This window comes from Phytophthora cinnamomi, assembly GCF_018691715.1.
Source record: "Phytophthora cinnamomi strain GKB4 chromosome Unknown Contig3, whole genome shotgun sequence".
NCBI classification, from domain to species: domain Eukaryota; phylum Oomycota; class Peronosporomycetes; order Peronosporales; family Peronosporaceae; genus Phytophthora; species Phytophthora cinnamomi.
In genome coordinates this window covers 382,245-659,994 of record NW_027150936.1, presented here as the reverse complement: position 1 = coordinate 659,994, position 277,750 = coordinate 382,245, and the positions used below count along the sequence as shown (strand labels likewise).

Below are 277,750 nucleotides of genomic sequence, written 5' to 3'. Positions count from 1 at the left end.
CCATGATCACGAATACTACGACTCAATGGGAGAAGGACCCCATCAAGCTATGGTATCAGCAAGTACAATGAGATTCAGACTCAATCGGCTCATGGCGAGTATTGTGACATATGGTGTATCCTTTGGCTATATGCAAAACAACATAATCGCATGGATCTCTTCAAATCTATGATTAATTTAAATATCATTGTGCTTTAATTCTGAATTAATATACTACCAACGATGTATCGCGAACTTATCATCTCAAGCGGGGTCCCCGCTCATAAACTACGCAAAGCTGTTAAAACTGGCAAACTATCACTTACAGCAGCCGAGCTGTCTGGTACAGGAGCCAAATTGCACTTGCATCCAGAATCTCATGAGAAGGCACTTAAAGCTAAAAAGACTCATCGAGGAGTGAGACTTCACATGACGAAGCACGAAGTTAAGAAAGGCTACAAGAAGGCTCAAGGAGGCTCTATCTGGAGTAAGATTTGGTCGGGAATCAAGTCTGGTTACAAATTCGCCAAAGACTCGGGACTACTAAGTAAGGCTGCTGATGCTGCCATTCCAGCTCTTGGTACCGCAGTTGGTGCTCCTGAAGCTTCTGTGCCTGTTAGAGCAGGTCTAAAGTCTCTTACAGGAATCGGTGTAGATAATTATGATAGTGATGAGGAAGGAGGTCGCGTTAGTTTCGCAGACGTCAAGCGACATGCGGGCAATGCTCTCCGATATGCTAAGACAAAGGGGATCATCACTGACGGCATCGATGAGGGCGAGCGTTTCCTACACTCTAAGGCAACCAAGCCTGAACACCACGAGCTCATCACCAGTGTCCGCAAGGGTATCAAGCATCGCTTTGGAGTAGGTGTAGCACCTACGCGAAAAACCAAGTTTTCGAAGGGTTCCCCTGAAGCTAAGGCTCATATGGCTAAGCTTCGTTCTATGCGTAAAAACAAGACCGGGGGCTCTTTCACTATGTGATCCTACTAAGAAGAAAAAAACTTGTTTTTTTTAGCTTCGTTTCTTACGCAGTAGAAACATGATATTAACGCTATTATCACGAAATTTCACTGGTTGGTTGTTCTGGTTCCATATCGAGAGGGTAACGCTCGCCCGAGGGCCGTCATGCGTCTGGCACCAAGTTTCATGCGATGGGAAGTACTGAATCTGCTATCCTATACCAGCATTTCCTTTATCAAAACAGGCCATCGTATCTCCTGAAATCACGAAGTCATTCCTGATCAGATCACACCGAACTATGTAGCTCGTAGAAGGACTAATAGCAGGGATGGTATTGCTCAGCAGACTCGTCGAAGTTGTTTGAGATGCACGTGGATATGATCCTGTTGTAAAGCCAAGAATCGAGCCAAAATTGGGATTATTGATAATCAAACGCGGGGCTCGTGTCATCGTTGGGAGACCAGTTCCCGTTGTCGAATACAGACCCGTTGTTGGTCGCGTGTATCCAGTTGGAAGCGATGTGGGCGTAGCTGAGCAATCAAGCTGGCACGCATAATAGGTTGAGTTCTCTTCGATCTGAATGTAGAAAACATTATTTCCATTACTATCAATCAGATATGCTCCAGCTGCGACCAGCGCCGTTTGTATATTTCGGTTGATATCGGAGTACAAGTAGTATCCGTCTTGGAGATTGACACTAATAGTAGAAGTGGTAGCAGCAGTAGGCACTTCAATCGTGAAACTGGCGTTAGCGAACTGCCCTGAATCGATGTTGAACTCGGAGTTGTACAGTGAAATCGATTGAATCGAAGCCTCGACATCTTGGAAATTACAAGCTGAGCCTGGAAATTGATATCGCCAGGTATTATTCAAGCCGTTTTGGACTAAGTTAGTATTATCAATCTTGACGAAACTACTCATATTTGTTATATAATCCGACTAATAGTTTTCGCCAATTTTAATCAATTGATCAAAGTTGTACCTGATTTGGCCCTTTACAGAGTCAATGAACAACATCTGACCCTTACCACCCCCGATAGCACGATTGTAGTATTGCATTATGCCATCCTCCGTCAGTCCAGGAATATTGAAGTCTGTGATCAAAAGCTTAAGATCGCGACGAGAGTTAGCTCTCAGGATCGCTACGTACTCAGTATTGAGTCGAATCATCTTATCAGTACCAAACCAGCTGTGGCTCAGAAATATCGTACTCAACTTATGATGGCGACCTCTCGTGAAATAATGACTGAAAACGTTCTCCTGTAGACTCTTATCGTTTGAATAATCATCGGTGATGACAAGTTCGGGTTTGCTGCCTGGAGTGTGTCTGATGGCATCGACTTGCGGAGGAGTCCCATGAAACGTGATGAATCCTTCCAATTTGTCCTTGAGATAGTCGTACAGCTCTTGATGAGGATTCCTCGTGATGATGTGAAGATGACTGAAAACATGAGGTGAATGCTTCAGAATATGAAAAACCAGGTTGTTCTTGCCTGAGAACGATGGGCCAAGGATAACCATTCTAAATAGCTTTTTGATACCAAGCTCTTTGATATCTCCTACCGACTCAGCCTTGTATTTCTTAGGCAGAGAACCTCCATAGTCAGGAATAAGCGGGATTAGAGACTTTGTCTCGTGGCTCGCGCCACTTGACTTCAGTCTACTAGAGCTCATGATTAAGAAAATCGTTCGACGTATATAAGAGAGGCTAAAAATGACAGGATTTAGTTATCCGCCACCATTATTCATTTCTAATTGCTATAACTCAGCATTCTACCTCTCGCTTGATCAGACGGGATACTTGACATATGCATACGCCCAAACACTATATCTCGGTATTAATGATTATCGACTGAGCTATATTACGGGCATAACAGCTGGAACAGCTATTCCTGGAGTAGCACTTGTTGTTGCTCCAGATGGATAACTCACCGGATTAGGAGCACTAAGTTGCTCAAGTCTAACTGTTAACGGTGCAGCAGTGTCATCGGCGCCAAGCTACGTAATCGGTATTACACCTGGCACTGCAGCTTTTATCGAAATCACTGGTACTTGATGCATCGGGCAATATCACTGGTATCAATTCGCTATCATCTGCAAACCTTACTGGAACCATCCAAACCGCAGCCCAGCCTAATATCACGTCGTTAGGTACGCTAACCGGTCTTACGGTTAGTGGAAACATTAGTGGTACTCTGAGTACATCATCTCAGTCTAATATCACTTCCGTTGGTACGCTAACCGGTCTTACGGTGAGTGGAAACATTAATGGTACTTTAAATACATCGGCTCAACCTAATATCACTTCCGTTGGTGCGCTAACTGGTCTTACGGTGAGTGGCAATATCAGTGGTACTCTGAGTACATCATCTCAGCCTAATATTACGTCTCTTGGCACTCCAACTGGAATAAGTTGCTCTGGTAACATTAGCGGAACCTTAACAACTGCTAGGCAGCCTAATATTACGGCTCTTGGCACTCTTACCTCGCTTGCAATTGTTAAAAATATCACGATGGGAGGCATAGCTGGAGCATATTATCCATCCTGGGGAATTAATGGAATCCAGCACAACTCATTGGCGACAACCTACAACATTAATTCGTCAGGCACCTTCCCGAGCTCTGTAGTTACGAGCTATGCACAGCCTACTATTGGTGGTTTTTCATCAACAACCGTTACAAATGCTGCCACTGTATATATCGATAATAGCCCCGCTCCTGGTACTAGTATGACGATTACTAATGCATACAGCTTATGGATTAATGCTGGGAAAGTACTACTTGGAGATACAACAGCTTCGAGTATTACCACTACTGGAGCTCTAGTTATTTCTGGTGGTCTTGGAATAGCCGGATCATTCAATTTAGCGGGATCCATTGCTGGAGCAACCACTATTGCAGCATCTGGCATTGTAACCTTATCGAATACAACATTTTCAACAAGTCCTAATTTTGGTTGTTTAGTAGCTAGCGGTGGTATTGGGGCTAGGAACCTCTTCGTCGGGCTTTCGACAACTCTAGCTTCTTGGACTATCCAAGGTCCTCAATTAGCCACGCTAGGGCAAACCTATACCAATTCAAGCACTGCTGCTTCTGGCACAGCTGCATCTGCTGTAATGAATAGTTTTGCTGCTTGCACCATCGCTGCAAGTAATACTGGCGTTACTGTTACTAGAGCAGCCAGCGTATATATAGCCGATGCTCCATCGGCCGGAACCAATGTCAGTCTAACCAACAAACATGCTCTCTGGATCAATTCGGGCAGTACTTATATGAGTGGAGCTATTGCTGCTACGAGTCAAGCTACAGGTACGCTCATGGTCGGAGGCGGTTTTGGTGTTGGCGGCGATATTTGGTGTAATCTAACTCAAACTGTATCAGGCGTAATAATCAATCCTACTCAAGCGGCGACTCAATCCGCATTTGCTACGACTGTGTCCGATGGATTACAACGGCTAGATGGTAGTTTCACAATTGTTCAAGACTGGTATGGCAGCAACGCAACACCAGTACGAGGAGTTATCGAAATTAATAGCGGTAGCAAGAGTACTTCAACCAATTCTTTGTATATAGGAACCTTTACAAACAATGATTTTAGATTAGGAACCAATGATCAAACTAATATTACTATTCAAGCAACTACTGGTAGGGTAGGTATTGGTAGTACTTCGCCTCTATATGGATTGTACGTGGGAATAACCGTTTCCACCACTATAGACGCTGGGGCAACTGGTGTAGCGGACTTCAAGCAATCTGGAGGTCTTGTCTCGACAGTTGGTCCTATAAGCTCTGTTCCAATAGCTATCGCTTGTGCTGGTTCAATGCTTAGCTCTACTGCTTATTATACATATAGTGATCGACGTCTAAAGCATTGTTTTGAACCGGTGGAGGACTCTGTGTGCGATGGTCTACTGAAAATTGACCCTTGTATGTTTAAATACAAAAACGACTCGGAGGACACTCCTATGCACCTCGGATACTGTGCTCAGGAAATGCTGAATGCAGGCCTCTACCATTGTATCAACTACGTTTCAAATCCAGATTTACACGTCGAGGATGAAACAGTTGATCTGGAAGGTCTTCAGATGACTGTTGACTATGGCAAGGTCTCCTGTCTCCTTCATAAGCTGGTTTTGAGACAGCAGACTGAGTTGGAGATTCTCAAAGCGGATCGAGACGATGTGTATGCACGTCTTGATGAGTTAATAGAGCTGACTAAGAGCCTTAAGGGAGAGACCAACGAAGTTGGTTGATCGAGCCCTTTCAGGGCTCTCTCCGCACTTGGCGGAGTCGCGAGGCGAGGGTGTCCGTATGAGAGACCAACGAAGTTGGTCGATCGAGCCCTTTCAGGGCTCTCTCCCCTGAGGGATCTTCGATCCTCTCCCCCACCATCGTGAAGTCGCTCCGGGCGGGGCGTTAGCCCGCGCCAAAAAAAAGTTGCTTCAATGACTTCATAGTGCAAAGGTCTTGACCGATCGCTTCTTTTTTTTATAGGCCCATACGCCTGATCCGCTAGTATCACTGTGCTTCTCCCACTGTTCGCCAGAGGCATCAGTTTGTGTTGAGACAGTCTTTTTCGAGTATGGCTTAGAATCAGTCGCCCACACTGTCGGACGATTACGCGATGGAACCTCCTTAACGAGGAGATCCTTCATGATGGATTTGAGCTCTGTTAGATTATGATCAGCATTTAGATTATAGAGCCCTCCGCTCTTGGAAATATTTCATGGGTCGAGTACTAACATAGCTATAACCTTGTTAGGGTCGCAGACCTTGACTTCGTCTAAGCTCTGCTCTTATAGTAGTCGCGTGATAATCGATTTGAATTCAGAATCAGAAATCAATCGATTGCTGTACATATCCACACATACTACCTTGAGTTGCTTTAGAATCGATGGATTTGTATTGCCAAGCATCAGTTCTCCCTTGAGCTTATCGTATTCCATCCGAAGCGACTCGAGCGGGTCCTCAAGATGCTGATCAAAGTTGTATTGAAGATGGGTCATCTCAAGTATCTCTTTGAATAGCTTCTTATCATCAATAGATAAATGATCATACTTCTCCTGACTGATATCGTTTCTAAATACCAGATCCTTTATCATGGTCTGTAGAGAATCACTGATCTCACGCATCGGACCAACCTTTCTGCGATTAGGCTGAACGATGGTCAGCGTCCTCTTGTCAAGATCTGGCAATCTGATATATTTAGAACCAAGCTTGCGATAAACATATGCTGATGGAGTCGCTTTGCCTTGAATGTCATTCAGGTTGTAAGTCCTACCTTTACGCTCAACACCTTCCAATGTCACGACACCTCCCCCTTGTAGTCCGCGACCTTTCAGCCCATTTGCCCTTTCAGCCCATTTGCCCTTTCAACCTTAGCAAGTGCTGAAGCAGACATTAACGTATCATTATCGCCCATTTGATCATTTTCTCGCTGCTGCTGAAGCTTGGATTGGTAAGCACGAAATTTGATTGAATATGCTGTTTTGGTAGCTTTTACCGCCGCCCTTAACGCTCTTACTGCGTCTTTATCAGCCTTTGATTCCGACTTCTTAGAATCGTGTATATTCTTCTCCAAGCGGCTTTGAGCTTCTCCGTATTTTTGAAAAGCAGATTCTGCGTCATCGTGTAGCTCTTGAAGGGTCTCATCGCCATAAGCTTCATATCCAAGTGGTGTTTGATATCAGCAGCGTTGCTGAAGATGGCTTCTCGTAGCAACTTTAGATTATCATTGAGTTTTTTTTTCTATATTTCGATTTCCGGTATCATCAACATATTTCCCACAGTCTTCTAGCTCAGTTAGTAAGGATTGGAATGTGTCCATCCATCGAATATTTCTCATCACATGCGACATTGCGTCGCCTTTCACAGGCTTGTGCTGAGCGTTTCTAAAATATAGGGGTTTGTTATGAGTTGGCTCACCTAGGTAGTAAGTCGGGTGGATCTTCGAACCTTTATCCGAATTAACAATCAGACGTAATCTTACTATTATCTTCACTTGATTATCAGCAAGCTTCCTGTAATAATCCGTGAGCATGGTTTTCGCTTCAAGTTCTGGGATAGCAAGCTCTTTGTCCATGTATTCATCTTTACCGGTTTTAACACCGGGTCGTTCATCGATGAGATCATCTGCTAATTCATAAGGTTTAGCAAATTTCTAGTTAGCCATCTCAGTATTTGATACTAAGCTAAGTCCTTTCTCCTTGACAATGGTCAAGAATCGTTCGAGCGTAGTAGACCAATTTACAATTTTTTGCACAGCGGGGTGATGCTTGTTAGAATCTATACCAAACACGAAGATCCTAAAATGGCTGTCAATCCATAGATATCCACCCAAATACACCTTACCATCTCTAAGAATAGGAGTTATGCGTTTTTGTAGGTTGTTAGCCTCTAACATAGCTTTATTCTCAATGATAAACCATGTCAGCTTGTATTTAGCCTCATCATCATCGAGTTTTGTCGAAGTCGATTTATTTACATATTTCAATGTAAGCCGTGGATCTTTTAGCGCTTTATCGAGATCTTCAATATCATCTTCGCCCCTTCTCTTTCTATCTGATCGCGGTTGGGGAGGCCGACGTTGTTGGCCGATCGAACGCTCTTCGAGCGTTCTCTTATCTTCAGCGCGCATGGCGCCAAGTTCATCAATCGAATTGCTTTCACCATCGTAGAGAATATCTCGTATTTTAGTCTCGGTAGCGACCCAATCGATTGAGCCATAACTTTTAAATTTTTTGCCACTCTTTACCGATCGAAGAGATCCATTTTCCCGAATGACACGTTTTCTATCGTCTTTACCATCCTTCTTAACTGGGTTGATTCCAATGGTCGCCCAGTTTGGATTAGCTTTGTAGAATTCTTTAATCCAATTTCTTGACGCAACTTGATCTTCATGATCTCGAATGACCGCGGTTTCTGAGGTCTCGATCCATGCATCAGCGGTATCAGGTTTAAAACCGGCCGATCTATCCATCACATTTGGTTTAGCTGTAGACCCCATATGTGCTATAGATGGTTTAGAAACTGCTTCAGCGTCAGCCATGTCTGGTCTGGCAGTAGTTTCAGCATCCGCCATAATAGGCACTTTCAGTGGATCAGTATTGATTCCAACCGATGATAACTCAGGTATTTTCTGGGAGGATTTTAGTGAATCATCTTGATTTTCAGTTGCTACTGAAGGCTTTTTTAAATCACCATCTCCAGCTTGATCATTCGAGTCCTGAGTGGCCCGCTTGTCAAGTGAGATGGTTTTGCCTGCGTCCGATGCCCATGATGCTTCCGCGTACATCTGTAGAGCTGCATATTTCTGTCTGACACGGAGCTTCGTCCGCTCGAGTAGATCGATACGCTTTTGCTCGCGTTGAGCAAGGGATGTAAATGATGGAAACATGTCGAATGCTATTAGATTGAAAATCGAAGGGTCGCAGACCTGAAATTGAAATCTCTAAGCTCTGCTCTATATGTGGCAACCGATATTATTTATAAAATCGCTTCTTATATTCGATAGTTTCAGGTACTTCGTCTGGAGTGTCCCAAAGTCGCATTGTGAATTTATGAACAATTGTGATGCGCTTCTCGAGTAGCCTTATATAAGCTTCTTGACATTCATCGATTGGTAGCCCAAATATGTCCTCGACTTCGACTTGATAAACGGGATCGCAGCATAGGTAGCGGTATGGGCGTTTTGAGTCTAATTGCTGAAGTCGATACTTGATGTAATCAAGGCGGTGGATATCACTGAGCATCGTATTCATTTTATTGAGTTTCTCTGCGTAGAAACGCATCCTCTGATGCATTTTCTTGAGTTCCTTCTTATACATTTGGATCTTGTAATCTTTCGAGTGTTGAGTACAGAATCCACAAGCGAGAGGCTCTCTTGAGCATGGCTTATTGGAAAGGGTGATCGCGATGCAAGGCATGTTGAACTTATGTATACATATAGTATAGTTAAGAAAATTATGGATATTGAGTATATTGACTACGATCCGCTGTCCGCTTACATATATGATAATAGCAAGGTCGTTGAAGAGGCTGAGGAGCTTAGTAAGCATAAGTCTAAGGAAAAAAAATAGATCAGAGGATTATTGAGATGCCTAAGCCAATGCCAGCATGCTTGCCTGATCTAGCTTCGATTACCTTGTGAAATAAGTTTGTTCCAATTTACTTCTTCGATTCTTGTTGATCAATCTAAGGTTGTCTTGACTCTCCCAGGTAGGTTCATCATATCCCTTCCACTTGACTAAGTACTGAGCTTGCCAGATGGCATTTTTTTATGCTTCAATAGTCTCGTCTTCGTAATAACTAATCCATGCTCCAGATACCACTTGAGAAGAGGTGTATAGAAGAGGATTTGCTTGCCGAAGTAGCTCCCAATAAGCTTGCGCCCTGCTTTAGCCATGTTCTTACCTCGAGTTTGATTGTAGTCAAACATATGCTGACCAATGACTTCAGCTGTCGGCTCGATCTCAATATTTTTGAAAATGGGGGTCATCTCACTAAAATAGTCTTTTAAGTGGTCTGGAGTTTCTATATCGCATTCAAGAAAACCAAAAATCTTATCGTCTTTGATATCGTCAATGATCGTTTCGTAGGCGTCAATAGTAGTCAATCGTCCGCAAGGCATCTCATTGCCTAGACACCACAGGTATAGAGCGTTAGCGTCGTATCCAATAACCTTCGTACACTTTTTACCACCAGGACCACGAAGTTTCGTCTCATTACGCTTTGCATAGCGATTGAAGATGATTGATGGTCCGCCGGCGATATTGGCCTTCAGTTTGTAATAAATGTCTGACTCTTACTTATCGATAGAGAATACCAATCGATTGGCATTGTAATCGAGTAGCTTCTTGTATCTGAAAGTCCTAATATCCATGTCCTTGCGTGCGACGTTGCATTCAATGCAAGTAATCATGACATTGTCATCGATATGCCCGAGCTTATTATTGATACGATCGACTGAAACAATCTCTTCATTTAGCTTGCAATAGCATAGGGCACAGAGATACCTCTGCTTCTTCATTAGCTTAGCGATGTGATCTTTCGTCATATCGAATTCACGTTTAGCTTCCTTGTCTTGAGCGATATAGCCTTGGAAACGCCTCGCAGGGAAGACGAACGATTCAGCCGGCTTCTTAGGCGGAAATTTGAGCTCACTCATTGTAGTCTGATACATGACCTTTTCGCTCAAGCCTGGCAGAGAGACACCATCACAGAACATATCCAAATCGAAACGCTTGAATAGCTCACGATGCTTTTCGATTGCCATCACGAATGGGGCAACGTCGAGGTTGTTATACCAGAGGAGAAGGTCCTTGATGGTCTTCATTCCATAATGCCTCCAAACGAACTGTAGGCGGGCACCTTATCGATACGGCCTAAGACTTCAAACAAATCGGTTTTGATCATATTGATATCATAGCTCCCACTGTTGAAACCGAGAACTGGAACTTTCTTAAGGATACCCAATAGATGCTTAGCTTTCTTATTGATGAAGCAGTCGCAGGAACAATCAACGAATTCGGCCAAATTCGAAAACATTCCGGGTTTGCTCCAACGGTGCAGATCCTTACTGAAGAATGTGTCGGTAAGTTCTTCGCCTGGAATCATAGTCATGCCAAGCGAATCCATTAGAGTGATAATCAGTTTCTCATACTTGCTGACGTTGTAAGTAAATATTTTGTCCCTAACCACTTTGATGTAGCACATCATATCAATAACAAGCTGCTTCGGGTCAGAATTGACAAAGCACTTAACCTCCCGTGTCAAGCTGTCGCAAACGCTTGCTGAAACAGGAACGTGTTCATTGAAGAATTGAGTTTTAGCTTCCTTATCGAAGTCTTGAGGTGCTAAAATGGCTTCAAGATCGAATACGATGAAATGATCAATGTAATGATCTACATTCTTCACGTTATAAGACTTCAGAATCGATTTAATGGCGTTAGCGTTAGGTTGATAGATCTTAGGAGCCTTAACAAATGATCCGATATTGATCTTATCACACTTACACTTGCTGTGCTCCCTCAATCTGATGCAGTTATCAAACGTCATCTTACAATCGGGACAAACATATCGAGACTGGACCTTGTCTGGGCTTGTAATATAGTGTGCGTGATTAGCGTGAGATAAGATATTGATCGTATCTTCGAACTTACCGTCAGTAGGGCGAAAGTTCTCAACTGCTCCTGTCTCTTCATCGTATGTATACACATTAATGTTGAGATTGAAGCACTTCTCAAGGTTATCAAACTCAAGGAGGTCGATAGGCTTAAAGTTCTTATAGAGACTGAGAGAGTATTCAAAACCCTTGAACTCACAGTATTTCTTGAAGGCAGCTTTGACCTGGGTCTGAATTTTTCTTGAGTCCTTCTTATCCGAGAAATGATATGCAAGGCAATGGAATACGCACTTGTTGTTAGTCTTCGTGAAATTAACGATATATTTATGTTTCTTAATGAATTCAGGTACGAGAGCATCGCTGTCTCCAAGAGCATGATCGCGGTAATCGAATTGAATCAGAAAGCCCGATATAGCTTTGAGCTTGACACCTGACTTCGGATATTTAAGTCCGTCGGCCAGCTCACGGGTTCTAATATCCGAAACAATTTTTTGAGCATCAGCACGGCTATTGACGGTGAATGGCCTGTCATACACCGCCGTGTTAGCAATGTTTGGATAGAAGTAAAATTCTTCATCATTGACTGGGTCATAAAGCGTATAACCCAGTGCGATGTTGATCTTATAGGCCTTAGGCTGATTTAGAAGCACGTTTTCGAGTTTATCATAGAATTCACTCGTTGGGATGTATTCATAGAAGTGTCTCTCACCATATTTCTCCTTCTTGAAAATGTATTGCGTGTCGAGTTTGTAGTCGGGTGAAAGTTGTTTCGTGAGCTCATCGATTGAGACATTGTATTGCTTGGCAATGAGCTTCATATTCTCGGGTAGGTTTGGTTTTCCAATGAAAACCATTCTACCAGTGCGTCCACGCACCTTCAAACGGTAAGAGGTTCCCCATTTGATGGGCTTAATATCGAGTCGACGTAGTCCTTCGAGTTCGTATCCAAACATAGCTATCTATGGGTGGCTTTATTTCGTCGCGTAAAAATGTCTTTATATTAGTTTGATCTTCGCTTAAGATAGACCTTTATATCTGATTGATGACAAAAAAATGAAACTAATTAATTCGATTCCTTGGTTTCGTTTACTGTTTGCGCTTCCTTGAGTGCTCTACGCCTCTCACGACGTCGAGCATTGATTTTGTCTTTGTTAGCAGTATCAAATTCCTTCTGCTTGGCGACGCGAGCTTCCTTATTCTTTAGATATGAGCGCCTCATATTCCCTGAGGCGATCCTTGTTAGCTTGGTAGAATTCCGGAGTATAAGTCATTCTATCTATGATTATCTATATATTATTGAATACTTTATATCAGGTTCGATGAAAAAAAAATACTATTTATTGATTTGCTAACCATTTCTGATGCTTCTTCGTCAAAAGGTGTTTGCCTTCGTTATAACGTGCAAATGTTGAGCCACAATCACATAGAAGCTTCCTCTTCGGATCAAACTTGGGATTTATGGTTGAAATCTTTTCAATGCCTATTTTAAAGCTGCTGTTGTTGATGCATGCGGTATTATTGATCGCCACTTGCTTGTGTTCATATATATCAGTACTATTAGTTAGCGCATGCTCACTTAGCAGTATGAGATCGAAGCTATCGATCCCATCCCTTTTGAAATAATCATAGATTTCTCTAAAAGATGTTTTTGATTTCAGCCAGGATTTGTAATGGTTTTTAACCTCCTTCCAATAGGATGCTTGTGATTTAATTGAACTTCCAATAAAGACAATAGAATCGTCGGTATTCGAAATCTTATATAAGTATCCTTTCATGGTTATGGTTGGTTGGATCGTTGGATCGTATATATGATTATTTATATCTTTATATTTTATCTATCAGGATGGATCGTTCTTTATATTTGAAAAACTGGCAGTCATTTGTGCATTGGCTGAAACAATATTTAGAAGAATTGTAGCGTCTGAATAATTATAGAATGCTTCTTTGTACCAGAGGGTGTCAGAGGAGTCTTGCCACTTTTGCTACTTTTTTGGTATTCAACGTTTATATTACCTGAGGGTGGTAATATATTCATTGAAAAAAACGGGCGGTCATTTGTGGTATAATTCAACTACTTTCAAGAATACTCTTATCGACTGCAGCGATGAGAGTGTTATTGGTCGGCATATGTATGAGTACAATGAAACACGAAAGCAAAGCCGAGCAAAGCCGTCTCAAACTAATTCGGAGTTACTTTGGAGAAAAGATCCTGATCTACGCACCTCTGCTCAAGTGGTACCTCGCTCATGGGATGGAGATCACCCAGCCCTATAGCTTCAGTAAGGCCAGCTCTCACAAGGCATTTGCCCCTTTCATGGAAGCTGTGTCAAACGCTCGACGAGGAGGAGACGAAGATAAGACTAAGGCTATGATTGCTGAGATGATGAAGCTGATTGGTAACAGTGCTTTTGGTCGATCTGGTATGGATATGAGCAAACACAAGGAGATCAAATACGAATCGGATGATAAGGCAGTCAAGGCCAAGATTGAGCACTTCACATTCCACGGATTGGAGGAGCTTAATGATTCTTGTTAGATCACAATGAAGAAGCGTCATTGATTTCTACTTCGACAGATCCGACTATCAATATCAAGAGATGGATACTGATAGTGCTTACATAGCTTTCAGCCGTGAGAACCCTTTTCTGAACTGCATCAAACCTGAGCTGCGTGATCACCTTAATCAGCACAAGTACGAGTGGTTCCCACGCGACTACAACGATGAGGTAGCAAAGTTCGATCGACGCACGCCTGGGCTATTCAAGGATGAATGGTCAGGCGATGCAATGGTCTCATTATCATCGAAGAATTACATTTGCTACCTACCTGACGCTGAATACAAGGTTAAGGTTTCTGCCAAAGGTATTCAACAGGGGCGAGGTCGCAATGAAAACGTTCTGAACCCAGATGGTTTCGAGACTGTCGTCCGTAATCGCATTACATTGCAAGGTACTAACAAGGGATTTAGATTTAGCAAGGAGACAAAGTCAATTATCACATATAGTCAAACGGAGACGGCTCTAAACTACTATTACGACAAGCGACGTGTACTTGAAGATGGGATTAGTACGTCTCCTCTTGATATATAGTTCGTATGCTTCTGGGAGGAAAGCATTTTTTTTGTGCTATCATATATATATATATATATATATATATATATATATATATATGTATGTATATGAGAAAGCATGGATCAACTTCTACATAAGCTATAGTATGACCCTAAAACAGGTTTTGTAGGTGTTCAAGCGCTGTATCATAAGGCTAAAGAATTGAGCCACACAATAACGCTCAAAATCGTTAAAGACTGGTATCAAAGTCAAACCGATATACAACGTTTCCAAAATCAGAAGAAACGATATGATGGATTCCGAATTGCTTCTAATAACCCCAACTCGTGGCAAATGGATCTTGCGTTTTGGGATAAGATACCAATCTTGATGGGTGTCAATATCAACTCGAGGCTTGGTTTCGGAAAGCTACTCTCCAACAAGACCGCCCCAACAGTTTTAGCTGCTATCAAAGCATTTGTGCGTCTCCACAAAGTGGACATTATCACGAGTGATAACGGACCTGAATTTATGAATGCACAGGCACAAGCCTTCTTTAAACGCAAAAAGATTGAGCACTTTAATAACGAGCCTGGAGACCATGGGACGATGGGCAAAATCGAGCGTTTTAATAGGACAATCAAGCAGAGGCTAGTCAAGATATCACCAAAGCGTATCACCCAAAAGATGATAGGTGATGTCATTGCTAACTATAATTCGACGTTCCATATATCCATCGGAATGACCCCCAACGAAGCTAAAGGTAAGGTAATTGAGGAAGATCTGAGCCACAATCAAGCAGAAGCCGATAAGGTCGAGAACGAGTTTGAGATTGGGTTAAGCGTATTGTATCGCCTAAAGAAGAAAACATTTGATAAAGAAGCAGCTCATTGGAGCAAGGCTGTTTACACGGTGGTTGGTATTGACGGCTATCGAGTTGAGATTCGTTCCAAAAATGGGCACACGCTTTACAAAGCTCCAAATGATTTAAAAATAGTGAAAGCAGATACCACCGATGCTACAATCAATCGTGGCGACATTCTCGAAGCTGAAAGGATCTTAGAGCATAAAAAAATGAAGAATGGAAAATATAAATACCTCATCCGATGGATGGGTAACGAGCCAGACTCGTGGGAGCCGCAAGCTAATCTGAGATTAATCAACAAGAATAGGCGAAGCGCTTTAGAACATAAATATTTCACCGCCAGTGGGGGCCGTTTAGCAGCTAAATGTTAAGTGACTTAAAGTCGAGTAGCTTTACGGATCTTGATTTCGGTACAAGACCGATAAGAATCTGAGTTTCTATGGATCTTAATTTTTTTTTCTTAGACATCTTCTTTCTCATCTTCTCAACTTCTTCAGGGTCTCTGGTATTATCGTAAACGAACTTGCATGTTGGATCGTAATCGATGTACTCAACCTCCAGCATTTCTCTCCTATAAATATAGAGAGAAACTTACCATGAGCTGCCGGGCAATCACACTTCATGATAAACCTTGTTCGAGGGACGCCCTAGGGTGTGGATATTGCACTCAGCACAGCAAAGACTATAAAATCAATATGTTCAAGAAAGAGGTGATACGCATGTACGAGTGGATGCGACTATACAGCCAGAAGTTAGGCAAGCTACATTCAATGCTCTCAGACGTCTAGCGCCTTGACGAAATTAAATATCGGCTCCACATGCTCAATCCAAACAGATCATACAGTTTCATCTGCAGTGATATTATTCACAGAGAGAGCCTCGAGAAAATATTCGACCTACCGTACGACGAGTGTCTGCCTGCCTATATCGATCTGCTGGATCGACGTAATAGGATTGTGCATAAGCATACGATGCAACTATGGGGTGAAGAGGAGCAAATAGAGCCGATTAAATATAAATCTAGATTTCGTAAATAATTATCAAATCTCGTATATAGAGCTGAGCGTAGGGACTACAGACCAAAGGTCGTCAGGAAAGTTTTTGATTGCTACACTTCGTTCAGATAGAATCAGACATGTTTCCGTCATTTACTAGCCTTGCTGATAGAGAGCAAAAACGCATCAATCTACTAGAACGCACCAAGCTTCGCGTCAGACAGAAAACAGCAGCTCGACAGATGTATGCGGAAGCATCATGGGCATCGGACGCAGGAAAAACCATCTCACTTGACAAGCGGTCCACACAGTACTCGAATGATCAGGCTGGAGATGGTGATTTAAAAAAGCCTCCAGTAGCAACTGAAAATCAAGATGATTCACTAAAATCCTCCCAGAAAATACCTGAGTTATCATCGGTTGGAATCAATACTGATCCACTGAAAGTGCCTATTATGGCGGATGCTGAAACTACTGCCAGACCAGACATGGCTGACGTAGGAATTGATAGTAGCCCAACAATGGTAGATAGATCTATTGGTGTTAAACCTGATACAGCTGATGTAGGTATTGAAACATCAGAAAGTGCGATTATTCGGGATCATGAAGATCAGATTGCATCAAGAAATTGGAATAAAGCATTCTACAAAGACAATCCAAACTGGGCATCGATTGGAATCCACCCAGTTATGAAGAATGGTAGAGATGATGAAAAACGTGTCATGCGGGAAAATGGTTCTCTCCGTTATGCACGAAGTGGTAAGAAATTCAAAAAATATGACTCAATCGATTGGGTTGCTACTGAAAATAAAATTAGAGATGTTCTTTATGATGGTGAGAGCAATTCGATTGATGAACTTGGTGCCATGCGCGCTGAAGATAAGAGAACGCTCGAAGAGCATTCGATCGGCCAACCTCGATCTGGTAGAAAGAGAAGGGGCGAAGATGATATTGAAGACCTCGATACACCACTAAAAGATCCAAGACTTCATCTAAAATATTTAGATAAATCTACTTCAACAAAGTTAGATGACAATGATGCTAAGAACAAGCTGACATGGTTTATCATTCAGAATAAGGATTTACTTGAGGCTAATAAACTTCACAAGAGCATCACCCCGGTGTCCAAGGATGGTAAAATCTATAGTAAAGGCTATCTGTGGATCGATAATAAATTTATAATCTATCTTTTTGGTAAGGATTCTAACAGACATCGGCCATCGGAACAGGAAAAAATTAGTTGGATACTTACCCTTGACTGGTTCTTACCGATGATCAAGGAGAAACGGCTGAATCTAGTATCAAATACTGAGATGGCTAAAGAAAAAATTGCAAAACCTTATGAGCTCGCTGGAGATCAGGTCGAGACGGCGGAGCCGTCGAATCGAGGGTTTTACCCTCTCGACGAACGACCAGGGGTTAAAACTGGTAAAGATGAAGACATGGATAAAACTCTTTCTATCCCAGATCTTGAAACTAAATTGATCCTCACTGCTTATTATAGGAAGCTTGCTGAAAATGATATCAAAATTGCGGTAAGATTACGTCCAATGGTTACTTCGGACAAAGGTGTGAAGGCCTATCCAACGTATTATCTCGGTAAGCCAACAATTGCTAAGCCATTATATTTTAGAAATGCTCAGGACAATGAGGTGAAAGGCAATCGAATGTCTTATCTAATGAAAACAATTCGATGGATGGACACTTTTCAGTCTCTTCTAACTGAATTTGAAGACTGTGGAAAATATGTTGATGATACAGGAGATAGGAATATAGAGAAAAATCTCAATGATAATCTAAAGTTGCTGCGAGAAGCCATCTTTAGCAACGTTTCTGATGTCAAAACGCCACTTGGATATGAAGATTATGACGATGAGAACCTTCAAAAGCTCCATGATGAAGCAGAAGCAACGTTTCAAACTTATGGAGAAGCTATGAGTCAATTGGAGAAGCATATCCACGATTTTAAAAAATCAAACTCAGAAGCCGATAAGGAAGCTATAAGAGCGTCAAGAGCAGCGGTAAAGGCAACTAAGGCGGCTTATTCGATTAAACTTCGTAAATACCAAATGGCTGAGGCCCATGTGTCGGGTCGCGGTGGACTAAAAGGTCGAGGTCTACGAGGGGCAGGAGTAGCGTCATTGGAAGGTGTTGAGCGCAGAGGTAGAACCTACAACGTCAACGACATTCAAGGCAGGGCAACACCCAGTGCATACGTTTATCGCAAGCTTGGTTCTAAATTCATTCGACTTCCAGATCTTGACAAGCGAACGCTGACCATCGTTCAGCCTAATCGAAGAAAGGTAGGTCCGATGCGTGAGATCAGTGATTCTCTACAGACCATGATAAAGGATCTGATATTTAGAAACAATATCAGTCAGGAGAAGTATGATCATCTATCTATTGATGATAAGAAGCTATTCAAAGAGATACTTGAGATGACCCATCTTCAATACAATTTTGACAAGCATTTGGATGATCCGCTCGAGTCGCTTCGTATGGAATATGATAAACTGAAGGGTGAGTTGATGCTTGACAATACCAATCCATCGATTCTAAAGCAACTCAAGGTAGTATGTGTGGATATGTACAGCAATCGATTGATTTTTGATTCTGAATTCAAATCGATTATCACGCGACTACTATAGCTATAAGCAAGAAATCGCTCCGTTTTCAACTCCGTTGAAATGAATCGATCCATTTCTGTGCTTGCGCCCGTCAATCTTCGAGACAAACGAGTTTGTCGATTCGCCGACAGAGTCGGTTCGATTTAATGTTAGTACTCGACCCACGAAACATTACCAAGAGCGGAGGACTCTATAATCTAAATGCTGATCAAAACCTTGCTGAGCTGAAGGCTATCATGAAGGATCTGCTCGTCAAGGAGGTTCCATCAAGTGATCGACCTGCTGTGTGGGCATCTGAAAAGCCATATTCGGCGAAGAAAGCTGTATCGACTCAAACTGATGCTACTGGTGAAGCGTGGAAGAAATCAGAGTCTAAGGTTGGTAGTGGCGTATGGGCATACAAGAAGAAAAAAAAAGACTGTCAAGACCTTCGCACTATGAGGCCATTCCAGCAACTATTTTTTTTTACTCATCCAGACGCGCATAAACGCCGTCTCTATCTGCTTTGAGAATCTCCAACTCAGTTTGCTGCCTTAGAATCAGCTTATGGAGTAAGCAGGATACCTTTCCGTAGTCAACGGTCATATGAAAACCTTCCAGATCAACTGTTTCATCCTCGACGAGTAAATCTGGATTCGAAACGTAGTTGATACAATGGTAGAGGCCTGCCTTCAGCATATCCTGAGCACAGTACCCTAGGTGCATAGGAGTATCCTCCGAGTCGGTTTTGTATTTAAACATACAAAGCTCAATTTTGAGCAATCCATCCCATACAGAGTCCTCCACTGGTTCAAAACAGTGTTTTAGACGACGGTCTGAATACGTGTAGTACGCTGTACTACTCAGCATGCTTCCTGCGCAGGCTATCGCTATTGGTACACTACTTATGGGACCTGTCGTGCTAATCAAGCCTCCAGATTGCTTGAAGTAAGCTACACCAGTGCTACTTGCGTCTAAAGTGGTTGAAACGGTTATTGCCACGTACAAGCCATATAGAGGCGTTGTAGTACCTATGCCCACGCGTCCAGCATTAATTCCTCCGAGTATGGTCATGCGGGTGCAATCGCCAGTACCGAGTCTGAGATCACGATTCGACATAGTACCAATAAACATGCTGCTCGTGCTAACGGTATTACCTGAGTCGGACATCTGAATACAACCTCTTACAGGTGTTGCATTTGATCCAAAATAGTCAGAGCATATCGTATAACCACCATCGAGCCAATTGACGCCGTCTCCGGTAATGCTCTGCCAAGCGGTTTGAGAAGCAGCGGGCGTATTAATTAGAACGCCCGATACCCCTTGAAATAAATTTGCCCAGCAGTCACCACCAATCCCAACTCCTCCTCCGATTATTGCACTTCCTGTCTGTTGTGACGTAGCTGCTATAGCCGAACTCATATAAAAACTTCCATTAGCAATCCAAAGTGCATGTGAATTAGTGATACTCATATTAGTTCCAGCTGATACCGAGTTCTCGATATATACAGTGGCACCCCTCGTTGTCGTTACTGATACATGCGAAGCAGCTAACTGTGGGCGAGCAAATGAAGTAATTACAGCACTGGCAGCAGTTCCACCATTAGTAGTACTTGTATCGGTATAGATTGTAGCCAATGAGTTATGCTGAATTCCTGAAGTTGTCCAGGATGGTGCTGAAACTGCAGTGCCACCGATCGTCATATTCTTTAGCAATTCCAACACCTCCAGAGATAACTAAAGCACCAGTAGTCGCTGATGTTGATAGAGTTGTATTGGTTAATGAAACTACTCCTGAAGCGCTAATAGTACTAGCACCTGATATTCCACCTGAAAGCGAGAGACCAGTTAGCGTACCAACTGATGTGATATTAGGCTGAGATGATGTACTCAGAGTACCATTAATGTTTCCACTCACCCTAAGATCAGTTGAAGTACCAAGTGATGTAATATTAGGCTGGGATGATGTATTTAAAGTACCACTAATGTTTCCACTCACCGTAAGACCGGTTAGCGTACCGACGGATGAGATATTAGGCTGAGCCGCTGTACTCAGAGTACCACTGATATTTCCACTAACGGTAAGACCAGTTAGCGTACCCACCAATGTGATATTAGGCTGAGCAGCAGTTTGGAGCGTTCCAGTAAGGCTCGATGCGGATAGAGAGCCGATACCAGCGATATTGGCCGATGCATCAAGTACCAGGGCCTTCGATAACGATGCTGTACCAGGTGTAATACCGAGTACGTAGTTCGGCGCCGATGATACTGCAGATCCATTCACCAATAGACTGGAGCAACTTAGTGCTCCTAATCCGCTGAGTGAGCCATCGGGAGCAACTACAAGTGCTACACCAGGAGTAGCTGTTCCAGCTGTTATACCCGTAATATAGCTCAGTCGATAATCATTAATACCGAGATATAGTGTTTGGGCGTATGCATATGTCAAGTATCCCGTCTGATCAAGCGAGAGGTAGAATGCTGAGTTATAGCAATTAGAAATGAATAATGGTGGCGGATAACTAAATCCTGTCATTTTAGCCTCTCTTATACGTCGAACGATTTTCTTAATCTGAGCTCTAGTAGACTGAAGTCAAGTGGCGCGAGCCGGACAAAGTCTCTAATCCCTTATTCCTGACTATAGGTTCTCTGCCTAAGAATACAAGGCTGAGTCGGTAGGAGATATCAAAGAGCTTGGTATCAAAAAGCTTTTAGAATGGTTATCCTTGGCCCATCGTTCTCAGGCAGGGACCTGGTTTTCATATTCTGAAGCATTTCACCTCATGTTTTCAGTCATCTTCACATCATCACGAGGAATCCTCATCAAGAGCTGTGACTATCTCAAGGACAAATTGGAAGGATTCATCCGTTTCATGGGACTCCTCCAAGTCTGATGCCATCAGACAGACTCCAGGCAGCAAACCCGAACTTGTCATCATCGATGATTATTCAAACGATAAGAGTCTACAGGAGAACGTTTTCAGTCATTATTTCACGAGAGGTCGCCATCATAAGTTGAGTACGATATTTCTGAGCCACAGCTGGTTTGGTACTGATAAGATGATTCGTTTGAATACTGGTATGTAGCGATCCTGAGAGCTAACTCTCGTCGCGATCTTAAGCTTTTGATCACAGACTTCAATATTCCTGGCTGACGGAGGATGGCATAATGCAATACTACAATCTGCTATCGGGGTGGTAAAGGGTCAGATGTTGTTCATGACTCTGTAAAGGGCCAAATCAGGTACAACTTTGATCAATTGATTAAAATTGGCGAAAACTATTAGTCGGATTATATAACAAATATGAGTAGTTTCGTCAAAGATTGATAATACTAACTTAGTCCAAAACGGCAATAATACCTGGCGATATCAATTTCCAGGCTCAGCTTGTAATTTCAAGATGTCGAGGCTTCGATTCAATCGATTTCACTGTACAACTCGAGTTCAACATCGATTCAGGGCAGTTCCTAACACCAGTTTCACGATTGAAGTGCCTCTGCTGCTACCACTTCTACTATTAGTGTCAATCTCCAAGACGGATACTACTTGTACTCCGATATCAACCGGAAATATACAAACGGCGCTGGTCGCGGCTGGACATATCTGATTGATAGTAATGGAAATAATGTTTTCTACATTCAGATCGAAGAGACTCAACCTATTATGCGTGCCAGCGAGTTGCTCAGCTACGCCCACATCGCTTCAACTGGATACGCGACCAGCAACGCGGTCTGTATTCGATAGAGGGAACAGGTCTCCCAACGACGACACGGTTCCGCGTTTGATCATCAATAATGCCAATTTTGGTTCGATTCTTGGCTTTACAACAGGAACATATCAAGTGCATCTCAGACGACTTCTGAGTCTTCTGGCAATACCATTCAGCTATCAGCCCTTCTACGAGCTACATAGTTCGGTGTGATCTGATCAGGAATGACTTCGTGATTTCAGGAGATACGATGGCCTGTTTGATAAAGGAAATGCTGGTATAGGACAGCAGATTCAGTACTTCCATCGCATGAAACTTGGTGCCAGACGCACGTGACGGCCCTCGGGCGACGTTACCCTCTCGATATGAACCAGAACAACCAACCAGTGAAATTTCGTGATAACAGCGTTAATATCATGCTTCTACTGCGTAAGAAACAGAGCTAAAAACAAGTTTTTTTCTTCTTAGTAGGATCACATATGTGAAAGAGCCCCGGTCTTGCTACTCCAAAGCGATGCTTGATACGCCTTGCGGACACTGGTGATGAGCTCGTGATGTTCAGGCTTGGTTGCCTTAGAGTGTTGGAAACGCTCGCCCTCATCGATGACGTCAGTGATGATCCCCTTTGTCTTAGATATCCGGGCATTGCCCGCATGTCGACATACGCAGATGGCGTTATTACAATCGATGCTGCTCAGCTCAATGGGGCGGAGGGTTTCATGCCTTCGCGATGCGTACGTTGTAATCCCATTACAAAGTAAGTATGAAGAACACCCACGCAATTACTACACTTGCTGGTGTAATAACCGTCTATCTGTTGGTCTTAAATGTGGTGTTTGGAATGTTATCGATGGTATGTCTCTCGAGCTCAATGGTAAGTCTGTCATTAGCATGAGTGAGTACAATTATTTGCTAACAACCTACGAGCTCAGGCGGAGACTTCGCTCGACTATGTAAATAAGCATGGTGCAGAAGATTTCCTTTTTCCCATAAGCTCAGGGCTCGTTGTTATTCACATCTGGTGCCAGTAGTCTCTATGGTGATGGCTACAGCGCTACTGCTGCGGATATTACTCCAGCTCTTGGGACGTCTTCTACCGGCGCTGCTTCGTACCCTGTAAATGATGGATTCGTCAAGCGTCTTCTAAAACAACCCTCCAGTAGCTGGTGGTCAGAACACGAATGGATGGGCTACTATCGCATCGGGTGCTGCGAATACGATCGCTAACCAGTTTGGACTGGTGCTTTTTATGCCTGGTTCAACTGCGCAGGTTTTTAGGAACGTGGAACTATATGCTTAAGATCAAACTCGTCGATCTTCATCGCGATTTTCAAGGAGTTGGACCTCACTTACCCCCCCCAGATCAAGCTTCGTTTCCGAGTGAATCAGGTTGCGTCCGTCATTACACTTGGTGCGACGGAAGTCAATGACTCTATCATCAACTACACTTGTTTCGGGTCAGAGCTGTCCTATTATGGTAGCATCTGCTGCTGGCTCTGCTCGAACTCAGGTGGTGTTAATGCTACGACGCAGGCCAAATCTCGGTTGCGTGGGTGCGATCAAACTCCCTGGAGCCTACTATTGATTCTACATACTTTCCATTCACGACTACCCGTCTCTATGTTCCGTTCCTTGTCTTGAGAACCCCAAAAGCTATCATCAGTAAGCCTAACAAGACTATCAGATATTGGACTACTGCACAGTGGTTTTACCAGCGAGCTGGCACTGGTGTATCGTCTACTCAGCTAAACACTGCGTTTGACGCTGTCGGCAAGCTTGAAAAACGCTAATGGTTGCTCTACTTCCATTCGCTGGAGACCTCTTCAGGCAACTTCAATGCTTCACCATTCAACACTTCCAAAGTTGCTTCGATAGCGCTCTGGACCGTCAGCGGCCTGGTTCGTCGATTCGTAATTTCAATGTACGTATTGGTAGTCAGCAAGTGTTTGATATCAGCTATGACTATGATTTCCAAGATTTCATTAATGAATTCTCTAAGCTCGGCTCGATCAATGGTGACCAAACAAAGGCGTTATCGAACGGACTTATTGACTACCAAACCTGGCAGCAGACTAACCCCGTGTCCTCAGCCGATGTGTCACGTTTGACCGAGAGGATGTTCCTCAGAGTATCAGGTAGTAGGGGACGAACGCCCTCGACACAAGGATGCAATGCTTGTACTGGTTGGCTTTGAGAATGAGTTGACTTACAATGAGCTCACAGGCGAAGCATTGGAATTACATCTAACTAAGGTATCGTTTGTAGGATCGAACGATTATATAATCGTCTTTCTTTAATCTAATTCTATCATCATTACTCTGACTATAGGGCGTCTTACCTGACCCACGAGCGATTTGCTTAGCTTTATATCGATCTAATATGGAAGACCGAGTAAGTGTAGAGACTCTATGTTAAGTTATTCATGGTTACTAATTGATTGATTTGCTTTTCCAAGATCGTGAATGCCCATAATTAAATAATATTATTTCAAATATTTCCTGGTACCTATCTATATGAGATAGACTGGATAGTAATCATGAGTTCATTGGTTTGGAAAGCATAAAGGAAAGGTTATTGAAGATGGTATATGCTTCTGATCCAGGCTACTGTCGTTGGCTGCTGAATCAAAAAAATTCTAATTGATTCGAACCCTGCGATGCTGAGTTTATTAAGAAAATTCATTAGATGACGGCTTCGTTCCTAATGTCGTAGAAGCACAAAGGGAAGACTATCAAACAGATCTATTCATTCGATTGTGGATACATCGATTGGCTAAGAAGAATGACTTTGTTAATGAGAAGATGCCTAAGCTCAAGGAAGCTCTTAATGAATTTGTCTTGAGTCTGGATACATTTTTTCTTTTGAATGAATCCTCCTTTGAATGTGATCCCATTGTTGTTGTGTGCGTTTCGGAGGTGTGGGAGGCCTCCTTCGCTCCTGGAGTGCCTGCAGCGGTAGTGTCGACGTTTTCGCAGCTGGGGAGCATTAAGCCCTACTCTCGCTGGTAAATTAGGGGAAGAAAAAAACTGTTGTAATGTGCCGGTGTCTTCTGTCGCGAACATCAATGCTGCCCCAAAGGGCCGCCTACCTTACTCAGCAAGACGCAAAAGTAAGTTTGACTCACTGCGCCGGCACGCGCCTACGAGTGAAGAGTGCCATCACGCTGATAAATGAAATAAAGTCAAGCAACCAGTCGGTCATAGAAGCATACGCCTACCGCACTTGCACTGTGGTGTGCAGGGGTTAACTGTATTTATCGACTAGTATACCTTACACGCGCCGCCGCCCTGTAGTAGCTGATCACGTTGAAGTGGTCAATGCCGTGACCTTGGCTCACGCCGAGATTTAACAAGTGCTTGAAGACGCCCGCCTCAGAAGCGAACAGTTGCACCGCCTCCTTCAGCTCGGGCGCCGCCAGCAGTGCTGGGCAACTCCATCGTGTACGCCCTTTCCCTCAACTTTGTAGCTCCTTCTCCGACACTCCCCACGTCTCGTTCGGAGCACCTGGAATTACTCGTTCGACAGCGTGAGGCGAGCCGTTGCAATACGAGCCGCTGTATCCATCGCCTTCTGCTCCGTGCGTTTCCGTTGTTGGTGGCGTCGTCGCCCAGGAGTCGATTGTCACGTTGCCGGCGTCCTCGAGCGCCACCTGGCCCGCCAGCTCGACCAGGTCGGCCGTCGACAGCGTTGGGTACGACTCCTTCATAGACTCCAGCGCGGAGATGTTTTGTCCACACCGCCGTTGACCGTCCAGTTCCGCGGCGAGAAGCGGGGTGGCGTTCGGACCTGGCAGAAAGCCTAGATAGCTGAGTCCTGGTACGCGTTGCTGGGACTTGGCGATACAGCCTGGATAGCTAGCTGGGTCCTGAGACGCCTGCTCATGCACACAATCGATCTATTTGTAGTCGGGCGAATATCTACTGCCGGGCCTCGACGCAGGCCCCTCATGAGAAAGTTAGCTAAATGACTACAAACAACGTCCATATTATTCTTGTCAGGAATGTCCGCCCTAAAGACTCAGCCAGCACTGGATATATACGATCTGCCTTATCAAACCTAACAGGTTCGTTCCAGTACATTATGCTTTTGTCGTCTATACGAAATTCAGGGATCTGTGTTTATATAGGGACTAGTACGCGCACTTGTATCGCCCCAACTCTCTGGATAAAATCCAGAGAACTTTCTGATTGGCTCTAAAATAATTCATTTAAAGATTTCATTGGATAAAATGGGTTAGATTTTGTATGGGGATCGAATAGGGATCACTTCAACTCGTCATGCACATCCGTTCCATAGTGTATGCTCTCTGTGCATGATGCACTCGCTTTATGACTTGCCCTAGCCATTCCACGGACAGCAACGTCGGCCTCATAGTAGCCTCGTAGTATTTGGCGCTTACTTTATCTCAGATCTGGAGTGGCGTCGCCGCAGTGCTTGTAGTCAGTGTGTCAACTTCACGCTGCATTGCTGCCGTAATGTCAATGGCCCCAGCTTCTCTGCGATCCGTAAGTACAGTGGAATGCAGGTATGCGGGATTCTATTGGCAAAATCGTAGTCTATTATAGCAGCAATCTATTATAGCAGCAATAAGCTCTGAGCAAGCTTTACAGCCTTGACTCCGATAAAACTGCACAGTAGGTAATCTTCACCTGCGCACAGGTTGCGTCGTGAGCTCATAACCAATACTATAAAACTTTGTCATCCCATTCTTGATGGCCATGATGCATAAAATTGTAATGGGTTGGACGGCTCTCTTCAAGCAACTACCGACTCATGCCCAGGTTTTCCGCCTTGGGCTCTCTCGTCTTAAGTGAGCGATACAGAGTTTAGCTGCAGACCAAGCGATTCCTCTGCGTCTTGGATCAGGTGAACCCTCACTATCGCATTCGCTACGGTTGCTTTCATGATATGACGTTGCGCGCTGTATAGTAGAATGCGAAGTGAGTTCATTAGCAGTTCAGACAAAGATCTTAGCGCTACTTGCCTTACAAGGGGAGGGCGTTCTCTGTAACAGCGCCATCCAGCTACGCATTGGTGGTGATTATGCAGTCCCCGCGGTTGACGATTATGTAGATGTAGTGTTGACACGGTCCTCGTGTGCTGTGGTCGGGCTGCAGCGCTGCCTGGCGTCGTCGGCAGCAGCATTGAGGTCTGGTGTGTCGCCGTCTCTGGCTCCGATACTGTACAAGAGGCGCGCCACAGTGGACCACCTTCGTGGCACATCGGTTTGTGCTGTAGCCATGTCCTGCCCGTGTTCCTACAGCACAGGGTCAGAGTAGTACCAATCCTACGGAATTGACCAAAACTTTTGCCTCCAGCCACCGTAGGACCCCAATTTTTTTTTCTGCAACAAGTCAAGCAGCATTCTCGTCTGCATACTTGGGTAGAGATCAGGAAACGTCAGATGGAATTGAACTACACGCTCCCAGGATTCTCAATGCCTTGCCCTCAGCGCCAAGCTACCAACAACTCAGGCTAACCAGTCGTGGCATTCCTCTGTGATCAATAATCTGTCGAACCTCGGCACAATGCCCTGCAGAGGCACATGCTCACGGATCTCTGCGGTCTCATTCAAGATCGGGGGGTCGTGGTAGAACTTCAAGCAAGAGCCATGCACATCATACTCGGCTCCAGTGAGTAGGTGGCGGATTAGAAATGAGTGGGGAAGGACCTTAACCACCTGGAAGGGCCCGACCCAGCGCACGAGCAACTTGCTACCCTGCAGACGCTGGTCGACGCGCAACCAGAAAGCATAGCCTCCGTCGGTGAAGTTGCACACAGTGCCCTAGAGTGAGTCGCTGCTGCCAGTCGTTGGCGTTCACGGTAGTCTCGGACCACACAGTGCAGCCCATGGAGGCTGTGCCGAAGTTTGTCAACCGTCTCGCGCCACTCCTCTTTTTTTTATCGGCAAGTTCCTGAGCACCCGTTCGCTAGGGGCTACAGGGTATCGAGCGCGGACTGGGCAAGGAATCCCGTAAACAGTTCCACTGGGGTTATCTGGCGAAAGCACTGGCGTGTGGTCAGGTTTGCCTGGGCAATTGGCGGTGCAACCAGTTGAGCGTGTCGAGACGACACTCCAACACACGGAAACTGTCACGGTTCAACCGCTCAATAGTCCCGTTGATCCATGGGGTGTACAGTGGTACAATCCGCGGAGAGGTTCAGCTGCTGTCTGTAGTCGAACGAACAAACGCGTTGTGACTGCAAGTCATGCGTTGGCGTTCAGCGCCGAGAAGGTTCTCTAGGTCGTCCACACGATGTGGGTTGACCACCTCGAGAAAGGTTCTTCATGCGCAGCGGGGCTGCCGTAGCTTTGCGTCAGAGGAAGTCGGGTTAGACCCACCGAGGCTTAGCGAAGGATAGCAGTCGTTATAATACCAGAACGACGCACGAGTCTGCACACCCTACGGACTCCAAGAGTCATCACAAGACCCTTAAGTGTAAATCCCAAACTGAATATATTTCTCTTTGTCTTGGTGTAAATGTATGACACTCACTATCTAGCATAGTGAGTCCTAGTCTCTTGCATATCCATTGGCTATAAAGCCACCTACTGATGTTCCTACTGATTTAGGTTAAGATGTGGACCCTAGCGCTCCTGTGTGTCTCACACTCTGTAACCATCGGGTAACTTTCGTGTAACCCCGTTACATCCCCCCCAAAAAAAAAAAAAAAAAAAAAACATGGACACAGTGTCCAAGCTTAACGGTATCAAACGTGTGATCTTGTTCCATCGAGAACCTTTCTCGAGCTGGTCTATCCACATCGCGTGGACGACCCAGAGAACGTTCTCGGCGCTGAGCGCCAACGCATGACTCGCAGTCACAACGCGTTTTGGTCGTTTGACCACAGACAGCAGCAGCGGCGCACACGTCCACACCAGGGCACATCCCACTTCGATCCACAGCACCCGTGCTGGTGATCTCCAACCGGCGCCAGCACCACCGACGCCTATCAGGCTCTTGGTGCCCCAGTGCTTGCGGCGTACCGCCTCAGGCACGGCTCGCTTCGCGAGAGGGCTAGCTCACTTCGAGCGATGGCCCAACCGCCTCTGCGGGCCGACGACGAGCTCATGGCAAGCTTTAAGAAGGTCAAGTCGACTACGAGGAGTCACACTCGGGCTCCCCGCGTCGAGACGGTGGGTCACCCATTTCGCCTCGCTCGCCGAGCCGTGGTGGCGCTTCTCGCGCGCCATCGCCGCAACGCGGGGCCGGGACGCACGCAACAATTCGCTCTCCGAGCCGCGTCGCTACGCCTCCAGCCCAGTCTCCGAACCGTCGTGGCGACGAGCGCTCAGCGCAAGAGCCGCGTGCTCCTTTGCGGAATCCGAACCCATTCCGGATCGTCTGCTCGAATTGGCCGAACTGCGGGAGCTCACTGAACCTCCGTACTCGCCACTCCGTGGACCCGGAGGCCACACAGGGTACTGTCGTTACCAACGACTTGAACGAAGCTCAGGCCGAGCACCTCGTGGGGCAGATGAACCTGCCACCGTGCTCTCAGTCCGGCCATTGCTCACGACCGGGCGCGCGGACTATAACTTCCGGCCGCGCGACCCGGTCGAGGCCGCGTGACAGGCTGTGACGCAAATCCTGACGCTGTACGTCATTGAGCCTCCGGCCCGTACGCCGGACGAGGTCGCATTGCGGACTTCGCTCCACGAGCGGCTGCTCACTCCCAGGCCACTACGGTGGCGAAGTATCGCGAGCGTCTGCGACGCCAGGCCTGCGCCAATCCGTGCCGCAGATGCGGACGTACCCCGTAGTGCTTAACCCGAGCGAGGTCCCCACCGTGTACGAAGCTCAGTTCGAGCTCTGGGCTGAGGGGCAGCCGTCATCTGCCGTCGATGGAAGCTCTCGAGCAAGCTTCAGTGAAGTGGATGTTCGCGTTGAACGCCAACTCCGCTTCGAGTACGCGAAGCACCGCGCCAAGCGCCACCTGCCTGCTGGCTTCCAGTCTAGCGGGTAGGTGCAACGCACCACGCTCCTTTGAACACTCCAGCCTCTCCTCATCGCGAGGGTGGAGTAGCTGTGTCAGGGTCAGCCCCGGAGTATTGTAGCTGACCCAGCAACTTCCCAAGCTATTATCAGGAAGCGCGGTACGGTCGGCGTGCCGGCCTTGAGCTCTCGGGGCGCTGGTGATCAAGCTGATCAAAAGCGTCCACGTCTGCGTAGTCATGGCGGAGGGGTACCTCACACTCCATGAGTTTCTGACTCCGGGTACCCTCGCCACTTCACCAGATACTGGTTTTGACCTGTAGTGGGTCTAACTTGACTCACTACTTTAGCTTACACGTTGCGCAACGTGTATGAGGAAGCGTAAGTACTTAGTAATTACTTAGGTTAATTATATTTGAGTACCCAAGTATAATATAAATCAAATAAAGACTCCAAGTGACTTAGATTAGGTAACATGAGAACTGTATTGCTTGTACATTGATCTTCCTCCTAAATCTGCTAAAACTGTTTATCATCTATGAAAGGGTTGACAGCGGCTGGCTGTCAGAGCCCGCTAATATGGGATTGGTAAAAGATGCTGCTTTCTACCAATAGGATCTTTGGGTAGGTGTGGACCACTCATTGTGGTGGACCACTTCAATGTATCCATTGGTGTGTCTTACTCCAGGTGAGGAAGTATCAAAACTTTTAACAGATAACCTATCTGTTAAATTCACAAGTGGCTTGCAGCCACTTGTACGTGTATTACACCATCCCCCCCCATAAGGTTAGACGCGCGGGGTCCCCGCACGTCAATCTTCGAATTGACCATTCGTCAATTCTCCGCGTTTGGAGAAGAATCCGCTCATTCAACGATGAGCGCGCCACGAAGAAGACCTCGAAGTCGGTGGGGAGTCATCTCTCCATCGACGACTACTTCGAGCGTCAGAAGGCGAAGTACGGCGACGTCGTCGACTTCGACGACGACGATGAAGATATGGAGGGCGAGGAGGACTCACCCTCAAAGCGTAAAGACTCAGTGTCGAGCGAATCGCTCGACTCTCACGCCAAGATCGTTCGCCCGTGAAGGCCGAATCGGACGCTTCGAGTTCGAAGCGTTCGCGAACTGAGCGATACCCCACTTGCTTCTGCTGGGGCTCTCAGTACTCCGCGCGCTGCTGTTGCAGCGCGTGATTAAACTCAAGGCTCTCCGCGCGTTGCGCCTGCAGCGCGCGATCCATGGATGCCGTCCGCGTCCGAGATCGCGGACCGGTATGGGAACTCGGTACCTCCGAATGAGGTGCCGCTGTACGTATGCAGCGCCATCAAAGATGACGCTGTGGCTGCCGAGCTGCGCTTTGATGCGGAAACGCATCAAAGGCGCGATTACTACATCGGACTCTTTCATGAGCTCCGATGGTTTCAAAGCAAGAAGATATCTTCTCGCAGCAAAGTGCCCGAATGGCAGGCACTTTGTCAAAGCTGGAACGCCTTTGTTGAAAACTTCAACAAGAGGCCGAGTGCTTACCGTGATCGGATTAAGCGGCGATCGCTTCGAGACGTACTCGAAGCGTGGAAAGTTGAAGCAACTCCACGTTGCTGCTGAGGAGGCAAATGTGCCGTGCGCTGTGCCCGAGGGCTTTCAGTGCACGAAGTGCTTCCCAGGCGCGGTCGCCCAGGCGACCGCGACCTGGTGCTGGTACGTCGTTCCGTGTGCCCGAAAATTAAAAGAGCTCCGTGCTTTAAGTTCTTAGCACGCGAGGGGTTCGGGCGCTAGCGATGATCGCAGCGCTCGTGTTACCTCCGCTGTGCCAGCGTACTGCTCCTCGTACGCCCTCACCATTTCCGGAACGTCCTCCAGCAAGACGTTCCGCGTATGTATCTTGATGGGGAGGAAATCCTCTCCAACGAATACGAAAACGAGCCCCTTGAGGGTTCGTTTTCGGGACTACTATAGTCAACAATCCGCTCAACAATCCAGCGGGTTGAGCCGCGGGCGTCACGGATCGGCGTGGCGGGGTGGTACGCCCCGGGTATGATCAGCCCCGGGCTGATCAGTATGCCTCTCCACGACCGGGTGACCGCCGTGGAGCGTCTGCAGGGCGCTGGAGTTCGCCGCCCTGGGGTGGGGGCTGGCAGACAGAAGGCCCAAGTCGAGGCGGTCTCGCAGACCGCCTCGAATATCAGGTCGAGCTGGGGACCCAGATGAAGGGGTTGCTCCAGCGCGCGTCCGCGCGCTGGAAGAGGAGGCTGCTCGTCGCCGAGGCTGAAGTCCTCCGCTTCTGCCTCGGCTCACCCGCTTCGGGTCAGCCGAGCTAGATGGCTCGTGCTGCAGGTATGGCTAGCCGTCCGACGTAAAAAAGGTCGGATGGAGGCGCATGCTAGACGGTATGTCTAGCGTGTACGCGTGCCGTGCCGTGCCAACACAGTGAACGGCCCGATGAAGCGCGGAGCAAGCACTTGCTCCGAAATCAAAAACTTACATGTTTGAGCGGGTTTTGTTGTAGCTAACAAAACTAATGAACCAACTTTAAATTCATTTGTGTTGCCTCTGCCCACATTATCTGCGTTCAGCTTCTGTTCATCAACAGAAGCTGCTATTACATCTTGAACAAACCTAACCACGGCTTGCCTTTTGGTGATGAAACTGATTGCATCCGAGCTGAAGTCATTCAGCTCGCTCTCCGCTAGAGGCCCGGCCTCTGCGTGGTTCTTTGCGGTGTCTGCGCCCTGCGCAACCCGTGGTCTTTAATCCTTGTTGGTGGAGGAGTCTGCGCCCTGCGCAGCTTTCCATGTGTTTGTTCATTGTTGCGTGACACTGTGCAAGTGTCAGCGGTTTTCTACAACTGCTGTATTGCAGTCGTAGATCCTCTCCCACTTAAAGTGGGAGCCATCACTCCAAGTAAAGCTCGGTAGACGTGGATGCCGCATGGCATTCGTAGAACGGTGTATGCCCGGTCGAGGCATGCACTGAGTTATTGATGGCAAACTCTGCCATCGATAAGCACTCGCTCCCGTGTGGAACGAGTGAGCGTAACTCTTCAACATATCGACGAGCACGCGATTCACGCGCTTTCGACCGTCCGTCTGCGGATGATCACCCAGTCGGCAGCAAACTGGCTCCCAAGAAGTGTAAACACTTCTTGCCACGGAATGCGCTGTGAAGCGCGGGTCTCTGTCCGACACGATGTCGGATGGCATGCCATGGTGTTTAAACACCATGTCGACGAGCAGCCGAACGGGCCGTCTGGCCGCGGTCACCTCTGCTGGCACCGCAAGATGTACCATCTTGCTGAAGCGGTCTACAAAGACCACAACACCGGTGTTCCCTCCGCTATCCGGGGAAGACCAAAGATGAAGTCCAAAGACATGGACTTTAACACTCCGACGAGGTCGGTAGTGATGCCAGTGGAGCCTGCGCGAATGGCGCCGGAAGCTTTTACGCCTTAGCATACCTCGCAAGCACGGATGCCTTGCGCACCCGCCCTATACTGGTGGTGCCAGTAGAAGTCGCGCGTGAAGGACGACCTGTCTTCTCACGTCCGAGATATCCGCAGTCGGGGCATCGTGATAACGCCATGATCCTGAGTCGCAGGTCGCGGCGGTCATTCGGTACGACACCGCGATCCGCGTTGTCGTCGACTACGTGTAAAACAGTAGTCCGTCGTGCACGAAGCGGTGTGCACGCTCGAAAAGAGTGCTTGGGCGGCTTCTGACGGGACTGTCAGAAGGCGCTGTGCCATAGGCCAGCAAGCGTTTTCGCGTCCGCGTCGTGCACCTACGCGGCCTTCACGTCATCCAGCAGAGACGGTGTGGGCTTGCTCGATCGCATGGCGTCAATGGCATTGACGTCGCAGCTTCTGCATAGTCCGGCCGACGTGATAACGCGTCGGCCACTACATTCAATCTTCCGGGTTTGTATTCGACCCGGAAGTTATACTCCGCAAAGAATGAGAGCCATCTCGCCATTCTTTGTGATATGTGTGACTTCACTGCGGTGTGCGGTGATGCATGGTCGGTGTAGACCACAAACGGTCTACTTCCAAGGAAATGCCACTCGGAACTTTGCGAGTGCGTATTTCGCGGCAAGGAGTTCCTTGTCATGCACCGGATAGTTGCGCTCAGCTGGCTTCAGCTGACGCGATTGGTAGTGAGCGACACGATCACGCCCTCGTGATCGTGCTGCATCAACGCGCATCCGATCGCGAAGTCGGATGCGTCACACTACGTGAAATGGGCGATCTTGGTCAGCCACTGCCAAGATCGGCGCCTCAGTCAAGCCCCGCTTGACTGCATCGAATGCCTTTGGCAATCGGGCGTCCAATTCCACACGGCTTCTTTCTTAAGAAGTTGTGACAGCGGGCGGATCATGCCCGCATAATCCTCCACGTACTTGCACAAGTACGTGGCCAATAAGGAGCTGCCTTAGTTCCTTGACACTTGAAGGCGTTGGCATTCATTAATCACTCTGACCTTTTCTGGGTCAGGGCGACCGCCATTTTCCCCTACGAGACACCCGAGGACGGGTATCTCGCTCGCCCCGAAGATACACTTATTCAGGTTCGCGTAGAGCTTATGCTATCGCATAAGCTCAAGTAGCTTCCAGAGATGTACCCTGTGCATCTCTACATCAGTCTTCCGTCCACAGCCCGGCTGTGGATGAACACATCATCGAAGTAGCTCGGCGCGAAGTCGCGCACCGAGCGCAAGAAGTGCGTCACGCACCTGTTGAAGGTCGCAGGGGCGTTCTTAAGCCCTGTGGCATTACTAGCCATTCCCAGAGAATGCCACTTGGCGTGCTCACTGCCGTGATAGGGATATCCCTCTCACGCATTAGGATTTGGTAGAATCCATCTCGCAAGTCGAGAGCACTGTAAACGGTGCTCCCGGCCATCGAATCGATGATAACATCTTTTCGTGGTATCGGCGTCTGCGCCAGTACCGTCGCATCGTTCAGCTTGTTATACGCATGCACGATGCGGCACTCGCCCTGTGGCTTCTTGACACAGAACGTCGGAGTACTGTGCGGGGACTTTGATTCCCGCACTTGTCCTGCTTTGCGACGACTTTCAAAGAAGTCGTCGATTGCTTTTACTTGCTCTCGCGGCAGTGACCACTGCCGCGTGACAGTATACTTCGTGCCCGGCACGAGATCAATCTCGTGCTGAATGCCCTTATCCTGCGGAAGCTCCGCGAAATCTCTTCCGGGAGTACGTCTTTGTACTCCCTCAACAATTCGTAATAGGGACTCGACTTCAGCGAGTCCCAACCTTATTCCTCAGCGCTCTCGCTTCGTCTTCGCACTGAGAGTGTCTTCACTCTCAGTGGTACTTCCATGAAGAGCTGCCTCAGCTCTTCGCTCTCGCCCTCCGTTCTTTCGCTGTCGAAAGAACGCAGACTTCTCGATGCGTCCATCGTGCAAGTCGCGCGTAAGCACTTCCAGCTCATGGCTGGAAGCGAAGTCAACTCCGACGCCGTCGTCGGAGGATTAGCGAGTCCCATTTCACGATACTGGAATCCAGTATCGGTGCGCGTCAAGACGCTTAGCGTCTCGACATCCGGCGTCACCGCCGCAGTCTGCCCAGCAGACTGCTCTTGTTGCGTCTCGGTCCCGGACCGAGACTTGCGCAGCGTTTTCCGCTTGCGCCGTCTTCTTGTTGTGCGGAGCCCGGCTCCGCACAGTTGTTCTGGTCCAGGCCCGGCCGTGGACAGTTGTTCGCCGGCGGACCCTGTCTGTGTGCACACGATATCGAGCCCGGCTTGATCGCATGGCGCTTCGTCGTGCAGCCGGGCTGCACGACAGCATGCAAATTGCGTCAGTGCGGTACGTTTGCAACCGTCCGCACTGTTTGCAGCGTCAACTCCCGGAGTTGACACGCCTTTGTCACCTCGACGACATTCATTGGCGGAGCCCTCATGACCGAGGGTGCGTCGGCTCCCGGAGCCGACGCGTCGTTGTCGACCTGACCGCTTCGGGTCAGGGACTGTCCACCACGTTTGAACGTGGGTGGTTCCCGGAACCAACACATCTTTACTTCCGACGTCGGCAGCATTGCCGACGTGGGTCTCACTGTGCGCGCCCTCGCGCACTCCTTGGCACTCCGGGACAGCAGCATAAAGCGCTGTCTCGACTGGTGAGCCGCGCGCACCTGCTGGTGCGCGCGCTGCGGTAACAGGGCCATCGCTCTCTGTTCCGCTGTCGCGTCCGAAGCGCACGAGCGTGCGCTTCTTCCAGTCTATCACCGGATCAGGCCGTGCAAGCCACGGCATGCCCATTACTTCGTCGGATTTATCGTCCAGGTCCAGGACGATAAAGCGTTCGACAAACATTCGTTGTTTGTACGAGAAGCGCACGTTCACGACGCGCTTCTCGGTCTTTACGATGGCACCTGTTGCCAGTCGTACCTCCAGAAGACTTCGAGGTACATTTACCTCCTCGAAGTCAAGTCTCGGCAGGCTTCGTAGTCGAACAAAGTTGTTCGACGCGCCTGAATCTACCAAAGCTCGAAGAGAGTCACTCGCTCTCTTCGAGAACCTCCTAAGATGACTAGGTTCGGCCTGTCATCTTGTTTCTTGCGGTGAGCTGGTCTCACTGGGGGCTGCAGTCCTCAGTGTCGCGTGCCTGATGTCGGCACGCGTGACTGCATTACCAGTAGGGCGCCCCGCGCCTACTGGATGTTCACGTTTTTTGTTTGTTCGCGGCGATGCCCGGCATCTCCACGACGGCCATCTCCAGGGGCATGGGAGCTGTACACTCCGTGCAAAGTGACCGATCCTTCCGCAACGGAAGCATCGCACATTACTTCCGTGCTGTTGGTGACTAGCAGCCGTTGCATTCGAGAGGTCCATTGGTTCTGGACCTCCCGTGCTCACTACCGGGCGCGGTTGCGACCTCGGCACGTTCGCATGCAGTTTAGCCTGCCGCAGGCTAAACTCTTCTTGCATGGCAAGGGTGATTGCAGCTTCGAGAGTACTCGGGTACTCTCGGAAGAGATAGGTCTTCACGGGCCCATCCCTAAGTCCTTTCATGAACGTGACGACCTTGGTCGCCTCTTCAATCGGGTTAGTCACGATATTTGATACCAAGTATGGTGCGCGCTGCGCGTAAGCATGGACGTCATGCTTACCCTGCTGAAGGTCGAGGAACTCCGCCCTCGACCGGAACTCGTTTTGCGGGGGCTCAAACGCTAGTTTGAGCTCCTCTTTGAACACTTCGTACGTGCTGAAGCACGTAGGATCGGAGAGTCGGCGTCCATACGCCCAACTCCTTGCGCGTCCGCCAAGGCAGGACATGGCGAACGCGACCTTCGACAGCGGGTCGACGATGCGTCGAGCCGCTATGGCTGTGTCGAGCTCGACAAGCCATCGGAGGAGAGGCTCGCCCTCTCTTCCCACGTAATTGCTTACGCTTAATTTCACTGATTGAGCACGCGGTGTCGTCCCTGACGACGCCGTCACTGAGGAAGCAGCGTCACGCTGCTCCTTCATGATGAATCCTAGAGCAACACCATGTTGCTCCGTCGGCGATAGCGTACGCAGCATCGTAGCTATCGCCGCTTCTCCAGTGACTGTTGACAGTCGTTGGAGGGCTTCCCACTCTGGGTCAGACAGGTGGGGGCAGTCTGCGCGTGCGACATGCGTTGCAGGCGTATTGGAGATCTCCATGGGCACCTCCGTGCTCATGGGGTTCTCGGCTCCGCGTTCGTACACCGCGTACGAACGTCAAGCAGTCGGTCGTTGGACGGACTACAAAGTGCTACCAGGTGTAGTGGGTCTAACTTGACTCACTACTTTAGCTTACACGTTGCGCTACGTGTATGAGGGAAGTAAAGTACTTAGTAATTACTTAGGTTAATTATATTTGAGTACCCAAGTATAATATAAATCAAATAAAGACTCCAAGTGACTTAGATTAGGTAACATGAGAACTGTATTGTTTGTAAATTGATCTTCCTCCTAAATCTGCTAAAACTGTTTATCATCTATGAAAGGGTTGACAGCGGCTGGCTGTTAGAGCCCGCCAATATGCATCGTTCTAAATGGTAGAAAGATGCTGCTTTCTACCAATAGGATCTTTGGGTAGGTGTGGACCACTCATTGTGGTGGCCCACTTCAATCTATCCGTTGGTGTGACTTACACTAATGTGAGGAAGTATCTAACACTTATAACAGATATTTTATCTGTTAAATTCTAAGTGGCTTGCAGCCACTTGTGCTTGAAACCCTGTTAAAGGGACGCTGAGCATCAAGATGCGTTTGCGGCTATTAAAACTAGCCTGCTTCATGCGCCCATTCTGGCATTGCCAGACCCCGCTCGTCCGTTTAGTGTCGTCTGTGACGCCTCGGACTTCACCATCGGCTGTGCCCTGCTACAAACAGACGCCGAGGGGTGCGAGCGCGTGGTCGCGTTTGAGTCTCGCCAGCTCAAGGCTGCTGAGAAGAACTACCCAGTTCATGATAAGGAGGTACTTACGCTGATGTATGCACTCATCAAGTTCAGGGTTCACCTGTTGGGCTCTCAGCCGTTCGTGGTCTACACGCATCACGCGTCGCTACGCACTGCGACTCAGTCGCCTCACCTCTCGCAGAGAATGGCCAGGTGGCTTTCCTTCTTCGCAGAATATAACTTCGAGGTGAAGTACAAGCCTGGCAGACAAAATGTCCTCGCGGACGCGCTGTCGCACAGGCCGGACTATGCGCTCGCTCACGTCACGACGGTGACTTCGTCACTTCCGGATCAGATCCGTGCGGCTTATGCCAAAGATGACACGTGTGTCGCGCTGTTTAATGTTCTGGGGAGCAAGGAGTTTGAAGACTCGGGCGCCGGTTTGTCGGCGCGACTGCATCGCTATACCCTCAACGGAGGCCTGTTGTTTTACAACACGGACTCCGAGGACACGATTCGCGTTGTTATCCCTCATGTGGAGGATTTGAAGGATTTGAAGTATCGTATCCTCTACGAGGCGCACGCCACCCCGCTGAGCGGTCATTTTGGTCATGAGAAGACCTACAGTTCGGTGAGCAACACTCTACTGGTGGCTGAAGATGTACAAGGGGACCAGCACCTATGTGCGCGTGTGAGACGTGTCAACGGGCGAAGTCATCCCCTCATGCGGCGCGCCGCTGGCAAACTTGCCCGTTCGCGCGGAATGCTGGCGTTCCATGAGTATGGACTTCGTGTTTAGTCTGCCTGCAGACACGGCAGGCAACACGGGCGTCGTGGCCTTCGTGGACCGGCTGAGCAAGATGGCTCATCTCGCGGCTGTGCCGGACGCCATTGATGGTAAAGATACAGCAACGCTGTTCTTGGATCGCGTGTTTTGGCAACACGGACTCCCGTAGTCGATTGTCTCGGACCGAGACCCCCGATTTACGGGCCACTTCTGGAGCGCGGTCTTTGCGGTGCTTGGCACCAAACTAGACATGTCTACGGCGGACCATCCGCATACCGACGGCCAAGCGGAACGCGTGAACCGCGTCGTGGAGGACATTCTCGGCAGCATTTGTGCTGAATCGCCGAAGCGCTGGAGCACTATGCTTCCGCTCGTCGAGTGTGCGTTGAACAACGCTGTACATGCCTCCACAGGCTACACGCCCTGGCCCATCCCCGTCTCCCTTTAACGCCGCCACGCTGTGGCTCCGGACTTAGCGGGGCCGACTTAGCCGATCGACTTGCTGAAGTCAGCCCGGCCACTGTTCGTAAACAGCTTGACGATTTTCTGTCAACGCGTCTAAGTGTCTTACGACACGTGCGTGACGCAACGGCTGAAATCCAAGACAAGCAAAAGGAAAAGTCGGGTGCCATAGGCAAAGGCAGTGTTGACAGTTATGAGGCCAGGGACCTGGTGTTGCTAAATGCAAAGAACCTACCTACACATGCAGTGTCAGCCGTCTTCAAGACGAAGTTGCGCCTGCGCTTCATCGGACCTTTCAAGGTCGTGGCCAAGAGAGGCCTAGCGTATACGCTCAATCTTCCGAAGAAGATGCGGACGCATCCCGTCTTCTACGTGGGCTTGCTCGAGCCGTACCGTGATCCGGCACAGGCGCGGATGGAGGCGCGCAGGCGTTGCGGTCGATGAGGTCAAGGGCGCAGTCACAGGCGCCGAGGTCGACGAGGTCGAGGATGCAGTCGCAAGCGTCTAGGCCAACCAGGACGTCGACACGGTCGGAAGTGTCGACGACGGAGTGCCACCGGCACAGGAGTCGCCGGAGGCCCGCCTTACATTCGGACGAGAAGGTCGACGTGACCGCGGAGCTCGACCACCTGGCGCTCCAGCGCTGCAACCCGCTCAGCTTGCTGATGCTCCCGGGAGCGAAGGAACTGAATCCAGTCCCCTTCGTCACGAGCAACCTGCTCAAGACCATGGAAGTGGTTCCATACCTCGTCGGGAACCCAGATCCAATCCACCCGCTGGTCCAGCGCCGCGACGTCGTCGAAGCATCAACTTAGACGCTAGTCAACGTCACCGACGTGCTCACGGAGCTCCTCGTAGCGATGGTGGATCTTACTAGCCTCTCCGTCGTTCACTGGTCGCCGGTCCGGCGATAGCGCGCCCGCCGCCGGCGCTGCTCAATGAACAGGGGAACCTCCACTATCACGTAGAGCGCCTCCTGGCGAAGCGGCATTGCTGGGGTCATGTAACGGGGTTACACGCACAAGTGGCTGCAAGCCACTTGTGAATTTAACAGATAAAATATCTGTTATAAGTGTTAGATACTTCCTCACATTGGTGTAAGTCACACCAACGGATAGATTGAAGTGGGCCACCACAATGAGTGGTCCACACCTACCCAAAGATCCTATTGGTAGAAAGCAGCATCTTTCTACCATTTAGCGACGTGCATATTGGCGGGCTCTGACAGCCAGCCGCTGTCAACCCTTTCATAGATGATAAACAGTTTTAGCAGATTTAGGAGGAAGATCAATTTACAAACAATACAGTTCTCATGTTACCTAATCTAAGTCACTTGGAGTCTTTATTTGATTTATATTATACTTGTGTACTCAAATATAATTAACCTAAGTAATTACTAAGTACTTACGCTTCCTCATACACGTAGCGCAACGTGTAAGCTAAAGTAGTGAGTCAAGTTAGACCCACTACACCTGGTAGCACTTTGTAGTCCGTCCAACGACCGACTGCTTGACGTTCGTACGCGGTGTACGAACGCGGAGCCGAGAACCCCATGAGCACGGAGGTGCCCATGGAGATCTCCAATACGCCTGCAACGCATGTCGCACGCGCAGACTGCCCCCACCTGTCTGACCCAGAGTGGGAAGCCCTCCAACGACTGTCAACAGTCACTGGAGAAGCGGCGATAGCTACGATGCTGCGTACGCTATCGCCGACGGAGCAACATGGTGTTGCTCTAGGATTCATCATGAAGGAGCAGCGTGACGCTGCTTCCTCAGTGACGGCGTCGTCAGGGACGACACCGCGTGCTCAATCAGTGAAATTAAGCGTAAGCAATTACGTGGGAAGAGAGGGCGAGCCTCTCCTCCGATGGCTTGTCGAGCTCGACACAGCCATAGCGGCTCGACGCATCGTCGACCCGCTGTCGAAGGTCGCGTTCGCCATGTCCTGCCTTGGCGGACGCGCAAGGAGTTGGGCGTATGGACGCCGACTCTCCGATCCTACGTGCTTCAGCACGTACGAAGTGTTCGAAGAGGAGCTCAAACTAGCGTTTGAGCCCCGCAAACGAGTTCCGGTCGAGGGCGGAGTTCCTCGACCTTCAGCAGGGTAAGCATGACGTCCATGCTTACGCGCAGCGCGCACCATACTTGGTATCAAATATCGTGACTAACCCGATTGAAGAGGCGACCAAGGTCGTCACGTTCATGAAAGGACTTAGGGATGGGCCCGTGAAGACCTATCTCTTCCGAGAGTACCCGAGTACTCTCGAAGCTGCAATCACCCTTGCCATGCAAGAAGAGTTTAGCCTGCGGCAGGCTAAACTGCATGCGAACGTGCCGAGGTCGCAACCGCGCCCGGTAGTGAGCACGGGAGGTCCAGAACCAATGGACCTCTCGAATGCAACGGCTGCTAGTCACCAACAGCACGGAAGTAATGTGCGATGCTTCCGTTGCGGAAGGATCGGTCACTTTGCACGGGAGTGTACAGCTCCCATGCCCCCTGGAGGTGGCCGTCGTGGAGATGCCGGGCATCGCCGCGAACAAACAAAAAACGTGAACATCCAGTAGGCGCGGGGCGCCCTACTGGTAATGCAGTCGCGCGTGCCGACATCGGGCACGCGACACTGAGGACTGCAGCCCCCAGTGAGACCAGCTCTCACCGCAAGAAACAAGATGACAGGCCGAACCTAGTCATCTTGGAGGTTTGCTCGAAGAGAGCGAGTGACTCTCTTCGAGCTTTGGTAGATTCAGGCGCGTCGAACAACTTTGTTCGACTACGAAGCCTGCCGAGTCTTGACTTCGAGGAAGTAAATGTACCTCGAAGTCTTCTGGAGGTACGACTGGCAACAGGTGCCATCGTAAAGACCGAGAAGCGCGTCGTGAACGTGCGCTTCTCGTACAAACAACGAATGTTTGTCGAACGCTTTATCGTCCTGGACCTGGACGATAAATCCGACGAAGTAATGGGCATGCCATGGCTTGCACGGCCTGATCCGGTGATAGACTGGAAGAAGCGCACGCTCGTGCGCTTCGGACGCGACAGCGGAACAGAGAGCGATGGCCCTGTTACCGCAGCGCGCGCACCTGCTGGTGCGCGCGGCTCACCAGTCGAGACAGCGCTTTATGCTGCTGTCCCGGAGTGCCCAAGGAGTGCGCGAGGGCGCGCACAAGTGAGACCCACGTCGGCAATGCTGCCGACGTCGGAAGAAAAAGATGTGTTGGTTCCGGGAACCAACACCCACGTTCAAACGTGTAAGGGACAGTCCCTGACCCGAAGCGGTCAGGTCGACAACGACGCGTCGGCTCCGGGAGCCGACGCACCCTCGGTCATGAGGGCTCCGCCAATGAATGTCGTCGAGGTGACAAAGGCGTGTCAACTCCGGGAGTTGACGCTGCAAACAGTGCGGACGGTTGCAAACGTACCACACTGACGCAATTTGCATGCTGTCGTGCAGCCCGGCTGCACGACGAAGCGCCATGCGATCAAGCCGGGCTCGATATCGTGTGCCCACAGACAGGGTCCGCCGGCGAACAACTGTCCACGGCCGGGCCTGGACCAGAAGAGCAACTGTGCGGAGCCGGGCTCCGCACAACAAGAAGACGGCGCAAGCGGAAAACGCTGCGCAAGTCTCGGTCCGGGACCGAGACGCAACAAGAGCAGTCTGCTGGGCAGACTGCGGCGGTGACGCCGGATGTCGAGACGCTAAGCGTCTTGACGCGCACCGATACTGGATTCCAGTATCGTGAAATGGGACTCGCTAATCCTCCGACGACGGCGTCGGAGTTGACTTCGCTTCCAGCCATGAGCTGGAAGCGCTTCACGCGCGACTTGCACGATGGACGCATCGAGCAAGTCTGCGTTCTTTCGAACAGCGAAGGAACGGAGAGCGAGAGCGAAGAGCTGAGTGTCGTGTAGGAACACGCGCTAAATTATATATGGCACACTTTCCCCACCAACAACACCCACCGAGTCACCGAAGACTCAATGGGCTTGCTAGGGTTAGAACCTGAAGGCCCAGGAACTTTCCCGTGCACCGGGTTGATGTTTCCCCTGTGTACCGAGCTTCCGCTAGTCGACCGACGGAAGACTCAGCGTCACTAGCCACGAGCAAAGGCTAGCACGCTCTCACACACAAAATATATCTCGCAGGCCCTCAGAAGGAAGGGTCCCTGCCTTTTACGGCGTGATACGAGGGTGCCGGAGCTATACTCCGGCGGGAAGAAATAAATGGAGTGCGCTCTCGCTCCTCCAGTTCCTGGCGACGACTCGTCGCTACGAATACACTGGCCACTAACTCTTGGCCCTGCCAGGGATGAACACACGCTACACTAGTAGATGTGCCCCGACAGTCATAATCCTACCTACCAGGTTTACCTTGAGCTGCAGGTCGTTCACTGCAGGCACCGGTGTCGCCCTTGCGTGGTTGGGAGGAAAAGCTGCTCTGTTATTGTTGCCCGAAGGCTTATCTCTTAAGTTTCCAATCGATCAATACAAATATCAAGTATAAACGCGTCCGTTTTTGGACCGCCAATTGTAACTCACGACTCTTCGGCGCTTTCTCTGCGACGTGGCGGCGTTACCGACGACTCAAACGGCCGCTAAAACGCCACCGACGACTCGGGACAGGCGCCGATGACTCATAGGTTCGGATCTTGCCAGTAGGTTCGCACCGTACTTAGCGAGCTGCAACCGCCCGCGCTTGACTTGGGACCGTCGACGAGTCATCGTCACCGGCCTATTTAGGCCAATCAGCGATCGGGGGGGGGGGGGTTGGTCCAATGACTGGCGATGGGTTGTGAATTGCCAGTCGACGCCGGCGCCTCGAGTTTTCTGCGCACCCTGTCTCCGCTGCATTTCTCGACACCACAACTGCCCCCACCAGTATGCGAACCATTGTCTGGCGAGCGTCGTGGTTCTCCTTGTGTCTGCTTCAAAGCTCGTGGTGTCCAGCGCTCTCGTACAGGTCTCGCGAGCTTTGCCTGCCTTGGCTCAACGAATGTACCCATCTCTGACCTGGTAGCACAGGAATATGCCACAGTAGGCAGGTGTGTCTTCGAGAGTCGCTGCTGTCGGTGCAGCAGCTCGTACTAAAGCTGCCGCGATCACTCCGGACGACTCGCAAAGTCACGCCGCAGCCAGGGTCATCGGCTGCTGAGTCTTCGGCAGCTGAGTCATCGGTGCGGTTTTCTGCTACAGCGCCATGGCACCTAACACCGCACCGACTCCGGAGCAGCTTCAGTTCCTTCTGCTGCTTGGTGAATCTGAGGGTACACGTGCCCTACTAGCCGATTGCACGTCTTGAAGGCTCAGAGCCGCGAGCTCCAGCTGACGCTAACAACGTGACACCCAGTGACCGCTCGAACTGTCTCTGGTCACTCAGCTGGTTATCCAGAAGCATATGCTGATCACTTGATTGACACCTGCTGATTACGCGGATGTGTTTGTTGAACCCGTGAACATCGTGTTGGTTCCGGCATCCGAATCGTCGGGAGCCGCCTGCGCACTCCCGGGGCAGCTTGTAAAAGTAATCGCTGCCATCAGCGTCGTCTTCAGGCTGTCGTAGTCTGTAATAATCCATCGATTTTGTGATTTCCATCCAAATTGGCCGCGTTCGGTCTCCATGTAGTCATGCAATACTGCAGTAGTCATCTTCGTCTGTGGCTTGGGCTGCATTGCCCCAAGTACAGGTCATGGTGGCGACGAGTCTTCGGCACCTATTCCGCTTCAACAACCAGAACCATTTGCGGGTGCTGACTGCTAGTGGCTCCAGGGTCGGTCGTCCAAAACGATTTTAGGCACCCATACTCGGGAAAGAGAGCTTGAGTCATCAATTGCATCACGCCCAACATCAAATCCAAGTCGCGAGTCTTCGGCGACGCTTGGAGCGGCTCGGGACGTTAGTTGAATATTATAATTGCACGTCCGCTTCAATTGACAGTCGTGACCTGATGACTTGAGCTCGCATTTGAACTTGGTCACGGCTGGGGACATATGGTTGTGTGGATGCCCCTGTCTCTTGGTGGGCAGTGATTTGCCCCGCTCCATGTACTGCCAGATGCGGTTGCCTGGTACAATGAGAGCTTCTGGAACGCGGTGTTCTTGTCCTTTGTATGAGTAAATCAACCAGCGGGCGGACGACTTGTTGTTTTGAGTCGTCGGCCACGGTGGCTTTGCCTTCGGTGGCTTGCTGCGAGGTCTGGTCTGCTTCTTTTTCACCTCAGCTTGTGCGTGAGTCGTCGGCATGGTGGCGAGAGCTTCCGTATACATAAAACAGAGTCGGGAACATTGGACTTGTCACACATCGTCGCGATAAATGTCTGTTCGGGTACCGCCAATGAGTCGTCGGGGGCACGGGCAGGTATCGTTTGAGTCATCGAGGCATGTCCCGGCGCTCCGTTTGCCTTCTGTACTTCCTCGCCACCATGCGCCGTCGACTCACTAGTACTCGAGTCTTCGTCAAGTGCTTCCGAAGATATGGCAACATCTTTTTCGGCGTCGGTCACCTCCGCTGAGTCGTCGGCGGTGGCAAGGAGGTTCCGGTAGTGCTCTTGCACTGCTGATTCCGAGTCGTCTTCCACCGGCGAGTCATCGGGGTTGTCACTTCCGTCGTCAGCATCGACATTTCCGCCTTCTTGCCCCTTAACGACCGCTTCTGGACGTCGTAGGATACCCATGGGCGTGGGGTAGCTCGGTCGATCCACTATCGGTTGCGGTTTGACTAACCACTGTTGATAGCGTTCAGCCTCCCACTTCAGCAGGGTCTCATCACACGCTTTCTTGTCCGACTTCTGCACCGACCACCATCCCATACGCTCGCCGGGTAATAATCGCACTGTAGTAGCGAGTCGTCCGGGCATGTCTCCGTGCACTGCACTTATCAGCGAGTCATCGGCAGTATCTCCAATCACTTCATCGTCATCTTCTCCACTTGTAACACCTAACACCTTCACCGAGGCTTCTGTCTCTCTCCTCTTCAAGCACCGTCGTTATCACATCTTTCCTTGCTCGTTTTTCGTCCATTCTCTCTTGCCCACGAAAGCGTAGATACACTCCGCTTCAATCGCAGGCTCGGCTAACTGTGGCAGCCCGATTGGGACCAACCCAGTCGTAGTTGGCGGGCTGCCTAGTTTAAATGATCCGAGAAGAGCAGCTCCTGGAGCTCGGGCGTGAGGTATTTCTTGTCCACCTTGGACTTGACGATTTTTGTGAGTTGTTGGAAAACCTCGTATGTGTCAACATCGTGGCCCTACATGCACAGCTGGCAACGGTGTCGACAGTAGTGCGCTAAGTGATGTAAGTCTCCGCAGGCTGCACACGGCCCGTACTGGCGACATTTCTCGTCGCGGTAGCCACGGCTCTGGAGCCGATTGTCCCGGCCTTGGCTGCGGCCAGCTGGGTCACTCCTGAGTTGTCGGTTTTCTGACCACGCGCAGCTACCTTCAGCGGCGACTCATCGCCCCTTGGCGTTGGCTACTGCGAGGTAGTCGTCGCTGCCGTCTGACAAGTAGCTGTCACCCCAGTCTTCGCCAGAGCACTGTGAGTCGTCGGAGCCGTGTTCACTTCCATCGTCGCTGTTGCTGACGCCATTATATCGGTGGCGCGGGTGCTGCAGATCGCTCCGAGCGTCCCGCATGCTCCGTCCATGAAGTTCGGCGATTATGTCGGCGACAGATGCTTCAGCTAGTCTCACCCGAGGCATGTTGCGTGAGTCGTAGAGACGGCGCCCATAACCTCGTTCGCGTCGGTCACGATGGTTGTAGGCATCTCGCGAGTCGTCGCGGCGGCGGTCATCACGTCGGTGAGTGTCTTCCGAGCGTTCGTGGCGGCGCGAGTCGTCGCGACGCCTGTCATCACGTTGTCGAGAGGCATCACGAGCTCTGGAGTGAGACAGCGACGACTGGCGGGACGAAATGCGCTCGTCAATCTTCAATATCGCTTGGGTCATTTCCTCCAACTCATGGATATCCGCGATACACAGATGGCACAAACGCCGTTCGAGTTCCCGGTCGCCGCAGGTCTCGAGGAACCGCTTGACGTGGTCGCGTGCTTTGCGGCCGTTGCTCTCAAACCGGATTCCGGCGTTCCTGGCATAGCCATTGAGCCGGTTTAGGTAGTCGCAAACATGTTCCTTGTCTTCGCGCTTGGCTGAGTAGTAGCGAGTCTCCGCTGACTGGCTGAACTGGGAGCAATAGTATTTGATGAAGGCTTCGCTTAGAAGGCTCCATGTTCGCTTGGTCCTCTTGGGCAGTTGTCGGTACCAATGTAGAGCGCCGTCCCGAAGACTCAGCTCGAAAGGCATGCACCATTCATTGGGTGATGCTCGCTTCTCTTTCATCTCGTAGACAAAGGCGCGAAGCCATTGCATCGACTTGTCGCTCTTGTTCCTGGTGCCCGAGAATGCTTTGATCTGCCCCAGTGATCGATGTGTTGCCACGTCGATCCTTGGGGTTGCGTTCAGCAACTCGAATTCGGTCACTTCATAGATTTGATGCAGGTATTCGTTCGTCTGCGCCCTTTCATCACCGGTGAAGACTGCTTCTTCGTCTGACGAGTCGTCGGTAGACTGGTAGCGACGACTCTTGCTCCGTCCGGAACTGCTTCGCGTGCTTCTGTACGGTTTTGAGTCATCGGTGGTGCGTCTAGCGCGGTCCAAGTTGCCCGTAGGTGGTGGAGTCACCATGTGGGGGTCTTGAAAGTACGGGGATCGCTCCCCAGACGCGCTAAACACCCTCCCAGTGGGGTTTGGCTCGGGTTTCGTGCTTTGTCCTTTTTTGAGTCGTCGGCAGCAGTACGCTAGCCGGGTTGACCACTTCGCGGGTCGCACGAGTCTTCCGCGAGTCGTCCAGAGTGAACGAGTTCATGCCAAAGGCTGTGCGGAGTCGCTTCTTCCATTTCCAGAGCTGCGCGCCCGCTTCGGCCGGCACCCAGCACTCCAGGGTCGACGGCGAAGGGTGCTCCAGAAACCGAAGCCCCAATGCTTTCAGAAATCGCTCGGTTTCCTTCACCACTTGTTCGATTGTCACGGAACTCACTGGGCGAGCCAACTCGTGACACAAATTGGCCCAGACCGCTCGGCGAGTCATCGTTGGCTTGAATAGCTCACCCCAGTCGCTCTTCCTCATCTCTTCGTAGAGGCGACCGAGAATCTTGTTGGCCGCCGGCGTGTCACAGTTGAGTGGCGGCCGGTTGCTGGAGGTTTGCTCGGTCACTTGCGTCGTCAGGACCGGTGACCTTGAGTCGTCGTCGGCGTCCTCAAAGTCTTCCAAGTCGTCATACGCTGGCCCTGGGCCATCCACATCATCCAGTTCATCCGCGAGGTTGCGCGTCACGGAGCGCGTGTCATCGTCAAGCTCAACCGCGAGGTTTCGCGACAACGAACGCGCGCCCGCGCTGCGTCCCGCAGACAGCACTGCATCTTCCGGAGTCTCGGGTGTCATCACCGCTGGCGCAGGCGCCTTCTCCTCCAGGCAATCGTCGTAGTCTTCATCCATTCCTTCGTCCTTGGCGTCTGATCCAGTCATCGAGTCGTCGAAGCTGACGGTTCGCTCAGCAATCGGGTCGAGGTGCGGCGTGATCAGGGCCGCAGTCGAGTCGTCGCCACGCGTTCCGCCAGTCTTCATTGGAGTTGCTGGTACCGCTGAACGTGATCCTTTCGCCATTTTCTTCTTTCTTCGTCTTTTATTCTTTTTCTTTTTCTTCTTGGTTGCTCGTAAAGTCGATCGACCTGCAGTAGCACGAAACACAGAAGGTCACACCAATCCCGGCTCGCGGCACCAGTTGTCGTGTAGGAACACGCGCTAAATTATATATGGCACACTTTCCCCACCAACAACACCCACCGAGTCACCGAAGACTCAATGGGCTTGCTAGGGTTAGAACCTGAAGGCCCAGGAACTTTCCCGTGCACCGGGTTGATGTTTCCCCTGTGTACCGAGCTTCCGCTAGTCGACCGACGGAAGACTCAGCGTCACTAGCCACGAGCAAAGGCTAGCACGCTCTCACACACAAAATATATCTCGCAGGCCCTCAGAAGGAAGGGTCCCTGCCTTTTACGGCGTGATACGAGGGTGCCGGAGCTATACTCCGGCGGGAAGAAATAAATGGAGTGCGCTCTCGCTCCTCCAGTTCCTGGCGACGACTCGTCGCTACGAATACACTGGCCACTAACTCTTGGCCCTGCCAGGGATGAACACACGCTACACTAGTAGATGTGCCCCGACAGTCATAATCCTACCTACCAGGTTTACCTTGAGCTGCAGGTCGTTCACTGCAGGCACCGGTGTCGCCCTTGCGTGGTTGGGAGGAAAAGCTGCTCTGTTATTGTTGCCCGAAGGCTTATCTCTTAAGTTTCCAATCGATCAATACAAATATCAAGTATAAACGCGTCCGTTTTTGGACCGCCAATTGTAACTCACGACTCTTCGGCGCTTTCTCTGCGACGTGGCGGCGTTACCGACGACTCAAACGGCCGCTAAAACGCCACCGACGACTCGGGACAGGCGCCGATGACTCATAGGTTCGGATCTTGCCAGTAGGTTCGCACCGTACTTAGCGAGCTGCAACCGCCCGCGCTTAACTTGGGACCGTCGACGAGTCATCGTCACCGGCCTATTTAGGCCAATCAGCGATTGGGGGGGGGGGTCCAATGACTGGCGATGGGTTGTGAATTGCCAGTCGACGCCGGCGCCTCGAGTTTTCTGCGCACCCTGTCTCCGCTGCATTTCTCGACACCACATGAGACAGCTCTTCACGGGAAGTACCACTGACAGTGAAGACACTATCAGTGCGAAGACGAAGCGAAAGTGCTTCGAGGAACAAGGTTGGGACTCGCTGAAGTCGAGTCCCTATTACGAACTGTTGAGGGAGTACAAAGACGTACTCCCGGAAGAGATTCCTGCGGAGCTTCCGCAGGATAAGGGCATTCAGCACGAGATTGATCTCGTGCCGGGCACGAAGTACTGTGTCACGCGGCAGTGGTCACTGCCGCGAGAACAAGTAAAAGCGATCGACGACTTCTTTTGTAGTGGGTCTAACTTGACTCCCTACTTTAGCTTACACGTTGCGCAACGTGTATGAGGAAGCGTAAGTACTTAGTAATTACTTAGGTTAATTATGTTTGAATACACAAATATAAGTTAAATAAGAAAGGATTCCAAGTGACTTAGATTAGGTAACATGAGAACTGTATTGTTTGTAAATTGATATCCCTCCTAAATCTGCTAAAACTGTTTATCATCTATGAAAGGGGTTGACAGCGGCTGGCTGTCAGAGCCCCGCTAATATGCATGACTCTGATTGGTAGAAAGATGCTGCTTTCTACCAATAGGATCTTTGGGTAGGTGTGGACCACTCATTGTGGTGGTCCACTTCAATGTATCCATTGGTGTGTCTTACACCAAGGTGAGGAAGTATCCAAAACTTTTAACAGATAACCTATCTGTTAAATTCACAAGTGGCTTGCAGCCACTTGTGCGTGTAACCCCGTTACACCATCCCCCCCTTAAGGTTAGACGCGCGGGGTCTCCGCACGTCAATCTTCTGAATTGACCATTCGTCAATTCTCCGCGTTTGGAGAAAAAACCCGCGCTCATTCAACGATGACCGTGCCTCAAGAGAAGAAGACCTCAAAGTCGGTGGGGAGTCATCTCTCCATCGACGACTACTTCGAACGCCAGAAGGCGAAGTACGGCGACGTCGTCGACTTCGACGACGACGATGAAGACATGGAGGACGAGGAGGACTCGTCCTCTAAGCGCAGAAACTCAGTGTCGAGCGAATCGCTCGACCCCCACGCTAAGAACATTCGCCCGGGTGAAGGGGACGAATCAGACGCTTCGAACTCGAAGCGTTCGCGAAGTGAGAGCGATACCCCACTCGCTTCTGCTGGGCTCTCAGTTCTCCGCGCGCTGCTGTTGCAGCGCGTGATTCCAAAGCTCAAGGCTCTCCGCGTGCTGCAGACGCGGCGCGCGATCCGTGGATGCCGTCCGCGTCCGAGATTGCGGACCGGTATGGGAACTCGGTACCTCCGAATGAGGTGCCGCTGTACGTATGCAGCGCCATCAAAGATGACGCTGTGGCTGCCGAGCTGCACTTTGATGCGGAAACGCATCAAAAGCGCGATTACTACATCGGACTCTTTCATGAGCTCCGATGGTTTCAAAGCAAGAAGACATCTTCTCGCAGCAAAGTGCCCGAATGGCAGGCACTTTGTCAAAGCTGGAACGCCTTTGTTGAAAACTTCAACAAGAGGCCGAGTGCTTACCGTGATCGGATTAAGCAAGCGCGTGATCACTTCGAGACGTACTCGAAGCGTGGAAAGCTGGAGCAACTCCACGTTGCTGCTGAGGAGGCAAATGTGCCGTGCGCTGTGCCCGAGGGCTTTCAGTGCACGAAGTGCTTCCCAGGCGCGGTCCGCTTGAGCGACCGCGACCTGAACGGGTACACGTCGTTCCGTGTGCCCGAGAGTCTCAAAGAGATCCGTGCTAAGTTCTTAGCACGTGTCGGTTCGGGCGCTAGCGATGATCGCAGCGCTCGTGTTACTTCCGCTGCGCCAGCGCGTACTGCTCTTCGTACGCCCTCACCATTTCCGGAACGTCCTCCAGCAAGACGTTCCGCGGCTCCCATGTATCTTGATGGGGAGGAAATCCTCTCCAACGAATACGAAAATGAGCCCCTTGAGGGTTCGTTTTCGGGATACTATGGTCAACAATCCGCTCAACAATCCCGCGAGTTGAGCCGCGGGCGTCATGGATCGGTGGTGGCGGGGGTGGGAACACGCCCCGGGTATGATCAGCCCCGGGCTGATCAGTATGCGCCTCTCCACGACCGGGTGACCGCCGTGGAGCGTTTGCAGGGCGCTGAGTTCGCCGCTCTGAAACAGGAGCTGGCGAACCAGAAGGCCCAAGTCGCGGCGGTCTCGCAGACCGCCTCGAATATCCAGGTCGAGCTGGGGACCCAGATGAAGGGGTTGCTCCAGCGCGTCCGCGCGCTGGAGGAGAGGCTGCTCGTTGCCGAGGCCAAGGCCTCCGCTTCTGCCTCGGCTCCTGCCAAGGCTTCGGGTCAGCCGAGCTAGATGGCTCGTGCTGCAGGTATGGCTTCAGCCGTCCGACGTAAAAGGTCGGATGGAGGCGCATGATAGACGGTATGTCTAGTGTGTATGCGTTGCCGTGCCGTGCCGTTGATTGCTCAGCTACGCCCACATCGCTTCCAACTGGATACACGCGACCAGCAACGGGTCTGTATTCGATAACGGGAACAGGTCTCCCAACGACGACACGAGTTCCGCGTTTGATCATCAATAATGCCAATTTTGGTTCGATTCTTGGCTTTACAACAGGAACATATCCAAGTGCATCTCAGACGACTTCTACGAGTCTTCTGAGCAATACCATTCCAGCTATCAGCCCTTCTACGAGCTACATAGTTCGGTGTGATCTGATCAGGAATGACTTCGTGATTTCAGGAGATACGATGGCCTGTTTTGATAAAGGAAATGCTGGTATAGGACAGCAGATTCAGTACTTCCCATCGCATGAAACTTGGTGCCAGACGCATGACGGCCCTCGGGCGAGCGTTACCCTCTCGATATGGAACCAGAACAACCAACCAGTGAAATTTCGTGATAACAGCGTTAATATCATGCTTCTACTGCGTAAGAAACGAAGCTAAAAAAACAAGTTTTTTTCTTCTTAGTAGGATCACATAGTGAAAGAGCCCCCGGTCTTGCTACTCCAAAGCGATGCTTGATACCCTTGCGGACACTGGTGATGAGCTCGTGATGTTCAGGCTTGGTTGCCTTAGAGTGTAGGAAACGCTCGCCCTCATCGATGACGTCAGTGATGATCCCCTTTGTCTTAGCATATCGCAGGGCATTGCCCGCATGTCGCTTGACATACGCGAATGGCGTTATTACAATCGATGCTACTGCTCAGCTCAATGGGGCGGAGGGTTTCGCATGCCTTCGCGATGCGTACGTTGTAATCCCGTACAAAGTAAGTATGAAGAACACCCACGCAAGTACTACACTTGCTGGTGTAGCCAACCGTCTATCTGTTGGTCTTAAATGTGGTGTTTGGAATGTTATCGATGGTATGTCTCTCGAGCTCAATGGTAAGTCTGTCATTAGCATGAGTGAGTACAAATTATTTGCTAACAACCTACGAGCTCAGGCGGAGACTTCGCTCGACTATGTAAATAAGCATGGTGCAGAAGATTTCCTTTTCCCTGATAGCTCGGGCTCGTTGTTATTCACATCTGGTGCCAGTAGTCTCTATGGTGATGGCTACAGCGCTACTGCTGCGGATATTACTCCAGCTCTTGGGACGTCTTCTACCGGCGCTGCTTCGTACCCTGTAAATGATGGATTCGTCAAGCGTCTTCTAAACAACCCTCCAGTAGCTGGTGGTCAGAACACGAATGGATGGGCTACTATCGCATCGGGTGCTGCGAATACGATCGCTAACCAGTTTGGACGTGGTGCTTTTGTACCTGGTTCAACAGCTGCAGGTGCTGTTGCAGGAACGTGGAACTATATGCTTAAGATCAAACTCGTCGATCTTCACCCGATTTTCAAGGGGTTGGACCTCATGGCTAACCCCCAGATCAAGCTTCGTTTCCGAGTGAATCAGGGTGCGTCCGTCATTACACTTGGTGCGACGAAGTCAATGACTCTATCATCAACTACACTTGTTTCGGGTCAGAGCTGTCCTATTATGGTAGCATCTGCTGCTGGCTCTGCTCCGAACTCAGGTGTGTTTAATGCTACGACCGCAGGCCAAATCTCGGTTGCGTGGGGTGCGATTACAAACTCCCTGGGGCCTACTATTGATTCTACATACTTTCCATTCACGACTACCCGTCTCTATGTTCCGTTCCTTGATCTTGAGAACCCCCAAGCTATCATCAGTAAGCCTAACAAGACTATCAGATATATGGACTACTACGCACAGTGGTTTTACCAGCGAGCTGGCACTGGTGTATCGTCTACTCAGCTAAACACTGCATTTGACCTGCAACTGTCGGCAAGCTTGAAAAACGCTAAGGTAGTTGCTCTACTTCCATTCGCTGAGACCTCTTCAGGCAACTTCAATGCTTCTACCATTCAACACTTCCAAAGTTGCTTCGATAGCGCTCCTTGGACCGTCCAGCCTGGTTCGTCGATTCGTAATTTCAATGTACGTATTGGTAGTCAGCAAGTGTTTGATATCAGCTATGACTATGATTTCCAAGATTTCATTAATGAATTCTCTAAGCTCGGCTCGATCAATGGTGACCAAACAAAGGCGTTATCGAACGGACTTATTGACTACCAAACCTGGCAGCAGACTAACCGTGTCCTCGTAGCCGATGTGTCACGTTTGACCGAGAAGGATGTTCCTCAGAGTATCCAGGTAATGGGGACGAACGCCTCGACACAAGGATGCAACATGCTTGTACTGGTTGGCTTTGAGAATGAGTTGACTTACAATAGACTCACAGGCGAAGCATTGGAATATACATCTAACTAAGGTATCGTTTGTAGGATCGAACGATTATATAATCGTCTTTCTTTAATCTAATTCTATCATCATTACTCTTGACTAATAGGAGCGTCTTACCTGACCCACGAGCAATTTGCTTAACTTTTATATCGATACTAATATGGGACACGAGTAAGTGTAAGACTCCTCTATGTTAAGTTATTCATAGTTATGCTAATGATTGATTTGCTTTTTCCAAGATCGTGAATGCCCATAATTAAATAATATTATTTCAAATATTTCCTGGTACCTATCTATATAGATAGACTGGATAGTAATCATGAGTTCATTAACGTTTGGTAAGCATAAAGGAAAGGTTATTGAAGATGTATATGCTTCTGATCCAGGCTACTGTCGTTGGCTGCTGAATCAAAAGATTCTAATTGATTCGAACCCTGCGATTGCTGAGTTTATTAAGACCAAATTCATTAATGATGACGGTTCGTTCCTAATGTCGTGGGGAAAGCACAAAGGGAAGACTATCAAACAGATCTATTCATTCGATTGTGGATACATCGATTGGCTAAAGAAGAATGACTTTGTTAATGAGAAGATGCCTAAGCTCAAGGAAGCTCTTAATGAATTGTCTTGAGTCTGGATACATTTTTTTTCTTTTGAATGAATACCTCCTTTGAATGTGATCCCATTGTTGGTGTGTGCGGTGCTCGGAGGTGTGGAGGAGGCCTCCTTCGCTCCTGGTGCTACTTAGCGGTGGTGTCGACGTTTTCAGCAGCTGGGGGGGGGGAAGCATTAGCCCTACTCTCGCTGGTAAATTAGGGGAAGAAAAAAAACTGGCGGTGTAATGTGCCGGTATTAACTACTGTCGCGAACATCAATGCTGACCCCAAAAGAGCCGCCTACCTTACTCAGCAAGCGCAAAAGAGAGTAAGTTTGACTCACATTGCGCCGGGCCACGGCGCCTACGAGTGAGAAGAGTGCCATCACGCTGATAAATGAAATAAAGTCAAGCAACCAGTCGGTCATAGAAACTTCGCCTACCGCACTTGCACTGTGGTGTGCAGGGTTAACTGTATTTATCGACTAGTATACCTTACACGCGCCGCCGCCCTGCTTAGTAGCTGATCACGTTGAAGTGGTCAAGTGCCGTGACCTTGGCTCACGCCGAATTTAACAAGTGCTTGAAGACGCCCGCCTCCGAAGCGAACAGTTGCACCGCCTCCTTCAGCTCGGGCGCCGCCAGCAGTGCTAGGCCCGTGTCCATCGTGTACACGCCCTTTCCCTCAACTTTGTACTCCTTCTCCGACACCTCCGCCCACGTCTCGTTCAGGAGCACCTGGAATTACTCGTTCGACAGCGTGAGCGAGCCGTTGCTGTACGAGCCGCTGTAGCCCATCGCCTTCTGCTCCGTGCGTTTCCGTTGTTGGCGTCCGTGCGTCCGCCCAGGAAGTCGATTGTCACGTTGCCGGCGTCCTCGAGCGCCACCTGGCCCGCCAGCTCGACCAGGTCGGCCGTCGACAGCGTTGGGTACGACTCCTTCATAGACTCCAGCGCGGAGATGATTTTGTCCACACCGCCGTTGACCGTCCAGTTCTTCCGCGGCGAGAAGCAGGGTGGCGTTGCTGGGACCTGGCAAGAAAGCCTAGATAGCTGAGTCCTGGTACGCGTTGCTGGGACTTGGCGATACAGCCTGGATAGCTAGCTGGGTCCTGAGACGCCTGCTCATGGCCACACAATCGATCTATTTGTAGTCGGGCGAATATCTACTGCCAGGCCTCGTACCTTGAGCCCCTCATGAAAGTTAGGGCTAAATGACTACAAACAACGTCCATATTATCTTGTCAGGCGAATGTCGCCCCTAAAAGACTCAGCCAACACGCACTGGATAATATACGATCTGCCCATGTATCAAACCTAACAGGTTCGTTCCGGTACATTATGCTTTTGTCGTCTTATACGAAATTCAGGGATCTGTGTTTATATAGGGACTAGTACGCGCACTTGTATCGCCCCAACTACTCTGGATAAAATCCAGAGAACTTTCTGATTGGCTCTAAAATAATTCATTTAAAGATTTCATTGGATAAAAATGGGTTAGATTTTGTATGGGGATCGAATGGGGATCACTTCAACTCGGTCATGCACATCCGTTCCATAGTGTATGCTCTCGTGCATGATGCACTCGCTTTATGACTTGACCCTAGCCATTCCACGGACAGCAACGTCGGCCTCAGTAGCCTCGTAGAATTTGGCACTTACTTTATCCCAGATCTGGAGTGGCGTCGCCGCGGTGCTTGAAGCCAGTGTGTCAACTTCACGCTGCATTGCTGCCGTAATGTCAATAGCCCCAGCTTCTCTGCGATCCGTGAGTGTCACCAGCAACAGTGGAATGCAGGTATGCGGGATTCTATTGGCAAAATCGTAGTCTATTATAGCAGCAATCTATTATAGCAGCAATAAGCTCTAGCATAGCTTTACAGCCTTGACTCCGATAAAAACTGCACCGGTAGGTAATCTTCACCTGCGCACAGGTTGCGTGCGTGAGCTCATAACCAATACTATAAAACTTTGTCATCCCATTCTTGATGGCCATATTGTATAAGAAATTGTAATGAGTTGGACGGCTCTCTTCAAGCAACTACCGACTCACATGCCATGAGTTTCCGCCTTGGGCTCTCTCTCGTCTTAAGTGAGCGATACAGCCAGTTTAGCTGCAGACCAAGCGATTCCTCTGCGTCTTGGATCAGGTGCAACCCTCACTATCGCATTCGCTACGGTTGCTTTCATGATATGACGTTGCGCGCTGTATAGTAGAATGCGAAGTGAGTTCATTAGCAGTTCAGACAAAGATCTTAGCGCTACTTGCCTTACAAGGAGGGCGTTCTCTGTAGCAGCGCCATCCAGCTACGCATTGGTGGTGATTATGCAGTGCCGCGGTTGACGATTATGTAGATGTAGTGTTGACACGGTCCTCGTGTGCTGTTGGTCGGGCTGCAGCGCTGCTGGCGTCGTCGGCAGCAGCATTGAGGTCTGGTGTGTCGCCGTCCTCTGGCTCCGATACTGTACAAGAGGGCGCGCCACAATCAGACCACCTTCGTGGCACATCGGTTTGTGCTGTAGCCATGTCCTGCCCGTGTTCCCAACTTCAACAGCAACAGGGTCAAGTAGTACCAATCCTACGGAATTGACCAAAACTTTGCCTCCAGCCACCGTAGGACCCCCCAATTTTTTTTACTGCAACAAGTCAACAGCATTCTCGTCTGCATACTTGGGTACGAGATCCGAAACGTCAAGATGAATTGAACTAACGCGCTCCCAGGAATTCTCAATGCCTTGCCGCTCGCGCCAAGCTACCAACAACTCGGGCTAACCAGTCGTGGCATTCACTCTGTGATCAATAATCTGTCGAACCTCGAGCACAATGCCCTGCAGAGGCACATGCTCACGGATCTCTGCGGTCTCATTCAAGATCGAGGTCGTGGTAGAACTTCAAGCGAGAGCCATGCACATCATACTCGGTTCCAGTGAGTAGGTGGCGGATGGGAAATGAGTGAGAAGGGCCTTAACCACCTGGAAAGGCCCGACCCAGCGCACGAGCAACTTGCTGCGCTGCAGACGCTGGTCGACGCGCGACCAGAAAGCATAGCCTCCGTCGGTAAAGTTGCACACAGTGCCCCTAGAGTGAGTCGCTGCTGCCAGTCGTTGGCGTTCACGGTAGTCTCGGACCACACAGTGCAGCCCATGGAGGCTGTGCCGAAGTTTGTCAACCGTCTCGCGCCACTCCTCTTTTTTTATCGGCAAGTTCCTGAGCACCCGTTCGCTAGGGGCTACAGGGTATCGAGCGCGGACTGGGCAAGGAATCCCGTAAACAGTTCCACTGGGGTGCAGTTATCTAGCGAAAGCACTGGCGTGTGGTCAGGTTTGCCTGGGCAATTGGCAGTACGTGCAACCAGTTGAGCGTGTCGAGACGACACTCCAACACACGGAAACTGTCACGGTTCAACCGCTCAATAGTCCCGTTGATCCATGGGGTGTACAGTGGTACAATCCGCGGAGAGGTTCAGCTGCTGTCTGTAGTCGAACGAACAAACGCGTTGTGACTGCAAGTCATGCGTTGGCGTTCAGCGCCGAGAAGGTTCTCTAGGTCGTCCACACGATGTGGGTTGACCACCTCGAGAAAGGTTCTTCATGCGCAGCGGGGCTGCCGTAGCTTTGCGTCAGAGGAAGTCGGGTTAGACCCACCGAGGCTTAGCGAAGGATAGCAGTCGTTATAATACCAGAACGACGCACGAGTCTGCACACCCTACGGACTCCAAGAGTCATCACAAGACCCTTAAGTGTAAATCCCAAACTGAATATATTTCTCTTTGTCTTGGTGTAAATGTATGACACTCACTATCTAGCATAGTGAGTCCTAGTCTCTTGCATATCCATTGGCTATAAAGCCACCTACTGATGTTCCTACTGATTTAGGTTAAGATGTGGACCCTACAACTCCTGTGTGTCTCACACTCTGTAACCATCGGGTAACTTTCGTGTAACCCCGTTACATCCCCCCCCCCCAAAAAAAAAAAAAAAAAAAAAAAAAACATGGACACAGTGTCCAAGCTTAACGGTATCAAACGTGTGATCTTGTTCCATCGAGAACCTTTCTCGAGCTGGTCTATCCACATCGCGTGGACGACCCAGAGAACGTTCTCGGCGCTGAGCGCCAACGCATGACTCGCAGTCACAACGCGTTTTGGTCGTTTGACCACAGACAGCAGCAGCGGCGCACCACGTCCACACCAGGGCACATCCCACTTCGATCCACAGCACCCCGTGCTAGTGATCTCCAACCGGCGCCAGCACCACCGACGCCTATCAGGCTCTTGGTGCCCCAGTGCTTGCGGCGTACCGCCTCAGGCACGGCTCGCTTCGCGAGAGGGCTAGCTCACTTCGAGCGATGGCCCAACCGCCTCTGCGGGCCAACGACGAGCTCATGGCAAGCTTTTAAGAAGGTCAAGTCGACTACGAGGAGTCACACTCGGGCTCCCCGCGTCGAGACGGTGGGTCACCCATTTCGCCTCGCTCGCCGAGCCGTGGTGGCGCTTCTCGCGCGCCATCGCCGCAACGCGGGGCCGGGACGCACGCAACAATTCGCTCTCCGAGCCGCGTCGCTACGCCTCCAGCCCAGTCTCCGAACCGTCGTGGCGACGAGCGCTCAGCGCAAGAGCCGCGTGCTCCTTTGCGGAATCCGAACCCATTCCCGGATCGTCTGCTCGAATTGGCCGAACTGCGGGAGCTCACTGAACCTCCGTACTCGCCACTCCGTGGACCCGGAGGCCCCACACAGGGTACTGTCGTTACCAACGACTTGAACGAAGCTCAGGCCGAGCACCTCGTGGGGCAGATGAACCTGCCACCGTGCTCTCAGTCCGGCCATTGCTCACGACCGGGCGCGCGGACTATAACTTCCGGCCGCGCGACCCGGTCGAGGCCGCGTGACAGGCTGTGACGCAAATCCTGACGCTGTACGTCATTGAGCCTCCGGCCCGTACGCCGGACGAGGTCGCATTGCGGACTTCGCTCCACGAGCGGCTGCTCACTCCCAGGCCACTACGGTGGCGAAGTATCGCGAGCGTCTGCGACGCCAGGGCCTGCGCCAATCCGTGCCGCAGATGCGGACGTACCCCGTAGTGCTTAACCCGAGCGAGGTCCCCACCGTGTACGAAGCTCAGTTCGAGCTCTGGGCTGAGGGCAGCCGTCATCTGCCGTCGATGGAAGCTCTCCGAGCAAGCTTCAGTGAAGTGGATGTTCGCGTTGAACGCCAACTCCGCTTCGAGTACGCGAAGCACCGCGCCAAGCGCCACCTGCCTGCTGGCTTCCAGTCTCATTAGCGGGTAGGTGCAACGCACCACGCTCCTTTGAACACTCCAGCCTCTCCTCATCGCGAGGGTGGAGTAGCTGTGGCTCAGGCTCAGCCCCGGAGTATTGTAGCTGACCCAGCAACTTCCCAAGCTATTATCAGGAAGCGCGGTACGGTCGGCGTGCCGGCCTTGAGCTCTCGGGGCGCTGGTGATCAAGCTGATCAAAAGCGTCCACGACGTCTGCGTAGTCATGGCGGAGGGGTACCTCACACTCCCATGAGTTTCTGACTCCGGGTACCCTCGCCACTTCACCAGATACTGGTTTTGACCTGTAGTGGGTCTAACTTGACTCACTACTTTAGCTTACACGTTGCGCAACGTGTATGAGGAAGCGTAAGTACTTAGTAATTACTTAGGTTAATTATATTTGAGTACCCAAGTATAATATAAATCAAATAAAGACTCCAAGTGACTTAGATTAGGTAACATGAGAACTGTATTGCTTGTACATTGATCTTCCTCCTAAATCTGCTAAAACTGTTTATCATCTATGAAAGGGTTGACAGCGGCTGGCTGTCAGAGCCCGCTAATATGCATGACTCTGATTGGTAAAAAGATGCTGCTTTCTACCAATAGGATCTTTGGGTAGGTGTGGACCACTCATTGTGGTGGTCCACTTCAATGTATCCATTGGTGTGTCTTACACCAAGGTGAGGAAGCATCCAAAACTTTTAACAGATAACCTATCTGTTAAATTCACAAGTGGCTTGCAGCCACTTGTACGTGTAACCCCGTTACACCATCCCCCCCTTAAGGTTAGACGCGCGGGGTCCCCGCACGTCAATCTTCTGAATTGACCATTCGTCAATTCTCCGCGTTTGGAGAAGAATCCGCGCTCATTCAACGATGAGCGCGCCACAGAAGAAGACCTCGAAGTCGGTGGGGAGTCATCTCTCCATCGACGACTACTTCGAGCGTCAGAAGGCGAAGTACGGCGACGTCGTCGACTTCGACGACGACGATGAAGATATGGAGGGCGAGGAGGACTCACCCTCAAAGCGTAAAGACTCAGTGTCGAGCGAATCGCTCGACTCTCACGCCAAGATCGTTCGCCCGCGTGAAGGGGACGAATCGGACGCTTCGAGTTCGAAGCGTTCGCGAACTGAGAGCGATACCCCACTTGCTTCTGCTGGGGCTCTCAGTACTCCGCGCGCTGCTGTTGCAGCGCGTGATTCCAAAGCTCAAGGCTCTCCGCGCGTTGCGCCTGCAGCGCGCGATCCATGGATGCCGTCCGCGTCCGAGATCGCGGACCGGTATGGGAAGTTGGTACCTCCGAATGAGGTGCCGCTGTACGTATGCAGCGCCATCAAAGATGACGCTGTGGCTGCCGAGCTGCGCTTTGATGCGGAAACGCATCAAAGGCGCGATTACTACATCGGACTTTTTCATGAGCTCCGATGGTTTCAAAGCAAGAAGATATCTTCTCGCAGCAAAGTGCCCGAATGGCAGGCACTTTGTCAAAGCTGGAACGCCTTTGTTGAAAACTTCAACAAGAGGCCGAGTGCTTACCGTGATCGGATTAAGCAGGCGCGTGATCGCTTCGAGACGTACTCGAAGCGTGGAAAGTTGGAGCAACTCCACGTTGCAGCTGAGGAGGCAAATGTGCCGTGCGCTGTGCCCGAGGGCTTTCAGTGCACGAAGTGCTTCCCAGGCGCGGTCCGCTTGAGCGACCGCGACCTGAACGGGTACACGTCGTTCCGTGTGCCCGAGAGTCTCAAAGAGCTCCGTGCTAAGTTCTTAGCACATGAGGGTTCGGGCGCTAGCGATGATCGCAGCGCTCGTGTTACTTCCGCTGTGCCAGCGCGTACTGCTCCTCGTACGCCCTCACCATTTCCGGAACGTCCTCCAGCAAGACGTTCCGCGGCTCCCATGTATCTTGATGGGGAGGAAATCCTCTCCAACGAATACGAAAACGAGCCCCTTGAGGGTTCGTTTTCGGGATACTATGGTCAACAATCCGCTCAACAATCCAGCGGGTTGAGCCGCGGGCGTCACGGATCGGCGGTGGCGGGGGTGGGAACACGCCCCGGGTATGATCAGCCCCGGGCTGATCAGTATGCGCCTCTCCACGACCGGGTGACCGCCGTGAAGCGTCTGAAGGGCGCTGAGTTCGCCGCCCTGAAACAGGAGCTGGCGAACCAGAAGGCCCAAGTCGCGGCGGTCTCGCAGACCGCCTCGAATATCCAGGTCGAGCTGGGGACCCAGATGAAGGGGTTGCTCCAGCGCGTTCGCGCGCTGGAGGAGAGGCTGCTCGTCGCCGAGGCCAAGTCCTCTGCTTCTGCCTCGGCTCCTGCCGAGGCTTCGGGTCAGCCGAGCTAGATGGCTCGTGCTGCAGGTATGGCTTTAGCCGTCCGACGTAAAAGGTCGGATGGAGGCGCATGCTAGACGGTATGTCTAGCGTGTACGCGTTGCCGTGCCGTGCCAACACAGTGAACGGCCCGATGAAGCGCGGAGCAAGCTTGCTTGCTCCGAAATCCAAAACTGCATGTTTAGGCAGGTTTTGTGTAGCTAACAAAACTAATGAACCAACTTTAAATTCATTTGTGTTGCCTCTGCCCACATTATCTGCGTTCAGCTTCTGTTGATCAACAGAAGCTGCTATTGCGTCTTGGACAAACCGAATTACGGCTTGTATTTTGGTGATGAAATTGATTGCATCCGAGCTGAAGTCATTCAGCTCGCTCTCTGCTAGAGGTCATACCTCTGCGTGGTTCTTTGCGGTGTCTGCGCCCTGCGCAGACCCGTGGTCTTTGTCCTTGTTGGTGGAGGAGTCTGCGCCCTGCGCAGACCCATGTGGTTTGTTCATTGTTGCAGCTGACACTGTGCAAGTGTCAGCGGTTTTCTGCGGCTGCTGTATTGCAGTCGTAGATCCTCTCCCACTTAAAGTGGGAGCCATCACTCCAAGTAAACTCGGCAGACGTGGATGCCGCATGGCATTCACGTAGAACGGTGTATGCCCGGTCGAGGCATGCACTGAGTTGTTGATGGCAAACTCTGCCATCGATAAGCACTCGCTCCAGTATTGGAACGAGTGAGCGTAGCTCTTCAACATATCGACGAGCACGCGATTCACGCGCTCGGTTTGACCGTCCGTCTGCGGATGATCCGCAGTCGACATGGAAAGCTGGCTCCCAAGAAGTGTAAACACTTCTTGCCACAGGTGCGCTGTGAAGCGCGGGTCTCTGTCCGACACGATGTCGGATGGCATGCCATGGTGTTTAAACACCATGTCGACGAGCAGACGGGCCGTCTGCTTCGCGGTCACCTCTGCTGGCACCGCAGCAAGATGTACCATCTTGCTGAAGCGGTCTACAAAGACCACAACACCGGTGTTCCCTCCGCTATCCGGGGGAAGACCAAAGATGAAGTCCAAAGACATGGACTTCCAACACTCCGACGGAGTCGGTAGTGATTGCAGTGGAGCCTGCGCGAATGGCGCAGGCTTTACGCGTTGGCATACCTCGCAAGCACGGATGTACTTGCGCACCCACTTATACTGGTGGTGCCAGTAGAAGTCGCGCGTGAGAAGGACGTATGTCTTCTCACGTCCGAGATGTCCCGCAGTCGGGGCATCGTGATACTCATACATGATCCTGAGTCGCAGGTCATGGTCATTCGGTACGACACCGCGATCCGCGTTGTCGTCGACTGCATTGTAAAGCAGTAGTCCGTCGTGCACACGAAAGCGGTGTGCACGCGCTCGAAGGTGCTTGGGCAGCTTCTGACGGGACTTGCCAGAAGGCGCTGTGCCATAGGCCAGCAAGCGTTTCGCGTCCGCGTCGTGCACCTACGCGGCCTTCACGTCATCCAGCAGAGACGGTGTGGGCTTGCTCGATCGCATGGCGTCAATGGCATTGACGTCAACAGCTTCTGCATAGTCCGGCCGACGTGATAACGCGTCGGCCACTACATTCAATCTTCCGGGTTTGTATTCGACCCGGAAGTTATACTCCGCAAAGAATGAGAGCCATCTCGCCATTCTTTGTGATATGTGTGGCGACTTCACTGCGGTGTGCAGTGATGCATGGTCGGTGTAGACCACAAACGGTCTACTTCCAAGGAAATACACTCGGAACTTTGCGAGTGCGTATTTCATGGCAAGGAGTTCCTTGTCATGCACCGGATAGTTGCGCTCAGCTGGCTTCAGCTGACGCGATTGGTAGTAGACGACACGATCACGCCCTCGTGATCGTGCTGCATCAACGCGCATCCGATCGCGAAGTCGGATGCGTCACACACTACGTGAAATGGGCGATCTTGGTCAGCCACTGCCAAGATCGGCGCCTCAGTCAAGCCCCGCTTGACGGCATCGAATGCCTTTTGGCAATCGGGTGTCCAATTCCACACAGCTTCTTTCTTAAGAAGTTGTGACAGCGGGCGGATCTTGCCCGCATAATCCTCCACGTACTTGCACAAGTACGTGGCCAAGCCAAGGAGCTGCCTTAGTTCCTTGACACTTGAAGGCGTTGGCATTCATTAATCACTCTGACCTTTTCTGGGTCAGGGCGACCGCCATTTTCCCCTACGAGACACCCGAGGACGGGTATCTCGCTCGCCCCGAAGATACACTTATTCAGGTTCGCGTAGAGCTTATGCTATCGCATAAGCTCAAGTAGCTTCCAGAGATGTACCCTGTGCATCTCTACATCAGTCTTTCCGTCCACAGCCCGGCTGTGGATGAACACATCATCGAAGTAGCTCGGCGCGAAGTCGCGCACCGAGCGCAAGAAGTGCGTCACGCACCTGTTGAAGGTCGCAGGGGCGTTCTTAAGCCCTTGTGGCATTACTAGCCATTCCCAGAGAATGCCACTTGGCGTGCTCACTGCCGTGATAGGGATATCCCTCTCACGCATTAGGATTTGGTAGAATCCATCTCGCAAGTCGAGAGCACTGTAAACGGTGCTCCCGGCCATCGAATCGATGATAACATCTTTTCGCGGTATCGGCGTCTGCGCCGGTACCGTCGCATCGTTCAGCTTGTTATACGCATGAACGATGCGCCACCCGCCCTGTGGCTTCTTGACACAGAACGTCGGAGCACTGTGCGGGGACTTTGATTCCCGCACTTGTCCTGCTTTGCGACGACTTTCAAAGAAGTCGTCGATTGCTTTTACTTGCTCTCGCGGCAGTGACCACTGCCGCGTGACACAGTACTTCGTGCCCGGCACGAGATCAATCTCGTGCTGAATGCCCTTATCCTGCGGAAGCTCCGCAGGAATCTCTTCCGGGAGTACGTCTTTGTACTCCCTCAACAATTCGTAATAGGGACTCGACTTCAGCGAGTCCCAACCTTGTTCCTCGAAGCGCTCTCGCTTCGTCTTCGCACTGAGAGTGTCTTCACTCTCAGTGGTACTTCCCATGAAGAGCTGCCTCAGCTCTTCGCTCTCGCCCTCCGTTCTTTCGCTGTCCGAAAGAACGCAGACTTGCTCGATGCGTCCATCGTGCAAGTCGCGCGTGAAGCGCTTCCAGCTCATGGCTGGAAGCGAAGTCAACTCCGACGCCGTCGTCGGAGGATTAGCGAGTCCCATTTCACGATACTGGAATCCAGTATCGGTGCGCGTCAAGACGCTTAGCGTCTCGACATCCGGCGTCACCGCCGCAGTCTGCCCAGCAGACTGCTCTTGTTGCGTCTCGGTTCCGGACCGAGACTTGCGCAGCGTTTTCCGCTTGCGCCGTCTTCTTGTTGTGCGGAGCCCGGCTCCGCACAGTTGCTCTTCTGGTCCAGGCCCGGCCGTGGACAGTTGTTCGCCGGCGGACCCTGTCTGTGGGCACACGATATCGAGCCCGGCTTGATCGCATGGCGCTTCGTCGTGCAGCCGGGCTGCACGACAGCATGCAAATTGCGTCAGTGCGGTACGTTTGCAACCGTCCGCACTGTTTGCAGCGTCAACTCCCGGAGTTGACACGCCTTTGTCACCTCGACGACATTCATTGGCGGAGCCCTCATGACCGAGGGTGCGTCGGCTCCCGGAGCCGACGCGTCGTTGTCGACCTGACCGCTTCGGGTCAGGGACTGTCCCTTACACGTTTGAACGTGGGTGTTGGTTCCCGGAACCAACACATCTTTTTCTTCCGACGTCGGCAGCATTGCCGACGTGGGTCTCACTTGTGCGCGCCCTCGCGCACTCCTTGGGCACTCCGGGACAGCAGCATAAAGCGCTGTCTCGACTGGTGAGCCGCGTGCACCTGCTGGTGCGCGCGCTGCGGTAACAGGGCCATCGCTCTCTGTTCCGCTGTCGCGTCCGAAGCGCACGAGCGTGCGCTTCTTCCAGTCTATCACCGGATCAGGCCGTGCAAGCCACGGCATGCCCATTACTTCGTCGGATTTATCGTCCAGGTCCAGGACGATAAAGCGTTCGACAAACATTCGTTGTTTGTACGAGAAGCGCACGTTCACGACGCGCTTCTCGGTCTTTACGATGGCACCTGTTGCCAGTCGTACCTCCAGAAGACTTCGAGGTACATTTACCTCCTCGAAGTCAAGTCTCGGCAGGCTTCGTAGTCGAACAAAGTTGTTCGACGCGCCTGAATCTACCAAAGCTCGAAGAGAGTCACTCGCTCTCTTCGAGCAAACCTCCAAGATGACTAGGTTCGGCCTGTCATCTTGTTTCTTGCGGTGAGAGCTGGTCTCACTGGGGGCTGCAGTCCTCAGTGTCGCGTGCCCGATGTCGGCACGCGCGACTGCATTACCAGTAGGGCGCCCCGCGCCTACTGGATGTTCACGTTTTTTGTTTGTTCGCGGCGATGCCCGGCATCTCCACGACGGCCACCTCCAGGGGGCATGGGAGCTGTACACTCCCGTGCAAAGTGACCGATCCTTCCGCAACGGAAGCATCGCACATTACTTCCGTGCTGTTGGTGACTAGCAGCCGTTGCATTCGAGAGGTCCATTGGTTCTGGACCTCCCGTGCTCACTACCGGGCGCGGTTGCGACCTCGGCACGTTCGCATGCAGTTCAGCCTGCCGCAGGCTAAACTCTTCTTGCATGGCAAGGGTGATTGCAGCTTCGAGAGTACTCGGGTACTCTCGGAAGAGATAGGTCTTCACGGGCCCATCCCTAAGTCCTTTCATGAACGTGACGACCTTGGTCGCCTCTTCAATCGGGTTAGTCACGATATTTGATACCAAGTATGGTGCGCGCTGCGCGTAAGCATGGACGTCATGCTTACCCTGCTGAAGGTCGAGGAACTCCGCCCTCGACCGGAACTCGTTTTGCGGGGGCTCAAACGCTAGTTTGAGCTCCTCTTTGAACACTTCGTACGTGCTGAAGCACGTAGGATCGGAGAGTCGGCGTCCATACGCCCAACTCCTTGCGCGTCCGCCAAGGCAGGACATGGCGAACGCGACCTTCGACAGCGGGTCGACGATGCGTCGAGCCGCTATGGCTGTGTCGAGCTCGACAAGCCATCGGAGGAGAGGCTCGCCCTCTCTTCCCACGTAATTGCTTACGCTTAATTTCACTGATTGAGCACGCGGTGTCGTCCCTGACGACGCCGTCACTGAGGAAGCAGCGTCACGCTGCTCCTTCATGATGAATCCTAGAGCAACACCATGTTGCTCCGTCGGCGATAGCGTACGCAGCATCGTAGCTATCGCCGCTTCTCCAGTGACTGTTGACAGTCGTTGGAGGGCTTCCCACTCTGGGTCAGACAGGTGGGGGCAGTCTGCGCGTGCGACATGCGTTGCAGGCGTATTGGAGATCTCCATGGGCACCTCCGTACTCATGGGGTTCTCGGCTCCGCGTTCGTACACCGCGTACGAACGTCAAGCAGTCGGTCGTTGGACGGACTACAAAGTGCTACCAGGTGTAGTGGGTCTAACTTGACTCACTACTTTAGCTTACACGTTGCGCTACGTGTATGAGGAAGTGTAAGTACTTAGTAATTACTTAGGTTAATTATATTTGAGTACCCAAGTATAATATAAATCAAATAAAGACTCCAAGTGACTTAGATTAGGTAACATGAGAACTGTATTGCTTGTACATTGATCTCCCTCCTAAATCTGCTAAAACTGTTTATCATCTATGAAAGGGTTGACAGCGGCTGGCTGTTAGAGCCCGCCAATATGCACGTCTCTAAATGGTAGAAAGATGCTGCTTTCTACCAATAGGATCTTTGGGTAGGTGTGGACCACTCATTGTGGTGGCCCACTTCAATCTATCCGTTGGTGTGACTTACACCAATGTGAGGAAGTATCTAACACTTATAACAGATATTTTATCTGTTAAATTCACAAGTGGCTTGCAGCCACTTGTGCTTGAAACCCTGTTAAAGGGACGCTGAGCATCAAGATGCGTTTGCGGCTATTAAAACTAGCCTGCTTCATGCGCCCATTCTGGCATTGCCAGACCCCGCTCGTCCGTTTAGTGTCGTCTGTGACGCCTCGGACTTCACCATCGGCTGTGCCCTGCTACAAACAGACGCCGAGGGGTGCGAGCGCGTGGTCGCGTTTGAGTCTCGCCAGCTCAAGGCTGCTGAGAAGAACTACCCAGTTCATGATAAGGAGGTACTTACGCTGATGTATGCACTCATCAAGTTCAGGGTTCACCTGTTGGGCTCTCAGCCGTTCGTGGTCTACACGCATCACGCGTCGCTACGCACTGCGACTCAGTCGCCTCACCTCTCGCAGAGAATGGCCAGGTGGCTTTCCTTCTTCGCAGAATATAACTTCGAGGTGAAGTACAAGCCTGGCAGACAAAATGTCCTCGCGGACGCGCTGTCGCACAGGCCGGACTATGCGCTCGCTCACGTCACGACGGTGACTTCGTCACTTCCGGATCAGATCCGTGCGGCTTATGCCAAAGATGACACGTGTGTCGCGCTGTTTAATGTTCTGGGGAGCAAGGAGTTTGAAGACTCGGGCGCCGGTTTGTCGGCGCGACTGCATCGCTATACCCTCAACGGAGGCCTGTTGTTTTACAACACGGACTCCGAGGACACGATTCGCGTTGTTATCCCTCATGTGGAGGATTTGAAGGATTTGAAGTATCGTATCCTCTACGAGGCGCACGCCACCCCGCTGAGCGGTCATTTTGGTCATGAGAAGACCTACAGTTCGGTGAGCAACACTCTACTGGTGGCTGAAGATGTACAAGGGGACCAGCACCTATGTGCGCGTGTGAGACGTGTCAACGGGCGAAGTCATCCCCTCATGCGGCGGCGCCGCTGGCAAACTTGCCCGTTCGCGCGGAATGCTGGCGTTCCATGAGTATGGACTTCGTGTTTAGTCTGCCTGCAGACACGGCAGGCAACACGGGCGTCGTGGCCTTCGTGGACCGGCTGAGCAAGATGGCTCATCTCGCGGCTGTGCCGGACGCCATTGATGGTAAAGATACAGCAACGCTGTTCTTGGATCGCGTGTTTTGGCAACACGGACTCCCGTAGTCGATTGTCTCGGACCGAGACCCCCGATTTACGGGCCACTTCTGGAGCGCGGTCTTTGCGGTGCTTGGCACCAAACTAGACATGTCTACGGCGGACCATCCGCATACCGACGGCCAAGCGGAACGCGTGAACCGCGTCGTGGAGGACATTCTCGGCAGCATTTGTGCTGAATCGCCGAAGCGCTGGAGCACTATGCTTCCGCTCGTCGAGTGTGCGTTGAACAACGCTGTACATGCCTCCACAGGCTACACGCCCTGGCCCATCCCCGTCTCCCTTTAACGCCGCCACGCTGTGGCTCCGGACTTAGCGGGGCCGACTTAGCCGATCGACTTGCTGAAGTCAGCCCGGCCACTGTTCGTAAACAGCTTGACGATTTTCTGTCAACGCGTCTAAGTGTCTTACGACACGTGCGTGACGCAACGGCTGAAATCCAAGACAAGCAAAAGGAAAAGTCGGGTGCCATAGGCAAAGGCAGTGTTGACAGTTATGAGGCCAGGGACCTGGTGTTGCTAAATGCAAAGAACCTACCTACACATGCAGTGTCAGCCGTCTTCAAGACGAAGTTGCGCCTGCGCTTCATCGGACCTTTCAAGGTCGTGGCCAAGAGAGGCCTAGCGTATACGCTCAATCTTCCGAAGAAGATGCGGACGCATCCCGTCTTCTACGTGGGCTTGCTCGAGCCGTACCGTGATCCGGCACAGGCGCGGATGGAGGCGCGCAGGCGTTGCGGTCGATGAGGTCAAGGGCGCAGTCACAGGCGCCGAGGTCGACGAGGTCGAGGATGCAGTCGCAAGCGTCTAGGCCAACCAGGACGTCGACACGGTCGGAAGTGTCGACGACGGGAGTGCCACCGGCACAGGAGTCGCCGGAGGCCCGCCTTACATTCGGACGAGAAGGTCGACGTGACCGCGGAGCTCGACCACCTGGCGCTCCAGCGCTGCAACCCGCTCAGCTTGCTGATGCTCCCGGGAGCGAAGGAACTGAATCCAGTCCCCTTCGTCACGAGCAACCTGCTCAAGACCATGGAAGTGGTTCCATACCTCGTCGGGAACCCAGATCCAATCCACCCGCTGGTCCAGCGCCGCGACGTCGTCGAAGCATCAACTTAGACGCTAGTCAACGTCACCGACGTGCTCACGGAGCTCCTCGTAGCGATGGTGGATCTTACTAGCCTCTCCGTCGTTCACTGGTCGCCGGTCCGGCGATAGCGCGCCCGCCGCCGGCGCTGCTCAATGAACAGGGGAACCTCCACTATCACGTAGAGCGCCTCCTGGCGAAGCGGCATTGCTGGGGTCATGTAACGGTTACACGCACAAGTGGCTGCAAGCCACTTGTGAATTTAACAGATAAAATATCTGTTATAAGTGTTAGATACTTCCTCACATTGGTGTAAGTCACACCAACGGATAGATTGAAGTGGGCCACCACAATGAGTGGTCCACACCTACCCAAAGATCCTATTGGTAGAAAGCAGCATCTTTCTACCATTTAGAGACGTGCATATTGGCGGGCTCTGACAGCCAGCCGCTGTCAACCCTTTCATAGATGATAAACAGTTTTAGCAGATTTAGGAGGAAGATCAATTTACAAACAATACAGTTCTCATGTTACCTAATCTAAGTCACTTGGAGTCTTTATTTGATTTATATTATACTTGTGTACTCAAATATAATTAACCTAAGTAATTACTAAGTACTTACGCTTCCTCATACACGTAGCGCAACGTGTAAGCTAAAGTAGTGAGTCAAGTTAGACCCACTACACCTGGTAGCACTTTGTAGTCCGTCCAACGACCGACTGCTTGACGTTCGTACGCGGTGTACGAACGCGGAGTTGAGAACCCCATGAGCACGGAGGTGCCCATGGAGATCTCCAATACGCCTGCAACGCATGTCGCACGCGCAGACTGCCCCCACCTGTCTGACCCAGAGTGGGAAGCCCTCCAACGACTGTCAACAGTCACTGGAGAAGCGGCGATAGCTACGATGCTGCGTACGCTATCGCCGACGGAGCAACATGGTGTTGCTCTAGGATTCATCATGAAGGAGCAGCGTGACGCTGCTTCTCAGTGACGGCGTCGTCAGGGACGACACCGCGTGCTCAATCAGTGAAATTAAGCGTAAGCAATTACGTGGGAAGAGAGGGCGAGCCTCTCCTCCGATGGCTTGTCGAGCTCGACACAGCCATAGCGGCTCGACGCATCGTCGACCCGCTGTCGAAGGTCGCGTTCGCCATGTCCTGCCTTGGCGGACGCGCAAGGAGTTGGGCGTATGGACGCCGACTCTCCGATCCTACGTGCTTCAGCACGTACGAAGTGTTCGAAGAGGAGCTCAAACTAGCGTTTGAGCCCCGCAAACGAGTTCCGGTCGAGGGCGGAGTTCCTCGACCTTCAGCAGGGTAAGCATGACGTCCATGCTTACGCGCAGCGCGCACCATACTTGGTATCAAATATCGTGACTAACCCGATTGAAGAGGCGACCAAGGTCGTCACGTTCATGAAAGGACTTAGGGATGGGCCCGTGAAGACCTATCTCTTCCGAGAGTACCCGAGTACTCTCGAAGCTGCAATCACCCTTGCCATGCAAGAAGAGTTTAGCCTGCGGCAGGCTAAACTGCATGCGAACGTGCCGAGGTCGCAACCGCGCCCGGTAGTGAGCACGGGAGGTCCAGAACCAATGGACCTCTCGAATGCAACGGCTGCTAGTCACCAACAGCACGGAAGTAATGTGCGATGCTTCCGTTGCGGAAGGATCGGTCACTTTGCACGGGAGTGTACAGCTCCCATGCCCCCTGGAGGTGGCCGTCGTGGAGATGCCGGGCATCGCCGCGAACAAACAAAAAACGTGAACATCCAGTAGGCGCGGGGCGCCCTACTGGTAATGCAGTCGCGCGTGCCGACATCGGGCACGCGACACTGAGGACTGCAGCCCCAGTGAGACCAGCTCTCACCGCGAAGAAACAAGATGACAGGCCGAACCTAGTCATCTTAGGTTTGCCTCGAAGAGAGCGAGTGACTCTCTTCGAGCTGTGGTAGATTCAGGCGCGTCGAACAACTTTGTTCGACTACGAAGCCTGCCGAGACTTGACTTCGAGGAGGTAAATGTACCTCGAAGTCTTCTGGAGGTACGACTGGCAACAGGTGCCATCAAAGACCGAGAAGCGCGTCGTGAACGTGCGCTTCTCGTACAAACAACGAATGTTTGTCGAACGCTTTATCGTCCTGGACCTGGACGATAAATCCGACGAAGTAATGGGCATGCCATGGCTTGCACGGCCTGATCCGGTGATAGACTGGAAGAAGCGCACGCTCGTGCGCTTCGGACGCGACAGCGGAACAGAGAGCGATGGCCCTGTTACCGCAGCGCGCGCACCAGCAGGTGCACGCGGTTTACCAGTCGAGACAGCGCTTTATGCTGCTGTCCCGGAGTAAAGCCTAAGGAGTGCGCGAGGGCGCGCACAGTGAGACCCACGTCGGCAATGCTGCCGACGTCGAAGACAAAGATGTGTTGGTTCCGGGAACCAACACCCACGTTCAAACGTGTAGTGGGACAGTCCCTGACCCGAAGCGGTCAGGTCGACAACGACGCGTCGGCTCCGGGAGCCGACGCACCCTCGGTCATGAGGGCTCCGCCAATGAATGTCGTCGAGGTGACAAAGGCGTGTCAACTCCGGGAGTTGACGCTGCAAACAGTGCGGACGGTTGCAAACGTACCACACTGACGCAATTTGCATGCTGTCGTGCAGCCCGGCTGCACGACGAAGCGCCATGCGATCAAGCCGGGCTCGATATCGTGTGCCCACAGACAGGGTCCGCCGGCGAACAACTGTCCACGGCCGGGCCTGGACCAGAAGAGCAACTGTGCGGAGCCGGGCTCCGCACAACAAGAAGACGGCGCAAGCGGAAAACGTTGCGCAAGTCTCGGTCCGGAACCGAGACGTAACAAGAGCAGTCTGTTGGCAGACTGCGGCGGTGACGCCGGATGTCGAGACGCTAAGCGTCTTGACGCGCACCGATACTGGATTCCAGTATCGTGAAATGGGACTCGCTAATCCTCCGACGACGGCGTCGGAGTTGACTTCGCTTCCAGCCATGAGCTGGAAGTGCTTCACGCGCGACTTGCACGATGGACGCATCGAGCAAGTCTGCGTTCTTTCGAACAGCGAAGGAACGGAGAGCGAGAGCGAAGAGCTGAGTGTCGTGTAGGAACACGCGCTAAATTATATATGGCACACTTTCCCCACCAACAACACCCACCGAGTCACCGAAGACTCAATGGGCTTGCTAGGGTTAGAACCTGAAGGCCCAGGAACTTTCCCGTGCACCGGGTTGATGTTTCCCCTGTGTACCGAGCTTCCGCTAGTCGACCGACGGAAGACTCAGCGTCACTAGCCACGAGCAAAGGCTAGCACGCTCTCACACACAAAATATATCTCGCAGGCCCTCAGAAGGAAGGGTCCCTGCCTTTACGGCGTGATATGAGGGTGCCGGAGCTATACTCCGGCGGGAAGAAATAAATGGAGTGCGCTCTCGCTCCTCCAGTTCCTGGCGACGACTCGTCGCTACGAATACACTGGCCACTAACTCTTGGCCCTGCCAGGGATGAACACACGCTACACTAGTAGATGTGCCCCGACAGTCATAATCCTACCTACCAGGTTTACCTTGAGCTGCAGGTCGTTCACTGCAGGCACCGGTGTCGCCCTTGCGTGGTTGGGAGGAAAAGCTGCTCTGTTATTGTTGCCCGAAGGCTTATCTCTTAAGTTTCCAATCGATCAATACAAATATCAAGTATAAACGCGTCCGTTTTTGGACCGCCAATTGTAACTCACGACTCTTCGGCGCTTTCTCTGCGACGTGGCGGCGTTACCGACGACTCAAACGGCCGCTAAAACGCCACCGACGACTCGGGACAGGCGCCGATGACTCATAGGTTCGGATCTTGCCAGTAGGTTCGCACCGTACTTAGCGAGCTGCAACCGCCCGCGCTTGACTTGGGACCGTCGACGAGTCATCGTCACCGGCCTATTTAGGCCAATCAGCGATTGGGGGGGGGGTTGGTCCAATGACTGGCGATGGGTTGTGAATTGCCAGTCGACGCCGGCGCCTCGAGTTTTCTGCGCACCCTGTCTCCGCTGCATTTCTCGACACCACAACTGCCCCCACCAGTATGCGAACCATTGTCTGGCGAGCGTCGTGGTTCTCCTTGTGTCTGCTTCAAAGCTCGTGGTGTCCAGCGCTCTCGTACAGGTCTCGCGAGCTTTGCCTGCCTTGGCTCAACGAATGTACCCATCTCTGACCTGGTAGCACAGGAATATGCCACAGTAGGCAGGTGTGTCTTCGAGAGTCGCTGCTGTCGGTGCAGCAGCTCGTACTAAAGCTGCCGCGATCACTCCGGACGACTCGCAAAGTCACGCCGCAGCCAGGGTCATCGGCTGCTGAGTCTTCGGCAGCTGAGTCATCGGTGCGGTTTTCTGCTACAGCGCCATGGCACCTAACACCGCACCGACTCCGGAGCAGCTTCAGTTCCTTCTGCTGCTTGGTGAATCTGAGGGTACACGTGCCCTACTAGCCGATTGCACGTCTTGAAGGCTCAGAGCCGCGAGCTCCAGCTGACGCTAACAACGTGACACCCAGTGACCGCTCGAACTGTCTCTGGTCACTCAGCTGGTTATCCAGAAGCATATGCTGATCACTTGATTGACACCTGCTGATTACGCGGATGTGTTTGTTGAACCCGTGAACATCGTGTTGGTTCCGGCATCCGAATCGTCGGGAGCCGCCTGCGCACCCCGGGGCAGCTTGTAAAGTAATCGCTGCCATCAGCGTCGTCTTCAGGCTGTCGTAGTCTGTAATAATCCATCGATTTTGTGATTTCCATCCAAATTGGCCGCGTTCGGTCTCCATGTAGTCATGCAATACTGCAGTAGTCATCTTCGTCTGTGGCTTGGGCTGCATTGCCCCAAGTACAGGTCATGGTGGCGACGAGTCTTCGGCACCTATTCCGCTTCAACAACCAGAACCATTTGCGGGTGCTGACTGCTAGTGGCTCCAGGGTCGGTCGTCCAAAACGATTTTAGGCACCCATACTCGGGAAAGAGAGCTTGAGTCATCAATTGCATCACGCCCAACATCAAATCCAAGTCGCGAGTCTTCGGCGACGCTTGGAGCGGCTCGGGACGTTAGTTGAATATTATAATTGCACGTCCGCTTCAATTGACAGTCGTGACCTGATGACTTGAGCTCGCATTTGAACTTGGTCACGGCTGGGGACATATGGTTGTGTGGATGCCCCTGTCTCTTGGTGGGCAGTGATTTGCCCCGCTCCATGTACTGCCAGATGCGGTTGCCTGGTACAATGAGAGCTTCTGGAACGCGGTGTTCTTGTCCTTTGTATGAGTAAATCAACCAGCGGGCGGACGACTTGTTGTTTTGAGTCGTCGGCCACGGTGGCTTTGCCTTCGGTGGCTTGCTGCGAGGTCTGGTCTGCTTCTTTTTCACCTCAGCTTGTGCGTGAGTCGTCGGCATGGTGGCGAGAGCTTCCGTATACATAAAACAGAGTCGGGAACATTGGACTTGTCACACATCGTCGCGATAAATGTCTGTTCGGGTACCGCCAATGAGTCGTCGGGGCACGGGCAGGTATCGTTTGAGTCATCGAGGCATGTCCCGGCGCTCCGTTTGCCTTCTGTACTTCCTCGCCACCATGCGCCGTCGACTCACTAGTACTCGAGTCTTCCTCAAGTGCTTCCGAAGATATGGCAACATCTTTTCGGCGTCGGTCACCTCCGCTGAGTCGTCGGCGGTGGCAAGGAGGTTCCGGTAGTGCTCTTGCACTGCTGATTCCGAGTCGTCTTCCACCGGCGAGTCATCGGGGTTGTCACTTCCGTCGTCAGCATCGACATTTCCGCCTTCTTGCCCCTTAACGACCGCTTCTGGACGTCGTAGGATACCCATGGGCGTGGGGTAGCTCGGTCGATCCACTATCGGTTGCGGTTTGACTAACCACTGTTGATAGCGTTCAGCCTCCCACTTCAGCAGGGTCTCATCACACGCTTTCTTGTCCGACTTCTGCACCGACCACCATCCCATACGCTCGCCGGGTAATAATCGCACTGTAGTAGCGAGTCGTCCGGGCATGTCTCCGTGCACTGCACTTATCAGCGAGTCATCGGCAGTATCTCCAATCACTTCATCGTCATCTTCTCCACTTGTAACACCTAACACCTTCACCGAGGCTTCTGTCTCTCTCCTCTTCAAGCACCGTCGTTATCACATCTTTCCTTGCTCGTTTTTCGTCCATTCTCTCTTGCCCACGAAAGCGTAGATACACTCCGTTTCAATCGCAGGATAGGCTACCTGTGGCAGCCCGATTAGGACCAACCCAGTCGTAGTTGGCGGGCTGCCTACTTTAAATGATCCGCGAAAGTAGCTCCTGGAGCTCGGGCGTGAGGCATTTCTTGTCCACCTTGGACTTGACGATTTTGTGAGTTGTTGGAAAACCTCGTATGTGTCAACATCGTGGCCCTACATGCACAGCTGGCAACGGTGTCGACAGTAGTGCGCTAAGTGATGTAAGTCTCCGCAGGCTGCACACGGCCCGTACTGGCGACATTTCTCGTCGCGGTAGCCACGGCTCTGGAGCCGATTGTCCCGGCCTTGGCTGCGGCCAGCTGGGTCACTCCTGAGTTGTCGGTTTTCTGACCACGCGCAGCTACCTTCAGCGGCGACTCATCGCCCCTTGGCGTTGGCTACTGCGAGGTAGTCGTCGCTGCCGTCTGACAAGTAGCTGTCACCCCAGTCTTCGCCAGAGCACTGTGAGTCGTCGGAGCCGTGTTCACTTCCATCGTCGCTGTTGCTGACGCCATTATATCGGTGGCGCGGGTGCTGCAGATCGCTCCGAGCGTCCCGCATGCTCCGTCCATGAAGTTCGGCGATTATGTCGGCGACAGATGCTTCAGCTAGTCTCACCCGAGGCATGTTGCGTGAGTCGTAGAGACGGCGCCCATAACCTCGTTCGCGTCGGTCACGATGGTTGTAGGCATCTCGCGAGTCGTCGCGGCGGCGGTCATCACGTCGGTGAGTGTCTTCCGAGCGTTCGTGGCGGCGCGAGTCGTCGCGACGCCTGTCATCACGTTGTCGAGAGGCATCACGAGCTCTGGAGTGAGACAGCGACGACTGGCGGGACGAAATGCGCTCGTCAATCTTCAATATCGCTTGGGTCATTTCCTCCAACTCATGGATATCCGCGATACACAGATGGCACAAACGCCGTTCGAGTTCCCGGTCGCCGCAGGTCTCGAGGAACCGCTTGACGTGGTCGCGTGCTTTGCGGCCGTTGCTCTCAAACCGGATTCCGGCGTTCCTGGCATAGCCATTGAGCCGGTTTAGGTAGTCGCAAACATGTTCCTTGTCTTCGCGCTTGGCTGAGTAGTAGCGAGTCTCCGCTGACTGGCTGAACTGGGAGCAATAGTATTTGATGAAGGCTTCGCTTAGAAGGCTCCATGTTCGCTTGGTCCTCTTGGGCAGTTGTCGGTACCAATGTAGAGCGCCGTCCCGAAGACTCAGCTCGAAAGGCATGCACCATTCATTGGGTGATGCTCGCTTCTCTTTCATCTCGTAGACAAAGGCGCGAAGCCATTGCATCGACTTGTCGCTCTTGTTCCTGGTGCCCGAGAATGCTTTGATCTGCCCCAGTGATCGATGTGTTGCCACGTCGATCCTTGGGGTTGCGTTCAGCAACTCGAATTCGGTCACTTCATAGATTTGATGCAGGTATTCGTTCGTCTGCGCCCTTTCATCACCGGTGAAGACTGCTTCTTCGTCTGACGAGTCGTCGGTAGACTGGTAGCGACGACTCTTGCTCCGTCCGGAACTGCTTCGCGTGCTTCTGTACGGTTTTGAGTCATCGGTGGTGCGTCTAGCGCGGTCCAAGTTGCCCGTAGGTGGTGGAGTCACCATGTGGGGTCTTGAAAGTACGGGGATCGCTCCCCAGACGCGCTAAACACCCTCCCAGTGGGGTTTGGCTCGGGTTTCGTGCTTTGTCCTTTTGAGTCGTCGGCAGCAGTACGCTAGCCGGGTTGACCACTTCGCGGGTCGCACGAGTCTTCCGCGAGTCGTCCAGAGTGAACGAGTTCATGCCAAAGGCTGTGCGGAGTCGCTTCTTCCATTTCCAGAGCTGCGCGCCCGCTTCGGCCGGCACCCAGCACTCCAGGGTCGACGGCGAAGGGTGCTCCAGAAACCGAAGCCCCAATGCTTTCAGAAATCGCTCGGTTTCCTTCACCACTTGTTCGATTGTCACGGAACTCACTGGGCGAGCCAACTCGTGACACAAATTGGCCCAGACCGCTCGGCGAGTCATCGTTGGCTTGAATAGCTCACCCCAGTCGCTCTTCCTCATCTCTTCGTAGAGGCGACCGAGAATCTTGTTGGCCGCCGGCGTGTCACAGTTGAGTGGCGGCCGGTTGCTGGAGGTTTGCTCGGTCACTTGCGTCGTCAGGACCGGTGACCTTGAGTCGTCGGCGGCGTCTTCAAAGTCTTCCAAGTCGTCATACGCTGGCCCTGGGCCATCCACATCATCCAGTTCATCCGCGAGGTTGCGCGTCACGGAGCGCGTGTCATCGTCAAGCTCAACCGCGAGGTTTCGCGACAACGAACGCGCCCGCGCTGCGTCCCGCAGACAGCACTGCATCTTCCGGAGTCTCGGGTGTCATCACCGCTGGCGCAGGCGCCTTCTCCTCCAGGCAATCGTCGTAGTCTTCATCCATTCCTTCGTCCTTGGCGTCTGATCCAGTCATCGAGTCGTCGAAGCTGACGGTTCGCTCAGCAATCGGGTCGAGGTGCGGCGTGATCAGGGCCGCAGTCGAGTCGTCGCCACGCGTTCCGCCAGTCTTCATTGGAGTTGCTGGTACCGCTGAACGTGATCCTTTCGCCATTTTCTTCTTTCTTCGTCTTTTATTTCTTTTTTTTTCTTCTTGGTTGCTCGTAAAGTCGATCGACCTGCAGTAGCACGAAACACAGAAGGTCACACCAATCCCGGCTCGCGGCACCAGTTGTCGTGTAGGAACACGCGCTAAATTATATATGGCACACTTTCCCCACCAACAACACCCACCGAGTCACCGAAGACTCAATGGGCTTGCTAGGGTTAGAACCTGAAGGCCCAGGAACTTTCCCGTGCACCGGGTTGATGTTTCCCCTGTGTACCGAGCTTCCGCTAGTCGACCGACGGAAGACTCAGCGTCACTAGCCACGAGCAAAGGCTAGCACGCTCACACACAAAATATATCTCGCAGGCCCTCAGAAGGAAGGGTCCCTGCCTTTACGGCGTGATATGAGGGTGCCGGAGCTATACTCCGGCGGGAAGAAATAAATGGAGTGCGCTCTCGCTCCTCCAGTTCCTGGCGACGACTCGTCGCTACGAATACACTGGCCACTAACTCTTGGCCCTGCCAGGGATGAACACACGCTACACTAGTAGATGTGCCCCGACAGTCATAATCCTACCTACCAGGTTTACCTTGAGCTGCAGGTCGTTCACTGCAGGCACCGGTGTCGCCCTTGCGTGGTTGGGAGGAAAAGCTGCTCTGTTATTGTTGCCCGAAGGCTTATCTCTTAAGTTTCCAATCGATCAATACAAATATCAAGTATAAATGCGTCCGTTTTGGACCGTCAATTGTAACCTACGACTCTTCGGCGCTTTCTCTGCGACGTGGCGGCGTTACCGACGACTCAAACGGCCGCTAAAACGCCACCGACGACTCGGGACAGGCGCCGATGACTCATAGTTTCGGATCTTGCCAGTAGGTTCGCACCGTACTTAGCGAGCTGCAACCGCCCGCGCTTAACTTGGGACCGTCGACGAGTCATCGTCACCGGCCTATTTAGGCCAATCAGCGATTGGGGGGGGTTGGTCCAATGACTGGCGATGGGTTGTGAATTGCCAGTCGACGCCGGCGCCTCGAGTTTTCTGCGCACCCTGTCTCCGCTGCATTTCTCGACACCACATGAGACAGCTCTTCACGGGAAGTACCACTGACAGTGAAGACACTATCAGTGCGAAGACGAAGCGAAAGTGCTTCGAGGAATAAGGTTGGGACACGCTGAAGTCGAGTCCCTATTACGAACTGTTGAGGAGTACAAAGACGTACCCTGAAGAGATTTCGCGGAGCTTCCGCAGGATAAGGGCATTCAGCACGAGATTGATCTCGTGCCGGGCACGAAGTACAGGTCACGCGGCAGTGGTCACTGCCGCGAGAACAAGTAAAAGCGATCGACGACTTCTTTGTAGTGGGTCTAACTTGACTCCCTATTTAGCTTACACGTTGCGCAACGTATGAGGAAGCGTAAGTACTTAGTAATTACTTAGGTTAATTATGTTTGAATACACAAATATAAGTTAAATAAGAAAGGATTCCAAGTGACTTAGATTAGGTAACATGAGAACTGTATTGTTTGTAAATTGATATCCCTCCTAAATCTGCTAAAACTGTTTATCATCTATGAAAGGCTGACAGCGGCTGGCTGTCAGAGCCCCGCTAATATGTGATGACTTGATTGGTAGAAAGATGCTGCTTTCACCAATAGATCTTTGGTAGGTGTGGACCACTCATTGTGGTGGTCCACTTCAATGTATCCATTGCGTGTCTTTACACCAAGGTGAGGAAGTATCCAAAACTTCTTTAACAGATAANGCAAACAGCGGTTATAATGGCTCAGGGTAACCTCATTCAATCTGTCGAGCTCAGGTGACGAGGGGATACAGTGCAGTACCTTGCTCGTGCAGCTTCTTCTCGTCCACGGTCGGATCCCGCGCATAGATCGTAGTCGTGGAGTTCAGGCGGATCTCGATCCTGGGAATGGGGCGGTCGTTCACGGCCATCAACGTGAACGCCTTGGCCACCAGGTACATGGCCAATGTGCAGCTGAACTCGGCCACTCGGTAGTCGCCCAGAATGCGCTGCCATCGCCTGGGGCGTGCCACGGTCGCGTCGTCCTCATCGCGAGGCTTCCATGCGGGCGGGGGCGTCATCACCGGCAAGAATTCGCTGGTCGAGCCACGCTCGAGGTCCAAGTTGCTGGTGGCTGAGGGCATGCCGTCGTCGCCGCGCTCAAAAGGAAGTGAGCATTGCGAGCGTGCGCACTTGAATCAGAAGCAGCTGACCCGCTACCGGCTACCAGAGAAGTCGGAACGGACTCACGTGAATAGAAATGATTGCACCTCTCAATCGATTAATCTATGCAAGACAACGTTTTCTGTCACGCGCTTGGTGCTGTCTTTCGAGGACAACTCAAAGGTATCCTGTTCGCGTGGGACTGCAACGGAGCCCCACCGTTTTTGCGAACGCTTGAGTCCCACACGCGAAGGACTTGCTGGCCGATGTCCATAGGCACCTTGAAAAAGGCTGTCTTGCGTCACCAGCGTCTTCTCCTGTATCACTGTCGCTGTCGCACAACATGTACATGTAATGCGCCATCTTGGCAAGACGATCATGCTGCTGCTGCTGCAAAGCGTACGCGCGCACTGCTCTGGCGCAGGGCATGGACTCGTCTCCACTGAGCCGGCCGCCATCGTCATGGTCCATGATCGCCGATGGCTGCGCTTGTGCGGGCTACAGCACAGCACAGCCTTGCGCGCCGAGACCTGCAATGCGGGGGCAATGCAACAACACAAAATTAATCGTGATTAATGCTGAAGTGATCCATTTTAATTAAGCCGAGTCGCGGCTGCGACTGCTAAAATCGACGATGCAATCGCTCGACATGTGCTTCAGCAGCGGCGGACGTGAGTCAAAGTTGCGGCGCCGCATCGGCTGCTGGTCGAGGTGCTCAATCCTCGCTTTCTTCGCCTTCTTCTAGGAAAATGCAGAAGATTAAAGTTGTCAATTCTCCTCCTTAGAATTCGTCCTGCTGATCTCTTACCGTACGACGCTCGTGGATCTCCTCCAGAGGCAAGCCCGCCGAATCCCAACTAAAGATCGACCCGTAGTTGTAGTTGAAAGCAAAAAGCGCAGACGCCACACCAATGACGCTGCCAGCCAAGATATCGCTGTAATTGTGCCAGTTGTCGATGCAGCGCGTGATGGAGACCCATGCAGCGATTAAGACCGGTGCGCAGCACATGAAGAGCATCAGGGACTTCTTGGCGCCGCGCAGTGTGGAGTTGCTGCGGTTCTCGCAGTTCAACCGCGATCGTCCTAATAGGTAAAGCTGTTGGCACGCCATCGTTAGCTGTTGCAATAGACACCCCTACACTAGGGGCAACTTACCGTAAGAATGAGCATGGTCGCCCACGCGAACGAAGCGTGGCCCGACGGAAAGCTCTTGCGGCCTTCCTTCTCGCCAGCAGCGTCCGTACACAAGTTGGTGACTCCATCCCAAACGACATCGTGGTTCCACTTGCACATGTCATAGAAGCTCGGACGAAAGCGACCAGTGATGTTCTTTGTAAACTGCGTCAGGAACGTGGCGAGAGCCATGGACTGGAAGAGGCTCAGCAGGAAGTCCCGCGTATCGTGAGCGATCACTCGTACTTGGCAAAACGCCGGCAGCGCGTAGTTCACCACGAGGTTGGTTCCTACTGGCAAGCAGATCCCCAACGTCAGCAGCAGCCACATCGGCACTGGGGTCGCACAGTGCATAACAACAGTTAGATACTTGTGTCTTGTTACGCAATCTGACATCTCCAGAATTCTATACCTTCCTCCTTGAGCTTCATCTCGTCGATGGACGGGTCAAGCGACCACGCAACTGCAGTAGCATTTAAACGCACTTTAATGCCAGGAATCGGGCGTTCGTGCACTTTGATTTTCGCAAACACAATCGCTAGCAGGTAAAGAACGATGGCGCTCCCGAACTCCAGCACTCGGAAGTGGCGGACGAAGCGTTGCACCGCGCCCTGGGGTGGCCGGATAGAACCAGCTTCGGCGATGTCGATGGGAGTATCGTCGCCGTCGTCAGTTGGGTTCCCGTGGTGCGGTACCCCACTCGTCGACGAGTGCATGACTGCGGGCAGCGACGGCGGCGGAGACCGAACCATCGTGGTGTACTCCGATTGGACATCGTCCTTCTCGCTCAACATCTTGACGCCGTTCGCAGCCATGCTTTGTGCCGCTGACTAATTGGGGAATGAACGGCTCCAACGTGTAGCGGCCGAGAGTAAACACGCCATCGGGTTGGCGGCAGATCGCAAGCTGCTATCTTGCATTCCGGCTTATGGATTCTCTGGTCTCCAGGTTGGTAATACATGTACTGTACAGTACGATTGTCAAAGGAAAGTAAGGAGCGAGCTTCGACACTCCACCGTTAGACACAAGATAAGTGCCTCGCCACTGTTCACTGCGAGCACGTTTAGCCCTATCAATAAGGCCCTGGTCTATAATAAGTAAAACCGTACTGAGATTCAAAGTAGGGGTAAGGTTAGTAGAATGGTCGAAGCAGAGCGTTTCGGAGTTCGTTCCCAAACGCCAACGTGGTCAGAACAAGTTCTGGGCATGTAATAGCAGTTCACACACTGGTGAGAGGCTCGAAGTGGTCCTGCAAGCCACATACAAGTGAGATCCGTCACACAGGGACAAATGCTGACTTTGTCTACCTGCGCAGTCCTACAGCAAGAGGCAGCGTGAGTTTGCCTCGCTGGGGCTTCTCTCGCAGCGCAATGCATCGGCAGTGATGTGGATAAAATTAGCATATGACCACACCAAAACCCGTTCTGCTAACCCCATACATAACGAGTCCAAATCCGGAACGAGTTTGAAAACTCGTTTCGAAACTCGTTCTGTGTCCGCATGCGAGTTTAGCCAATAAAAACGCAAGTTCGTTCGGAACGAATTTCAGAACTTTTATTAATACTTAAACCATAAGCTGGTTTAAGTACAGTACAGAGGCGGCGATCCGAATGCAGCTCTTGGTCTGTTCCTGCTTCTCCTTGGAACTCAGAGGCCGAATCCGCACACAGACCTTGGCTGAGTCCTGCTCCTCGACGCGTTCTCGACGATTGCTGTCCGCAGTCATGAACTCCACAAAAAGTCTTCACAGCAATCGCCTACAAATTGTGGGGAATGGAATGGTAGGACTCAGCAGAATGAGCAGTTGGCTGAAGACTGGCCATATTGTCGTTACCCTTCCAGGATGGAAACGTATAGCCATTTGTTTCGCGTGGAAGCTGCACAGAAATGCTAAAGTTAGAGGCTGTAAAAGTTCTGAAATTCGATTGTGATTGGCTGTCACACCCTGCGTACCAGTATCCTGGTACAATCTGATTCCAAACCTCCGACTTGAAAAGAAAGATCGAGCGAAGAGCTCCGGTTGTCATGCGGCGCTCCACGTCTCGCAGGTGAGCCCAGCGCCGCGATATTCGCGATCTACACGTCTTCTGCACGTACCAAACTGCCTCCGTGTTCCCTGCTCTAGTCGCTACTCCAGTTCTGCCTCTGCTGGCGGCGCCAGGTGCGTTGGAAACTCCCACCTGCGTTTTTTATTTCTTCCGTAATGACAAATTATAAATTATTGATATTTTCCTATTGTTTTATCGGTCCGACTCCAGTTCCGAGCGAGAGCGCGTGTTCGATAGTCTGCAGCGTCGACTGGCGGCGCAGAGCCTGAACGATCACAACACGGAGGAGGAGGCGTACGAGGAGAAGCGCAGCGTGCCGCAAGCTGCACGCCCCAATTCGGCTATTGCCGCTGTGGTGCCAACGACTGCGCTGTGCCGATTCTTCGTGTTGGGCAAGTGTCGCTACGGCAGTCGCTGCACTTTCTCGCATACGCTCCCGGCGCAGGTGAGCGAGTGTGCGGCGGACGAGGCCGACGGGTTGTCGGCGGCGGCGGCGCTTGTGGACTGCCCGTTCTTCCTGCGCGGCAACTGCAAGTACGGAGAGCACTGCCGGCTTCGCCACAATCCTGCCATGTTGCCGGGGACCTCCACCGCAGCTCACACTACTTCGAGAGCTGCGAGGTCCCCGGGTGCCGGTTATATGGCGTCGAACAACGCTCCAGCTAGTGCTGCGGCTACGAGCCGCGAAGACAACCAGCAAGATTTCACGTGTGGTATCTGCTTCGACGATATTGTCCAGTCTGGCAAACATTTTGGGTTGCTGGGTGAGTTTCTGTCTGCAGTGGGGGTACTAGGTCATGTGTCGAGACTGACTCAAGTCATGATGTGTAATGGATAGGCTGTGATCACTGCTTCTGCTTGGATTGCCTCCGTTCGTGGCGTCAGTCGAAAGATATGGAGCTGGAAGTGATTCGCGCCTGCCCAGCTTGTCGAGTCCCCAGCGACTTCATCGTGCCATCGCTCATTTTCTGCAAAGGTGAAGAGAAACGCAAGGTAGTCGAGGCGTACAAAAGTCACTTGGCTCTGCGCGAGTGTAAGTACTTCAACGGTCTCTTTGGTAGCTGTCCCTTCGGACCGCGCTGCTTTTACGCACATCGCGACGCTGAAGGCCATGACGTGAAGCACTTGGATCGTCCCAAGCGCTCAATGAAGCCGCGACGTGGCCGAAATGGTCGCCAAGGTGGTGATGCAGCACTGCAGTCCTTGCTGCAACAATACAGCCACCTTTTCCGCTTCTTTGAAGTTGCGGACTGGGACGACTTTGATCTGGTTGGTGACTTGTACGACTCAGATGACTCAGACGACGACTACTACGGTTTTTCGGATGACGAATTCGACTCAGATTAAGAACCAAGGCCGCCCAACGCTCGCGCGGCCAAGTTTATGGTTGGGTAGTTGTATTCACTGAATACTATTCGGAAAGCGAAAAGGAAATGCGATGGTATGGGGAGTAAAAAGAGAATCATTCAGAACGATCGACGACCGCTCTCATTGTGGAGCGCGATCATCACCATTACCAACCGCTTTTCGTCAGCGAAATCAAACCCAAAATGCTAACAAAACCTAGCCAAGATGCTGTTTCTGAAGCACGAGATATTATGGAATTTATTGAGTTCTTAAACGCCATCCTGAGTCACTTCCAGGGTCCCCTTACGCTCCTTCAACACGCGAACAGCCTCTTCCAAACACTGCACGCATATCACGGTAGAGTTAAAGCGCTGGTTGTGACCATCATTGGGCGCGAGACACCATTTACATGCTGGCCATTCAGATTTTACTGGAAGATTGGCCGCTACGAACTCGCGCCACAATGCCGGGTTCCGATTGCGTACTTCAGCACGGTCATCGACATGGGTTTGCTCCATAAATGCAGCTAGTTTTCTTCGCGCGATAGTTGCTACTTCGGTACTAGACTGTCGTCGGGGCAGGGCTTCCGTGGTGGTGTCAGAATGGCCTCGTCCAAAACTCTCAGACGTGCAGCTTCCAGGCGGTTCAACGCTCGTCGAAGGTGCTAGCGCATCACTTGTTGCTTCTGACATGAGATCGATAACGTTGTTGCTGTTTTCAGTTTCATCGATCGAGCCTGAGCTGTCTACTTCAATCACCTCTTCCTGGGACCCAGCAGCATTATCCACCGTCGCCAACGTTGAATCCTCGATCTCGATAACTCTGTTTGCAGTATCCATGGTTTGGTCGTCATCTTCTTCCTTTGACATAAGTACAGTGACAAGCTCTTCAGCAGTAGTCTCCGTTTGGTCTTTTATTGACGGGGAGGCTTGGTCGACGTCTTCAATTATACGATCTGCTGCTTCCTTGCCAGGGCTAGTGTTATCTTGACCCATAATTTGATCCCCATCGGCTTCTTTCGCGTCAAGAGCCGTAGCTACCTCCTCAGCGGTGATCAATTTGTCAGGGGTCTCGGCAACTTCAATGTTCACATCCGCACTTGACAATGAAAGCTCTTCAACTAACGGGTTATCCGACAAAGCCTCACTCGGTTTCTCTCCTGTTTGTGTCATTGATTTACTTCCAGCGGTTCGAGCCTCCAAAGCCGCATCTTTTCGCCTAGACAGCAGGTCGGAGATTTCTGCGAGCTCGTCCTCGGGAATCGCATTACCCTTAGTGTGGAGCACCCTCAAATTCGGGAGCGCAGCTAGAGCTGATGCGGAAAGTTGTGTTACTGCATTCCAACGAATATCCATGGTTTTCAGATTTGGCAACGCGTAGGTTGGTACCGCGTTTATGTTGTTGTGGGCTAATCTCAGCTCTTGCAGCTGAGTTAGTCTGCCAACGCACGCAGGAAACTCAACCAAGCCATTTTCTGATACGTCAAGTTTTTGCAGAGCTTTGAGGCGGCTCATACCAATTGGAAGTTCCGTGAGCTCATTTGCGCTGATATCCAACGACACCAACTTATTTTTCAGCAGTACAGCACTTGGAACGAATCCCAACCGAAGACCACGTAATGTCAGCGACGTATCTTCAGAATCTCCGACTAGAGAAAGGACTCCCTCGCTCGATAATTTATCATCACCGAAGGTGTTGCATGCAAATACCAACTGCCGCTTTTCCATTTCAGCGGAGATTTTTTGTGATCTCTCAACCGATGGTTCTCCAAACAGAATTTCCAGACCTACTACAAGCCGCCAAGTCTCTAAGAGGAGTGGTTCTGCTTGCATTTCACTTTCGAGCAAACTTGACACTGCCTTCATATTTCTTAGCCGCAGTTCCACCGCAACTAAAGCTTGCAATATCTGGGAATGCTGCGTTTTCACCCTACCGAGGCATTTTCGTAAGCTCGCTCGTGCGGCGAGCAACTCCCACTCGTGCATTGCGACATCTGCACATAACAAGGTTGAGACAATGGTAAGTGTGACGAAACCCTAGCAATCCACTTCAAAACTCAAGTGTGCTCGTACCTGAAAAAGCAAGCGAGAACTCCGACGACAGTGCCAGCGAATCGGTGAATGAGGCATAAAAATGAGTCTTTTCCGGACCTGCTACTGCAGCAAGACATAGCCGGAAGAGCTCCAGATTGGCATCATATGTCATCAAACAATGGCGCTCCGGATAAAGGCAATCACACACAGCGTCTTCGACAGCATTTTTCTCCATGTCATCTTTGATTCGTTTGGACGTTTGGCGTAACATCTCAGCCTCCACACTCATTTCAATTACATACTTGTGAAACAATTTTGTCAAGTTCGCTTGGTGCTCCCTCCATTGTAAGGTGTCTACATCGTCCTGCTGAAGTAAATCCACTTCAAATACAAAACGTTGCATCCATGAGAGCTGCCGTGCTTCGAGGGATAAGCAACCAAAGTAAGACGAGCTCAGAACCATTTGCAATCCGTCGATGGCGGCGGATGGTTCCAGCAAGATGCCCATCAAGAGACAGATATCCAATGCCACATAAATATCTGCGCGCTCTTTCGGCTGCTGACCTAAGAGTTGTTCTTGCGTAGCTTGACGGCACAACAGTGTGAACTGGTCCATCCATGCAGCCAGCAAAGCATCCAGCAGCGCCTTCAGTGCACGTGCTTTCGATATGTTACTAGTGTCGTGCATAATATCTTGAATAAATTTCTCCACATTGTCGATATCAACATCCAAAAGACCCGCTAGTCGTTGCATAACACTGGGAAACGCCTTATCCAATGCATTTACAAGCGCTGGATACTGACGGCAAGCAAATAAATAATGATGGAGAGCCTCCGGAAACTGAGCTTTCGAGCCCTGATTCATCATCGTAAGCATTAAACGATGCACGTGTTGCTCGCTGCTTGGCTTAGATGCCATTATTTTCGCCGCAGTCAACGAAGCTGCAGGAAACTGCTCGATTATGCTCATCTTGTCGTTGAAAAATGTTCTCAGAGACTCGTCTCTCTTAGCCTCGTCTTGAAAGCCAAATAGAAGCATCCAATTACTCAAAAGAACATCGCCGGCTTGTGCGCCATGACATTTGTTCTGATACATACGAAACGCGAGTTCATACGCCACCAAAGCTCGGTCGAAGATTTCTTCTTCAAGTTGGGTGTAAAGGCTCGCGAGGGATTCGATAGTATACGACATTCTTTTGATCGGGACACTTTCATAACTGTTCGCAGCTACCCAGTACTCAATCACTTTGGGCAGCTCGTTGAAAAGCAAGGCATGGGCGAGAACTAAACACATTACGATGATTTCATCACCGCGTAATTGGTCACGCACCATTTTAGACCATTCGAATTCCGAGGTGGAATCACCAATCTGCAATAGCGCCGAAAGGAGCTCGAGAACGCGCCTTGTGGCGCCAGCACGCCATAGTTTAATACACAGATGAAAACATATTGCCGTCAACAAAATAGACAGATCCTTCTTGGGACTTAAGTTGGAGGCTGGTCCATCTTCACCCTGATTCACTCGAGCAAGATGCTCAAGTAGTCTCCAATATATACCTTCTGCCATGCCCACTGAATCGAAGTCATACGTCGAGATGTAATGTAGCCATAGCGCGTGAGAGCTTGGAAGAAATTGGACGGCTTGCTCTACCATATCAATTTCCGTCTGTTTGTTTGCAACTTGCCCGCACAGATGAAGATATAACAGCCACAGTGCTTCACAATACGCGTTGGCTTCGACTTCTAAAGCTCGAGAAAGTGTATGCAAGCATCGCTTCAGGTTTGACTCCTCGATATTCAGCTTGCGAGGGGCACCGTTGCGGTGCACCGTATTGAGCTCTTTACACAGAAACACGAGCTGCTGCTGCAAGCGAGCATCGTCAGAAAGGTTTGCAGCTTCGTCGCTGTAAGCATAAAACGAACGTATCCATAAGAATCAAAAAGGAAACGCATTACCTCCACAGCAAAATTACGTACCTCAATCCAACATCAAGCTCAAGGTGGGAGATAGCCAAAAGAAGCCACGCATCAGTATCGTTTGGATCCTCCTCCACTTTTGTTTGTAATGAGACGCCATTCACATTTCTGGATTCGACATCGTCAAAATAACGGGTATCTCCAAGAGCAGGAAGCTCCTCTGGAACATCGAGCAGTAGGAAATCATCTTTGTTTTCTTCAGCGCCATCATCTGTTTGTTGAGCTTGTTGCCCCACGTCTAGCTCTGGTTCAGTTGCAGGCAGCGTAGAATTTATGGCATTTGTACCAAGATCTTTTTCTGTCTATGTTCGATTAAAAAAGCGTCAAATCAGTAAGCGGGTGAGTATCCATCGTGTAAGAGTCGGCACTTACCGCTACGGAATTCTGGGAAGTGCATATCACAGGCCATTTAGTCATGATTCGCCCTCGGAACTCAGCAAAGGCAAGCAGCAATTGGTCCATTTTATCCATTTGCAATACGCTTCCATCCTTGTCATCAGCGCAGTCTCCTATACTGTCGTTAATCTTGCTCACCACTGGTTCATAATCTTTTTGGTGATAATTAGAGCAGTTTTTGTCGTTGCAGACTCCGTTCAGTTCATAGTGACACAAAATCCTGCATGGAAAACACCAACGTTAGAAATCCCACAATATCGAAGTCAAGTGCGCAGTACGTACTTCATTGGATCAAACTTCTTTGCAACAGCTGAGTGGAGCGAGCCGGTTTCCCTTAGTTGCTTTACAACGGAATTGCTGGTGACCGAGAATGGCTTAGCGTACTTCGCCGAATAAAAGTGGCCACTGGAACCACGGTGATGATTGACTTCATCCAGTCTTAGAGATAAAATATTGTTTGGTGCGCTTTTCTTCGCTTGATCGCAGAGCCATGCTTCCATCTTATCGAAAACGCTGGATATTTGTCCGTACGACTGATAAGGGAACCGTCTCTTATAGCTGCTCGTTGATCCCTTAAGGTTGACTCCAACGCAGGCGGAAAGTATAGTTGAGAGTGTAAAGGAGTTAGGCGACAGCAGGCAGTCGCCCAGCAAACTTGTCAAAAACTGTTTTTGCCGTCGCTTGTAGATAACCGCTGTACTGCCTGTACCCTTTCTTTCCATCCATAGTGAGTCACACACATCGACAACAACTTGCTTCTCAACATCGAGAAGTGCCTGGATATGATCTACAGCATGACGTCGGGTTATATACACACGATGGCTGTGGCACAGAGCATCGGACAAGAACACAAAGCCTACCCGCATCAGAAGTGGAAAACGTCGAGATCTTTAGGAATTGCCGCCCTGGTTGCCAACAACCAACACCTTGTTGTCTATTGGACGACGGTGGATTCATAGGTCGTTTGCTTCCAACGGCATTCACGCTCGCTAATGAGAGCTCCAGTAACGAGTTGTCAATCACTTCGTATAATCGCTTCCCAGTGTAGTTGTTAAACTCTTGCTCCAGCTTTTCTCGTGACATTACCTTTAAGCACACATTTTCATTCAAATGCATTAGATACAACAATAGCTCAGATATTCGGTATTTATCACAGCTTGAATAGTTACCGTTCCCGTCTGCGCGAGGTGGCGCAATGCAATGCGAAAGCACGCAGCCCCAGCGAGTTCTGGAGTCGCTACATCTAGATCCGCTCCCGCAGCAACTACACAAAAAATGTCATGCACATGGTTCGTCAGCTCAGCTCTCGATCAAGCCCAACAAGCATCCCACAAGCAGGATCTCACAAGGGTGCATATCCGGAGCAACAGCAGCGATCTCTTCTGCGTTAGTCCCCACAGCAACTTTCTTGCTCGGTGGGTCCTCGGTTGTCTCTTCCACTCGCTTGCGCTTACTCGCTTGAGATCGTTCGGCATTTCTCGCGAGCAGCTGCTTCAGGTTCCTGGCCAGCACACTCGCCGCCTGCTCCTGCTTCTGTGCAATCGGTAGTAAAGCAAACCCGTTAGCACTCCAACTCACGTAATTATTATGAGGCTTTCACTGGTTTTATGTCGCCCACAGACCTCTTGTGCCGCCTGCGCTCGAGCCTGGAGCTCCTTCAGCTCCTTCTTTCGAGCCAGAGCCAGCGCTGCAATCGCGGCTGCAGCCTTCGCCTCCTCATCTTCGCCCTTTCGGTCGTCAGTTGCGGGGGGTTCCGGCTCGCTCATCGCTGCGTTCCCCGCGTTTCGCTCGCCCTTCGATTTTTTGGCACGTTGAAGCTCGAGCAGCTTCAGGAGCTTCTCCTGGCGCGCCATCGACTGTTGACGCTTGGCAATCCACTGCTGACGCTCCTCCTTCAGCTTGCGCATACGCTGGGCGGCCTTCTGTGCCGCGTCGGAGGCTACAGAGCCCTCGGCGGCGGCCGCCGCGGCGCTCGCCTCCCGCCCGACCTCCATCCGCATTGACAAGTGCGGAATCTACTCCGTTGATGTGGTGTACACGAAGTTCGGAGTGATGGTCGTCGACTTTTCAGCCAATCCGCGATCGCAACCTTTCACCACCAAGATCGCGCTGGCAGTCACCAAGATCGAGCATCAAGAGCATGTCGGGCGTACAGGTCGTGGCAGGAGGCAACCCGCGCAAGGGCGCGATGGACGTGGACGAGCGGGATCAATGCATCCGCGGTGAGCTGGCCGGAGATGACGGAAGGGGCGGAGAATGAAGCGAGCTGATACTGTATGCGTTAGATATCGTGAGCTGGTTCCAGCGCAAGGCGGATCTCGAGCCTGCAGTGGAGAAGAACGCTGGTAGGGCGCTTGGTAGTAGCGGTTTGACAGTACCGGGCAAGGGATTTCTCATTGTGGGTTCGGTTCTGGGTAGATATTGAGGCGTTGGAGAAGACGCTGGGCATGGAGATTCCGGAGGTTTGTGCGTTAAAAGCATTATGGAAGCACGAGGGCCGCTAACGAATGGATCACTGGTATTGTAGGAGCTACGCAGCTTGTTGACGACACAGAGCGGAGGAATCTGGTTCGATGACTACAAGGTTGGGAGTTTTTTTTTTCTAATGGGGGCATTGATGTTGACGCTTGACGTTATGCTGTTCTGTCCGTGTGCTGCAGTCACTGTCGGCCAATGTAGGTTTGAGCCGTGATAAAAGTTGGCATCGGTTTTACTGACACTGTTGATGTTCTTACTGTCAGGACATCATCAACAATGCGGAATCACTTGGGTCTATTAAGGGCTGGGACTCGGCGTACATTCCATTCGCCGCAAATGTTGATGGTGGGGCGCTCATCACAGACACAAGCGCCAGAAACGCTGTCTTTGAGTTTAATGAAGACGGAAAAGGTGATCGGCCACTTGCACCTACACTGCTCGAGTACCTCGAAAAGTACCGAAACCGACTGCTGTCCGGTAAGTTCGACTTCGTGGAGGACGTCGGACTGGTTGAACGCTCGCGCAAGTAGCACAACGAATTTACACAAGAACTACGGCGTTGCAATTGCAACTGCTCGACCTCATTCGAAAACTTCCACTTTACCACATAACTGATCGGATCATTGCAACACGAGCTAATGGAACATTTAATTTGATTCTAGTTTTGACATGCTCTTGACACTCATACGCTTCATGCCAGCTCTAGATGCCTCCACGTCGACAGCATCAGACCCGAATTTGTTTTCCTTTTGTTCATCGAGGTCTTTGAGAAGGCGGTAGTGGCGTCTTCGTAAAAACCAACCAAACATCGACACGAAGAAGCCTAGCACGAACATTGTGCCAATTAGGCCAGCGATAGAGATATCTTCTGCACCCCCTGCAACAGTTTGATCAGCAATTGAGAAGCTTAACTTCGCACCATTCGGCTCGATTCGTCGAGCGAATGTGCCCATCGATCGTAAGACACTCGTCTCGTTGCCTAACTGGTTTTGCAGATTCTCGACAATGTCATTCAGCGATTTCTCGCCAACACGAGATGCCGGAAGAATCTGGAAGAATACCACGATGCTGCCACGTTCAAGCGCCGTAATTTCCAATCGTGAGTGTGAAATTTGTAGCGCGGATGCGACCTCCGTGGTGAAAGCAAGTTCGAATGCTTCCATAGCGGTAGGTGAGAAAAGGACTTCGTCATAGCTCATCTCAACTTTGTATTTTACGACCACCCGTTTTGAGCCGCATTCAATACCATTGCAGATGTCAGTGACCGACGGCTTCGTGTCCGTACAGAACTCCTCCGATGGCGCCTTTTCGTTAGTTGAAATATCAAAGCACACTGCCTTGCGCGACCGCCTGCCACCACCGCAACCACTATCACACTCACTCCATTCTGTCACTTTCCACACATATTGCGCCTCATCTTCACTCGTCTTAGCACTGCAATCTGGAGGACTATACCCTGGTCGACAAACACATAGAGCGTCCAATGAGTACTCATCGATAGCAGTGTTGGTGTTTTTCAGGTGAGAAGCCAGAGCCCGCCTTTGCCGATGATTGAGGGGTTTTTCGTTGTGGTAATTGGGGAAGCACGTGCCGTGGCCTGAGCATGAAAGTCGTTCACACAAATCAGGTGGGTGAAGAGGACTCACCGCCAACGACTTGGCCGACCACACTGAGAATCCATTCACATTGTGCGCGCGAACTTTAAACGAATACGAGCGTCCGTTGACCAGCGGCTCCACAACTGTCGACGTTGGCACCGACTCCACGGCAGCAGTTGACGCACTTGCGTTCGGTCCAGCCAGAGTGACAAAGTTTACCGAGGCCGACGTAACCCTCTGCGTCCCCACAAGTACATTCTCCTCCTCGTCAAACCAACCCACTTCGTATGCGGTAATAACATCTAGCCCGTCGTCATCTGGCGCTTTCCAAGACACCGCAGCACGTCCGTCAAAAGCCACAGCGTTAACGAGGGTCGGGTTGGACGGGACACCATGCATCTCCTCAGGCGGCTCACTCGACCTTGGTAAATCATACGACGACGAACCTAGCACAACTTGAGATACTGTAATATCAACCGCCTCTTCCTGCGCTGTTGATCCACTTGACCTCACGGCACTCGCTTGCGTCTCTGACAGCACCAGCAGAGGCTCCGTCACCAGGGGGTAGGCCATGACCTCAAGCTTGTCCTGACTTCCGTCGCCTGATGCAACTCCAACATCGACAGCTGAATCAGCACTTCCGGCTTCTGAGCGCGTGGAGAAGCGAATCTCGGCGACGTCGGAGCTTGCAGCTGCGTGGTCGTGGTGGGAGAATCTCCCTGAGCCATCTCCGACAGGTGAAACCTCCACGAAAGCACTTCCACTGCCACTGGCAACGGAGCTGTAGGGCGTAGCAGCAGTTAGACTACATAGCAGCGTCAAAGAGACCGCACAGCGCCAAGGAAGAGCTGGCATCGCAGCAATGTGACAGAAAATGACTGAGCCAAAGACGTCAGTACTTGTTTCGGCCAATCACATGCACTATTCTAATCCTTGGATTGTGATTGGCTACTCCGAGGTAGGGCGGTACTACCGTTGGGCGGTAGGGGGTTCTACAACTTGAAGTGACGCCTTCGCCACTCACGGCGCGGCAGTATTGCCAGCAGCGCAGAGTGCCGCGCGCGTCACCTGGTTGTCGTTGCCCTCAGGAGTGCGGCCTCCAAAAACGTACATCGCGTCGTTGTAAACTACCGCCCGGTGCCAAGCACGAGGGATAAGAGGGGGGTCGCTTTTGACTAATTTCCACGTCGGAACATCGTCGCCTGCGTGTATAGCCAGCACAAGTAGTTGTTAGACTACGAGCTCTTGAGCAGCAGCTTTTAGCTTTCCATGGGACGTACCGTTGCCGAGGTCCAGCACGTACGCATCTCCTTTTAAGCAGCCCGTGTTGCCCCCGTAAACAATCAGTTGCGACCCAATGCTAGCGCTGGAGTGAGTATAGCGCGGCGCCGGTGCACACCCTAGGGTCTCCACTTTGCGCCACGCGCAACTGATAACATCCTCGGATATACTATCTGCGCGAACGTGCGTCGAAGTTAGATCAACCACTACAGAATTCCAACCGTGCACTTCTTACCAATCTCGAAAGCGAATAATTGACCTCGCCGATATTTCCCGTCATATCCGCCAAATATGTACATGCGATCTTTGATGACACATACCGAATGCGTTGACGATTGCCCTGGGGCATCACCATGAGGTTTAAGCATTTGCCAGGTCGGTATCTCAAGGTCTGCTTGGACGATTTCGTATAAAAGCATGTTAGAGCTGCTGCTGCTGCCGATAGCACACTCGTCATTGCATTGATCACGAACCGAATCGTAGTGCAAAGGTGTCGCTGAGCCGCTGTGGGTGGCCGTAGCCTCCATACAAAATCGCCATACCGTGCAACACCGTCAGTGAGTACCAGTATCGCATAGATGGTGGTGTTCCTGCCACTTCCATCTTCTCCCATTTCCAGTCCCCCGATGCTACAATAAGAAGGGCACAGCACACAGTAAGGTAAGCAACGCCATGGTAATCTGTACGCGACAAACCTAAAACGTAAGCGCAATCACGTACTCAGGTTAAGCGCATGAAGTTCAGTGAGAAATTTGCCGTCAATCGTGCCACCGATGGCATATAGCGTGCCCTCAATGATAAATATCTGAAGAAGATTTCCTGGCGGCGGAGGTGTACCGCTAATCGGCGGCTGGATCCACCGAGGCGAATGATTCGTTGCAAGATCCAAAACGTGTAGGTCGTTCAGTCGCAGTTTGCCGACAATCCCACCGACAACAATGAGAAGATTCCCATACAGCGCTAATCCGCAGTCATACCGTGGCTCTGGTAGGGTTCCCTGTGCTTTTATCGTTTCCCACTCTAGATGGGCAATAGCGAGCTCTTCGCGTTTAATCTTGCGTGGTCTTGCTTTCCGCTTTCCAGTCTGACTTGTTGGAGTTCGAGTACCTCTTGCCAAGGTTGTAGTCGCTCCCTCTCCCGTGATGGATACACAGCCAAATGAACCACCACTCATCTTTCTAAAAGATGTCCGCTGAGATCGCGGTGGCCCTGGAACAAAACTACCACTTAGAGATGTTCGCGCAGCGACTGCAGGCGATGGACGCTCAGAATCTGAAGACACCAAATCAGCGAGATCGATGACATCATCGATGTCGCTGAGGTTGTCCAGCTGGAGTGAACCGTCGCCCGAATTCGGAAGTAGATCACAATGTGCTCTACTCGCTCCAGACATCGAAGCATTGCCACAACAACAATTGTTGTGATGAATGCCGGGCAACGGAGCGATCTACCAGAGCATTAGCATCATCCGACCACGCATACCGTTAGTCACCTGATAAATCCATCCTCACACACAATTATAACAATGTCACCTACAGGAACATGGAGGTCTTGCCTCGCTCCAGCGTACGAGTAGCTCATCGTTGGCATCTCCGCCCCCATTGCACCTGACAGATCGCTCTTCCCAGCTTTAAAAATCTGCTGGGCTTGACACAGCGGACAATCCCCCAGAGCTGCGAACGACTGCTGCATGCAGTAGAAACACAGCACATGGCCGCAGTCCTGGTGGACGGGCACTTGCGTCACGCGGAGACAGATCGGGCACGAGACGCTTTGCGGGCCCGGCGCGAGCTGCAGATGCACGTTGTACGCGGTTTCAAAGCCAGCCCACGCGCCGTCGTCCGCCTGGAAGTGTCCCGACGCGAAGAACTCCTCGTCCGCATCATCGATATGCGCGGCCTTCTCCTCTCTGTCGTCCTGCTGGCGGCGAGCGTCCTCGTCTCTTCCTCCTGTCGCCTTGTCGCCACTGTGTGGAGTATCTCCGTCCCCCACGGCGGACAGCGATGTGCCTACGCTCGCCAGACGCCTCATGCCGAGCTCGCCGAAGGCCTCGGCCGCGGGAAAACCAGCGCCGTCTCGCCCTCGTCGTGCGTTCCTGGAGAAGACGCAGAACCGAGCCGGAGCTGCCTCTATCGGCGCGACGATTGGCTGAAAAGTGCCTCATCAAACACGCGAAACCATAGTCAAACACGCCATTTTTGGTGAATGTATCCATCTAACGAACACGCAGAAATAGTTTTGAAACACGACATTTCGGTGTTTGACAAGATAGGGTCACCATGAAAAGCTACACGCAACCTCTTGCCCCGCTGGGCAACAGGCTTCATACACGTGAATTACGCTCACGAAGAATCTTCGTCGTCAATCGTGAGCATGTTCTCCGGATCGTCGCAGTCGTCGCCGATCGGGCAGTTGACGTCGTCGTCGGGCATGTGGTACAGACACTTGCTGATGAGGAACTCCTGCCGGTACTTCTGCACCGCCACGTCCTCGGGCACGTCGTCGATACATACCTCAAGGAAGTATTTGAATAAGAACATGCCACCGATGAAAAACGAGAACATCCAAACGCGGGTCGCTGTGTCCAAATGGTTGAAAAAGTCGCCCGTAAACACGACCACGGCGGCATTGGTGCACACCGAGATGGCTGCAAAGGCCTGCAGAACCAGGTACCAGTAACCCATGCTACGGACGTTACGCGGCCGAGGACGGCGTGACTCGAAAATGAGGCGGTACGCATCCAGACGAATTTCGAAGTAGTTATTCACGTACGAGAGCAGGGGCGCAAATGGGAAAGCCACAACGAACATTGTGGTGAAGCCGAACTGGAGAGCCATCTCGGTGTAGTCATCAAATGTGCCATGCCAGTCGTACTGCGCCATAAAGAGCTCGCGCTCGGCATCAGACTTCTTGTAGTCGTCCAAGTGACCCAGCAGGCGGTACTTGCTCATATACACGAACAAGCGCGGAATGGCGACCTCCGTGATGTTGCCGACGAACAGGCGCGAGCAGAACACGATGGCGAGCATGTACTCGAGTTCATGCATGCAGCTGATATCGCAGCCCTCGAAGCCCTCCTTGAGGAACGCCACGTAGAAGAGACCTGCGTAGTTATTGACAAATTGGAAGATCACAGTCTTGACAATGAGGCTGTTCTCATACTCCATGTCCGTACGATGATTCTCCTGGTCCACGAGCACAATCGACACGTAGTTGTAAATCTTGGTCATGATGGTAATCTGGACGACATTTGCCAGAGAAGACACAATCGAGCCATACTTGTAGTCATCCAGCACGAGCTTGTCCGAGTCGTTGCCCTTGGTAAGGTCGTACGTCAGCATGAAAATCGATGAGACGATCACGAACACAATCAGGATGAGGAAGGAGATGACGACCCAGCTATAGGCCACACGCTTCAGTTTTTCACGCGGAGGGAAATATCGCGTGGACTTGCCGTTGATCGGTGACGGGATGCGTTCGCCGTAGAACTGCGGTCGAAGGTTCACTGTCTCTGAGAAGTGCGCAGTGCCCCAACGAAGCGTTTCTCGTGAGTTAAGTCGTTTCCAGTTCTCGAGGTAGATGGTCATCCAGATGGTCATGAAGGCACCGAAGAGCGGCGAGATGTACGCGAACACGGTGTTGTAGTCATCGTGAGGAATGGAGTAGCTAACAACGCCCGTGACAATGCCCACCAGTGTTGGATACAGCAGCCACTTAGTGTAGTGCCCGAGATACAGGAAATAGAGGGCCACCTTGACGCCGAAGTACTGGCAGATGCGGTCGAACGGCTGGTTCATGGGGGACGTGTTCCACACGATCCAGTGCTCCTTGAGGTCCATCTTCTCCTCTTCCTCGTGCAACGGATACGTCTCCACGATGATCTCCTCGTACACCAGCCGGTCGATGTCTTGGCCAGCTCCTGTCTGGTGGTTGGTGATGATGTGCTCGATGAGGCCGATGCGGTCGGTGCTGGAGAAGAGCGAGCCGTTGGGGCCCTTCTTGCTGTAGAAGTGCTGCAAGTCTCGGGCCTGGAAGTATGGCGCGAATATGTAGTCGAACGGCGAGTAGCTGTACGTCTGTTTCACGTCGCGGATCGGGAAGGGCGCGATGCCGTACTCGGGGATGCCGTTGAACGAGGCGCGGCGCAGCTCCGTCGGGTCCAGCTGCAGGTGCATCTTGAGGACCTCGGCCTCGCGCCGCATGAGCTCCTCGGGCGCGCGGATCTTGCAGAACACGAGCTCCTTGCCCACCGAGTAGAAGAGGCGCAGCCGCAGCCCCGCGCCGCGCAGGCGATTGATGATGGTGTCGCGCTCGTCGCTCACCTCGATCACGTGCTTGGGCGGATTGGGGAACACGATCACGTAGTCCCAGCGGCCGGGCGCCTCCGCGGTGGACGTGCCGTAGTCCAGCGGCACGCGCAGACGCACCTCGGCGGTCTGGGGCTGCGGATACGGGTCGGTCATGGCGAAAATGCCGCCGCCAGGAAGGATCTGGTGGGAGGTCATATCGTATCGTGGCGGGCTGATTTACAGTGTATCCAGGATTTGATGGTTCACCAAAATACGGGCTGAAATCAAGTCCAGATTTCGGGTGGCGCCGATTCCCGTTGCGGCTCGCCTAAGGTAAGCCTGCTGTGCAAGTCCTACTGAAACGCAGGACTTGCAGGCTAGTAATAGGCCGCCACTACAGATGGCGACGCTGTCTCGGGGGGTTCGCCCCAGCATCGCCGGCCTCGCAACGTTGGCAATGCCGCATGGCCAGCCAGTGAATCACTGGCAGTGATTGTGCAGACGCACGATCCGCAGCGCCGATCTTGAACCGTTGTCGCTCGCCGTGCCGGCGTGGCCAGCGATTGCCGGAATAGTCCAGTGCTGCGGGCGCAGCAATCCCCGCAGGCATAGAGCCCGCGAGCGGCACGCCAGGAAACGCCGTGGCTACGGCGGCTATCATACGTGCGGCCCCACCTGCGAACTGACAAACGTTTCGGTGCTAGCCTTGACCATTGGTTAAACCAAGCAGCGCTCCAAGCGGCAGCCATTACTCGTGACTCGCCCGTCAGGAGTAATGGCTGGCGTCGGTGCTACAGCCAGCTATAGCCGCCACGACAGACAGGACCCTGGTCGCCACCTCGTATGCCCAGCGGCGAAAGCAGGAATAGCTGGCAAGCGGTGGGTTGAGGCGAACGGATCTCCTCAATCTGGGATCGACACTGGTCTCGGATTTTACTTGCCCTGCGAGCTACGGAGCGCGGTACGGTTCCCAGGCGCGAGCCTCCTCATACCACACGAACGTCCTCGTCACCTCGCGGCAGGCAGCCGATGTTAAGCCGCGGGGCTGCTTGGTTGCCAGCCAGCAGCAGCAGGTGGTGTCGGCGATCCCGACGGCGCCGCCCGTATCACCACCCCCTGTTGGTGTTGCTGCGACCGTGTGAGCCGTCTGCAGCCAATGGCGCGCGGCCAGCGGCCGTGACGAAGCAGCGGAGGCTTTCTCTGTCCGACCAAATATCAGATGTCGTATATTCGAACAAAGAGGTCTTGGACGATCGCCTCCATGCCTTCCTTCGACCGCCGCCTTCTCAATCCGATTTGACTGAACCTATCTTGTAGCAAAGGGTACTGGTTCCCCTCGGTACATTTCACCGCGAGGCGTCATATGACCCGGAGGGGTCAATAAAGTTCAGAACTGCATTTCTCATGAATCTCGAGGTGCGCGCCACCATACATTCGCCGGGCTGCCACATTCGCGCTTTCACTCGCCGGCGCTCACAGCAATCTCTAGCAGCACTCGACGGTTGACGCGGGTGGACGGACAGACAGATAGGCAGGCTAGCAGGGATGAACAGCGCATCGTTCTCCAGCCTCGTGAAGCACCGCATACAGCGGCGCGGCAACAGCACCACCATCGGCAGCGACGCGAGCACATTCATCTCGAGCGTGTCCTCGCAGCGCACCACGATGCTGGCGTCGCCGTCGCTGTCGTCGTCGTCCGAGACGCTCGAGGACTGGATGTACTGGCAGCGCGACGCCAACAACGCGCACTGCTGGACCAAGGTGTACGGCGTGCTGGACAACGAGTTCCTGTGGCTCTTCAAGGGCAACCACTCGAGCCGCACCATGTTCCTGCAGATCGCCGTCTCGAGCGTCGAGGTGTCGGGCCAGCGCCAGCTGCGCATCGTGGACCCGAACGGCGAGGACATCGAGATCTGGCTGCTGGACGAGGACAGCTTCGTCGTGTGGCGCCAGCGCCTGGAGGAGGCCGCGGCGCTCACGACGCAGTTCTTCCGCATCACCGAGATCGAGGCGCGCCGGCTGCCGCGCAACAGCGCCTATCGCGGCAGCCTCGTGACCTACCGCCGCGCCAGCAAGCGCGCGCGCTACAAAGCCGCCATCGAGTGGATGGCCGCGCGCTGGAGGCAGACGTTCGTGCAGCCCACGCGGTGATCCAGGCAGCAGCAGCTTCGAGACATTGTCGCCCGGCGGCCCTGATCCGCCGAGCCCCACTCGCCCGGTCTGCCGCAGGCCACGCCGCGGAATTTCTCAGACCGATCGTGGTGGTGGGCGCCCTCGGTGGCCGAGCGCCTCAAGCAGTCGTTTCAGGGCGCCTCAACTTATTATCCTAGGGTGTAGCCACCTCCAGACCTATTTAACACGACACGTTTCGCACGTTTCCGGATGAGTCAAGTCCAAGCAGCGACGCCCTTGGCGTCCGCGAATATTTGCTCGAGCCCGTCCCTGCCCAGGGTCCTTGATTGTGGACGGCGGCTTGAGGCGGCCGCGGCGCGGGATTTGCCGTCGCCGAGTATTACGGTCCTCGCGAGCGGGTGGATGCCAAGGCGTCGAGGGCCCATGCTCGACCATTCCGCGAGCAAATTTGCTGCCACGCCGCACGCTGATGTGGGTGCCTTCCATTTTCACACGCGCGGCGTGGGCGGTGTGGTGTGGTCGATCGCCTATCGACGGGGCGGCGGGCGGTTTCCCCTCAATTGTACTGGACTCGTACGGTACCGTGCACGGACTCGACAACACGTAGATTTTCCTATCCCCGTCTCGCGTCGTCGCATAGACCCTCGTTGCGCTGGCCCCAGGGTAGATCACTTCGAGTTTTGCGCCGCATCGGACCGAGACAGCATGCGGCGACTGTCGCTGACGGCCATGCCGTCGCGCCGGCAGAAGCAGCAGCAGCGCGCGAGCCTCAGCTCCGCCTGCGGCAAGTCCACGAGCAGCCTGCGCTCGACGTTCGGCAACTTCAGCATGCTGTCGTCGCTCTCGGGCTCGCTGTCCTCGGACTCGCTCACGTCGCTCTCGACCGCCTCGAGCTCGTACGGGGGCTTCATGGAGGACTACGACGACGTGGACGAGGAGCTCGAGGACCAGGAGTGCTGCGAGCAGGGCTGGATGTACTGGAAGAAGGACGCCGACTGCTGGCTCAAGATGTACGCGCACCTGCGCAACGAGCTGCTGTGGCTCTCCAAGGGCGCGGACGACGTGGTGGCCGTCGTGCAGATTGCGGTCGCAGGCGTCCGGACCACGAACATCGGCAGCGTCATCGCCCGGGGCCCCTCCGGAGAGAGCATGGAGCTCTTCCCCTATGAGCGCGAGCGTACGCGCGAGTGGATCGACGCGCTGTACGTCGCGGCGCAACTGACGCAGTCCTACGAACGCTCCGTGGCGGCCGAGTCGGCGGAGACGGAGATGCCGCACCGCGAGATCAAGGAGGTGGAGCAGGTGTACACGGGCACGCTCGTCATCTACAACGCGGAGCAGAAGAAGTCTCCGTGGAAACACTTCCTGTCGGCCAAGCGGCTGCGCGACGCGTGCCGTCGCCGACTCGAGAAGTTCGTGGACCGCTTGGACACCTCCAAGCGGTAGATTTTTTACGTTCGCCGGGCCTGGACAACGGCATGTAGAGCTCGACAGCTCCTAACTTATTTATCAAACGTGTACAAAGTACATTTGCCCTCGTGTAGCAGCCACTGCCTCCGTCTCCGTTATCTCCGCTGTGCTGTCGTCATGTGGCCAATATCATTTACTTACACACGTGTGCTTTGGCTGTGCCTGGCTGCCTCGCCTAAGAATGCGCTCGCTTCAGTTCGGCGAGGTCTGCTCGACCGGCCCCAGATTCAGTGGGCTGGTGTTGACCACCGGCCCAGGATCGTGGCGCCAGCAATATGCGTTCACTTTGGAGCATTGCGGTCGCATGGTTGCAAGCCGAGCACAAGCTAGGCAGTCATCCTGGGTTTGCTTATCCCGCGGGTGGGGTTCCCTACACAAGATGATGCCTGGCAGGAATTGCAGCTCTGCAGTGACGGTCATCGGCATGACGCCCTCGGGCGTCATCGCGATCGATCCTGCGATTCCTGCGGATCATCATGTCCTGGCGATGAAAACCTCGGCTGTCCATTTTTGATGGCTCGGGCGCAAGACGGGGGGCAACACAGAAACCTTATGCGCAGAAAGCCTACGATTTCGCTCGCCTACGACTTCTCGACTTCCAGGGCTGCTTTGTGCGTGTAGAACTCGTCCGCCCACTTCCGCATGTGCAGCTTCTCGGTGGCCCGGGCGGCTTTGACCGGCTCCGGGTCGAGCGGGTTGCTGAACATGAGGTCGAGGTGGTGCGCACCGCCGTCGATGAGCACGGCGACCACCGAGTCCGAGTAGTTCTTCAGCACGCCCGTGGCCGAACACGGGTCGTAGTTCCCGTTGCTGAAGACGATGTTGCTCGCGACGCCCAGGAAGCGGCGCCCGCCGTAATGGATGGTCGGCCACGCAATGCGTGCATCGATGCCCCACTCTTCGTGGCAACTCGCGTTGTCCGCCGAGTAGCTCCACGGCGCATACCAAAACATGTCTGACTCGCCGTCGGTTGTTGTCGGGCCATATAACTCGGCGCAGTAGATGTAATCCCAGAAATCGCTGTCCACAGCATCCTCGGCCGATGGTGCTCTCAGCTGGTAGCATTCCTTGTCCTGTGTGCTGTTGTAGTACACTCCAATCGCCTTCGAAAACGCTCGCAGCAGCTCGAAGTTGCCGTCGTCGGTCTCATCGAAGCTGTCTTGCAAATGCGTGCAGGCTACTCGCATCGGGTACGCAGGCAGCTCACTCACGCCGTTCATTATGTAAGACGACGGGTACGGGTAGTTGCCCATAGCCATGGAATCGAAGGAGTCTCTCGCCCACCCCATCAGCGCGTCGATGTCTTCGTCCGTGTCTAGAGGGGTATCTTCGCAGAGGGCGAGCGCCTCTTTCAACTTACGTCGGCCACTGCTTGTCTTACCAAAAGCTCTCATTGTTGGCCACGCTCGACGGACGTTAGGGACACAGTTCTCTGCGGACCCGGCTGCGGGAGATGCATCGAACGTTGTCACTTGCGAATAACCCCCAAGGTCGTGAGCGACTTCATCACCAAAGTACGATAAGATGGGAGCCGAGGCCGCAATGACACCGTCAACGATGTGCGGGTACTTCATGCGGAACCAAGACCCTAACATGCCGCCGTATGAACCGCCGAAACCAATCACAGGGATATCGCGCCGCCACTCCTCCTTCAAATACGTGATCAGCACCGCGTAGTCCGCCAGTGCCTGCTCCGTCGACAAGTACCGCATGTGCTTGGTCACGTTCTTGCCGAACGGTACCGACTTGCCGAAGTAGCGGTGTTCCGCGAACACGAGCATGGCGCCGAACTCGTCGGCGTTCTCCCACATGAGACCCGTGTGGTTGAGGTAGAGCTCGACGTCGGCCTCGTTGCCGACGTAGAAGAACATGACGCCTCCCGGTCGGAAGTGACGATCGCAGACGAAGTATCGTTGACTGTAGGTGGGGGCTCCGACGTCGAAGTGGTCGAGCGTCTGCGTGAAGAACTTCTCGTCGCATTGCGCCAGCAGGTTCATTGACGCACCTTCGGCAGCAAACACCTTATTAGCAGCACTCGGAGCATGGAGTTCGTTGCTGTCACTGACGGTCGTCGTTGCGTCCTGAATACTGAACAACAACAATGCCGCCGAGGATATCAATACAGCACCAAGCACGACCACAAACCAGGCAAAGCCGATACGATGGCCACAAGCGGGAGCAACGCCAGCATTCAGCAAAATGGGAGTATTCTCTTTGTCCGGCATGTCGATCTTTCTCTCTCGACGGTAGTTGCGCAAGAAAAGCACACGGCATCTGCATTCAGCCCCCCTCAGGTTGATGAGTGTGTCATCATGACACTGTCATGTTGAAGTCGGCCTGCCACATGGGCTGGTATGTAGTCGTCCAAGTCCAAGCTAATGCTGGTCAAGGATGTGGTGCTGCATTTATTGACAGATTTGCGTTTGTCCAAAGCTATGGATCCTCTCCTTCGTCTTCCCCCTATCACTCGCTGGCGATGCCCGCTTTGTGCTTATAAAACTCGCGAGCCCACTTGTGCATATGCTCCTTCTCAGCTTCACGCACTGCCAGCACCGATGGAGTGTCGAGGTTGTTGCTGAACATGAGGTCAAGGTGGTGGGCACCCCCTTCGACGGATAGAGCGACGACAGAATCAGAGAAGTTTTGCAGCACACCCGTGCCCGACCACGGATCATAGTTCCCGTTGCTGAAAACGATGTTGCTTGCGGCCTTTAGTGCCTTTCGCCCGCCGTACTGCGTCGTAGCCCAGAGCGGGCGGACCTCGATGCCCCACTCGCTCTTGCAGTTTTCGTTGTCGGCAGTGAAGTTCCACGAAGTAGGCCAGAACATGCTGTCCTCGTCAACGGTTTGCGGCTGGTAGATCTCAGAGCAGAAGATATAGTCCCAGAAGTCCGAGTCCAGGGCGGATTCGTTGGACGAGGCACTGAGCTCATAGCACACTTGGTCCATTGTGCTGTTATAATACACACCAAGTGACTTGGAGAAGGCTGACAGTAGACCGACTTCGTCATCCTCAGCAAAATCATCAGCCACATAGGAACATGCCACGCGAACAGGGTATGCCGGCAGCACACTGACGCCGTTCATGATGTAGGAGGACGGATAGGGATAGTTCCCCATCGCCATGTAATCGAACGCTGACTTAGCCCAGTCCATGACTCCATCTACATCTGCCTCGGACTCCACTGTCACGGAATCACACAGCGACAACGCCTTCTTCAGCTGCTGACGTCCCCGCTCCGATTTCCCCAAATTCTTCATGGCAGGCCAAGTGCGGCGGATGTTAGGCACACAATTCGGCGCCGACCCTGCCTTTTCCGAAGCATCGAACGTCACAATACGCTCAAACGACCCCTTATCCAACGGCACCTCGTCCCCAAGGAACGACAGAATAGGAGCCGAGCCCGCAATGACACCGTCAACGATGTGCGGGTACTTCATGCGGAACCAAGACCCCAACATGCCGCCGTATGAACCGCCGAAACCAATCACAGGGATATCGCGCTGCCACTCCTCCTTCAAGTACGTGACCAGCACCGCGTAGTCCGCCAGTGCCTGCTCCGTCGACAAGTACCGCATGTGTTTGGTCACGTTCTTGCCGAACGGTACCGACTTGCCGAAGTAGCGGTGTTCCGCGAACACGAGCATGGCGCCGAACTCGTCGGCGTTTTCCCACATGAGACCCGTGTGGTTGAGGTAGAGCTCGACGTCGGCCTCGTTGCCGACGTAGAAGAACATGACGCCTCCCGGTCGGAAGTGGCGGTCGCAGACGAAGTATCGTTGACTGTAGGTGGGGGCTCCGACGTCGAAGTGGTCGAGCGTCTGCGTGAAGAACTTCTCGTCGCATTGCGCCAGCAGGTTCGAGGGCACCACATCCACGTTGAGCGTGTCCAGCTGCTGGTCGACGTGGTCGCTGGGGCGGACGGGCACGCTGCTCTTCCAGCTGAGGACCGTGGCGAGGAGCAACACAGGCGTGGCCAGCAGCCCCGCGACCGCCAGCAGCAGGTGGCGTCGGCTGCGGCGTTTGTCTCCCTCTCGGTGGAGTGGCGCTGCGCCGATCAGCATCGGCGTCGTCTCCTCTGCAGCCATGGCGAGCGTCTGATTATCTTGTGCGTTGAAGCGAATCAGATCTTGACTCGACGGACCTGTCTTACCGCATACAATCTGAATCCAAGTCGACAACGTAGGTTCGTGCCTCCCCCTCCTGGGCCGCGTGGAGCTTCATCGCTCGATATCCGAACGCGTCGACGGCAGGCCAAAGCTCGGCGAGTGCGCGTCCCTCCCGGCCATGAACAACCCTCCGTACCAGCCGTACGGCGGTCCTCCGCAGCAGCATCAACAGCAGCCGCCGCAGTCGCAGCCGCCGCGTGCCAATGCCTTCCGTCCCTTCAACCCGGCGCAGGTGAACGCGCCGCTCTCGGGCAGCGGCGGCCCCGCCTTCGCCCGCAGCGCCAGCAGCGGCCCGCCCTCGGCCGGCAGCCTCAACGCGCCTCCTCCTCCGCAGCAGCAGATGGGTGGCGCTGCTCCGCGCGGCTTCGCGCCACCGAACCGCATCTACTCGGGCCCGGCCAGCCAGCCCTCGGCGCCGCCCCCGCAGCAGTTCGGCAGCCATCCGCCCGCCCCCATGAGCGGCGGCGGAGGCTACGGACCGCCCAATGCTCAGCCGCAGATGATGCGCGGCCCGCCGCCCGCCGGAGCCGGAGCCCCTCCCATGGGACAAGGAATGCGCAGCGCTGGCCCCCCGCCCCCCATGAACCAGAGCCAGGGACCCCCCAACGGCCAGAACGGACTCACGCAGCAGTTCGCCAACATGGGGCTCAATGGACCTCCGGGTCCGGGCGCTCCGGGCCCGCCGAGAGGTCCCCCGCAGATGGGGGGCGCCCCACCGCCGCCTATGGGCGGAGCTATGGCACCCCCTGGCGCCCCGCAGCCCATGCGCCAGCAGCTCCAGCAGCAACCAATGATGAACCAGCAACCTCCGCAGAAGGCTTACAACAACAACCTGCCGAGCGGCAACTTCCAGCAGCCGAACGACATGATGAACGGTGAGTTGTCCGTTGATGCATGGCGAGGTAGTGGTAGATGTGTCTGACTGGTGAGATTGATTACGCGTGTGTGTAGACGGATACGGAGGCCAGCCGGGATTCCAGGGCCAGCAGATGCAGCAGACGTCGCCGTTGACGGAGGAACTGATGGCGTCGCAGTGCGACCCGCGATACATGCGACTCACGGTGAACGTGCTGCCGCACTCGCTTGAACACGCCAACAAGTCGAAACTTACGTACGGACTGATTGTCCGACCGCTCGCGCCGCCTGATGAGGGAGACGACCTAGATGTCGTTAACTTTGGACCCACGGGCGTTGTGCGCTGCCGTCACTGCCGCACTTACATCAACCCGTTCGTGCAATGGGTGGATAACGGCCGCCGCTGGAGATGCAATCTTTGCGGAGTGTCCAATGACGTTGCCAGTTCGTACTTCTGTCATTTGGGGGCCAACCAGCAGCGTCAGGACCGCGAAGAACGTCCGGAGCTTAGCCGTGGTAGTGTGGAGATCGTGGCGCCCTCAGAGTACATGATGCGCCCTCCCCAGCCTCCGTGCTACATGTTTGTCATTGATGTTTCGGCTACCGCTGTGGCTTCCGGTTCCGTGCAAATCGCGGTTGATACGATCAGGGAGCAGCTTGACAACCTTCCTGGCGCCCCGCGTACGCGTGTTGGCTTCCTCACGTACGACAGTACTATTCACTTTTACAACTTGAAGGTTCGTGCTGCTGGTTTTTGGTTTGCCTCACGAGTCCAGCAGCAACTGATGGTTTGACTGTTTATGAAATTTATTCAGTCAACGTTGAAGGCTCCGCAAATGATGGTGGTGGCTGACCTGGACGAGCTCTTTATTCCTATTCCGGATGAGCTGCTTGTGAACTTGAGTGACTCCCGTGAGGTTGTTGAAATGCTGCTTGAAACGCTGCCTGCAATTCACCAGAATGCACGTTCGGCTGAAACTGCTCTGGGACCTGCCATCCGCGTCGCCTTTAAGCTCATGGTAAGGGATTGTCTCACTTTACGTGCTGTTGAGCTTTTAGTGTTGACCTTAAAATGATTGTATTTGTATAGTCATCGATCGGCGGTAAGATGCTTGTGTTCCAGAATTCGTTGCCATCAACCGGAAATGGTGCGCTCCGAAACCGCGACAATCCGCGCTTATACGGAACGGACAAGGAGCACACCCTGCTACAACCCGTGGATACGTACGTGATTTTTATATTGTTGAACTGTTGTCGTATCCCTCATACTCCCAAAGGCTAACGATTCATTCGCGTGCTATCGTTTCGTTGTCGATTACTTTATTCCTTCATTTAGGTTCTATCGTACAAACGCAATTGACTTCTGCCGTCAGCAAGTCAGCGTTGATCAGTTCCTTTTTTCTTCTATGTACACTGATATTGCCTCCATGGGTATGTTTGCTGGCATTGTATCTTCCAACTTGGACTTGACATTGGGGGAGCAACTAACGTGTGGATACTGTGAACAGGCTCCCTGTCGAAGTATTCAGCTGGTCAAGTATACTATTACCCTGCTTTCAATGCTGAGCGGGACGGCGAAAAGTTCCGTAGAGAGCTGGCACACTGCCTCGTTCGCGAAACGTCTTGGGAGGCTGTCATGCGTGTGCGCTGCACAAAGGGAATGCGCCTCGCTAACTTCTACGGAAACTTCTTCTTGCGTGGACCGGACCTGCTAGCGCTCCCGACATGCAACGCAGACTCGACGTTTGCCATTGAGATTACCCACAGCGACGCTCTGTTGACGTCCTCGACGATCTCCGTGCAGGCCGGTTTGCTGTACACTAATTCGGGCGGCGAGCGGCGTATCCGTGTGCACACTGTGTGCATCCCTGTTACCAAACGTACGTCAGGTGTGCGGTGGGTTGCTGGTGGCTACACCGGAGGACTTACGTGCGTTGCTTGTTGTAGTGTTCGCGGAGCTCTTCCGTCAGGTTGACCAGGATGCGCTCTGCAACATCATGGCGAAGAACGCGCTCGAGGTTGCGCTCAAGACAGGTTTGGACAGTGGTCGATCACGGCTGCAGACTCAGTGCGCCGATATTGTGCGCGCATACCGCAATTCGGGTGCCTACGGCGCCAAGCAGCCCTCTGGCTACCAGCTTCACCTGCCGGAGTCGCTTCAGCTTCTTCCCCTGTACATCGTACGTTCTTGTAGCCCGCGGCGAGACTTTTATGGTGCGGTGTATCTGACCATAATATTCTGTTCAATGTGTGCAGATGTCTCTCTTGAAAAACTCGACCCTGCGTGGTGGCACCGATCTGAACGTGGACGAGCGCACATTCTTGCAGTATGAGGTGCGTCGGACTGCAGCTTAACACGATGCGCGCTTAGAGAAAACGTTGACTAACACTGGCCACGTGTGCTCTATGCAGTTGAACAACATGCCAGTCGAGCTGTCGCGGGTGTTTATCTACCCTCGGATGTTTGGGCTGCACAACATGCCCCCGGAGGCTGGACTTCCCGCCAAAGACGAGGCCGGTGCTGAGGGTGCTGAGGGCAGCAGTGCAAAATCTATTGTGCTTCCTCCGGTGATCAACCTGTCGATCGAGCGCCTGCAGTGCGACGGCGTGTTCCTGCTGGATGACACACTGAGCTTGTACCTGTGGGTGGGCCGTTCGGCCCCGCCTGAGCTCCTGGAGAGTCTCTTTGGTGTTCCGTCAATGGAGGGCGTAGACTGCAGCCAGGTAAGGAGCAGTTGCCTGTCTGCTCAGCAAGGGGAGCTCTTTGACTGGCGGGTGATATATTACTTACCGTCTGACTTGTTCTGGTGGCTGTTGTGCTCAGTTAAAACTTCTGGCCCCGCACGACGACACAAGCAACCGCGTCGACGCAATCCTTTCGGCGATTCGTGCGGAGAGATTGCCCTACCAGAACGTGGTGATCATGCGGGAGGGAGACCCGGCCGAGGGCCGCTACTTCTGGAAGCTAGTAGAAGACCGGGCCAGCTTCCCCGGCGGCTCGTACTCGTACTCGGAGTACCTGGGCCAGATCAGCCGCATGAGCCTCTCGGGCGGCACGGGCGGAAGATAGATTGCAACAGAAGCACACAACTCACGGGCAGCGTGTTAACGAAGACGAATGATTGAGTACCCTTTTTAGAAACTCCTTGATGCGATGGTAGGTGTGCTTTGTACGGGTAGGTCAAGCAGATTACTTACTACTATGTAATGAGCGGCTGGAAGTGGTTGCCATCCTCGCCAAACGTATGGAGTTACCAGGTGGAGGTGTTTACCGCTGTGTCAGCGACTGGAGCAGCATTGATATTCTGAAACTTGAAGTGGTAATGGTCCGCCGCCTCCATTTGCTTGAGGCGAGCTCTAGCTCTAGCGTACATACAGATAGCAGATAGCAACGTTGCCGTAGTCCACAACTTATCCCGAGTCGAGCTATGCAAGCCGTGCATTGCTGACGTCGCCACATGCGCCGAACGCCAGCGCTGCGCACCCGTGACGATACCAATTGAATCAGCGTTAGTCCCCGCAACGCTGGCCTCTGTAACTCCGTCACCCGCGTCTTTCGTGGCGCTTAGAGCCTCCATCGACATCTGTAAGCCGGATCTCGTGTCAGCGTGGCACGATGGAGGCCCGAATTGTCTTTCGTTACACATGTTTCAAGCCTATGGCAGTGACAGCACGCGCTCGCCTGTCTCGGGCGCCTCGATTGCTAGCGCAGCTCATCATGCGCGTTAATAGGATCGTGGCCCAGGCGTACGGCGCGGCTCATCGGCAGAGGCGCTCGGCATTTGGTGAAAGCCGAAACCAGACGAACTTGGCATCTGCTCTCCGAGTGGAGCTGGCACTCCGTTCTCCTCCTCGCGAAGAGAATGAGCTGCCCGCCGTCCAAGTACTCATTGCACCAATTCTTCGTGGCGGGCTCGCGCGAGAGTCTGGGGCTGCGGCGTTCGCGCGCGACCTTCACCAGCCACGTGACCATGTCGGAAGACCGCGACACGTTCTGCTGCGTGTCGGCCAAGGCAGCGTCGCCCCGCACGCTGCGCGAGGTGCGGCAGTCGCGCGACTCGTTCGTGTCGCTGAGCAGCACCATCTCCACGGTCTCGTCGACGCAGATCGCGTCTCCGCTGCCGCAGGGTCTCCGCGTACAGGGCTGGATGTACTGGGCCCGTAATGAGGACGGCAAGGATGATGCCAACGCCCAGCGGTACACCAAAGTGTACGCCGTGCTGCGCAACGAGTTCCTGCTGCTGTACCGCAACGACCAGCGTCCGTCCAAGGACGCGCGAGCCCAACCTCTAGTGCAGATTGCAGTGGCGAGCTCGTGGCGCGGCGTGGACGGCGTCCTGCACGTCGAGGACCCGTACGGCGAGGAGATGGAGCTGCACCTGTACGAACGGGAGGACTACGAAACCAGTCGCCTGTGGGGCGACGCGCTGGAGCAAGCGTCGGAGCTCACCCACGCGCACTTCTCCAACTTCGACGTGAAGGTGGAAGAATTGTCGCGTGACAGCGTGTACCGCGGCACTTTGCACGACTTCCGCCTGGATCGCGAGAGCTCCATCCGCCGATCCGTCACTTCCATCAAGAAGTTCAAGACCTGGAGCTCTCTGCGCAAGTTCATCCCGGCGCGGATTTCAAGTCGCATGAAATACTCCCGATCGTCAGCGCCGAATTGATGGGGGTACTCTTATTTATTAGGCGAGCCAGCTCTTGTGGTTCACTGCGTACTCCGTTGGAAGAGCACGCGGTGGGGCTTGTAAATATACCCGCATTACATTACTGTGCACTCTCTCTTCCTTTGCTTGTGTTTGGGAACCAGTTGTCCCTCTTGCTGGGCTTCGTCCGAAGGCGTTTCACTGTGTACCGAGGTATTAGCAATGCCTGGGTAAGTTGTCAGCCGACTCATTGTAGCCGTCGCAACGGAATTGTCAGCCCGTACGCTGCGCTGGCTAGTCAGCTTCGCCTGCAGGTTGACAGTGTGGCTGTCCTTCGGTGACAACTCTTCCTGTTGTGATTCCTGGTTTTCAACGGGCGTCGTTGCTGCTGAGGGTGGTTCCATCATCGTGGCTTCGACACCTTCAAAGACCACTTCCTTTATTACTCGATCCATTTCCGCTCGAGACCTCCTTCCTCCTGCCGTCTTCGGGCGATCCCGGTAACTGCCCGAAGGTTTGAGAATCGAAACAGGAAGCTCGGGAGATTCGACAGAACTGTTGTCGCTAGATTGACTTGACACAACCTGTAGAGACTCTGGTGTCGTGGCTGCAATAGTTTCTTTTAAAATTTGCTCTTCGAGCTTAGCCTTCAACAACTTGTTGGTTCGCTCAAGGCTTTCCAGTGCATGACGCAGGTCCTCATTTTGAGTTCGCTCAAAGTCGAGGAACTGTTGAAGACTAACAACTTCCTGCGTTTTGTGTTCCAGCTCGAGCGTGTTATCCGCGAGTGTTTTCTCCTGTACTGCGAGTTGCTCTCTGTATTGCAGCAGGGTTGTATCCATGCTATCGTCATCCATCACTTTTCCCTTTCGACGCCTCATGGACTTCTTCTTACTTAGAAGAGTATTTCTGCCGTTCGCATCCGCATTGTAAAATTGCACCGAGCCATCTCCGTCCAAGAGATCTGTTGTCGACGAAGTGTTCTTGAGATCTACTGCATGCGATGCCACTTTGTTCAGGTTGCTGCTTGGTACAATTCCGTACACGCTAAATTCTAAAGCCGAATTTTGAAGAAAGATTACCAGCTCCGAAGTTATCGGTTGCTCCACCACGACATGAAAATCAAGTTGGGGGTCGACGGATGGGGAGGACGTTGAATTTGACTTGTATTCCGCTGGCTTCTCTTGTTCAGTGCTGCCCCCAGACCATGCAAAATTCACATACGCGTCTTTACACAGTTTGCCAGGGATACCTCGGAGACCCTCGATGAAGATATTCAGTCGCAAATTCGATCCGATGAAACTGGTAAGTGTTGGAAGAGTAAGCGCTCCTACGTCTTCTGGACACGTCTCCACTAAGCGATGCTGGCACGCTTGCCATTCATGAGATAAAATAGTCGGAGTAATTTCGCACTTCAGGTTTCCACTGGTTCCGCCAAAGTGATTGAAAATGGGTGTCGTCTCGTTTATCTTGCAACCAAACACGAGATTCCTAAGAAAAATAAAACTTTTACCGATCAACTGAGGTCGCGGGGGATCATAAAACGGATCACAATCATCACCGTAGGTACTTTTCCATGTATCCACGTATGTTGGCATACGATTGTGCTCAATAAATGTTTGGTACATCTCACGCATAACGTAAACGTTGTCATGAAATTGTTCAATGTCCCACATTACGCTACGAAAGGTGCCGGCCTCTTGAAAGTTCACTTCCACTTTCAACTCGGCGCTGATGCCATTGCTGATAGCTAGCTCTTCATCTTCGAGAGACTGCGGTGTTTCTGCAAGAGCTGAAAGAGCAGGACCGCAAGTTATTAGACGTAGCGTGAACAGAGTTTCCTTCTGTAGTTCGTCGGCGATTGAGTTTGCTTCGTTCACGAGAGGGATGGATTGCAAAAGTTGATCATCAAACTTTGCTCGCTCTACCCGCTCCCTCTCTTTCTGTGACCCTAGAACCTTGGCTTCTCTCATCTGCTTTTGAAGTGAAACCTCAAGCTCTTTTTGGCGCTCAACTAGTTCGTGCTGCTTCTTTTCGAACAGAATTTCCGCTTTGACCAGCTCCTCAGCCAGTTTCGACTCTTGTTGTGCCAACTGTTCAGCTAGCCTCTTTTTGTCATTATCACCTTCTGTTTGCATTTGGTTCTTTATCTCGAGCTCCTTCGCTTTCATTTGTTCGTTCAAGGTTCGAACATGTTGTTCCCATTCCTCCCTCTGTTTTCCTAGTTTCTCGTCCGCCAGCTTTTGCTCGATTTGCATCATTTCCTCCATCTTCTTCATCCGCGCATCCATTTCACGTTTCTCCTTTTCAGCAATCGCGTCCGCCTCTAATGTTGCTTTGATTTGCTTACTATTTAGTTCTTTGATCGCGCATTGCCAATCAAACCGCGATTCATGAGCAAAATCTTCGTGTGTAGGATTTTCTGGCCGAGCAGAGGGAATAACAACCCGGAAAACGTTCGAGTTACCTAAGATTAATCGATCACAATGATGTAGCTCCACTTCCTCGCCTTCTTTTAATGGCTCTGCATTCACAAACACCTTCGCTCCACGACAAGCTGTAATGAATATAGCCAAGTGATCTTGTTGTGAATCAACCGTTCCCTCACTTGTGCTCTCTGCGACCAACTGCTTGTTTTCTCGCCTTGCGATAATGCAGTGCTCTTTCATGATGCCAAGACCACCGACAACAATATTTTGCTCTTCATCTGCGTCAATACGACCAACCTTGGTGATACCCGCATTGATAAAATATACCAGCTTCTCCGACATTTGTTGATCTTCATTCAAGTTGAGAAGATGAGGATTTTTCATCGCCTTTTCCTTTAACTCGTTCGAATCACTGACAAGGCCAAGGCCCTTAAGCTGCTCTTCACGCTTTCTAGCAAGCTCTTCGGTTTCTTTCAGTCTCTCGTTCCAAGTTTTCTGCGACCACAAACTACGTTAGCAACTTACTCAATTAGTAACACGGGTAGGTATTGCGTACCTCGCTTTCTTGGAGCAAACGTTGGTTCTCCTCGAGCTGCTCTCGAATTGCAGCTAGCTCACGCTCACGAGCAGTGTTTATCCGTGGAGTTCCTGATGCGACAAAATCACCGTCTGCACCACTACCACCGACCATTCCTCTAGATGGTGGGCGAGCATCCATGTTTTCCATCATTGACTTTCGAAGCATTTCAAGCTCCTCTTTCAACTGCCGAATGAGGATCTGATTAGGATCTTCGTTCACGATAGCCTTGTTTTTAATTTGCTTCGCTCTATCGGCGTAGCGCAGAGTTCCCAGGGTTTCCTGCGGAGACACATTGTTAGATATGGCCCCGCAGGAGTATACCATGCAGGGTACTATTCGTACCGAATAGTTCACGCTAGCAGGACTTAATGCAGCGATCATGATCGTTTTCGAGTTTCCGCCTAGTGAATCCTTGAGAAGATGAGTCTACATACCGTAAGTACAAAGTGATGTCAGTGAAAATACTTGTCCCGATTCTGAATTTGAGTAGCACACATACAAGTTTTGAGTTCCGATACGGAACTAGCACTTTTTTCCCATTCGCAAGATCCGCCAATGCAGAAATACAGTTGCCTAAAGCAGACAACGACTTCACCCTACTGTGAACTTAGGCGAAAAGGCAACACAATCAAATAATAGCTTACTTGGTTGATTGCAGCACCCTCTTTCAATCGGGATCCAGTTGCCCCGGTACTGGCAGCCCGCTCACTTCCAGCAAGGTCGATGAGATTGATCCGGCTCACTTTGTCCGTCATCTTTCCGGTAGATGTATTCAGCTCGGATTGCGTAACAATAATTTGGAATATGGTGTGCGCCCGCGAACTCGTGGCGTTCATGTTTGTAGATGCAGTAGTTCGAGCAAGGATTCCTGCATTCATTAACTGTTGCGCACGATAGCAGTCACAGCAATGGTTAACAAGGTCTGGGTAAGATACGATCGATGATTGTCTAGCTCACTCTGTCGATTTCCAGGTACGATGACACTGCACTTCGAGTAAGACCCTCGGCATATGGGCCTTGGCTCGGGTGATCGCGGACCTTCAAATTATCCGAGGATGGATTAAAAAGATCTACCAGGAGCACAGTTAGCTAAATCAATGACGGCTGTTTTTTGGCTCAACAGGTAGCTCTTACCTTTAACTCGTTCATTGTAAATCTCCATCATGCTGGCTTCAACCTTGAACGTGATTTCCGAAGTATTTCCCTCAATTCGCTCGAAAATCACCTCTGAGGCCTTGGGAATAATCCCTTTGTCACTGCCGTATCCAACCATTGAGAAAGACTTGCCTGCACCTACAGAGCCCAGCATTTTAACTCAAGTTAACGGGTGGAAACTGACCTCTGACAAACAAGGGTAATAGATACCTGTTTGGCCGTACGCGAACAAGCTGACATTGAAGCCATTCCACGCGTGTTCAAGCACCTGACCGCGTGCCAAGTTATTTGACTGAGAATATGATCCGCATCAAATCTGTCGCGTTCGTACCTTGATACCAATGTCTTCCCACACAATTTGCTGAGAAGCATGGTCGGGTTCAGATGCTGGGACAAAGCTGTTGTAGCTGTTACCATGAATTAGGATCACTCGTGATCAGCGAACCAAGCTTTTCGGACCAGACAGGCACTGTCCTAGTTACCTGTAATCGAACGTAAAAGCCTTCTCCACGTTCGTCTCCGGGTCTGTGATGATCGTCTGCTGGGTTTCCTTGACCATTCCTAACTTCAAACGTTAGGAGATCTATCGTCCACAACGAATGACGTGCACGTACGTATGCACGACGTGCTATCCATGGACTTCTCGCGCTCATTGAAGGGGCGAACCCGCACCGCGACTTGCACATTTTCAGACATGGCTGTGCGTCTGGAGCTGAAGAACCACCGCTCCAATCAACAAGACGACGCTCTTTACAGCAATTCCAACGAAAGTGCCCGACCAAGACGCCCATAATAAACGTAACCGCGCCGCATTTATACTGCAGTCGGCTACTTCGAGACGCTCATGACGCTGTCAGCAACACAATTCACAGTTCAAATTCATACAAGAAGTGCGTCTTCTTCAAGATGGCCCCACTTTTCGCTTTGCCCCTCGAACAACTTTCGCTGCGACTAGCGAATATCGGCTTGGCGAAAAGTACACACCCAATGAAAAAAAAAAAAATGAGCTCACGACCGACGCATTCAACAGCTCGCAACTCGACCAACCATTGCATCACTCTCAAATCCAGAGTCTCAATGCACGACGCAGTCAAGGCACCATGTGGATAGCCGCCAAAGCGCGTTGCGTGCCCTTTGGCCACTTCAACTGCTGGGAATCAGATGCTGTACCAAAACGCCGGTACCGGATCCATTAGTGTGGCCCACACGAGCTCGCCGTGGCCCTACAATCGCTTGCACCACCAGCAAGCACCAGGCGCTGCACGAGACACGCGACCGATCGCGAGGGTCATCGGGCGCAGCAGCTCGCTCAGAATCGAAGAGGTCTCGGCGGTGGCGGTGGGTCACTGTCCCTCCCTCTCTCCATGCTCTCAATCGCCTCCGCCCCGCGCGCTCGTGCTGCGCTGCTCGCTGCGTCGCACCTCCGGCGTCCGGCCCTGCGCCTGCCTCCCCATGTGATCCGCGTGCTGTCGACGCGCCCGACGGCGGAAGTGGCGGCGGCCACGAGCTCCAAGGCGGCGGCCACTGCGGCCTTCGACGCGGCGGACGTGGCGCCGCTGGCCATGACGCTCAAGGAGCGGCTCGCGATCTACAGCCAGCTGGGCAAGGCGCGTCTGAGCGCGCTGGTGGTCATGACCACGGGCGCGGGCTTCCTCATGGCCGGCGGCCCCATCTCCTGGAGCACCTTCGCTGCCGCCACGGTGGGCACGTCGCTGGCCGCGGCCTCGGCCAACACGTTCAACCAGTGCTGGGAGGTGGAGCTGGACGCCAAGATGCAGCGCACGCACCGCCGCCCGCTGCCGTCGGGCCGCATCTCCCGGTCGCACGCGCTGGCCTTCGGAGCTGCCACGGCCACGGCCAGCACGGCCATCCTGGCGGCGGGCTGCAGCCCGCTGGTGGCGTCGCTCGGCGTGCTCAACATCGGCCTCTACTCGCTCGTGTACACGCCCATGAAGATGAAGAGCGAGCTCAACACGTGGGTGGGCTCCGTGGTGGGAGCCATCCCGCCCGTCATGGGCTGGGCTGCTGCCACGGGCACGCTGCTGGCGCCCGAAGCCGCGCTGCACGCGTACCTGATGTACTGCTGGCAGATGCCGCACTTCTTCGCACTGAGCTGGCGGTCTCGCAAGGACTACGGTCGCGGCGGATACAAGATGGTGGCGTGCAACGACCCCACGGGGTCTCGCAGTGCTGCGCTGGCGCTGCGCTACTCGTACTACATGGGCGCGATCCCGATTGTGGCCGCGCTCACGGACGCCACGAGCTACATGTTCGCGGTGGAAGGAACGGTAGTGAACGCGTACACCATTTACCTGGCGCACAAGTTCTACGCCAAGCCCAGCAACGCCTCCGCGCAGAAGGTGTTCTTGGCGTCGTTGTGGTACCTGCCTGTCATTATGGGCTGCATGGTGCTGCACAGCCAGCAGTGGATGGACGACGAGGAGATTGAAACCAAGAAGGAGGCGAACGTTTGGCGCGAGGCCTTTTTGGGCGAGGTGGAGAACTTTCAGTCGAAGGACCCATCGGCAACCATCGACGAGAGCTCCATGTCTGCGTGGGTAGTGTCCAAGGTGCGCGCAGTGCGCCACAGCCTTCGGGATATCTGCATCCACGAGAGTCTGTGGGGGGTGAAGGACGGCCAGCACCACGCTGACGAATCCAACGTGTTGTGCCCCGTACACGTTGGCCACCAGGCCAAGGAGACCGTGGCAATCACAGCACAAGCTTCCCGGAAGGACTTGTAGACATGTCCATACCTGAAGAACTATGTGTAAAGAGCAACGACAAAGGGAGATAGCGGCAGGCATCGTACAGGCTGTCGGCAGCACCAGACAATAACATGAAAAGTGTTTGCACGGGTGCAAAAAGCGCCCAGGCTTGATTCAGTCTAAGCTTACAGTGGTCGTTCTACTTCAACGTTGATCACCACTTGATGCCCAACGGATTGGACTGCTCCATCTTCGGAACTGCGTGATACTGCGTGTGCAGAACGCCACGCGCTGCCTCAGAAAATGGCACTCCACCCAGATATTTTTCGTACACGTACTTCACAGCGGGGTTCGCAGTCGGTTCGCGCACTTGTAGCTCCTGGAAGCGACTCGTGACGCTATCAAGCAACTCCGACGCCAGCAACGTCGACTTGGGTCTAATCTGTCCTCCGCCGTTCAGGCATCCGCTCGGGCACGCCATGATCTCGACGTAGTGGTACGGGCACTTGTTCCGCCTGATCTTCGTCATAATCGACTGGATGTTGCGGAAGCCATAGGCGATAGCGAACTTCAGCACCTCCTTGCCTTCCACCTCCAGCGAGACCTCGCGGAAATCCGGGTTGCGACCAGCCACGTACTCCAGCGGACCGTTTACCTCCACGTTGAAGAGCTCCTTCGCAGCAAACCGGAAAATGTGCTCAAGGTGACCTCCGGAGCTAGCGTTCACGTTACTACCCAAGACAGCCAATCCGTCCTCAGAAATGCCACTCAGCATAACTTCTTCTGGAGTAAGATCCGCGAGATCAAGAGACGCAAAGTCGACATTGAGCGACTCGATCAACTCGATGATTTCTGTCGTGGCAAGCACGCAGTCCACGTCCTTAGTCGCGTTCTCCGGGTCCTGGAAATCCTTCCGGGATGCCTCCAGCTTCTTATCAAAACACGGCATGACCGCTACGTGATAGACTTCGCTCGGCGCAACACCGTGCGCGCCACTCACGAAGCGCTTGACGATCGAACCGGCAATTTGCTGCGGAGACTTCGTCGTGTCGATGAACGGGATAGCGTTGGGCTGCGACTTCTCCGCATAGCAGATCCACCCAGGGCAGGATGACGCCAGCATGGGCATCGCTTGCAGCGGGTCCTGCAGCGGGTTGGCCGCGGTGCTGGGCTCCAGATACTCTGTCTTGGCGGACGAGACGGCCATTGACGATGGCGGGCGCGCCCAAATGGTCTTCTTCTGGTTGTGGTATCTGTACAGGAACTCCGCGCGAGACTCCAGCAGCGCAAAGTCTCCGCTGCACGTCGAGTCGATCACGAGGTTCACGCCGAGGTTGCGGAAGAGCGTCACGAGCTTGCGGTGCACGACGACGACGGGCATCTCGAAGTGCGCGGCCAGCGACGCGCGCGACTGCGGCGACAGCGTCACCACCACGCGCTTGTGCTTCTTGGTGGCGAGCACGTCCAGCATCTCCTTGTAGCTCTGCTGGGAGATCAGCACCGTCTCGGCGGACGTGACGCAGCCGCTGCAGGCGAGACAGTCGTCCAGCGAGATGGTGGCCTTCTCCTGCGTCGTGGTGCGGATGATGTTGGGCTTCACGGGCTGCGGCACGGCCAGGTCGGCGGCCGACAGCTCCGTCTGCAGCGTGATCTTGGCCAGGCCGGCGGGCTGCGCGCCGGCCTCGGGCTGCGCCGAGTCGGACGTGAACAGCGGGTTCACGCACGCCTGCGACGGCTGGATGTAGTCGTTCAGGTCTCCGAGGAACACGGACGCCTGCGGTCAGTCACGGCACAGAGAGTTAGCGCGCCACGGAGTTGAGCAGGGCGCGGAGACGGAGACCACTGCTCACCATTGCTCTGCCGAATCGATAGTGACGTCCGTTCGGTTCGGTGGTCACTCAGCCAATAAGCTGACGCAAACACGCACAAACACTCTGGAAAATAGTCCACCCAAATAAGAAAAAATACATCATGGATACACTTGCTTCAAGGACAGTCGGAGTAGAACGGGGGCACTGGTCGTTCTGTTGGGTACCGAGTGACTTCAGCAAGTAGTGCGCTGGTTTTGCTGCGATGGCGGTAGAGGTTATCCTTTTGCTTCCGCTGACACGGATATCTCCGTCGAGATACTCGCTGAGCCCGGTGTTTTGCGCAGCAACGAGTGTTGCTTCCCCTGCATCTCGCTGCACATCCAAACCACGCGAACGGCACGCAGCATGCCATTGTCAGACTCGTCCGCCACAAACGAGCTATAGCGCCGCCGCCAATGGCACTGTGCCTTGCAAATCGCCTCGCTGCATCCAAATACACGCAAGAACTTCTCACTGAGAAGTAGTGATCCGAGCCGCCTGTAGCGTTCGATCACCGAAGGGGCGGTTACCGCAACCACGTGGAACTCGATGAAGTCTTCTTGCCTGATATCCTCTGGCCCCCGTTTGGGCTTTCCAAGGGCTACTTGTACTACATGTATATCGCGCAAATCCTTTCTCCGTCCGTGCGCCAGAAATCCTGGCCAGGAAGCTCACCGCGCCTTTCATTGAGGTCGAGCTGGCCGCTACTCGAAACTACACCAACGAAAACCTCTCGAGTCGGGAGTCTCGGCTAACGCGCCGCAGGCTACAGTTTTCGCCCGTGAACAGTACCCTCGCCGCTTCAACATGTAGCTGAGCAGGGCTGCTTGGGTCGAAGGGAGCCATCGTTGAAGCTGAACCCGGTGACCCCGAGGCCGAGTCGCACTTGGCGGCCGGCGGTGGCTTCCTACCCAGCGCTAGTAGCACCATAGAGCGAGGGCAACCCGCCGCGCGCGGTTTCCGCCGGAGCACGCCTGGCAAGGTCGACAGCCCCTCAAGACCGGGCGGATGGCGCCATGCCATCCGAGAGCCCGACAGCCTTGGACGCGTGAGCCCGCTATTGCGAAATTCTACCGCAAATATTCGGCATTCGACGCGCGCCCGATCGTGTCGCGGGTCTCCCACTGCCTGCGCTACAACTCTAAATCAGTAGTCTGAACCATAAAGCTAAGACGTGACTACTCATTTAGCGATCGAAATCCATCACACCACTGAAACTAGCCAAGTGCTCGCGCGATTTGTCTGAAGCGACTGGCTCTTCGCCTGTTTGAGGGAGAGGACAGACGAGAGAAACACACACAACCAGGCGGCACCTGGTCTACAGCGCAATAAACCGCTCGCCGCCCAGACAGCAGAGGCCGCCGGAGACTCGTCGGGAGCCGTCGCAGCAGCAGCGGAGAGCACCGTGGGCAGCCCACCGTACACAGCGGACACACCAGCAGCTAGACGCACAGACGCCGGGCAGACACGACCAAACTGGCGGCTGACAGGAATGCCAAGATGCCCCCCGGCGCCATCGGACGACTGAGAGCCGCAGTGCTCGCAGCGGTGGCGCTGCTGGGCGCTGCGGACGCGGCCATGGAGGTCTTCCCCTCGAGCCTCGCGTACAAGTGCGAGAACAACAGGTGCCTCTACTCGACGGACACGACGGGGACGCTCTTCACGGACCCCGTGGACTGCGTCAAGCAGTGCCGCACGTCCGACCTGCAGAGCGTGGACGAGGGCAGCGACCTGACGGACGTGGCCAGCATCGACGTGGGCTCGTCGCTCAACGGCACGTGCGCCAACTGCTCGCTCGTGGCCTCGTCCACCTACAACTTCCCGCAGATGCTCGAGACCTTCGACCTCACGGCGGCGTCCGTGGCCGCCACCTCGTGCAACTTCTCGTGCGAGATCACGCTGGACACGCCGACGCTCTGGGTGCTGGAGGGCCAGGCGTCCGACTGCTGGGCGGGCACGGCCGACACGGCGGTGGAGTGCTCCAGAGACGGCAACGCCACCATCATGACGCTGGACGCCGACGCCCTCGCCGTGCTCATGGCCGTGCACAACAGCTACGACTTCGTGGTGGACAACGTGACGACGAGACTCGGGCCGGGCACGTTTTCGGAGGACACGACGCTGTCGATGAAGTTCGAGGGAGCAGGCTGTCTCGCGTCGAGTACTGACGCGGTGCAGGCTTTCGAGGTGGACTTGTCGTCGAGTTCGTACAGGCTGGTGGGCATGTTTACGAACACGGTGATGGAGGCGGAGGACTCCACTATCATGAGCTCCACGTCGGTGACTCTTAGTGTCACGAGCGGAGCTGTGCTGAGTGCAGGGGCGTTTTTCTTGCTTCGCGTAGCAAGCGACAAGGAAGACGAGTTTGGGACCTTGATCACCAATGTGAGCACAGCTTCCATGGTGCTGCCGGACTCTGAAAGCTCGTCTGCGGTCGACTTGCAACTTTTTGTTGGTGCGTCCAACATTTCCTTCACGATTCCAGATACTTTTACAGGAAGCATCCAGAACGGAGACACCATCAACATTTCGTTCCAGTCATTCCAGAACCCGGCAAACAGCTCTGTTGCAATTGACAAGGTGTATCTCTCAGCATACCAGGGCCTGGCTTCCGCCGTAGACAACTCCCCCATCGCATTCTACGATCTCGATGATGCTAGGCGATCGCTCAAGGCGGCCCCGCTGGACATTATTACCGTGGTGGTGTACGGCGCATGCTTTTTGTTCTCTCTGGTGATTATCAGGTGGCACGGCTTGCCATTGACGGTGAACACGCTTTGGACAGATTTGGTGGCAATCACAGCGCTGTTCTCGTTTGCCGCGGCGACAGGTGGGTTCCTGGTGTGGGTCATTCAGCCCTCCAAGGCGTACGTTCACTGGTACACCGCCCAGTACTTCTTCAACACCGCAATGATTTTGTCGCTCTGTTTCCACTGGGCTACCGTACTGTCATTCAAGTGCTTCAAGAAGCTCACCTTCACGTCTCCAGTTGTGCTGGCGTATGTTTTGATTAATGCGTGCGTGTTGGCCTTCATTATCGTGGTATCGGTTATGGCGGAACAAAAGCTGGAGTGCGTCTATGACATAAAGTCGACGTCGTGTTCGTCGCAGGAGGAGTGCTCGCTTTCGATTGCTGCAGAGGGGAAAATTGTGCGTTCTGCCATTGAAGAATGCGACATGGAGGCATTCTATCTGGCTTTTGGTACAGGCTTTATCGTTTATACGCTGATGCTGATGGTTCTCGGCTGCATGGTGATGAGCCGTGGACGAACGTTGATGTTGAACGAAGACCCGTCGGACGCACGGATCCGGAAGTCTCTTACGATCTTCTACGCTATCATCGCTACGACTTGTGTACTTTACGTTTCGGCTCAGGTGATTTACATTGCGCAGTACGTCTCTCACAAGGGTGAAGATAACCAGCTTTCAGATGTCGTGTGGTACATTTTCATTGTATGGTTGCCGCATAGCCTACCGCCACTACTGCTACTCTTCTTGCAGTGGAACCCCAGTACTGAGAACTTCCGACAGGACGAGGCACCCTCGGTGGATCAGTCTTCCAAGGAGGATGTTTTCAACTACACCCCTCGTTCTTCTACCTCGTCAAGCCACATGCCGTACTCGAAGCTGCTGCGTGATCGTTTGAGCATGGGGGAATCAATGCTGAACAATGATGAACCCGGCAGTCGATTGCGTATCATTGTGCGATTGAAACTCCCGGCTTCCTTCGACCGCGCGTGTTTCGTGTCGCTTGATTTCTACTCATCAAAGGAGACGATTACATCCAGCAACTCGCTGGTCAGCATCTCAACTGCGGCTGCTTGGAAATGTGTGGGCACTACGGAGCCGGTCGGTGTGGCGGGCGAAACGGAGTCGGTGTTGACGACGGGCTCAACCCACGCTATTTTTCCTTTCGTAGCTGTGCTGGAAGTACCTGTAATTGGCCCAGCGTCCAACACGTTACTGCGCTTTATGGTGCATGCTAGCACTCTAGGCAAGCGTGATAACTCGTCGCATTATTTAGATCGTTCGAGCTCTAGTCAAGGCAGCCAGGACACGGCCTCGAACCCGCAACTGTCGTTTCAGATGACAATGTTCCACCCTGTGCTGGAGTTTGTAACGTCGTCACAGGCAGTATTGGATGCGGCAGCAAGCGGCCACTCGTTGAACATTCACCCATCCGATGACCACACATGCGCGATATTGGAGGAATTCCCGTCTCTGCAGAGTGAGATCAACAGCATTTTGATGGGCAACGCGAAGAATGCCGAGCTGAGTGTCCAGACGGTTATGATGCCTGGCGACATTTCGAACCGCGACGAAGCTTCGTCTCACAAGAACATCGGTAACATCATACGTTTCTTCCAGTACGACACGGAAGATGGCGGCGGCGGTCTCGTAGTGGAGGACCTGCAAGAGAGTATCTACTCCAACGCGATCCCGCGCCAGTTGATTGAGTTGATTGCAGCCGAGCGCCAGGAACAAGCTGATCGCGCACGCGAAGATCTACACAGCTTCCTCAACCAGAAGAAGGGCAAGCAAAACATGGGTTTCTATGGCACGCTTATCGGACAAATCCAGGATGACACGGACTCTTCACTTGCCCGCGAGTGGCTCGAGGATCGTGTGCGACGCCGTAAGGAATACGTGGCCATGCTCCGCAGAAATATCCAGTACCTCGTGAATCGCGACAAGCACAAAAACTACTTCAAGGCCAGTGTTGAAAAGAAGTCGTCTGACTTACGCTTTGTGCCGATTAACATGCACATCCAAGACCTGCTTATTGGGCCAACGAATGCGTTCATCAACGACGAGCGGAGACGATCTTCAAAGGAGGTGTCTGCGTATGACTTCACCACTGTGGGTGCCCCCGCAGCCCATGTATACAAGTTCAACAAGGGCGGTATTCTCTCGTACCAGAACAGGCGCAAGAAAATGGAGGCCAAAATTGCGGAAGCTGATCTGGACTTGTCCAAGTGGCCCGAGGAAGTGCGTGAATACGATGACCTCAAATGGGACTTGCAGTTGCGTATGGATAGCGCGTTTGCTCAGGCGATGGCGGCTCTCACATGCAGTTTTGTGCGCAAAGTGGAAGTTGCGATCCAAAACCCAGATGTTATCCGTGGTGAAGATATGCTGCGCCAATTTTCCAGCTTGGGTTTTCTCTTCCAGGTGGAGTCGTTGTTGTCTACTCATGGCAAAGAAATTGGCATGCTTGAAGACATGGCGGGTGCAGTGGAGCACTTGAGTTGTGTGGCGTTTGTGATTCAAGACGTTCGTGACAAGCCTATGAACCGATTCTCCTTCCGTATGTCTCGACGTAAGGACGTGGCTGATGAAGCTGGTGTTGTGAAGGTCACCGTGTCAAACAAGACCGGTGCGAAGCGGTCTCACGTCAAATATATCGTGACAGTTCAGGTCGCTACTAGCGAGGTTGAGCTGCCTGAGCGCCTGGCCGCTGGTGGCGATATCCACGTGACGCCCGTGCTTTTTTCCCAGGGCATTAATGAGATGCAAACGATTGCCAACAACACCGAGCGTGCGAAGACGGAGCTGCAGGATATCATTAACTTCCGCAGTCTAAAGCCCCTCAAGTCATTCTGCGAGAAGTACCGCCGTCTTGTGGTAGCCATGCCTACCAACGGGTTGAGTGGCTTGTCGTCATCCAGTCGTAGCCGCGCCGGATCACATCGTTACAAGGCGATGTCTACAGACTCATCGATTACGTCGCCGTTGCACCTCTCGCAGGACGAGGTAACACAAGAGCTGCGTGCGCTCGAGGCGTGTATTAACGAGGCAGCCCAGAGCCTTGTGAAGACAAAGCGTACGGAAATTTTGAAGCGGTCTTCGGACTTGTGTCGGGAGCTTGGAGGTGGCCGTGTTACGGTTTGCAAAAGCGCCAAGGATCGCACAGCCATGTCTGTAACGTTAGAGCAGGTGCGTATTCTGCAGCGCCATCACGACCTGCCAGAGCACCGCGTCCCAGCCACAGTCTCCGTTATGCGTAGTCACGGTGTGCGTATTGAAAACGCGCTCAAGAATACGGGCAAGCGCCAGTTCGCCTTCAACAAACTGCAGCGCTCGCTGTTGCCTGAGGAGTATCGTTGTCCTGACCAGGTGGGTGGCACGGGCAACGTCAGTTAGAGCGTGCGCGCCGACACACATCCCGCAAACGGTCAGAAGCTAAGCAGAAGTCCGCAAGGGTATACAGATCTAATAGTAATTTTGCGTTTCCATCTTGATGGTGTTGGCGTTGACTAGAGATCGTTAAAGTGCAGTTGCGTGACGTAGGCTAACGATTGACTGGGGTTGAGCACCGGGCCGCTCGGTGAGCTCACCTCACCTCCGTTGACCTCCTTTGCTACTGCGGCGGCTTTGGCGAAAAAGAGTTCTGCTCCATGACGTGTTGGCGATGTTGCCAGGCGGGCGTCGGCTTCGAGTTGGTTGCGTTTGCGCAGCTTAGCCATCATCTCTTCGTCCGAAATGCCCTTTTCAGCGGCCACCTTTTGCTTCTCCGCCAACTGTACAAATAAACAACGCAAATACTGGTTAGCCTCCAGCAAAACAAGGCAAATACAGGTTTTGCGCTCTTACCTCTTTCTTGCGCATGACCTCGGCAAAGTGTCGCGAGCTGCTCATTTTGAGGATATCGCGCGATGGCACCAATGAACTCATCTGCTCGCCGTCAGTGTCCGATCCGGTCTCAGAGACGTGAGAGCGTGCTGAATCCGGTTCATCGTCACTATCGGCAATTGTGATCCCGATTCGAGCTGCCATGAGTGAAGCCGAAGGCAAACCTCGTGTCGATGGTCGGACGCGAATATTGTTTTCGTGAAGACGTGGGTCATTATTTGTCGTTGGTGACCACATTGTGTGGCCATCTTCCAGCATCTCAAGGTGGGCATTATTGCTACCGTCCTCATGGTTGTTTCCTTGAGAGTTTTCATCACCAGCACCACCGTTGCCATCACCACCAGCCCCGTCATAAGCGCCGAAGCTGTTCACGGATGAACTTGCCTGGCCCACGATTTCTAAGATTTTGGTCAGCTTTAGTTCGGCCGTAATGAGATACCCGGCGTGCTCGCCGCCTGACATCAGTGACAACATAGAATTGGTTGGAGTCAAACCGTTACCACCGGCCGCACCTCCATTTCCGGTTGCACTCGCAGCGCCACCTGCCCCAGAGCTGGCATCACCCATCCCGGTTTCTAGTACGTCGTCAAAAGCTTGCAGCCTCCGCGCCAACCCGAATGATCCTTGTCGAACTGCTGACATAACACCGTCAAGCCGTTCGAACGCTGACTTGTTCATCTTTAGTGTGGCCTTCGCCTGCTGGATTTCGCTCTCCAGTGTATTGTAAACTTCGCGATTGAGCTCGATACCTCCTATGCCTGATGCCTTGAGCTCGTTCAACTCCTGCAGGACCTGTTCCTTTTCTTGTCGAACAGTGATGAGACGTTCTTCTGCTTGGGTTTTCTCTTTATCCAAGGATACGCTTGTAGCTGCTTGGGCAGCGATTTTTTCAACAACTTCGCGCAAACTTGAAGCCCCCATCGCAAGTTTGAGTTCTGCAAGTACCGCTTCAAAATCAGCGTTCTTTTCGGACTTCACTAGGTTCGCTGCGTGCAGCGACTCATTGGCGCGCTCACGGTTCTCGATAGAACGCACGAGTCGATCTTCTTCTGCTGCTGATAGATCTCCACGCATTTCTGCTACCATTTCCGCTCGTTCTTGCGCACGCTGTAATCTCCAGGCCTCCATCTTCTGCGAATTTCTAGCACGAACCTCGTGGTCTCCAAGCTCACGTGCTCTAGCCTTCCGTTCTATCTGCAGCTGTAGCTGAACTTCCTGAAGGAACTGCACCGCGCGGCTCTTGCCGACCTCAAGTTGTCTGCAAAGCATTTTCACTTCTTCGACTTCACGTTCGCTACTGTCCACTGCTGCAGCCATACCGGTGAGCTGTGCATCTACACGTAATTGCGTGGTTTGTAATCGGCGAATCATGTGCTCAAGCTGCCGCCGATGATGCATTTGTTCCTCCATACTAGTTGTGCATTGTGCAATATGTTGCTTGATTTGTATATTTTTCTTGGATATCGGTGTATCTTGGTTCTGCATGCGGCTTAGTGCCTCGTTTTCCAGTTGCAACACACGTAACTCGTCCTATACGCAGAAACAATAGGAAATGTCAGGCTTTATCAACGAAGATGGATGTCATCAATAGCGCGTACCAATAGCCCGTTAAGCTCGCGCTGTCTCCGTTCTGCCATGAGCTTGAGCTCGTTGAATTTACGAGCGTTCAGGTGAACGCCATCTTCCAAACATTCAATGTCACGCTGACTCGAATCAGTCTCTGGTACTCCGCCGCTACCACTGCCCTCGTGCAAGCTTCGAATTGAGCTGGATAATGAAGAATCTCGGCCAGGCAGCATGATCGGTGTACTAGCTTTCCGAACTGCCTCAACTAACTCGCGTTTATGCGTGATCTTTTTGAGTTTCTGGGTAACCAGTCCGCTTTTTCCTCCGTTCGAGGTGTTATTACTTGAAAACATTTCATAAGCTCCTTGAGCAGAAGTATCTGTTAATGGGAGTAGTCGCATTCTTCCGGATAGTCCTCCACGCTTCTTCGGTTGTCTTTCATTGCTCCGTAAGGGTGTGTTCTGCCATAGTACATGCACAAGTGTTACTACACGTCAGTCTTACCTCCACCTGGCTGGTGGTTTAGCACGCACCCCTGAAATGTCAGTGAACTCGCTCGTCATGCTGTCCACGCTCTGCCTCTTTTGCTTCACGTAGATGCACCCCACAGAGCTAGCGTTCCATGTCGATTTTCAACACGCAGGCAAAACGCTTGAAGGCAGGAGCCTAAATGGGCATGCCAATTGAAACGACCCCAACAGAACCTCAGCGAAAAATAACTCGTGTTTATGAACGCCGCTAAATCACTTGCTTGTTACTCCAGCATTACAGAACCCTTCAGCATGACGGACTCCCCCAAGAAGAAGGGTATGCCATCGCCAATCCAGAAAATGGAGCATGACGCAGCCTCCAACATTTGGACGATTTGGTACGCGTCGCAATATGGCAAGCTCGAGCGTGTACGCTCGATTTTGGATCGCAACGCTGTCGCCTCAATTGACGTTCAGGAATTTGTACGTGAACGAGTTCAACGGTTGATGAACTATCAGGTTGTAAAATCTAATGTCTTTTTATTGCTCTAAGCGAACACGTTGGAGTCCGCTGCATTTCGCCTGTCGGTACGGACACAGCTCCGTAGTCGAACTACTTGTTGCTCGAGGCGCTAATGTGGACCTACCGGATTGGGTAAGCTATACTGTGAGTACAGACACGACTCGATATTTTCTCACAATTATTCTCCATTCAAATTCTAGCAAGGAAATACCCCTCTGCATTTGGCGGCTGGGTGGGGAGACCTGCAGTGCGTGACATTGGTGCTAGAAGGAGGAGCAGATGTCCGACGAAAAAATGTCAACAACAATACCCCACTCGACCTAGCTATCTCACTATTTCGCAAAGATCACGTTTGCTTGCTAAAAGACTGGAAGCCGCTAGGTTTGAGCGCGGAAGGTTGTATTTACCAGGCAGCGTACCGAGGCATCTTACCTTTTTAAACAACTATCTCATGATCTGTCACCTGATTGTGTACACAGAGCTTGCCGAGTATCGCCAGCACCTTATAGACAACGATACCATTATCAAAGAGTTTGAGCGCGCTCTAGCAGAAGAACCAAACCCAGATATTCGGCTGGAGCTTCAGGCACTTCACTTTAAACGGAAGTGCTTTGGAGTGAATCACCCTGGTCTTCTTGGAACGTTCAGCAAGCTCGTGAATCTATACAGGTTTGCTATCTCTCAGGTATCTTGATTTACCAGCGCAATACAGTAACTCATCTTTTCTTTGACGGAACTAGAGAAGACAAAAAGTTAGAGAATGCATTCGCTATGGCTGACTGCGGTCTGACGCTGTGTGAAGCCACCCACGGCCGCTGTCACTTAGAGACGGCCCGATGGGTAAGTACACTCGCTGAACTGTTATTACAGCGAGAAGACTTTGATCAAGCCATACACTGCTTCGTGGAAGCGCTCAACACGCTCACAACGTACGCTTTTGATTGGAAATATACTGAGCGAAATAGGTTGAGGGGTTTAACATGCTAACTGTGTACAGTTTGAAAGGTGAGGCGGATCAAGAGACGTCGGTCGCGTTAGAAAACTTGGCAATCGGGTGTCAACAGGCGGGAAGGCTGGAAGATACAGAGAAACATTTGAAAATGCTTCTACGGCTTCTGACTGAGCGGTACGGCGGAGGTTACAATGCCAAGCTCTTTCACCTTTCTGTACAGCTAGCATCCGTCCTCCTCGCCAAGGTATGAATGCTTCAGTTCTTGTAATTTCGTGAACTCAACTCATGTTTCAATTTTCTCAGAAGCGAACGAACGAAGCTCGTGACTTGTTCGAGCAGTGTTTGCTGCATGCTGAGAACTTGTTCGGATCCACTGACGAGCACACGGTGACGTGCACTGACGCGTTGGGAAAATGTTGTTTTTTGCTTGGCGACTTCCCGGTGCGTTCTGATTGTAGAATTGACTTTCTTGAAAGCGCTTTGGCTTATCACAATGCTGTACAGGAAGCCGAAATGTACTTCAAGCGTTCGCTCGCGGTGATAATGCGTCTGCCCAATCCAAGCACCACCGAGACTCCATTGTCTCCGTCTAGACAGGACCAATTCCGTCGCGTGCAGAGCAACTTAGCCATGGTAGCGATAGCTGCGAGATCCTCCGAGGCTGTGCACTCGCAGCTCGAGCATTTGGGCTACATGAATGCGGAGAGCGGCGCGCCACAGACTGTTGCCACCATGTTGAAGTGATCAAATCGCAAATATTGGTGCTACGTAGAATTAGGGTCAGAATAGTCCGGAGAACAACACCTCTCCAAAACGATCGTGTTTAGCCATTCTTCTGGGCCAGCCATTGATTGATTGATACACCTGCCGACCAGAGCGAGCATCATGTCGGAGAAGGCGCCCCAGGTGCTGGGCGGCACGCGCCCCAACGTGGACGAGCGGTTCCACCTGCAGGACGTGGACGAGAACGACGAGAACAAGGCGTCCGCGCCGTCCATCTACGCGCTGCAGGCCGAGGACGACGTTCCGGAGGTTACGACCATGGAGTCTCTGTGCATGAACTGCCACGAGGACGGCACCACCAAGCTACTGCTCACCATGATCCCGTACTTCCGCGAGGTCATCCTCATGTCCTTCGAGTGCGAGCACTGCGGCTTCAAGAACAGCGAGGTGCAGTTCGGCGGGAAGGTGCAGGAGCAGGGCGCCAAGATCGAGCTCGAGGTGACGGAGAAGGAGGTGCGTGCGACCGTTGCAATTGCTCTCTTTGCAAGACGCTAGGGACCATCCGTATTGACCTGAGGGTGGTTATCTCTATTGGTGCAGGACCTGAACCGTCAGCTGATCAAGGCCGACGCCGGCGTCATCTACTTCCCGTCCCTGGACTTTGAGATCCCGCGCGAGACGCAGCGTGGTAGCATCAACACCATTGAAGGTGTGCTGCAGAAGGCCATTGAGGACCTGCGCGAGAACCAGGAGCACCGCCGCGAGATCGACCCGGAGACCACTGAGAAGATCGACGAGTTCATCGCCAAGCTCGCGCTCATGTCTGCTGGCATCACGCTGCCGTTCAAGATTGTGCTGGATGACCCTTCTGGCAACTCGCACATTGAGAACCCTCTCGCCCCGGTTGCCGACCCCCAGTTGAAGGTCACGAACTACTACCGCTCGGAGCAGCAGGACCTGGACTGCGGACTGCAGCCGGATATGTCGCACGACGCACCTACGCAGACCCCGCGTGTGCTGCCGCACCGCAATGAAGGACTGGACAAGTTCGTGGAGGAGGCTAACATTGCCAAGAAGGAGGTTATTCAGATCCCCGCGGACTGCTTCGCTTGCCAAGCACCTGGTTTTTCGTGTATGTGCATGACGGACATCCCTCACTTCAAGGAGGTGATCATTATGTCGTTCAACTGCGAGGCGTGTGGTTTCAAGACGAACGAGGTGAAGGCCGGCGGTGCTATTCCTCCCCAGGGCGAGCGCATAACGCTGAAGGTGGACGCCAGCAGGGACCCGGATGTAATGGATCGCGATATCCTCAAGTCCGACTCGGCGTGTGTGAACATCCCGGAGATTGAGCTCGAGATGGCGCACGGTTCGCTTGGTGGCTTGTACACGACCCTGGAGGGTCTGCTCGACAAGATTCGCCAGAACATCGAGGAGGGCAACCCGTTTGCTATGGGCGACAGTGACGGCGGTCGCTCGCTGCTGAACGCGTGGTTGGCGCGTCTTGACGCTCTGAAGCGTGGCGAGGAGCCCTTCACGCTCATCCTAGAGGACCCGCTGGCCAACAGCTTTGTGTACTCGCCGTTCGGCAGCTCAGACGACGACCCGTACATGGTTGCCGAGAAGTTCACGCGCTCTGAGTATGAGGACGACGTGCTGGGAATTACAGACATGAAGGTGGAGAACTACTCTAGCGACGCCGGCCTGGGCAGCATCACGGAGGAGGAGGACAAGTCCGCCGAACCCATTCGTAGTGACAAGGAGACCATGGGCGGTGGCCGCGCCATTGACCCGTCCAAGTACCACCCGAACCCGGCGGCCGTCATGGAAGTGCGACAGCAACTAGAGGAGCAGAAGAAGCTGGAGCAGCAGCAGTAGGATGAGGCTGCAATGGCGGGTGTCAGGCTGGCGTGCTCAGCATTCTTTGACCCGCATCCACCGTTGCGAATACAAAGGCTCTAAATAGATGATGACTACTTTTTGCTACCGAACCGCGGACCAAAATTCAAATTTGAATAAGTATCGCGCCTCTTTTTTTGTATCGATCGGATGGGCGAAATGGACACCAGATCGGCGGCTGGAGCTGCGCGGCGGAGACAGCAGCCCGACGGGCTAAACCACCAGGTAGCGTTAGCAGAGGCTGCCAGTCGCAAGCAGCGCCTCCCTGAGGCTGTCCAGGTGCAGAGGACGATGCCAGTGGACGGAGATAACAAGGGCAAGGCGGGGCTGACGATGGAGGAGAAACTGTTGCGCTGGCAACAGGCCAAGCTCGAGAAACAGAAAACCTTACAATGCACTAAGAGAAGGAGAAATGGAGGAGACAATCGCACCTTCGGTGAGAAGGATACGGCCAAGGGCGGCGTCAAGAGAAGGCTCGAGGAGGTGGAGACTACGGGATGTTTGCGCAAGACATCCGCCACGGTTGCTCCTTCACAGACAAACGGCAGCAATTTATCTACACATAAGAAGCCCCACGTGCCGCCAGACTACAGAAATGCAGTGCCGAAGCCTGTGCCAACGCTGTTGACTAGCCCCTGTCCAGCGACCAAAGTCAGATCGGGCCTACCGGAATCGGCTAGTGCTTCGAGGTTGCCGTCAGAAGCTTGGAGTCAGAGAGAAGGGAGCCTGCTGTACCCCATTATCATCGATTCTAGTTGCGATTTGTCGCTTACTAGCCCGAGATTGGCGGCAAGATCTCCTGTCGCGGCATCGGTCAGAAGTGCCAGGACGCCGAAGTCAGCCCCAGAGGTGCGAAGTGAAGAGGGGAGTCCTCACTGCCCCATTGTTATTGGCGATAACAATGAGCTACCGAAGCCGGTTAATCGGTCTCCTCCACCAATTCGTGACGTGGAGAATTTGTTGCCAATGCCCAATAAAATTAGGGAGGAGTTTCAAAACCCTACTAAACAGAGTCCAGTGTTGGAGAAAGCGACGGAGCCTATGCCGAACGACCGTGAAATGCCGACCTCAGTCAACCAAGCTGTATCAAAACGAAGTCCTGTATTAATGGAGAAGGAGGCAGTAGCATCGAAACCGAGGGCAGTTTGGAGTGAAAACCCAGCTTTTGACAAGGAGAACCAAAGCGGAATGTCTATCCTGCCCAACCAAAGTCCACCAGCGCTGGTTGCTACCGTGGAGAAGAAACCGGAGTTGCTGGCGAAGGACTTAATCCGGGTCGCGATTGGATTCGAAAAGAAACGTCGTCTGGCAACTGCGTTCTGCATTTTCAAGCGGGCAAGCCATATTCTTCCCAAGGAGAGCACTAAACTGACCGAGCGGCTTGAGCGACTACAGCAAGAGTGCTTGACGACACTGGATGAAGAAGCTCCATCTCAAGAATTGTGCACCGCGGCGTACATGGTGAAGGTTCTCGAGCGAGACTTGCTGTCGGTGTTAAACCACGGCACTAAAACTGATCTCACGGCGCTGCACGCTATCGGCGCCAAACGAGCCGAATTGGTGCTTGACAAGCGACCGTACCACCAGGTAAGCTCGTACCGATTCTAGCTTCATCTTCTAGGATGATCTAACTTTTTGCCGCTCTGTGTGCCGTATCTGTGATCAGCTCGAAGAGCTGCAGCGAGTGCCTGGCATTTCGACCAACGTGATCGCCAGACTGTACCAGCACCACACCAACTGGGAAAATCACCAGTGACCAATATGTGATCCCTCCATTGCGATCTAAAGTGTAAAAAACAACCCAACGCTTCACTTCAACAACAACTACAATTCATCCTCACACGTCGCATATTTCCCGCAAATGTAGCCATCTCGGCACTGCTCCCCCTTTCATTCGCCAAAACTCGAGCAGCTACAATAAGCGGATCGCGGTGGCGATGGCGATGGCGTGGCAGCTCCAGGAGCAGGAGGAGGCTCGTCGGCTGCGCGCGCTGCTGCAGCAGCAGCAACAGGAGGAGGAGGAGACCCGCAACCTGCGCGTGGGTCTGCGTCAGCACGGAGCTCCGCGCTGGGAGGCGGTGCGCACAGACGCCAGCTTCGTGGAGCGCAGCCGGCGCCGCAAGCCTGGCGCCATGAAGGCGCAAGAGCGCTATCTGCGCCGCGACGTGCACTGCGGCGTGGCCTCCTGCGCTGCGTGTCGACACGCACGCGCGCTGCTGCCGGCGCTAGTGCTGCCCCGAGTGGGCGACGGGGAGTACGTGGTGCCCGACGCCTTCAGCCTGCTGCAGTGCATGGAGCTGCTGGAGGAGGAGGCGCTCTTCTGTCGCGCGGCGCCGCGGCTTCTGGTGCTGGAGAGTGTGCTGCAAGCCTCGCTGAGACTGGCGCCCAGTCGCGACGCGTCGAGGCTCAGGAAGTTCTTCCGGGGAGAAGACCAGCGCACCGAGGGCGGCGTCAGCGTCTACCTCTTCCCGGATCAGCACCACGTGGCCACTTTCGTGGAGCCGACGGCGATGGACGAACTGCAGACGGTGAGGGATGATCGAGCGGTGCTGAAGACGGTGGAGTGGTATGTAACGCAGGAACATCTCCCACCTGCAGCACGGGTGGTGTTCATGACGAGAGACGTCGATGCAGCCGTGAGTGTGCAGCTAGCGGCTGCGGTGGATGCAAAGGCGGTCACGTGCGAGACTTTTTTGGCCGAGAGACTGCCGAAACATTCGCCGGACACGGCGTTCTTGCTGGAACTCGCCGCTAATACGGCAGAAGCGGTGAGGTACGAGGAGGAGCAGAGACTTCCTGACGAAAACGGCAACGTGCTGAGCTCGCAAGCCGAGTTTGCACCGCATTTGAAGCCTGCGCAGCTGGAGGAGGCGCTGGCACAGTCATCTTCCCGAGTGCTGGCCGGAAAACTTGAAGTTAGCACCCATAACCCCATGGAAGCATATGTACTGGTCGAAGGCCCGCACGCAGTCGAGAAAGTGTTTGTGTTTGGACGGGCTGCAATGAACCGTGGTGTGCATGGAGATCGTGTCGCTGTGGAAATACTTCCGAAGGCGCACTGGCGCGCCCCACAGAGTGACCGCATGCTGGTACACTATACACAAGATGAGGACGAGCACCAACACGAATCTGAAAGCGTCGACTCAGAGGTTGATGAGCAAGTGCCTGGGGCGATTCCTACTGGACAAGTTGTGGGTATTATCAGTCGTTCGCCGCGGTATCATGTGGCCACAGTTATTGCGTCCACGGTAAGTCCAGGAGATGACTATGCACTTGCCGTGCCGATGGATCTGCGACTACCCAAGGTCCGCTTGCGTTCACAGCGGCTTGATGCGCTTCTGGACAAGCGCCTCAAGGTTGTCATTGACAGCTGGGCTGTTGATAGTTCGTACCCAAACGGACACTATGTTGGCATTCTCGGTGCCCCCGGGAGTTTGCAGACGGAACTCAGTGCATTGCTTGTGGACAACGAAGTGGAGGAAGCCCCTTTCAGTGAAGCAGCATTAGCCTGCCTTCCATCAAGTGACGAATGCCCAATCGACATTGAAGGTGGTCGTGTAGCTGAATGCTCAACAGCAAAAAGACCTGCCCGATGCGGGTTGCTAAACTGGAAGGTTCCCGACGAAGAAGTTCCGCGACGCCGTGATCTGCGCAAGACACACCGTGTTTTCAGTGTGGATCCTCACGGATGCCAAGATATTGACGATGCCATGTCAATTCAGCGCTTACCCAACGGGAATGTGGAGTTGGGAGTGCATATTGCTGATGTGTCGTACTTCGTAGAGCATGGCTCAGCGTTGGATCTAGAAGGCAGACGTCGTGGTACAACGGTGTATCTCGTGGGTCAGCGTCTTGATATGCTGCCCTCCGTACTCAGTGCCGATTTGTGCTCGCTCCACGAAAATCGCGACCGCTTCGCCGTGAGTGTGATGTGTGAGCTCGACGGTGAGACGTACGATGTCGTAGAGAACTCAACGTGGTTCGGACGTACGATTATCCGCAACTGTTCATCAATGACATACGAGCAAGCGCATCGCCTCTTGCAGGGCGTCAATGCGGACGCTGATGACTCACCACGACGGAGTTCGGCGAGATCTCTACCATTGCAAAGCGAACATGTGGAGGGTGTCGCCGGAGGTCGGATCCCGATGAAACTTCAGCAACTAATTCGCGAAGACCTTCGTATACTGACTGATGTAGGCCGCCGACTGGGCCGGACCCGTGGTTCGCAAGGTGGTTTGGATCTGTCTAAGCAAGAGGAGGTGCGGTTTTCCCTGAACGTTTCGGAACTTGGTCAAGAAGACGTGGAGATTACAGTCAAAGAAAGTCTAGAAATCCACGGCACTATTGCTGAACTCATGATTTTTGCGAATTCGACGGTAGCTCGCAAACTTGTGGAGCGCTTTCCGACCCACGCACTGTTACGTCGACACCCTCCGCCGTCCGGAGACCGTTTCACGCAGCTTATTCAACTAGCTAAAGCTCGCGATGTCGTCATTGATGCTACCAACAACTTCACACTGCAGCAGTCGCTTGCTGCAGCGGAACGCTCAGGGCGCATGGACAGCAAAACGATGTCATTGTTGAAGTCTCTTGCTGTCCGCGTAATGACGGAGGCCGAATATGTGAGTTCGGGTGCTGTTGCGGCAGGAGATGCGGCAGCAGTGAACGGCGACGTCACGCGGTTTGCTCACTATGGCTTGGGTCTGCAATACTACACACATTTTACGTCCCCAATCCGTCGGTATGCAGACGTCATCGTTCATCGCCAACTTCTAGCGTCGATTGTATCCCCGACCCCATCTCAAAGTACAGTATTCCAACGACCCGCAGCCAAAGCTTCAACTCCACTGGTTCTTCCCAAGACTCTCGCTCCCTCAGTGTTAGAAAGTGAAGAGGACGAAGATTTTCTTGATGATCTGATCTCGTCGGTGGATAGCCAGCTTCAAGTGTCTACTGCTCCGCCAGCAAAAGAGAAAGCGATCTCTGCTGTGGTTGATGAAGCGATCCAGGATGGGGACAATCTATTCCCGCCTGAAGAGTTAGTGCCGCTATCGCGGCACCTCAATAAGAAGAATCGGCAAGCTAAGCTGGCGGCGCATGCCTGTGACGAGTTGTTCCTGGCCCTGTACTTCAGCAGTCACACGGTGAAGGTCCCTGCAATTATCACAGCTCTCAAGCAAAATGGCTTCATTGTGTATGTGCCGAAGTATGATCTTCGCGCGCCAGTGTACTTGCGCGACAAGAATGGTGTCGTGCAGATGGACCCTTTGTTGCTCGGCGTTCGGATTGTGGACACAGACCCCGCAACAGGAGCGTTTACTGGTGCTGAGTGCATTCGCACAATCCCTCAAGCCAGACTTATCTGGAACGACACCGAACGCGAGACCCTTGAAGTCGTAGCTTCCGAAGACAAGCGCACCGTGTTCAGCATACTGGATGAAGTGGAGGTTCAAGTTTCATGCGACCTTGCTGCTTCAGGAGCTCGAGTTCCTCAGCTCCAGTTGCTTCTCGTCGGTCGCGCTAGGGCTACACGGAAGAAACACATCGCATCATCACTTTCAGAGCTGCAGCGCGTTGTTCAAACCAAAAGCGAGGCGGCCAATAGCCCTGACACCACGATTGCTGTTGAGCACTTGAAGCCAACCTGCACCGGAGGAGAAACTTCTGCAACAAACCTGTACGGTTTGTTTAATGCCCCCAATCTGTCTCCATGGACTAAGAGCCTCGCACGCCGCAAGACGACCCAGGAGCAAGAGGAAGGGAAGAAGAAGAAACCTGGTTTCAAGCGCAAGGGTCCAGGACGCCTGGTGTTTGGGAATTTCTCCAACAATTCGCGCCGTCATTACCAGCACAAGCTCGCTCAATACATGGATGAACGTTCGGAGGCGCGTGAGGAGGAGCTAAACATTCAGCGTTTCGCCAATGGTTCCTCAGCGATGACCTCAGCCCAAGAAGCGCGCCGTGCAGAGCGCGAGGCGCTTGTGCGCACGCAGAAGCTAGCCGCTGAGAAGCGCCACGATCGCATCAACCGCCGGAACAAAGCTGGAAAGTAGGTAGACACTGTTGAAAGTACAACACGATGCCCAACAGGGCGTTTTTTTCTGCTGTTGCTAGCGCCCAAGCGGTCTTTATCTCCTTGATGTAGTAATTTGTGGGTGGTCCTATGCCTGCCTACAGCTCAGTCTCCTTGACGGGGGACTGGACCTTGCCGCTGTTGTACTGTGCCGCCGAGAGGAATCCGTTGTCGTCGATGCTATCCATCTCAGAATCGTCACCGTAACCCTTGCGGTTCATCATCGCCACAAACTCCTCGAAGCTGATGACACCGTCACCGTTGGCATCCACATCATCAATGACCTCCTGCGCCTGCTCCTCGCTGCCCATGAACTGCACGAGGTCGGCCTTGGTAATCTGGCCGGTGTTGGTGGTGTCGAAATAATTAAATGCGTTGATCAGGTGCTCCTCCTGGTTGGCCAGGTTACGCTTCATGGTGGCCGCCAGGAACTCAGGGTAGTCAACCAGACCATCGCCGTCAATGTCAATGCCCTTCACCAGTTCCAGCACCTCCTCCTCAATCATGCCGAGACCAGTGTCACGCAGCGCCTCAGCCAGCTCGGACACCGTGATGACACCGTTGCCGTCGGTATCAATCGCCATGAACTGGTTCTTCAGCTCAGCAATATCGCCCTCCGTGGCCAGGTCGGCAATGACGCCCAACGCAGCCTTCTTGAGCTTGTTGTTGCCAGTGAAGCGCTTCAGGCTCGAGAAGATGTTCGGGTTCAGCGTCATGCTCGATCTCGGCGCAGAGCCAGAGATCCACGGGTGGCGCAGCACCTCGTCAGCAGTGAGACGCTTGGACGCGTCCACGAGCAGCAAGTGGCTGATGAGATCCTTCGCCTCGTTGCTCACGTTCGTCCATTCGGGCGAGTCGAAGTCGTAGCGCCCCGCGCGCACAGAAGCGAAGATCTCCGGGTCCGTGTCGCCGTAGAACGGCGGGTATCCGCACAGCAAGATGTACGTAATGACGCCGATACTCCACAGATCGCACGACTTGTCGTAGTGACGGCCGAGCACCTCCGGCGCAATGTAGTAGGGCGTGCCCACGCGCGTGGTCATGACGCCGGCACTGAGGCCGTCGTCCATGCGGGACAGTCCGAAGTCGATGACCTTGAGCTCGGCATCCTCCGCCTTGGTGGCGAACAGGAAGTTCTCGGGCTTGAGGTCGCGGTGGCAGATGTCGCGGTCGTGGCAGTGCTTGACGGCGTCCGAGATCTTGCGCACCAGCACGGCGGCGTCCGCCTCGCTGTAGTGTCCGCGCGCGATGATGCGGTCGAAGAGCTCTCCGCCCGTGCAGAGCTCCGTGACCAGGTGCAGGTGGCGGTTGCCCTCGTACGCGTCGTAGAACTTGATGATGTTGGGGTGGTCCAGCGTCTGCACACACAGAGAGACACACAAGGGGACGCAGGTGGCGCGTTGCACACGGTCAGCACCGCCCACAGCTTCTGCGACGACGTGACAACGGCCCACGCACCTTGAGGATGCTGATCTCGCGCCGCATGGTCTCGGGGCGGCTGACCTTGGCCTTGGGGATGGTCTTGATGGCCACCTTGGCGCCCGTGGCCTTGCTCACGCCCACGCGGACGGTGCCGTAGTGGCCGTGGCCCAGCTCCTTCTTCTCGATGTCGTAGAACTCGTTCACGTCGCGCAGCTCGCCCGTGATCTGTGCGCACACAAGCAAACGCCACACGACGGCGTCAGCGATCCGATCCCCCTCCCCCCTGCACGACACGACGGACCATCACTCCTTACCAGCTCCTTGAAGGCCTTGCGATCGCGCGACTGCGGGTTGCGGCGCACGGCGGCGGGGGCGGCGGGCGGCAGCGGCGCGGACGCGGGGGCCGGCGCCGCGCTCGGCGCCTGCTGCTGCTGCTGGGTCTGCGCCTGCTTCTGCTGCTGCGCGCGGCGGTGCGACGCGTTGTTGCGCTTGCCGTGCGGCCGCACGTTGGCGGCGGCGCTGGCGTTGCTGCTGCTGCTGTTGCCCATGGGGTCGACGGGGTGCGCGGCGGAATCTCGAGTGAGTGAGGGAGGCGATGAGTTTTCGGCCCCCGATATCCGCGCGGATGGGTACAAAAAGGGCGCGACGTCATTCGCTAGAAATCCGGCCGAGTATCCACTACTGCAACTTGACGGGCGTTATTATTGACGATAATGGCTTAACTCGATAATGGCTTCACTCGGCCTCCTTTTTGGCGGTGGCAAACGACTGATGTTGTGTACTGCTCGGTAGGATGGAGTTTTGGGCTGGGTATTATACACGCATTCATGTACAGCGCCGCAGCTAGCGAGTCCATGCAGGTAGAAACAAGAGATGAACGTGCTCAAATCCATCGGATTACGACGACGGGATGATACCATGTTGATGCACAACTGCGGAGCCATCTCCTGCGCGGCAACAACAAAACTTGTCGCGCACGGACTGCATCGTGCTCGTAAACGCGGCGGCGCTTACTGCGGCGGCGGTTGCTGCTGGCCTGCGCCTTGCACGTGGTTCCAGGGCAGCAGCGTCTGCAGGAACAGCAGCAGCGGGTTGGCGTCGGCCGGCAGGTTGCCCGCCTCGAACTCCTCCTGCGCCCGAGCAAGCGCCGCCAGCGCCTCGGCGTCCAGCGGCTGGCCGTTCTGGAGCTGCGGCGGCTGCAGCATCGGGTGGTCCGCAGGCAGCGTCGTGATCTCGTCCGAGTAGTCTGCGATCACATACACGGGCTGATTGTCAGCAACGATGAAGCATCGCCATCCCGCAAGTTGTTTGTCGTACTGTACCTGCGGAGACAGCGCGAAGGTACTTGTGCAGACACGAGGGGAGCTCCAGCACCTGCGGATTCGCAGACACCAATGCTGGCGACGCAAGGGCATGCTGGGCACTCCGAAGGAGGAACGACTGCGCATCATTCACCTTCCAGATGGAGTGGTTTCTCGTCACGTAGATGTCAAGCAAATGCTGGATCACACTGTGCTCCCCACCGACATTACGAGCGTTGGCAAACACGCGACTTGACAAGATCGGCTGCCACGAAGCTGGTATTTGCAATTTGTAACGATGCAGGTTAGTTCGACATACTCGCGCGTAACAATGTGGTAACAGCTACGTACACGAGGACGGGTTTGCTGCAATCTTCTCCAAAAGCGGCTTGAGCATGGTCGGGAATTTTAGCAACGCCGCCGCTAGAAGATCCTTGGCCTCGGTTTCGTTGCCTGAAAAGAAGCTGCAATGCACATCAACGGAGGGTTAGATGTTGGCAAGTAATAGGCATCTGGGGTCTTGCTTACTGGGCGAGAGCCAACGAAAACTGCAGGTTCGGCAGCGCTGCGATGGTTTCATCTGCATTTGATGACGACTTCTTGCCAGTATTCTTCTTGTTTCCAGTATCTCCGCTAACAAATCGATCCACTGCAGGTGTCTTGGAGCCGACCAGGTCAATAAGGAACTGGCATTGGCGAGATGTCAGCGCGTAGTAATCGATCGCCAAAAGAACATGCATCGGATCGCCCTGAGGGTCCAAACTGAGCAGCAGTTTGGCCGTCTCGAAAGCACTGCGCATGCAGCCTCGGCGCCCCACTTGCTTCATCAGCAAGAACAGCGCTCTGAAAAAACCAGTGTTGTGCTCTGTTTGAATGTCCATGCGGCAGTTTCCCTTGGAGACATCAAACTGGTCAGCCCATGCCAGCTCCAAAACGTACATGCATCGCTTGATGCAATCTGCCGCGTGGTCCATCTGGCCGTGGTGCTGGAAAACCTCGCTCATCGTGAGCAGTGCATCGATGTGATACGGGTAGCGCTGCAAGAAGTGTGCGATGAGGTTCGGGTCGTGTGTGCGCTGGAGGAGCTCAAATTCTTCTTGCAGCTGTCGGACACAATGTAGCAAGCTCATATGTCAGCAGCGTAGCAAACTATTAGCAACTCGTATGTCGTTGTGCTCACCTTCTTGTACGCAATCGACCACGTGATCTCGAAATAATTGCACAGACTGTTCCAACCAGCCCCCTTCGGCTTATTGGAACGCGTCCAGCGAATACCGCCACCGACAAACGTGGGCGGACGTGGCCATTCATCCAATGGAGAGACCATCAGCACCTTCTTGGTAGTCACCCGTGCGGCACTCCTACAAGCACGACAAACAACATAGACACTTCGATTAGGTTTCGAGCCCGCGTAACAACAGTGTCAGCGGCTTTACCGCACCGAGGGTCCCCCCGCTTCCGGTTATTGATGCCTCCTTCTTTCACCTACATCACAGACCACGCGTGTCAACAGCACAACCATCGTAAAAGCAGCTTTGTGACCCAATGCACAAAACTCACGCCAAAAATGCGCTTCATCTCCTTGTCCGCGTTGGCAAACTTCAACTGCACGCCGAAAAGTGACTGCTCCTGCTCATTGCGAATCGAGGTCGCTTCATCGACGCTCAAGTTCCCTGCTTCGGCCGCCAACGCATCCAGAATGTCGTCCACCGACTCCTCATCCTCGTCCTCGTCCTCTCCGTCGCTTCCTGGAGCTCGTGCCTTCTTCTTGCCCTTCTTCTTGTTTCTCCTACGTCGGTAACAACAGTTAAGAGCACGCTAAATAAGCACGAAAGACGTCGACCACACAATTCGCAGCGCGATCCTCACTTCTTCTTCCCCTTGGACGGTTCTGGCGCTGCCACCACAGGCTTCTCCGCTTCTTCTTCTTCTTCTTCCTCCTCCTCTTGTTCTTCGTCTTCCTGCTCCTCCTCCTCGCTCCCGTCCGAGTCCGAGTCCGAGTCGGCTAGGAATGCAAACCCCGCATTGGCAGGCCGCTTCTCCTCCAGCTCCTCGTCCTCCGACTCCACTTCCTCGTCGCTGTCGGCGTGGGCCTCCGCCTCGCGCTCCTTGGCCAGACGCTTCGCCTGGCGTGCAGACCTGGCGGCGACAGAGACACAGAAACGTTAGCATGAAGCGGCAGCACCACGTGCGTCATTCGCGCTTACATTTTTGATTTAAAATGTGTGCTTTTCCCGATCTTTTTGTTACCTGAACAACCTTTTTGTGTTTGTTTTAGCACAAACACGAGCGCAAATTTCTGATTTTAAATTTATAAATCATCGGAAAATCATTTTCTAGTATAGAATACCTTCAAAGTGGCATATGTTTATATACGGATGTTGAAGTGGGCGAGTCCATTTTGTTCTACTCGTCGTCACTGATATCGCTGGCGAGCAGGAGATCCATGCGGGCGTACTGCACGCAGCCCAGCAATGCTTCGGGCAGCTCTTCCTCGGTCTGGCCCTCGATGACGAAGCCCATATTCACGGCGAAACTCGTCGACTGCGAACGACACATTGACGTGATGTGCTTGGCGATCGTGTCGGACGAGATGTCCACGTGGACTTCGAGGTACGAAGGCGTCTGGTAGTAGGTGGTCTGGATAGCCTTACCAATGATGCACGGCGTGGTGCCCACTGCCTTTCGGATGACCCACGGGCCATCGGCGATAGTCGGTACCAGTTTGAAGCGCTTCTTGCGGAAGTCGTCGTCGCTGTGTAAGAACCGTTCCCACAATTTCTCGGCCTCAGTCGGTCCCCCTGCCTCAGTGCTCTTGGTCCTTGCGAAGTATTGCACAGTGGCGACAAGCGGGCTCCCCGGGATAATTAGCGTCACAACGAACAGTTGAGGCATATCATTGCCGAATTTGGCGATCGCCTTGCTCACGAAGCTCTTCTTGGCGTTGCAAACATGCATCAGTTCCTCGTGCGTGCCCTTAAACGCCTCAAACCACACAAGCTCGAAGACTGCACACATACAGCGCGATTATTAGCTTGAGAAGTGCATTAAATCCTTGACGTCTGAACGTACGAGGTGGGGCAGTTGTCTCCTTGATCTTGTTCTGAAGGTAAGTCTTCGAGCGCAGTTTGAACTGCATCCAATCCGGCTGAGACCATAATTTTCGTAGCTGAGGATCTTGGGTCGTGCAACTTTCGGCTTGCGTCTTCCACGACTTGACTGGTGCCGGGGTATACTTTACGTGCTCGGGTACCGAAAAATCTGCGTGAAAAACCAAACATCATGGTTAGTTATTATGAAGGTTGCGGGCCGAGATGCAAGACCTATCTAGATAGTTCATCACGAGTAGCAATCGTAACATACCCTTCATTATTTACGGCGTCGAGGTGTGAGCGGTGTGCTTGATCTTTGAGAATAGCGGGCTCTGCAAGGAAGTGTCGATGCTGACATCCAAAAGTAACGACACTCGCGTCCTGCATTGCTTGCTATCTATGTCGTTAGTGCCTCAGCCGTTACTGACGTGGCAAGGTGCCTACACTGAAACTGCGGACATTCTTCAACAATGAGCAAAATGCTCGTTTTCACAACGATCCACCGCATACGTTTGAGCGGAACGAGTCCAAAGTATACGCGAACAGCGAGAAGAGAGGTGCAAAACCTTATTCTTTACAATATTCAATAGGCATGTAGCAAATTTTTGATTGCTAGTCTGCAATTGCAGTCGAAATCGACAGGTCCAGGTGGCTGTACTGGATGCATCCCAGCAAGGCCTCAGGCAGCTCGGCTTCGTCTCGACCTTCGATAACATACCCCACGTCGACGGTGAGGCGGGTCGAGTGCGAACGGCAAAGTGCAGTCACGTGCTTGGCGATCCTGTCGGAGCAGATGTCGACCACCACTTCAAGATACGCCGGTGTCTGGTAGAACGTCGTCTCGAGCGCCCTGGCAATGATGAGAGGCTTCGCCCCGACGCTCTTCCTAACCAGCCAAGGTCCGTCGTGAACCGTAGGCACGAGCTTGAGGCGCTCCTTGCGAAAGTCGTCGTCGCTCTCGAGGAACTTGTGCCACAGCGTGTTGGCCTCGGACTGCGGGGCGTCACCGGTCCTTGCGAAATACTGCACCCCGGCTACAACGGGGGTGCCCGGTACGATCAGAGTGACGACGAACAGGGGCGGGACGTCGCTGCCGAACTTGGCCAGCGCCTTGCTCGCGAAGCTCTTCTTGGACTTGCACACGTGGTGGAGCTCCTCGGGGGTGCCGCTGAAGACCTCAAACCACAACAACTCAAACACTACGCCCGGTTAGATAACCCGTGGAGCACCAACTACATAACAATAAGCATGAACATACGAGGCGGCGCAGACGTCTCCTTGACCTTGCTCTGCAGGTACGTCTTGGAGCGCAGCTGGAACCCCGACCAGGTCGGTTCGCTCCACATTTTGCGCAGGCGCGGGTCCTGCTCGGTGCAGCCGTCGGTCTTGAACTTCCACGACTTGGTCGAGTCGGACGAGCACTTCTCGGGCTCGTGCGGCTGCAGCGGCTTGAGGTCTTTCATCCTGTCTGCAGAGTGGATCACAAACTGTGGGCGGTTGGGAGTAGCTGAGCGCAGCCCAGGCTTGCTCAGCCCAAAGTGGCCGCCGTAACGGCACCGAGAGTTCTGAGCACTGGTCAGGTCTTGAAGCAAATCCCAACGCCGCCGTGCCGGTGTGGCACACATGGCTCCGTACGTGCGATGATGGCGACGTCGTTGCCAGCGCATGTCCGCGCTGCTGTAACAGCCGCGCCGCACATTCCCGTTTTCTAGCAACCCATCAGATCGAGAAAATCTTGGAGCTGCCTGCACCTCCACGACGATGGCGCCCCGAGCTGAGCCCCCAAGTAGCGTGCGCTCACCCACCGCCAGCAGGAAGCGCATGAAAAAGTTCCGCGACGTCGTGTCCCCGTTGGACCCGGCGGACGCGCGCTCCGGTGTGCACAGCTCGGAGTTCCGCGGAATGTACAACCTTGCCATGCTGGCCGGTGTGCTCTACGTGTTCACGACGCTCTTCACCAACCTCCTCACGAGGAAGGAGCCCGCCGACCTCAAGCTGCTGCTCTCGGTGTTCTACTCGACGCACCTGTTGGAGGTGTTCGCCACCTTCGCTTGTCAGGCACTGTACGCCTACACGGCGCTGATCCCCGTGTACATGGCTGGCACCGACAAGTTCTCCAACCGACTGCTCATCAACATCGTGCACCACACGCTGCAAAGTCTGCTGTTCTTCTTCACGGTCGTCTTTATCGTGTGGCGTGACTGGAATCTCATCCACGCGGTTTCGGCCTTCATCGAGGGCCTCGTGCTGCTCATGAAAATGCACTCGTATATCCGAACTAAGCTGGAAATTGCACGAACGGAGAACAAGCCGCCTTCGCCGGACATCAAGGACTACACGATGTACCTGCTGATCCCGTCGTTGGTCTACGAGCCCAAGTTCCCGCGCACCAACCGAATTCGCTGGGTATACATCGCTGAGAAGACGTTTTCCGTGATCATGGGGATTTCGATGCTGTACATCATTGTGACGACCCACGTGATACCTCGCCTGGAGGACTCCGGAACGGTCAACCCCGTGCTGTCGATCGTAAGCCTCTTGCTCCCGTTCCTAGGATGCTACCTCCTCACCTGGTTCATCATCTTCGAGTGTATCTGCAACGGATTCGCTGAGGTTACGTATCTTGCCGATCGTGACTTTTACTCGGACTGGTGGAACAGCACCACGTTTGACGAGTTTGCGCGCAAGTGGAACAAGCCTGTGCACGAGTTCTTGCTTCGACATGTGTATCTGGAGACCCTGGATTCTTACAACATCTCCAAGACCAACGCCACGGCGTTCACCTTCTTCATGTCTGCGGCGCTGCACGAATGCGTGTTCATTCTGATGTTCCGCACTGTCAAGATGTACTTCTTCATGCTGCAGATGGTGCAAGTGGTCATCATCTTCTACGGCCGCGGACTCCGTGGCACGAGGCTAGGCAACATCACTTTCTGGCTCGGCATGATCCTCGGCCTCCCGCTGCAAGCTGTAATTTACAGCCGGGAGTACCATGGTGGCGAGCCGATCTTCATGGTCATCATGATGCCAGCAATGATTTTCGGTTTTGGCGGAGTGCTCATTGCGTCGTTGATGCACATTGGTCGATCAAAGAAGAAAGCCGAGTAGATAACACAGTCGCATCTTGTCAAAAGCACATGACTAGGTCGAGCAGTATCATCCTGCATTCTAAACAACAAAATAGCAGCATAGGTTCATTGTTTGCACAGTTTGTCGCCAACCACGTGCCTACTGCTTCCCGAAACGGAGCTCGATGTCGCCGAAAGAAGTTTCGTACAGCTCGCAATTGCTAAGCTTGCGATTCATCGCCAGCATCCGCTTGAAATACGACGAGTGGCCGACCACCGCAATGTGCTGCTCCGGTCGCTCCGCCAGCTTGGCAACAAACTCGCGAATCCGCGCATCTAGCTCTTCCTGCGTTTCGCGAAGTGGCAACACCTCGTCCGCTGTCTTAGGCGCGACAATATTGGCCGGCGGTGCGTTGCCCGGTCCAGTCCGCGGGAACTTCTCCATTTCCAGCCACCAGAACGGGTCCAACTGAGAAAAGTCGATGTCGACGACGGGCAGAAACTGCTGCGCCAGCTCGGCCGGGACACGACCGATGTCACAGGCAGTGTCCAGCATCTCTCGACACGACGGCTCCACTGCGAAAACCACAGCCTCCGTCAGTTCATTTTCGCTCTAAAACCGAACCCAAGCAAGTCGCACCGATGATGGGGATCTTCGTGTCGGGGAACGCTCCGATGGTCGTCTCGATAGCTCGCGTCAACGGGCTGGAAATGATCTGCACGACACCGTCAGCACCACTGTCATTTGGTCTCCTCGAACCTGCTGAGCTCGTAAGCTTACCACTTGAATCTTGTCTTCCAGTTGCTTGGATTTGATGAGTTCGTGCAGCTTAGCCGCCTACTTTGCCATAAATTGCACGTAAAATCCGTTCGGGATGGATTTCTGATGCGCTCGGTGCCAGCAGCTACGAGCGGACGCACCTGCTTCTTGCCCTTGGCGCTGAGCGGCGCGTCTACGATCATCGGGTCGCGCACCCACATCCACGAGAAGTTCCAGAGGCTGCTCTTGCGCCACTCGTTGAACGTGGACTCCCCGTGGCGGATGCAGTACAGCGTCTTGGTGGCGCCGGCTTCGCTCATGATGCAGCAGATGAGTTCTAAATATCCGGACGTGTTCGAGTATGATTTATGAAATGATAGCACCTAACCGGAGCTAATCTGCGCCATTATGCATCAATCATTTTAGCACAACGGAAAATAGCAGTTTTGTTTCTCGTAGTCTACGATTCGTAGTCGGATATTTCTCTTGCTGAATATCTGAGCTAGGAGAGGCACTCTGTGAGTTCGGGTGGGGGATCGAAAAACTGGATAAACAAGTTAGGTTGTTATGTAGTGAATGGATTCTGCAGTTGAGAAGACGTACGTGCGGTGGCAGGTCGAATACGAGGAGTTTTCCTTCAGCGGTGCCACATATCATGGCTTTGCACTCCGGCCAGCACTGAAGGCACTTGACGCAGCCGTCCACCCTACCAAACACAGCGAGCATAAGTCGAAGGCACTGCGGAGCTGGATCCTCCTTAGCATCCACTTACTTGGCCCGAAACACGATTTTGCCGTGCGCATCAAAAGCGCTTTCGTCTTCGAATGTGGTGTAGTCCCAGACGATCAATGTTCCATCCGCTGCAGCGCTGAGAACGAACCCGCGCATTGGAACAACGTCCACACACACAATCGGAGATCCCGAGCCAGACGAGGAGGGTGAGGATGGATGGCGAAGCACGCCTAGCTCGTAAGTTTCTGGCAGATTGAACATGTTCCACATGCGAAGCTGTGTGTCGTCGGAACCAGAGAAGAGGAAACAACCGTGCACCGCCATGCTGCAAACAGTGTCAGTGTGGGCCCTAAACGAACATACAACACTTTTCTTCGCGAAGCTCCACATCTGGAACGAGAGCAAAGTCACACTGTCAGCAAAGCAGCGCATGGTTAAACAACAAGATCAACATCTTCGCGTACTATAATTTGCCCAGAAAAGAACCCAGCCACGAAAAACTCTTGCCCCTCCTGCGCCAAAAAGCAACCCTTGCAGAACACAAGCGAAGTGACTTCCTTTTTCTCTGTTTGTAGCGTTGGTTGGAATGGCACTGCTCGTGGGAGGCCATCTGCGTTAACTTCCCATATAGAAACGTGTCCGTCGATAGTGCCTGCAAGTAAAACCTCCTGATCTCGAACGACACCCGCTAACCAAAGAAAGTTGTATTAGTTAAAATAGTTGTGCACACCAGGTTATCAAGTTGCTTACTTGCTAGGCAGGTGACAGAACCATTTTTTTCAAGAGGTAACTCGAGCATTTCACCAGCATGAATGCTCCAGACTTTGACAACGCCACTATCGTGACCAGTAAAAATCTTTTGGAATTGCTTGGATGCGACCATGCAGGTAATCTCGGAACCTCTTTCTTCGAATCCAAACGTTGCCTTCATCTCGTACGAGTCCCAACATCGAATTGATCCGTCGAGTGAGGCACTGAAAAATTGATACGTTTTCGTCAACTCGACTGCATCATGGGAAGGATTTCCAAGCTCTCTCAAGTTTGTGCTTTGCGCAGGATCTTCGTCGTTTATTCCGCCAGCACTAATGTCGTTGTCGATGACAGCAATACCTACGATTGTATCAGCGTGGCCACCGCAGTCCACGTAACCAACATTACGATTGCAGATCCATTGTTTTACGCCGTTCGTCAGACCTGTTAGCAAGAAGTCTCCAGCCACGGTTCCCGTTAGGCAGTGCATCCCAACAATCGTCAGCGGCATTGCTGCGACCATTTGTTTTTTGCCCAGCAACTTGTCTTCAAATATGTTCCACAGGTGAACATATCCCGCTGCATCGCCCAGGAGCAAAATCTGACCCCGATCATCCCAAGCACACGAAATGAAACGAGCAGTGCTGGTACTGCAGATCGTAGATGAAAGGGCTCCTGAAATCGCATCGATAACTTGTGCCTTCTCATCAAAACCAAGAGATACGACAAAACAATTGTCAGCCACAACCTGAAGTTTTGAAATACCAAGCGAGTGAAAGTGCGAGAACTTCCGCTTCAAACTGAACTGAAATTTCGTGTCAGCCTGATCACCCAGTTGCTTCTCGTCAACAACTTCCAACGTGCTGTCAGAAACAGTGATGTTGTCACTGTGAGATGAGTGCGTGTAGACGGATATGCCACCACCAGAATCTCCGACAAAGAGAGTGCCATTAGCACCAGAACGGACACAAAATGCAGAGGGCCAGCTGCTTCCGGGTTGCGAAATTGATTGTGCCGGTAGGTACCACGGATAAAGAAGCAAAGCTCGTCCTTCAACCGGATACCACGTTTTCACGGTCCGATCCAAACTACAGCTGATAACAACATTATTTTGGTGTGTCAAGACTCGCAAGCAGACAACACTGCCACAATGCTCGGTAAGAGTTTGAACGCATGCGTAGCCACTTCTTGCAGGCAAAGATGAATCCGTGCCGCCCCAGGGATCCCACACCTTAATGGAGCGATCAGCTGATCCTGAGAAAAGAAGACCTTCGGGCCCCAAGTCCAATGCAAAGTCTAGAGTCAGAACGGAACCCGTGTGCCCTCGCAACATGTTAGCCTGTAGACGAAACAAACACGTTCATTATAATGCATAGCTGCACAATATACGAGATGAAACCTAGTATGACATACATACGGGACAGTCACACTTGGAGTTTGGGAAATAGGCCAGTGCATAATGGCACCATCATGCTGTACAACCAAACGCTTAGTTCTCGCCTGTCATGCAAAGTTTTCTGTGTACTACTCACCCTGCCGCCAAAAATTCCCTTCTCGGCATGAATGTGGTAGCTTTCGAAGGAGAGGGCTTTATCCGAAATCTGGCAGTATCCAGCAAGGTCAAAACCAGGAATGAAAGTACTGGGATGCAGCACTTACTTGTGGTAGATGCTCAGCTAATACAACTTGATCAATTCGGTTATTGCCATGCATCACGTGCCGATCCGGCTGACACTCAGGCTTGCTTGATGGGCGACCATTTGTCTGTCCTTCATCTAACGCGCTGCTAGGCCTGTTGCCCTCTTCGTACGCATAAACTTCCCATGCTGTGAACTCGATCATACCCTGCAATGCACACGATAACGCACTCGACCCAACAAAACGATGTGCGGTCTGACGCCTCTTCGAGCTGAGATGAAGATTTATTTTCCGATACAAAAGTCCGCGAAGAGCACGTCCAGAACGTCTTCAACGTCGATCCGTCCAAGAATGCGACCAATCGCCATGGCGGCCCGACGGAGATCCTCGGCGGCGATCTCGCTCTGGTAAGGATCAGCCAAGAAACGGTCCAAACATGATAAACACTCGACGAGGTTTTGACGGTGACGCTCCCGTGTGATCAATGCACCATTCGCAGATCCACCAGATGACACGTCCAACCTGTCAACGAGTTGTTAGCTATCGATAGCCTTGTATGAACAAAGCTTTCCAACACCACGTACTTCTCCTTCACTGCGGTTGCGAGCTTGTCCACGAACACGTCGATGTTGTCGCCCTCAGCACAAGAAATAACAAGTAGCTGGTCGCGCTGCTCAATACCGAAAGTTTCTAAAACGCGCGCAATTTCGCTTTCATCAAACTGATCGCTCTTGTTCAGCACAGCAATAGCACCTTCCCTGAGGTAGGATTGGTACTCGTCATTGTGAAGCAGAATAGAGTTCTGCAAGGAGAGCACGGTAAATAGAAAGTGAAAAACGACGGCCACCTCTCCACACTTGATCCGCTATCTCATACCTGAATGTCCATCATCACCACGCAGATATCTGCGTCACTGGCACACTGCTGGGCCCGTAACACACCTTCCTTCTCGATAATATCTTCAGTATCGCGGATACCAGCAGTGTCACTAACAATCACAGGATATCCTGCAATGTTCAATGGCACTTGGACCACATCCCGCGTCGTGCCAGCAATGGAGGACACAATTGCCGCAGGCCGTCGAGCAAGCACATTCAGCAAACTGCTCTTGCCAGCATTGGGCGGGCCAAGGATGGCTACCTGGACACCGCTACGAAGGATTTCTCCTCGCCTACCGTCGGCCAAATGACCTCGGATGGAAGCTGCAAGCACACGAACTCTGCAAGTAACCTGTAAGCACAACCTTGATGCGGCCGAGATTGAAAAAGGCACGTCTAACTTACCGATCGACTGCTGCCTCGTACGCAGCATCGGTGACATCATCTTCGTCATCGCCAAAATCAATCATGGCTTCCGTGTAAGCCAGACAGCGTACCAGACTGTCGCGCCAACCCTCATAAATTTCGCCAATATCGCCCGAAAGTTGACGAAGCGCTTGTCCACGTTGTGCTTCTGTCTCAGCACTCAGCAGGTCCGCCAAGCCCTCGACTTGAACCAAATCGATCTTGTTGTTGTCAAACGCACGCTCCGTAAATTCGCCCGCCTCTGCAGCTCGGCAGTGCTATTCAAGCACCACAAGGTGAGATTAGATATCATCTCTTTTGTATCCCCGGTCGCCATGTCCCACACTCACAGGCACATGACTCAGCGCTTCCAGAACACCAGAGACCACCGCAACGCTGCCGTGCGTGTGCAGTTCCACAATATCTTCACCCGTAAAACTACCAGCACAGCGACCTCAGATCAATCATAGCCCTCCTACCATAAGCATCAAAAGTATAGCAACGCTGTCACCTCTTCGGGTGCGGGAACCGCAACACCAAAGCGTCGTCCAGGTGCTCCTCGGTCTTCGGATGGTAGAGCTTCCTCAACGCAGCACTGCGGCACCACCAACAGTCAGCACCGCCTCCAGCAGCAACACGAATCATTGCACCAATGTTGCACCCACACTCGAGGTTCCGGCAGCGCCGTGGACTTGCTGAGCTGCTGCAGACACGAGTCCGCCTGCTCTCCGGAGATCCGGATGACGGCCACGCCAGCTTTGCCGGGCGCAGAGGACAGCGCGTAGATCGTGTCGAGCTCGTACACACCGATCTCGTGGTCACTAGCTCCAACAGCTGCTGGAACGCTGGCAAACCGTCGCACACGGGCGGCAGCGGTGCCGCCGCGCAAGGCGCAGAGCCGGCGGAACATATCGAGGAGCTCTTCACCAAAATGCGTGGTGCATAGTTGAAAACCTCGTCAACGTCATGGAACTATCATTGAACATGACAAGTTGAAGTGGGTCGATAAGTTCAATTACAGGTTTTAGATGGGCAAAGTGACGCCCTCGAAATACTCCAGTATGTCGTCGATGTCGCTGCACTCGAAGTTTTCCGAGCTGCTGCTGCACATTGTGTTGGTTCGACTGGCCGCAGAGTCTTCGTGTGGAGTAGGCGGCGGCGGTGGGTCGGATTTGACTGCTACCTCATCGGTAATAGCAGAGGTGGATGGTGTTGAAGCCTTGGATTCGGTCTGCAGCTTGTCCGGCGTGGTCAGCTTCAGCACAGTATCGGACAGGAAGTCGTACTCTCCATCGTCGAGCGTGACGCTCTGAGCGCTGTGGTGGCTTCGGACCGACAACGACTGAGACGACGGAGCGGGTGGGCTCAGAACTGGCGGGATCGGGGATTGGAGGTGAGCGCTCGGAGGAGGCGTGGGCACGCAGCCAACTTGCTCAGCACCGGGGGACAGCAGCTCCAAGGGGCGTTGGCCTTCAGCATGCGCCAGTGCGTCCACCTCAAAGGATTTGCGCAGTTCTTCCGCAACGTTCTTTTCCTTCCGACTCGTAGAGGAGGAACAGGAGGCCACCGAAGATGGTGGCGATGGCTTTGAAGAGGGGGTTCGTCTATCCAACGAAGGAGAGAGAGGTTGTAGCTGGGGAGGCATGTCCATCTCATCGTAGCAGTTCAGGTACGAGTCGAACGCGGCTGCTGACGCTGTGCTTCGCTCGAAAATGTCGTTGGAGGCAGCACGCCTCTGCTTCCGCAGTGCTCGCTTCGCGACGACGCGCTCCATTTGCTGCTGCGCGTTGTCGGCCTCCAGCTGTCGCTGCCGCTGTTTGGTTAGCTCTGTAGGCTGCATGAAAGACTTTCGCTCCAGCGGAGTCCTGGGGTTCTCGTCACTTTCGCTTGAGCTTGAGCTGGATAAATGTGCTGGACCCCGCCGCGCGACCGGTTTTCTACTCGGCGGTTCGAACTTGTCCGGGTGGCTAACGCTTCGTACACGCTGCTGGAAGAGGTCTGGGGCGCTCGACTGCTGCCGAATGTGCCCGATGTGGTGGTGGTGCACATGGCCCTGCGTCTGCTGCTGGCGCTTCTTCTGTTCCTCCTGCCATCGCTTGTGACGACTGCTCTCCGTCGGGCCAAAGTACCGACTCCGCGTGAGCCAGTGACTCATTTGGCGGTCACGGTACTTGCCCAGCGCCTTGCTCTTTTCAGCCACCGCACCTCGGATGTCGTAGATCGCCTTGGAAATCGTGCGCAGCTTCACGTCGCCTCCTGTCATTGCCACTGGACTGGACGATGCCTGCTCTGTCGGATCGTACAACCACACATCTGCACGCATGCGCGGTCTCCGCTGTCCTGCTGGCGACGCCGGTAGGCTGTGCGACGTACTAGGCACCATCATCGTCACGACAGGTCTCGGGAACCCGCCGCAGATCGAGGCACGAGCTAGCGGGATATCACTCGCCATCACCGCGGGGCCACCGCCGATCCATTGCGTCAATAAGAGCTTGACCCGGAGCATGCCCTCGTCACCCGAGCGCCCTGGCAAGCAGCAAACCTCCTCGTAGGCATGGAACTCGCCCGAAATCTCGCGCACCTCCTCGGACGACACCTCACGCTTGCTGGTGCAGTCGGCGTGCGTGCCCACCAGCAGCAGGCGTCGCCCCGGGGCGTCCGACAAGTGCGCCCACTGCGCGACAACCGCCGCGAGCGAGTCTCGCCGCGTGAGGTCGAACAGCAGCACGAAGACCGCGTCGTCGTCGGCAGCAGCTGAGTCCTCCTCTCGACTGCGCAGGATGTGCACCGGCGTCTTCCGGTGCCCGTTTCCGCCAGGCCGTGCCCACATGTACAGCGGCGCCAGCTGGCGCTGCGGCGTGTCCGTCACGGCGACGGCCTCCTTGGCGCCGAGCGCCAGCACGAAGCTCTTCTTGCCCACCGCATCCGCGCCGACCACGCCGATGCTGTTGAGCATGAGGGTTCCTCCTCTGTCGCTGCGTGCTCTCTCTCTCTCTCTCTAGTTGAATTCTGCGCAGCGCCCTCCGCTCTCTGCGCGCGCGGCGTCGTGCGTGTGCTGGGTACAGCCGCGGGCCGACGGATATCCGTCGCAGACGGAGCGAGGCGTCAAGTCAACGAGTGCCAGCCGCCGATGGCGCCGAGCGCTGAGGCAGCTATTGCGTCTGTCCAGAGCGACTCAGCTTTTCTGCCTGTTGCCTACGCGGAAGGTCGTACGTAGGGGCGGGCGAGCGTTATGGCGGCAACAACGGTCGGAACGCGAGCCAGAAGGCCTGACGCCAGCACAAATCGACGCGCGACGCCACGAAAGCCCAGCCGGTGCACTCCATCCTGTAATATGTGCATGTATCGGCCGCCGCGGCTCAAGTCGCCGCCGCACCGCGCCACGGCATGGCGTGGCGGCGCATGCTGGGCATAGAGCGATGCGGAGCGAGAGCGCGGGCCCTTCCCTGCGCTCGGTGGTGCCTCCGCCACCGGCACGACGACAGCTTCATGTCCATTTCGACGGGTGCACTGTGCATAATCGGTTGTAGGTTCTCAGTTTGTAGGTTGGGTTGAAGGAGTGGAAATTGTAGGTTGTGACCTACATTTTATTTCTCCCAATCAAAAGCGGCTCGTCCGCTTCCACGCAATAAGGCTGGAGCATCATGGGGGCCGCGTCGTCGCTGGGCAAGTTCCTGAAGAGCATGGACGACGAAGAGCTCTCCAAGCTAATCGACACTGTGCGCTGAGATCCCTGCTCATGTGTGTCGCTCCTACTGTGCAGTGCTAACGCTTCGCTTGCTCTCCAGGCGTACAAACTGGAGCCGCAGCGCATGGAGAAAATGTTCACGCTGGCCAAAATGCGCTACTACGAAGGTGAGCGGCGGCTGGCAGCGCGCGTACGGACACAGTGGGTAGCTCATGCCTAACTAACTAATTGCTTCTCTTGATTCACGCCCCATAGAGCTAGGACAGCCCCCGCCGCGAGACGTCGACACCGTGGACACTTCCAATGCCCTGAGCATGCCCGCTGCGCTGCTGTCCGCCCCTCAGCCGGTAACCTCACACGCAGCACCTCCAATGCTCAGTGAGATGCTGCCGCATACCCCCTCAGCCACGATAGCGACAGCTTCGGCTGTGACTGCGGTGCCACAGGTTTCGACCGTGACGACCATCGAAGTGATGGCGGACTCGGCCGATGAACACGCGCCGCTGGCGGGTGTGAAGGACCCGATGAACGCTCTGTGGACATTTGAGGGCCACCACCTTCGCGAGCTGCAGGCAGCAGACAAGAACCCCCACAACGCAAACAACCAGGCGCTGCAGCAGCAAGGGCTGACACATACGGACCATTTGGGCAAGAACGGCGGTGCGATCGACCCCTCGACTGGAGCGGTGACGACAATCGTGCAGCGCGAGGTGGATGCAGATGGATACCCCGTTCTATATGGTAGTTGTGGTCGCGATAAGCGATACGGGCGTTGCTCAGTGTGCTACTTCCGCGGACTGCGCTGCAACACGGCTCACTACTGCGCCTGCTGCCAACGACCGGTATGCGTCCGTCCGCGAAAGTACCCTGGAGAAGAGCACCATAAAATCTGCTGGAATGTGCTGCACATGGACAAGGATATGATCCAGCGTGTGGAAAAGAAGAAGAAGCGCAAGTTGCAAGCTCTGACAACTGCGGGCACTGCAGCAGCAACTGTGGGTGTGTCAGCTTCTAGGTTGAAGACTGTCGGGAATGTCGAGACTGGTGACGGCCACGGTGAGCATAGCGATAGAGCAAATGACTCTCTTAACCAGTCTACCGAAGATCTGCACCCAGCCCCGTCCATTCCGACTGTTGTAGCGGATGTGAGTGGTGCGGTGGATCTGTGAACATTTTCGGCATGGACCGGCAAGTAGTAGTCTCAAGTTGAGACTCTCAACAGTGCACAACAGGTTTTGTACTCCATCTATTTACATGTAGACCCACTTGTTGAAAAGCTAAGCACTAGGAAGAGCAAAAAGGCAAAATCGGGCAAAAAGCACCATCCTTGTTGTTAGCCAGGACAAAAAATCAGCGAAGAATGAAGACAACTAACGGACTTTAGAGCACCCAACGTTCGTCGAAGCTTCAGGGAAGACCAAGATGCCGGAGAAGAGAAGGCGATAAAGCGCGGCACGAGCATGTTGCTAGTGTCAAGGCTAGTGTCAAGGAAAGGCTGTAGGTCGCTGGCTTCCGAGCTGAAAGACATTTGCGATCAATACCGTGGTGGAGGGCGACGCGAGTTATCTCGCGGCTGAAAGTCGCGTCCTCGCTGCGGTGGCGGGCCCCGGTCCCGGAACGATCGATCACGATCTCCTCCTGGAGGAGGGCCTCTCTCGCGATTGCGGCTGCGATCACGGCTTCGATCCCTTGGGCGAGATTGCATCGGCGGATTCCAACCACCTGAATCCGCGCCAGGGCCAGGCATAGGACCAGGGCCGGGAGCAGGGCCAGGAGCAGCACCGGCAGAAAACTGGTACGCTTTGGAAAAGGATATACGCATGTGCGAATCCGGGTACGACATATTGTCGAGCTGAAGAAGTGCCATGATAGCCTCATCCATCGAGCCCATCTCAATCAGAGCCATTTTGGGGTTGTTCTGCAAGTAGTGGAAGTTCTTGACGAAGCCGTACTGAGCAAAGAGATCCACAAGTGCGTTCTGGTTGCGTTGCAACTCCATCGGAATGCCTGAGATGTGAAGTAGTGGGCAGGGAGAAACGGCCTCTTGTGGGCTGCGACGACGATATCGGTGAAGCGGAGAACCCGAAAAGTCGAGCGTATTCTCGATCTCGAAGCGGTCCGCATCCGCGTGCGGCATCGATACGCTCGTATGCTTGGAATAGTCCACACGTAGCTTCTTTCCAAAAACGTAGACACCATCCAAGTGATCCAATGCCGAGGTTGACTGGCATAGTGGAAGATTCCGACAGACAAGCGTAGTGATACGGACCACAACAAAAAAGGACAATGTAAGTTACCACGACCACAAAAATAGGAATACTGTCTGCGATTACGCACAATACACTTACATGGACATCATCGGCGAACTGGATCAGCGCAGTATCGCGCTTTCGAAACATGATCTTGATGCGGAGAACGTCACCAAAGCAACCGAAAAGTGTGAATAAGCGATGTGGGCTCTGTTGAGATAGAGCAACAAGGACAGCATTAGCTCTCAATAATAATGACGACAGCATAAATGCACAGATAGCACACTTACCACCAGTTCGCGATCAATGTTGCTGCAAATCAAGGCGGGGGACGGACGAGTGTCGCCCCGGATAGCCCTGCCAGTCGAATGGGGCGGCAGCTCACGTCCGCCGCGGAGATCACGAGATCTATCCACGCTCGGGGGTCTCTCGTCGTAGCGCGATGGAGGCCCGCGGTTGTCACGCGCATCCGGAGCGTATTGGTCATTTCGACCGACGTTAGGAACATTGGTAGCTCCGCGATATTCATCATGGCGAGCAGGTGGGTTATTGTATCCGCCATCTCTAGCCACATCTCGTCGGTCGGGAGTTGGGGGGTTGACCGGAGCGCTTTCACTAAGATCATCGCCACCACGGCCGGGGCCTGCGGGCAAATTGGGGTTTGTGTAATCGCGTGATCGATCATCGTTGTAGCGAACCCGGAGCTCTGGGTGGCGCGAAAACACAATACTAAGCTGGTTGCAGCCCGTGTAGATGTCACGTCCGTCAAGTGCGGATTGGGCGGCCTGGGCTTGATCTACTGACTCCATCTGTACGAGCGCCTTGAACTCGTTATCCTTCCAAAACGTGACAATCTTCTCCACATTGCCAAACTTTTGAAAAACCTGCAAGGAGCAAACATGAAACTAGTTAGCATCACTTGCAGCAGAAGCACTATCGTTTTGTGGAAAACTATTCCGTCCTGTTATACCTGTTGTAGGACGTCCACCGTGACATCGTACTCGATCTTGGACACGGATACCATCAGAATTTGATTGGGAGGGCCAATGCCACGACGACCCCCCTCTTGGGGCATCAAACCAGCTTGACCTTCGCGTAAGAATCCAACGACGACGTCAGTTTATCTCTACTGTAGAGCAAAGAGCAATAGTTTCTTACCTCCACCGTCGGCACGGAACGGGGGCATATCTTGCCGTGGTGTATACTGCATGGGCGGAGGCTGTTGGTACGAAGCCGTTCTTGGCGGAGCCAGCTGCTGCTGCTGCTGCTGTTGTTGCTGATAGGGAGGAGCGTCGTTGTCCGAGCGTACAGTGATCTCATCGCGGTTGCTGAATTCGAAGAAAATCTTTTTGCCGCGGATGAGCGCGTCGCGAGTCTGGTAAAAGGTGACGAGGTTGGCAGCCGAAGTCACGTCGGGCAGTTGCACGAACGCTTGGCGCTTTTGCGGGATCATGAGACTCTTCTCCACCACGGCGAACGGGCAGCAGAGGGCCAGCAGCTCACTCTCCAGACAGTCGGCGGGTAGTCCGCACACAAACACAACCTACTCGGCGGCGCCAGAAGGGCAGGGCACAACAGGACATAAAGAGCAGGACAAGGCAAGACAAGCGTCAGCGAGCAGATCGTCGGGGAACGCCCAAGGAGCCAAAACACAGCACAGCACAGCACAGGGCCAAGTCAAGTCAAGTCAAGGAAAGGAAAGTTACCCGCGATGCCGGCTGCGAGCTGCGCTGGCGCTTGGACGAGTCGAAGTCGTCTCCGCCGTCGAATTGGCGCTTCATGCCGCCGTTGCTCGCCATCGGCGGGGCTTAGAGAGCGGAGGGGGGAGCGTGGGAGGCGGAGGGCGGAGGCGTAGGGGGGAGGGGAGAGGGCGAGAGTCGCGGTCGGAGGGCAGGCCGCAGCAGAGATCGAGGAAGCCAACGCAGAGAGCGGCAAGACGACAGACTGTGTGGATTGTTTTCGACCGAGCTACACGCTGCGCACACCTTAAGGAACTGCAGACAGAAGCAGAGGGACATGACGCACCACAGTCAGCGTCAGCGTGGCCTGCAGAGGCCTCTACTAGAGGCTCTAGGGCGAGGCGAATGCATCAGTGCGCGACGTACCGAGAGCTTCCGAGCTTCGCCTGTTTCGCTGGATCCGAGTGGCTGGTGAGGTTTTGGACCCAAAATAGTGGGCGGAGAACGCTGTTTTGGGCTAAACGGGGCGTAGAAGGGGTGAATTGGCTTGGAGTGCGCACTAGATTGGGCGCGCGAGCTATGCAGCGAGCCGTAAAAGAAGGGCTATTTCCGCGCCGGGATGCGTTTTATATTTGGTGGCAGCCTGTGATTGGCCCACGGCGGAGGCGGTTTCACTAACTCGTGGGTCTATTTCCAGCGGCGGTCGGGCCGGTCGTTTGATCGCTTCCCCCCTCTCGGAGGTTTCTCCCTCCCTCCTCATTTGCGAATCGCGCCCGGAACAGAAGCAGCAGCAAAGCAGGCGAGAGCCAGGAACCGACAAGCAGCAACCATGGGTATGGCCTTCTCGCGCGTGTTTGAACGCCTCTTCGGCAAGAAGGAGATGCGTATCCTCATGGTCGGTCTCGACGCCGCCGGTAAAACCACCATCCTGTACAAGCTCAAGCTTGGCGAGGTGGTCACGACCATCCCCACCATCGGTACGTGTGGATAGCTAGCTAGCTGGCGCTGCGTCGCTTCTCAGGGACACCAGGGCGAGATCTCGGGGCGTCGTCGCGTTCCCCCTCCTCTGTCTGGTGCGATGTCCGGAGACGGAGGGAGACGGCGGCGGCAAATCAGGATCTCGTCGACCCGGTGTCCTGTCCTGTCCTCCAGCCTGCCAGCCTGTGCTGCTCGCTAACGCTGCTGTTGTAATTCGTTGACGTTGACAGGCTTCAACGTGGAGACGGTGGAGTACAAGAACATTAGCTTCACGGTGTGGGACGTGGGTGGTCAGGACAAGATCCGCCCGCTCTGGCGCCACTACTACCAGAACACACAGGGTCTGATCTTCGTGGTGGACTCGAACGATCGCGACCGTGTGGACGCGGCCCGCGACGAGCTGCACCGCATGCTGAACGAGGACGAGCTGCGGGACTCTGTGCTGCTGGTGTTCGCGAACAAGCAGGATCTGCCGAACGCGATGAGCGCCGCGGAGATGACGGACAAGCTGGGTCTGCACGGCCTGCGCCACCGCCAGTGGTTCATCCAGGCGTGTTGCGCGACGACGGGCGACGGCCTGTACGAGGGTCTGGACTGGCTGTCGGCCACGCTCCAGAAGGCGAAGTAAACAGCACGCGCTCGACGTACCCAGTGCATCGGCCGGTAGTGGGAGAGATATAGACGACTATATATCATGGGTAGAAGGCGCTGCTATAATTTTGCATTTTCCTCCTTCACGTGCCCGCATGCATCTCGTGTCCCCCCCAAGCCAGCCAGCAGTGCAGACCGCGTTTGCGTGCTATCATACACGTCTTCGTTTACCTTCATTCTTGTGTCGTGCTTCTGCTGTTCCATTGATACAATCGTTCGTACTGCGCGCAGATTGTTGCCACGTGCACGAAGGCCATCGAGGCGGGAAGGACTGTATTGCGCAGCCGTTTCGTTCCGACGCCGCGCGCTGCCAGGCCTCCACGTCAGGAGCTGTCAACGCAGTGGGCTGTCCATTGCAGCTTGGCTACGTTTTGCGTGAGACTAGACTGCAACAAATTCCGCCTGCCGATCTGTTGCTTGAAGTGCAAGAGAGACTACGATTGGGGTCTTACCACAAACGCTGTCGTCAAGGGAAGGGGTAAAGTCCACCACTGGGAACCTGCCACCTCCTCACCTGGCCCTGAATTAGCGCCGCGAAGGTGGCCAATGCCGCCAACCCAGGTCAGCATGACATCCTCCACGCGGCAGCGCAGCCATCTGGTTCGGGTCGGGTCTGGCGGGCTGACGGGTTGGATCAATCTGTCACGGGTTCCTCTCGAATACATGATACCTCTATGATCTGATATGTCAGCCAAGCTCAGCCTAGAGAGGGTCTCTTGAAAGAGTACGAGCTGTGACTCACTTGGTAAGTGGGAACCAGCCCTACAACAGCGTATCAGACTCACGATCACCAACAACTGGAGCTGCGCATTGCCATACAGGGATCACAGTAGCCCCATGGCATGGCACGAATGGCGGTCATACAAAGTCAAAGCCTCTAGAGATTAACCTTACGAGATAAACACCTTGAGGTGCCGATCGTACTGTGCCTTGACGATGCACTGCTTAACAGCGGGTCTTGCACTCGCGACTCTTGTGGGGAATTCACGCGCGGCTCGAGCGCCGTGACGAGGACCCTATCGAGACCTATTTGGTTACGTCACTACAAGCTTCGCAATTTCTGCTAGCACGGCAAGGCATGCACTGCATGATACACTTTTCAATCTAACAACGAGTGCATATATTAACGGATAGTAAAGTAACTATATATGTATTCTTCCTTTCCGGCCACGGCACTTATGCGACTAGAGTATGATGGATATAACTATCCAGCTCATCTTGCTTTCGATGGAACACAGCTTAACATATCTTGACACACAGGTTACACTGTCATTTCCAATCCAAATCCCAACATCCGAATACGCAGGTTTTCTGACGGGTGGGTCTGGATAGCGCAAAGAAAAGGGGGGCGTTTCTTCGCCAGGCCTTCCCAAGCTCACTTTGAGAATTCCCGACGCTTTATCAAGGGCGGTAGACGGTCGGTCGTAGCGAAGCAAGGGCGAGCGTAGGCAGCACCACCAAGCAGCAACCATGGGTATGGCCTTCTCGCGCGTGTTTGAACGCCTCTTCGGCAAGAAGGAGATGCGTATCCTCATGGTCGGTCTCGACGCCGCCGGTAAAACCACCATCCTGTACAAGCTCAAGCTTGGCGAGGTGGTCACGACCATCCCCACCATCGGTACGTGTGGATAGCTAGCTAGCTGGCGCTGCGTCGCTTCTCAGGGACACCAGGGCGGGATCTCGGGGCGTCGTCGCGTTCCCCCTCCTCTGTCTGGTGCGATGTCCGGAGACGGAGGGAGACGGCGGCGGCAAATCAGGATCTCGTCGACCCGGTGTCCTGTCCTGTCCTCCAGCCTGCCAGCCCGTGCTGCTCGCTAACGCTGCTGTTGTAATTCGTTGACGTTGACAGGCTTCAACGTGGAGACGGTGGAGTACAAGAACATTAGCTTCACGGTGTGGGACGTGGGTGGTCAGGACAAGATCCGCCCGCTCTGGCGCCACTACTACCAGAACACACAGGGTCTGATCTTCGTGGTGGACTCGAACGATCGCGACCGTGTGGACGCGGCCCGCGACGAGCTGCACCGCATGCTGAACGAGGACGAGCTGCGGGACTCTGTGCTGCTGGTGTTCGCGAACAAGCAGGATCTGCCGAACGCGATGAGCGCCGCGGAGATGACGGACAAGCTGGGTCTGCACGGCCTGCGCCACCGCCAGTGGTTCATCCAGGCGTGTTGCGCGACGACGGGCGACGGCCTGTACGAGGGTCTGGACTGGCTGTCGGCCACGCTGCAGAAGCAGAAGTAGGCTGCTGCACTGTGCCGCTCCGAGGGTGTTCAAGCCGCGCGCCCTACTCGTGGGGCCGTGAGGTGAGGCGCCGTCTGGAGTCAAGAGGCTGAAGCTATGGAGAGTTAGGAGAGAAAGAGAGGCCAAGTGACGCCGCCAGTGTAATAGTGCATCGATTTGGTTTGCAAAGTTCGTGGTGTTGCGTTAGTTCTGCCTCGATCCGAGTTCTTGCAGCTGATGGAAGATCTCAATGCAGGAAGCACAAAAATCAGTTGAAAAAAAATACACGCGCACTAGATAACACGTGCCTTACACAGCCACTACCGAAGACAGCCTGCTACTCCTCTGCAGTTCACGTCGAGAAGGAAAATAGCTATCCAGCTCACGACTCGCCGAGCATGAGGTTGACGCGCTTCATGATGTAGTCCTTGGAAGGGTCGTAGGGCGAGTCCTTGCTCGGGATCTCCAGCACCGTGGGGATAGTCTTCTCGTACGTGTTGAGCAAATGGCGGATCTCTTCGGCGACCTGCCCAGCCACAGAAAAAGAAAAAAAAAACATCTAAGAATCTACGATCACACATTTCGCGGGCTCCGAGGGCGTACGTGCTGGTTGATGAGGATAATGGCGATGTCGTCGCGGCTCGAGAGCGACCGGAAGCTGGCCTCAATGGCGGAGATCGGCGTGCCTGCAGTAGTATAGAGCACCGAGTAAGCCTCACGTCATTCCTCACGCGAATCCTTTCAAAGAACGCGGACGCACTGGGCTTGACGACGAGGAAGTTGGTTCCCTCGGCCGTCCGGTGGCCGATGCCCGCGAGGATGAAGCCCGTGACGGTGTCTTCGTCTCCGATCACGGCGATGAGTTTGGTGCCGTCGCTCATGTCTGCGCTGGTAGAAGAGCCCGAGAGGAAGACGCAGCGGAGCAGCTCAAATACTTGAAAAGGATTTTCGAAGATTTGGTCCGCGGTCGCAATGTTTTGGTCACGCCCAATTTTTGTATCGACACAAAACGGCCAAAAAGGCTTTTCGACCCCCGCGTCCGACGGTATGTTCGCCACGCCTGGAACTACTTCGTCCGCCGCACAACGCCACCTCCAGGGCCTAGTGACGCGCCGCACGGGCACGGCGGAGCCCAAGAATGCCGCGCAGTACTTCGGCCACGTAGCCGACGTGGTGCGCGCCAACGAGGAGATCACCAGGTCACGGTACGTGCGCGCTCTCCAGCCACCAGTCCCCGCGCCTCTGACGCGGCCCCTCTTGTGACCCCCGCAGCACGTACAACCTCAAGCGCAGGGCCAAGGTCGCGTACAAGGGCTACGAGGCCGTGCTCAGCCGCAAGAAGCGCGCGGCGATGGGCAGCAGCGTCAAACCCTCGGCCACCAACATGCTGTACGTGTCGCGGCCTGCCGCGGTCCCCACGCCGGCCACAGCCACGTTCAACCCGGCGGCGGTGCTCCAGCTGCAGGCCATGCTGCCTAGAGCGCAGCCCGTTGCAGTCAAACCGGCGCCCAAGATTGCAGCGGCGGCGCCGGTGCCGTCCGTCATTCCGTCCACGACGCTGGCGACGCCTACGGTGACCTCGTCGGTGGCGGCCACGACGCCAGGACGGATGACGCCGGCGCAGATCCAGCTGCATCAGCAGCAGATCAAGAACGCACAACTGCAACAGCAGCAACAAGCACCGAGGAGGTCGGACTTTGTCGTGGGAACGACTGTGCTCATCCGGGTGAGTTGGTGTGGATTTAGGGATATAAAGGTTTTGGTAGTGGTGTTGATTTTAGTTTGTTGTGTGTGTTTCTCTGTTGCTGTTTTCAGAATACTGCGGACTTGGTCGCGTGTGGAGCTCGGAATCTCGCAGGCAAAACGGGACGCATCGTCGCTGCCCCGCAAATCTACGGCCAGGAGCTGTTTTCAGTCTACATCGACGAACACGAGGCGCTTTTCCAGGTGCCATTCAATGCGCTGACACTTATTGCACGCCCTACACCAACCCAGCAGCCGCAAACTACTCAACAGATGCAGGCGCAGCTCGCTGCGGCAGGAGGTCGGCTTCTTCCAAACCAAATGCCTCAAAACGGAACCGTCCAAGCAGTGAGAGGATCCAAATCAGCAGAGCAGATCAAGATGGAGCACTCGTTCCAACTCCACCGTCTCATGCAGCAGCAGTATCGTGAAATCCAGTCGCTGCAGCAGCGCTACGCAGAGTGCCGGATCATGAACCCCACCGCGCTGTCCGGTATTCAGAAGGAGCTGTCAAAGCTGCGGCTCGTTCACCTCTCCCAGGTGCAAACCCTTAAGAGCAAGCAGGCACTAGACATGATCGGCAAGTAAGTACCTACTTGTGAAGATGCACTGAATGAACCCGACGATGTGTGAATTTTTGCGATTTATTTGGACGTGCTACAACAAAGATTTCTTCGTATTGCGTGGATAGCAGTCCTTTTGTCTTTAGCAGCTGCCTATTGCTGGTAGTAGCTAGCGTATTGGGCTTGCGAGTATCCCTGCTGTGTAGCTGCAGCCGCTGGATCAGCCTGAGAGTAAGCTTGAGCCTGGGCTCCATATCCCTATTTCAAAGTCACCGAGAAACAAACACAATGGTCAGTACAAAATCAATGTCCCAATCCCCCTAAATGAAGATCCTCTAGAGCAACGGCAGAAAAGAACGAATGCAAGGTAGCTCCTGTCAAACGACGTCCCTCTGCCCCCCTCATCTCATCGCAACACGTGCGCAGCAACTACCAGCAGATTTCCCGGTCGAAAGAAGGAAACGGGGTCAGTCGCTTTACCACAAGCAAGCTGACAAGCCCAAGCAAGCTCACGGTGAAACTCGCTTGTAGCCTCGCCCTTTCGTATCAATAAACGCAAGTAAAGCGGGGGGAAGTGATGAAAACAGAAAAAAATACCTGGTAGTCTTGGTAGTAGGGCGCAGCCGTCGTCGTCGCCGTCATCGTCGCTGCTGCTGCTTCTGTTGTTGTCGAGGTTGCTGCTGTGGGCGTCGAAAGCACTGCCGAGGTCTGCGGAGCTGTGTAACGCGCACGCTTCTTTCCCGGGTCAACACTTGAATTGTATCCACCCATGTCGTTGTCCCACCCAGGCTGGAAGGTCAACACCTTGATCGTTCGGTTGCGTGATTGACCATGCTTGAGTTTCCAGGACATCTCCTTTTTGCGCACTTCACGCACTTTCGCCACGCTGCTAGCGTAATTCTCCATGAACTCCACATACTGGAACCACAGATCATTCTTTTCATCCATCGTGATGTTGCAAGAGTCTTCAAGTGCAAGGTCGTAGACACGGGCAACTCGGGGAACGAGTTCTGCATTATCCCCACCCACGTTGATCTCGAAATGGATGAAGTTCATCCAGAGTAGCACTGATCCGCTGCGCTTCTGGACTGCACGTTCGAGCACCGAGCGAGCAAGTGCTACGTCGCCAACGTTCTTATGAAGGAACGTCGCATAAGCGATGGACACATAGGCGTACACATCAGAGTCATTCTCGACAGCTTCCATTCCGCGCTCATACCATGTCTTCGCCGTTTCGACATCCCCGCGTCTTCGTTCGAAATTGCAGTACTGCAAGAAAGCTTCGGCAAGTTTTGGTGCCACATCAGAAAGCACTTTCATGTAGGTATCCTGAGCTTTCTGCAGCTTGTCATAAGCTTCCAAGAAAGCTGCGTACTCCAAGTAGATCGATGCCCGGTACTTCAGGAAGATCGTCACCGCACGCTGAAACACGGCGTCTGCCGCATCAAACCCATGTACCGTACCAGCCCAGCTAACGTAGCGCAACCATATTTCTTCGTAATTCGCACAAGAAATCAGGCATCGCTCGTACAGAGTCTTACAGCGTACGTTGTTGCCTGCAGCCTCTTCGAAATCCAAGTAGCTGTGCCAGTTCTTCATCGCAGCCTCAGTTACTGGGGTGACGTGGAAGTAGCTACGATCAATCCCAGCTTCGAAAGCCTGGCGTCGGTAAATATCCTCCATCGTTTTGTTTTTCACCGCCTCCACTGCGTTCACGATTTTAACGCGCAGCAGCCCCTCGTCCATCATTTCCTCTCCATCGCCGGCAAGTGCTTTCTGCTCCTCAGAGGTTGCTAGCGCATTCAATTGCTGCGCAAGCACAAACTGATTGTATTTCTCCCAGAACTCCTCAAGGTTGCGCAGCGGCTGGTGCATGATGCGCTTGAAAACTTGATTCAAACGTGGCATGTCGTTCTACACAACGTTCAAATACAACAGGTCACACTCACGACCACACTCCCAGCAACCATGCTCGACTTACGTTGACAGTCTCGACCTGGATATACAGCTCCCACAGCGGGCCAGCCAAGGGGTCAGCTCCACAGGCCTCCACGGCTCTCTCCAGCACTCTGAAGCATTCAAAACACCAACACGTTAGACCCAGTGCAAGCTCAAACCAATGTCTCCATTGCAGCAGAAGACGCACGGCCGAGTCTCGTCAATGGGGCTGTGCAGCGTGTGGACGAGGAACTCGCAGTACTTCATCCACATGTCGACGCTGTATTTAACAGCCACAACGCCGCGTTCGTACACCTCCCGCGCCTTCGCCTTGGACTCGTCCAGCGTTGCCACAGTGGCTACCCCGTCCTCCACAGTCTTGTTCGATAGTCCGTACTCGTACTGAGCATACTACTCACAAAACCCAAGCCAACCGTTAATGCACCGGCGTGCCATTGCATAGCAATCGCCTCCTGACGCCGCACCTTGTTCCAGTAGCCGAAGCACAGCGGGAACTCCGCCAGGAAGCGGTCGTACGTGGCCTCCACCGTCTCGCGGGGCGTCCCAGACTGCCACAGACACAGTAAGTGGAGCGTGAATAAGCGCAACAGTAACACGAGCTGCAGAGGGCGATGGGAGCACGCACCTCGCTCTGCACGAGCGCCAGCAGGCTGACCCACGAATTGAAGTCCAGCGGGTTCTTGTCCACCGCCTCCGTGAGCCGCTCCAGCGGCGTCTTGACCGTCAGCACGATGGGGTTCGAGCCGGACGCGTCGGCGCTGGAGCCGTTGGCGGCGTCGGCTGCGGTCGGAAGCGCGGCGGGGGTCTCCATGGTGAGCTCTTCGCAATGGAATGACGCGATTGGTGGGGGGTCTCAAGGCTAAAGTATCCGCCTCTATGCTCCATGACATCCGTCCCCGTGAAGGCATAGTAGGCTCGATATTGATAGATCGTTAAACGGGGCGTCACGTATGTGATGTTTATCACACCATATAGTACAAACATTAAGGCACAAGATGACCCCTTTTAGTGTACAAGTCTGCAGCTAGGTTAGTTAACTTCAAAAGCAATCGTTCGCGGCCTCACAGGAGATGGGTCCAGCCCTTGCGGAAGCCCAATCTCTTGCGTTCTCTGATCTCTAACTGCTCGCGGTGCTGCCGCTGCAGATCGCGCACCAGCTCTTGCTGACGCACTTCCACTCTCCGCCGCAGCGTCTTCGAGTACCGCTTGATCTCGACGCGCAGTGCGTCTTCGTTCACAGCAGCGACCGCTTGAAGAGCTGACCCACCAGCTTTTTGAAGTGCCTGCACTTCGGGTATGAGGTAGTCGCTTGTCTTGAGCTCCAGCGGGGGCATCCCTTGTGTGGGGAAACGCTGGCACCGCCACGTTAGCACCAAGTCCGCAGCCTTCGCGTCCCACTTCTTGCGCTCCTTTGCGCGGCATTGCTTGTATGCTTCTATACGTTCTAGCGTGCATTTATCGGATGGGCGTGTGGCCAAAAACTCCGCGCCGTGGGTCGCCAACGCCAGCGTGTCCTCCATCACATGATTGCTGCAGCAGTCCACAGTGTCAGTACCACACAATACAGCCACATCTTGCCAGAAAGCTCTATCAAACGGCACCTCGTATGCGGCGAATCCGCCGTAGCGAGCACCTCGGCCAGCAAGTGCGCCACACCCAGCTTGAGCTGCCGTGGCAGGGCTCTGTAGTCGTCCGAATCGAGCCAAGGAGTGAGTGCATCCCGGTTCTCCGCCAATTTCCGCCTCTCCTCATCGTTGTTTCCCCCGCTCATTGCATTCCCCGCCATGGCGCTCTGCGTCAACGCGTCAGCATCGCGCACACGCCGTGCCATGAGCTTGTTAGCGTCGCATTGCGCCGCTTCAAGATAACGTGCCAGAGCGTTACACTATCTTTTCATCCAATCACAGTCTTTACCATCCGTAATTCCATCCAATCGCGGAGCTGCACCCGACCACTGGTACAAGTTGCCGTCACTGTCGAATCGACTGGCAAGCGCACACATTGGCACTATCATTGCAGCATGCGGTACCTGCGCGCCAAGGGCATCCGCAAGGCGCTGCGCCAGTTCCACTTCCTGTGCGGCATCAAGCCGCCCTACAAGGTGCTGCTGGACGGCAACTTCATCGCCATGTGCGTGCAGATGAAGGTGGACGTGCAGGAGCGCGTGCCCAAGTTCCTGCAGGTCAAGCCGCACGAGATCGAGTTCTACGTGCCGCGCGCGGCGCTGGAGGAGCTCCAGATGCTGGGCGAGGCCACCAAGGAGGCCTACGAGCTGGCCAAGAGCTTTAAGGTGGCCGAGGCCTACGACCAGGACGCAGGCGACGCGCCCGTGGACGTGTCCAAGGTCGTGCAGAGCATCATCGGCGACAAGAACGACCGCAAGTTCGTCGTGTGCACGCAGGAGGTGGAGCTGCGCAAGGCGCTGCGCCTGGTGCCCGGCGTGCCGCTCGTGTACCTGAACCGCTCCGTGCTGGTGTTTGAGGAGATCTCGCGCGCGACGCTGGCGATCGTGCGGCAGGAGGAGAAGGCCAACATGGCCAAGCTGGACGTCAACGAGAAGCGCAAGCTGGAGCAGATGCAGGAAGGGAGCGGAGAGGACCACGCAGAGAAGCAGCGACTCGCCAAGAAGCGCGCCAAGGGCCCCAACCCGCTCTCGGTCAAGAAATCCGCCAAGAAGAAGGTCCGCGCCAAGAAGAAAAAGAACTGAGTCTTGCTTGCTCTGCTTCTGGTGTGCGAAGGACGCGGTTCCTTTGCTTGGGGGTGTACTTACTGCAATTTATATTATGGTATTACCTCTTTACACTTTAAGATGTTTTCTTGTTGGCGTACGCTTGTTTTTACGTTAGAAGTCCTTGTCCCATTCGTGACCTTCCATCGTGTAGGCAGGGACTTCTTCGTCGTGGTCGTTGACGGCATCGAACTTGGAGGCATCTAGCGGGTCTGCGAGTTTGGGTCGGTACGGTGCGTTGACTTTCTTCTGCAGCATGGCGTCCCAGTCCAGTTTTGCGAACCAGGTATGTGAACGGATCGCCCGAGCGCCACCGTGGGTCAGACCGAGCCTCTTGGTGAGGTCGCGCTCCAGAAGCTTGGAGATGATGTCACGGCAAGACGAGCTCACCCAGCCTGGAAATTCGACTTTCTCCTTGACGATATTCCGGCAAATCTGCATTTGGTCGATCTGGTTCGACCCTGCGAAGGGCGAGTGACCCACGACCATTTCGTAGATCAGGATTCCAAGAGCCCAGTAGTCGACACCGCGGTTGTGACCTTTACCTAGCACCAACTCAGGCGCAAGATACTCAGTGGTACCGCATAATGTGTACGTCCGGTCGTCTACCACTTTGGCGAAGCCGAAATCTACAACCTTGAGGTAACCCTGTGGGTCGATGAGTAAATTCTCCGGTTTCAGGTCACGGTAGACGATGCAGCGCTCGTGGAGATATTCCAGCGCCATGAGTACGTGGCTTGCGTAGAATCTCGCGTGGTCGTTCGGTAGCCGGCCTGGTGATGAGGGTGTGGAGTGCAAGTACGTGAACAGCTCGCCGCCCTGCACGAACTCGATGAGGAGGTACAGTCGAGCTGCGTCCTTATACGTTGTGAAGAGTTTAAGCAAGAACGGGTGGTTGCATTGCGCCATCACTGCCTTTTCGTTGACCACGTTCCGTTGCTGCTTGTATGCCACGATAGACGCCTTGTTAAGCACTTTGAGAGCGTATGCGGCTCCCGTCGGTTTGTGCTTCACCAGCTTCACACGACCAAAAGTGCCGGAGCCCAGCGTGCGCATTACCTCCAGTTCCTCTAGCTTAATTTGCATCTGCTCCTGCATCTTCAAGGCGCTCATGCGCTCCTCGGCTTCGCGGTTTAAAATCTCCTGAATAGGACCCAATAGCTCCACAAACTTGCCTTGATCGAGCGACAGACACTCTAAATTTCCGTTTGCGATCACGTCAGCTTGTCGGGGCTCGCCGTGAAGTAAACTCATTTCACCGAAGAAGTTACCGGTGGACAGAGTGGCCACCTGCCTCTTCTCCGTGGTTGACACTCCATTTTGATCGGTGCTGGTGATTGATTTTGCGACGATGGCTGAGCCGTTCTTGATGATGTAAAAGGTGGTGCCATGCTCACCCTCCTTAATGACGAACTCGCCGCCTGTAAATGAAACTGGTTCGAGTGCCAGGAAGAGCTTCTCTTTCTCGATGAGCGAAAGAATCTTCAGCATTGGAATAGATTGCAGCACGCGCATGCTCATGTTGTGGTCGATCACTTCGCGGAGACTTCCCAGTTGGTCGTTGAAAGCTTGTCTGTCCAGTGCAATGAGAGTCACATCTGTTTCGGCTGTCACGTTTGCAGCTCGGGGCTCGTGGGTCATCAATGCACGTTCACCGAAGTAGTCGTTCTCAGTGAGACGTACCGACTCCATGCGGTGGCTATCGCCCACATCGGTGCAGACGACAGCTCCACTCTTGATGATGTACAAGACGTTGCCCCGTTCACCCTTTTTGATGATTCGATCACCCTTGGCGAACTTGACGAACTGCGCTGCCTCGGCAAGTTGGCTAAGTTGGGTCTCGGTTAGCGCGTGCAACAGTGAAACTTTGCGCAATGCGTTTTTGCACTCACCAATCTGCTCGGACTGGATGCGAGCAACTAACCGACGGAACGTCACGCGGTCGAGGGCCCAAAGGCGACCAGACTGCGAACAAGTTACGCTAGCAGTGCGGGGGCAATTGTACACCAGCGCCAGCTCGCCAAATGTGGCACCTCGTTGAACCGTGTTGACGACGTTTCCATGCACTGAAATGGAGAACAAGCCTGTCTCGACGACGTAGAAGAAGTCGCCTGGGTCTCCCTCGTTGATGATGACCTCGCCTGCAACAGCAGACTTCTCCACCATGAAATCGACGATCGAGTCGATGTCGCTGTGGCCGATTGTATAGAAGAGGAAGTTGTTGAGAAGCGCTTGTCTAATAATGCCAGTGGACTCGGCTGACTTCACGACGCTCTTGAGCTCAAGTGGGGTGTCGAATTGGACGCTCTCGCCGAAGATATCACCACGCCGAAGTGCAGCTTTGCGCTTTTCGCGCAAGAGGACACTCATCTTCCGCTCTGGAATCACACACAATATCACTGCTTAGCTATCACGATAGAAATTGGTGAGCGCATTGGTGCTAAATGCTGACTTACCGACAGCGTCATCGCTCATGATGACAGGGTCAAACGTCTGCCCCACTTGGTTCGGCACCGAATTCATGCAGCCCATGGTGAATGCAGATTGCAGATACCCCGGAGCTACCTCTTCCACGGGTCTAAGGATTCTTGGTCGTCACTTTCTCTTGGTTTTCAAGAATGCTTGGCCCATAGTAGTGTGTTGGGTGTCGAATTGTCTTACGGACGCTGCATCCTCGGATTCTGAGGCGAAGTAAAGTTATTCAGGGCGTTCGCTTGCCTAAGACGAGAGGGAGCGTGAGATCGGTATTCGAGCATGTGCTTAATGCTTGTTCCAGAGCTATTTGAGGGTGCAGCACCAAGTAGCTGTTGAAGGGTGACACGGGGGCGTTTTGAAACTACGCATCAAGATAAGCGTAGGCACTCATCACCTCATTGCCCATGAACTCATCTGATCTTCGTCCTGCTGCGCCGAGCAAGCTGGATATGAACGACGCGGAGCAGAAGGCATCACGGGTGCGATTGGCGAGTTTTCCTGTTCTTGAAGACGACACTGACAGCTTCATCTACGACGATGACGGAGAATCGAACGAAGGAGATGCAAATTCGGAGCTATGTATGTACATCCAACGTCTTGAAAGGGAGAAACAAGAGCTCGAGAACGAAGTGCAGTTGCTACGAGATCACGATGCTAATCAGCAAATAAAACTCAAAGCTACAGAACGCCGTGTCGAGATGCTCGAGGCATCTCTGAAAGACGCCTTGAACGCTAGTGATGCCTTCCGACAGGAAAAAGACGTCGTGTTAGCACTTCAAGCCAGTGAGCGCGAACGAATGGCTTCGCTTGTGGCGCTGCTTGAGGAGGCTCAAAATCGTTACGAGGATGCAGAGCGTGCTCGTCAAAGTGCAATTTTCAAGCTCAGCTCTCTGCAGGCATCACGTGCTGATACTACCAGTCAGAGTTTACTTCCACCGGTAATCAAGAGCACCACAACCCCTCGAGGCAACTTGAACTTAGCTTCAGATACCTTTGCCGGTGGATCACTAGATTTTGGTGAGCGCATCGAAAAGTACAAGCGTGATATTGAGCTTCTTCGTCAAAAGCTTGAGTTGACGGAAGAGCAAGCTGCGGAAAGGCAGAAAATGGCGGTGTCATTGGCGCTGCACGAGGCTCAACTCGACTACTCGAACGTGGTCGAACACATGAAATTGGAGTGTGAACGCCGATTGAATGATTGGCGACACGATGAAGCCGTTCGAGCGAAGGAGAAGGAAAGTGCGATGGATGAGGATCGCTACAGCATTCGACTCGAGATGAAGCACGCGCTGCAACGATCCCAGATCGACCAGCGGGTTGCCTACCTTCAGTCGCAGGCCGAATTTTCGTCGGGAACGCTCAGCCATCACGCACCGGCCGAGAGCGATTTTTCAATTGGGACGCTGGACGAAGTGCTCGTGCGCATGCAACTGGAACAGGTCCGTACCCGCCGATTCGAAGCACTAAAGAAGGCACTTCTTATCCGCCATGCCAAACTGAATCAAGCAGCTAAAGAACTTTTCTGCCGCTGGAAAATACAAACATCCAACACAAGGACCATACGAGTGAATGCCGTTCTGCATATGCACCGTATCGTATTGCACCTTGAGTCTCGCAAGAAGTTGAACAGCTTTAACAAGTGGAGGACGAAAGTGCAGCAACTGCAAGTGCACACTTTTCAAGCTCAAGCGCTTTCGTGCTGGAACCGCATGATTGCTGTCGAGCGGATTAGCCATGTCATTGACCAAGCCACCGTGCGTAGTGTACATACCTGGTGAGTAGCTATGACGGACTCACTAACTTTGTTGCATTGCCATATTATGCAGGTGAAGCGGACGGCATCATACTTCCATCGGTGGCGCCACCAAACTGGCGTAAAGCTCAAAGAAGGCGAAAGTTTGTCAGAGAGTGATCCTAGCAGCGCTGTGCTAGATGAGGAAGCTACGCAGTCCCTGCAGCTGGAAATCAAGAAGCTTCACGACCAACTGTCCTCGTCAAAATCTGAGGCTTGGCGATACAAGAGACAACTACTGAAGCAGTTCCTCTAGACCACAAACGCTAACAAAACTTCACCAGTGCAGATAAGCATCTTACTACATGTAGGTAGTATTCTTTGAATTAAAACAAATGGTGTCCACGGCTCACCTCTGGACGTGCTAACTTTCGCAATCAGCCACTGTAGCCTGGGTATCCAGGTGCCACTCCCTGGGGTGGGCCTTGAGGGTATCCTTGCTGCGGATATCCTGCTTGGGGCTGGTAAGTTTGGGGTGAGCCCTGCTGGTATCCTTGAGGATAGCCTTGCTGCGGTGGATATTGCTGGTAGCCTTGAGCTGGTGGAGCACTGTATCCCTGAGTGTACTGCCCTAGCTGTTGTTGTTGACCTTGCGCAGGATACTGTGGATGGCCTTGCGTAGGTGGGGCGCCGTATCCGGGGGCGTATTGACCTGGGGGAGGTTGCTGACCTTGCGCAGGATACTGTGGATGGCCTTGAGTAGGTGGGGCGCCGTATCCGGGGGCATATTGACCTGGGGGAGGTTGTTGCTGCTGTTGTTGACCTTGCGCAGGATACTGTGGATAGCCTTGAGTAGGTGGGGCGCCGTACCCGGGGGCGTATTGACCTGGGGGAGGTTGTTGCTGTTGTTGACCTTGCGCAGTATACTGTGGAGAGCCTTGAGTGGGTGGGGCGCCGTATCCGGGGGCGTATTGACCTGGGGGAGGTTGTTGCTGCTGTCCTTGAGCAGGATGCTGCAGCTGTGCTGACGGCGAGACCCCAGCAGGGGGAGACTGAGACGTCGAAGGTGGTGCGCTTGACGCGGAACTCATTGGCTCCGAGAACAGGTGATACGTAGGCGGAAGAGCTGGGTTGGGGGCAACACCTCTCACCTTCATACACTGGCACAATTGGCGAGGGATCTCTGCAAGAGTTTCTCGGGTCAGCGCATCTGGATAGCCCGCAAAGCGACTATATGGCACGAATTGAACACTGTTGCGCATGGATAAAAGTTTACGTCAGAAAGGGTAAACCGACAGGCACATGTACTAGCAAAACGCATTCCGAAAAACGTACATGTCCCGTGCGGAGGCCCGCCCATTGCTAGCACGAAGCGTGTCCCCGTCGCCATCGAGAGCTACCATGGTTGAGAAGTCGGCGGGTCCGACTCCGATAATCACAATCTGCCAGGTAGACAGCAATGTTAGAAATGCAAATGACGTACGCATTCTTGGTGCTTACAGAGAGCGGGGACGTGTGGGATGCTTCAACAATCGCGTCAATTGTCCCCTGCATATCCATGATGGCGCCATCTGTATATATAATGTAGACCGCAGCATTAGTCTCCACAACGACTTTGGAGAACGAACGAACGGTGCTGCCGCAGTTTCTACCGGTGATAATGAGCAATACAAAGTACTTCTGCTTGCGGGGGTCATTCAGCTGCTTAGCAATTCGCATCGACTGGTTGATAAGCCTGTTCGTGTAACACCACACGTTATGTAAGACAGCAAGTTCGAGGGACAGCATGGTTGTCGATAATAAATGATGCCTTACGGGGCGAAGAAGGTTGGACCATGTAGACGAACATGACCAAGAGACGCTGTGTAGAGCTGTAACCATCATACATCCACAATATTGGTTCATGATGCTAACTTCCACACGACCGAGCAGTGCAAACTGTACCTGCAGCACACCATGCGACCCCGCAACTTCTGGGTTTGACGGGTTCAAATTGAGCGCAAAGCAATGATCCACATCGTGCGCTCCAGGAGGAATTCCTCCAAATCCGTAAACTGGGAACTGCTTGTCTGCATCGTATTCTTGCAAAATGGTGACAGTCGCCGAGATCGCATGCTGATACTGGTTAGGTCCCCGAGGATCGATGAAATGCAGGCTACACATGGATACGGACGGATTGCAGCGTCAGCTTAACCGTAAGATAAATAGATAGATACTCTATAGAAAAAACAGTATGGTACCTGCGCGGATCGTTGGGGGGGCCGTTAGATGCCGTGTAGTCGATACCGATAATCAGGTTCATCTCCAGGCCTCCGCTAACTGAGCACAGTAACGGCCACAACAAACTGTAAGAACCTATGTTCGCAGCGCACGAGAGCTAGGCAATAGATCAAACAGTATTCCCCGTACGAAAATCGATGAAGCTGTGTTCTCGATACAGATCCACCTCCGCGATCACGAGCAATCCGGCATTCGTGTATTTCTTGCCCTTCTTCTTCTGCAGAGCCTCGTTGTGCAAGACGTAGTTGGTGCCTCGTTTTCCCAAAATCTCCTCCATCGTGGTTTGCACTTGTCCAATCAGCTGAAATTTGCCGCCTCGGTCTTCATCGAATACTTCCAATCTCAGGGGGCGACGGTGATCACCATTGCACAGTTGTTGTAGTGGCAGCTCGAAGCGTTTCCAATTCGGATTCAGGTTGTTGTCGATAGTCTCCGTCCTGTGGACCTGCGTCCAGGATGCGCCGTCCTCCCTTAGACGACTGATGACAAGAAACGGGTCACTCTTGCTGAAAAAGCCGTCCATGCTGGCCAGTGCTGTGGCTGAGAAGCGGAGACGCACTGCCTCACTGGAGGCCTTGACCTCGTCAGCCCTCACCAGCAGCGAGCCCTGGTGCTTGGACTTGTTCTTTCCACGCGTGAGCAGGAAGGTCCCGCTTTGGCCTGGCGCTCCCATCAGCTGCCCCAGAGTGAACTCGGCCCCTCCAATGTAGTCCTGCTCGTTCAGCTTGTCGGGCGACGAGTTGTCCTGGTCGTACACGTCCACCTTGAGCTGCTGCACGATCTCAAAGTGGAACTCCACGAGGAACAGCTTGGCCCATTTCGGGTTCAGGTCGTCCTTCTTCATCTCTGTTCTGCCCAATTGGGTCCACCCAGCGTCGCCTAAATAGGAGGAAAAGGTTAATACTTCTAGGGGGCAGTTAGACAACACGGGGGTGGCTGCACGGCTCACTTCTCGCGTACAGCACGGCGAACGGGTCGGATTTTGAGATGATGTCGCGGTCTTTGAGGTCCTTGGCGCTGAGCGAGAGCTCTACCGACGACGTGGGGGGTCGAGCGGCCCCCGGGGGAGGCACACCGGCGGCGTACATGCGGGAGAAGTGGGTCGTCCTTGAAAGTGGCGATTAAGTCGTTGCTCGAACGGATTTTTTTGGACAGACGATGTACACTTTATCTGCGGACATTTGTGTCCGTTTCGCAACGGAAACAAGGTCTCCTTGTGATTGGCTGCAATGAAGGCTCTTCAACTTCAAGTCTAACAGGCATAGGAACGCAACAGTAGCGCGTCGCGAGTCCTCTGTCGAGGCCGCATCGCGCGCGAGGTCTTTCAGCCTGCCCACAAGATAATAGAGGAAATTTAGGTTAGATAGCATAATGATCAAGGATTTTTTTCGGGTTATCTGACTTCGATCTCATATAATGATGTGGTAAGAGTGAACAAAAAATGAAACCAGAAAGCTACTGCGAGTACACCATGTGCAAGTCACGCATAGCGACTTGAATCTGTCGGCAGAGCGACTAGAAATGGCTTGGGGGATTCACACTGATACCATTGTTGTGGTGATATAGATTGCTCCGAGTCTCCGAGAAGTTGAACAAGTCTTCGCCGAGCTCGACTCCTCTGGCCTTGTGGAATCCCTTCGTCGTTTTGATGGCGAACGTGCGCTGCTTCTTTCTTGTCGAGATATCATCTAAAGGTATACTACCTCCGGTCCGAAAAACAATATGCAGTCACAAAATCGAACTATTAGCGACAGACCAATCAAAAGGAAGGTAATATTTATGCTTAATATTACCGTTACCAAACCGAAGTTTTATTAAGCTTAAGGATCAACAGCTGCGACCGCCTCAGCCGAGCACGGGAGATAGTGAGGCAATCTTTAGACTCTCATTAGTGCGTCCTTTTTGAAATGGGGGATGTTGTAGCTGTTGCCACCACCAACAAGCATCGACGCCTCTAGTACGCTTTGCAGCGTAAGAAAACACTTGTTGGTGGTGGTACTTACCATCTCCTCCAACGCGGCCTTCACGGCTGCGATGAGCCCGTCGACGTCTCGCGTCTGCTTTTTGTACTGCAGCGACTGCAGCGAGTTGAACCAGCCCAAGTCAAGCTCGTTGAAGTCGGGGCTGAGCGATGGCTGGTTGGCGAACTTGATCGACCAACCCCCCGCTGCAGCAGCTGCCTTCACCGCGGTCCGGCCCGAGGCACGGTGGGGTGGCGCATTGTCCTGCAGTATTGTAACCTCCTCCTTACCTACACACAAATAAATAGTCAGCACAAAACAGAATAAAATTACATAAAAAAATTACCTGGCCAACCTCGCTTGATCGCGGGGGATGGCGTGCTGCGTCAGCATGCGCTCGTAGACGTCCTTGGTCATCTCGACTGGAGTCGTGACCGGAGTGCCCTTCGGCCGGTTCTTGCTACTGCGAACAGCTAGCTTGGTTTTCACCACAGGCCACAGTCCCACCTTTCCGTCAAAGGTCATGCACTGATGCTCATCGTACCGTGGGCGGGCAACCACCACCAAAAACATTACCTTTGTGCGGTGGGTTTTGTTCTTGGTGACGGTGCGTGGTGCAGGCTCGCCTCCGGTGAGGTAGTAGGTATTGCGGTTCCGGTGCACGTAAAACCATTTTTCGTCAACATGCACCACATTCTGCATGTCATCGAATTGGTATCTGAGCTCACCTAAATGCCAAACATTACGTTACATAACGTCAGACATTATATAAATTACTCATAACAGATAACTAGACAGTCAAAATTCTTACCAGGAAGCTTCGTCACAAAAGACTGCGCGAACTGGCGGCGCTGCGCCATGCGCTCAGGGGTGAGCAGCGGCTTCGGCACGACGGTGACTCGCCTGACCACGCTGCGTTCCTGCAAGCGGCGAAAGAGCTGGGTCCGCGGAATATCGGTGGCGGCGGCGAGACCACGCAGCGTGGTCCGGCTCCCCACCGGGGCCGACTCAATCTTGGTCTTGATGGCCCCATCAGTGAAGGCCCTGTGCCGACCGCGGTTGCTTGGCCGCTGCACGGCAATAGTGGCGCAACCACTCCACAGCTTGTGCACTGTATTGCGATGGCAACGGAATCGTGCTGCAAGCTCATAGATAGCCCCACGTGGAAGCTTTCCACACGTGGCCATGCCCGAGAGAAACAGCACGATCTCCAGCTTCGTAGAAAGCGGCAGATCTTTGGCGTTGGGGGTGCGCGGCATCTTGGGAGGGTCTCTTTGGCAGATTTGATACTGTGTTTTGGCGGGGGTTTCGGGTGAACTTTGGCGGCGCCAGGGCTGCGAACAATTAATGGCTCTGAGCCAACAAATTAAATTGTCTAGTTTTGTCTAATGGGAAGGCAAAAAAATATTATGTGGACACACCATAGTTGAAGTGACCATTGATTTTCGGACCGGAGGTAGTAGGAGCCAACGGCTACTTTAGGCGTAAGGAAGAAAGTAAAGAGGAAAGGTCGCTAAACTCACCTTGAATTGGCTCGGCAAACTGCTTCGCAAACTGCTCGATGCGATGTTTGATCGCTCCACACGCAGTGTAGGAAGCGGTTCACTTCTTGCGCCATATCCCATCTCTGATTCTATTCCTAAATTACGAGGGCGTACCCGTTGAACGCTTTCTAGTCGTTAAGCAGGGAAATGAGCCGGGTCATTTCCTTCTGAATTGCGGCTTGGTCTCGCTTCTATGCTTTCTTTTCTTCTTATTCTTTAGCAAGTGGCGCACGATAACGCTGCTCCACTATTTCATTGAGAGCAATCCAATCGTTGAACCGGTGCTATTCTTCGTCCTAAAAATGGCCTTGATCTTGCAGCGCAGCTTCCTTGTCGTTTAGCGAGGCAGCAACTGCCGCGAGATCGGTCTCCTTGTTCTGAAGCACCAGTTTTTGTTCTTGTAAGCGCTCCTTGAGAGCCACCAAACCCTGCTCACTGAGAGCAGTGCTACGTGAGTCAACAGCTTTTGATGCTGCATTTTGGAATCATTACAGGACTGCCGTCCACTGGGGCGATGCGATGATTTTCTTCCTGTGCACGCGCCAGTTGTGCACGCAGGTACCCAGCAAGCGTCTCAGAGCTTGCTAGCCACACCAACGGCGTCTCCACTCTCCGATACATCTCTGCAGCTGATGTGCGGCTTGGACCCGAACCAACTCCTCCTTCGACTCGGGACTTCGATAAGGTGGGGTCTTGGAATCAAGTGCACGCTGATCCTCAAGCGCCGCCTTCATTTCGGCGTTGATGGAGGTTTCCATGGCGGCCACACGCGCGGATTCACTCTGAACGTAGGAAAATAATAGCATCTATTCGATAGGGTAACGTAGTCAATAGTCCTCGCTGAATTGCGAGAGGCCTTGAAAGCTTTCGCGAATGAAACTTTCTGATTGTCCGCTGAGCGGAATTTCTCTGACTTGGAGCGTCTTCCGTTCTGTCGTCGTCCTTGTCTGTCCCGAGCTAGTTTGTTTTCGGCATCGTATGCTTCCCTCATCTCCAGTGTCGGATCGGATGCTGGTGCTGACCCAGAAGCGCTTGTATTCTCCGTAGCCAACGCGGGGGGGGGGGGGGGGGTACGCGCGCTGGCACCGCAGTGTTTCGATGTATTGCTTTGCATCGCCGTGGAGGTGGTTGAGCTTGTGCGCGTGTCTGTTGCGGCCGAATGCGCTCGGCGCTTGCGCCCCGCCACGCTGGAGCTGCGAGGTCGTCTCTGTGGCCTGTAGGGCTTCTCTTCAATCTAAACGTGACCGAAACGACGGCTGTTCAAAATAGCAAAGAGATAGGATATGGGTTGATCTGATTCGTAAGGGTACGTAATCACGTAAAATGCAACATACATAATAAATGGCTTCATCAGATCTGAAAGGATTTTGAAAAAAAAGTAAAAAAAAAGTAACTTCTGGCGCTCAGATGGTTTTCACAGCGTATTCGTATCATTTGAAGCGCTAGCAGTGATGTAATTCAAGTGAATAAGCTATGAACGTGTTATGCAACGGGGACAAGCGGCGTTGAACATGTTGATGACTTCGTTGAGGGATCGTGGGACCTCGATACAGGTGTCATTTTATTACGTGGCTTGCCAAGGTCCGGCTAGAGCGCGTTTGCCGACATCCTCGCAGCGGAATTGCGCGAGGAGTTCGCGCTTGGTCCGAACCCAACGGGAATCATTGGGCTGTGTGCATTTGTACCAATGCAATGTATCAAGTGTGTTGAGGACGAGAGGATACGTCGGCTCAAGCTTTCGTTGAGCAGGATGCCGCATCCTCGTTAGATTTGGCCGATGTGGTCAGAGTGGGTGATACGAGTGTTGTCATGTAAGAGTGGGAGTGGCAAGCAAAAGTTGCCAATGAATTTTGGTACGAGAAGGGTATTCACGGCAAGGTATACTCAGTTCGAGGAAATTATTATATGTGGTGATTATGGTTTTGTTAAGGTTGGGTTTGAACACTTGAGCAGTAAATATGCACCACTCTGATTAACCCTTTTGCAATGACAGGGCACATTTGTCGCCCTTTAAGATGTTTTGCTATACAAGGTTCGAATAACCTCACTAAAAGGGCGCATTTTTCGACCTTTTACCAAACTTCAACTACACATCCATCATCTTTTACAACAAATCAGAAAACGTGCATGGCATAATCATCATGTAATCATGTTTAATACAAATGTCAAGATGTAGTTTCCCACACAATGTAACCGGTAAATCACAGTATATGACATGTCACATGATACACGCGAACCGCAATACTGTGATTTCGTTAAATGGCGAATTTTGCGACCTTTTACAATTAAATGCCTTAGATTTGTATTGTATAGTTTGTAGAGGTGGCTCGCGAAAGGGTGAATTGTTCGTTAACTGAGGGATGCTCTCGCCGCCAATCATCCATCGTTCTGCACAGCCGATATCAATTCACACATGCATAGTTAAAACCCAGCAGCTCCATAAGGATAACCCAAGTGGAGAGGATTGTCTATAATATCATCAAATATACCTTTTTAGGTACGCGTGAGATAGTGAGATGTCTGTCTGGATCAAACTCCTTACAATATGTGGGAATAGATTGAAATGGTTCGGAAAAGCGCAATTAAACATGCTGTTTACTCTTCCAGCTTCTAAATTCCGCAACTTCTGCTGGGGATACGTAGGGCGGCAAGCGGGCCATTCTAATAAGACGCTTCGTTTAGCAGAAAGTTCCCTAGATATTTTCGCGTATTTGTTTTTCGTGAGTGTGAACCCGACAACCACGTAGCCCTGGACTACTCAACGTGGAACGTTTGCTTTGGTGCCTCTTTACGGCGATCGAGTGGCGAAACCACGACACCGGCTTGGCATGTTTGCCCTCGGCGTTTTTCGGTAGTGCACGCAAAAGCGGGTACTATAGTAAATTGATCCACATTGACAGAAGCCTGGGCCAAATTCTTGAGCTGTAAAGAAGTGAGCAGGGGAGGTAACCCAACCACTCTTTCAGGGAATTCTGCTACAAGGGTGATTTGGCATCCACAACGAGGAGGTGATAGATAACCCGCTCATTACTCTAAACATTCTAAACTTGCCGACATCACGCTCGACATTCAGTTTCAATCACACAATTCTTTCTTCTATACTGCCTAGTACACACCGCCCACGGGGCTCATGACTTGGTCGTAATGTGACGGCAAGCGGACTGCCTGGTCGTCATCGAAAGTGGCCTCGACCACTTGACCGTCGGACGCATAGTGAACGTGGCGCTACGAAGCAAATGTACGTGAGTACACGAGAGTCACGCATCGCCAACGGGCGCAAAGCCAGATACTTTCACGGCGAGATGCTCATAGCAACGGCTCCACAGAGGCTCAAAGATGATCACGGATCTTCACCAACACACGGATTGTATTAATAGCCAATAGAATACCTCGCTATGCTCATGTGAACTACGTAAGCTGTGCTGTTGCCCATAAAAACATTAACTTCCACAGAAATGGCTTAGAAATGTTTCGGTTGTACTTGCGCGCTCAACTTGAAGTTGAAAACATCATTCATACTAAACCGAAATGATAGGCCAAAGTGACCCCTCAGCAACATCAAGGTGGAATAACCCGTATTTAGACGTCTCTTCGCATTGGTCCAAAAGTGGATTATTTGTCAACTTACACAGACCCACGGTGGATACTTCGCGACCCTTCGCTAAAAACGTGGCACCGTTTTTTCGCGTGTAACTACATTTCTAAAACGATCGCAATACAAACGCAAAACTACTATAAACTTAGCCGAGAGAAATACCGTGGTTTGCTGAAAAAGGTTAGTGGGTTAAGCCTGGGAATTAACTGAATCACTGAAAAAAAGGACCACATCCACAAACACGATGCGCGTCCCGTGTAAGCTTACGTACGTGACGTCCATACAAAGGACAAGTTAGCAAATTCACCCATACATAAATAAGCCGCTGTAGCCATCTATCTTCTGAAATATGTTTAAAAACACCCAAAATTTGGAAATATAGCCCCCAAGAGAGCGGTAGCTTTCAGCTTTAAGGCTGAAATAATTCATGCCATTAAGGACAAGGAGGGGAATCAGCTTTGGGGTGGTCTCAAGGCGATGGTAGTTGCCTATGCTTGACGCGGATGATGTACCAGTGCCCGTCAAATCATTGGGACCCCCATCTTCGGCGTACGTTTTACCTGATATCTCGGCTTCTACTACGAAGTAGGAGGATATGTTGTTTCTAGTTTACATACTACGAGGCTACTTGTATTAACGACTTAGATTTCGACGGCAGTGATGGTGCTGTCATACAGACTGTAGGTTTCGGCGACAACGACAATTTAAGGTACCGCACCCTTTTTCTACACGTTTTATGCGAGCACATACAAACTTCTATATTAAAAGAGAGTTCTTGGTAAGGCCACCCTTTGGTTGATGACATCCATAAGCTTGATCATGTACTCTTGTTCGATGGAGGCCCATGCAGCTTGAATAGCTACTTCGAGCTTCTCCGTGGTACGGTACTGGCGACCGTGGTCGTACACCAGAGTTGCCATAGCCGACCCCACGTTCTCGATAGGGTTACAATCAGGGGATCGGGCTGGCCACACCATAGCGCTGATCTTGATTGACTAGGAAGTCAACACCGTGATAAGCATGAGCAAACTGTAGCATATACTCAGATACCGTGTAAATGTAGTAACAAAAATTCTGGCGTCCCCGCAGGAACGTCAACTTGCTCTTGCCCTCCGCGCTGAACGCGCACCACACCATGACCAGTCACGGCTAAACTTTTTTCGTAAAAGTATATTGCCATATTCCTATGCACATGACGGGTTGTTACCATCACTAAAATAAATAAATAATAAATAAATAAAGAGTACCAGGGTTTAGAATATGGGTTTCAGCCCAGCCAATTCTTGCCGCCTTGAGGGCAACCGTGAGGGAGAGCGTACAGCCCATCTTGGTGTACACCAAGTGGTCCACACGCTGCAAAACTCGCTGCACCGCTCGCACGGAAACATTCAGCCGGAGATTCGTCTTGAGCTCCGCGATTACAGCCGTGCGGACAAGCAGCCGCACCTCCCTCTCGGTCGGTGGGGGCTGCCTCCCAGACTATGAGTTGTCGCTGCCACCGCTGTCGGTCGCCTGCCCGGGCTCTGCCTTGATTGCTGCACGCACACAGGTTGGTGAGCGGTGTGTCTCCTTGCAATATCGCGAAGTCATACGTCGCCGTCGGGCAAGTCGATAGTCCACCAGTACTCGTCACTGGGGAGGGCCTTGCTGCGGCCCATTCGGAAATGAGCACTACCAACTTGAAGCGAGTCCCCGCAGGCCTCTCACAGCAACACGTATCGACCATTATGCTATTATAGGACAACCACTCTTCCAATATAGATTTTTGTATGAGTTCGCATAAAACATGCATATTTTTTTACAGAAAAAGGGTGTACCTTAATTTGTCTTTGCCGCCGAAACCTACAGTCTGTATGGCAGCACCATCACGGCCGTCGAAATCTAAGTCGTTAACACAAGTAGCCTCTTAGTATGTAAACTAGAAACAACATATCCTCCTACTTCGTAGTAGAAGCCGAGATATCAAAAAAGAAACGTGCCCCGAAGATGGGGATCCTAAGGATTGGCGGACACTGTAGAACTATCGAATTTAGACGGTCAGCAATGGACTTGCTCGGTTGTACCGTACTGACTTTGACAGACTAAAAAACATGGAGACCGTGTTACCCATTAACTAGGGTAAATTTATTTTATCTTCGTTTCGAGTGCGAGGATACACATCACTTGGTTAAAACTTTAAAGGACGAAGATAGATTTGGAAATTATGGGACTGTGGCGTTTTTCGTGGCCACAAAATATGTATTGTGTAATTTCGATAGATGAATTTTCGAAATGACCAAAGGTACAAACATGTTTTTGTACACCGATAAAAGCAAAACAAGTATTGAATCTTAAACTTAGCCTCCCACACTAACAATTACACTATGCCATCACATTGATAGCCATGTTTTCAATGAAAGCTATCGCCTTGTACAGATGGCGCATGCGGAGATAAGACGCCAGTCGGTAGATGCAGTCGCCAACGTCGCGTTGGTGATCAATGTCTCGAGAACGGCCAGACATCAAAATTCTCCACGAACTGGAGTCCTGTTTCTTGCAATCCGCCCATATAACAGCTTGTTTCCCAAACCCAGAAGCTCTGCGACCTGGTTTCCTTCCTCCACTGGTGGGTCGTCTTGAGGTGGCTTGCGTGTCGTCGAGGCCATGGTCGCTTTGGTCTTGACCAACAAGTGCTACCAGTATTTCAAAACTGGTCGGTATGGAAGGAATAGGAGGCGGAGGATGCTTGGGGACTGGCGGGGATAAAGCGCAAGTGCTGTTCTCCCACAAACCAAAGCTACTGCAGCCATACACGTTGCTGGATCCCCTCATATTAGTTATCCTTTGTAATCTACTACCTGTCTAATTCTGGTCGACCCTTAATCCTCGATACATTCACCCCTCCCAACTTGGATAACTCGCCGTTTCCGTTGGGTTCTTCCTTGAGGTAGCAGGTGGGATTACACGATGAGTTGGCAGTAGTTTCTTGGCGGCCACACCCTCTTATCGTACAGGTATTCTTGAACCCCGCTGCCCTTGTTGCCTGCAGTACATAGGCAATCAAGCACAAATTAGAAACACATTTCCCAACTTCAACGTACCTGACTCTTCGAGGTGCGCTTGCTGCCGTGTCCTACTGTCGTCAGGTGTCTTACCCCCGCGTAAAGCTTGTTACGCCAAGCTGCGATGGCGATGACGCCTGAACGACTTGATGGAGAAACAGGCGGCCAACCTCTCATTACGGCGACGCTCTGGCCCAACGCCGACGTAGCTTCGGTTCCCCAAGCTGGTAGCGAGCGCCGATACACTGTGTGGAGCATAGTAAACCGCCATGATCCGCCAGATACCTACGAATACAGCGTGGTTTGAGCAGGTTACAGCGGCCGACATGAGGTACCTGGGAGCCCCGTCAGCAGCTCCTCGATAAACCCGCCAACTTTGCGCCTGACTTGCAACTCTTTGACGACTGGAAGAACTCCGGGCCCCGTATCTCCTTTCGGAGGTTTTGCCGCGAGCGCAATGTCCCGCTATCCATCGAGGCCCTTTTGGGATGGTTGCTGTGGTGTTTTTGCTGTTTCTGTTGCGGTACAAGTATTGGGCCTCCTTGATTGGTCGTCTTTCGAGTTGGTCGAAGAATTTGGGCTGCCATCAATCGCAATGTCCACGGCGCTGAAGTGGTGTGGCCCACAATGAATCGCTTTGTGAAGTGGCTGAATCAGCGAGCTCGGGCACTGGGCCGCCCGCTCCTAAGCCTGTGAGTCATGCGGGGTAATCTGCTTCGCGGAACACTCACAGGCCAAAACACAACAGCACATTTCATTAACATGGGGCTTCAAAAAGATGTGTACCTAGTGTTGGGCTTCTACCCATTCCCCTGCCGGCTGGTGCACGGCTTCTTGCTCGACGATGAGCCGGCCGGCTTCTTCGCGACGGACGCTGCCGACGAGAGGGGGTCTATGCGCGAGCATGGCGTCTCCTAGTTGACCAGATTGCAATTCGTTCGACGGGTCAAGATTGCCTAGAGATCTTTTGATAATTGCATAAATATACATCCGACTTCATACTTGTATGCTGGAAACCTTGCCTATTTATTTGTGCTGAGTACTGTCACAATGACACTTCTCTCGTCGCCACTTGGTCGACCGCTCCACCTCAAATACTTGGATTAACCCACTAATTTGATGTAGATTTTCAAGTGGCTCCCATGTTGCTTTCCCCTCACCCACCCACCGAATGAGGTATCGATGGCATGTTCCACGATCTGTCCGACTATGCCGTCGTGCAAAATCACCAAGTGGACTCTAAAGTCGGGGTGGCGATTGATACCAAATCAGATTCTTCTCCTCGAACTACGGTTTGTACGGTTTTGCTGTTACACCGCGACTTTCAGTTAGTTCTTCACGCTTCTTGATTGCGTTTCTAATCTCACGAATGAACTTGCCTTTAGCATATACCGCAGTGACAGAGTTGATCAGATGCTTTGTCGTCTCAACAACACGCAACTGATACTCGAAAAACGATCGAAGGACCTCGCACACTAGTGTTACCGCATAGACCGAAAGCGAAACCGGCGATCCAACCATATCAGCCCGGATCGCCAGCGATCCGGCCGAATGATCGGTTCCGGTCAGACGGGTCGACTGGTCGGTTCGAATCATGTTTCCAAGCCGTTATGCGCCGATTCCTGAGGGAACAACAGGCAGTCGCAGCTCCGACCGCGAAGAGAATAGCTGATAACACTGGCATGCAGGCGTGGAGATGGCGTCTACAAGTTCACGAGACTCCGATCGTTCACACTGGGAATACGATCCCGACGATGCGGGTCTACCAGCGTGTAACCAAGCCGCAATCGCCGCGATTGCAGCCGGAGTGACTACATCTCGGTGGCCTCGAATCGGAATAATTTGATTGGGTAGCATCAAAATGAAGAAGGGGCCAGGGCGTCTATCAGCAAAGTTAAGTTCGAATTCTTGCGGGATCAGGCGACAGACAAAGAAGGTGTCCCCCCCTTCGCCGGTCTGCTGACGGGACCTACCAAGAATTGATACCGCCAGCTTGCCCGTTCGACTCAAAACAGACGGAGCGATATATTACACAGTTTACAGATTCAGTACTGCGGACCTGGGGTATTTTTTGGTCGCTGGGCAATTTACCATGCCCGTGAACGTTTAGATATTCCACCACTGGGTCGCTATCGACTGGATGTGGCCGCACTCCGTGCGAGATTGGATATCAAATCTGGCGACTTCACGGCGCGCCGCAAGCACGTGGAACACTTCATCGAGACGTTAGTCGGTCCGGATTTCGCTGACCAACTCACGCTAGTGCGACTCACAGTTTCAGATGATCTGGAGTAAGTATTACGAGCTGGGGAGAGAGCAAGGAAGACCAGAAGCGTTCTGCCTTTCGATCAAAGTACCCTCAGAAAGAGATCTTCGTCGGATCTATCTCGCATCGGCTGACGAGCCGACTCCTGTGACCAGACAACATCTGTAGATCGGACGTGGTGAGTCTGTTGAACTCCCGACACTGCTGAAGATGTTTGATCGATGAGAAACTATGGGTAACTGGTAGAGATCGTTGAGTACCTAAGGTAGGCAATGGGCCTGACCGCACGAGATACTTCAAGGTTACCGACATCAGCGGCCAGATGCTTAGTTTACAGCGAAATAAACGGATCCGAATCTGGCTGACAGAGGATCGACTGACCCGTTACGTGTCGATCGTATTCCGGCGGTATATAGAATTTCATAATTTGGTGTTCCAAGCCACAATCGATGATCCAAAAATGGCATACAGGTTACCTCTGTATAGTTATACATGGGTTACCGAAAAACGCTCGTAAACATGCATAATACAACGTTTTGCAAAACATATCTTGAATAAAGTATACAAAATCGACAATAGGAAAGGTATCGGCAACAAAAGGGTTAACAAAACATACCAAGGTGGGATCAGACGGACATGCCTTCGCAGACTCACTGGTCAAGCCCGATCCAGATTCTACACCTCTCCTGTCTCTTGGCGCACCGTGATCTCGACGAAAGCCAAGCCCGCTTCAAGAAAGAAGAAAAACAAAATACCGAACAAGACGGCGAAGATCTTTGGAGTTCGGCACCCGGCCGGTCGGAAGCCGATATAGAACGTCGTTACTACCAGATGGAGCTACACGATTTCTTTGGTCAAGATCCCATGATGGTGATCGTCCGACCAGAGCTGATCGAAGATCTGGGTGAGTCTATCCACCCCCCTGTTATTACCAGCCGTGAAATCGATGGCAAATCTGCTGAAAAAGGTTGGTTTTGAAGTTGGTACCTTCAATGTAAACGACTTCTTCGGCTGGTGCTTGACGTGGTCCGTTCGTCAGGATGGCGATCGACAAGCTGAGGGCTCTGGTGACAGCAATCCTGGACATCCCAGATGCGATGACCCTTTTGTAAAACGCGGCATAATGCTTCGTTTTACGCTGTTTTCGCGGCGGCGCTATGATAGGCTTAAAATACCGTATTCTATAACATATTATGTGCTTGCTGACTGAATATTATTACTGGCAGTTTTCAGAAGTTTCCAGGTAACCAATCGAAACGTGCCATTTTATTTTGATGACCAATAACATTAGCGAAAATTAGCTCACAATCCGATTTATTGTTGTGTTGTAGCAAGATGGACTGTTAACAAGTATATAATAATACGGCATAAAATGCCCCCAACTTGATTGGTCAATTTTCGTAAAAGATGCATTATGCAGCGGTTTGAAACAAAAGGGTCAACGAATCGTGACTCGCGTCGAGATCTGAGGATAATATTGAGGTTTGACCTCTGGATCTGTCACCAGATCGCCCTCGATTCTACCGACAGATGTCCTCCCAACACTCTGTCGCGGATCTTGTTTCGTTCACCAGCGCCTTCGTCGATCCGAGTTCCGATGACGCCTCTATCCCTGGTTATTGCTTCACTTGCGCATCTTCTGCGGGCTCACAGTGAAATTTGGAGCCCCAAAGAGATCCGGGCACACGCACCATGGTGGTGTAACGGGATCAGTTAAAATCGGGTTGATGCTTGATCAGCTTCCAGCCAGCGCCCAGACACCGGTTAACGGACTGTAACATCGCCTTACAGGTCCGTTCTTGTTGTCCCTGAGTCACTGGTGTCAGCTGATCTGATCGCGAACCCGTCCCAGCTTCCTTGCAGGGCTGCTTTTCCCCGAATCTCAACCGATATAGGTCGCAACCAGCAATGGACTGTGTTGCCGTTTCGGTCTTGCTTGCCAATTCACCAAAACTTCGTATTGAGAAGATGCCGCAGCTGCGCCGACAATAGCCCTCGGTTGTACCGAAGTTTCTAGATGTGCTCAGATACACCTCCAACCCGTTCTAGCAAATGGGATTCATTATTGCACGTGTTCGGTTGATGGCCGCCTTACCCACAATAAAAACACGGAGCCACCCAACCTTTTTGACGGGATTTTGTCACGAACCGCTGTTTTATCTTGCGGGTTATTCAGCTCCACCGTTGATGGCCTTGATATTACTGGAGAAGGCATGGCTTTGGTTTTTTCTTTTGTGCGGTTCCTCATAAGTGTGGTGGGCTCTCCTGAACAACACGCCCGCTTTTTAGATCACTGGTGGCTAAATTTTCAAAATTAAGAAATATCATTTAGAAGCTTCTTATTCATTTCTGATTATCGCTGTAACTAAGCCTGCCAGAATCGAAGCTGTGCTGGCACGCACAGGAAAACACCACGAGCGCCACATATACTCATCCAAGTAGTCGTCCAAGCGGTCCTTCGTCATGCCGCGCATGTGTTTGATGTGGCGCTTGATTCGGGTTTCCCAGAGTCCTTCAATAGTGTTTGTATGCGTATCCGTTACTGGGTCGACAAAATTCAGCGTGTGATTCACCCAGCTGTGTGAGTAGTGCATTCCCGCCCATGATCGATTGTTTGCTAGTGTATGTTGTTTACCACCTCGTTCGCAGACGTAGGTGGCAAACATATTTGACAAAATAAGAGTACTAAAAAAAGGTTAGAAAAAAAGATACAATCATCACAGTTGCACTTACCGCGGCTTAATAAATTTCGTAATAAGCGGTAGGAGCGTTGCTTAGTTCTTGTGTTGTACACAACGCGACCAAACCAACGCCCCGTACCGCGTTCGACGCCGCCGAAAAGCCAAAACTCTTCGAGGCGGCGGCCGCGATGATACTTTTGTTTTTTGCGAGACTGGTCTTGTCAATTTCGACTATTTGGCTTTTTTCACCGATCTACATATATATTGTAGCCATTAGGGTTAGTGCTACATTAAGTAAATATTTCAGTTGCGCGGAAGTTACCTTAAACTCAATCCGTAGTAGCTCCTTGGAGCACGTCGAACGGTAGTACTCGTACCAGTTGTGGAGTGCGCTCGGAGTCGTCCGCCAACTCGCTGGCCTGGCCGTGCGCAAGTCGCATGCACCAAGCCAGCAGCAAGCGCACGGCACTACATAGGTTTAGCTTAGTCTCGCTGAAAAACGAGTTGGTCAGCATGCCCAGGCTGACCTCTTTGCCTGTGGCATGCAGCGTACGGCGGCAGCAGTGCCAACGCTTGCGCTCGCAGCTGAGCCGCATGGGCATGCTGCATAGTGGGCAGAACTTGGTCTTGTCGATCAACCCCACCTCCTTGCACCACTCCACGCAATCAGCCTCCACGCAGGTGACCTCCATCACCTTTGCGAGTGCGAAGAGGCTCTCGTTGTCCACGTGGTACTGATGCGCGGAGGCCATGACGGTGGGAGGCGGGGCTGATGGACGGGGGGGGGGGCTGGTGCTTGGTGGTTGCGTGGGGGCGAAGAGGCGAAAGCTAAAGTGAGGCCCAGACTGTGAGGAGGACAGGACTCGACGGGCGTGTATTTCCATTGAATAGTAAAATATAGTATAGCGCAAGATAGATCTGTCCGGAAATTGGCACAAAAGCGGGCGTATCGTGCACTGGTGGGTGGCTTGGAGCGATCTCTGGATGTGTTGTGTGCGGACACATCGTATAGTGTTCATACACAATTTCAGTTCTGCCCGTTTACTACAGTTCAGATTTAGTTCTGGATATTCAAATTAGAAAGGCGGGCGTGTTGTTCAGGAGAGCCGTGTGGTGAAATGGATCCTTTCGAATTAGCAGGTGTCCCACACTCGCACACTGCGCCCAGACACCGACTAGCGGAGTGGATACTCCGATAACGATGGGGTTGTTGAGTGGCCCACCTTGTGTATCCGTCGGCGGGCTGGACCTGCTATCTCGTTGATACGAGATGCGCAGCGGGTGAGCTTGAACGTCCTTGGCGAGGATGTTAGAAGACGCTTGGTGGATCCTGCGTGCGTATTCCTGAACACAGAGATTCGAGTATATAGAACTTGGTCTTACACCAGTAGATCTTGTGGACTCGATAATATAATATCGGATCTGGGGTTGTGTCATTGTAGATTGTGTTGGCATTCTTTCGTTTACGTAACTTGCCGCTTACAATAGCAGACCCTTAGGGAGAGGGTTGAGTTGCCGAATGACGCGATGCACTGGCCAAATTATTCAAGGGTCTGCCACGTCTGCACGGGCTAAAATACTTGACCTAAGTATAGGTCAATACCTATCCCAATACTACCGTTAAAATCGGATTGAGTGAGACACACGGATTGAGTGCGACGCTCGTAAAAACAGCATAGATTAGTAATAAAAGTACAAAACCACACACATTATGACACCCTGTCCAAAATCACATTGTATTGTTGTTAACTGTCTTTTCAGCAGCATGCACGACAAGAGCGTCCTCACTCGCTACATGGCATCTACCTTCGCTATCGCGATGACCGAAATGCACTTATAAACCATCTTGTAATGGTTTCAGCTGAAATCTGATCCCACGCTTCACTAACAAAGCGTGATAATAGCGCTCGTTTCTCGTCAGGCGTGGAAGTGAAGACGTTTTACTGGTGGTATTCCGCGTAGCTTTCGCTGTACAATATACCACCACAGTTAGACAATAACTTAAACAGCAGACAAATAATGTTACTTTCTCCGAACCAGATGTGGTCCTTGAATGGCTTCATTACCGAGACGACCATAGGCTGACAAATGCCAGAGACGCCGGGCGGCCCGAACTCTACTTAGGTACAGCACTTCTCCTGCAGGTCAGTGTGGGCAGTATCCATCTTGTGCATTTTCAAACTGTATCATATGAGAAGGCGACATGCGTTAACATTTGGCTTCCAAATCTAAAACAAATAAAAAAGCAAAATATTTTTGTTGATCCAAAACAAGTGTGAACCACCCACTCTAGCATCACGGCTTTGTTCCACCAAGCTATGTTCTGTACAGTATGACGTACGTCGGCACAACCAAAATTCCGTTTCCACACATTTTGGGAAATGGCCCCCATGCGCCTCCGTAAACAATGAGCAGGGCGATGTCTCGCCTGTTGCAGATGCCGTCAAGAAACCGAAGCTCGGAAGCTGTTAACTTCGCTGCCAACGAATATTAAATATTACAAACAGTATTGTATAATAAAAATGCAATTCTACATTGAATAACATTTTACCAACGAAGTCAATATAGATGTTTTGCCGACCATATCGATGAAGATAGCCGTTTGGTCGATGTTTTGTACGGAAGAGAGGTTTTCAGGTCCTTGCTCCCACGACAAAATGCCGTTTTCTTCGAGTGTGTGCTGGATAGTCTGTGTAAAATTATTAGAAACACGCTAATAAATATAAAAATGTTATTAGCACAAGGTTATTAGAACAGGTAAATTATCAAGCCACACCTCCATGTCGGATCGCGTTTTTGCGTCCTATATGAGTGATGCAGCGAATGGAGATACGATTGCCCTGAAGGAAGCGCCGAAGAAATGGTATATTGCCGCACCGTGTCCTTTTCGAAGAATTCTCAGGGACTAAGCGAGTTAGAATTATAAGCAAACAATGTATAGAAATGCAAAGAAAGCGGTTTTCGCATTTTGATGACCCAGTCAAGTAGTCTACGATTTGTTAGTATGATAATAAATAACGTTCCTTTTACACCCTATCATAAAACTTGCTGTTTTTCCAGATCCGGCATCCGGAGGTATATTGCAGTCCGCTTAACGGGATCTGCGTAACACTTCTTCGGGGCCTCGTTGTCTGTGGCACTGATCGTGGTGTTTTAGACATTCTACCGATACAAAGTAGAGCAGTGTAGATGGGCGATAGCTGCTGCAGCCACGACCGTCAAGTCTACCTGTGCTTAGAGGGCATTCAGCTTCGTCATGTTCGTGTGTTTAGGCCGACTAGGCATATCGTTCAGCTGGAAGCCCGGAGGCAGCTCGGGAGGGGTGTCAACTCGCCATGTGTGTGAGGTTCGAAAGCCATGCCACACCAATAATAATTTTTACGGCGTAAAAATATGTTGGGTTTTGCATTTTACAATAGAAGATGAACTTTTTACCAATGTCTCACTCAAACCGATTTTTACGGTAGTATAACAAGTGTGTACTTCCAAGCAAATCCGACTCTGTGAGACTGTACCGTGCCTCCATGTCTCACTTCGGATCATGCCCGAAACTAGCTCTTTTGGCTCCCTGCCAACCGTAATACAAAGTGAATGATCCGGTGCCAAGACCTGGGTACTGATTTGTACCGTGGCGGGATCCGTTCGTACCTATACGGATTTATGTGGATCACACACTCTGCACTTGATCCTACTTCAAGCTACTGGGATTTATTCATTTTCTGCAACCACGGAATACGTGCAACAATAGCTGTAAAAACTAAAAGCCATTCAATACTGTGATGTGACACCCCGTCTACCGACCAACACTTATCCTACACAAATTGCATCAAACGAAAAAGTATTTTTTTGGTTGTGTTAGTATCAAGTTGAGGTGCTGGGGGCTGCGAAACCGTGAAGCAGTCATCACGGGTGTGTAGCCCGATGGGAACTAGGTCGACAGTCATATACCCTCTCCTAGGGAATTGCTAAAGAGGGCCTTATCGGGAGAATCCTCGTTACAGGGGGGACATTCGGGTAAGCAGATGGTGCTAGCTAACGTAGCAAAATGGGTAGATCGATCAAAACCAGTGCTGGGCAGTTTGAGTCGAGTAGTAGAGTCGGCAGCGAGTACAACATAGTTCGACATTAGAATATTGCGAAGACGCTCGGCGTGGCGAAGCAGAAGACCATGGTCGACGAAACGTTTGCTAACATCTACAGTGTGCTGTAGACATCGGGGATCGGCCGCTTCGGCACGTGCAACTCGGCAGTGATCGCAATCAGCGCATCTGCGACGTAAGACAAAGCTCAAGCTGCTACCAATTGAGACCCAGCTTCAGCGTTGGTAGCAGCGGCGCTTTCGCGGTAGGCTTGCGCCGCCCAAGACGCGTGGGCTCGCAATGAAAATGCTTCATCAAGAAGATGCTACACAGCTTCAAGGGCCATAGTGCTGAGCCACTAAGAGACCATAATGTCGGAGCTGCTGGTCTGTAGCTTCAGCGCGAAGATGCTTACCAAAGACAGCACGAGGGCTGTCCGTCGGTAGGTCTACACTCCCTCAGTATCCATCCGCGTGCTGTTTGGCATTACGACTAGATATCTATATGACATATTAAATCATAGGAAATCGAAAGAAGATCGTTGAGAATCACTGGGAATGCAAACAAAACTCCTAATTCCGGAAGTGGTCTACAACCCCAAAATAGCTATGTGCAAGATAAGACACCCAGGCAGGGACGGACTCCTAAAGGCATTTTTTTTTCGCAACACCTTCCAGATCGCTCCCGACATCCATACAAAGAACTTGGTCCAACCGGCTGCGTGGATCGATGGCCCCGAATACGTCTACTGGTCACTACGCTTCTGCCTTCGCTTTGATGAGTGACACGGACTCTGACCTTGTGTCTGACGACGCGAGTGGATGGGAAAACGATGATGGAGACGTAGACAACTCTGTAGCGGATGCGGTTTTAGAAGCCTTTAACGTACCCATTGATGACTACCACTAGCATGAATTTTACTTCCTCGATTTCAATTTGGACAACGAGTGTTCTGGTTAAATAATTCTGAGCTGACCTGGCTTGACGACTCGCTTCTTGATTTGGTGTGTATGCATCACCTAGAAGGAAGATGGGGTATTGACGCAGCCAACACGGTGGAAATAGACGCCAATGGAATTCCAATGAGCAATTTCTATCCGCACGTTGACAGCGAAGTCCACATTATTCCACCGCCTCCTCAACTGACGTATGAATCTCACGATACCGGTGAGACTGCTATGCACGCTTGGACACATAAACACTCTTACAATCTTTCTCGACGACACGTTCGGTATCTACCAAACACTCAAATTTTTGGCGCGAAATTATGAGCGCGATAGCGCGAGGCGGCTGAAAACCACACAACAATTGGTTGAAAGTGAGAGGCAGCGGCCAATTAAAGTTGTGCGCGGTTTCTAAGTCGGACGTGGATGGCCCTTGGAAAGTTGCACTTCTCTGTCTCACTTGAATATGACCTATTCGCTTCTCGGGCCATATCACATTAACTACACCTTTGCCCGGCTAAAGTTGGCATACCTGCATCCAAAGTGGACAGATGTTATTTTAGGCGGGAAACGAGTGCCCAATATTAGTCGTTCGACTCTCCGTTTTGCAATCAAAGTTGCCAAATGCACAATTAATGTTGTCAACGTTGACGTGATTCTGCCGAGAACTCCCGCGCGCGCCAATCTTAATGGGCGACCTAGAAGGCCTGCACATGCGCCGCGCCGTAAAGGTTTCACTTCTCAACTCGCCCAGCATCGAACGGATGCCCTCTTAAGCAGGACTCAAGCGCCACACGCCGCAAGAACGTCTCCGCGTCCTTGAGGCGTACAACACCGGTGGGGATTGGCGGGCCGTCGCCAGCAATAACAGCTTCCTGTACACAACGGCAGCGTATCTCGTGGACCACAGACGCGTGGAGAATCTCCCACGAGGTGGTGCTCGAGCGACTACAATCGCGCCGGAGATCAAGGCGGCGCTGGAGCTCTGGCTCGACGAGTGCTGCACGCTCACGCTCACCATGTTGAATGCCCTGGTGCGGGGGTACTTCAACGTAGAGCTGTCCGAGACAACGATCGCGCGGCACCTTGTCGGCCAGCTCTTCACGCTCAAGCAGGTGCCTTGTATTTCATTTAAATATGGTTGTCCAAGAAATCTTTTAACGAACGCTTCTCACATTAAAATGCATCGTTTTTCGTAGACTCGAGTTGAGCCGACGACATGCAACAACGAAGCCAATAAAGAGAAAAGGAAGATATTTGCTGAGACGTTGGTTGCGCACCAAGATCAAGGCGACTTAGCCGTTTACTTTGACGAAACTAATTACAATATGCACGTTAAGCATACACCTGGCAGGGCTATGAAGGGAAAACGATCGATCGAGAAGCTACCGCCTTCCAAAGGGCTCAATTTACAGATCCAGTGCGCTGTTTCCTCGGCGTACGGTGTGGTAGCCTAACGCATACACCGCGGAAGCATCAAGATGCAAGACAACGCCGACTTCGTCGAGGATCTGTACCTCGCGATTAAGGCGTCCGATGTATACATGAATGAGTACGAAGGCTAGAAAATCGTTGTCGTGTTCGACAACGCACCGGCCACTCGCAGACGAAGACGCTCGTACCTGTGCACTACGACCTGTGTGTGTTGCGCTTGGTGCCGTACAGCCCCATGTGCAGTCCGATCGGGAACTACTTTAGCTCTCTGAAGGCACACATCAAGCAATACCTTGCGCTCGCAAGAGAGGAGATGCTGAACCCCGTGCTGGGCAGCAACGGGCAGCCAATCTCGAAGATGGAGGCACGGATGCAGCTTCTCGAGCGCGCCGCACACGTGAGCATGACCAAGATCACTCAGCGCACGGGTTAGAAGATGGAGCTGCACGCCGCCCAGTTCGTCAAACCAGCCATCCGCATGGAGGACATGTCACACGGCGCTTAAGCACAGTGTATGTTCATCTTGTGCCCACTTTGATTTTGGATAAGGCAACATTGAATGGCAAAAAAGAGTTGCTAAGTTTAATTTGGATTTCATCATCTTGCCCAATCTAAAATACGACAACTTTGTGGACCTGCACAACTTTGACCGGGCAAAGGTGTAATTAGAGTTTGATAAAAATGAAAATAGCCTCGTAAAGCTAACGATCTCGGGCGTCTGGTGGATTTTTGCTGCTCCTCATCATTACCGTGCAAGTCGATTTGCAGCCGAGCGTGCGGTCTTGCCTGGACGTAAAGAGGTTTTTTCCGCAACTCAGTCCATTTATAGCAATATTAGACCACAGAGTTGCGTTCATCTTCTATTGCTGATGCTCTATCAGAAATGCTAAGGAAATAGACAAAACGGTCGATTTGAAGGCGTAACAGCCTTCAGAAGAAACGAGATTTTTCAATCATAAGTGGAGCTTTTTGACCAATGAGGGGGAAAACTAAAAATTAGATGTACGTTTTAAGACCAGAGAAAGGTCGAATCAAAATCGTTTTATTCTTGGTTGAACTTAGCAACCTGTAGCCATTCTCGACTACTTCGGTACTAATTGGTGTAGCAACTGGGCCAGTTGACCCGCTGTTGCAATGTTTGAACACGCGGGGTATCTTGTAGTGGTTTTCTCTGCCCTGCTCAATCACACACTGTATTACCATTTGCAATGTGACGAAACTATTGTCAATAATGCTGGGCGAAATGTTGTCGATCTCACTGTTGACCGCGTCAATCAATGCGTCCAAGTTCTTCGTGTCATTGCGATATTGAATAGCCTGCAGCGCATTAAAATTTCCCAAATCTAATACGTTCATATCGGGTGATGTAGGTGACTGGCACGTCATTTCAATGCGCCAGCCATCTAGTTCACCCACTTGAACAATATTGTCGCGATATGGAGACACATGCGGGCCCGCGTTATCCTGCTGGATCTGGATAACGCGTGCCTTGTGTCCTAGTAAAAGATAAATTTGTATCAGTTCAATACTCCTAGAAACAAATAATAACCAGGTAGCTTACCTGGCCATTTTTCCCGAATTGCTGGAAACCTTTTTCATTTAACATCTTGACGTAGGGGCTCTCGTCATATTTGACGTTCTTGGCCACCAGGTCCCCCTTGTGTCTCATCTTTGTTTTGTATTTTGCTTCGTGCCTCTCAATAATTGACCAGATTCCAATTTACCATCAAATGCTTTTTTTTCTTGCGGTATTTGTACCGAGATCGTGCGGCGGTCGTCAAAAACATCATCTTTCCAATGTATCGCTTGTTAGGCGACGACCGGTAAGGGAGAGGTTCATTGGGAGCAATGTAACACTAGATAGAGGCCTTATAAAGATTTAACCATTTTTCGTAAATGCGTGCAATATCATACATGTGCTGCATAAAAAAAAATCCACCTTAAAAAATAGATGTCGATAGATAAAATAAAAACATGTTAGAAATTACCTATAGGCCTCTGTACGTGACTGAGACAGAAGAAGAGGCGTTGATAGCGGTGGTCTTCGGACAACGTTGGCTTAACGCGGTTGATGACCAGTTTTAGCGAGCTGTCCTTCAAGTGACGCCACAGCGTCGTGAGGGGTAACTCTGTCGCAGCCGTCAGCGACCGAAGTGTCTGACGCTGACACAGGGGGGGGGGGGCACCTGCACGCGCTGTGCAATTTTAATTTTCGCGGAGCCGTGTGCGCTCTTGGCGGAGTGAGGAGCTTGTCGATGTCCTCACGTTGGAGCCAGACCCTCTTCACCGAAGACAAGGAGACGCCGAACCTGGCCGCTACAGCGCTCTTCGCGCTATTCAGCAGGTGGCCTCTGCTGCTTGACTGCACGAGGAACAGCAGCACTTTGACACGCGTGACCGGCTTGATATCGTGGGCCTTTGTCTTGCGGGGCATCATTATGTGGGAAACGCTGAACTGAACTGCTGGACAGTAACGTCACAGTGAACGAATTAATTGACTCGCCGCACCTAACCCTAGTCGTTTTTGCCCAATAGTATTCAAAGTGTAAAATAGAGAAGTACACACAAGCAATAACAGCGAAGCACACAGTTGGAGATGTTCGTGTACACGCTGTTCATAGGCAACGCGCAGCTACTTGTATGTCGATGACCCATCAAAGTATGGGAGATACGATTGTTAGTCAAACCGCAGCGGGCATTCCAGTTGCCATGATACGAGCATCAATCCTCAACAGCACATCAAACTCTATGGCGTTGCCAAAAGATATTGGAAACATGAAAATGAAGGCAAAAAAGCAAGTTATGGCAACTCAGACACCATTGGAGGCACTTTCATCCTCTTAGAGCACCACGACGTTTTCGTTCGCTATGTGGTTAATCCGGACACAAAAGATATATTGTATTTGTTGTGGGCCCATCGGCATACAATACGCCTGTACAAGATGCATTGCGGTGTACTGATCACGAATGCTACGTTCAAGACGAACAAGTACGACCTTCCCCTGGTGAATGTTATCACCACGACAGGAATGAACACCACTCTGTCCGTCGCGCAGTGTTACCTGGTCCACGGGATAGCGATTTCACGTAGGTTCTGGAGCGGTTCCGAGAGTTGATGGGTGAAAATACTATCCAACTCCCATCTGTAAATCTCACCGACCGAGAGTTGGCAGTGGTGATTGCTCTGGAAACTGTTTCTCCTGCTGTCCCTTCGCGGATATGATGGTGGCATCTGAATCAGAATGTATTGGCCAAGGTGAGGCGTGTTCTCGGCCAGGTTTAATCAAAAATCTTTTTCCAGGTCCAGATAAGTGGTAGAGTACCTGGTAGACCTAAGGATTAATGACATATTTTTACAGGGCCACATCGTCAACCACTGAATGCGTGTGTAATTTCGAAGGGCCTCTCGCGGGGTTTAGCTGCCTACTCGGAGGCACATTGGTGGAAGTACAAGACAAAAATCGTCCGATATTGGCCAAACAAGTACAAACATTTTGAATATCGTGATGTGTCAGCAGTGGATCGTACACAGGCCCAGTGTAAACGATGGCTGCAGGACAGCAATAGTGATTTCTACTCTGTTTTCAACCTGGTGGCTTTCGTCTGCAAGCACCATGAGTATTCGTGCCGCTTGCGACGCGCCGATTCTTCCATACCTCTTTCCGAATGACCGCTACACTGAAGTGGGTCGTATTATTACTGTAGTGGGTCTAACTTGACTCACTACTTTAGCTTACACGTTGCGCAACGTGTATGAGAAAGCGTAAGTACTTAGTAATTACTTAGGTTAATTATATTTGAATACACAAATATAAGTTAAGTAAGATAGGATTCCAAGTGACTTAGATTAGGTAAAATGAGAACTGTATTGTTTGTACATTGATCTTCCTCTAAAATCTGCTAAAACGGTTTATCATCTGTGAAAGGGTTGGCAGCGGCTGGCTGTCAGAGCTCCGCGAATATTCATGTCTCTGATTGGTAGAAATGCTGCTTTCTACCAATAGGATCTTTTGGGTATGTGTGAACCACTAATTGTGGTGGCCCACTTCAATGTATCCATTGGTGTGTCTTACACCAAGGCGAGGAAGTATCCAAGACTTTTAACAGATAACCTTATCTGTTAAATTCACAAGTGGCTTGTAGCCACTTGTGCGTGTAACCCCGTTACACCATCCCCCCCTTAAGGTTAGACGCGCGGGGTCTCCGCACGTCAATCTTCGGAATTGACCATTCGTCAATTCTCCGCGTTTGGAGAAGAAATCCGCGCTCATTCAACGATGAGCGCGCCTCCGAAGAAGACCTCGAAGTCGGTGGGGAGTCATCTCTCCATCGACGACTACTTCGAGCGTCAGAAGGCAAAGTATGGCGACGTCGTCGACTTCGACGACGACGATGAAGACATGGAGGGCGAGGAGGACTCGTCCTCAAAGCGCAAGGACTCAGTGTCGAGCAAATCGCTCGATCCTCATGCCAAGAACATTCGCCCGCGTGAAGGGGACGAATCGGACGCTTCGAGTTCGAAGTGTTCGCAAACTGAGAGTGATACCCCACTCGCTTCCGCTGGGGCTCTCAGTACTCCGCGCGCTGCAGGCGCAGCGCGCGATCCGTGGATGCCGTCCGCGTCCGAGATCACGGACCGGTATGGGAACTCGGTACCTCCGAATGAGGTGCCGTTGTACGTATGCAGCGCCATCAAAGATGGCGCTGTGGCTGCCGAGCTGCATTTTGATGCGGAAACGCATCAAAGGCGCGATTACTACATCGGACTCTTTCATGAGCTCCGATGGTTTCAAAGCAAGAAGACCTCTTCTCGCAGCAAAGTGCCCGAATGGCAGGCACTTTGTCAAAGCTGGAACGCCTTTGTTGAAAACTTCAACAAGAGGCCGAGTGCTTACCGTGATCGGATTAAGCAAGCGCGTGATCGCTTCGAGACGTACTCGAAGCGTGGAAAGCTGGAGCAACTTCATGTTGCTGCGGAGGAGGCAAATGTGCCGTGCGCTGTGCCCGAGGGCTTTCAGTGCACGAAGTGCTTCCCAGGCGCGGTCCGCTTGAGCGACTGCGGCCTGAACGGGTACACGTCGTTCCGTGTGCCCGAGAGTCTCAAAGAGCTCCGTGCTAAGTTCTTAGCACGTGAGGGTTCGGGCGCTAGCGATGATCGCAGCGCTCGTGTTACTTCCGCTACGCCAGCGCGTACTGCTCTTCGTACGCCCTCACCATTTCCGGAACGTCCTCCAGCAAGACGTTCCGCGGCTCCCATGTATCTCGATGGGGAGGAAATCCTCTCCAACGAATACGAAAACGAGCCCCTTGAGGGTTCGTTTTCGGGATACTGTGGTCAACAATCCGCTCAACAATCCAGCGGGTTGAGCCGCGGGCGTCACGGATCGGCGGTGGCGGGGGTGAGAAGCCGCTCCGGGTATGATCAGCCCCGGGCTGATCAGTACGCGTCTCTCCACGACCGGGTGACCGCCGTGGAGCGTCTGCAGGGCGCTGAGTTCGCCGCCCTGAAACAGGAGCTGGCGAACCAGAAGGCCCAGGTCGCGGCGGTCTCGCAGACCGCCTCGAATATCCAGGTCGAGCTGGGGACCCAGATGAAGGGGTTGCTCCAGCGCGTCCGCGCGCTGGAGGAGAGGCTACTCGTCGCCGAGGCCAAGTCCTCCGCTTCTGCCTCGGCTCCTGCCGAGGCTTCGGGTCAGCCGAGCTAGATGGCTCGTGCTGCAGGTATGGCTTCAGCCGTCCGACGTAAAAGGTCGGATGGAGACGCATGCTAGACGGTATGTCAAAGTGTGTAAGCGTTGCCGTGCCGTGCCAACACAGTGAACGGCCCGATGAAGCGCGGAGCAAGCTTGCTTGCTCCGAAATCCGAAACTGCATGTTTAGGCAGGTTTTGTGTAGCTAACAAAACTAATGAACGAACCTTGAATTCATTTGTGTTGCTTCTGCCCGCATTGTCTGCGTTCAGCTTCTGTTGATCAACAGAAGCTGCTATTGCGTCTCGGACAAACCGAATTACGGCTTGTCTTTTGGTGATGAAATGGATTGCATTCGAGCTGGAGTCATTCAGCTCGCTCTCCGCTAGAGGCCCGGCCTCTGCGTGGTTCTTTGCGGTGTCTGCGCCCTGCGCAGACCCGTGGTCGTTGGCCTTGTTGTTGGGGGAGTCTGCGCCCTGCGCAGACTCATGTGGTTTGTCCATTGTTGCAGCTGACACTGTGCACGTGTCAGCGGTTTTCTGCGGCTGCTGTATTGCAGTCGTAGATCCTCCCCCACTTAAAGTGGGAGCCTTCACTCCGAGTAAACTCGGTAGGCGTGGATCCCGCATGGCATTCACGTAGAACGGTGTATGCCCGGTCGAGGCATGCACCGAGTTGTTGATGGCTAACTCTGCCATCGATAAGCACTCGCTCCAGTATCGGAACGAGGGAGCGTTGCTCTTCAACATATCGACGAGCACGCGATTCACGCTCTCGGTTTGACCGTCCGTCTGCGGATGATCCGCAGTCGACATGGAAAGCTGGCTCCCAAGAAGTGTAAACACTTCTTGCCACAGATGCGCTGTGAAGCGCGGGTCTCTGTCCGACACGATATCGGACGGCATGCCATGATGTTTGAACACCATGTCGACGAGCAGACGGGCCGTCTGCTTCGCGGTCACCTCTGCTGGCACCGCAGCAAGATGTACCATCTTGCTGAAACGGTCTACAAAGACCACAACACCGGTGTTCCCTCCGCTATCCGGGGGAAGACCAAAGATGAAGTCCAAAGACATGGACTTCCAACACTCCGACGGAGTCGGTAGTGATTGCAGTGGAGCCTGCGCGAATGGCGCAGGCTTCACGCGTTGGCATACCTCGCAAGCACGGATGTACTTGCGCACCCACTTACACTGGTGGTGCCAGTAGAAGTCGCGCGTGAGAAGGACGTAAGTCTTCTCACGTCCGAGATGTCCCGCAGTCGGGGCATCATGATACTCGTACATGATCCTGAGTCGCAGGTCATGGTCATTTGGCACGACAACGCGATCCGCGTTGTCGTCGACCGCATTATAGAGGAGCGGTCCGTCGTGCACCCGATATCGGCACGAAGGTGCTTGGGCAACTTCTGACGAGCCTTGTCAGAAGGCGCTGTGCCATAGGCCAGCAAGAGCTTCGCGTCCGCGTCGTGCGCGTACGCGGCCTTCACATCATCCAACAGAGATGATGTGGGTTTGCTCGATCGCATGACGTCAATGGCATTGACGTCAGCAGCTTCTGCGTAGTCCGGCCGACGTGATAACGCGTCGGCCACTACATTCAATCTTCCGGGTTTGTATTCGACCCGGAAGTTATACCCCGCAAAGAATGAGAGCCATCTCGCCATTCTTTGTGATATGTGTGGCGACTTCACTGCGGTGCGCAGTGAAGCATGGTCGGTGTAGATCACAAATGGTCTACTTCCAAGCAAATACACTCGGAACGTTGCGAGTGCGTACTTCATGGCAAGGAGTTCCTTGTCATGCACCGGATAGTTGCGCTCAGCTGGCTTCAGCTGACGCGATTGGTAGTAGACGACACGACCACAGCCCTCGTGATCGTGCTGCATCAACGCGCATCCGATCGCGAAATCGGATGCGTCACACACTACGTGAAATGGGCGATCTTGGTCAGCCACTGCCAAGATCGGCGCCTCAGTCAAGCCCCGCTTGACTGCATCGAATGCCTTCTGGCAATCGGGTGTCCAATTCCACACAGCTTCTTTCTTAAGAAGCTGCGACAGCGGGCGGATCTTGCCCACATAATCCTCCACGTACTTGCACAAGTACGTGGCCAAGCCAAGGAACTGCCTCAGTGCCTTGACACTTGAAGGCGTTGGCCATTCATTTATCACTCTGACCTTTTCCGGGTCAGGGCGAACACCATTCTTCCCTACGAGACACCCGAGGACGGGTATCTCGCTCGCCCCGAAGATACACTTCTTCAGGTTCGCGTAGAGCTTATGCTTTCGCATAAGCTCAAGTAGCTTCCGGAGATGCACCCTGTGCATCTCTACGTCGGTCTTCCCTTCCACAGCCTGGCTGTGGATGAACACATCATCGAAGTAGCTCGGTGCGAAGTCGCGCACCGAGCGCAACAAGTGCGTCACGCACCTGTTGAAAGTCGCAGGGGCATTCTTAAGCCCCTGTGGCATCACTAGCCATTCCCAGAGCATGCCGCTTGGCGTGCTCACTGCCGTGAGAGGGATATCGCTCTCACGCATTAGGATTTGATAAAATCCGTCTCGCAAGTCGAGAGCACTGTAAACGGTGCTCCCGGCCATCGAATCGATGATAACATCTTTTCGCGGTATCGGCATCTGCGCCGGTACCGTCGCATCGTTCAGCTTGTTATACGCATGAACGATGCGCCATCCGCCCTGTGGCTTTTTGACACAGAACGTCGGAGCACTGTGCGGGGACTTTGATTCCCGCACTTGTCCTGCTTTGCGACGACTTTCAAAGAAGTCGTCGATCGCTTTCACTTGCTCTCGCGGCAGTGGCCACTGCCGCGTGACACAGTGCTTCGTGCCCGGCACGAGATCAATCTCGTGCTGAATGCCCTTATCCTGCGGAAGCCCCGCAGGAATCTCTTCCGGGAGTACGTCTTGGTACTCCTCAACCGTTCGTAGTAGGGACTCGACTTCAGCGAGTCCCAACCTTGTTCCTCGAAGCGCTCTCGCTTCGTCTTCGCACTGAGAGTGTCTCCACTCTCAGTGGTACTTCCCATGAAGAGCTGCCTCAGCTCTTCGCTCTCCGTTCTTTCGCTGTCCGAAAGAACGCAGACTTGCTCGATGCGTCCATCGTGCAAGTCGCGCGTGAAGCGCTTCCAGCCATGAGCTGGAAGCGAAGTCAACTCCGACGCCATCGTCGGAGGACTAGCGAGTTCCATTTCAAGATACTGGAATTCAGTATCGGTGCGCGTCAAGACGCTTAGCGTCTCTACGTCCGGTGTCACCGCCTCAGTCTACCCAGCAGACACTTCTTTTAGCGTCTCGGTCCCGGACCGAGACTTGCGCAGCGTACTTCGCGTGCGCCGTCTTCTTGTTGTGCTGAGCCCGGCTCCGCACAGTTGTACTTCTTGCCCAGGCCCGGCCGTGGACAGTCGTTCGCCGGCGGACCCTGTCCGCGGACGCGCGGTATCAAGCCCGGCTTGACCGCATTTTCCTTCGTGCAGCCCGGCTGCACGGTAATGTGTCCCTTCGCCGGCAGACCCTGTCTGCGGGCGCGCGATATCAAGCCCGGCTTGATCGCATGGCGCTTCGTCGTGCAGCCCGGCTGCACGACAGCATGCAAATTGCGTCAGTGCGGTACGTTTGCAACCGTCCGCACTGTTTGCAGCGTCAACTCCCGGAGTTGACACGCCTTCGTCACCTCGACGCCATTCTTTGGCGGAGCCCCTCATGACCGAGGGTGCGTCGGCTCCCGGAGCCGACGCGTCGTTGTCGACCTGACCTCTTCGGGTCAGGGACTGTCCCTTACACGCTTGAACGTGGGTGTTGGTTCCCGGAACCAACACATCTTTTTCTTCCGACGTCGGTAGCATTGCCGACGTAGGTCTCACTTGTGCGCATCCTCGCGCACCCCTTGGGCATTCCGGGACAACGGCATTAAGCGCTGTCTCGACTGGTGAGCCGAGCGCACCTGCTGGTGCGTGCGCTGCGGTAACAGGGCCATCGCTCTCTGTTCCGCTGCCGCGGCCGAAGCGCACGAGCGTGCGCTTCTTCCAGTCAATTACCGGATCATGCCGTGCAAGCCACGGTATGCCCATTACCACGTCGAACTTATCGTCCAGGTCCAGGACGATAAAGTGTTCGACAAACACTTGTTGTTTGTACGAGAAGCGCACGTTCACGACGCGCTTCTCGGTTTTTACGATGGCACCTGTTGCCAGTCGTACCTCCAGAAGACTTCGAGGTGTATCTACCTCCTCGAAGTCAAGTCTCGACAGGCTTCGTAGTCAAACAAAGTTGTTCGGCGCGCCTGAATCTACCAAAGCTCGAAGAGAGTCACTCGCTCTCTTCGAGTAAACCTTCAAGATGACTAGGTTCGGCCTGTCATCTTGTTTGTTGCAGTGGGAGCTGATCTCACTGGGGGCTGCAGTCCTCAGTATCGCGTGCCCGATGTCGGCACGCGCGACTGCATTACCAGTAGGGCGCCCCGCGCCTACTGGATGTTCGCGTTTTTTGTTGGTACGCGGCGATGCCTAGCATCGCCACGACGGCCACCTCCAGGGAGCATGGGAGCTGTGCACTCCCGTGCAAAGTGACCGATCCTTCCGCAACGGAAGCATCGCACGTTACCTCCCTGCTGCTGGTAACCAGCAGTTGTTGCATTCGAGAGCTCCATTGGTTCCGGACCTCCCGTCCTCGCTACCGGGCGCGGTTGCGGCCTCGGTACGTTTACATGGAGTTTAGCCTGCCGCAGGCTAAACTCTTCTCGCATGGCAAGAGTGATTGCAGCTTCGAGAGTGCTCGGGTACTCTCGGAAGAGATAGGTCTTCACGGGCCCATCTCTAAGTCCTTTCATGAACGTGACGACCTTGATCGCCTCGTCAATCGGGTTAGTCACGATATTTGATACCAAATATCGTGCGCGCTGCGCGTAAGCATGGACGTCATGCTTACCCTGCTGAAGGTCGAGGAATTCCGCCCTCGACCGGAACTCGTTTTGCGGGGGCTCAAACGCTTGTTTGAGCTCCTCTTTGAACACTTCGTACGTGCTGAAGCACGTAGGATCGGAGAGTCGGCGTCCATACGCCCAACTCCTTGCGCGTCCGCCAAGGCAGGACATGGCGAACGCGACCTTCGACAGCGGGTCGACGATGCGTCGAGCCGCTATGGCTGTGTCGAGCTCGACGAGCCATCGGAGGAGAGGCTCGCCCTCTCTTCCCACGTAATTGCTTACGCTCAACTTTAATGGTTGAGCACGCGGTGTCGTCCCTGACGACGCCGTCACTGAGGAAGCAGCGTCACGCTGCTCCTTCATGATGAACCCCAGAACAACACCATGTTGCTCTGTCGGCGATAGCGTACGCAGCATCGAAGCTATCGCCGCTTCTCCAATGACTGTTGACAGTCGTTGGAGGGCCTCCCACTCTGGGTCAGACAGGTGGGGGCAGTCAGCGCGTGCAACATGCGTTGCAGGCGTGTTGGAGCTCTCCATGGGCACCTCCGTGCTCATGTGGTTCTCGGCTCCGCGTTCGTACACCGCGTGCGAACGTCAAGCAGTCGGTCGTTGGACGGACTACAAAGTGCTACCAGGTGTAGTGGGTCTAACTTGACTCACTACTTTAGCTTACACGTTGCGCAACGTGTATGAGGAAGCGTAAGTACTTAGTAATTACTTAGGTTAATTATATTTGAATACACAAATATAAGTTAAGTAAGATAGGATTCCAAGTGACTTAGATTAGGTAAAATGAGAACTGTATTGTTTGTAAATTGATCTTCCTCTAAAAACTGTTTATCATCTATGAAAGGGTTGGCAGCGGCTGGCTGTCAGAGCCCCGCGAATATGCATGTCTCTGATTGGTAGAAAGATGCTGCTTTCTACCAATAGGATCTTTTGGGTATGTGTGGACCACTCACTGTGGTGGTCCACTTCAATGTATCCATCGGTGTGTCTTACACCAATGTGAGGAAGTATCCAAAACGTTTAACAGATAACCTATCTGTTAATTTCACAAGTGGCTTGCAGCCACTTGTACGTGTAACCCTGTTACAATTACCGTTTGGGCTCTACGCTAGCGATGAGCTCTGGAAGTACGCCATTCAAGTGTTGACTAGATCCAGCCCATTACGTGCATGCACAGCTGTATGCAGAATAGTGAATGGGAGACCCTGCGTACATGAACTAGTTTCAATCATCTGGACCAACGGCCGATTGAAGCCCTGCCGACAATGTTTGACCCTCACTGGTGGATATATCGTGACAGGATGGAGATATGGCGTCCTCGCATCTTAGAACCCTCTAGTTTACGTACAATTCGTCGCCAAGCCAGCACTCACCGAGCTAACCATGGTGTGAGTGGCACAGCTCGTGACCCTACACTTGCCGAAGGAATTGATCGAAACCATCCTACACCGGACCCACTGTATATCCTTGGCAGATACAACAGTGTTCTCACGAGTTCTCAGCTGGATTAAATACAAAGGGAACCAACCGGCAGTTCAAGTCAGGATATGATAATTCTACAGGATGGTCGAGCTGTGGTATCGGCGGTATTCCGGCTAGACTCTCAATACCACCGTGGATGAATCCGATCGTCCACCAGCATCGCCAATTCCCACAGCCTTACCATCAACCATATATTCTATCTCGCTATTGGGGGTACGCAGATAAACACCCACCCTAGAGGCTGCCATAACTTTAGCAAATGAGAGGGTTCGATTTACTATCCAGATCCTAGAAGTGCTTATCTTGGATTCTTGAAATCTGTTACCCAATCCATGATTTCACTTACCTAATCCACGAATTGTCGTTCCTGATCCAAGAAATCGCATGTTGGACATATAATTATCAATGAATTATTGTGGGCGAACCGTGAAACCTCAAGACGAATCCATGAAATTTTGTTGGATGAGCCATCCGTTCTAGTTCTAGGTTCACTAGTACTTGCACAAGATCCAAACGTTATAGTATCTTATCCGTGAGTTTTGATACGAATCGCCGAATCATGAGGTGTATCCATGAAATGAGCAACTTCAATTCGAGAATAGCCGCAAATTTCGATGAATCTTGGTATCCACGTCCATAAGTGAAGAGTCCCGTCGTGTATCCGTAAATTACTTATTTATCTTTGCATTATCTCCGCAGTACTATGATTTGGTTCTGGTATCGATGCCTTAATCAAAAATACCCATGCTTGTCAGAATCTATCTATGAGTTTACCAAATATGATTTCTGAATCCATGAGTTTACCAAACCGGATACGTGAATTTCTTAATCAATCTAAGTTTTTTAAGTGGATATAGAAATTACTATTTGTACCCTTATATTTGGTATCATGAATCCAATGTTATCTTTATACATACTTCTAGTGAAGCAGATTTATTGATATTTACGATTCCTATAGAACGGTACTAATTTTAAATGAAGGCGTTTGAATAAAAACCAATATATTACTCAAATTGTAGAGTTGATAATCACTGTGCTCTACATTACGCGAGTTAATCTGAATCACAAAAAGCATCTACATCTCAGTTATCTCATGCGTCGCCACCGCGGCCTCAGCACTTGTGCACATTCTTGTTGGCACTTCTTGCAGAACGCCCCCTTGTCATTATACCTTGCGTTTTCTAGCGACGGCTACCTTGTTGGGGTTGGAGTCGTAGTAGCGCTCACGGTTAGAGAGGGTCGCATCGCTTGAAACAAAAGCAGCAGCGGTAAAAAAAGAAGAAAAAAAAAACGTCACATGCTACATAGTGCTGCCATGCGCTGCATTATCCACAAGCAGAGTGCCTCGAACGTCGCGCGTCTCTGTACGCGGATCGGCATGGGAAGGTCACAGCGGAAAATGAAAAAGATCCCCCGCATTTACTTCAATCAGGTAGGCGTCGGAGCAAATGGCGCACCCGTTGAACGCCTCCGGGGCCGTGATGAACTTTGGTCCGTCCGTTAGAGCGATCAGTACCGCCGCATGTAGCCTCGATCGCCGATTCCGTCTCTGTCGAAGTGAAGCCGCGGTGTAGATGCCGGGGTGGACAGCCAGGTGAAAGCTCGATGACCTTCCACTTTGTCATCACTGACCAGGAATGATGTAGCATCGAGGCGAATTCGATCATGCGCTCAATCACAATGCAAAATACGGGGGCGTTTTGCGTTGACGTTGTTCCTAAGGTTGAGGGGTCTCGACGGCGATGATCATTCCCCGTTTCGCGGAACCGCTTGGCCTCTGACAGGCCGCCCACAACGCATACCGCTGTAGTAACCTAATCTTTAATTAGGTAGCACTTAACAACGTGATAGCCGTCGTTCCAAATACCGCTGAGCGTGGGGGACGTGGCGCTGATGTTCATGGTCGTAGCCGGTGGTTGCGAGGGAGATGAGATCGACACGAGGGATCATGGCGCTCGTCCGCCGCCCTTAGTACCAAAATTGAAATTGAACATCGAGCTACCCCTTTTGCTACGTTAGCTAGCACCATCTAGTTACCCTCTGTATCGAGGACCCTCCTTAGCGATTCCCCTCCCCTAATAGTAACATCTGAAATTACATTTCACGCATGCACTACAATCGAGGATATTAAATTACGCCGATGCTGGGGAGTCACATTGTGGTCATTGTCGTGTTGAGAGAGTACAACCCACGACACTCACGCTTGAATCCGCTATGACGGCCACCTCCATGGACTGGGCCAGCATTGTGGCACACGCAGGGACATACCCCACGTCCGTCATGTCGTCCTTGAGTTGAACACGCACGGTGCTCATCTTGTGGACCTTTAAGCTATCACACGATAGAAGGTCACCGATGGCTTCCATACCTATAGCATTAATTTCATAAGCATTAATTCATTGAAAAAATAAAAAAAAACTATTAGCTACCTTCTTGATCCACCCCAACATCACTCGCTCGTCGCAATATGGATTCTTCTGCACTACTAGAACGTCCTTATCCTCTTGGTGTAGAACATTCATGTGCACTTCAGCTTCGACCTTGCATCCCTGCCCCTCGCCAAAAACGATAAACAAGCGCAACTTCACCCATGTGGCTGATGCACACAAAAACACAGTTGCCCGAAAGGATTTTCCAACATTCCACCCAAAATATCAAAACAAATAATTTAGAAAATTATATACATCGTAAATATAGCGCCAGATATACTACACAAACCTTGAACAACATCGACATCGCGCTCTCCTTCGAAGGTGATCGTGGTCTTGGGGTTCACGTCTCTAGCATATATGTCCAAACTCGCCGGCCACGATTTAAACCAAAATAATTTTTAATAAGCAAATATTCACAATTCAATCAATACTTCAATAAATCAGGTTCACCTGGACTTCCGATCTCTTTCGTAGTCCGTTGTGTGAGATTCTACGAATCGATAAACGGTTTCGCTTGCACAAGCGACGTAGATATTGAATAGCGGCGGCCTCGGAGCGCTCCGACAGAAACCGCGGGTCGAGCTTGATGATCATCTTGAGCAGGCACCACGTCGTGATGGCGCGAACTTTGTTCCGGCGCATATCCGCGACCCAGTCCATCAACCGTTTAAATAAATAAGTTAAAATCAATTAATAGCGATACGATAAATAATTTCCTTACCGCTGCTCTTGTCCAGGAAACCGGATCTTGGGCTCACGACGTCCTTGCTACAGCACGGTGTTGTTCAAAGCCGCCGCTGCGATCTCATCAAACCACTTTTCCCAGCGTAGACCGTAGTGCAGTGACAGCTACTGCCCTGGGCGAGGGTGGTGGACGCGCTGGCAGCGTCTGCCGCTTCCAGGCGGTGAGCGGTGTTGTGAAGCGTGTCAAGTATGAGCGTGTGGTGGCTCTTTGTGTAATGATTACAAACGACAACTAGTCGTGGAGGGAGTCCAGATTTTATTTTACCGGTTCACGGAGGTGGATTGACTACTATTTCCAGATGTCATTCATCAAAATAATCTAAAGTAGTTCCTGGTGTTGCTCACATGGGAAGCCATTATCGATCGCATCGTCCACAATTTCCTCAAACACACATCGGCATCACACTCCACATTTGCTTCACTATTATCATCGCAATCAAAAGGGCTTCGTCCTTAGTGGCCTGATGCAGCACAAGCTGCTCGAGTTGACGATCGAAGCAAATTCCTTGAGAGCGGCCAATACATCTTTGTCAGCGACAAACGCATCTCCGTTATCATCAACGATCAGGCACTTCATAGGTGTCGCGAGACACACAGGTCCTGTCGATGGATTTATTTGTAACTTCACAGCTACGCAGGCTCCAGCGCGGAGGATATGTCCACCTGTTGTCCTCACGACCACCTCTTCATTTAAGCCTTAGCACCACACCCTTCACCATTAGCTGTGCACGGTTCGCATTGCTGATGAGCCATACGTCCGACCCTTAATCAGCGCAAGAGGGCATTGGTTACATCTCGACATCTTCACAGGTCGAGGTAAACACGCTTCAGCCGTCGCGCCTGCATGATCTCCCTACGCTCATCCTTCTCCCAATTAAGGCGTGGTCGAAGCAAGGTCATCTTCGTCTAGTGCGGCACGACCGGGTATCTTACAAGTTAGTGGTCACCCTTGCACCGCGGGCAGGTTTGTCCGACACTGTCCTCGGTTTGGCATATTGGGGCTGTTTATGATATTTTCCTCCACTAGTAGAGCCAGGTGGTGGCCCGGCCGTCGTGTCGTGAATTTCTTTTTCTCGCACCTTTTTTTTCGTTCATGCTAAGTCTCGTGCATTTTTAATTCTCTCACCTGTATGGAAATGTCTGCGCTGCCGATTTCGCCGGTAATAATCCCTTTCATCCTCGAGAGTGTTCTCCGAAATAACCGTGATGACCACTTTTCCACCAGAATGCGCAGCGCGATTCTGTTACGCTAGGATACCCTAAGTCTCGTCACGCAGTACCTGTGGCTCGATCGAAGCAACGGACAATATTCGCTCCAACTTCAAATTTTCCTGACCAATGAAGAACTCCGACTAACCGCGTTCATCTATCAGCTGCCCCATTAACCTGAAAAACCACACCACTCGCTCACGCACATTGCTGTCATGTAGGCCCATCCGAACAACCGCCTTGAACTCCACCGGCTTGTTGGGAACCGCTTTGGTTTTCACCGTCAAGAGGCCGAGTCGATCTTGCCCAGTAAGAGATCGTTAGTCGGTTTGGCTGTCTTAATTACCCAATATAGGTTGCATAGGACCTTGAGTAGGCTCGACTCGAATGAACTGCGATGGTCAGTCGCCATACCATCCCCGAAGTCTTATCGTGGTCGTGGCAGCACCGTACAACCGCTTCTTGCTCGTACTCCTTAGGTTGCGTTTCCACTCAACCAACGCTACGTGTGAGGTACTCGTAAGCATGGGCGTGAAGAGCGGAACGGATAAAGATACGGTAGCCTATACCTTTGGCTTGACCTCGGTATCCATGCCAGTCCAGTTGCTAACGTTAACGTTGTGGGGAGTTTCGTATAATAACACTAATTGGAGGAGCTGGCACTCCATAAAGCGTCTCACATGTTCTATTAGCTGGTAAAACTGAAACCGACTATTGCTGCTGCTAGCTCGGTCAACAAACCTACGATCCCGTGCCATCCAATTCGAAGGTTGGCAGCACCGTCATACTAAAGATCAGCCTGCTGCCCACTGCACGGTTTGAATGAGGCTATCCAAATGTTAAGCCATACAATTGACTGATCAACGCAACGTATAAGTTTAGTCATTCGCTAGTTTATTTTGTCGGTAAAGTACTACCCAATCAAATGAAAGACCTGCACATCACTTAACCTGTCTGTCGAGGGATGTAGTAACTAGCGGAGGAGGCAGACATCGGGAAATCCCGATGCACGTGCATCTCACAGATCCAACTGGACCACTTATTGCGAACTACAATATTTCAAATACGACCAAGCCTGTTCCCCTCGCTCATGTTGAGTCAACGTCCGAAACCCGATTATTCGCTTGGCCTGGGGCGGGTCCCCCCGAAACAACCGGGAATCCACTATGTGGAGGAATAAGGTGCGCATCCACATCGATGATCTCGGACTAAGAAAGGTGCTGAAAAAGGAGCACCCGGGCGCAATCCAGATGGCTACGTTCCTTGATGGACGGCCTGGGAAGTGAGTCGTCCCATCTGGGATGATGAGACAGCAGAGACAGGGCGCGATGGGAGGTAAATGGAGTAATGCACAAGCTCATTGTCTGTGTGTATGTCGATGGCCTTACTGTTGCGGGCTCGCACGTATCATTTATAAACGAATGAAAAAGGAAGGTGTTATCATGATACACAATTAAATATCTCGGCGAAATCCAATATCTGCTGAAGATGGAGATCAAAGCGCGATAGATAGGGAAAATGGCTTAGTCTGTCCCAACATGAATACATACAAAATTTGCTCAGAAAGTTCGAAATGAGAGGCGACAGTGTTGAACCTACACCATAGGCAAAGCGTGTAGGACTGTCAAGATGACGTTTGTACAGATGGCAGCGCAGCCATTTGACTACAGAGGTTTGATAAGGTCACTAACGTACCTAGTAAGAGGCACATGATCTGATATTGCTAACACCGTAAGTGAAATCAGTAAGTATCTCCCTTGTTATAATAATACTCATTGGAGGTAAGTATATGTAAGGAATATCGAAATACGGTTAATTATTCGAAGGAAATAATAGGAAGTTGGAGGCCAAAATGTACACAGATACGAGTTTCGCGAATGCTAACAAAGTAGGAAGTCTGTAACAGGATATGTGTCGATACTCGCTGGTGCATGTATCACATGGAAGAGTAGACAGCAAGACGACATCAGCCTGAACATGGTGGGAGCTGAACTAATTGCAGCTAGTGGGGGTGTACGAGAAAGTGAATGACTATGCCTTCTATGTAAGGAATTATGAATCAAACAACGGATGTCGGTTAGTTGGTAGCGTGGTAGTACTGCTGCAATCGGTATTGTTACAGATCCATAGGGTGTAGGCACTCACCCACAAACCGCCTAGCGATAATGCATTTGTATGCTAGAGAAGGGCATGAAGCTGGCAATATTACAATCCAATATTGCGACACATATGACGTAGCTGGTGCCTTAACTAAGGCATCGTCAGAATTGCACTTTGAAAAATTTCGCAACCTCATGGGAGTAAACAATTTAGAGGAAAAACAATAACATTAATTCCTTGGCCCTACACCACAATTTTGGCAATGTGTGGTCTTCACAGAATTATTGGAAACAGAAAGGTATGTGACAAAGGTCCCCAAAGTAAAGTTGGCGCGCCATGTCCATCACGTCATTGTAATCAAAATTGAAATTCAAGTCTTGTGACGTCACCTTCCGAGGACTATCACAGTTTAATCAAATGTAAGATTGAAGCTGAAGTCAAGGATAACATGAAGATGTAGTTAAAGCTGAACAATTAATTCTAAATACTATGAGAGATTATTACGATAATTAATAGTCTATTGAGACTTCAACTCAAACGCAATTAATTGGTCATACCTGGGACTGAACCGAAAATCGTAATTGGGACATTAACCCCTCCTCACCCCCCCCAAGGCGTAAAATCCACGCAGGGCATCTATAGCCTACGGAGTCTCAGCGCCTGCCGGGGTCTGGTCACACACATACACACGCTCACACTCCTTCCTTGAAGGTAGGTTTGCGACGCGACCATCTGGGTGTGCCAGAACAAGTACGGAAGTGAGAGGGCGAGTGTGGCGAACCGCAAGCTGCGGCCCTCACTGCACTCCAAGGAAGATCGTAGGGCTACATACAAAGCCTAAGTGTAAGTATTACAAGGTTCGGTAAAGCCTTGTCTCAAAAAAATCAGAAAATCAAGTTTGGCAGCCTCAAGTTGAGCATTGACTTACATGCCGATTGTTGGTCAAACGACTCTGAGAAAGGTTGAAGTCAACTGTTGAAAACGGTTGCGAAATTGTGATTAGCAAATTAGGTTTGGCATCCACAACTTGAATTTTCGGTCACAGGACAAAACGCCAAACTGCGAAATTTACTTCAGTGACTCATACTAAGTTCACCTGGAAAACGTGGATATAACCCTTATAGTAGAGGCGACACGCTAAAGAAACCCGTTGATGTCAGGAATAGACCCAGCAAGAAAGTTTGGCGAAAACTAAGATCAGGGATCCTGAATGTTAGTCAACTTGGGAGGTTATCAGGTTGAACTAAAGTTAAGTCTAAATATGTGGCATCTCCTTTAGTGGGGGTGTTAAGGCATGTAATTGGCTGGTCAAAGGAACGTACAAGTTAGTCGTTGGAAATTTATTGTACTACCCAAGCAGAAGTAGGGCCTGCACACCATTAAACTATCTGCCGAAGGATGCACTGACTTGAGGAGGAGGCAGGCATCAGGAAAGCCCGGTATATGATCCTATTTCGGTTCCAACCTGACGGCTTATCGCAAACTCCAACACAAACCTCGCACCCACTACTCAATCCCGCAACAAATTCAAATAATTAAGAAAGGAGGAATGCGCCATGTTGTTTTGGTGGTTCGGACACTGTACGTGTTGTTGTGCTCGTTGCCTTCGGAACAGACGAAGTTTTACGACTGAGCAAGTGGAGGTCGATGTTTTCAATAGATAGTACAGGTACAAGCTGAAACTAAACCGAGGTGGTCGTAGAAAGCTGGTGAATGGTGGTTACCAATGCTAGTCGCATTCGCGATACAGCAGCGGGGAGGTGGATACCCAATATCGGGCGCACACTAGAAAGAAAATGAAGAAGTTAGCGGTGAGGTTTATCGTGAATTTAGCTTTGCCTAGTTTGTGCCTGCTCTGCACTGGTTTTACCAGGATCCAATCGAAGCCACCGCCGCGTGGCTCCAGTCCAACCATATAAACGCCAAGTTTCCAGCTTCTGGTATTGGCCTCAGGTATCAGGCTCGGGTTCCTGTCGTCCTCGACATCGGGTCGAACCGCATCATCCAGAACGAGGTAACAACTAATAAAGCAATACGTTCATTCAAACATGGGTAGGAAGAGCATATAGTACTAGTTGATTAGGGCTCCAGTGCAACACATCCACACCTCATGTGCTCCGTGGTGACAACACTGAAGATGGCCAGAGGCAAGAGTCAAGTTGCGCTTAATAAACTGCCGAGACCTAGACGATCGAGATGCATGTCATCAGAATAAGTTCTGAGTAGATGATGCCGAATCGAGAGCCGACCTATGATCACGATATGCCAAATTGGCCAACGCCAAAGTAGAAGCTGTCAGTCAGGTTATGAAGGCTGAACCCCAATAAAAGTATTTGAACTAGGGTCATTCCTGAGAACATCAGCAAGTATTGAAACTGAGCTAGAAATGTACAAGGTCTGGCGAGCAACGTTAATCGCGATGGTATGCGACGCCGACCATGTGCCTCAAATAGTACGCGATTATAACGTGAAGGACCAGGATCGAGATTGAACAGCTATTGCTCAACCTTGTCTTGTTCTGGGTGGTATTTGGCCTCAGCAGTAATTCTGCGAGATGGCAAAGTGTTGACGCGCGGCGTCGTACAGAATGCGAAGATGTGGCAGCAGATGATATGCACTAGCTGCAGATCCGTAGTGGAATATCTCGACCACATCGATCGTCTTTTTGCGATTCGGCATGAGATGCTTACCAGTATTTGAGTTGCTACGTATTAATCATGTGAGACCGCGATCAAGTATGCCCAGTGTCGCTTAAGTTGCGATCTACAAATGACAGTGTAAACTTAACGAATAAATCGCAGAAGTGGTCGTGGTGAAATCCGCCCACATAGGTTATCGGCTGATTTGAAATTGAAATTTCTGAACCGCAACTCCTAAAGAGTACTTTCAAGAGTCGCACTGTACGAAGGTGGTTACATAACGAGAATAATGAGTGTTGGGTCGAGCATGGGCGACAACGAGTGAGACTGTCTCAAGCTCATGGGATCGTGTATGTCGTTGGGAAAGACTTACGTAGACGCGGAGTCTCGAAAAATATTGGTTGCGAAATGACTCATCTAGAAAGAAGCAGTGGAAGGTGTACGACGCCAGCTGCAGTTGTGAACACGCAACTACACGTCATACGATCCGTGACAGCGATAAAAAAACGCGCTGAGTGGTGTCTGACACCAGCTGCATGATGACGCTGACAAAAGGCACATCTTAAACTTTGTGGACGGTCCCGATTAATTCATCCTAACTGACGTCCTGAACTGTCATTTTTGTCCTGAAATCCAAATATAATGGATACATAAATCATCCAAAAACACGTGTTCTAAATTACACCCTACTGGCTGTCCTAAACGCATAACACGAGTTACTACTGCAGAAAACGATGTTAGGGTATATGTGCCAAGTTCAAGAAGAGGCCGAAGCAAATTAGGACAACTCAGGGAACTGTAATATAACATTTATTGTGCTTTGCAAACGTTTTGGCTGCTTTACTTGGCGCTTTTCTCCAGTTATAATAAATCGAGGTCGATTTAATAAACAAAATCAATAAAAAGGGCTGATCGAGCAATTTAGGGCGGTTAATAAATCGAGCTCCATCGGAGCAAGGGATCGATATCCTTGTGGGTTTAATTAAGACATAAGGATGAATATCGTGACAGTGCCAACATATACAGTTTTGACTTGGCCACGGTATGGCCTCGTGGGCCAATCAGCTGTTTAAGATATCATTATAGAGAATAAGGAGGCGGTTGGATCAAATTTCGACATATCATCATATTTAGGGATAGGATTTTTTGTTGCCGATACTGTGCCGACTTATATTGTCGAAGAGGTTATTTTGCACAAGTGGACCTGGGATCGACCTTCATATAACATGTTAATCAGAACATCCTCGGCGTTCACGAATTACAGTATGTATCCAGCTCATAGTGAATCTAAGCGATTAAGGTATAATACGAATATCTGCCGTGTTGCCTTCAATTTACCAAGCTTTAGTATTGACAGTGTCATACTGCTTTGAGCAATTTGCAATGATGTTTCAAGTATTATCAGGAACTCAGTTTCCGGGACATGCCCCCCAACGCTTCTAGCACGATCTGAACGAGGAGCACTCAACCAATGTTAGTTAGATATGACCGAGGCACTCAACGCACGAAGAGGTTAAATAATGACATAATTTATCACAACTTATTCGTATTCAACAGTATTTGCATACTGACGTTCGGGTGCCCCTGCGAGACATTCCGCCAGCAGCGGAACCTCGCCAGCAGTAGCACCCCACCAGAGCTGGCGGGAACTCAGCAGATAGCGACAGCAGGCCTTCCTCCCGCTCGTCATTTTCCTTACGCGCGACGTCGTCCTCACACGCGATACCGTAGTCCTGCTCACAACCTTCTTTCAGCCCCCTGCCCTCCTTCCCCCTTACCGCTGTCCTGCTCGCTCCACACCTCCCTTCTGCCGCGGTTCTGCATTGTAGTGGGCCCAACTTGGCTCACTACATTTGCTTACACGTTGCGCTACGTGTATGAGGAAGCGTAGAAGTTTATTAATAATTTGAATTAATTATACTTGAGTCCACAAGTATAATATAAATCAAATAAAAGACCAAGTAGCTAGTTTAAGGTAAAATGAGAACTGTATTGTTTGTAAATTGATCTTCCTCCTAAATCTGCTAAAACGTTTATCATCTATGAAAGGGGTTGACAGCGGCTGGCTGTCACAGCCCCACCAATATGCACGTCTCTAATTGGTAAAAAAGATGCTGCTTTCTACCAATAGGATCTTTGGGTAGGTTTGGACCACTCATTGTGGTGGCCCACTTCAATGTATCCATCGGTGTGACTTACACCAAAGTGAGGAAGTATCCAAACCTTTTAACAGATAGGATCGGTGTCGGCGTACATCAAGCGGTCGCTGTGTGAAACACTACCGAGCGATGTCAATGACATCACGACCAAGCGAATGATCGAGTCGGTTCACGTGATTTGGCGGATCGTAAAGAAGCAGCGCAGTCTGAGCAATGTGGTAGGTTTCGTCGGGTTGGTGCGGCATTTCATTGAGATGGTGAGCACCACAACGGGCAACGCTTTCAAGATCTCCACAGTGTGAGTAGCCAAGTCAACTTGAACGTGCACAAGCCTCTACAAATATACTGGTGATGGTGCTCCGAGTGCTGCAGAGGCAGATGTGGGACTCTTCGACCGGGCTCACCCAGGAGGGGTTCACACTCGAGAAGGTGAGCGACAAGCTCAGTGCCATCCTTGGCACCATCTGCAAGAGCGATTTGGGCTTGGGCAGCGGAAAGGCGTCAATCACGTTAACACGGCTTCTATAAATCCGAAGGGGACGATGCTGGGCAGTATACGGGCCGGTGCAGGACATCCACTACAACATCGGTGCAATGAAGTGCTACTACTGTGGTGGTGAACACACACAAGATGGTCAACTTGTCGGAAGTAGACGATTACTGGTGGAGGTATGGATGCGTCGTGCAGCTGCTTTTCAGGGGTGAGAGAACGGTGGCTCCGGGGGAGCGCTGAACAAGGTCTACTATTGGATGTTGTAACTCAGGATAGGTAGGAGTTGTACTAGTTCGCGTAGCTAAATTAATATCACTTCCTCTTTGACTTCATCGCGCTCAAGTGGCAGTCCGGCAGCCTGGGGAGTACTCCAGGCATTTAACAGGTTATGAGTCCAACACGTAACGCCAACGCCGACGAGACGCGCGAGGGTCCACGCGTGTCCTCACCAACGGCAACCAATCGCGAAAGGTTTAGGTTGGGGGAGGAAGAAAAAGAGACAAGCACCGCGGCATCCCGCAAAAGGGGAAGCGGCAATATCCTCGGAATAGACGCCGGAGGCGGCGAAGCCGACAACAGCGCTGAGCTGTTGACTCTGTTGAGGGGTATGGCGGGGCGCCTGGAACGACTTGAGAAGTCGCACGCGAAGATGGAGAAAAGCTGGTTGAGGACAAGACGGCTGTGCGCGCCACGGACCAGCCCATGACGCCCCCCATGAACTCAAGCCTGATTGCGTCTAGGCTAGGAAGAGGAGCGCGGATGCACATCGATTCGCTGGAAGGTTCATCAACTACACCACCGACCGGAACGCAGCGGAGACCCTCCGTATCACCGCAGTACTTTGGGGACCCACAACCCGGATACGGGATGCCGATGTCGTACCTGCAACGACTGTATGCAGCGGCCTTGGCGGAACAAGGTTAGGGAATTGGAGCGGGGATGGGGCAGCCCAGAGGAGCACAACACCAGGCCGGAGCGGCAGGTTCGCTGCAGTGACACGACAACGGATGAATGAAGTACCCCGATGCGCGACAGAAGAAACTTGCAATCCGGCCCTTTGATGGTAAGGACCTTTACGTGGAGCTAGGCTCCGGTTTTCTTGAATGGGGAAGAAGATTCGAGGTGCAGATTGCTCTGGGGCAATCCGCGGGCGGTTTCGCGTGGCCCGAAGATGTCAAGGTGGACTTGCTCGGGCACTACTTGTCGGAGACAGCGGAACGCTACTATAACAAGCAGGTAGTGGTCTGGTGGGCGCAGATGCCCACGTTACAGTTTGTTAAGGAAAGGATGATCGAGGCATTTAAGACGAACATTACGCCCGCGCAGGCGATGAAGCTCTTCACTGCGGCAAAGGATGGGAACCGGTCGTGGCCGGAGCATTACATGTACCTCGTAGCGATTTCGGAAGCATGCGGTGGGGGCGCGGACTACCTGGTGCTGAACAACATCGTTCAGTACGCGTAGGCAGAGTTGCGCACAGTTCTCATGGCCAAGGTGGACAACACGAGAACAGATTACCTGCAACAAGCGGAGGAACTTGTGCAGTTTCCGCAGTCGTGGGAGCTGGACCCTGGCAGGTGCCGTAACTTGGACGAGAGGTAGTGGCAGCCGTGGGAGACCGGCGCAAGACCGAGATGCGGAAGTGCCACGAATGTGGCGAGGTAGGGCACCTGCGAGCAGCGTGTCCGTTAAGACGCCAAGAGGGCGGGGGAGATTCTGATCTCACGCTGCCCTTGAATGAGAAGTTGGTGGAGGGCGACAACGTCTGGATCCTTGACGGCAGATCCAGTAGGCATCTGGTGAACGATGAGTCGTGGCTGGAGGACGTCGAGATGTGTGACGATGCGTGTCTGCAGCCGAACGGAGAGCTACTGAGCGTGAGCAAAAGGGAACACTGACACTGCGTGTGACGGCGTGCGGAAAGCCGCAGACGGTGAAGCTGACGGACGTGTACTATGCTGCGGGTGTAGCGCACAACTTGATCTCGTACGGAAAGCTGGGGGCGAAAGGCTACAGGCTGGACTACAAAGGGGGCCAGCGTGTGGTGGCTGCCATGAGGGGGAGAAGGTGGTGTTTGATGTGACCATGAGGCGGAGCGTGCTCATGGTGTACGCGGTCGCGGAGCGGAGACGTAAGCTCCCATCGGACGTGATCATGGCCGTGGTCGAGCGGGAGGCAAACGCGCTGGAAGGCGCCTCAAGTGCCGTGCAGAAGGGTACACTTGTGGAATTCCACAAGCGACTGGGGCATCTAAACTACGATTCTGTGGAGCGGCTAGCGAGGGACCCCAGCTCGGGGATCGAGATTACCGACCACAGGAGTGTGAATTGCGATACGTGTGCAGAAGGAAAACAGTAAAAAAAAAAATAAACGTGCAGAGACACTGGAGACCACGCTCCAATTGACAGAGTGGGCGGGGTAATTTGCTCGGATCTCAAGGGTCCAATGACGCCCAGGGACCGCCTCAACAACCGGAATATGATAAATTGCGTGGACCACAAGACTAATTACTGCAGGGTGTTCCTTGCGCGCACGAAGGACACCGCGGCGAAACTATTCGAGCATTTTTTAGTCTTCTTTGAGAAGCGATTCGATTGCAAGATTCACGTTCTGCGCACGGACTCGGGGGGAGAGTACGAGAAAGTGAACTTGTTTTGCAAGCAGACGGGAGTTGCTCGGCAACGTAGCGAGGCTCGTAATCAAGCCAGTAACGGCAAGGCAGAGAGAATGCATCGCACCATCATGAACATGGCACGATGTATGATATTCGCATGCGGCCTCCCATTGAACGTTTTGGGGGGATGCGGTGCAGTACGCAGTGTATATACTAAACCGATCGCCGACCAACTCGAATCCAGGCCGCGTTTCGCCAATGAAGATGCTGACCAAGCAGGCACCGCCACTAGGGGAGATCGTAGTTTTCGGGTCTCCATGCATGGTGTACTGCAACCCGACGAAGAACAAGAATTCTCCCAGCGGGCGCAGCACAGCATGATAGCGGCATCGGGAAATAGACGAAAGGGTACAGGGTGTACCTGCCAAAGGACAGGGTCGTCGTGATCACGCAGCACGTTAGAAACATAGAAACGCGTAATAAGGAACAGAACGAGCACGTGCAACGTCTCTACCTTGCGGAGGACGGAGACGCGAATGGGGAGGAGCCTGCTGAGGAGACTGCTCGCGCTGTTGGAGAGGCCGGCGGCACACAAACCAGTCGTGATAGTGGTGATGCAAGCTGGGGCAAGAAGCGGAGCAAGGGGTCGAGGCGAAAGAGAACCTGGACGAGAGAACGCCCGGTGACTCGCTCAATTGGCTGGCAGGCTCAGCAAGGGGTTTACGAGGCCGCCCAGCACGAGGAGACCGAGCCTGACGTCTTGAATAATGGCATGGAGGTAGATCCAGGTAACTTCCGGGAGGCTATGCTTAGTCAGCATAAGGATAGTTGGGTCAAGGCAATGGCAGAAGAGCTGCGGGTTCTGGGGGAGAATGGTGTATGGGAAATGGTGCGGCCTCGGCGGGGCGTGCGCGCTACACACAAAATGGGTCTTTAAGACCAAGCGAGATTCCGAAGGGCTGGTTGAGCGCTTGAAGGCGCGGCTCGTGGCCTGTGGGAACGAGCAGGAGTTTGGAGTGAATTACGGGATCACCTTTGCCGCAGTGATCGAAATGTCTAGTGTGAGCTGATTCTGGTGCTGGCCAGGAAGTGGCGAGTGCCTGCGAAGCACGGGGACGTGCCGAACGCGTACGTTCGCGTAGACAAGGAAGCCGGCTTGGACATCTTCATCCGTGTGCCGCAGGGCATGGAGGTTATGCCAGATGTGCTGGATCGCCTCGGGGTAACGACCCAGAAGGAGGTTGTGCTAGAATTGAAAAAGTCGTTGTATGGACTAAAGCAAGCGGGGAGGCTTTGGAGCAAATTGTTGCACCAAAAATTGACCGATATCGGGTTCAGCCAGAGCCTCGTAGACATGTGCGTGTATTTCTGGTGGAAGGGTAGTGCACCCTTGGTGGTAGGAGTGTACGTCGATGATCTGCTGGTCACTGGGACCAAGCGGGAGGCTGTGGATGCTTTCTTCGACGAGCTTGCGGTGAAGAGTTTGGGCTGCGCACACAAGTTCCTTGGTATGCGCGTCAATTACGATGAGGACGCGGGCTATGACTTGGACCAGGAAATCACCATCTCGGCCATGCTGGGAGAGCATGGGATGGAACTGGCGCACGGTGTGCGTGCATCGATAGGGCACGAGTGGAATGAGGAGCAGGAGGAGAGCGCAGCCCGACTTCCTGCTGACGGAAGCGATGGAGTGATCACCGTGACAAAGTCCCGCTCCCCAGTAGGTAGTTTGCTATGGGTGGCCACATGCTCAAGGCCCGATATCGTCTTCGCTGTGCACAAGGCCACGAGACGCGCCTACCGCCCGACGATGGCTGACTGGAAGCTGGCCAAGAGAATACTGAGGTATTTGGCGGGGACGAAAGGCCTGCGTCTCCAGATGCACGGTAAGAGAGGAGCGAACGAGCCGCTGGAGGTGGTTGGATACAGCGATGCTGACTTCGCTGCGGATAAGGAGGATCCCAAGTCCGTGACCGGGGGGCTGGTGACCGTGGATGGTATGCCCGTAGGCTGGTTGTGTAAAAAGCAGGGGGGGGGGTGTCGCTGTCGACCATGGAAGCCGAGTACACGGCAGCGTCTGTCATGGGGCAAGAGCTTCTCGGGATTCGACAGCTCGTGACATCTTGTGCGAAGATCCGATGTACTTGCGCGTGGATAATCAAGCTGCGTTGAAGCAGCTGGATGGCGAAAATGTATTTTCGAAGGCGAAACATATCGACGTACGAATCAAGTTCGTGGTCGACTATGCGAAGCGAGGTGTGCTGAAAACGGAGTATTGCGAAGGTGAACGAATGCCTGTGGACATGTTTACAAAGGTGCTGACTGCCCCAAGGATGAAGGAGCTCGCAGAGCTTGTGGGGCTGCACTGGGGATCAAGGTGAGCGAAGAGTCACGCTACTCGACGAGGAGGAGTGTTGGAAGTAGATGATTACTGGTGGAGGTATAGATGCGTCGTGCAGCTGCTTTTCAGGGGTGAGAGAACAGTGGCTCCGGGGGAGCGCTGAACAAGGTCTACTATTGGATGTTGTAACTCAGGATAGGTAGGAGTTGTGTTAGTTCGCGTAGCTAAATTAATATCACTTCCTCTTTGACTTCATCGCGCTCAAGTGGCAGTCCGGCAGCCTGGGGAGTACTCCAGGCATTTAACACGACTGCTCCAAGCGTGCACTCGACGAGGCCGCTAGTGTGCGTCGCCGCAACATCTGGTCTATGGCCAGGCTCGCAAGTAAGTGCACGAGCCAACGCCCAAAAGAGAGGGCCAAGGCCGTGAAGTCACGCCGGATGGATGCCTGATCAAAGTCGTGGAAGTGGACGCGTGCAATTCTGAGGAAGACTCGTCAACAACGATTGCTGAAGGGAACACGAGCCCGCCTCCAAGCAATGTCGAGGTGCCTGTGACCCCCGGAAAGGGCTTGTTGCCCATCAGTGACGAAGACAAGCCAATGGATACCGTCGTCAATACAGTGAATGCTGACGCCTCGGGCAGGTCTCAAGCCGGGGCAAGCCAATGTGGACCTGGAAGAGCAGCAATGCGAGAACAGCAATTAAGAAATTGAATGCCCAGTGCATGTTTACGTTCGTACAGGGCTTTAAGCACTCAAATCCGCATATTGGCACAATAGCATTGTGTTTGCGTGGTCCATGAGGAATTAAACCTTTTCTGTTCGAAACTATTGTGTTGGTACCGGACGATACCTCGAACATTGAACGATTTCGGGCGCAGGCGCGTTGGGCACCAAGTTTTGGGATCCCTAAGTGGTGAGTTTAAACACGAATTAGTTTTTGTTGGGAAAGCTATCAATAGGGCGTATTATTATGCTTTGCAATGCGTTTGTCGTTTTCAGCTAGTGTTTTGCCCGAGTTATAATATCTGGCGCCCGACATAAAAACAGGTGGCCACTAACTCGACCTAGTTATTTTCACCCGCCTCGATATCGATCTCGATTTACGCTATCTGTGGTCGAATTACCGATCCAAAAACGCAATTCGGACCGATTTATTTTAAATCGAGATGGCTGTGTCCGGATTATAATGCCGTGCTTTATATATATAATATGCAATTGGACACTTACATCTGGACACTTGAAGAGTGGTCGGCAGATCGCGCTGCCGATCTGTCGAAGCACCGCAGTTTCCGAAAACCTTCATCGTGCACAAGTACAGCATGCACTCTCCCGACTACCGTTGACGAGCTGTTTTTCTTATGCATGTGCATGGAATCTGTGTGCAGTATGTTAACGATATATTTCGGCCTAATGTGCGAACACTGCAACGTTGGTACAAGTTGTTTTTGACCGATGGTGTGGTTGATGAAGGAGATCGAACTAACCGCTCGTCGCGTTGGCCGAACGACGTGGTAACCCGTGTTCGAAAGTACGTGAAAGCCCACCCTACATTTTATTTAGAGGAGCTACAGCAGTTCATACGAAACGCTTTTCCTAAAGTAAAATGGTAGCGTAGTATCAACATGTGGTCTTACATGACGGGGAGCTGCTCGCGCCACAGAGAAGCGGAAAGCCCAGTGTTGCAGGAGCTGCTCGTGCACTCACAGACGAAGCTAACGAGCCGTTAAATACGTCCAACAGAGCCGTACCGGAGCAGCAGTAGCCGGCGACGCTACCTCGGTGTCATGAGAACCAATGATGCGCCCGTTATGTTAAGTAGGAAGAGGCGGTGCGACTTACCTACGCCTGGAGGTCGATTTACTACCATGTCGCATTTTTATGTTTTCGAATTATTTTATCTCAGATATCGATCTAAGCCTAAATCCGAGCGACAAAATATCTTCAAACCACAATATATTCACAATAAAACATTGCGAGAACGACAATTGCTGTGCAACACAACGAAGCAGGAGCCGACCTGTAAGACGCTAGATCACCTAAATAATAAACTGTTGGAGCGCACACTGCAAGAGTGCCATGTCAAGTTAGGCCACCTCAATAATGAAACAGTTATTGCGATGATACGCGCAAAGTTAGTAGCTGGAATGATAAAATTACCCGCGTCAGGTGTAACAAAGATCATTCATTTTCTTCTGCATAATGTGTACAAAGATGAAGAAGAGGAGGATGTCCTACCTGAATACGAAGGGGTTGAGAGACGAAAACTTGATTAGCTCCGTTAACATGGACACAAACGGTCCCATGAAAACAATTGGGGTCAGGCGAGCGACAAACATTTGGCGCGAAACGATAAATTCGAATACCCATCCAAAAATTATGCATTGTTAGAAAGTTATACGAATATGAGCATCACTGCTGGATACTTAGTACCGGAGACCACAAGATTTTGTCCGACCCATAATTTTCGTCCGACGTGTAAAAAGTCAAATACTATAGATTTTCAAAAGTACAACTATAACTTTACGATAAAAGTTTGCACGAAAAAGCTCATTTTTATTCCGTCTTGTCAATGACACATGCACCGGTGTCCGAGCGTGGGCCGACTTGAATGCGCCCAGCCTTGGCGAAACCACGTCGAATCCCATCGACCGGCACAGATTCCCACGCAGCAACGACGATATCTGTGATAAGGCTGCGTCGCTGGGTGGGATTGGTGCAAAACTCGTTATCTAAATGGGACCTCACATACATCTTCCTACTGAAGTGCGTGAACACACGCATTACCGCAATATCCATCGGCTGGGAAATGCCTGTGATGCCAGGATGAATGAACTCAGGTTCAGTGCAGCTGTCCGCGAGCGTGCTCGCGTTGAATCCATCCTGGGGACCTTCAAGCTGTCGAGCAGCAGCACTGATGGACCAAGGACCGATGGCCTCCACACCTATCATACCAATTGCCATTCAACAGTAGGTACCGACACTGAAACATAATCACGAACGTCTTGGATCCACTCCTCCATGAGTGCTGGTCGCAATACGCGTTCGCCTGTACCGTGATCACCACCTTGTTCGCGCGGTGGGCAGGATGGCGTTCGAGCTCGGCTTGAACGGGGTAACCAGGCTCACCCTTGAACACGACTAACGGGGGCACCTTACGCCCCGTTGCCGACGCACACAGAAACACGGAGGCTTGGAACGAGTTCGTTGACATAGCTAATCAATACAAAAATTAAGTTAAAGCCGTACAATGCGCATTGCAATGGTTAGATACTTACACTGGACAACGTCAATATGACGTTCGCTCCGAAAAGAGATAGTGGTGCTCGGATTCATGTCGATGTAAATCAACGTTTGGTTCATATTGTAGATATAGTTGTACTTGTCGTCGCCAGCCGTGATGGACACGACGCTGTCCATCTCAAACTCGTAGCGCATGGCGCACCCGAACGCGTCGGCCACCAACTGGTTCATACAAATATCAATATAAAATACCAGTACCATAAATAAAATCGGGCACACGCTGGCACAGTACCTGTAGCTCCTCGCGCCGCTTGACGCCGCAGTGAGTGATGTGGCGAATGGACAGCTTGTTGCGGTCTCGAAACCGCCGCAAGTACTCGTATGCAGCGCGTTGAGTGCGTTCACCTTGCGGCCGCCGCTCAAACCGCGCGCCCATGACTAGCAAACACTGGCTCGTCACGCATGTTGCTCTATTTTCCTCGTTTGATGCACCCATTCTAACAACCTGCAATAAACATATCACAGATCAGTCAACTCATAGCCGTACTGTAGGATGTGACGAACGTATCTCCTCTCCATGTCATGATATAGTACCGGCGGCCCTCGTCGTGCGGCGCTGCGGGCGAAGCAGCCACGATCACAGACGCTGTTTTTCGCCAGCGCAACAGCGTCCGCGGCGGCACCTTGACCTCGGCCGCCACGTCGGCGAAGCTTCTGTCGTTCGCAACGGCATCTTCGCTCGTGGCGATGGCATGCATACAGTAGGGTAGATGATTAGATGTGTTGCATGCATGCCGTTTCGTGGGTGAACTCACCTTCGGCCTGACGCTGCTCTTTTGGTGCGGGCCTCGCACCACCCTGCAAATAACGGAATGTTGGCCGCGTGACCCGCAACAAATTAGTGGCGATGATGCAGTGCTCCTGCGCGCTGGATGACCATACCTTATACGTGGTATATTATGTTTTTACGATCGGACAAATAGGTTGTGGTCTCCGGGTAGACATTTCAATATATCGTACCTCTCAGAAAGAATGCGTAACAAGTAAAATGCCAAATTCAGATTTTGGAGCATTTGGTTTCGTTGATAGCTACTAATTAACACAAAGAAAGCCGTTTCCAATTCCGGGCTAACATCAGATTTGATGCTTACCTGCCTAATGTTAGAAGCCCAAAATAGCATTACAATAGCCTGGGGGCGCAATCAATCTATTAAAGAAGTCCTAACCAACGCGAAAGGCTGGATGGGATCATTATCCGATTTCCGCAGTCTCTATGAAGAAGTTTCTGCCGCGAGATGCTTCAAACGCAGGGTGGATGGCAACTCAAGAGGAGCGCACGAAGCAAAATAGCGTCAACGAGCAAATTTGTCTCCACGCGTTTCCAGAACTATCGAGTAAATCCAAGCCAACATCGACGTCGAGGCCGCAGAAGCAAGAATTCAACAGCAACAATTTTGCAGATTTTGTGGCGACATAATTGCTTCAATGATTGAGGTTGCCTTTGCACAACTGTTGCTTCAATGTGACGTATCTCCACTTGATGTCCTACCCACTAGTAATAACTACAGCACGACGACATGGAAGATCGGTAGTCATCTTTTACTATCTCCATCCAGCGCTTGGCAGCATGGACGCTGATGTAACACGCAGGGTTTTCGATGTTCGACATGCAACTTCCTGCAATTGGGTATCCAAGCACTCGTTTTACCCTAAATGGATACCATTTCTCGAGCACATGACGCCGGATACCGTCCTGCAGTCCATTTCTGCTGAATTTCGAGGTCTCTTTGAAGTTGAGGAGCTCGATACGGAAGGTGGTGTGTCCATCCCCATCCAATTCAGAACACCGACGTCAAAACAGTTCAGCACAGCGGCATCTCACTCGCAAGTGTCACGTCAGAAAGCAGTTAAGATCGCCAAGAAGAGTGAGGGGGTAAAGTACCTGACGACCTCCGTCAAAATGGTTAATCACGGCCGAGCTTTCAAGTATGCTGCAGAGACCTTGTTTCACTTAGACGAAGTCAAAAGTTCGTGGAATCCGGTAACTCAATCTCTCGGCAAGAGATTTATTTGTGGTTGATACAAAAGTTAGCGGTAGGGAGGAAGGTGCAGCATTCAGCGAGGTTTGCTCGACTATGAAACTCTGTAGTGGGTCTAACTTGACTTACTACGTTTGCGCTACGTGTATGAGGAAGCGTTAGTACTTAGTAATTACTTAGGTTAATTATATTTTAATACACAAAAATAATTTAAATCAGATAAAACACCAAGTAGCTAGTTTGAGGTAAATGAGAACTGTATTGTTTGTAAATTGATCTTCCTCCTAAAACTGCTAAAACTTCCGCTGCACCAGCGCGTACTGCTCCTCGTACGCCCTCACCATTTCCGGAACGTCCTCCAGCAAGACGTTCCGCGGCTCCCATGTATCTTGATGGGGATGAAATCCTCTCCAACGAATACGAAAACGAGCCCCTTGAGGGTTCGTTTTCGGGGTACTATGGTCAACAATCCGCTCAACAATCCAGCGGGTTGAGCCGCGGGCGTCACGGATCGGCGGTGGCGGGGGTGGGAAGCCGCTCCGGGTACGATCAGCCCTGGGCTGATCAGTATGCGCCTCTCCACGACCGGGTGACCGTCGTGGAGCGTCTACAGGGCGCTGAGTTCGCCGCCCTGAAGCAGGAGCTGGCGAACCAGAAGGCCCAAGTCGCGGCGGTCTCACAGACCGCCTCGAATATCCAGGTCGAGCTGGGGACCCAGATGAAGGGGTTGCTCCAGCGCGTCCGCGCGCTGGAGGAGAGGCTGCTCGTCGCCGAGGCCAACTCCTCCGCTTCTGTCTCGGCTCCTGCCGAGGCTTCGGGCCAGCCGAGCTAGATGGCTCGTGCTTGCAGGTATGGCTTCAGCCGTCCGACGTAAAAGGTCGGATGGAGGCGCATGCTAGACGGTATGTCTAGCGTGTATGCGTTGCCGTGCCGTGCCAACACAGTGAACGGCCCGATGAAGCGCGGAGCAAGCAAGCTTGCTCCGAAATCCGAAACTGCATGTTTAGGCAGGTTTTGTGTAGCTAACAAAACTAATGAACCCACTTTAAATTCATTTGTGTTGCTTCTGCCCGCATTGTCTGCGTTCAGCTTCTGTTGATCAACAGAAGCTGCTATTGCGTCTCGGACAAACCGAATTACGGCTTGTCTTTTGGTGATGAAATGGATTGCATTCGAGCTGAAGTCATTCAGCTTGCTCTCCGCTAGAGGCCCGGCCTCTGCGTGGTTCTTTGCGGTGTCTGCGCCTTGCGCAGACCCGTGGTCGTTGGCCTTGTTGTTGGGGGAGTCTGCGCCCTGCGCAGACTCATGTGGTTTGTCCATTGTTGCAGCTGACACTGTGCAAGTGTCAGCGGTTTTCTGCGGCTGCTGTATTGCAGTCGTAGATCCTCCCCCACTTAAAGTGGGAGCCTTCACTCCGAGTAAACTCGGTAGGCGTGGATCCCGCATGGCATTCACGTAGAACGATGTATGCCCGGTCGAGGCATGCACCGAGTTGTTGATGGCAAACTCTGCCATCGATAAGAACTCGCTCCAGTATTGGAACGAGGGAGCGTTACTCTTCAACATATCGACGAGCACGCGATTCACGCGCTCGGTTTGACCGTCCGTCTGCGGATGATCCGCAGTCGACATGGAAAGCTGGCTCCCAAGAAGTGTAAACACTTCTTGCCACAGATGCGCTGTGAAGCGCGGGTCTCTGTCCGACACGATATCGGACGGCATGCCATGATGTTTGAACACCATGTCGACGAGCAGACGGGCCGTCTGCTTCGCGGTCACCTCTGCTGGCACCGCAGCAAGATGTACCATCTTGCTGAAACGGTCTACAAAGACCACAACACCGGTGTTCCATCCGCTATCCGGGGGAAGACCAAAGATGAAGTCCAAAGACATGGATCTCCAACACTGACGGAGTCGGTAGTGATTACAGTGGAGCCTGCGCGAATGGCGCAGGCTTCATTGGCATACCTCGCAAGCACGGATGTACTTGCGCACCCACTACACTGGTGGTGCCAGTAGAAGTCGCGCGTGAGAAGGACGTAAGTCTTCTCACGTCCGAGATGTCCCGCAGTCGGGGCATCATGATACTCGTACATGATCCTGAGGCGCAGGTCATGGTTTGGCACGACAACGCGATCCGCGTTGTCGTCGACCGCATTATAAAGCGGTCCGTCGTGCACGCGCTATCGGCACGAAGGTGTTTAAGCAGCTTCTGACGGGACTTGTCAGAAGGCGCTGTGCCATAGGCCAGTAAGAGCTTCGCGTCGCGCGTAGCGTACGCTGGCCTTCACATCGTCCAACAGAGGCGATGTGGTTTGCTCGATCGCATGGATTGAATGGCATTGACGTCAACAGCTTCTAGTCCGGTCGACGATAACGCGTCGGCCACTTTCATCCAATCTTCCGGTTTGTATTGACCGGAAAGATACTCGCAAAGAATGAGAGCCATCTCGCCATTCTTTGTGATATGTGGCGACTTCACTGCAGTGCCAGTGAAGCATGGTTTCAGACCACAAACGGTCATTTCCAAGCAAATACACTCGGAACTTTGCGAGTGCATACTCATGGCAAGGAGTTCCTGTCATGCACCGGATAAGCAGCGCTAGCTGGCTTCAGCTGACGCGATGGTATGACACGATCACGGCCCTCGTGATCGTGTTGTGATCAACGCGCATCCGACGCGAAATCGGATGCGTCACATTAATTACGTGAAATGGGCAATCTTGGCAGTCGATGCATGGTCGGTGTAGACCACAAATGGCTCCATCAAGCAAATACACTCGGAACTTTGCGAGTGCATACTTCATGGCAAGGAGTTCCTTGTCATGCACCGGATAGTTGCGCTCAGTTGGCTTCAGCGACGCGATTGGTAGACGACACGATCACGGCCCTCGTGATCGTTGCATCAACGCGCATCCGATCGCAAAATCGGATGCGTCACACACTACGTGAAATAGACGATCTTGGTCGGCTACTGCCAAGATCGGTGCCTCGTCAAGCCCCGCTTGACTGCATCGAATGCCTTTTGGCAATCGGTGTCCATTCCACACAGCTTCTTTCTTAAGAAGCTGCGACAGCGGGCGGATCTTGCCCGCATAATCCTCCACGTACTTGCACAAGTACGTGGCCGGCCAAGGAACTGCCCTCAGTGCCTTGACACTTGAAGGCGTTGGCCATTCATTTATCACTCTGACCTTTTCCGGTCAGGGCGAACACCATTCTTCCCTACGAGACACCCGAGGACGGGTATCTCGCTCGCCCCGAAGATACACTTCTTCAGGTTCGCGTAGAGCTTATGCTTTCGCATAAGCTCAAGTAGTTTCCGGAGATGCACCCTGTGCATCTCTACGTCGGTCTTCTCGTCCACAGCCCGGCTGTGGATGAATACATCATCGAAGTAGCTCGGTGCGAAGTCGCGCACCGAGCGCAACAAGCGCGTCACGCACCTGTTGAAAGTCGCAGGGCATTCTTAAGCCCCTGTGGCATCACTATCTTCCCAGAGCATGCCGCTTGGCGTGCTCACTGCCGTGAGAGGGATATCGCTCTCACGCATTAGGATTTGATAAAATCCGTCTCGCAAGTCGAGCACTGTAAACGGTGCTCCCGGCCATCGAATCGATGATAACATCTTTTCGCGGTATCGGCGTCTGCGCCGGTACCGTCGCATCGTTCAGCTTGTTATACGCATGAACGATGCCATCCGCCCTGTGTTTTGACACAGAACGCGGAGACCGCGGGGACTTTGATTCCGCATCCTGCCTATTGGACAACTTTCAAAGAAGTCGATCGCTTTACTTGTTCTCGCGGCGGCCACTGCCGCGTGACAATATGTTGTGCCCGGCACGAGATCAATCTCGTGCTGAATGCCCTTATCCTGCGGAAACTCCGCAGGAATCTCTTCCGGGAGTACGTCTTTGCACTTCAACAAAGTTCGTAATAGGGACCGACTTTAACGAGTCCCAACCTTGCTCCTCGAAGGTGCTCGCTTTCGTCTTCGCACTGAGAGTCTTCACTTCAGTACTTCCCATGAAGAGCTGTTCGCTTTTCGCTCTTCTCCGTTCTTTCGCTGTCCGAAAGAGTCGCAGACTTGTTCGATGCGTCCATCGTGCAAGTCGCGCGAAGCGCTTCCAGCTCATGGCTGGAAGCGAAGTCAATTCCCGACGTCGTCGGAGGACTAGCGAGTTCCATCTCACGATACTGAATCAGTATCGGTGCGCGTCAAGACGCTTAGTCTGACGTCCGGCGTCTACCGCCCCAGTCTGCCCAGCAGACTGTTTTTGTTGCGTCTCGGTCATGACCGAGACTTCATGCAGCGTTTTCCGCTTGCGCTGTTCTTTGTTGTGCGGAGCCCGGTTCCACAGTTGTCCTTCTGGTCCAGGCCTGGCCGTGTGACAGTTGTTCGCCGGCGACCCTGTCCGGCGCGCGATATCAAGCCCGGCTTGATCTCATGAGCGCTTCGTCGTGCAGCCCGGCTGCACGACAGCAAAATTGCGTCAGTGCGGTACGTTTGCAACCGTCCGCAGGTTTGCAGCGTCAACTCCCGGAGTTGACACGCCTTCGTCACCTCGACCACTTTTGGCGGAGCCCCTCATGACGAGGGTGCGTCGGTTCCCGGAGCCGACGCGTCGTCGTCGACCTGACCGCTTCGGTCAGGGACTGTCCTACACGCTTGAACGTGGGTGTTGGTTCCCGGAACCAACATTATCTTCCGACGTCGGCAGCACCGCCGACGTGGATCCATTCTGTGCGCATCCTCGCGCACCCTTATATTCCGGGACAGCGGCATTAAGCGCCGTCTGGTGAGCCGAGCGCACCTGCTGGTGCGCGCGCCGCGGTAACAGGGCCATCGCTCTCGTTCCGTTGTCGCGTCCAAAGCGCACGAGCGTGCACTTCTTCCAGTCTACCGGACCATGCTGTGCTTACGGCGCCCATTAATACGTCGAACTTATCGTCCAGGTCCAGGACGATAAAGTGTTCGACAAACACTGTTGTTTGTACGAGAAGCGCACGTTCGCGACGCGCTCGGTTTTTACGATGGCACCTGTTGCCAGTCGTACCTGAAGACTTCGAGGTGTATCTACCTCCTCGAAGTTAAGTCTCGATAGGCTTCGTAGTCGAACAAAGCACGACGCGCCTGAATCTACAAAGCTCGAAGAGTCACTCGCTCTCTTCGAGTAAACCTCAAGATGACTAGGTTCGGCCTGTCATCTTGTTTGTTGCAGTGAGAGCTGGTCTCACTGGGGCTGCAGTCTCAGTGTGTCGTGCCCGATGTCGGCACGCGCGACGTATTACCGTAGTGTTTTTGTTATCCGCGGCGATGCTAGCATCGCCACGACGGCCACCTCCAGGGGCATGGGAGCTGTGCACTCCCGCAAAGTGACCAATCCTTCCGCAACGGAAGCATCGCACGTTACCTCCCTGCTGCTGGTAACCAGCAGTTGTTGCATTCGAGAGGTCCATTGGTTCTGGACCTTGTCTCGCCGCTACCGGGCGCGGTTGCGGCCTCGGCATCGTTCACATGGAGTTTCTAGCCTGCCGCAGGCTAAACTCTCTTTGCATGGCAAGAGTAATTGCAGCTTCGAGAGTACTCGGTACTCTCGGAAGAGATAGGTCTCACGGCCCATCTCTAAGTCCTTTCATGAACGTGACGACCTTGGTCGCCTCGTCAATCGGTGCTACTCACGATATTTGATACCATATCAGCGTGCGGGCGGCGACGTCATGCTTACTCTGTTGAAGGTCGAGGAACTCCGCCCTCGTCCGGAATTCGTTTTGCGGGGCTCAAATGCTTGTTTGAGCTCCTTCTGAACACTTCGTACGTGAAGCACGCAGGATCGGAGAGTCAGCGTCCATACGCTCACCTTGCGCGTCCGCCAAGACAGGACACATGAACGCGACCTTCGACAGCGGGTCGACGATGCGTCGAGCCGCTATGGCTGTGTCGAGCTCGACAAGCCATCGGAGGAGAGGCTCGCCCTCTTCCCACGTAATACTGCTTACGCTCAACTTTAATGGTTGAGCACGCGGTATTGTCCTTCCTGACGACGCTAAACCGAGGAAGCAGTATCACGCTGCTCCTTCATGATGAACTTAGAGCAACACCATGTTGCTCCGTCGGCGATAGCGTACGCATCGTAGCTATCGCCGCTTCTCCAATGACTGCTGACAGTCGTTGGAGGGTTTCACCGAGTCAGATTGTGGGGCAGTCAGCGCGTGCAACATGCTGCAGGCGTTGAGTTTCCATGGCACCTCCGTGGTCATGTGGTTCTCGTCTCCGTTCGTACACTCCAGCGAATGAACGTCACAGTCGGTCGTTGGACGGACTACAAAGTGCTACCAGGTGTAGTGGGTCTAACTTGACTACGTTTGCTTCACGTTGCGCTACGTATGAGGAAGCGTCAGTACTTAGTAATTACTTAGGTTAATTATATTTGGAATACACAAATATAATAAATAAGCCAAAACACCAAGTAGCTAGTTTGAGGTAAATGAGAACTGTATACGAATTGATCTTCCCAAAATCTGCCAAAGCCGTTTATCATCTATGAAAGTGTTGGCAGTGGTTACGTCAGAGCCACGCCAATATGCATAAATTTGATTGGTGAAAGATGCTGCTTTCTTTACCAATTAGGACTTTTAGTATGTGTGACCACTGGTGGTCCACTTCAATGTATCCATTGCGTGTCTTACACCAATGTGAGGAAGTATCCAAAACGCTTTAACAGATAAACCATCCGTTAAATTCATAAGCGGTTTGGTTACCAGGGCTTCAGCCACTTTGTGCGTGTAACCCCGTTACAACGGAGGTGCCCATGGAGGGCTCCAACCGCCTGCAACGCATATGTCGCACGCGCTGACTGCCCCCACCTGTCTGACCCAGAGTGGGAAACCTTCCAACGACTGTCAACAATATATAGCGGCGATAGCTACGATGTTGCGTACGCTATCGCCGACGGAGCAACATGGTGCTGCTCTGTTCATCATGAAGCGAGCAGCGGATACTGCTTCCCCAGCACGGCGTCGTCAGGGAAGGACACACCGCGTGCTCAACCATTAAAGTTGAGCGTAAGCAATTACGTGGGGAGAGTGGCGAACTTCCTTCCTCCGGATGGCCTTGTCGAGCTCGATATTATGATAGCGGCTCGACGCATCGTCGACCCGCTGTCGAAGGTCGCGTTCGCTATGTCCTGTCTTGGCGGACGCGCAAGGAGTTGGGCGTATGGACGCTGACTCTCCGATCCTGCGTGCCAGCACGTACGAAGCGGTTCAAAGAGGAGCCCAAACAAGCATTTGAGCCCCCGCAAACGAGTTCCGGACGAGGGCGGAGTTCCTCGACCTCAGCAGAGTAAGCATGACGTCCATATGCACGATATTTGGTATCAAATATCGTGAGTAACCCGATTGACGAGGCGACCAAGGTCGTCGTCACATGAAAGGACTTAGAGATGGGCCCGTGAAGACCATCTCTTCCGACAGCCCGAGTACTCGAAGCTGCAATCACCCCGCTACGTAAGAAGAGCTTAGCCTGCGGCAGGCTAAACTCCATGTAAACGTACCGAGGCCGCAACCGCGCCCGGTAGCGAGGACGGAGGTCCGGAGCCAATGGACCTCTCGAACGCAACAACCGCTGGTTACCAGCAGCAGGAGGTAACGCGATGCTTCCGTTGCGAAGGATCGGTCACTTCTGCACGGAGTGTACAGCCCCATGCCCCTGGAGGGTGCCGTCGGCGATGCTGGCATCGCCGCGGACCAACAAAACGCGAATATCCAGTAGGCGCGGGCGCCCTACTGGTATTGCAGTCGCGCGTGCCGACATCGCACGCGACACTGAGGACTGCAGCCCCAGTGAGCACCAGCTCACTGCAATGAAACAAGATGACAGGCCCAACCTAGTCATCTTGGTTTTACCGAAGAGAGCGAGTGACCTCTTCGAGCTTTGGTAGATCCAGGCGCGTCGAACAACCTTGTTCGACTACGAAGCCTGTCGAGACTTTGACTTCGAGGAGGTAGATACACCTCGAAGTCTTCTGAGGTACGACTGGCAACAGGTGCCATCGTAAACCGGAAGCGCGTCGTGAACGTGCGCTTCTCAAAATAAACAATAAGTGTTTGTCGAACACTTTATCGTCCTGACCTGGACGATAAGTTCGACGTGGTAATGGGCATACCGGCTTGCACGGCATGATCCGGTGATAGACTGGAAGAAGCGCACGCTCGTGCGCTTTGGACGCGATACAGCGGAACAGAGAGCGATGGCCCTGTTACCGCAGCGCATACCAGCAGGTGCGCTCGGCTCTCAGTCGAGACAGCGCTAATGCCGCTGTCCTGGAATGCCCAGGGGGTGCGCGAGGATGCGCATAAGTATCCACGTCGGCGGTGCTGCCGACGTCGGAAGATGTGTTGGTTCCGGGAACCAACACCCACGTTCAAGCGTGTAGGACAGTCCCCGACCCGAAGCGGTCAGGTCGATGACGACGCGTCGGCTCCGGGAGCCGACGCACCTCGGTCATGAGGGCTCCGCCAAAGAATGGCGTCGAGGTGACGAAGGCGTGTCAACTCCGGGAGTTGACGCTGCAAACACCGCGGACGGTTGCAAACGTACCGCACTGACGCAATTTACGCTGTCGTGCAGCCGGGCTGCACGACGAAGCGCGAGATCAAGCCGGGCTTGATATCGCGCGCCCGCGGACAGGGTCCGCCGGCGAACGACTGTCCACTTCATTGCGCAGACCAGGATAACCGTGCGGAGCCGGGCTCCGCACAACAAGAAGACGGCGCAAGCGGAGAACGTTGCGCAAGTCTCGGTCCATGACCGAGACGTACAAGAACAGTCTGCTGGCAGACTGGTGACGCCGGATGTCGAGACGCTAAGCGTCTTGACGCGCACCGATACTGATTCCAGTATCGCGAGATGGAACTCCGCTAGTCCTCCTCCGACGACGTCGGATTGACTTCGCTTCCAGCCATGAGCTGAAGCGTTATCGCGCGACTTGCACGATGGACGCATCGAGTAAGTCTGCGTTCTTTCGACAGCGAAAGAACGGAGCGCGAGATCGAAGAGCTTAGACAGCTCTTCATGGAGTACCACTGAGAGTGAAGACACTCTAGTGCGAAGACGAAGCGAGAGCGCTTCGAGGAGTAGCGTTGGGACTCGTTAAAGTCGAGTCCCTACTACGAGCTGTTGAGGGAGTACAAAGACGTACCAGACGGCGGAGCTCCGCAGGATAAGGCATCCAGCACGAGATTGATCTCGCCGGGCACGAAGCTGTGTCACGCGGCAGTGGCCACTGCCGCGAGAGCAAGTGAAAGCAATCGACGACTTCTTTGAAAGTTGTCGTAAGCAGCAGGCCGCGCGGGAATCAAAGTCCCCCGCACAGTGCTCCGACGTTCTGTGTCAAAAAGCCATAGTGGATGGCGCATCGTTCATGCGTATAACAAGTTGAACGATGCGACGGTACGGGCGCAGACGCCGATACCGCGAAAAGATGCTATCATCGATTCGATGGCCGGGAGCACCGCTACAGTGCTCGACTTGCGAGATGGATTCTATCAAATCCTAATGCGTGAGAGCGATATCTCTCTCACGGCAGTGAACACGCCAAGCGGCATGCTCTGGGAATCGCTAGTGATACCACAGGGGCTTAAGAACGCCCCTGCGACTTTCAACGGGTGCGTGACGCACTTGTTGCGCTCGGTGCGCGACTTCGTGCCGAGCTACTTCGATGATGTGTTCATCCACAGCCGATCTTGTGGACGGAAGATTGACGCAGACATGCACAGGGTGCATCTCCGGAAGCTACTTGAGCTTGCGAAAGCATAAGCTCTACGCGAACCTGAAGAAGTGTATCTTCGGTGAGCGAGATACCCGTCCTCGGGTGTCTCGTAGGGAAAAATGGCGTTCGCCCTGACCCGGAAAAGGTCAGAGTGATAAATGAATGGCAAACGCTCAAGTGTCAAGGCACTGAGGCAGTTCCTTACGGCCAGCGCACTTTACTTGTGCAAGTACGTGGAGGATTATGCAAGATCCGCCCGCTGTCGCAGCTTCTTAAGAAAGAAGCTGTGTGGAATTAAACACCCGATTGCCAAAAGGTGATCGATGCAGTCAAGCGGGCTTGCCTGAGGCACCGATCTTGGCAGTAGCCAACCAAGATCGTCTATTTCACGTCGTATGTGACGCATCCGACTTTGCAATCGGATGCGCGTTGATGCAGCACGATCACGAGGGCCGTGATCGTGTCGTCTACTACCAATCGCGTCAGCTGAAGCCAGCTGAGCGCAACTATCCGGTGCATGACAAGGAACTCCTTGCCATGAAGTATGCACTCGCAAAGTTCCGAGTGTATTTGCTTGGGAGTAGACCATTCGTGGTCTACACCGACCATGCATCGACTGACCAAGATTGCCCATTTCACGTAGTGTGTGACGCATCCGATTTCGCGATCGGATGCGCGTTGATGCAGCACGATCACGAGGGCCGTGATCGTGTCGTCTACTACCAATCGCGTCAGCTGAAGCCAGCTGAGCGCAACTATCCGGTGCATGACAAGGAACTCCTTGCCATGAAGTATGCACTCGCAAAGTTCCGAGTGTATTTGCTTGGAAGTAGACCGTTTGTGGTCTACACCGACCATGCATCACTGGCACTGCAGTGAAGTCACCACACATATCACAAAGAATGGCGAGATGGCTCTCATTCTTTGCGGAGTATAACTTTCCGGTCGAATTCAAACCGGAAGATTGAATGTAGTGGCCGACGCGTTATCACGTCGACCGGACTACGCAGAAGCTGCTGACGTCAATGCCATTGAATCCATGCGATCGGGCAACCCCACATCGCCTCTGTTGGACGATGTGAAGGCCGCGTACGCGCACGACGCGGACGCGAAGCTCTTGCTGGCCTATGGCACAGCGCCTTCTGACAAGTCCCGTCAGAAGCTGCCCAAGCACCTTCGTGCCGATATCGGGTGCACGACGGACTACTGCTTTACAATGCAGTCGACGACAACGCGATCCGCGTTGTCGTGCCAATTGACCATGACCTGCGGCTCAGGATCATGTACGAGTATCATGATGCCCCGACTGCGGGACATCTCGGACGTGAGAAGACTTACGTCCTTCTCACACGCGACTTCTACTGGCACCACCAGTGTAAGTGGGTGCGCAAGTACATCCGTGCTTGCGAGGTATGCCAACGCGTAAAGCCTGTGCCATTCGCGCAGGCTCCACTGCAATCACTACCGACTCCGTCGGAGTGTTGGAAGTCCATGTCTTTGGACTTCATCGTTGGTCTTCCCCCGGACAGCGGAGGGAATACCGGTGTTGTGGTCTTCGTCGACCGCTTCAGCAAGATGTACCATCTTGCTGCGGTGCCGACAGAAGTGACCGCGAAGCAGACGGCCCGTCTGTTCGTCGACATGGTGTTCAAACACCATGGCATACCGACCGGCATCGTGTCGGACAGAGACCCGCGCTTCACAGCGCACCTGTGGCAAGAAGTGTTTACACTTCTTGGGAGCCAGCTTTCCATGTCGACTGCGGATCATCCGCAGACGGACGGTCAAACCGAGCTCGTGAATCGCGTGCTCGTCGACATTTTGAAGAGCTACGCTCACTCGTTCCAATACTGGAGCGAGTGTTGATCGATGGCAGAGTTTGCCATCAACAACTCAGTGCATGCCTCGACCGGGCATACACCGTTCTACGTGAATGCCATGCGGCATCCACATCTACCGAGTTTACTCGGAGTGATGGCTCCCACTTTAAGTGGGGGGGGGATCTACGACTGCAATACAGCAGCCGCAGAAAACCGCTGACACGTGCACAGTGTCAGCTGCAACAATGGACAAAACACATGAGTCTGCGCAGGGCGCAGACTCCCCCAACAACAAGGTCAAAGACCACAGGTCTGCGCAGGGCGCAGACACCGCGAAGAACCACGCAGAGGCCGGGCCTCTATCGGTGAGCGAGCTGAATGACTTCACCTCGGATGCAATCAATTTCCTTACCAAAAGACAAGCCGTGATTCGGTTTGTCCAAGATGCAATAGCAGCTTCTGTTGATCAACAGAAGCTGAACGCAGACAATGCGGGCAGAAGCAACACAAATGAATTTAAAGCTGGTTCATTAGTTTTGTTAGCTACTCAAAACCTGCCTAGACATGCAGTTTCGGATTTCGGAGCAAGCAAGCTTGCTCCGCGCTTCATCGGGCCGTTCACTGTGTTGGCACGACACGGCAACGCATACACGCTAGACATACCGTCTAGCATGCGCCTCCATCCGACCTTTTACGTCGGACGGCTGAAGCCATACCTGCAGCACGAGCCATCTAGCTCGGCTGACCCGAAGCCTCGGCAGGAGCCGAGGCAGAAGCAGAGGACTTGGCCTCGCCGACGAGCAGCCTCTCCTCCAGCGCGCGGACGCGCTGGAGCAACCCCTTCATCTGGGTCCCCAGCTCGGCCTGGATATTCGAGGCGGTCTGCGAGACCGCCGCGGCTTGGGCCTTCTGGTTCGCCAGCTCCTGTTTCAGGGCGGCGAACTCAGCGCCCTGCAGACGCTCCACGGCGGTCACCTGGTCGTGGAGAGGCGCGTACTGATCAGCCCGGGGCTGACCATACCCGGGGCGTGTTCCCACCCCCGCCACCGCCGATCCGTGACGCCTGCGGCTCAACCCGCTGGATTGTTGAGCGGATTGTTGACCATAGTATCCGGAAAACGAACCCTCAAGGGGCTCGTTTTCGTATTCGTTGGAGAGGATTTCCCCATCGAGATACATAGAGCCGCGGAACGTCTTGCTGGAGGACGTTCCGGAAATGGTGAGGGCGTACGAGGAGCAGTACGCGCTGGCACGGAAGTAGAGCGAGCGCTGCGATCATCGCCAGCGCCCGAACCTCACGTGCTAAGAACTTAGCACGGAGCTCTTGAGACTCTCGGGCACACGGAACGACGTGTACCCGTTCAGGTCGCGGTCGCTCAAGCGGACCGCGCCTGAAAGCACTTCGCGCACTGAAAGCCCACGGGCACAGCGCACGGCACATTTGCTCCTCAGCAGCAACATGAAGTTGCTCCAGCTTTCCACGCTTCGAGTACGTCTCGAAGCGATCACGCGCTTGCTTAATCCGATCACGGTAACACTCGGCCTTTTGTTGAAGTTTTCAACAAAGGCGTTCCAGCTTTGACAAAGTGCCTGCCATTCGGGCACTTTGCTGCGAGAAGAGGTCTTCTTGCTTTGAAACCATCGGAGCTCATGAAAGAGTCCGATGTAGTAACCGCGCCTTTAATGCGTTTCCGCATCAAAGTGCAGCTCGGCAGCCATAGCGTCATCTTTGATGGCGCTGCGTACGTACAACGGCACCTCATTCGGAGGTACCGAGTTCCCATACCGGTCCGCGATCTCGGACGCGGACGGCATCCATGGATCGCGCGCTGCAGGTGCAGCGCGCGGAGAGCCTGAGCTTTGACATCACACGCTGCAGCAGCAGCGCGCGGAGTACTGGAGAGCCCCAGCGGAAGCGAGTGGGTATCGCTCTCAGTACGCGAACGCTTCGAACTCGAAGCGTCCGATTCGTCCCTTCACGCGGGCGAACATTCTTGGCGTGAGGGTCGAGCGATTCGCTCTGACACTGAGTCTTTACGCTTTGAGGGCGAGTCCTCCTCGCCCTCCATGTCTTCATCGTCGTCGTCAAAGTCGACGACGTCACCGTACTTCGCCTTCTGGCGTTGGTAGTCGTCGATGGAGAGATGACTCCCCATCGACTTAGCGGACTTCTTCTGAGGCGCGCTCATCGTTGAATGAGCGCGGATTTCTTCTCCAAACGCGGAGAATTGACGAATGGTCAATTTAAAGATTGACGTGCGGGGACCCCGCGCGTCTAACCTTATGGGGGGATGGTGTAACGGTTACACGTACAAGTGGCTGCAAGCCACTTGTGAATTTAACAGATAGGTTATCTGTTAAACGTTTTGATACTTCCTCACATTGGTGTAGCACCGATGGATACATTGAAGTGGACCACACGAAAGTGGTCCACACATACTAAAGATCCTATTGGTAGAAAGCAGCATCTTTCTACCAATCAGAGACATATAGCGGGGCTCTGACAGCCAGCGGCTGCCACCTTCATAGATGATAAACAATTTTTAGCAGATTTTGAGGAAGATCAATTTACAAACAATACAGTTCTCATTTTACTCAACTAGCTATTGGTGTTTTATCTGATTTAAATTATAATTGTGTATTCATATATAATTAACCTAAGTAATTACTAAGTACTGACGCTTCCTCATACACGTTGCGCAACGTGTAAGCTAAAGTAGTGAGTCAAGTTAGACCCACTACATCCGTGCTCATGTGGTTCTCGGCTCCGCGTTCGTACCCCACGTACGAACGTCAAGCAGTCGGTCGTTGGACGGACTACAAAGTGCTACCAGGTGTAGTGGGTCTAACTTGACTTACTACGTTTGCTTTCACGTTGCGCTACGTGTATGAGGAAGCGTCAGTACTTAGTAATTACTTAGGTTAATTATATTTGAATACACAAATATAATTTAAATAAGCTAAAACACCAAGTAGCTAGTTTGAGGTAAAATGAGAACTGCATTGTTTGTAAATTGATCTTCCTCCTAAATCTGCTAAAAATGTTTATCATCTATGTAAGGGTTGACAGCGGCTGGCTGTCAGAGCCCCGCCAATACGCACGTCTCTAATTGGTAGAAAGATGCTGCTTTCTACCAATAGGATCTTTGGGTAGGTATGGACCACTCATTGTGGTGGCCCACTTCAATGTATCCATTGGTGTGACTTACACCAAGGTGAGGAAGTATCTAGTTACAAACTCAACAAGGGCGTTATATCATCTGCGCTTGGCCAATGGGTTCATCGGCAACTTGAACGTGCATACTGGAGTATTTGCAAAGAGGTGTGTCTCAAAAGGTTCCGACCAATTGGGTCTCAATCCCTCTCGAGGCCTCCAAGAATATCCGAGACAAGTAGAAGGCATGTACAGTCCTTATAAATGCTGACGAGGTGTTTATCAAGTTTTGTTCCGAATGGAACAAAACGGGATACCACGCAAACTTGCTGCTAAACGTAAGTGGTTTCCCTTGGTCTGTGCGGTTGCGTCTACGGTGTATAAGGTGCAAGGTGATACTTTAAATCCCATGGTGGTAACAGAGTGGCGCTCAAAACGACGCAGGCAAACAAACAGCAACAGCCCTATTTACTAGTATCCTGCATCACATCAAGACGTGTTTTTTGTGTCTAAGACCGCTGACACAAGAAATAATTCGGTGGTCTCATCCTCCTCAAGATGATCTTCATAACGACAGGAGGCTATTGGCACTGAGCGAGTGTACGTTACGCATGTTGAGACCTTCAATCGCTGATGAAAACGTAGTACAGACTACAGGACTTGGGTAGGATAACGTTGCCGTGATTGCAGTTCACTCTGTCCACTAATAGTAGCTATGCCTTTGCACAACATAGGACACTCAACAGCTGCAAACGACTCTCGGTTTAGGTGAAGATGTTCACGATCGCCAATGTTCATCATCACGATGCTATTTATACCATGCATTTGTCCAGCAGTTCGAGATCATTACCAGCACGGATTACGACTTTGGTTAGCGATTATACAAACAAACTCTTCTTCCACTACGGATACCGAGAGTTGCCATGGAAACCAATTCTTCACTCGTTACGCAACATCGACATTCTACAGAATTGATGTTTTTGTTATCACAAGAGACGCTTTGAGCGTCGTGGCAATGCAAAATAGAAAATGATGGTAGTGCTAACGCTAACCGCAGTAGCCTCGACATGAAAACTTGAGAAAGATAGCAGTGTTGCAGTTGACAGCAGATGCCAAACCTGCTTCAGCATAGATCTGGCGATCTCACATTGCACACTTAAGGTTCCGTGGCTTGGTTGGGGCGAAAGAAGAAGCGATGGAACCGATTGAGGTGTCTGCGGAGCGTGTCGTGATCAGCCCCAACATACGAGCAACGCCACACGAAGCAGAACGGGTCGTGTCAGATGTTCGTGTCATCTGTCATTGGAATCAGGATCGGTGGCTCATATGTTTGACGTACGGACGTCGGCACGTCAGCGTATCCGTGCACAATGACATTGCTCTCAGGATAGTCAACCCAGCAAAGATGCAATCTCCGCGAAACATCAAAATGTCGCCCTTGCTAAGCTGGATCATTCGCCGTTCGGACTTGACCGCAACACGGCGGTTCCAGCCGAAACAATAGAAGCTCGTATTGACTTGGGTGGCAATAATAAGTGAACCTGGGGTTGCTTTGGTATGTACAGGCTGGAATTCACGGTGGATACGTTGATCAGCAGCGCCAGCAACCGCTTTTAGAAAGCGCCTCTCGGCCGCGGTAGATTGCGAGAAAAATGTCCTGTAGTGGCGCTAAAGGTCCACAGATAGTGAACGAGATTCTTGATCTGGCACGAATGCTCGGAAGTGATGTTCGTCTTGGACGACACCTCCGACCGTGTCGTGAATCCAGAAGGTGTCTTTATCGCGAGAAAGAGACTGTAAATGGGCAACAACCTTGTCGTCATCAGCGTCGGAGAGGACGACGAATCCTCTCATGCTGAGGTTCTGGCGAGACAGCATAGTTGATCCGTAATGTCGATGTAAGCGCTGGCAAGCTCAGATAATTTGCAAAGTGAGCTTTCAGAAGACATAATTTACGGCGGCCGCGACTGAAACAACCAACATAACAGGTATAACACAACGGTGGCAAATGCGATGAGGTATACTTGCTGCATGGTTCGTCGCCTAATCACTACAAAACTTTGAAGCGCAGCCAAAGTGGTGGTGCGTTCTCCTCACGTGGTGTAGGTGCTAGACCATTCAGCATGTAAGCGTGCTGCAGAGTGCATGCACTATGAATCCATGCATACAGTAATAGTGCGGTCCACGAATTTATATTCACGGAGGCTTGTCGGTGCGTTGGTGGCATGCTAAAGGTCTACATGAAGCTATGGCACGCTCTAGCGCCCTCGACGGAGGTTCAAATGATTTTTCTTCTTCCATCCGGACGAAGGTCTGACCTGGTGTAGCACAGTCTACGACACATACTTTGAAAGATCTGTCAGTTCAAGCGTCTTGTCTTTTGCTGCTACCCGTCACCAGTTTGCAGTAATGACGAGCTAACAGTGAGTCACTGTCAGTAACTCTGCATCTACCAGCCCCGTTGAGCAGGTCAACTTAGTTTATTACGTGCGTCAGCGTTTCCACACCAATAGTGTACTCCGAAACTCGGCAGTTGCCTGTTAAATTCCAAATGCCATCACGACCGTTTACCATCGATACATGCATGTTTGCCAGTGATGACACGCATGCTGTTGGTTAGAGCTGGTGCTTGTTGGAGCTCACGTTTGTTCGTTACCAGCATTTCTCAATTTGCGATGGTGGCAGCGCACATTGATAACACGGTCTACATCGAACCCTGTGATGTCCACCGAACACGATGTCCCTCCCATGTCGTCTTCACTGCCAGTTCGGTCGCCGTATCAACGTCTCTAGGAATTGCTTGCTGCAACCCCTGCAATCCCGGCGGATCGCATTCGTGTGGTTCAAAGCGTTGACGTTTTGTGTGCTACATGTTTATTATGATTAGAATCAGGTCGTAGAAACTAACCTGCGGCGCATTTGCTACACAGAGCTGCAGCAACTATAGCAGAATGGACCGCTAACAAAAAAGGTCAAACTGAATATGCGTAGAGTCAAATGTGGCTTCAGATGCCAAAAAGGGGTGTACCGTAGAGTCTCTCGCTGAATATTTTGCATGAGCATCAGTCTCAAACAGGACGTCTAGGGATCAGTTGCCTCATGAGAAGAGAGAGCTGAACGAAGTAAGACACAGGTAGTCAGTGTTTGTATTTCACGTGGCTCTAGCTTCGCTTGGTAAGAGCGTAACAAGGGCTGAAAATGGGCACTTGCATCACCTCCATCATCACGCCACGTAGTAAACCTCCGCGCAAGTGTGTCATTGTGTGTTGCTGTCATCAGAACGAACGGAGGGAGGATCATAGAGGAGTGCATAACTGCAGAAATCATCAGCTAAAATAAACGGGTTCTAGAGTGTTCTGGAGCCTTGTCTCTCTTGTGGGAGGCTGCACTGCCCATTGCTCCGAGTTGAACCTCAAGCTAACGGTTGGAACTGGAACTACGTCGGAACATCGGAGGTGGAAGTAGGCAACGCAGTTACCATTCCATTCATCGACCGGAACTTGACCAGCCGGCATTTCGGGAGTTCATTGGTGGACATGTTGGCAGGGTTTCGGTCCCTTCCGCTTTGGACACTTTCACCAGTGTCTTCAGCACTTGGTCGCGCACGTAGTACCATCGCAGTTCGATATGCCGTGTTTTCCTACTGTATGAACTAGGTGTAGCGAGAGCGATTGCTGTATTGTTGTCGACTCCCATAGTATATTCTGTTTGAATATCAATTTTTGGCAATGCATCGTCCATCATGTTCACAATTCCACGGCCTTCCATCGTGGTTTCACAAGCAGCTACGTATTTCACTTCGGCTGTAGATTGCGCGATAATTGTCTGGTGGCGGGCGGCCCAAGCTACTGCACCACCAGCTATAGTGAATACATAACCAGTGATGCGCTTACGAGTGTCCGGATCTTTGAAGCGTCTGTCGACGACCCGGGTCACCAAAACAACTCGGGGCTCGCAAACCCTACTAAGATGTATGATTATTCAGATGCAATTACGTAGGTAACCCCACTAAGTACTGACAGGGTGCGGAGTAAGTAGGCACAGCCGACTTGGTCTTTTCATCACTCCCGTGGTGGACAAGTTGGTTGCTTTGGCTGTCTGCTTGGCTGAGTCGCTCCAGTGCTTTCAAGATCAGCAGATAAATCGAATGGTGTTGTCGTACCTGTGCGCAACGGCTTGAAGAACGACATATTTGCCTAGTGAAGCTTCTGTGGATCTCCGACCACACATTCAAAACCTGGAACCTAGTCAGACTCCACTTCGTCGACTCAACCTCTCCAGAGCCTCTCGAGAAACTACTGGAGGTATGACAAAGACTTGCTGGTCTTGGTTGTATAACATTGTTGACAATGTTGCTTTTTTGCTCTAGGCTTTTCGAGATCAGTATGAAACCCGTACTGACGCTATCAATTCAGTGCTGTTGACCGCTACCGTGTGGGATATGGTCTCCGATTGCAGAGCCCTACCGACCCCTGGTACGATTGTGTTGATCAACAACTACTTTAACTTGAAAATGTTTAGAGGGGAGCAGCGCCAGTCGACAGCTAAGTTGGAGGATCTATCATGGGGTCCAGAGCATCCGTAAGGCAGGAACCAGTGGGGGGGGGGGGGGGCTCTGTCGCTGCGTGCAGTAGAAGAGAGATTGTAAGCGCTGGTTTTAATCTGTAATTATGGCGATTAGCTAACTTCATCTTCGAACAGACGCACCCAATTGGTGTGGACTACGATTGGTGATCCACTACACACGAATCCCATCATTTCTGAGTTAGCAGTCAAGTTGAGAAGAGCTTCAAAGGGCGAATCGCTCACTGCTATCGTCTTGTTAACGCTCGCTAAATAGCACCGAAAATGCAGATGCCAGAGCCACAAGGGACTCCCAACTATACTGTTGATGAGCTATACCGTCTACTAGCTATCATACTGTCGCAGCTTCCTCAGCAGGCAGAAAGCTGAGACGAAGGCATACCTGGGACCATGCAGCAAGCCTCGCAGTAGCGGCAGCTTGAATCGAAAGGTTCTGAGGTTGTGTCGGGCATCACGAAACTCTCCAATCGAAAACTTGAACGAAATGGGGAGGCTCGGTGCAGATCTCCGGCGAAACATTCACAAAGACACCAAACGCAAGTCGCTTCAGCAGCGACCACACTACGATGGGCACGACATGGTTTCAGATAGCGATGCGCCAGCTACCTCTCGCATTAGAGATGGATATGAGTGTTCTACGTCCTCGGCGTTCGCGGTCGAGGAGTGCCTTGTTCAAGGTAAATTGGAAAGTGAATTGAAAGTAAGATAGAGTTCGTCGCTCTCTACGGCTCCCTACTGCTCGCCTAGCTACCTAGCTTGCACAGCGTCCTTGGTCGCGTCCTTGGTCGCGTCCTTGGCAACAGCGAAGTGAGAGCGGCGGCTGATGCATCACATCTGACATCTGGAATCTCACACAGATGCTCATCATCTGGGGGGGGGGGGGGGGTAAGCTTTTGGTCTGCGACCCAGAACACTTCCCCCTCCGCTTGGAAGTCCCCATCGACGGGTGTTCCGGCGTCGGCGGTGGGATTGCGCGGATACCATCGCGTATACATCTGGTTCGTCGTGCAGTACAATATCGGTCGAGTAGTACTGGGACGTCCGCTTGCAACGCTGATTAAGGCTCCCACGTGTTTTCAATTGCCTCGAGTCCGAGCCACTTGACTTCTACTTCCCAGCGGCGTGCAGCTTTGTTAAAGCACACGCCTCGAAATGCTTCAACTAGATGCCCTCCCTGCGAGTGGAGCGCTTATTGTAGCAAATCTTCAGTGACTCCACGGCTGGCTTCAGCATAAAAGCGGACTCGGGACACATGGTTAGTCGTCGTCGCTTGTGGCGGGTTCAGACTCTCCACTTCAAATACCCAGTCCGAGATCGCACGAACAATGCGCTTAGGGACCTGCCAATTGATGGCCAACTTGTTCGCGTGCTGAGTAACCACGGCGACTAGAACAAAGTTGTCCACAGAGAAATTCGGCGGTTTGGACTTGCTGGCGCGTCGAGCTCTTGCTTGCATGCGCCTACGATCGCTGGTCTCTGCAACTTCACGGTGCATAGCTTCCAGCGCTTCGGCCATCTTAGCCAAATGCTGTTCTTGACTGCGTTGCAGCACTTCTGCGCTCATTTCCACCACGAGATCGTCCGAAAAAGTCACTGCGAGTGGGGTGGTTGGCGGTAGTCCGGTGAAAGCCGTAAGGGGGGCCCGACCACCAAGTCTGTCTGATGGCTGTTGGTTTTGTGCCGATTGTACCAATCCTAGCACTTGTTCCCACTTGGACGGGGGGAGCCTGCGTTCACTCAGCACAGCACGGAGGCACTTTAGGAGCAATCGATTCACGACTTCAACCGTGCCGTTCGCCCATGGGCAATAGGCCGTTGTGAAATGATGTTGCGAGCCAAGCGTGCGTGCCAGAATCTTCATGACTTCATTGCGAAAATGGGGGCCCTGGTCTGAGACCCACTGCTTTACCACGCCAATTCGCTTGAACCATCCGAGCAAAGCAGACGCGCAAGCTGGAGCATCTGCGGTCAGTGTCGGGTGCAGTTCAACGAAGCCACTGAAATCGTCTTTGACCACCAAGACGTACTTCTTCTGAGTGTCTTCGTCAACAGGTAATGACAGGAACTCAAAATGGATGACTTCATTCGGTTTCGTAGCGTGGAGAGCGGGTCCGTACGGACGTGGTTCCCTACCGTTCTTCGTAGCAATACAGTGGATGCAGTTGTCGACGAAAGCACCAACATCTTCGGGGAGTGACGCCCACCAACACCATGCACTGAGAGCTGATGTTGTGGTTTTCTTGCCACAACTGCGAGCTGCTGTATGCTCGGGCCACGACTGTCCAGTGGTTGCGATGCACATCCCCAGCGACTTAGCATATCCGCCCACGTGTTGTCTTCGCCGCGAATATGTTCGATCACATACTTGTAGGACGTCATTGTCATGGCCCATCTCTGCAGCTTGTCAGCTCGGTAACGCGGCATTGCCGTGTCCGTGGCAAAAGGGTCAAACATGTTGACGAGGTTGCGGTGATCAGTGAAGTGATGAAATCCACCCGGTCTTAGAAGCAGATACTCGAGTCGCTTGGCAGACTCCACAATAGCGAAAGCTTCCTTCTCGATCGTTGGCCACCGGGATTGCGCCGGGGTGAACTTCCCACTCAAAAAGGCCAGCGGAGAGTGATTTTGCTGACTCAGAGGTTTCGACAGGTTGCTCTGGTCAACACCCGTACAGATCGCGCCCCAAAAATCTTGTGACGCATCACAGTAGAGACACACCACCTTGCTCGCGTCGGGATGAGCGAGCGGGACCATATCGCACAGATCCTGTCGAATGGCTCTCAAAGCATCGACATGCTCTTGGTTCCACCCAACTGCGGCGATATATACGCGAGATAGCTGCTTGGGCTTGCGTCCTCCCGCTATCTTAGCTGCCGCGTCGATCACCGCTAGCAACGGCGACACCATCTGCGTGTACTGCGGAATATTCTGGCGCATCCAATTTACAGCGCACGTGAACTGTTGAAGCTGGCCTGCATTAATCGGGTCGGGCATTGCCACCAGACCCTGAATTCGTGAGGGGCAATGGCGGATGCCTTCCTTGCTGACGATCTTGCCGCACCACCGAGCTTCCTGTAGGTAGAAATGGCATTTTCCTGGGTGAAGCTTCAGGCCAAAGCTCTTGCAGGCCGCGAGAACTCTCTCCAAGACCTCCAACATGTTCACTGGATCCAGTGCGTACCCTAAAATGTCGTCAAGCCAAGCTAGGACACTTTGGTACAGAAGGGGTCTGAAGACTTCCTCCACCACGTGCTGGCAGTAAGCCACGGCGTCCGTACCTCCCATCAGGACTCGGGTGGGCGTGATAATTCCACGGTGGGTCATGATGGAGAACATCTCTTGAGAGTCGCGGTGCAGGGGCAACTGCCAGTAACCGCGAAACCAGTCGAGTGTGACGTAGCAGGTCGACTTCTCCAGCAGTCCCAACGCCGACTCCAGCTCTGGCATTGGCCACTGGATTGGATCGGTTCTCTCGTTCACCGCCCGGGTATCCACAGTCATTCGATAGGTCCCAGGCTCTTGCTTGGCCACAATTCGAGGAGGAGATGCCCATCTGCTGCTCGGATTCGTGTACACTAGCCCACTCGCTAAGAGTTCGTCCACATGCTGGTCCAAGTACTGCATGTGAGCCGGCGGGTAACGTCGAGCGCTGATCCGCACCGGCGTCGCTCCATCTCGCACCCGAACACGGAGAGGCTCGACTCGGATGGGTGGGTCCTGTCCGAAGCTCACTCGAAAGACGTCTCTGTACTTGATGAGCAGTTCTCGCAGTTGGGTCACAAGAGGCTCGGCAAGTCCCGCATCGGCTGCCTCTTGGACTCGTTCCTTCAACAATCTTGTCACCATTTCATCAGCTTCTAGAGGGCCGGCTTCTGGAGTGGCCGTCCGCAAACGCTCATCAATCCCCTGCTGACCACGACTGTCATCTTGAAGAGCCTTCACTTTTTTCGGTTGCGGTGTCCTGCAGATCCCATTCAGGCCTGGTACCGTAAGCTTTAGCGAGAATAGCATCAACTGAGTAGCCAAGCAGCTCCATTACGGGGCGGGACAGCATCATGGTCAGCGGCTCGGCGTCGTCCCCAAAGATCCAAGCTGGGGTACGTCGTAGCAGCAGCGGCCCAGCACTGGTGTAAATCTTGATCGTGTCGAACCAGGCCTTCTGCATCACCGTGAGCGTCTTGCCATCGAACATGGACAACGATCTCGGCGAACACGTCTCCACTCGTACCGAAACACCGTTTCTCTCCAGATGTGCGACCAATGAGCGACTAGCAATGTTCACATCGGCTCCAGAGTTCAACAGCACTCTGCCCAGTTCCAGGACATCTTCAATCATCACCTGACAAGTACTGCCAGTGTCCTTCGACCCGTCCGGCAGCTGAAGAGCTTTAACACCTTGGGCTGGCGGAGCCGTGCGAGTGGCCGTCTGGGCGACAGTGCGTTTCTCACGCCATTCGCGAAGAAGAGTCTCAGCTTTTCCGGGGTTCGCTTGGGGCAGGCCTTCACACGATGGGCAGTGCTGTGACATTTCAAGCATGTCCGCTTCCGCTTGCGCCAGGCACCCCGCTGGTGTTCGGTCTCGCTGAAGCCCCTTTCGCGGCCGGTTTTTTACTATCACCGTGTTTTCCTCCCGACGGCGCAGGCTGCGGTATCTTGGCATTCGTCGGCTCCCATCGCAAGTACTCCTTACAGCTGGCCCGAAGCCACTTGATGAAGGCTACCACGTCGTTGTAGAGGGGCTTGTTCGCCTCGCGCGCCATCTCATTCTTGATTGTTCGTCGAAACTCCTCCGGTGAGAGGGTGTCGATGAGGTAGTTCACAATCTTCTTCGGCTCGCCCTTGACCATCCACTTCATGTTCACTTGTTCCAATACTTGGTACATTTCGTGTGCCAGCTTGGACACACGAGAGTCAGCATCGGTTAGGCTCACGTCCATGCGGAGCTTCTCCTTCATCAGAGCCTTCACCTTGTCGAAATCCAGCTCGCCCACGATCCGACCCTCCCAAAAGTAATCGATCCAGTTCTTCTCTGTGATGTCGTCCAGCGATTTGCAGATGTCAAACATCGCAATCGGTCGCCGACGCTCATCTTCAACACAGGCTCCGACGGGCATTCGAAAGGGGCGGAAGAACGCCGTCTCCAAGGCCGATAGTTGTCGGCAGTAGGCCTCATAGTCCTTCGTGAAGCGCTGCTTTTCCAACGCCGTAGACCCTCGGAACGTTGGCGGCTTTGGCAGAGTTGGCATCGTTTGCACACGCTTGCCCAGCTCCGATGAGATCGCCCGGTCTTGTTCCGACCTAGAGCGCGTGGTATCACCACTGACATCTTCCATGTCTACATCATCCTCACCGCCATATTCGCGGCGCGGCATGGCGAAGGGCCACCGGATGCAACATGTAGAACCCGTAGGCTAGTCCGTCGAGCATTTGAGCCGCGTTGGGTGGTAGCGGTTCTTCCAGGTTGGCGGGCACAGCCGTCGGCGGAAGGGCTCCGGGCAGCAGTGTCAGCGTCTTGGGCGTTCGGGTCAAAGTCCCCAGCGGGTGGCGCTACTTGTTCTTCCATCGTGAAGCCAGCCATCCGTGATGAGCTGGCTAAACGGTGAACAGCTGAAGCGTCTAGCGCTCACTTGCACAGCGATGCGTTGGCTTGCACAGAGAGGTGTTGGCTTGCACAGCGACGTTTCCGCTTGCACGGCGGAGATCGTCTTGCACAGCGAAGACTCCGGCTTGCACAGCGCGATCCAGCAAGTAATACACAGTACTAAAGCTAGCTTTGTTCTGCGTCCTCGGCGTTCGCGGTCGAGGAGTGCCTTGTTCAAGGTAAATTGCAAAGTGAATTGAAAGTAAGATAGAGTTCGTCGCTCTCTACGGCCTCTACTGCTCGCCTAGCTACCTAGCTTGCACAGCGTCCTTGGTCGCGTCCTTGGCAACAGCGAAGTGAGAGCGGCGGCTGATGCATCACATCTGACATCTGAATCTCACACAGATGCTCATCATCTGGGGGGGGGGTGTTTTTATCTGCGACCCAGAATAATGAGCGTCCACAAGAAACCAGGATCAATCGACAGGCAACTGGTGATGAACGATGTGCTCCTGCGTTGTCTTCACCAACGATATGTGGGGCCAACCGTGTTTCTGGCATTAGTACAAGAATTAGCACCTCCGCGGTAGTCTCGGCTGGTAGAAAGCACCTATATGATGACATTGTTCGATTTCTGGGGTGGATGCAGCAGCAGGATCACAACAGGTACACGGCCTGGCAAGCGGAAAACTCGAGAGAGAAGTTGAGAGGGAGCGCTGGAATCTCCAGTGTGAACAGGAGCGCCAAGACCTGCATCAGCGTTACAGCGAGCTCCTATTGATTCTAGTTTTCGCACAGCAAATTTAGCTGAGATTCTGTAAAACCTGAGCGGACACAGGAATTTCATAGTCGGTGGTGTTGCTACTACATCCAACAGCCAGTGCAGACAAAAACAAAAAATAGAAACAGTTCAGGGTCCGGTCTCTGAATGATTACTCTGATTAAAGCATTTACCTAGGCTGCATGGTAGCTATTAGTCCCGAGTATCATTCTTTATATACGGCTGTACAGTATTGTCTCTGCTAAATTTTGATTGGTTGGCTGTACGAGGAAGCTAGGTTCTTATCGTGGGGAGATTGCTTTAGATCCTGTTAGTGCCATTGCACTGACGTGTATTTTGCCAAAACCGTACACTGACAGGTATTTTGCCAAAATCGTACACTAACGGGTTATTTTTTCAAAACCGTACGATGACGGGTATATTTTAAAACAGTACGCTGGCTGAAAAGCAGACGCGTGATGATTTCCAAATGCACGCCAGGTAGTAAGAATCTATTGGTACCATATTGAATTTGAGCTGTCAGCGTCAGACAAAGATCCCGAGGTATGCTAGCGTTCTCGTGACAGTTTTCCAACGGTCGCTAACATTGCTACCAACATGGTGTAATCATCTTAGGCATGATCGCAATTGGTACGGCTGAAGATATTCAAGAGATGAATTTCGTAAAAAAAAAGCATTATGGCGTATTTATAACAGATAAGTAGTATTATTTGGTGTTCATAGATTTTCGTTCTAGAGTTGAGTATTTTCATTGTTTTCGTTCGTCTAGGAGTTTACGAACTACGTCTCTCCTCCCGCAATAGGCCTGGGTGAGCAATCTGGTTTTGGAAAAGCCTCCAGACGATGAAGCGTTACCGATAAAACCGATATTTGGTAACATATTTGAAAAGCTACCGTACATCACAGAAATAATGTTTTGGGTGCCGCACGTTTGGCACTCTTCTTACCATTTGCAGGCATGCCGAAAAAGGCAAATATGCATCCTTCATGTTAAGATTTAGCTTGCATATTTCAAAAGCTGGAAAGCGTTCCACAGTTTCCTTATTCCAGGCTTTCAGCTGCCAGATTCAGGATGAGCGAATTGTAGACCTCGTTGTTTTTGTAGTTGACGCAAGTGCTCTTGATAAGCTCGTGGTTGGGTCATGGGTCCTGTCCTGAGACGACCGAACATGTATTCTATCTTGCGCACCGCGCCATGCTCTCGTTCACCATAGAAACAGCCTCTTTGATCCAGTGGATCATTTGCATCCTACTTGGTAACTTTACCCCCCCCGCCGGAATGGTTTGCGAGACCTTCTACTGTAGATATTTCTTCTTGATGGCAGCTTTCAGAGGTATGTTAGCGTAAAGATCACAGTTCTGCATTATTGATGTCAAGCCAGCAGGGATAAGTTCATACATGAGCCCATTCACTTCCAAATAATCGATCACGGTCTGGTACGTGTGGGCTGAGGCGGTATCCCATATGAGGCCAATATTTTTGCCTGGAAAAGACTAACCAGGAAGTCAACGTATTTTCGCCGTAGGAGGTCCATCCAATGCGAGAAGTGTTGCAGCTCGCCTCCAGTTCCAACCGTTAGCTTGAGGTTCAACTCGAGTAATGGTCAGTGCAGCCTCCCACAAGAGAGGCCAGGCTCAAGAACACTCGACAATCCGTTTAGTTTAGCTGGAGTCTCGCTGCATATTTTGCATGAGTCTCAGTCTCAAACAGGACGCCTAGGGATGAGTAGTCCCACCCAAACTGGCAGTAAGGTTAGTTGGAAGTGTTCACGGATCCGAGATGTCAACCAAAGTTGGACTCGACAAGGATGGACGTCCGGTTGGTTGGTACGGCCAATTGCGGATGTATTAAAGGAACATGATGCTGATTGCGTTCGAAGAGAAAGGATTTCTTGCCTACCCAATCGGAGACAAGACGCTGTGTGGGCCATCAAAGACGAAAAGAAGGCGTTTGACGAAGCGCAGGCCAAGGGGAAGACGATTATCATGGCGTCGCTGTCGATGGGATTGTGATGTGTGGTGGTGAAGACGACGGGAACAAATATGTGGAAGTACTTGGCGCAACTGTACGAGGGCATACATAACGATGCCACTCGTACTGACCAAGAAACCACCTCGCACAACAAGCCGAATCCGCTAAGTGCAAGACCAACTGGGGTGGCACAACATGTGGACAATATGTTCATGCTGCGAGCCCAGCTCACATCGCTGAAGGCTGACATTCGACCCTCATCTTTATCAACTTGTTGATGAGATCCCTGCCACCAAACCCGCGGTTCGCCCGTTTGCGTGGAATGGTGAGGCAGGTGCCACGGAAGTGGAGACTCCTGAGAAGCTAAAGGATCAAATCATTCGCATGGATAGCTACAACAAGTGCGATCGCGAGCTGGCGCAGACCAGCGGAGGAAGCCAGTCACAACGCCAGGGCCAAATCCAGAAGCCCAAGCAACCCCAGCACTCGGGCCAAACGGCTGGAAGCAAGGAGGTAGCTCCGGAGCGAGCCGCCGCATTAGTAGTGAAGAAGACGAAAGGGCCGTCTAGGAATAAGCTTGATGACAACTGTCCCATTAGATTTCTGGTTGGTTATCTTGAGGGTCAAGCTGGGCGCCAGGTTTACTTCCGGCCGAGCACACTGCAGCACGTGAACAATGTATCGGTCAACGAAGTCATTGTCTACAAGGAGCGTTATCATAATGAGTACTCACCCACTGTCTCAGAATGGCTGTCTCGCGTAGATTACCGGCATGAGGACGAGGGCGATGTTGGCGATGAACAGGAAGATGCCCCTGCATAGTGCAGTGAGGGCGTTAGTGACCGGATCCAGAACTTGCCGATTATGATGATCTCGAAAAGATGAAACCTGCCGCGGAAATGACGAACACTCGTCAGTTCACCCCTGGTGGCGACACTACTGGCGGAGAGAGACTGGAATCGATTGAATATCGTAGGCGCCTACATCACTGGTCGAACTCCGCCCTCGACCGGAACTCGTTTTAAGGGGCTCAAACGCTTGTTTGAGCTCCTCTTCGGTTTACTTCGTGTGCTGAAGCACGTAGGATCAGGAAGTCGGCGTCCATACGTAACTCCTTGCGCGTCCGCCAAGGCAGGACAGGCGAACGCGACCTTCGACAGCGGGTCGACGTGCGTCGAGCCGCTATGGCTGTGTCGGTTCGACAAGCCATCCCGGAAGAGCTCGCCCTCTCTTCCCGCATCATTATACGCTCAGCTTTAATGGTTGAGCGCGGTGTCGTCTCTGACGACGCCGTCACTGAAGCAGCATCACGCTGCTCCTTCATCGATGAACCCAGAGGCAACACCATGTTGCTCCCGTCAGCGACCAGCGTACGTGTAGATGGGTCTAGCGACTCTCACTACTTTAGCTTACACGTTGCGCAACGTGTGTGAGGAAGCGTAAGTACTTAGTAATTACTTAGGTTAATTATATTTGAGATGAGCAAGAATCAACTTTTCGAGCCGAACTTTTGATAATGGGACGCTAGTCGCATATTTGGATCAAGCTACGTTTTGGATTAGTAGATTCTCATTGGTAGATCAGTATAGAATTAGGATCTGATTGATAAGACCCGGGGATGGGACCTGGATACTTGTTTGCGTGTCCAGGTCGCCAAGAACTACTGGTTGCGTGACGGCAATGAGCCGACGCCAAACTAACGATTCAATTAATCACTTTTCCACTTCCAATCTTCCTCTTAAGTGTTCACTGGTGTAACGGGGTTACACGCACAAGTGGCTACAAGCCACTTGTGAATTTAACAGATAGGTTATCTGTTAAAAGTTTTACTGGAAATACTTCCTCACCTTGGTGTAAGACACACCGATGGATACATTGAAGTGGACCACCATTAGTGGTCCACCCATACCAAAAGATCCTATTGGTAAGCATCTTTCTGCAATCAAGTCATCATATTAGCGGGCTCCTGACAGCCAGCCGCTGCCAACCCCTTTCATAGATGATAAACAGTTTTAGCAGATTTAGGAGGAAGATCAGTTACAAACAATACCCGGTTCTCATTTTACCTAATCTAAGTCCTTGCCCAGGATCCTTTCTTACTTAACTTATATTTGTGTATTCAAATATAGTCAACCTAATTAATTACTAAGTACTACGCTTCCTCATACGTTGCGCAACGTGTAGCTAAAGTAGTGAGTCAGTTAAGACCACTACACCTGGTAGCACTTTGTAGTCCGTCCAACGACCGACTGCTTGACGTTCGTACGCGGTGTGAACGCCAGACCGAGAACCACATGAGCACGGAAGTTGCCCATGGAGGCCAACACGCCTGCAGCATGTTACGCGCTGACTGCCCCCACCTGTCTGACTCAGGTGGGGGGCCACTCCAACGACTGTCAACGGTCATTGGAGAAGCGGCGATAGCTACAATGCTGCGTACGCTATCGCCGACGGGCAACATGGTGTTGCTCTGGGCTTCATCATGAAGAACGGCGTGACGCTGCTTCTCCGTGACGGCGTCGTCAGGGGACGACACCGCGTGCTCAACCATTAAAGAGTTGAGCGTAAGCAATTACGACGTGGGAAGAGAGGGCGAGCCTCTCCTCCGATGGCGTCGAACTCGACACAGCCATGGCAATGAAACGCATCGTCGACCCGCTGTCGAAGGAGTCCGTTCGCCATGTCTGCCTTGGCGGACGCGCAAGGAACAGGCGTGGACGCCGACTCTCCGATCTACGATGGCAGCACGTACGAAATCATTCAAGAGGAGCTCAAACAAGCGTTTTGAGCCCCCCGCAAACGAGTTCGGTCGAGGGCAGGTTCCTCGACCTTCTTTAGTCATATGACGTCCATGCTTACGCTTTAGCGCGCGATGTTGTTATCAAATATCGTGACTAACCGGTCGAAGGCGACCAAAGGTCGTCACGTTCATGAAAAGGACGAGATGGGCCCGTGAAGACCTATCTCTTCCGAGAATACCCGAGTATCTCGAAGCTGCAATCACTCTTGCCATGCAAGAAGAGTTTATGCGACAGGCTAAACTCCGTAATAAGCTGTACCGGGCCGCAACCGCGCCCGGTAGCGAGACAGGAGGTCCAGAACCAATGGACACCTCTCGAATGCAACAACTGCTGGTTACCAGCAGCAGGAAGTAACGTGCGATGCTTCCGTTGCGGAAGGATCGGTCACTGCACGGGAGTGCACGGCTCTATGCCCCTGGAGGTGGCCGTCGTGGCGATGTTAGGCAGCCGCGGATAACTAAAACCGCGAACATCCAGTAGGCGCGGGGCGCCCTGCCTGGTAATACGTCGCGCGTGCGACATCGGAGCGCACGGCACTGAGACTGCAGCCCCAGTGGACCAGCTCACTGCAGAAATAAAGATGACAGGCCAAACCTAGTCATCTTGAAGGTTTACTCGAAGAGCGGTGACTCTCTTCGAGCTTTGGTGGAATTCAGGCGCGTCCGAACAACTTTGTTCGACTACGGAAACCTGTCGGAATGACTTCGAGGAGGTAAATGTACCTCGAAGTCTTCTGGAAGTACGACTGGCAACCGTGCCATCGTAAAGACCGAAGCGCGTCGTGAACTGTGCGTACAAATAACGAGTGTTTGTCGAACACTTTATCGTCCTGGACCTGGACGATAAGTTCGACGTATTAATGGGCATGCCGTGGCACGGCATGATCAGTGATAGACTGGAAGCGCATGTTGCGCTTCGGACACGACAACGGAACGAGAGCGATGGCCCTGTTACCGCAGCGCACTTAACAGGTGCGCGGCTCACCGAATCGAGACAGCGCTTTATGCTGCTGTCCCGGAGTGCTTAAAGAAGCGCGCGAGGCGCGCACAAAGTGAACCCACGTCGGCAATGCTGCCGACGTCGGAGAAAAAAAAGATATGTTGGTTCGGAACCAACACCCGATCAAGCGTGTGAGGACAGTCCTGACCCGAAGAAGCGGTCAGGTCGACAACGACGCGTCGGCTCCGGAGCCGACGCACCCTCCATGAGGGCTCCGCCAATGATTGGCGTCGAGGTGACGAAGGCGTGTCAGCTCCGGGGAGTTGACGCTGCAAACGAATGCGGACGGTTTACCGTGTGCCGGACTGACGCAATTTGCATGCTGTCGTGCAGCCGGGCTGCGCGACGAAGCATATACGATTAAGCCGGGCTTGATATCGCGCGCCCGCAAACAGGGTCTGCCGGCGAAAGGACACATTACCGTGCAGCCGGGCTGTACGAAGGAAAATGCAGTCAAGCCGGGCTTGATACCGCGCGCCCGCCGGACAGGGTCGCCGGCGGGTACTAACTGTCCACGGCCGGGCCTGGACCAGAAAAGAACAACTGTGCGGGCAGGCTCCATAACACAACAAAACAAGCGGAAAACGCGCTACGCAAGTCGGTCAGGACCGAGACGCAACAAAACAGTCTGCTGGGCAGACTGCGGCGGTGACGCCAGTCAAAACCTTTAAGCGTCTTGACGCGCACCTGATACTGGATTCCGGTATCGTGATGGAACTCGCTGGTCACTCCGACGACGGCGTCGGGGTTGACTTCGCTTCCAGCCATGAGCTGGACGCGCTTCACGCGCGACTTGCACGATGGACGCATCGAGCAAGTCTGCGTTCTTTCGGACAGCGAAAGAACGGCGAGGCGAGCGAAGAGCTGGGGAGCAGCTCTTCATGGGAAGTACCACTGAGTGAAGACACTCTCAGTGCGAAGACAACGAGAGCGCTTCGAGGAACAGGTTGGGACTCGCTGAAGTCGAGTCCCTGTACGAATTGTTGAGGGAGTAAGACGTACTCCGGAAGAGATTCTGCGGAGCTTCCGCAGGATAAGGGCGGTCAGCACAGAGATTGATCTCGTGCCGGGCGCAGGTACTGTGTCACGCAGCGATGGCCACTGCCGCGAGAGCAAAATGAAAGCAATCGACGACTTCTTTGAAAGTCGTCGTAAAGCAGGACAAGTGCGGGAATCAAGTCCCCGCACAGTGCTCCGGCGTTCTGTCAAGAAGCCACAAGGCCGGATGGCGCATCGTTCGTACCTACAACAAGCTGAACGATGCGATTTTCAACGCGAACGCCGATACCGCGAAAAAGATGTTATCATCGATTCGATGGCCGGGAGCACCGTTTACAGTGCTCTCGACTTGGATAGTTTATCAAATCTAATGCGTGAAACGTACCCCTCTCACGGCATTAGGCATACGCCAAAGCGGCATGCTCTGGGAATGGCTAGTAATACCACAGGGGCTTAAGAATGCCCCTGCGACTTTCAACAGGTGCGTGACGCACTTGTTGCGCTCAGTGCGCGACCGCACCGAGCTGCTTCGATATTGTATTCATCACAGCCGGGCTGTGGACGGGAAGAACCGACGTAGAGATGCACAGGGTGCATCTCCGGAAGCTTCGCGAGCTTATGCGAAACGCAAGCTCTACGCGAACCTGAAGAAGTGTATCTTCAGGGGCGAGCGAGATACCCGTCCTCAGGTGTCTTGTATGGAAGAATGGTGTTCCTGACCCGGAAAAGGTCAAGTGATCCAATGAATGTGCGCCTTCAAGTGTCAAGGAACACAGAGGCGGTTCCTTGCAAGCGTACATGCCCAATGCAGGAAATACGTGGAGAAGTTATGCGGGCAAGATCCGCCCGCTGTCACAGCTTCTTAAGAAGAAGGAAGCTGTGTGGGATTAGACAACCGATTGCCAAAAGGCATTCGATGCAGTCAGCGGGGCTTGACTGAGGCACCGATCTTAGCGGTAGCGGTAAGATCGTCCATTTCGTCGTATGGCGACGCATCCGACTACGCGATCGGATGCGCGTTGATGCAGCGCACGATCACGGGGCCGTGCTCGTGTCGTCTACTACCAATCGCGTCGCTGAAGCCAGCTGAGCGCAACTATCAGTGCATGACAAAGACTCGCTGCCGTAGAAATCCATCCACTAAGTTCCGGGGCAACACTTGGCAGGAGTAGACCATTTGTGGTCTACCGACCACATGCTTCACTGCGCACCGCAGTGAAGTCATACATTTCACAAGAATGGCGAGATGGCTCTCATTTTTTTTGCGGAGTATAACTTCCGGGTCGAATACAAGCCGGAAGAGATTGAATGTAGTGGCCGACGCGCGTTATCACGTCGGCCGGACTATGCAGAAGCTGATGAGCGTCAATGCCATTGACGCCATGCGATCGAGCAAACCCACATCATCTCTGTTGGATGATGTGAAGGCCGCAATACGCGCACGACACTGACTATGGCTCTTGCTGGCCTATGTACAGCGCCTTCGACAGGTCCCGTCAGAAGCTGCCCAAACACCTTCGTGCGCGTGCACACCGATATCAGTGCACGACGGACTGCTTCTTTATAATGCAGTCGACGACAACGCGGATCGCGTTGTCGTGCCAAATGACCATGACCTGCGACTCAGGATCATGTACGAGTATCATGATGCCCCGACTGCGGGACATCTCGGACGTGAAGACACGTCCTTCTCACGCGCGACTTCTACTGGCACCACCAGTATAAGTGGGTGCGCAAAGTACATCCGTGCTTGCGAGGTATGCCAACGCGTAAAGCCTGCGCCATTCGCGCAGAGCTCCACTACACTACCGACTCCATCGGGTGTTGGAAGTCCATGTCTTTGGACTTCATCTTTTGGTCTTCCCGGATAGCGGAGGGAACACTGGTGTTGTGGTCTTTGTAGACCGCTTCAGCAAGATAATTTACATCTTGCTGCGGTGCCTTAATGAGGTGACCGCGAAGCGAATAACCCGTCTGCTCGTCGACATGGTGTTCAAACACCATGGCATGGCAAATCCCGATATCGTGTCCGGACAGAGATTGCCTTCACCAGCGCATCTGTGGCAAAGTGTTTACACTTCTTGAGACCAACTTTCATGTCAACTGGATCATCCGCAGACGGACGATCAAACCGAGCGCGTGAATCGCGTGCTCGTCGATATGTTGAAGAGCTACGCTCCTCGTTTCCAATACTGGAGCGAGTGCTTTATCGATAGTTTTGCCATCAATAACTCAATTAAATGCCTCGACCGGGCATACACCGTTCTACGTGAATGCCATGCGGCATCCGTCTACGAGTTACTCGGGTGATGGCTCCCACTTTAGGTGGGGAGGATCTACGACTGCAATACAGCAGCCGCAGAGCCGCTGACGCTTGCACGGTGTCGCTGCAACAATGGACAAACCACATGAGTCTGCCGGGGCGCGAACTCCTAACTAATAAGGCCAACGACCACGGGTCTGCGCAGGGCGCCGACACCGCAGAACCACGCAGAGGCCGGGCCTCTAGCGGAGAGCGAGCTGAATGACTTCAGCTCGGATTAAATCCGGATTTCATCACCAAAGACAAGCCGTAATTCGGTTTGTCCAAGACTACAATAGCAGCTTCTGTTGATCAACAGAAGCTGAACGCAAACTAATGCGGGCAGAGGCAACTAAAATAGATTTAAAGTTGGTTCCATTAGTTTTGTTAGCTACACAAAACCTGCCTAGACATGCAGTTTCGGTTCGGAGCAAACGCTTGCTCCGCCTTCATCAGGCCGTTCACTGCGTGTTGGCACGGCAAGGCAACGCATACACGCTAGACATACCGTCTGGCATGCGCCTCCATCCGACCTTTACGTCGGACGGCTGAAACCATACCGGCAGCACGAGCCATCTGGCTCAGCTGACCCGAAACCCTCGGCAGGAGCCGAGGCAGAAGCCCGAAGAGGACTTGGCCTCGGCGACGAGCAACCTCTCCTCCAGCGCGCCGGACGCGCTGGATAACCATCTGGGTCCCCAGCTCGACCTGGATTATTCGAGGCGGTCTGCGAGACCACCGCTGCGACTTAATTCTGGTTCGCCAGCTCCTGTTTCAGGGCGGCGAACTCAACGCCCTACAGACGCTCCACACGACGGTCACCCGGTCGTGGAGAGAAAACATACTGATCAACCCGGGCTGATCATACCCGAAGACGTATTCCACCCCCGCCACCGCCGTCCGTGACGCTCGCGGCTCAACCCCTGGATTGTTGAGCGGATTGATGACCATGGTATCGAAACGAACCCTCAGGGGCTCGTTTTCGTATTCGTCTGGAAGACTGCTCTGTCGAGATACATAGAACCGCGGAACGTCTTTGCTGGAGGACGTTCCGGAAATGGTGAGGCGACACGAGCAGTACGCGCTGGCGCAGCGGAGATAACACGAGCGCTGCGATCATCACCAACGCCCGAACCCTCACGTGCTGGGAGCTTAGCACGGGCTCTTGAACTCTCAGCACACGGAACGACGTGCCCGTTCGAAAGGTCATGATCGCTCAAGCGGACCGCTGCAAGGAAAAAGCACTTCGTGCTGAAAGCCCTCGGGCACAGCGCACGGCACATTTGCCTCCTCAGCAGCAACGTAGAAGTTGCTCCAGCTCACACGCTAATTGCGTCTCAAACGTCCACCTGCTGCTTAATCCGATCACATTGGCACTCGGCCTCTTGTTGAAGTTATCAACAAAGGCGTTCCAACTTGACAAGTGCCTTGCCACTCCGGGCGCTTTGCTGCGGGTCGCTTTGAAACCATCGGAGCTCATGAAAGAGTCCGATGTAGCGGTAATCAACGCCTTTGATGCGTTTCCGCATCAAAGTGCAATCGGCAACCACAGCGTGCAAAATCTTTGATGGCGCTGCATACTAACGGCACCTCATTCGGAGTGCCGAGTTCCCCAAACCAGTCCGTAATCTCCGGACGCGGACGGCATCCATGGATCGCGCTGCAAATATCGCGAGCAGCGAGCTTTGACATCGCGCTGCAGCGGCAGCGCTGGATACCTGAGCCCCAGCGGAAGCGGTGGGGTGTCGCTCTCAGTACGCCGAACGCTTCGAACTCGAAGCGTCCGATTCATCCCCTTCACGCGGGCGAATGTTCTTCGCATGAGGGTCGAGCGATTCGCTCGTGTACTGAATCACTGCGCTTTGAGGACGAGTCCTCCTCGTCACTCCATATCTTCATCGTCGTCGTCGAAGTCGACGGCGTCATATACTTCGCTTCTGGCGTTCGAGTAGTCGTCGATGGAGGTGAAGCTCCCCGACTGAAGACTTCTTCTGAGGCGCGCTCATCGTTGAATGAGCGCGGATTTCTTCTCAAACGCGGAGAATTGACAGATGGTCAACTCCAAAGATTGACGTGCGGGGACCCGCGCGTCTAACTATAAGGGGGGATGTTGTAACGGGGTTACACGTAGAAGTGGCTACAAGCCACTTGTGAATTAACAGATAATGGGTTATCTGTTAAAGTTTTAGATACTTCCTCACCTTGGTGAGCCACACCGATGGATACATTGGAAGTGGACCACCACGGTGAGTGGTCCACACATACCAAAAGATCCTATTGGTGAAAGCAGCATCTTTCTGCCAATCAGAATCATGCATATTAGCGGGGCTCTGACAGCCAGCCGCTGCCAACCCCTTTCATAGATGATAAGCAGTTTTTAGCGGATTTAGGAGGAAGATCAATTTACAAACAATACAGTTCTCATTTTACCCTAATCTAAGTCACTTAGAATCCTTTCTTACTTAACTTATATTTGTGTATTCCAAAATATAATTAACCTAATTAATTACTAAAGTACTTACGCTTCCTCATACACGTTGCGCAACGTAGCGGCTAATCAGTGGTGCAGTTAGACCCACTACACCTGGTAGCACTTTGTAGTCCGTCCAGCGACCGACTGTGACGTTTGTACGCGGTGTACGAACGCCAGACCGAACCACATGAGCACGGAGGTGCCCGCTGGAAGCTCAACACGCCTGCAACGCATGTTGCACGCGCTGACTGCCCCACCTGTCTGACTCAGAGTGGGAGGCCCATCAACGACTGTCAACAGTCATTGGAGAAGCGGCGATAACTACAATGCTGCGTACGCTATCGCCGACGGAACATATGGTGCTCTGGGCTTCATCATGAAGAACGGCGTGACGCTGCTTCCTCCAGTGACGGCGTCGTCAGGGACGACACCGCGTGCTCAACCATTAAAAAAAAGTTGAGCGTAAGCAATACGTGGGAAGAGGGTGACCTCTCCTCCGATGAAGCTCGTCGAACTCGACACAGCCATAGCGGCTCGACGCATCGTCGACCCGCTGTCGAAGGTCGCGTTCGCCATGTCACCCCAGCAGCGGACGCGCAAGGAGTTGGGCGTATGGACGCCGACTCTCGATCCGTGCTTCAGCACGTACGAAATCTTCAAGGAGGAGCTCAAACAAGCGTTTGAGCCCCATAAAACGAATTCGGTCGAGGCGGAGTTCCTCGACCCTTCAGGAATGGCATGATGTCCATGCTTGCGCGCAGCCTTGCCTGATATTTGAGTATCAAATATGTCGTGACTATTCCGATTGACGAGGGCGACCAGGTCATCACGTTCATGAAAGGACTCAGAGATGGGCGCAATGAAGACCTATGTCTTCCGAGAATACCCGAGTACTCTCGAAATCACTCTTGCCATGCAAGAAGAGTTTAGCCTGCGGCAGGCTGAGCTGCATGTGAACGTGCCGAGGCCACCAACCACGCCCGGTAGCGAGGACGGGAGGTCCGGAACCAATGGACCTCTCAGGCGGCGCAACAGCTGCTGGTTACCAGCAGCAGAAGAGATAACGTGCGATGCTTCCGTTGCGGAAGGATCGATCACTTTTGCGCGAAGTGCACAGCTCCCATGCCCCCTGGAGGTGGCCGTCATTGGCGATGTTGGGCATCGCCGCGGACCAACAAAACCGCGAACATCCAGTAGGCGCGGGGCGCCCTGCTGGTAATGCGATCGCGCGTGCCGACGCACATCGGGCACGCGACACTGGACTGCGGCCCCAGTGAGACCAGCTCTCGCAGAAACAAGATGACAGGCCGAACCTGGTCATCTTGAAGGTTTACTCGAAGAGGCAGTGACTCTCTTCGAAGGCTTTGAGTGAACTCAGGCGCGTCAGTAACTGTTCGACTACGAAACTACCGGACTTAACTTCGAAGTGATACACCTCGAAGTCTTCTGGAGAATACGACTGGCAACAGGTGCCATCGTGAAGACCGAAGCGCGTCGTGAACGTGCGCTTCTCGTACAAACAACGGTGTTTGTCCGAACGCTTTATCGTCCTGGACCTGGGCGATAAGTTCGACGTGGTAATGGGCATGCCGTGATGGCTTGCACGGCATGATCAGTGATAGACTGGAAGAAGCGCACGCTCGTGCGCTTCGGACACTGACGGAACGAGCGATGGCCCTGTTACCGCAGCGCGCACCAACAGGTGCGCGCGGCTCACTCAATCGAGACAGCGCTTTATGCTGCTGTCCCGGAGTGCCAAAGAGGAAGTGCGCGAGGGCGCGCACCGTGGTTTCCCGTCGGCAATGCTGCCGACGTCGGAGATGTGTTGGTTCGGGAACCAACACCCGCGATTCAAGCGTGTAAAGGAATGATCCCTGACCCGAGCGGTCAGGTCGACAACGACGCGTGTCCGGGGAGCCGACGCGCCCTCAATCATGAGGGGCTCCGCCAATGATTGGCGTCGAATTGACAGGCGTGTCAGCTCCGGGGATTTTGACGCTGCAAACAGTGCGGACGGTTTGCAAACGGCCAACCGCACTGACGCAATTTGCATGCTGTCGTGCGAAGCCGGGCTGCGACGAAGCTATGCGATCAAGCGGAAGCGATATCGCCGCAGACAGGGTCTGCCGGCGAAAGACACGTTACCGTGCAGCCGGGCTGCACGAAGGAAAATACGGTCAAGCCGGGCTTGATACCGCGCGCGCCCACCGAACAGGGTCGCCGGCGAACAACTATCCACGGCGGGCCTGGACCAAGAAGAACAACTGTGCGGAGCCGGGCTCCGCACAACAAAGAACGGCGCAAGCGGAAAACGCTGCGCAGAGTCTCAGTCAGGACCGAGAGACGCAACAAAAAAACAGTCTGCTGGGCGGAACTGCGGCGAACAACGCCAGTGTCAAGACGCTAAGCGTCTTGACCTTGCCTCTGTCTGGATTCCAGTATCGTGACATGGAACTCGCTAGTCCTCCGACGACGGCGTCGGTTGACTTCCTTTCAACCATGACTGGACGCGCTTCCTTGCGACTTGCACGATGGACGCATCGAGCAAGTGCGTTCTTTCGGACAGCGAAAGAACGGCGAGCGAGCGAAGAGCTGAGGCAGCTCTTCATGGGAAGTACCACTGAGTGAACACTCTCAGTGCGAAGACGGCGAGAGCGCTTCGAGAACAAGGTTGGGACTCGCTGAAGTCAGTCCCTATTACGAATTGTTGAGGAGTACAAAGACGTACTCCGGAAGGGTCCTGCGGAACTTCCGCGGGATAAGGGCATTCAGCGAGATTGATCTCGTGCCGGGCTGAAGTACTGTGTCACGCGGCGGTGGCCACTGCCGCGAGCAAAATGAAAGCGATCGACGACTTCTTTGAAAGTCGTCGTAAAATGGTTTAAAGTGCGAGATCAAGTCCCCGCACAGTGCTCCGACGTTCTGTGTCAAAGCCTAGGGCGGGACGGCGCATCGTTCCTTCACCTACAACAAGCTGAACGATGCGACGGTACCGGCATGAACGCCGATACCGCGAAAAAAGATGTTATCATCGATTCGATGGCCGGGGCACCGTTTGGTCTCTCGACTTGCGAAGATGGTTTTTATCAAATCCTATGAGGCGATACCCCACTCACGGCGGAGTGAGCACAGAAGCGGCATGCTCTGGGAATGAAGCAGTAATGCCACGGGAGACTTATGAACGCCTGCGACTTTCAACAGGTGCGTGACGCACTTGTTGCTGGTGCGCGACTCCCGAGCTACGCTCGATGATATATCATCCACAGCCGAGCTGTTGGCGGGAAGACTTCGACGTGGAGTGCACAGGGTGCATCTCCGGACTAACCGAGCTATGCGAAGCTAACTTACGCGAACTCCCTGAAGGTGTATCTTCCGGGGCGACGAATGCCCGTCCTCGAATGTCTTGTATGGAAGGAATGGTGTTCGCCCTGACCCGGAAAAGGCAATGATAGCCAACGCCTTCAAGTGTCAAGGAACAGGCAGTTCCTTGGCAAGCCTACATGCTGTACAGTACGTGGAGGATTATGACGGGCATCCGCCCACATGCAACTTCTTAAAGAAAAGGCTGTGTGGGATGAACACCGATTGCCAAAGGCATTCGATGCGAGCGGAAGGCTTGAC

General features: G+C 52.7%; 48 protein-coding genes across 51 annotated transcripts; 22 read left to right on the top strand and 26 right to left on the bottom strand.

The window, feature by feature from the left end:
* Positions 1-25,746: 25,746 nt before the first annotated feature.
* Positions 25,747-25,998, bottom strand: IUM83_09180 (putative catalase-peroxidase; the record flags this gene model as incomplete). The annotated part of the gene is made up of 1 exon (XM_067933603.1): positions 25,747-25,998. One exon carries the CDS (start codon positions 25,996-25,998, stop codon positions 25,747-25,749), a length of 252 nt encoding a protein of 83 aa, XP_067799911.1.
* A 4,040-nt stretch (positions 25,999-30,038) lies between these two features.
* IUM83_09179 (uncharacterized protein) lies at positions 30,039-30,260 on the top strand (the record flags this gene model as incomplete). The annotated part of the gene is made up of 1 exon (XM_067933602.1): positions 30,039-30,260. One exon carries the CDS (start codon positions 30,039-30,041, stop codon positions 30,258-30,260), a length of 222 nt encoding a protein of 73 aa, XP_067799869.1.
* A 26,239-nt stretch (positions 30,261-56,499) lies between these two features.
* Positions 56,500-56,882, bottom strand: IUM83_09178 (catalase/peroxidase HPI; the record flags this gene model as incomplete). Its single annotated transcript, XM_067933601.1, has 2 exons — positions 56,500-56,676; positions 56,802-56,882. The coding sequence occupies 2 exons, from the start codon at positions 56,880-56,882 to the stop codon at positions 56,500-56,502; spliced, it is 258 nt and encodes an 85-aa protein (XP_067799870.1).
* Positions 56,883-61,000: 4,118 nt separating this feature from the next.
* Positions 61,001-61,219, top strand: IUM83_09177 (uncharacterized protein; the record flags this gene model as incomplete). The annotated part of the gene is made up of 1 exon (XM_067933600.1): positions 61,001-61,219. One exon carries the CDS (start codon positions 61,001-61,003, stop codon positions 61,217-61,219), a length of 219 nt encoding a protein of 72 aa, XP_067799993.1.
* A 21,157-nt stretch (positions 61,220-82,376) lies between these two features.
* On the bottom strand, positions 82,377-82,727 carry IUM83_09176 (phosphatidic acid phosphatase; the record flags this gene model as incomplete). Its single annotated transcript, XM_067933599.1, has 1 exon — positions 82,377-82,727. The coding sequence occupies one exon, from the start codon at positions 82,725-82,727 to the stop codon at positions 82,377-82,379; it is 351 nt and encodes a 116-aa protein (XP_067800027.1).
* A 616-nt stretch (positions 82,728-83,343) lies between these two features.
* On the bottom strand, positions 83,344-84,734 carry IUM83_09175 (Phosphatidic acid phosphatase; the record flags this gene model as incomplete). The annotated part of the gene is made up of 4 exons (XM_067933598.1): positions 83,344-83,487; positions 83,555-83,842; positions 83,902-84,254; positions 84,332-84,734. 4 exons carry the CDS (start codon positions 84,732-84,734, stop codon positions 83,344-83,346), a joined length of 1,188 nt encoding a protein of 395 aa, XP_067799991.1.
* Positions 84,735-85,944: 1,210 nt separating this feature from the next.
* IUM83_09174 (Makorin-like protein) lies at positions 85,945-87,314 on the top strand (the record flags this gene model as incomplete). Its single annotated transcript, XM_067933597.1, has 4 exons — positions 85,945-85,967; positions 86,045-86,080; positions 86,178-86,731; positions 86,806-87,314. The coding sequence occupies 4 exons, from the start codon at positions 85,945-85,947 to the stop codon at positions 87,312-87,314; spliced, it is 1,122 nt and encodes a 373-aa protein (XP_067799992.1).
* Positions 87,315-89,175: 1,861 nt separating this feature from the next.
* IUM83_09173 (SCN circadian oscillatory protein (SCOP)) lies at positions 89,176-93,720 on the bottom strand (the record flags this gene model as incomplete). The annotated part of the gene is made up of 12 exons (XM_067933596.1): positions 89,176-89,183; positions 89,248-89,307; positions 89,387-89,470; positions 91,163-91,251; positions 91,325-91,626; positions 91,697-91,940; positions 92,003-92,030; positions 92,430-92,507; positions 92,581-92,806; positions 92,890-92,984; positions 93,067-93,253; positions 93,343-93,720. The coding sequence occupies 12 exons, from the start codon at positions 93,718-93,720 to the stop codon at positions 89,176-89,178; spliced, it is 1,779 nt and encodes a 592-aa protein (XP_067799996.1).
* A 140-nt stretch (positions 93,721-93,860) lies between these two features.
* On the top strand, positions 93,861-94,728 carry IUM83_09172 (Ubiquitin family protein; the record flags this gene model as incomplete). The annotated part of the gene is made up of 6 exons (XM_067933595.1): positions 93,861-93,942; positions 94,006-94,065; positions 94,139-94,182; positions 94,248-94,304; positions 94,381-94,395; positions 94,462-94,728. 6 exons carry the CDS (start codon positions 93,861-93,863, stop codon positions 94,726-94,728), a joined length of 525 nt encoding a protein of 174 aa, XP_067799997.1.
* A 117-nt stretch (positions 94,729-94,845) lies between these two features.
* On the bottom strand, positions 94,846-99,108 carry IUM83_09171 (Kelch repeat-containing protein; the record flags this gene model as incomplete). Its single annotated transcript, XM_067933594.1, has 11 exons — positions 94,846-95,548; positions 95,602-95,654; positions 95,845-96,577; positions 96,821-96,998; positions 97,077-97,250; positions 97,313-97,468; positions 97,551-97,706; positions 97,798-97,927; positions 98,055-98,097; positions 98,469-98,524; positions 98,614-99,108. 11 exons carry the CDS (start codon positions 99,106-99,108, stop codon positions 94,846-94,848), a joined length of 2,877 nt encoding a protein of 958 aa, XP_067799994.1.
* Positions 99,109-99,419: 311 nt separating this feature from the next.
* On the bottom strand, positions 99,420-101,540 carry IUM83_09170 (anoctamin-like protein; the record flags this gene model as incomplete). Its single annotated transcript, XM_067933593.1, has 1 exon — positions 99,420-101,540. One exon carries the CDS (start codon positions 101,538-101,540, stop codon positions 99,420-99,422), a length of 2,121 nt encoding a protein of 706 aa, XP_067799995.1.
* Positions 101,541-102,911: 1,371 nt separating this feature from the next.
* Positions 102,912-103,517, top strand: IUM83_09169 (Liver carboxylesterase 2; the record flags this gene model as incomplete). The annotated part of the gene is made up of 1 exon (XM_067933592.1): positions 102,912-103,517. The coding sequence occupies one exon, from the start codon at positions 102,912-102,914 to the stop codon at positions 103,515-103,517; it is 606 nt and encodes a 201-aa protein (XP_067799883.1).
* Positions 103,518-104,204: 687 nt separating this feature from the next.
* IUM83_09168 (uncharacterized protein) lies at positions 104,205-104,721 on the top strand (the record flags this gene model as incomplete). The annotated part of the gene is made up of 2 exons (XM_067933591.1): positions 104,205-104,509; positions 104,580-104,721. The coding sequence occupies 2 exons, from the start codon at positions 104,205-104,207 to the stop codon at positions 104,719-104,721; spliced, it is 447 nt and encodes a 148-aa protein (XP_067799882.1).
* A 4,536-nt stretch (positions 104,722-109,257) lies between these two features.
* IUM83_09167 (protein transporter Sec24) lies at positions 109,258-113,064 on the top strand (the record flags this gene model as incomplete). The annotated part of the gene is made up of 10 exons (XM_067933590.1): positions 109,258-110,014; positions 110,091-110,731; positions 110,810-111,013; positions 111,085-111,218; positions 111,331-111,425; positions 111,503-111,874; positions 111,942-112,174; positions 112,251-112,328; positions 112,407-112,718; positions 112,819-113,064. 10 exons carry the CDS (start codon positions 109,258-109,260, stop codon positions 113,062-113,064), a joined length of 3,072 nt encoding a protein of 1,023 aa, XP_067799881.1.
* Positions 113,065-113,857: 793 nt separating this feature from the next.
* On the top strand, positions 113,858-114,664 carry IUM83_09166 (uncharacterized protein; the record flags this gene model as incomplete). The annotated part of the gene is made up of 1 exon (XM_067933589.1): positions 113,858-114,664. One exon carries the CDS (start codon positions 113,858-113,860, stop codon positions 114,662-114,664), a length of 807 nt encoding a protein of 268 aa, XP_067799916.1.
* A 1,729-nt stretch (positions 114,665-116,393) lies between these two features.
* IUM83_09165 (kinesin-like protein) lies at positions 116,394-119,503 on the bottom strand (the record flags this gene model as incomplete). Its single annotated transcript, XM_067933588.1, has 13 exons — positions 116,394-116,435; positions 116,572-117,065; positions 117,252-117,567; positions 117,629-117,931; positions 117,995-118,078; positions 118,152-118,241; positions 118,297-118,533; positions 118,610-118,722; positions 118,787-118,945; positions 119,018-119,075; positions 119,139-119,214; positions 119,290-119,368; positions 119,422-119,503. 13 exons carry the CDS (start codon positions 119,501-119,503, stop codon positions 116,394-116,396), a joined length of 2,133 nt encoding a protein of 710 aa, XP_067799809.1.
* A 668-nt stretch (positions 119,504-120,171) lies between these two features.
* IUM83_09164 (Protoheme IX farnesyltransferase) lies at positions 120,172-121,551 on the top strand (the record flags this gene model as incomplete). 2 transcript variants are annotated; one of them, XM_067933587.1, is made up of 1 exon in its annotated part: positions 120,172-121,551. In XM_067933587.1, one exon carries the CDS (start codon positions 120,172-120,174, stop codon positions 121,549-121,551), a length of 1,380 nt encoding a protein of 459 aa, XP_067800028.1. The 2 variants fall into 2 exon arrangements, with proteins under 2 accessions (XP_067800028.1, XP_067800029.1); XM_067933586.1 differs by having other exon boundaries at positions 120,604-121,551.
* Positions 121,552-121,729: 178 nt separating this feature from the next.
* On the bottom strand, positions 121,730-123,368 carry IUM83_09163 (Nuclear prelamin A recognition factor-like protein; the record flags this gene model as incomplete). Its single annotated transcript, XM_067933585.1, has 2 exons — positions 121,730-123,289; positions 123,366-123,368. 2 exons carry the CDS (start codon positions 123,366-123,368, stop codon positions 121,730-121,732), a joined length of 1,563 nt encoding a protein of 520 aa, XP_067799879.1.
* Positions 123,369-124,865: 1,497 nt separating this feature from the next.
* IUM83_09162 (putative inositol-3,4-bisphosphate 4-phosphatase) lies at positions 124,866-129,509 on the top strand (the record flags this gene model as incomplete). Of its 2 annotated transcripts, none has more annotated exons than XM_067933583.1 (2): positions 124,866-126,757; positions 126,836-129,509. In XM_067933583.1, the coding sequence occupies 2 exons, from the start codon at positions 124,866-124,868 to the stop codon at positions 129,507-129,509; spliced, it is 4,566 nt and encodes a 1,521-aa protein (XP_067799915.1). The 2 variants fall into 2 exon arrangements, with proteins under 2 accessions (XP_067799915.1, XP_067799914.1); XM_067933584.1 differs by having other exon boundaries at positions 124,866-126,740; positions 126,836-126,883.
* A 113-nt stretch (positions 129,510-129,622) lies between these two features.
* Positions 129,623-132,127, bottom strand: IUM83_09161 (uncharacterized protein; the record flags this gene model as incomplete). The annotated part of the gene is made up of 5 exons (XM_067933582.1): positions 129,623-129,886; positions 129,960-130,453; positions 130,511-131,528; positions 131,597-132,025; positions 132,098-132,127. 5 exons carry the CDS (start codon positions 132,125-132,127, stop codon positions 129,623-129,625), a joined length of 2,235 nt encoding a protein of 744 aa, XP_067799966.1.
* Positions 132,128-132,346: 219 nt separating this feature from the next.
* Positions 132,347-134,253, top strand: IUM83_09160 (Serine/threonine protein Kinase; the record flags this gene model as incomplete). The annotated part of the gene is made up of 8 exons (XM_067933581.1): positions 132,347-132,517; positions 132,588-132,689; positions 132,758-132,953; positions 133,037-133,226; positions 133,298-133,486; positions 133,555-133,753; positions 133,813-133,950; positions 134,014-134,253. 8 exons carry the CDS (start codon positions 132,347-132,349, stop codon positions 134,251-134,253), a joined length of 1,425 nt encoding a protein of 474 aa, XP_067799880.1.
* Positions 134,254-134,394: 141 nt separating this feature from the next.
* Positions 134,395-136,110, top strand: IUM83_09159 (Zinc finger protein ZPR1; the record flags this gene model as incomplete). The annotated part of the gene is made up of 2 exons (XM_067933580.1): positions 134,395-134,745; positions 134,833-136,110. 2 exons carry the CDS (start codon positions 134,395-134,397, stop codon positions 136,108-136,110), a joined length of 1,629 nt encoding a protein of 542 aa, XP_067799967.1.
* Positions 136,111-137,319: 1,209 nt separating this feature from the next.
* Positions 137,320-137,887, top strand: IUM83_09158 (putative DIS3-like exonuclease 1; the record flags this gene model as incomplete). Its single annotated transcript, XM_067933579.1, has 2 exons — positions 137,320-137,718; positions 137,798-137,887. The coding sequence occupies 2 exons, from the start codon at positions 137,320-137,322 to the stop codon at positions 137,885-137,887; spliced, it is 489 nt and encodes a 162-aa protein (XP_067799968.1).
* Positions 137,888-138,068: 181 nt separating this feature from the next.
* Positions 138,069-142,187, top strand: IUM83_09157 (DIS3-like exonuclease 1; the record flags this gene model as incomplete). Its single annotated transcript, XM_067933578.1, has 2 exons — positions 138,069-140,945; positions 140,997-142,187. 2 exons carry the CDS (start codon positions 138,069-138,071, stop codon positions 142,185-142,187), a joined length of 4,068 nt encoding a protein of 1,355 aa, XP_067799970.1.
* A 118-nt stretch (positions 142,188-142,305) lies between these two features.
* IUM83_09156 (CAMK/CDPK protein kinase) lies at positions 142,306-144,177 on the bottom strand (the record flags this gene model as incomplete). 2 transcript variants are annotated; one of them, XM_067933577.1, is made up of 4 exons in its annotated part: positions 142,306-143,260; positions 143,336-143,565; positions 143,666-143,854; positions 143,944-144,177. In XM_067933577.1, the coding sequence occupies 4 exons, from the start codon at positions 144,175-144,177 to the stop codon at positions 142,306-142,308; spliced, it is 1,608 nt and encodes a 535-aa protein (XP_067799889.1). The 2 variants fall into 2 exon arrangements, with proteins under 2 accessions (XP_067799889.1, XP_067799888.1); XM_067933576.1 differs by having other exon boundaries at positions 142,306-143,565.
* Positions 144,178-144,639: 462 nt separating this feature from the next.
* On the bottom strand, positions 144,640-148,069 carry IUM83_09155 (uncharacterized protein; the record flags this gene model as incomplete). Its single annotated transcript, XM_067933575.1, has 10 exons — positions 144,640-144,875; positions 144,952-145,206; positions 145,282-145,394; positions 145,459-146,033; positions 146,111-146,291; positions 146,372-146,415; positions 146,491-146,719; positions 146,800-147,069; positions 147,389-147,938; positions 148,003-148,069. 10 exons carry the CDS (start codon positions 148,067-148,069, stop codon positions 144,640-144,642), a joined length of 2,520 nt encoding a protein of 839 aa, XP_067799971.1.
* A 565-nt stretch (positions 148,070-148,634) lies between these two features.
* Positions 148,635-149,485, bottom strand: IUM83_09154 (uncharacterized protein; the record flags this gene model as incomplete). The annotated part of the gene is made up of 2 exons (XM_067933574.1): positions 148,635-149,221; positions 149,281-149,485. The coding sequence occupies 2 exons, from the start codon at positions 149,483-149,485 to the stop codon at positions 148,635-148,637; spliced, it is 792 nt and encodes a 263-aa protein (XP_067799890.1).
* A 298-nt stretch (positions 149,486-149,783) lies between these two features.
* Positions 149,784-151,130, top strand: IUM83_09153 (Sterol O-acyltransferase; the record flags this gene model as incomplete). The annotated part of the gene is made up of 1 exon (XM_067933573.1): positions 149,784-151,130. One exon carries the CDS (start codon positions 149,784-149,786, stop codon positions 151,128-151,130), a length of 1,347 nt encoding a protein of 448 aa, XP_067799886.1.
* Positions 151,131-151,250: 120 nt separating this feature from the next.
* IUM83_09152 (Phosphoglycerate mutase family protein) lies at positions 151,251-152,170 on the bottom strand (the record flags this gene model as incomplete). The annotated part of the gene is made up of 4 exons (XM_067933572.1): positions 151,251-151,666; positions 151,731-151,806; positions 151,872-151,928; positions 152,012-152,170. 4 exons carry the CDS (start codon positions 152,168-152,170, stop codon positions 151,251-151,253), a joined length of 708 nt encoding a protein of 235 aa, XP_067800013.1.
* Positions 152,171-152,352: 182 nt separating this feature from the next.
* On the bottom strand, positions 152,353-155,174 carry IUM83_09151 (uncharacterized protein; the record flags this gene model as incomplete). Its single annotated transcript, XM_067933571.1, has 8 exons — positions 152,353-152,394; positions 152,454-152,556; positions 152,623-152,972; positions 153,047-153,094; positions 154,564-154,671; positions 154,746-154,805; positions 154,865-154,933; positions 154,992-155,174. The coding sequence occupies 8 exons, from the start codon at positions 155,172-155,174 to the stop codon at positions 152,353-152,355; spliced, it is 963 nt and encodes a 320-aa protein (XP_067799969.1).
* Positions 155,175-155,254: 80 nt separating this feature from the next.
* IUM83_09150 (tRNA modification GTPase TrmE) lies at positions 155,255-157,163 on the bottom strand (the record flags this gene model as incomplete). Its single annotated transcript, XM_067933570.1, has 7 exons — positions 155,255-155,492; positions 155,555-155,772; positions 155,847-156,189; positions 156,254-156,531; positions 156,604-156,691; positions 156,765-156,848; positions 156,919-157,163. The coding sequence occupies 7 exons, from the start codon at positions 157,161-157,163 to the stop codon at positions 155,255-155,257; spliced, it is 1,494 nt and encodes a 497-aa protein (XP_067799887.1).
* A 114-nt stretch (positions 157,164-157,277) lies between these two features.
* IUM83_09149 (P-loop containing nucleoside triphosphate hydrolase) lies at positions 157,278-159,209 on the bottom strand (the record flags this gene model as incomplete). The annotated part of the gene is made up of 1 exon (XM_067933569.1): positions 157,278-159,209. One exon carries the CDS (start codon positions 159,207-159,209, stop codon positions 157,278-157,280), a length of 1,932 nt encoding a protein of 643 aa, XP_067799872.1.
* Positions 159,210-159,897: 688 nt separating this feature from the next.
* IUM83_09148 (ion channel POLLUX) lies at positions 159,898-161,278 on the top strand (the record flags this gene model as incomplete). The annotated part of the gene is made up of 4 exons (XM_067933568.1): positions 159,898-159,972; positions 160,042-160,108; positions 160,197-160,997; positions 161,202-161,278. 4 exons carry the CDS (start codon positions 159,898-159,900, stop codon positions 161,276-161,278), a joined length of 1,020 nt encoding a protein of 339 aa, XP_067799871.1.
* Positions 161,279-161,614: 336 nt separating this feature from the next.
* IUM83_09147 (putative polypyrimidine tract-binding protein) lies at positions 161,615-163,989 on the bottom strand (the record flags this gene model as incomplete). Its single annotated transcript, XM_067933567.1, has 7 exons — positions 161,615-161,663; positions 161,741-162,165; positions 162,290-162,400; positions 162,481-163,074; positions 163,161-163,279; positions 163,349-163,733; positions 163,897-163,989. The coding sequence occupies 7 exons, from the start codon at positions 163,987-163,989 to the stop codon at positions 161,615-161,617; spliced, it is 1,776 nt and encodes a 591-aa protein (XP_067799874.1).
* Positions 163,990-164,698: 709 nt separating this feature from the next.
* Positions 164,699-165,475, top strand: IUM83_09146 (adp-ribosylation factor; the record flags this gene model as incomplete). Its single annotated transcript, XM_067933566.1, has 2 exons — positions 164,699-164,846; positions 165,078-165,475. The coding sequence occupies 2 exons, from the start codon at positions 164,699-164,701 to the stop codon at positions 165,473-165,475; spliced, it is 546 nt and encodes a 181-aa protein (XP_067799873.1).
* Positions 165,476-166,968: 1,493 nt separating this feature from the next.
* IUM83_09145 (adp-ribosylation factor) lies at positions 166,969-167,745 on the top strand (the record flags this gene model as incomplete). The annotated part of the gene is made up of 2 exons (XM_067933565.1): positions 166,969-167,116; positions 167,348-167,745. The coding sequence occupies 2 exons, from the start codon at positions 166,969-166,971 to the stop codon at positions 167,743-167,745; spliced, it is 546 nt and encodes a 181-aa protein (XP_067799999.1).
* Positions 167,746-168,106: 361 nt separating this feature from the next.
* IUM83_09144 (V-type ATPase, F subunit) lies at positions 168,107-168,605 on the bottom strand (the record flags this gene model as incomplete). Its single annotated transcript, XM_067933564.1, has 3 exons — positions 168,107-168,250; positions 168,328-168,410; positions 168,485-168,605. The coding sequence occupies 3 exons, from the start codon at positions 168,603-168,605 to the stop codon at positions 168,107-168,109; spliced, it is 348 nt and encodes a 115-aa protein (XP_067800014.1).
* A 166-nt stretch (positions 168,606-168,771) lies between these two features.
* IUM83_09143 (uncharacterized protein) lies at positions 168,772-170,055 on the top strand (the record flags this gene model as incomplete). The annotated part of the gene is made up of 3 exons (XM_067933563.1): positions 168,772-168,929; positions 168,997-169,450; positions 169,540-170,055. 3 exons carry the CDS (start codon positions 168,772-168,774, stop codon positions 170,053-170,055), a joined length of 1,128 nt encoding a protein of 375 aa, XP_067800012.1.
* Positions 170,056-170,183: 128 nt separating this feature from the next.
* On the bottom strand, positions 170,184-172,800 carry IUM83_09142 (Pre-mRNA-processing factor 39; the record flags this gene model as incomplete). The annotated part of the gene is made up of 8 exons (XM_067933562.1): positions 170,184-170,288; positions 170,376-170,459; positions 170,628-171,466; positions 171,572-171,944; positions 172,012-172,099; positions 172,177-172,379; positions 172,454-172,537; positions 172,615-172,800. The coding sequence occupies 8 exons, from the start codon at positions 172,798-172,800 to the stop codon at positions 170,184-170,186; spliced, it is 1,962 nt and encodes a 653-aa protein (XP_067799998.1).
* A 250-nt stretch (positions 172,801-173,050) lies between these two features.
* On the bottom strand, positions 173,051-173,820 carry IUM83_09141 (Pre-mRNA-processing factor 39; the record flags this gene model as incomplete). The annotated part of the gene is made up of 2 exons (XM_067933561.1): positions 173,051-173,519; positions 173,591-173,820. 2 exons carry the CDS (start codon positions 173,818-173,820, stop codon positions 173,051-173,053), a joined length of 699 nt encoding a protein of 232 aa, XP_067799903.1.
* Positions 173,821-174,009: 189 nt separating this feature from the next.
* Positions 174,010-174,696, top strand: IUM83_09140 (RRNA-processing protein; the record flags this gene model as incomplete). Its single annotated transcript, XM_067933560.1, has 1 exon — positions 174,010-174,696. The coding sequence occupies one exon, from the start codon at positions 174,010-174,012 to the stop codon at positions 174,694-174,696; it is 687 nt and encodes a 228-aa protein (XP_067799810.1).
* Positions 174,697-174,831: 135 nt separating this feature from the next.
* IUM83_09139 (AGC/PKA protein kinase) lies at positions 174,832-177,185 on the bottom strand (the record flags this gene model as incomplete). The annotated part of the gene is made up of 2 exons (XM_067933559.1): positions 174,832-177,087; positions 177,174-177,185. 2 exons carry the CDS (start codon positions 177,183-177,185, stop codon positions 174,832-174,834), a joined length of 2,268 nt encoding a protein of 755 aa, XP_067800015.1.
* A 411-nt stretch (positions 177,186-177,596) lies between these two features.
* On the top strand, positions 177,597-179,240 carry IUM83_09138 (uncharacterized protein; the record flags this gene model as incomplete). Its single annotated transcript, XM_067933558.1, has 2 exons — positions 177,597-178,631; positions 179,019-179,240. 2 exons carry the CDS (start codon positions 177,597-177,599, stop codon positions 179,238-179,240), a joined length of 1,257 nt encoding a protein of 418 aa, XP_067800016.1.
* A 315-nt stretch (positions 179,241-179,555) lies between these two features.
* IUM83_09137 (putative copine) lies at positions 179,556-182,292 on the bottom strand (the record flags this gene model as incomplete). The annotated part of the gene is made up of 10 exons (XM_067933557.1): positions 179,556-179,948; positions 180,076-180,175; positions 180,260-180,366; positions 180,425-180,495; positions 180,577-180,659; positions 180,740-180,795; positions 180,869-181,079; positions 181,165-181,243; positions 181,334-182,083; positions 182,154-182,292. The coding sequence occupies 10 exons, from the start codon at positions 182,290-182,292 to the stop codon at positions 179,556-179,558; spliced, it is 1,989 nt and encodes a 662-aa protein (XP_067800020.1).
* A 20,504-nt stretch (positions 182,293-202,796) lies between these two features.
* IUM83_09136 (Major Facilitator Superfamily (MFS)) lies at positions 202,797-203,182 on the top strand (the record flags this gene model as incomplete). The annotated part of the gene is made up of 2 exons (XM_067933556.1): positions 202,797-202,867; positions 202,981-203,182. The coding sequence occupies 2 exons, from the start codon at positions 202,797-202,799 to the stop codon at positions 203,180-203,182; spliced, it is 273 nt and encodes a 90-aa protein (XP_067799837.1).
* A 31,319-nt stretch (positions 203,183-234,501) lies between these two features.
* Positions 234,502-235,609, bottom strand: IUM83_09135 (Cytochrome P450; the record flags this gene model as incomplete). Its single annotated transcript, XM_067933555.1, has 4 exons — positions 234,502-234,824; positions 234,887-235,073; positions 235,144-235,348; positions 235,416-235,609. The coding sequence occupies 4 exons, from the start codon at positions 235,607-235,609 to the stop codon at positions 234,502-234,504; spliced, it is 909 nt and encodes a 302-aa protein (XP_067800019.1).
* Positions 235,610-256,968: 21,359 nt separating this feature from the next.
* Positions 256,969-260,413, bottom strand: IUM83_09134 (Retrotransposon protein, Ty3-gypsy subclass; the record flags this gene model as incomplete). The annotated part of the gene is made up of 3 exons (XM_067933554.1): positions 256,969-257,041; positions 258,587-260,093; positions 260,164-260,413. The coding sequence occupies 3 exons, from the start codon at positions 260,411-260,413 to the stop codon at positions 256,969-256,971; spliced, it is 1,830 nt and encodes a 609-aa protein (XP_067799836.1).
* Positions 260,414-260,723: 310 nt separating this feature from the next.
* On the bottom strand, positions 260,724-261,593 carry IUM83_09133 (DEAD-box ATP-dependent RNA helicase 36; the record flags this gene model as incomplete). Its single annotated transcript, XM_067933553.1, has 2 exons — positions 260,724-260,740; positions 260,834-261,593. 2 exons carry the CDS (start codon positions 261,591-261,593, stop codon positions 260,724-260,726), a joined length of 777 nt encoding a protein of 258 aa, XP_067800018.1.
* Positions 261,594-277,750: the final 16,157 nt, after the last annotated feature.